The sequence below is a fragment of the Enhydra lutris genome, unplaced genomic scaffold (genome assembly GCF_002288905.1).
Source record: "Enhydra lutris kenyoni isolate GAN:26980312 unplaced genomic scaffold, ASM228890v2 scaffoldscaffold91, whole genome shotgun sequence".
NCBI classification, from domain to species: Eukaryota; Metazoa; Chordata; class Mammalia; order Carnivora; family Mustelidae; genus Enhydra; species Enhydra lutris.
This window is the reverse complement of record NW_019154175.1, coordinates 2,830,341-3,116,206: the sequence shown is the minus strand read 5'-3', so window position 1 is coordinate 3,116,206 and position 285,866 is coordinate 2,830,341. Positions and strand designations below refer to the sequence as shown.

General features: G+C 51.1%; 1 protein-coding gene across 1 annotated transcript; it reads right to left on the bottom strand.

Annotated features, from left to right (window-relative positions):
* Positions 1-42,348: 42,348 nt before the first annotated feature.
* LOC111162356 (plexin A2) lies at positions 42,349-249,722 on the bottom strand. Its single transcript, XM_022526720.1, has 32 exons — positions 249,652-249,722; positions 224,094-225,361; positions 218,338-218,520; positions 155,281-155,415; positions 118,027-118,127; positions 114,257-114,380; positions 112,369-112,522; positions 111,390-111,486; positions 108,181-108,295; positions 99,179-99,379; positions 97,289-97,385; positions 93,073-93,263; positions 77,066-77,217; positions 70,750-70,867; positions 68,621-68,757; positions 67,525-67,692; positions 67,286-67,379; positions 62,713-62,952; positions 61,945-62,088; positions 61,436-61,670; positions 58,639-58,781; positions 57,750-58,018; positions 55,754-55,820; positions 55,396-55,542; positions 54,599-54,758; positions 54,128-54,231; positions 50,115-50,214; positions 48,921-49,111; positions 47,357-47,526; positions 44,594-44,806; positions 43,739-43,889; positions 42,349-42,543 (listed from the first exon to the last, which is right to left on the bottom strand). The coding sequence occupies exons 2-32, from the start codon at positions 225,324-225,326 to the stop codon at positions 42,448-42,450; spliced, it is 5,730 nt and encodes a 1,909-aa protein (XP_022382428.1). The 5' UTR covers positions 225,327-225,361; positions 249,652-249,722; the 3' UTR covers positions 42,349-42,447.
* Between the last annotated feature and the right edge of the window lie 36,144 nt (positions 249,723-285,866).

The following is a 285,866-nucleotide window of genomic DNA, read 5'->3' as shown; positions in this document are numbered from 1 at the left end:
AAAGGGCTTTTATCTCTCTGGAGAGGGTTTCTCTAATATCTTCTATGCCTTTTTTGAGCCCTGCTAGAACCTTGAGAATCGTCATTCTGAACTCTAGATCTGTCATATTACCAATGTCTGTATTGATTAGGTCCCCAGCCTTCGGTACTGCCTCTTGTTCTTTTTTTTGTGGTGAGTTTTTCTGCCTTGTCATTTTGTCCAGATAGGATTTGCTTTCTCCTCCTCTGGAATTCCACTGTTCTCCTTGGTGAGTGAAGTTGGTCTTGGCTGGATTTCTTGTTGATCTTCTGGGGGAGGGCTCCTGTTGTAGTGATTCTCAAGTGTCTTTGCCCCAGGCGTAATTGCACCGTCCTTACCAGGGACCGGGCTAAGTAATCCACTTGGGTTTGCTTTCAGGAGATTTTTGTTCCCTGAGCGCTTTCCGTAGAGTTCTGGAGGACGGAAATGAAGATAGCGGCCTCCCAGTCTCTGGCCCGGAGGAGCCGAGAGCTCAGGGTCCCGCTCCTCAGTGCGCCCTCAGAGAAAAGCGCCCAACCGCCCCCGTCTCCCTGGCCTCTGGTCGCGCTTGGAAGAAAGCGCTCAATCGGTCGCACTTGGAGAAAAGCGCCCAGTCACTTCCATCTCCGTGGCCTCTGGCAACGCTCCGAGCTCACCCAGCCTGCCACCGGTTCAAGGTAACCCCGAGCTGAGAGCTCACTCCTCGGCTTTGTCACTGTAGCCAGCTTCCTCGCTCTAATACCTGCGAGCTCTGCAACACTCAGACACCCTGGTCCTTCTGTGACCCCGCGGGACCTGGGGTTATGTTGACCCCACGTGGGCTTCCCCCCGGTTTAGCCTCTGGAGCAATGTCCCTCCATGGAGCAGACTTTTAACAGTCCTGATTTTGTGCCCCGTTGCTCCACTGCTTGCCGGAAGCCGGCCCCTGCCCCCGCAGTCTATCTTCCCGGCACTTTGGATACACTTCTCCGCAGGTCCTACCTTTCAGAAAGTGATCGATTTTCTGTTTCTAGAATTGTTGCTCTTCTTCTCTTCGATATCCCGTTGGATTTGTAGGTGTTCATAATGGTTAGGTAAGCTATCTAGCTGATCTCCTGCTACCTGATGTCGTCTCAGCCTGCTACTTCTCCGCCATCTTGACTCCTCCCCCCCCATTAGTTTATTTTTGCTTTTGCTTCCCTTGCCTCAGGAGACCTATCTAGAAAAATGTTGCTACGGCTGATGTCAGAAAAAGGACTGCCTGTGCTCTTTTCTAGGGTTTGCATGTTTTCAGGTCTCCCATTTTGAATTTATTTTTGTGTATGATGTAGGATAGTGGTCGGTTTCATTCATGCAGTGGCTGTCCAGTTTTCCCAACATGAATTGTTGAAGAGACTGTCTGAAGAGACAGTCATTGGATATTCTTTCCTGCTTTGTCACAGATTAATTGGCCATATGATTGTGCATTGGTTTCTGGGTTTTCTATTCTGTTCTATTAATCTATGTCTATTTTTGTGCCAGTACCATACTGTTTTGATTTCTACAGCTTTGTAATATCACTTGTAATTCACAGGAATTCTAATGCTTCCAACTAGCTCTTCTTTTTCAAGATTACTTTGTCTTTTGGGTCTTTTGTGGTTCCATACAGTTTTTAGGATTCTTTGTTCTAGGTCTGTGAAAAATGCTGGTGGCTTTTTGATTGCCTTGTGTAGTAGAGACATCTTTACAATATTCGTTCTTCTAATAGATGAGCATGGAATGTCTTTTATTTTCTTTTTATATCATCTTCAATTTCTTTCATTAGTGTTCTATAGTTTTCAGAGTGTAGGTCTTTCACCTCCTTGGTTAGGATTTGGTGCAATTGTAAATGGGATTGTTCTCTTAATTTCTCTCTCTGCTGCTTCATTATTAGCATATAGAGAAGCAACAGATTTCTGTGCATTGATTTTGTATCCTGCAAGTTTACTGATTTCATTTATCAGTTCTAGCTGTTTTTTGGAGGAGTCTTTTGGGTTTTCTATATATAGTATATCATTTTGTTCGTTTTTGAGAGAATTTCTACCAAAACACAAGTCTGAGTTACTATAACTTGTCAGTTGTTCTTTCAAATAAAAATGGTGCTCCGTATAAGGAGTAACTAGTTCAGTTCATCACTCCCTCCCACAAATGCTTTTTGTTTGAGATGAGAATTGGGTTTCGAAATGCAGCAGAAATGCTTTGTGTGTACTTCTCAGCTAGTCACGCAGAATGTTAAAAAGATACTTACTCAAGGGTGGAGATTTAATAAAATTAATGATTTCTACTGCTTCATAAGGAACTTTCATAAGTAAAAGTGTTGTTGTTTTTTTTTAATGTGAGCGTGTGGTGAGGAAGAAATAAAATAATGTTTTGTTCAATTTGATGCTAGTATTTTGGCTCACACAGGTGTCAGCAGTTTTGCTGACTTCCCACTGCCTTCCCACTACTGGGCAGATGTCAACTCCATGAAAATGACAATTGGTGTCTAAATAGTTAAAAATATTTTGACCTCCTTGGCCCCTGATAGGGTCTCAGGGAACCCCAGGGATCTGTGGACCGTCCTTTGAGATGTGCTGAGCTAAAGTCAGGAAGAGGTGGTAACAAGGCCTGGGAAGGGATCCCCACCTGTGGGAGGAGCTGCTTCCAGCCACTTCCCACACCCTCCAGGAGGTCTGGGCCTTTGCTGCCCACACAAAGGGCAGCATCTAGGGCTGTGGGTGCTGTCTGGGCTGGGGAGAGTCTGTGCTAGGGATTGAGCAACTTTAGTCTGAAGCTCAAGTAGCTTTTCCAGGTCAGACAGTGCAGCCTTCGGAGAGTGGGGACTGGAAAATGCAGCAGAGGCTGCATGGGCAGCAGTTGCTAAAGAGGAAGACCTAGAGGGCCATGGAATGGATTATCCTTCTAGAAGACACCCAAGGAGACAAGTGGCTGCAGGTTTGCTGCCCTGACTCTGGGCTCTGGCAGGGCTCCCTTGTCCCTGCCTACCTGCCTGCCTGGTCCCTCACCCCACAGCCAGTTTGGGGGCCTTTTAGTGTCTGTTGTTCCTTCCTTTAGTTGCATAGCAGGGGCAAATGTGCAAACGGAGGGAAACATCTCCCCGTCTAAGCTCATAGATCTGAAGAGGGGTCAGGAATTCATTGGGAGGATCTGGGTTTGGTTCTGTTTTATTTTAAAGTGCTACGTACATCTTGTAGATAAAGCAGAAGCCTCATGTATGCAACCCTAACTGATTCCTAAGTCTCATGGCTCATTGTTCTCACCTCCCACCCTGAGTTTGGTCCATTCCATTCTGTCTCCCACCAGAAATTCCTGACACCCTCCTCCTCTACTCCCACATCAAGCAGCTTCCCTCCTCTGCTTTAAAGTTGCCCCCAAATTCACCTCCTTCAGAAATCTTTCTCCATCTCTGCAGTCTTCCTCTGCAGAAACTAGTCTCTGATTCATTTCCAGTTCCCTCAGTGCTCATAATAGGTAAAGCTCCCATCTTTGAGCAGCAGGATTGCTGGGTGCTATGCTGAGTATCTCATGTGTGGTGTTTCTAATTCTTATCATAGGAGTCATCCCCCCATCCCCAGTCCCCCTTTTCTGGATCTAACATCGTCGCAGTGATCTGGTCAAGCATGTTGATTTCCCCTCTAGTACATCACCTTCCTCTGTTCTCCTCTTTTCATCTGCACACCTCCGCCCTGATCCAAGCCTTGTCTCCTGCCCGGATTATGGCACAGCCTCTTTTTACCCCTTCCCAGACCCCATTCACTAGGACTGAAGCTCCTTGAGGACAGAACTTACCTGTTGCATTCAATGCCATCTCAAGAGCCCAGCATAATGCCTGATCATACTATATGTAAGATATTTACTTTGAAGAAATGAACAGATGAAAGCAGTGGACAAAGGGAAAATGATGGCCATTTTACAGATGAAGATACTGAGTCTCATGAAGGAATGTGCCATGACCTCATGCTCTCCCCATAGGAAGGGGCCCCAGTGAGAACACAGCTATGTGCATCGGTCGCTAAAGCCTGTGACCGCCCCCCGCCCCGCCCTGTGCCACCTGTCTTTCTTACTTGAGTCAGACGCCCAGAACTCCTGTGGGAGGGCAGTGACGGCAAACGTTTTCATAAGTCCCTGCACCTGACAGTTGCCTTGATTTTGAGTTGGGGGCTCAGGGTTTCGAATAGAATCCCTCAGTGTTAGGTACACGATCCTTAAACAAATAATTCCTCCTCATGGAACCTGGCTTCCTGGTGGGTAGCTGGGGTTGATAATGTGCGCATCTACCACTCAGCAAAGCCACAGAGAAGCAGGAGGCCAAGGCTGGGACAGGGGCGGTGGCAGTGGGGTTGGAGAGAAGCCAATGGGATGGGGACGTGTCCTGGAAGCAGAATCAACAAGTGTCACCAGCATAAGGTATGGTGACCATCTTTCCTGGTTGGGGAGCTAGGACTGCTGTGCAGGCCAGAATGAAGCCCCCATCCCTCATTGGCTTTCTTCACCACATGGGCTGTTTACTGTGCTTGAGGGTGTTGAAAACATCCTCCTTTCTCAACAATAAAGTCTTACAGTCACCTTTGGTCGCCCTCTTCCTTCTCTCATCCAGGGTATTCCCTAAGAGCATTTGCTGCTGACAGCGTGAGGCCGCGCTCTCCTTCCCAGTCTCTAGTTCTTACTCTGTTCCCGGGTGTCTTCACCTCGGCCTCTGTCGGAGCAGCCGCCTTGAGTCACAGGAGCCCCTGCTGCTCCTGGCTGAGCCCTAGAAAGGCTCCCCATTTCCTGTGGAGACTCAGCCTTCGGAGCCCGGCTTTGGCTCCCTGCACATGGGCTCCCATCTTGCCTTAGTGGCCTCTCGCCCCCTCAGGAGCCCACCCTTCAGTCAGACTCATCTCCTCACTTCTGTCTTCCAAAGGGGCTTTGCTGTCCTTGGGAATCCTAAAATCTTTACTCTGGAGGAAAGCTGAATGGCATCTATCCAACCTCTCCCTCAGTTCAGACTTCCTTCCAGATTCTTCGCTAATAAAATGGTTTCCTCTGGATTGCAATGGTTTCCAGTGGTCCCTCCTCCAAAGGGGACCAGCTGCTCCCCTGCATTTCATTTGCTAGTTTGCCTCCCCCGAACCCTGCCTCCTGCCACTGCCGCCCTGCCTCCCTGGGGCCCCGTTCACATCTCACTCCTCCAGCGCCCTTCTCCGGCCACCAAGCCTGCAGTGGTCGTCCTTCTTCCTTCCCTGTTTCCTGGTGGTGGCAATTAACAACGTAAGTTGGTTTTGGTTTTTTGTTTGTTTGTTTTAAAAATTGTCATAAAATACACATACCACAAGAGTTACCATCTCAACCATTTTTAACTCTTCATTTCAGTGGCATTGAGTAGAATCACGCTGTTGGGGGCCCATCACCGCCATCCATCTCCAGAACTTTCTCATCAACTCATTAAACACTAACTCCCTATCCCCTGCCCCCCCAGTCCCTGGCAACCACCCTTTCACGTTCGGTCTGTATGAACTGGACTCCTCGAGGTTCCTCGTATGAGCAGAATCAGATGCATGTGTCCGTTTGTGACTGGCTTACTTCACTCAGCCCGTGTCCTCCGGATTCACCTGTACTGTAGCACGGACGCAGAGACCGCATCACCTGCCTTTTTGAGGCCGCCTCATATTCCACCGGGCGTGCAGGCCACATGTTGCTTATGTGCTCCTCCATGGGGGGACCCCTGGGTCGTTTCCCCGTCTTGGCTTCTGTGAGTGAGCAACACAAGTTTTACGTCAGACAGAATTCAAAGCTTCAGTCTCGGCTTGGTTCGCTTTGTCCCTGGGGTAAGATGCCCAACCTCCAGGAGTTTCAGGCTTCTTACATATACTATGAGGTGGTGTTACATGCCTTTTAGGATTTTTATAGGCAGTGAAGGAGAAAAGGGGCGTGCGGGAACTGGTGAACCACCTGCCCATGAGGGGGTGCTCGGGGGAGCCGGGAAGCTCCTCCCGCGGGTCACGTACCAGCATGACTTGGTAGCACTAGCTGCCCTCTTTGTGAAATCCACAGCAGTTCCATCTCTATAGCTCCTGTTAGACTCTCAGGGGGCAGGGACTTGAACATAAAAAATAATCACTAACTCTTTGCTGATTGTTTGACTTGGAAACAGCTGTGTGTGTGAGCGCATAAAAGCAGGAGTGTGAGTCGATGTAAATATGTGTGTGCGGGCCCATGGGGCACGAGAGAGGGGGTGAGGGGGTGTGTTTGTGGAAGGCAGGGTCAGTCCATAAATATGCCTCTACTGTGTATGACTCACATGCTGGAGACCCCACATGGTGGGGGTGGGGAGCATGGGTGCATGTTTTGTGCCTGTTTATTCTGTATTTCTTGCCCTCCCCCCAGGGTCTCCATGCTGCTCCCCCCCTCCCCGGGGGTGGATGGCCACATGTATGGAGTGAATAAGTGCGCTGGGAGTTGGGGAACAGGGTTGCACATAACAGAGGAGTATGGACAACTACACGTTCTTTGTTCTGCCTGCTGGTCCCCTGTCCCCACTCCACGCACACCCTAAAGCCCCGTTTTCTGTGCCAGCCTGGCCTGCCCACTCCCACAGCCCAACAGAAGGCCTGTCACCACTTGGCTTCTGCGCGCTCTGGCCTTGTGACAATGCCGTCGCCCTCCCAGCTCCTCCCCCTCCCCGGCCACTTCGCTTTGGCAGGTGTGAAATATTAATTGCCTCACTGGGGACTGGGCTCTTTCTGTCTGTCGTGTCTGACCAGAATATCATTCTCTCCTGCAAATATAATTACCCGGGTGGGGGGGGCTGCAAGGTAGGGAGGGGTGTGGGGGGGAGGGGCGTTGAGAGGGGCTGCAGCTTTTTTTCTTAATCGCCTCTTGCCTGTCTGTTAATTAGGAGCCGTGCTTTGCTACATGCTGAGATATTTTGGTTAATTATGAAAGAGAAAAGGACAAATTTGTCACGTCTTTTGTTTTCGTTCCGCCACGTCTCGTGGTGACAGCGGTGTAAGGCTGACGGACTGCTCAGGCGGCAGCGCCAGATGCTCTCGGGCCCCTCCTCAGGAGGCCGGGGGGGCCAAGGGACCCGGTGGGGGGGAGGGGGCCGCCTGCACCCCATCCTCGGGGGTCCAAGGCAGAGATTCCTATTCTCTCACGTAAATGTGAGGAGGATGTCAGGGAGGGCCCCCCCCCAGAAAGAAGGGGTGGGGAGACACCTTTCTGCGCTGTGGGGTCTGCCTCGCTGGCCTTCAGCTGATATCTGGTGGGGCAAGCCCGAACTTGCCATGAGAGTTCAGGGCAGACAGGTGGCTTGCCGGTACCCTGAGGGTCCAGAGGAAGTGCGGGGCCTGTTCGTGCTGGAGCCGGGGGTGAGTCTGATGCAGTGTGGTACTCTGAGCGCACCATGGCATAGCCCGCCTGGGGCTTGTGCAGAGATGTGCTAGTCCTCTCGGCCACTGTCGTCTGGCTAAGGCCTCCGGGCCCACCTGTACCATAGTCCCCTAGAGCGGGGGAAGACCCCGCCTTTGGGCTCCATGGCTCCCTGAGCTTCTGTTACGGGATGGTTAAGTTTATGTGTTGACTTGGCTTGGCTATGGTGCCCAGCTGTTTGCTCCAACACCAGTGTAGATGTTGCTGCAATGATATGTTTTGGATGTGATTAATATATCAAGCCAGTAGACTTTGAGAGAAGCAGATTAACCTCCATAATGTGCTTGGGCCTCATCCAATGAACTGAAGGCCTTAAGAGCAAAGGCAGAGGCTTCCCAAAGAGGAAGTAATTCTCCCTCAAGACTGCAACATGGAAATCTCCCGTTTCTCACCTTCTAGCTGGCCTACAGATCTCAGACTCAAGACTGCATCAACTTTTACGTGGCCTGCCGAACTGCCTTCCAGATTTCACCTTTGCCAGCTCCCATGATCCCATAAGCCAAATCCTTAAAATAAATCTCTCTCTCTCAATATATATATTATAGAAAGTAACCTATAGCCATACCTACATATGATATATGATGTATATGGTATGTGTATCTCCAGTAGATGTTCCTCTGGTGAACCCTGACTAATACGGACCCCATTGCAGCCCTTACCCACAACCTGGTCTTACAGTTGCCTGCTTCACTCCCTGTCTTCTCCACTAGTTGCAAGGAACAACAACAAGGATGCCAGTCCCCTAGCATCCCCTGGGCCTTGTACAGGGCCTGTCTGTACTAGGCCTTAATATGCATTTGTTGCATATTGAATGAGTTCATTTGGGAAACAAGAAAGACCTACATCCCCTACAACCAATCAAATAACCATCCAAGACAGCCTAGGCAGTTCCTGACTTATAAATGGGTTGAGTTCCAAAAATTCATTTGAATTAGTTGTCTGAAGCTTTTTCCCATAACAACAAGGATATCAGTGCTGGCAAGCCTCCAGGGCCGGCTGCCAAAAACCTATTTAACCCATAGTATAGATTAAGTACTGTGCATTTGCCATGAAAAATAGTAGAAAACAATACTCTTGCAAGGCTAGTAATTAAAAGAGAAATATGATAGTATTGAATAAAAATAGATGAAATTTTTCATTTTGAATATTGGAGTTTGAGGGAAAACAGTTAGGAAGGGATGAGCAAGTAGAGGGAGACTTAGGGAAAATCTGAACGGAATTTCTGAGTCGTTTCGACAGTTTTAGGAGTGGATTCCGCCACGTCTTTATCTGATCTAATTTCTGCTGAGAACTCAAGATTGTTCCTATCGCTCCTTGATTGCTGAATAATGAGGCTCCTTCTCACTGGTCTCAATTAAAGCCATTAGTTTGTCCACAAATGTAACAAAAGGAGGAAGTCAAGGAACCCTGGAGCGCACAGGAGAAAGCCCGCAAAAAACCAGAATGGGTGTGTGCCCAAGCGGGAAGAGCCTGGACTGGAGACCCGCCCTGAAGCCCTGTAGGGAATGCGGCGCCGCCAACTCGGCAGTTCCCCACGCCTGTCACCAGGAGGCACTGTTGTGCCGTTCTCGCCTAAGAGTGGCGGGGCGCTGCCTTTGAGGAGTGGTTGGGGGAAAGCGGGAGGGATAGCGTGTGGTGCACATTTCCAAGCTGAGTGTCAGGCCTGCATAGGCATTCTCCAGTTCGAAAGATGGAGATGAGTGTTGCAGACAGAAAAAAATGTCCCAAGATCGAAAGTGGGGAAGTGCAGACAGTGGGAGACTCATGGGAAAGGTGAACCTGGGACTGGATCTTTGGGGCTAGCATAGTGGGGCCAGTGGAAAGACGGGAAGCACCCCCCCCCCCGGGGGGGGGCAAGTTTCAAACAGGGTCAGTGTGAGCCAAGTTCCTGAAACAAGAGGGGGCCCGGTATGTTCTGGGAAGGGAGGTAACCCTGGGACATTGACTTTGTGAAATAAAACAATGGGGAATGGGGAATAATTGTGGATGTTAGGATCCAGAGGTGGTGGTGGTGGTGCTGTTTTCATGTGTGGAGTGGGGAGCAAGACAGTGAGTTCTTTTTTAAAAACCAAAAGTTTTTTACTTTGAATATTTTCAGATTTGCCAAGATAGTCCAGGGTTCCGTGTACCCTTCACACAGCTTCCCCTAATGTTAGCATCTTACATGATCATGGCACAGTTATCAAAACTAAGAAATTAATATCTGTACAATGCGAGTAAGGAAACTACAGACTTTATTCCACTTTTACCAGTTTTCCCACTGAGTCTCGTTTCCTGTTCCAGGATCCCGTTCAGTATACCCTGTTATCTTCAGTCCTCTGTCTTCTTCAATCTGTGACAGTTTCTCAACATTCCCTGATTTTATGGGTTTTTAGAAAGGATACCACCTGGGGGAAGTATCCTTCACATTGAATTATTCCAGGAGACACATGATCTCAACATGACTTATTACTGGGGATGTGAGCCCTTGAAAACTTTCTCCAAGGGTAGATTCAATCTAATTTTCCAAAATAATTGAACATTCCTGCCTACATGCACCTTGTTGTCCAGATGAACTAGAAAAGCATTCCTGTTCCTGAGAAGCTGCACGCTTGACCTTCTCTGGATAACTGACCATCAGCATTTTCTTTAAAAAGTCACTATTTCTCTCTCTCCATGCTTTGTTAAAAGTGAGTCACTAAGTCCAGCCTACACCCAAAGAGATGGAAATTAAGCTCCACCTTCTGGAAGAAAGAGTGGAGAAGAATTTTTGGAGCTATGGTAAAACCACCAGGTAATAATACATATTGGGGGAAGATGATTTGAAGCTATGCAAACATCTTATTTTGATGAGTTCATGACTGGGAACATTTATTTCTGTAACTGTGGGACAGAGAGCATACTTTGGAGGGAGATAGACATATGATAAGAGCTCTGGGGTTCCTAGGACTAGGGGTTTGTGTGTGAGAATCAGAGAAGTCCATTCCTTTGCCCACCGTCAGTCTCCAGCACCTTGTTGCCAGACCTGGGAGTAGCTGAGTGTTGAGACCCTAGCTGGGACCCCTACAGACATGGTCATGGAGGTGGTGGAAGTGGGGCGGGGGTATGTGCAGATGTGAGAGGAGAAAGGTGCAATTAGCATGGGCTCCTGGTCATCAGTTATTGGCCATCTTTTGCAGGGGAAGGGTCAGGAACCCCATCAGCCGTAAGAAGTCAGGCTGTCTTATCTTGTGGCCCTTCCTGCTGGCCCTGGGATGGATGGGAGTGGAAGGGTGGCTTCCAGCTTCTTTGAGGGCCTTCCTTCTGAGTTGAGACAGCAGCCTGCTTTCTAGCCCACTCAGGAGCTGCTGATAGCCTCCTCTTTAAGGCTGGAGCCTGACACAGACCAGCTGGCTAGTCCACTGATTGTGGTTGATCTCGATCAACCCCCCGCCCCCCAACTACACCAGATCTAGGGGGTCCATTTGTAACTGGGACTCTCTTAGCTCTGTTGGGTTGCCAAGAGTGGCGACACACTGATACAAACTGCTGGTGTCCTAGCCTCGGGGCCCTGGGGGCTTTGGCCCTTCTATTTTTTCCTCCACAATTCAGCTTTAAAGACAGTTGCCTGGAGAAGGGAGTTGTTTGTGCCTTTAGAGCTGGGGTTTGGATCGCCTGCAGGGTGTCCCTCGGGCTGGTTATCCTCCTTTCTCCTTTACTCGGTCATCTCTGCCACTATCCAGCCTTTGAGAGCCCAGCTGAGTTGGTGGGATTCAAAGAATGTCATCCCCAATTATCTCCTATGATTGATCATTGAAGGAATGGTCTCTTTCAGCATCTTCAGTCTGTCTTTGACTGATTCAATTTCATGGATCTGTGACCTGGTCTATCTCACCTTTTCCAAAAAGCTTTCCTGGATTAACTTTACATCCTACCCAATTTTAATTTAGCTAATTGAACCTCAATTCTGTGCTGTCTCTGAAATTTCAGATGTAAACATTCAGACTCCCTTACTAGAACGTCAGCTCCTTGAGGGCATCTCCCTCCTCCCTAAGTCTGTATTACTGATAGGCGGACTAAAAGATGAAAACAGAATTTTTTTTTTTTTTATCCTATATGGTCCTTAGTGCCTTCTGACTCAGTTTGTCTACTGGAATGGTTGAAGACCTGAATCAGACTTCCAGGAACCTAGGGTTGTCCCATCCATTCTCCTGCCTATGTGTGTGTGTGTGTGTGTCTGTGTGTATGTATGTGTGTGTTGGGTCAGGGGTTGCCTGTTATTCCAACCCTCTGGCCAGCCCTCTGTGCTGCAGCTTGTCTAGTTCCCAAAAGAAATTAGCAGGAGGCAGAGTTACCTTTCCTTACAGGGGTTCGAAGAATTCCCCCTACTCCAAGGCAACGAACCCTTCCCTGTCCCTTCAGAGGAAGGCTCCAGTGCCTACAATAAGGAAACCATGGACAGACATCTTCCATCTGTCAAGAAATGGGGAAGCGTGCTGGGTCTATCTAGGTCTTTTATTCTTTTCCTTGTCTCCTTATTTGCATTCAGTAAGGAGGTGACACATTCTAGAACATAACCTCCCTTTTTCATTCCAGGAATCTAATTGTTATTTCTGTGTTTGTGAAAGATAAAGGATTAGCAAGAATGCTTTGCATTAAGGCACCATTTATAAATGCTTTATAATTATTTATGAAATTATCCCACATTTTATAGCATGGGAGATAATAACAAATTGATGTATTAAACATGCACAATCATTATTTTAACAATATTAAATGCACCTCTGTAGAATAATCATTTCATAAATACGAAGAAAGCATTCAGAAGTGGCACCTTAATTTAAGACATTACAGGATTCGTGACACCCAAATCCACGACCCTTTTTCTTGAAGACAGATGGAGTTTCTTATCTGGCTGTAGTGTTCCTCTTTCGTGAAGTGAAAATGAATTCTTAAATTAAAAAATATATTATCGAGGTAATTTTGGCAATGTGATGAAGCAATGGGAGAGGAGATAAGCAGAATTTCCAGGGACCAGAACAAATTGGACAAACCTTATCTTTGCTTGTCTCCATCCTCCCCACGCCCAGGGTACTGGAAGAGTCATCTGGTCTCTGGGAATCCTGCAGTGTTCTGGGGAGGAGGTAAGAACAGGCTGATGGTGAAGACCGTTGCATTATTTCCCTCTAATGCCACGGCTTGGGGGGCTGTTTTGAGAAACCCTAAAAAGAAGATCCATTTTGCACAGCAGTAGGTCTTTGCAATAAGGGGCTATAAAATAAATCCCAGTTTATTTTATTTTTTTTTGCCAGGTTAGTGAATCCAAGGTAAGTAAGCCATGCTCCCCAGCGGTGCAGCACCTCTGTCTTTTGCTGGTGGTGCCCTCTGCTGGCCACTGCCAGAATTTCAATACCACACATTCACCGTCTGCACGGGTAGCGAAGCTCTTTTTAGGGTCTATGCCCTGTGCTAAGCGTTTGGTCAACATGATCTTATTCAATTTTCACAACAATCATTGAATGACAAAACTGAGCCTCAGAGAGTTTAGGCGCAGGCTCAACCTCTTAACCACTGCACTATCCTGAGTCAGCAGGCCAGACCTCAGGGGGCCATTGATCCAGCTCTAGGCCCAGGGATGAGGGCACATCTACTCTGCATTTAGAGACCGCGCTCCACGGTCTTAATGAGCCTATTTAGACGGGCATCTTAGTCTCTAACTCAAGTCTAGCAATATCTCCAGTGCAAGTCCTTTGGGAGAGATGGGGTCTTTGAAATGTATACTCTTTATTCTCCGATCCAGTCATGGCCCCTGTACTTTCAAATCCTGGAAGCCACTGCGGACTCTTCTTTCTCTCTCACCTCATACACAAGCCCCATTGGGAGCATCTGTTGGCTTCACCTTCAAAATATATTCAGGATCCAGCTTCTTCTTCTTTTTTTTTTTTTTTTTAATTTTGTTTTTTTTCCTTTCTTCTTTTTTTTTCTTTCTTCTTCTTTTTTCTTTCTTTCTTTTTTTTTTTATTACCATATAATGTATTATTTGCCCCAGAAGTACAGGTCTGTGAATCATCAGTCTTACACGGTTCACAGCACTCACCATAGCATATACCCTCCTCAATGTGCATCACCCAGCTACCCTATCCCTCCCCCTCACCCCCCAGCAACCCTCAGTGTGTTTCCTGGGATTAAGAGTCTCTTATGGTTTGTCTCCCTCCCAATCCCATCTTGTTTCATTTTTCCCCCTTTACCCCCCACAACCCCCCTGCCCTGCCTCTCAAATTCCTCATATCAGGAGATCATATGATAATTCTCTTTCTCTGATTGACTAATTTCACTCAGCATAGTACCCTCTAGCAACATCTACGTTGTTGCAAATGGCAAGATTTCATTTCTTTTGATGGCTGCATAGTATTCCATTGTATACATATACCACCTCTTCTTTATCCATTCGTCTATTGATGGACAACTTGGTTCTTTCCAAGAAGCTGGACATTGTTCCAGCTTCTTTTTTTCGAACCACTTCCTCCATTACCACCTTGGTCTAAGGCCCTGCCACTGCTTGTGGGTGTTATGTCAACAGCCTCCTACCTGGGTTTCCATAGCAGTCAGAGCGAGTCTATTAGGACACCAATGAAGTTGTGCTCCTTCACCTTCTCATTCCAGGTAAAAGCCAAAGAGTCTCACAGTGATCCAAAGAACCCTACAAAGTCTGGTCTCTGGTCACAATGGCCACCTCTCTCCCTCTCCTCCCTTTTGCTCACTCTACATCTGCCCATGGGCTGCCATGGCATTCCTTGAATATGTGAGTCGAACTCAGCCTCTGAACCTTTGCACTGGCTGATCTCAATGTCTGAAATGTCCTTCCCTCAGATACCTTCGTAACTTGTTTCCTCACCCCCTTCAAACTTGCCTCAAATCCCAACTACTTAGTGAGGCCCACCCTGATCCCTCTATTTAAAATTACACTCCTCTCTGCCTCATTGCGAATCTTCCTTCCCAATGTTGCTTTTTCTCCATCAATTTCTAGTCTGTTATATAATGTACTTATTTAGTATGCTCATTGTCTATCTCCCCCACTAGAATGCAAGCTCCCTGAGGGCAAGCTTTTGTGTGCTTGGTATCTGTTTGTTTCCCAGCAATCTGGAAGAGCGCCTGGCACAATGTAGGTCCTTAACAAGCCCTGTTTCACGGCGCAGCATTACTGCCTTGTCCCCAGTTGGTGGAAGCTAGAGTGACTGTCCCGGTTTGCCCAGGACTGATCTGGTTTTAATACTGAAAACCCAGCATCTTGGAAAACCTCTTAGTCCCTGGCAAATTGGTACAGTTGGTTACCTTAATGACAGGCAAGGACGTCAGGAAGAAGGGACAGCTGTCCCCAGGAGCTAGTTAGATCTCCACTGCCCCCCACCCCTGGCCTGAGTCTGGAGGGGGCGCCTGTCTTCGCCCACATCACTAGAGGATGGGGGGGGGGTGGGAGAATGGCTCCATCTCAGAAAAAGCCTTTGAGTTATTGAAATTGCAGCTTATTATGAAGAAGAAAGTGAGTTTCTATTTCCCTGTAAGTGGCACAGGAGTAGAAAAATGATAGTGTAATGATGTTCCAGTGGAACAATTATTTTCCCGAGACGGAGCAACAGAGTGTAATCTTTGATTCCCCACCCCCTCTGGCTGAGTTTAGTGGCCGATAAATCTTGCTCGAGCCTCCCTGACCTGTGACTGCTGCCTCCGCAGGGCCTCCCTGGCTGGCCCAGTCCTCATCTTCCCCACTGACCCCTGCTTCTCCTGACTCTGCTTTTAGGGTGATTGATCTGGGCCAGAGCCGAGGGCAGAGGGGAAAGGAGAGTGAGGCAGAGGACAGGGAGGGGGTTTCCACTCACTCACTCAGGGCGTGACCTTGAAGCACAGAGGAAGGTCTGCCTCGGGACTGGGCTGGGGCAGTGACAGAGATACAGAGAGGGGAGCAGAGATCAGAAAGATTTTTAAAGCCCTTCTCATTAAGATTGTCTGGGAAGGCAGGCGAAGGAGAAGGCCGGGTTGGAAAGCAAGGCCAGGTCTGGGAGAGCAGAAAAGCACAGGTGGGCTTGTCCGTGCTGCCTGCCCCAGGAGGTGTACCAGCAGAACTTTCTCTCCCTTCTGACAAAGTCTCAGTGTTTCCTGAGGTTGTTTGGTCCCTGAGTCTGCCTGGCTTTAGTCCACTGGCGCGGCCCCGGTAGGACGCCACACACCAGGGACGTCAACAACAGACTTGTCTTGCTCACAGCTCTGGAGGCTGGAGGCCCAGGATCAAAGTGCGGGGGAGAGCACTTCCTGGCTTCCAGATGGCCCTCGCACGGGGTCTTCCCAAGGGAGAGGGGTGGACGGGGAGGAGAGGAAACGGGCACTGCTGTGTCTCTTCCTCTTCTTCTAAGAGCACCAGCCCTATTGGATTCGCCCTCCCCCCATGACCTCATATAACCTTTCCACCCCCTTACAGCCCTGTCTGCGAACACAGTCACTCTGGGGCTTGGGGCTTCAGCCTATGAACCTGGAAGGTGTGGGAGGGGCAGGGGGACACAGATATTCAGTCCAGAATCCTGCCTTCTTGGTGCTTCCTCTTGGTTCCTGGATTGCTACCAGAGAGGCGGTCTGAGACAACCTCACGCTCAGCCTGGGGATCGTGTCTCGTCCTCAGATATTTAAGCGGTTCTGTAAGGAGGTCCTTAGACCAGCAACATCAGCGTTCCCTGGGAACTACTCAGAAATGCAAATTCTCAGGCCCTACCCCAGACATTCTGAATCAAGGACTCCAAATCTGTTGTGTTTTAACAAACCCTCTGGGCAATTCTGGGCAAAGTCGGGTTTGAGAACAACGTGGGTCCACACATCAAGTGTCACAAGCTGGTTTCTGCCCCTTATCTGGCCTTTTTCATCACCTGTCTTTCTGGACCTAAGCTGGGCCCTGGTTGGGGGGTCCAGTCTCAGCCAGTTTCCCTCACTGCTGGGGGAGCCTCACCTTCTCCATGTTTTGATGTCCTTCCCTAGTACCTGGTTCTCGTACATCACTGGGTCTGTGTTTTCCTTTCTGCTCCTGATCCTGGATGCCCACGCCCGGGCCCTCTGCTGACTGCCGGCCTTTACTGCCAGCTTTAGCCCTCTCTGGCTTCCTCCCATTTCCCACTGGAGTTGATCACAGGGGACTTCCTTCCTCCATGCAACCTGAGGGCCTGGGCCACCGACTGCTGCCATTCCCCTCACAGACCTGTGCGTCCACACCAGCTTTGGGCCCCGTGGGGGCACTGCAGGGGTCATCCCTGCCCAGAGTCCACCCAGCTCTCAGCCTGCCGCCCAGCTGCAGCCATTCTCGTAGGCTGGACCCTGTCCTGAGCTATGACAGGTCCCAGGTTGCTCCTGGGGTGATGCCGGCACTTGGAATGCAAGGCCGCTAAACTCCGCAGGGCTGTGGGCTGGGGGGATGGGCTGAGCTGTTGGCTGGGCTCCCAAGTCCTTAGGATTAAGGACAGGTGGTGGGTTTTTATTTCATTGTTATCAATTATAGGGGTCCTTCAGCAATTGCTGGCTGGGAATGAGAGGAATGAAGAAGCCTGTGGTTTTTGTCCTAATTTGTTTGGTTTGGGGCTGGACCCCGAGCTCGGGAACCACAGTAATTAGCCCAGCTGCAGAATTGGGCAAATGTAACACATGGCTGTCGTTGCTCCAAGGGGCCGGGCTGGCACCAGAGCCACTGGCTCCAACAAGGGCTTTTGTCAGCTGGGGGTGGGCTGCAATCGTGGCAGCGGATGTGGGGGTGGGGGTGGCGCCTTGCCTTCCCAGCCTCCCTCCCCGCTCCCTCTCCCACCCCTTTTGGCTGGTGGAGCTGCCCCATTGCCGAGTCTGGGCATGGGGGTGAGGAAGGGAGAGAGCCCTGGGATGAAGAGGGCAGGGGCCGAAGGCGTGGCTCAGGCACTGAGTGTCGTGGGGACTCGCGGGAGAAGAAGTGGGGGTCGTGTTGGAGGAGCAGGGGAAAGCCGAGAGAAGGGGCATGGCAGCCACAGACAGACAGAAGTCGTGTGTAGGCCCAGACCTCTGGGAGAGGACATCTGCCATTTGCCAAGCCAACCAGAAAATTCAAAAGATGGCTCAGCGTGCAGGCAAGAGCTCTGGGTGGGAGAAGGGGAGGCGAGTTGGAGAAGCAAGTGCGCGCTGGGCTACTAAGAAGGGCTCTGTGTCAAGCCCCAGCAGGGCTGGGGCTGAGGCAGTGGTGGCTCACGGAGCTCCCACGGGGGAGCCCATCGCTTGCGTCTAGACGTGCGTTCACAGGGCCCGACGGTGGAGCCACAAGCTGTGGGACCTGCACGCGCTGGCCTGCGTCCCATAGCCTCCCTGGGGCTCCAAGGGCCTCCCTGGCTTTCCTGCTGCCCTTCTCAAGCGCCGCTCAAGATGCCACATCCTCAGCTTTCCGGTGTGAACAGTTAATGCCTTCAGGCACTTGGCTTCTGTGGGCTGCGGAGGGTCCAGAATCTGTGACATTTTGCTGACTCCAGTTCTTTGCTCCTAATTGTAGAAGGAAATCATAGCAGGAGGATTTAGGGCAGACACTGGAGAGAAACTCTGACTCGTAAAAGTAGGTGAGGCATAGAAGAACAATGTGGCTTATCTCAACCATCCATTCAGAGCTCTGCTAGCTGACCTCTTCGGAGGCTGCAGAAGACCCCCCCAACACGCCCCGCTGCCACCACCCTGCCCCCCGCCCCAGCCACAGACATTTTAGGGCTCTGTGAGTAGACTTGAAACCAGATGCCTCCCTGGGAGCTAAAGACTCAGCAGCTACCATTTACTTCTGTACTGAATTGTCTTCTTTGTAGGATGAGCAGAGGGTCAGCCGTTCTAGGACCACAAGGAGGCACAGTGCCATCAAGAGACAAGTAGAGGAGTGGGGATGCTGGGCCTCTGCTGTCTTGGGCCAGATGCCCCTCCACCTCTCCCAGGTAGAATTCTGTTGGCCATACGTCCTTCCTCTTCCCGTCAGCAAGACCGGAGGACATACTCTCTTCCAAACCCATGGCAAATGGCAGCCACTGGCTTCTTCTCTTGCCCTTGCTATTCCTAAAGATTCTGGATGGACAGAGATGCAGGGAAAGGGTTAAAATGCCCATACGCTGAGGGATGGTTAAGGCAGTGAGAGGCCAAGGGAGAAGTGGGGGTGAGTTAGGGCAGGAGCCCAACGCTGGGATTTTGGGGTATGGGCCAAAGCCAGGGCCAAGGTTTGGGGTGAGGAAGGTTTGGAGGGGGCATTTCCCAGGTTTGGAAGGGACATATCTCCAGGAAATCCCCCTCCAAACCTTTCTCACCCCCATTTCCTGGGAAATGCCCCTCCAAACCTTCCTCACCCAAAACTTGGCCCTGGCTTTGGGCCACAAATATGGATGGGCTGCAGGCCAGAAGGTCAGAGACTGCTGTGCTGGGGATGCTTAATACCTTTGTAGGTACGCTTTCATCCCAATGGTCTGACGTCCTCCTGGGGAACCTCATTGCACTGACCTCATTTCTGTCTCCCCCCTAGAGCGAACTCTGCGTGAGAGGCAGTGATGTCTCTTTTGTTCATTCTTGTGTCCTCTGGGCCTCTACCTTAGCAGGAACTCACTAAAGTTACCTAAATGAATTTGCCCAGGAGGGAGATACAGTTGCCGGGCCTGGAGCTGGGTGTGGTGGCTGTCAGCCATTTCTGCCCTGGTCTCTTCCCTCTAGTTTCTTTTTCTTCTTGTATCCCCTCCCTTCTTCATAGTCTTCTGCTGTCAACTTTTCTTTTTCCCATTTTCTCTCTTTCCTCCCTGTAGACATGACCTGGTCCCTGGCTGTTATAACCATATAAGCAGAGGTATTTACAGTATGCCTGCTCCATGGGGACCTCCCCGAAGGCCCGAGCCTCGTGGGAAAACATTAAGCCATTGTGCGCGCCTCTCACAGAACTCCCAGGGCTTCTGCTTCTCTCTGTGGCCTTCAAGAAGCACCAAGGTCAACTTCATCCAGGCAGCCTGCGCAGGTCCAGAATACGACTTTGTTCTGTCACCCTGACCACACATCCTACCCCTCGTTCTCACAGACAATGAGTGGTTAGTGCCCTTTAGGTAAGACACAGATTTGTAGCACAGGCAATAGACATTTTTGAGGAGGGATCAATGGGGTGAAGGGACAAATGTCAGAATGCCATCAGTGATTTGGTCAAAAAGTCAATTTCTGGAGAATATCTGAAAATCACAAAGTAGTTCATGTTAGCTGTCTATACCTCCTATCTCAACATCGCTGCCATGGAAAACAATAACCAATGTGGGTGCTGAATGAGCCAGGAATTATGCAAGATTCTCCTCCATCAAGGAAATTGTTTGTTCCAGATGCTGGTGTCCAGCTTGTAATGTCCTTTTAAAGGAACCAGGCTTGCCTACACATGCAGTCCCATTTGGGGAACTAAAAAGCTATCCCAGGGTGGTAGGGAACCTTTACAATATGCCTCAGTGATCTCTGTCTCTTGGTCTTCACCTCCTTGTATCATCCCTTGTCCTTTGGTATACACTGGACTTCTTGATTTGCTTCTAAAGAATAGAACATGTCACTTCCAAGACAAGGTTATAAAAAGACAGTGGTTTTCATCTCGGGTGCTTGTGGTCTCCTAATTTCTCACTCAGTTTTTTGGTTTTTCTTTCTCTCTCTTTCTCCCATCACCAGCTACCATGCTTTGAGGACCCTTAGACAGCCTATGGAGAGGTCAGTGAGCTTAGAATTGGGTCCTCCCTCTTGTCCTAATAAAGCCTTTAGAGGAGGCCACAGCTCTGGTCTTCAACCTTATAAGAGACTTTGAACCACAAGCATCCAACTAAGACATGCTCAGATTTATGACACACAGAAACTTTGAGATAGTAAATTTTCGCTATTTTAAGCCACTGAGTTTTGGGGTAACTTGTTACACACCAGTAGATAACTAGTACACCTGTATATCACCAATTTTCATCTCATTTCATCACCAATTGTCACCACTGCCCCTACTCCCCATTCTCTAGCACCCTGACTCTAGCTCCCCACCCCCTAACCTCTCCTTTTGATTCTTACTCTTTGGCTTCTTGTCCAGCTTCTTGGCTGGTTTTGACCTTGTCAAGTGGTTTTGACCTTGATTCCTCTCAAGACACAGTGTTGGGGGTCTGCTTTTTGACACCATGCTTCATAAGCTTGTGTAAGAAACTCCTACCTCCTAAACTTTCTCCTGGCCAAGCTCACCTCTCACCTGCTCCAGGTCCACACAGAAGCCGGATCAGAAAGTCAGCCCACTTCTAGAGCAGGAAAGCTTAACCAGACATGCTGGAAAGATTTTCAGTGAAGGCTGAAACAACCTTCTTATCATGAGAAAATCCACCACTTTCTCCTGCTGTTCCTATCAATCCAGACTTTCCTGCATTTGTTAGCTGATGGATGGCAAGTGGCTAGTCCATTACTTTGTAAAAACAAGATGTTGTTTTCAGATATTTATCTTTCCTCCCTCTTCCTCCCCCCTCCACCTCCAAGAAAAACTTTCATTTGTTAAGTCTAGTCAGTATTTCATTCATTATTATCGTTATTTTTGAAATTTAGACATTAGAATGATCAGGTCTGGGTTCCATTATGGGGCTCTTGTGACCTAGGGTAAATATTCTCTGCGACTGGGAGAGTATGTGGCTACTTTTTCTCAGTCACCCTGGTTTCATGATAGCTCAGGCTGCAGAGTAAATCAGAGGCCAACTCAAGATTGGGTACAGAACCAGAATTGATTCACATTCATTGGATTGCCTACAGATATTGATGACTCAAATTCAATGTTTCCATGTGGGCTGGGGGGGAGGACCTAGCCTAGATTGGAAGCTGGACATGACATTCCTCACCTCTTGTCACCAAGAATATAGTACACTAACAGATGGAAATGCCAGGTAACAAGAGATAAGTCCCTTGCCCACAGAGGATGCATGGTAAGTGTTTGCAGAAATGATGAACAGAGATTTTTTTTTTTTTTTTTTTTGACAGACAGAGATCACAAGTAGGCAGAGAGAGAGGAGGAAGCAGGCTCTCCGCAGAGCAGAGAGCCCGATGCGGGACTCAATCCCAGGACTCTGGGATCATGACCTGAGCTGAAGGCAGAGGCTTTAACCCACTGAGCCACCCAGGCGCCCCTGAACAGAGATTTTTAAGGCCACTGAGGACCTGCCTGGCCCCTCTCCCCACTCTTCCTGGATGATTTCATCTAGGACCATACTGTAGTCTTTACCCATGACCTGAAAATTCCCAAAGCATTATCTTCAGGCCATTATCTCCAGGCCTTGAACACTAGAGCCACATATCCAACAGCTTTAGACAACTGCCCTTGACTGTTGCTCAGAAACGGAAAGTCCTTTGTGTCCAAAATTGAACTTACTGTCTTTCCCCCAAAGCTGCTCCTCATCCTGTCCCATCTTCTGGAATCTCTCTACTTTGCTCAAGCTAGAAAACAGGAGTCAGATGTGAGTCCTCCTTCTTCCTGACCCTGCCCTTGTGATCAGTCATCGAATTTGGCTGATTTGATTTCTTGCATAGTCCTTGAAGGGGGCCGTTGCTGCCTACCTCCCTTGTCACCCTGGTGTCTCTCCTGTGTTACTCCTAACTGGCCCTTCGCTTCCAGGGTAGGTTGTGGCCAATTCATCTCCACATTCCTGCCGGAAAGGTAAGTGCAAAATGCAGTTCTGTTCACAGCACTTTATTCATTCATTCATTCATTCATTCATTCATTCATTCATTCGAGAGATAGAACACGTGTGCATGCAAGTGGGGGGAAGAGCAGAGGGAAAGAATCTTCAAGCAGACTCCCCGCTGAGTGCGGAGCCTGACGGGGCTTGATCTCGCCACCCTGAGATCACGACCTGAGCTGAAACCAAGAGGCAGACACCTAATCGACTCACAGCACTTTCCTGTTTAGAATGATTCAAAGTGGGGCTCTACGCTCAACACGGAGTCTGCTTGAGATCTTTCTCCCTCGCCCTCCGCCCTTTCCCCCCTTCATGTGCTCACTCTCTCTCTCAAATAAATAAACAAATCTTTAAAAAAAAAAAAAGATTCGAGGATTTATTTATTTATTTATTCATTTTTGCCCTTGGGTCAACGGCCCAAACTGTGAGTAGAGGCTGCAAAGCCTCACCTGGTTTGCTCTTCCCTGCTTCCCTCTCCAGCTTTAGCTGCTTGTCCATAACACACCTGGAATCTTGTGTTTCGGGCACAGAGAACACCTTATGGCATTCTCACCCCTTTGTACACAGGACTTCCTTGCCCGGGAATCAGTCCCTCGGCTTGCTACTCGGCCTGGGTTCCTTCTCTTTGTCCTTTCGAAGTCAGCTTAGCTGCCACCTCCCTTTGAGGAATGGTCATGATCCCCCAAGTCTGGGGTGGCTATTTCCTGGTGGGCATTGACCGCACCCGGGGCTTCTCTGCCATCACAAATACCGCTTGTTTCTGGGGTAGCCGGGGCAGCCTTGTGGCCAGAGCCTTGGACAGCGCCTGGTCCGCAGAAGGGGTCTGGTAGGTAAATCATGGGGCCCCAAAGGAATGTGCCAGATCTACGGAGGGGAAGTTCTTCCCCTTCTAGGTGCCGGTACACAGTAAAAACCTCTACCTGCCCCCTTCAGCCAGCGGGGAAAATGAGCCAGGAGAATGAGTGCGGGACTCAAGGTCCAGAGGCTGCTGGTTTGAATCCGACTCTGCCTCTTACCAGGGGAAGTTACTGAACCTCTAAGCCTGACTTTGTTCCACGGTGAGGCGGGAACCCTACCCCGTGGCAGACAGGGCTGGTGCGAGGAGCACACAGACAGGGCTCGCCAAGGAGCCCAGCTCAGCAGATGCCTGGTTAGAACGGAGTCCTCTCCTCTGTTCCCACGGAAGCCTGTACCCAGGGCAATGAACTTGAGCTTTCAAGAGCAAGGCTGACAGAGCAGACTTGATAAGCACCCTGGTTGTCGGATATGATAATAATAGTCTCATTTATTAATATAAAGGCCCGCTAATAGAGGCGGCACTTTTAATTAGCCAGCACGGCCACGATATTAATTTTTATCCACAGTTATTTAAGTCCGGGAGCCTTCCTCCCCTCTTCTGTTAGCACTTAGCTGCAGGGCGATTGAGAACATTTGTAATTGGATTTCTGTGCAGGACTTAATTATAAGGAGACAATAAAGCCCCTGAAATGTGGCAGGTTCTACCCTGCTAACTATTATTTTCCAGACACACGCTCAGGCCAATGAATGCACAGATTTATCTAAATTATAATTTTTAAACTTAACAAAGCTTTCCTTGCCCCGCCCCGCAGGACGGAGGGGAATCTGCCGGGAGCCTGGATTTGCAGGGAGGAGGGCTCGGAGGACGCAAGCTTCATTCCTGTAATCGAATGCTTTACTCCATGGGCCACCAAGCGGCTTCCCCAGGCCCCTCGGGATCTCGGAACTGTATTTTCTTCCCTTGGCCAAATGGCTTATTAATAGAATGGGCTTATTTATATCTCACCCAGAAAATCCCAAAGTGATGCAGCAACAGGGAGCTATCGAGCCAATTAGTTGTGGGGTTTGTTGTCGTGGGGGGAAATCTAGTTATTAATTTCCTGCCCTTCACCAGTGGCAGAATCGATTCCAAGGAAACCAAAAGGAAAAGAAGAAGAGGAAGAAAACCACGTGTTGTAGACCATCTGGGAAAACTCAAAGAGAGAAGGCTATACCATTTCTACCTTCAGCAAAGCTGTCTAGCCATAGGAGGGCAGGGAGCCGGAGGCCCGGTCCCCCACCAGCTGGGTGTGCTGTGAGCCCCAGCCTCTCCGAGCAGCCATCGTGTGGGCCTGTTACCTCGGTGAGCACATTCGGTTCTCACCACACTCAGCGAAATGGACTTATTTCACCCACTTCAGAAAGACACATCGCTTCATTCATTCAGTATGAATCCTGTAGCTTTGGAGAGGCAAGAGTGGACAGGGCAGAGAGGCTACCCTCTTAGAGGTTCCTTTCCAGCCCAGGGGGTGAGCTGCCCACGGTCATCAGCCAGCATTCATAAGAACCCAGGTAGGTTCCGGCAACGACCCAGGTCTGGGGCATCACTTCGCCTTCTCCTGGCTGCCAGGTTCTGTGAGTGCGCGGCTGGCTACCCAGCATACCCTGTGGAGGTCCACCTGCCATCCTAACTGGGCACCATCAGAGAAGGAAAAGGGTTCCCCAAGGGGTACAGCTCTGTGAAGGACCTGGAAGAGGAGGGTCTGCCGGGATGAGTGTGTGGGAGATTACCTTCTGCTCCCCTCGGAGCGGTGGTGGAAGACGAGTTCAGAAATACAGTATATTAAAAAAAAAAAAAAAAAAAAGAAATACAGTATATTGTTTTTTAAAGAAAAAACTACAATCATCATTTTGCTTGTGGAAACTGTTCAGATCACATTGTAGCATATCGTGAATGGTTTTCCCAATCATTAGAAATTCTCCGTGGCTGTAATGTGAAATGCTGGTATAATATTCCATCTCGTAGATAAACCAGTTTATTTAACTTTCCAAAACTCGTGGATATCCAGACCTTGGTGAATATTTAATTCGTTTGTAGTTATTATTATAAATAGAAGAGAGGAACATATATGTGTGTCCTTATTTTCACTTGCTCAAAATCAAAGTGGAATGATTGCAACAAAGAGAATGAAGTTGTTAAAGATTCTTGAGGCTTCTTGGCATACTGGCCCGAGAAACATTGTACAAATTTCTTCCGGGCTGGTGATGTGTGAGAGGCCTTATCATTATGCCTTAACTTCATCAATACTCCGCATTGACTTTTACAAGTATTTGCTAATTTGATAGGGTGAAAAAATATATTTCACTGCTGTGTTTTCTTCCAGGGTATTGATTGCTAGTGAGGTTCAACATTTCTTTGTATGCTTAAACCATTACTTGTATTTCTTCTGCAAATAGCCTATTCTTGTTCTTTGCACATTTTTCTTTTGGGTTTAGAGGTTTTTGTTATGTATAAATGCTATTTTATATTTTAAGAACATAATTTTTTTGATGTTTTTGTTGCAGACATTTTTCTCAGGTTGATTTTGCCGTTTATTTTTATTTTCTATGATGTTTTTTGTAAAGATGGTTTGAATTTTTATGCAGCCAAATATATCTGTTTTTTTTTTCTTTGTGACTCCTCCAATTGCTTTTGTGCTTAGAAATTCCATCTCCACACTGAGATGGAAATAGTAATCTATATTTTATCCTAAGTATTTTATGGTTCTATTTTTTTTACACTTAACCCTTTAAATCATGGGACATGTATTTTGTTCCATGTTGTGTGATAAGGACTTACATAGATTTGTCCCCTAAACAGTTAACCATTAATCCCACCATCATGTATTAAAGAATGTTTTCTTTCCCCATTGGCTTGGATACCACTTTTATCACATGCTGATTTTTTTTTTTTTAATATACAGTACACTGTTCTGAGCTGTCTTATTCTGTTCAGTTGGTTCTTCCATTATAATCACACTGTTTTAATTATTGTATCTTGTACATTCACATAATTTAAAATATGACATATTTGTATATGAAATGTGGCATTTTATTATCCGGTAGAACAAATCTCCCACAATTACTCTGTTTTAAAAAAAAAAAATTGGCCATTCCTGCTCATTTTCCAGATGAATTTTAGAATCATGCTGTCTAGCTCCAGAAAAAAAGAAAAAGAAAAAAAAAACAAAAAATAAATCCCATTTGGGACTTGAAAGGGATTAGATTCAACATATATCTTAATTCATGAACCATTTGCATCTTTGTACTATTCAGTCTTGTCATTTGGGGAAAATGACATGTTCTGGGTTGTTGTTTTTTTTCCCCCTCTTTTCTTTGTTTTTGCACGTTTAACTCTTTAAGTGAAATTTTAGTGTGCACTGTATGGTGAGGATCAAAACTGATTCCTTTTCAAATAGCCAATTTCCCACAGTCCCAGCGTTTGCTTCACTTGCACCTTCTCCAGTGGTTTACAGCGGTTATTATCATTTATTAAGTCCTTAAATACATAGTAGGGTCCGTTTTCTGAGCTGCCTAATCCCGTTGATCGGCCTATTCTTGTGCTAATGCTCCACCATTTTGATTGTTGTCTGGTCTTCCGCAGTAGGGCTGGAAGCTGACCACCTCCAGATGGCTCTTGGAGTCTCCGCCCCCTTCTTCCAAACCAGGATTCATTTCCTGTTATAAACACTCAGCCCCTTGATCTGAGCCTCTCTGGTCCAGAAGCTTTTCAGTGCCCAAGGGACTGGGATGGAGCAGTCTGATGCCAGGTTTTGGGGTTTTAGTTGAGAAGACACCAAGGGTGGTGGTGACTGAGGCGGGGTCCCTGTGTCTGCTGCTTCTGTCCTTCCCACAGTTCAGAGTGCCCAGAGGCCGGATGTTGGCTGTGGTGGAGCTCCAGTCTCCAGGGCCGAATGAGGGAGAAAGAGGGGCCAGAACATTTTAGGGAGGTGGCGGAAGTTAATAACGCTTTGCTAGAAACCTCTTTCTTTGAGGGCCTGCTCCTCACCGGGCCTGGGCTAAGGACCTTACATACATTGCTCTAGTTTTCACCAGAACTACCTGAGCTAATATCTCATTTTACATATTAGAAGACTGAACTAGAACCACAGCCCCTCCTACAAGGGAGGGAGAATTTACCAAGGTTTGGGCTACCCTGAACCCTGTCCTGGTGACAGAATGAGGTGATGTGGGGTCCAAGTGTTTGCAGCTGGCCATCTGAGTTGAAGGCTCAGTGGTCCTCTCTCCATCCAGGCTAATGGGGTCACGTTGGGGGGCCATGTTATTCTCAGCCATGGCAGAAGCTGGGCTTCCGGTCTTGCCTCCGCCTCCCTCCCTCTCCCCAGCCTGCTGTTGTTCCCTCCTCTCCGCCAAGTGGACAAGTTGGCCTTTGCAACTGCTGACTTCCAAGACTGAGAGTGTTTAGGGGAGAGCTGGTATGCCCACCGATGGTGGGAAGCAGAGATGTGGGGCATGGGGACAGAGCGAGCAGAAGGAACTGGTGAGCTGGGAAGCCCGTTGCTTAAAGGAGGGTTCTGTGGACCTGATCACATTCTGTCCAAACCAGTGGCTGAAATGGCTAAAACAGCCAGAATTTAAAAATAATACACATTTGTTTATTTCATCTTTCTTCAAGAAAAGACTACAATCTAAATTTGTGTCTAGTCTTGGTCAACAGGGAGCCCAAGGTCACTTTACTACCCGTGCAGTCTGTGCGTCCTTGACACCGTGGGATCCCCCCTTTTCCACTCAAGTTCAGTCCCCATTGACACACCTGAGTATTGACATACCTCCCTTTAGTTTATCGTGGCCTATAGCATTCCATCATATCGATGATCCACATTTTAGCAAAATGTATGCTATCTGGAATGGGCAATGCATGAGCAGACTGATAGCAAAAGATCTGGCCATGAGAACATAAAACACATAGGCTATGTGGGGGATTTTACCTTTTAGAGACATGGGGACTGTCATAATGCAGATTATCATTCCGATAATGAGGCGGGTAGAGCCCTGGGCAGGGAATCTCACTATCTAGGTTCAGACCTTGGCACTTTCTACTATTGACTTTGTGTGTCTTTGATACTTTCTTCCCCTGGTTCTCAGATTTTCCTTGATCTGCCATGATTCATGGCAATCATGAAACCACAGAGATGGAAGGACATCACAGTGACTTTGTTTAACCCTCTTGTTTTAGAGATGAGAGAACACGGGGCCCTGGAGGTCAAGTGACTTGCTCAAGGTCACAAAGTCAGCCATTATCTTTGCAGACGCCACCCCAACCAGCCTCGTGGCTTTGGGACTCATATCAGAGGTTGGCACTCCCTTGAAGTGACACCCTTCATTATTACTCGTGCCAGTCCCCCCGGCAACCTTTGGAGGGCTTTTCCCTCTGAGTTGTTGATGGCGCGCCTCCTGGACTTCTGCCTCTCGTTCTGGAAGCCCCATAGCTCTGACTTGACTAGGCTTTATAGAAGAGAGAGAGGGCCATGAGGTTTCCACCTGGGCTCTGGGGCTGCCTTGTTTCCTTACAGGACCCCTGCCTCATGTCTCTCATCTTTTCCATCTGTCTGAGCCGTCCTTCAAGCTGCTTTTGGAACAGCTCGAAGCAGCCACATATTGCTATGCTGCGCGGGCAGAGCCTGGGAGCTATTTGGCTTATTGTAATTATCTCACCATCTTGCTATGTGTCTATCTCAGTTCACAGAAAGCTCTAAGTGAACAAAGACCCGGGCACAGTGGGCTAGGCTAACGGGGCAGGGTGGGGTTTGAGCCCTGGAGATCTGGCTGGATCAGACAATCCACAGGTCTCAGGTCCTGATAGAGCCTCCCCTAGGGAAATTGTCTGTATGGTAGGGACTGGAATGAGACCCTAGGAGCAGGTCTTGCCCATGTGACACTTTCATAGAACAATAGCAAGTCAGTGATGTTGCTGAAGCAGGGAAGGGGCGGCTCCACAAAGGAAAGAGACCAGTTCAAGGCTGAGGAGGAGGGAAGAGTGGCTGTCTCTGGTACGTGGGTGCATGTCCTTTTCCATCCCCTATAGGGACCAAAGGAAGGCGACCCTGAAAGGAAAGGCCGGCATCCTGGGGGATGTGGGGGTGGGGCTCAGAGAGAAGAGAGAATCACTCATAGTTTTCCAAGTTCAGAATTTTCTAAAGACTGGGATCAGAGAACATCAGAGGAAGTTTCCTCAAAGGGGATGTTTTGGACCAGATCTCTGAGCTGTGTACTTTTGTCCACTGTCCCCTGGCTCTTTTTTGCATCTCACATAAAGTGCAATTTTAGGGGCACCTGGGTGGCTCAGTGGGTTAAAGCCTCTGCCTTCAGCTCAGGTCATGATCTTGGGGTCCTGGGATGGAGCCCTGCATCAGGCTCTCTGCTCAGCAGGAAGCCTGCTTCCCTTCCTCTCTCTTTCTCTGCCTGCCTCTCTACCTACTTGTGATCTCTGTCAAATAAATAAATAAAAATCTTTTAAAATGAAATTTTAGTTCAGGGTAAAGACTCAGAGAAGAAGGGGACAATGGCAATGGCAGGGTAGGAATAAGGAGAGGACAGTGATGATAGGAAGCCCAGGCTGGTGGGAAGAAGCTGGATTCCAGCCTCCCTAACACTGAGGCTAAGGCCATGTTGGATCCCCCTTTCCCAGAGTTCCTTGAGAAGGTGACGTGGAGGCATTGTCCCTGGAAGTTTTCCACGGCCTGGGTGGACAGAGAGCTAGAAGAGGATTAGAAAGAAAGGAAAGCGGCGCCTGGGTGGCTCAGTGGGTTAAGCCTCTGCCTTTGGCTCAGGTCATGATCTCTGGGTCCTGGGATTGAGCCCCATATGGGCTCTCTGCCCAGCAGGGAGACTGCTTCCCCCTCTCTCCCTGCCTACCTCTCTGCCTACTTGTGATTTCTCTCTCTGTGTCAAATAAATAAATAAATAAATAAAGTCTTAAAAAAAAAAAGAGGGAAAGGAAAGGAGCCATATTTAGTCCCCACCGTGGCTATGACATGTCCCGTATATCTTCCCATTCCTTTCTCTCTTGGTTCTAGAGGAGGAACATGACCTGTTCCTCTGTCTTGGTACCAGCTGTCTTGTCTGCAGGTCAGCTCTCACCAGCACAAGCCCCATTCATTCTCAAGATCTTCTCAGCTCTTCACCAGATGAAAACAAGCAGGGTTTACAATAGAACAGACCTGGGGCCAGTAAAGGCTATAAATCTCCTATGTCATGGGCATTCCTGGTCTTCACTCAAGTATAAATGGATTGGGTGCTCCGACCTCAGATTCCACGTCTCTCCTCCTTCCTCGTGAGGTGGCACTAGGGGGTCTCTCTCTCTCTCTCTCAACACCCCCCCACCAATAGCCAGAACCACCTTGGGGCCTCTCCCTTGTTCTCAGTCTCCTAGCTCAGTGGGAATCTTGGTTCTCTGGAGATGGAAAACAAGTAACTTAGGACCCGTGATTTTTGTTTCGTTCCTCACAATGCTTAAGTGACCATCTGCCCTGGGCTTCTTGGATCATTTCTTGACATGGGGAGGTTACTGAGGATTTAGAGAAAAGAGCGGAGGCTGGATCTGGGGGGATGGACGTTTGCACATGGCAGCTCCTTAAGGGAACCTAGAACTCCCCTCTTGCGCGGCTGGAACTCTATAAACAGCAGCTGTATCCTTCACTCTCAATTCTGGAGTGGTTCTGGGTCCCTTGGACTATTGCTTCTTTGCTATTCCAATGTTACCCTTTCTGATTTCACTATCGCTATGCTGGCTCCATTTTTGGCCCTTGCTCTCTCCATGGTTCCTTGGATCAACGGTTGAGTTTTGAACTTGGATTCTAGTCTGGCCTTTGGCACTTCTCTCCACTTGGCCTCCACCTTGGCTGTGGGTCAGAGGCACCCCTGTCTGGTAGGGAGGGTGGTCCCTAGTTGGGACCTTTTTCTCTGGAGCCCTAACAGTGCTCAGGGGGCAATTCAGGGTGCAACATGGGGGTGGTGGGAAGGGGTGGAGACCTGGGGCGGGGAGGCAGAGTGGGTCGGGGCTTGACTCCCTATTTCCACCAGGGTAACTCCACTCGGATCTGGATTCTGTATGAGCCTTTCTACGGTAAAAAGTTGGAAACCATGGATTTGGAAACAAAAAGAATTTGTTAAGGTCACCTCAGTGATTTACTGGCAGCTTAGGGCTTTAGGAGGCGACAGGCCAATGACTGGGGCACACTCCTGAGTACCTTGACCCTGGAGCATCATCCACGCCTCCAGGAGTCTTGTGGTTCCTACGTTTTGCCCTTGTTCTGCTGGGAGAGGCCTGAGGGCCCAGAAAGCTGGAGCGCTGCTGTCACCGGCTGTTTCTGAGCTGTAAGGACCATCTACCCCTTCTGCTTTGAGCACGGTGTGCTGGAACCAGCGAGGCCCCTTTAATGAGTTCTGAAGACCCCTGACGGCACACTTGTGAAGACCTGTGGGGTCAAGTCCCACGGAGGTCATTAACCTCAGTGTGATCCTGGGTTTGCTATATAATTTCTCTGAGCCTTGGCTTTCTCATCTCTAAAATGGGAGTAAGCAATATTTCCTCTTCTGACGTTTATAGGAGTCAGTGTGATCATGTCTGCGTGGCTTTCCCCACAGTAAGCTCGCCCGTGTGCACACCCTGCCTCCCACACTACCTTACCTTAACACCTTCAACCTTAAGGTCAAGGGAAAAAGAACTCAGGACCCCAGTGCTTCGGGCGAACTGGCCAAGAGGAGTGATCATGTCTGTTCTCCTTCTCCTCCATAGGCGTCCTCACCCTCTTACAGGGAAATGGAATGGAAATGGAGACTAAGAGCTGCCTCTAAAGTAAAGGGAAAGGAGGTGGGTTCCTGTAATTCCCCAAGCTCAAGGCTCACGGCTGTCAGCGGGGACTTAGCTCCCATCGTGATTCTGTGGCCTTTAAAGTCACCAGGGGTCATCTTGGGTGGAGGTGGAGTCGGGCACCTTCCTACCCTCTGGGGTCCATCACCTCAGGCTTCCCTCCCATCTGGCTGGGGGTGCCTTGGATGCCCACCAGCGCTCCAGGCTCAGCTTTTCTAAAATGCATCCTCAGAGTTGGGGGCACTTGGGGTGACAACTAGGAACTGAAAAATGGAGCCAAACGAAGATGGGCAGCTCTGGAAAGATGAGACTGGGAGGATGGACCTGGCAGCACGGAATTCCACGTGATTCTTGGGGATATAACAACTAGGCTTTTTTTTTTTTTTTGTACCAGTTTTTGGTGTATGCTTCTGGTGTATGATTATAAATGGGCTAGGATAATGGACATTTATGAATGCCTAAGAGAAAGACCAGAGATGGGGATGATTTCCAGTTTTTCCCACTTCCCATTATTCCCCATGATGACTCTCAGAGTCAGCCCCTCTCCTGGGGTTTGGAGCTGGAACCTCCCGGCCCCTTTGTCATACTTTGCTTTGAGGTCACTCCACACCTACATGATCTCCGTCCCTTTTCTTCTTTGCTTAACCAGCAAAGGTTGGGAGTTTTCAAAAAGTAATTTCTACCAGGAAATTAAGAGTAAAAGAACCCAGGTTTTAAAAAGCATCCAAGTACAAATGTGTGGTCGTCAGGGGCTGGGGGAGAGAAGCACGGGGAGTTGTTTAGTGGGGACGAAGTTTCAGTGTGACAAGATGAGAAGAGAAGGGACGGATGGGGATGGCCGTACAACAGTGTGAATGTACTTCATGCCCCTCAGCTGTACACTGACCCACGGAGAAGATGGTCAATTTTGTTAATGTGTATGTCATTACAATTAGAAAAAAAAAAAAATGAAAGCCTCCAAGTGGATGGATTTACAGATCCTTGGCGTGGGGTTTAGCTTCACTGTTTGAGAGTGGGCTGACTTGTCGTTTCCTCACTGTGATGGTTAATTTTTGGAGCAACTCTGTGAGGCTATGGTGCCCACTTCTTTGGTCAAACATCAGTCTAGGGGTGCCTGGGTGGCTCAGTCAGTTAAACGTCTGCCTTTGGCTCAGGTCATGATCCCAGGGTTCTGGGATCAAGCCCCACATCGGGCTCCCTGTTTGGCAGGGTGTCTGCTTCTCCCTCTGCCTTTGCTCTCCTCTTTGCTCACACGATCTCTCTAAAATAAATAAATAAATACAATCTTAAAAAAAGAGAACAACAAAACCCACCAGTCTAGGTGTTGCTGTGAAGGTACTTTTTAGATGTGAGTAGCATTTATAAGCAGTAGAATTTGAATAAAGCAGATTGCCCCCTATAATATGGATGGGACTCCTCTAACCGTTGAAGGCCTTAAAAGCAAAACTGAGGTTTCCCAAGGAAAAATAAGTTCTGCCTCCACATGGCCTTGGGACTCAAGACTTCAACGTTAGCTCTAGCCCGAATTGCCAGCCTGCCAGCCTGCACCTTGGACTTCAGACTTGCCAGCCTCCAGCCCTAGTCATGTGAGCCAGTTCCATAAAGTCTCTGTGTCTGTCTCTGTCGATCTACCCCCTACACACACACACACACACACACACACACACACACACACACGCACGCATACATGTACCCACACCCTATTGCTCTATTGATTCTGTTTCTCTGGGAAACCCTGACACATACACTCACCTGGAACTAGTTGGGGATGGAGGTGCCCAGATTTCCCCCTGAGGGGAAAGAAGGGAGGTACCCCTCCAGGTCTGGTAAGCCCTTCATTTCCTCTCCTACTCTGTTTCTCTGGCTTCTCACTGGGCATCAGCCCTCCTGGGTTATGTGCCCTCTGCCTCCAACCTACGTACCCATCTCTGGTGCCCCTGCCCTGGGCCTATGGGCCTGGCCTACCCTTTGGCTTTCTGGGTGAAAGGGTGTCTTTCCTACGGGGCCCCAAACATTTTTTGGACCCTGGCGCTAGTCAGGCTTTCAGGAAGCCACCTACTGACTTTGTAGCGGGTTGTACTCTCTCTGTGGCTTTAGTCCATGGGGTTTGGCTTGATTCATTTCTCTGTTTTCTATCCACTTTTAGCATATCTACTGGCCGTTTCATGGCTGGCTTTGCCTTTAGGTAAAGCCTTAATCCATTTCCTGTTTTCCTCGGTCAACAACCACACCTAGGCTCCTAAGGACTTAACTCTCAGGCATCAGTTTCCTTTGTGAAACCTGTGAGCATTAATTCAGCTTCTTCCCAGAGCCAGAGAGAGGCCCTCATCTCCTCCTGCCTGTAGATCCTGCTGGACTGTCCATAAAAGGATGGTTCTTCTTTTAAAAGAAGGATGGCTAATACTTTCTCTGTCTCATTCACCTATTATAAAATCTAAGGTGTCCATTATATGCATTATCTTATTTAACCCCTCCCCAAACTATCTTTAATATACAGTATCCTCATTTTATAGATTTGAGAACTGATATGCAGAGAGGTTATGGAACTTGTCCCAGAACACACAGCATGGGAATGGATTTCAGCCCTAGGCAATCTGAATTCAAGTCCTGTGCTCTTAGCCAGGGATAGATAGAGAAAATCGAGCAAGTAGAAAAGAGTAGGGTATGAAGAATAAAGATTAGTAAGACAGAGATATAAAGCAAAGTCAGGAAGAGGATGAATATTATAATAACTTGCTGTTGAGGGTCTGGTACACGTGTGCTACAGGTGGGTCATAAATTCGGCTCCAAGCTTTGAGCCACAGGTGGGAGCCTCCTCCGTCTTTCAGCTCACTCGCTGAGCAGAGGGTCGGACAGCTCCTGGTGTTATTGTGATCAATACTGTGATCAAGCACAGGTTACCACTTCCGTAAGTCCTCGAGTGGCTTCTTGTGCGGGGTTTCCCTCAAATCGAGGGGCCCAGCTGTCTGAGCATCCTACTGCTGGAGTTTGGCAAAATTATTTTGCACTTGTAGCAGGAATGATATGTAATTCCCCACTAAGAAAAGGGCAGAGTCTTTCTCTCTTAGAATAATGATTTGCTATTGACGTGGAATTGTAAATTCTGAGAAAGTTGCAACGTTAAGACTTAGCTTTCTTTCCCCCCTTTATATGTCCAACAGTGCCTAATCTAGTGTCCAGCTCACCTCAAGGGATGAATCAATGAGGACGGTGTTGAACAAATATGAATGTTAGCAGAGGCCGACGGGAGTGCTCCCACAGCCCCTGCTTGTGAAAAGGAGGGCCCGTTTCCAGGGAAGACCTCCAGGTCTTAAATGGCCTAGAGCTAATGAGAGGCACCTTACTGCAGAGGGGGTGGGGGAAAGAGCATGCAGTGGGAACTCTGCCATAGCGGTGCGACCTTCAGGAAATCACTTAACCTCTCTGAGCCTCAGACTATAAAAATGGACCATGGCTTTCATATGAGAGGATGTTCTTGCGAGAGCCTGGAATACTGTAGGTGGTCCACAGAATTTAGGCGCTCAATCGTTCATTCTTCAGAACGTTCTTATTGGTCTCTGCGGCGGGGCAGAACTCACTGTGCCCTGTCCGGGAATACAATAGTGAACCGGACACGGGGGTGGGGGGCGCGGGGGTGCGGTGGATTCCCTCTTCCCGTCACTTCCTTCCCTGCAGCAGATATTTGATAATAGGCCTGCTTTGGGGCACCTGGGTGGCCCATTCCCTTAAGCGCTGGGCTCTTGACTTTGGCTCATGGGCCATGGGATCCAGTCCCAGAGCTGTGTCCGGCTCTGCTCAGCGCGGAGTCCGCTTGAGATTTCCCTCTCTCCCTCTCCCTTTGCCCCTCCCCCTGCTCACACACACTCTGTCTCTCAAAATGAATCAATCTTAAAAATAATAATAATAATAATAAAATAATCTCAAGTCCACGTTGTTGAGGGACGAGCGGGGAGTGGCAAGAAGGCCCAGGGAGCCCGAGGAGAAATGGCCTCCTCCTCCGTGCCAGCCGACGATGGGATCCCAGCAAGCGCTGGCGAGCCCGGTCATCTGGGGCTGCCCCGCCCCACACGGTGACCGGGCCCCCCTGGCTCAGCAGGGTCATCTCTCCCTGCGGTGTAACGCACCGCGGCCGCGCTCTGGGCCGGAGTTTTTAAAGCGGAGCCGGCACGGTTGATGTTGGTCCGCGCGCTGGCGGCCGGACCCTCAGCGCGGTGGGAAACGGCGCGCTCAGGCTACGCCCGCCTCAGCGCTCTGCTCTTCCCCTGGCTCTTCAGGGTGTTGTGTTTGCATTTTCCTCACCTAGGATCAGCATTTGCATCTCTCCAGTCTCTCCCGGAACGGTGCGTGCGTGCGTGCGTGCGTGCGTGTCCACACGCATGCGCACAGACTTCGTAAACGCAGAGCCGCCCAGTAAGCAGTGGCAGATCTTAGCAGGGATGCTCTATGAATCCAGCACAGCACGCACTGCGCTTATGAACGTGCCTTTTATATGGTTTTGTGCTTCGAGTCCCAGGCCCCATCTGTCTGTGTGTTGGTGGTCGCCGCAAGACTGGGCTGGCCTTGACAGCAGGGGCCGTGTCTCCCGCGGCAGACTGCAGGCGCCCTGAAGGCAGGGACTGTCTCCCGCGGCAGACTGGAGGCCCTCGAAGGCCAAAGCTGCATCTCGTCCTTCAGGAGCCTCTGCTTTTGACGTGGGCGCCAGGTTGGGGGCCCAGAGAGCAGCTCTGACCCGGTGATCATGAAGGGAGCCTTCAGCGGTCTCTTGGTGCTCCGTTTCCTGAGATGTCAGACTGACATTATCTAGCTGACCTCGTCTACTCCTTTTATATGCTGAGAGTGGAAGGGTCACCCAGTCACCCACACGATGGGGATACAAGAAGGAGAAAGAGAAAAATGAGAGGACAGAAGAGTCAAGGAGGTGTGGCATCCTCGGGTCGAGGGATCAACTTAATCAACTCGCTATCTCCCTGGCTCTTTGCGGGGACTCCACCAGCTCAACTGATTACCCCCCCAGAGCCCCGCTCCCCACCCCCACCGCCCCCCCCCCAAGCTGGATCTAATAGGACACAGTATCTGGCATCATTCCCCGATCCCCCCTTCATCCCTTAGCTGAAAGTCAAAGGAAAACAACAAAAACACCCTACTCATGGTGTCGCCAAGACATCCCTTTTTTCAGAATCCTTGTGCTTTTCACCAACCTAAAAGCTTGATGAGGGCAAGGACCATGTGTTCCTCATTTATTATTCCTGCCCCTTCCACCAGCCTTGCCAGGGTACCATGCCCTGATGGTAGATGCTTAATACACGTTTTGTGTAAACGAATGAATGTGATTTTCAGGAAGGACCAGGGATGGATCTCCTCATTCTCCTGAGACCTCATCTTCCCTGGCAAAAGTGTTTCAACCCTAAGTCTCTGCACTCTTTTGTTGGGGAAAAGTTGTATTCTGGGGTCTTGGGGCTAGGGGGCAGTATTCACCCATTGGTACAAGCTGGAGCAGTGTGTGTGTGTGTGTGTGTGTGTGTGTGTGTGTGTGTGTGTGTGTGTGTGTTGATGATGATGACTGGTCATTAAGAAGCTCCGGCTATAGAGAGACTTCTAGAAGTCCCTCAAAACCACTTAGCTCATCTTTCCTAAGTAGCCTGCTTCTCAGATATGCCCATGAAATGTTATTCTGCATATATGCCGCTGAACAACCAGGCTTATCTGAAGATATGTTTTTTCTTTTTTATCCAGTAAACTTTATTTATATATAACAACAGTACAAATTGTGTCCTTGGCTTGCAAAATAGGAGTGTTTCATATTTACAATAGGTACACAATAATATATTAGAATAACCAAAAAACCCCCATTTTATTGTAACATTTTAAATACTTAATTTTCTTACAGTTTTTATTCCACAACACCTGTAAAAACAACAAAACCAGACAACTATCATTGTATTTTCTTAAAAATATATATAATACAGATTCCAGTGTGTCAAGAAGAGCGGGTTTGGGTAGGAGAAGTTCGGGGGAGATGCAGGTGGGCTCAGGTCCCTAGTTTCATGGTATAAAGAGCTTGTCCCTTGTTCCCCAACACGCTTGCTAATGCGGGACCATGTTCCATTATGCCCTGTAATGTCAACATGGAGGGCAAATAAAGCCAAAGTCAGGGCCTTGACTGAAATCCAAAGGTGCCTCCCATCTTCCTTGAGGCTAGACAGGAGAAGCAGGTTGCACAGAAGAAAGGATAGAGCCCAGTCTGAAGGTGGAGCCCTGCTACAGTGAGGAGAACGAGATGGGGCTGTCCACAAGAGGCCAAGAATCTGTTCAATAAGCAGGGGTCTTGATCAATCAGCTCCCAGGATGGCCCCTGATACCAAGAGTGAAACTTACCTTTTATTCATGGTGTCACCGAGCCCTGGGAGCTAAAACTGCCCTCTTTGGGAAAACCAGGAGAAAGGCAAGAGACGGGGAAGAGAGACTTTGGAGTTATGAAGAGGATGCCGCCATTTTCTCCAAGCCTGTTCCTGAGACAAGGCATCGAAGGTCCTGAACTTGATCTCCCAAGTCTCCCTATGGGATCTGCTTCCACAGCCCTATAACTACGAGGCTGTTTTGCATTTTCTCATCACCCCCTAGCCCCTGCCCCAAGAGTCTCAAGTCTTTTGTGGCCAGGCATCAGGAGCCTCAGAAGCAACAGTGTGACTGGGAAAAAATGGCCTCCCCAAGGGCAGCTGCCAGCCCAGCATTTAACTGCTACAGGTTAATGGGGGCCTGTGTGGCAACTGGGATGCGCCTGGAGATTTATCCGCCAGAGGCTTTCACACATTCTCTATTTGTTCTGTGCAGATCGTTTTTAGTCCAGCACATCCATCCATTGCTTCTGCTTCATGCTCTCTCAGCAGAGCCAGAGGCCTCGAATGCTATTTCTTGTCCTCATTTGGTGGAAATGAAGGAAGGTCAGGAGCTCAAGCAGCAGGGGACAGGCCACCAGAAGCGTCAGCGGCCGTGGAAGCGAGAGAGGCTCTCACTGCAGAAAGAATGTCCCCAGAATAAGGTAAGGCAGCTGGGTTGGTCGGCTTTCTTCCTTCTTCTGGTCCCCTTTCTGCAAAATTCCTGCCCTCTGCAGGTGGTGGGGAGAACTGTGCCAACTAAGTTGGTGGCAGGGACCAGTAGCCTGGAGACTGTGAATTTGCTAGAAGAAGGTTCTTCTTGGTCTTATTGATCGCTGCTTCTCAGCACCCGGAGCAGTCCCTAGCAGACAGCTGCGGCATGTGAAGGCTCCCCAAATAGAGGAATGGAGGAACCAGTCCCCGCCCTTGAGCGAGACTAACAGCTGATCCACCCTTTGCATGACCGAATTCCGCAAGAAAGGGAGCTTTCTGCAGTGGTGGGTCAGACATGATTTGAGAGATGCGCTGTGGGGCAGGGAGGAGGGCATGCACAGAAATACCTGACCCCCCGACCCCATGCTGAGAGCAGAGGTGGCAGCAAGGCCAGCTGGAGGGACCTGTTCCACCAAGACAGATGTCTTATCCATCTTTGTCTTGTCCCTTTGCGCCTTCTGTCTTGCCAAGCATAATCCTGGGGTCCTTTTCCAGCAAATTGTCTCTCGCACAGATTAATGAAACAAATGAAGCTGGACTGATTTTTGAAAGAAACTTCCCTTCCTGTCTCCCTCCAAGATGGAAGGGCTTCATGGGGGTAGGGGCTATGCCTTTTTCCTTACATGAGGTCAAGATATCTTCAAATTAGGTAACAGTGAGGAGAGAGGCCAAGTGACTCCCTGTTCTCCACATTCTACTGGCGTGAACTCCATTGGTTCTTGATGACCCAAAGCCAAGAGCTGGTGGAGGAGGGACAGATGGGAAGCTAGAGTGGGGGCAAGACTCGATAATCTTTCACCTTTATGGCCTGGCTTGAGTTGCACCAAGTTCTCCTTTCTCTGAATTCCTTCCTCAGAGATCCCCGTGCCACCTCCTTTGCCATCCTGACTTGCCTGACAATCTCGTGGAATCCTGAGAAACGTGCCCAAGCAACTTATGCCAGCTCTGGGTCCTCTCCCTTCCACTCTCCAGCTGACCATCCCCCCATCATTCTCTACACTCTCGAGAAGCCTTCAAGGAAGCAGCCCCAGGGCAGTGAACGGTCACCTGAAGTAGCTCCTGGGAGACGCTCAGGTAGATGTGTGGAGGCAAGGCTTGGTGAGATGCTGTGGAAATGTCAAACTTCCTTTCACTTCTCAGTGGAGCAAAACCCTGGACGCTGGTCTGTGCAGCCGTGTGATCAGAAAACCTTTGTTTGGAGCTCAGAAGTCATGTGTGGGTGGGCGGGGATTTTCTGTGGCCCCGAGCGACCCCCTTTTACGTTCCTCTTGCCCGTATCTTCTCTCCTTTCATCGCCATTAATTACAGGCTCCGAGCTGATAAGCTTTGGGTGCTATGAAGAGCAAACGCTTTGGCTTAGTGCAGAAGGCCAGTCATTAATATTTCTTTCAGGCTATTAATAGGGCCCAGAGAAACTTTAGCAGAAGTGGATTATCAGAAGAAAGTGGCCTTGGCATGGCTGGCTGTGAATTATAATGAAAAGAGCAAGTTTCCTGAGTATTTTTGCTGAATGCTTTTCTCTTTCCCTTCGTCAGCTGCATTCAGGCGAGGAACTGAAGCTGAGGAGACCAGGCGGTGTCTGCTGTGTGGTTAGTGCAGCGATCCAGAGCCACACGCCAGGGACGGAAGCCAGCCCTCAGAGCTCCCCTCCTAGAGCCCTTTCCTGGGAATCCACTGTGGTCAGCAGAGCCTTTGGAGATTGGAATTGTTTGGAGGTAAATCAGGGCATAGAGAAGCTGGGACCCAGAGTTAATTACAGAGGAAATGACCCTGGTCTGGTCTCTCTGGGGCTGGCTGGTCCAGTTTCCCAACACTGCAGCCCCCTGAAAAGTGGAAGGTGGGAAGGGGAGGATGGTTCTTTCCTGCCTGCCCCCTTCCCACCCCTTTGCCTTTCCCTGGCCTTTCTTCTCCTTCCCTCTGACGCTGCTTACAGAGAAGCTGGAGCTGCCTGCTTGGATCCTTGCCAGCATGGAAGGCCTGCAAACTCTGAAGGCTGTCCCGGTCACCAAGGTCTTGCTGCCGACAGAGCCACCTTCCCCTGGATGACTCCCACTGGCTTTCACGGGCCCTCTGGGCCAAGGTGTGGAGCTTTGGTCTCTTTGTTTAGAAACGACACTCACAAGGGCTGGCCATCCAGGGTTTTAGGTGTCAGCAGAAGAGAGAGAAAAAGAAAGAAGCCCAGTGAGAAGCCACCCACTTGTCCTTCAAACTCACAAGGATGTGGGAGGCAGAAAGGGAGGCAGGAGACAGTCACGTGAGAATGCTACAGTCATTTCTACTGAGCCAAGGGCTCATATGATCGACCAGGAGCTTCCTTCCACACGAGCGGAGGGTTGTCTCCCCTCCGCAGGCACAAGAGAAGGATAGAAAGAAAGCATCACAATACAGGCGGCCACTTCTTTAACAGATGCTCTTCAAGTATTGCTTGCTGTAAACAGTGTTTGGTTTTTGCTTTCTCTTTAATTGCAAGATCCCCCCGGCAGGTTGGAGTAGAACTTAAAACCAAACACTCATGTCCCCAAATCAGCTCCCAGATGGGATCTCCTGGAAGCCGGGGTCACACACACCAGACTCCTCCCCAGGGGGCCTGGTTGATGACAGGGACTGATGTAAGGCAAAGCTGCCCAGTGTCCTCAGGGAGGCCAGGCGTCTGGTCTGGGAGAGGCCCACCTCTCCCCCACTTCTGACAGTAACTTTAGGGGAACCAAAGGGAAAAGTACCAAAGGTCAGCTCTTCATTTCTTGAGGTTTGAGATTAAATAAAAGGAAAAAAAAAAAAAAAAAAAACCAGTAGCAGAAAGCATTGGTACCCTACAGACACAGCTCTCCTCTCCAGAGATGAGAATATACAGGTGTGTGGTCCATAAAGCTCCTTTCCGGGGCAGCCAGGCTGAGACCCTCCGCGGCCCCATGGTCAGTGCTAAGTTCAGTTCTTGCCACGGTCCTAGGGCCGCCGGGATGTTTCCAGGTTGTCCGGGTCTCTATTTTTGTGAAGTGTTTGGCGTGAACTTGTGCTCATTCTTCTTCTCCTTCTCATGTTCTTGTCATTTCAAGGGAAAGCAAATGATCACTTCCCTCCCAATTTCTCCCAGCTTCCCTTTGCAGGCTTTTTCTGGCATTTGGAAATAGGAGTCATTTGAGGAAGAGGGGGAGGGCGGGGAGAAGGAATGGGGACGGACATCAGATTGAAACAGAAGTGGGACGGGATGAACAGGGAGGCTTTTTGTTTTGTTTTATTTCTGGTTTTTTTTTCCTTTTTCTTAAAAAAAATTAAATAAAGTTCTCATTATTTCCCCAATATACATCAAATGAGTTTTCATGCAAAGCAGCAGTCACAGAGGCAGAACTGTTCCCCAGTTCATGCCTCTCAGCTTGAAGAACCACCTTCTCTGTGCCCCCTGCCTCTCTCCGTGGTTCCTGTGGGTGGACGATACCCGCGGTCTCTCCCGGCAGGGGCCGCGGGGACGGGCCGTGGCTGGCGTGGGGAGAGGGGCCCTCCCCTCTCCCCGGGATGGGGTCTCAGGGGACAGCAAGCTCTGGGGTCTGCTCCCCTTCACTTGTCCTTCCTTCTGAGACGCCCAGTGTGACAGCTTTCACCGGCCCCTCTTCCTGGGAACGTGCGGCTCCGTCTCTCAGCTGTCGATGGACATAGCACTTATGAGCTGCTCCACCTTGTACGCCAGCCGCTGTCGCCGGGCCTGCTCATCCTGCTCCAGGGCCCCGATGAGCTGAGGAGCAAAAACAAAGGCGGGGAAGACTTCAGGACTCAGTCTCGGTAGAGGAAGCCATTGGCCGAATCCTTCATCCCTCTCCCTGCCTTGCCATTCTGGTGTTTAATGAACACAACTGGGGATACTCTGAAGGACTGACTGAATACATGCATATATGCATGTGTGTATATATGTGGGCATGTGTGCACATATATGTATGTATCTTTTTTTTTTAAGATTTTATGTATTTATTTCACAGAGATCACAGGTAGGCAGAGAGGCAGGCAGAGTGGGGAAGCAGGCTCTCTGCAGAGCAGAGAGCCCAATGTGGGGCTCAATCTCAGGACCCTGGGATTAGGACCTGAGCTGAAGGCAGAGGCTTTAACCCACTGAGCCACCAGGCACCCCAATATATGTAGATATCTTAAAATAACGAGTTTCAAATGATATTTGGCATATTTGACAAAGTGCTATGTAAATATTCGCTATTATCATCATCATCATAATTATTATTATTATTGGTACTAATGCTAAGTTCAAGGACAATGCCAACGCGTGCCTTGGAAATTCTCCGGAGCTGTCCTGTGCGACCTCTGCTCACGTTAAGGTCCGCCTGCGTGCCTGAAACATGGCTGCCAGCGTCTGCCCCAAGTGCAAAGAAGAGTCTGATTCATTGTTTGAGAAAGGATGAAATTAGGTATACAACACTTTGAAAGGAACAACAATTATGTTATTAAAAGTGTTACTGATTGTGTTAACAATGAGTGAAAGACAATGAAATGTGTAAGAAAGCACAGGGTGAATTGGAGAGGAGAGGCTGCCGCCTAAGGGAATGGGAATGAGTTTTGACCTCACGTTTTTTTTTTTTTTTCCTTCTTTTTTAAAGATTGAATTTATTTATTTGACAGACAGAGAGAGATCACAAGTAGGTAGAGAAGCAGGCATAGAGAGAGGAGGAAGCAGGCTCCCTGCTCAGCAGAGAGCCTGATGCAGGGCTCCATCCCAGGACCCTGGGATCATGACCTGAGCTGAAGGCAGAGGCTTTAACCCACTGAGCCACCCAGGCGCCCCCTGAGCTCATGGGTTTTTGACTCCATAACTTCGTTGTCTAAATTAGCCTCTGTTGCTGTTACTGATGGGCTAAGCCCGGTGTTCTGTGTAGCTGCCCCCCGGCTGCGTGTGGCCCTCTGTCCCCTCCCAGGCCCCGCCTTACTTCTTCACTGTACTTGCTGACGTAGGAGTAGATCTCATTGAGGGCACTCAGCATATTGAACTCCACTGCGTGCAGGCGGGACTGCTCAGCCAGGTAGGCATTCATGTCCTGGTCGCTGATGGCGGGGAGCTTGGCGATGTCTGCGTAGTATCTGGCATAGAGAGGATAGGCTCCTTAGCGGGGACCCGGCACCCACTCACCTGCAGGACTCTGACCTCAGGCCTCTTGAGAGCACTGGATGTCCCCAGTTGCTCCTGCCTCCTTACTTCTCTTCTGATAGGTCCTCCTCTGGTTCCTTGCCTCAAGCTAAGGTTGAGGCCTAGAGACTGATGCTCACTAGGCCAGACTCCATCCACCTGGGAGCTTCCACTGCAGGGCCCCCCCCCCCACCCTCCCAGAATGTTTAAAAGCCCAGATGCTGACCAGACTCTGATTGGACTCCTTGTCTTCCAATTCCCAGATCTACTACTTGCTGGCTGTGTGACCTTGGGCAAGTTACTTAGCCTCTCTGAACCTCAGTCTCCTCATCAGTAAAATGGGGAGGGTAATATTTACTTTGCAACTCCCTTGGATATTTTAATGATAGATAAACAAATCTTTATTACAGCACTGGTTGCTTAGCAGGTGCTCAATAAAAGGTAATCAGAATGATAATGATCTGACCTCCAAGGGCACAAATTTCCCCTTCTCCCCCCCACCAGCAGAAGTTTGGATAAGGGGGAAGGATGGGAGCCTGAGATCCAAGGGTACCACAAACACAGCTGTGGGCTGTGAATCCTCAGTCAGTGAGGCCGGTGGGATGGGAGATGGCACACAAAGACGGGGGTGAGGGCCTGTCCTGGGGGGGCTACTGACCTCTCCACCCAGCTCTTGTAGCTGGGGATGTCCTTGGCATACAGTAGCTTGTTGGAGGGGGAGTCTTTGCCCAGCCGGTGCTCTGATGTGGAGCAGGAGTCCATGAAGGTCTGGGCCACCACGGACAGACAGGCGTCCGTGATGCTGCCCTTGTGAATGTCGAACACAAACTGGGGGTTCTTGATCACGTTCACCCAGAAGCGCAGGGGGAGGCTGCAGGGAAAGGCAGAGCAGACCCTGAGGGCGGAACCTCGGCCGCACCCCTGATGATGTCCACCAACATTCCTCTCCTCCCTCTAAGAGTAGTAATTCTCTCCCCTGAGGGCAAGGGAATGAAACCACAGAGAGCTGCTCCAGCCAGGGCTGCAAATCTTGTCTAAGCTGCTCCTGACCCTGGGGCAGGGGAGGGGGCGCCACTCTACGCTAACTGGGTGCTGGCCCTGAGCCTTGACCACCGCAGGGTAGACATGGCTGGGTTCTGTTCCATCCAGGCAGCTTTTCCCAAAGGCCTCCAGGCCCCCAGGGAAGCCCAAGGACAGAGAACTGCGTGATTTTCTCAGAGCTTCAGACAAAGCCACCAGACTAGAGTCCCTCTGCAGTGCCCTCGGCCATTGTCCTGAAAGATGCAGCCCGCAGCCCAGGCGCTGCCTGGGAACCCGCACAAAGGGCACCACCTGTGCTCCCCGCCCAGCCTGGCCCCTTGCGCTGCTTCCCAGGACTGGCCAGGCCCACTGGGGCTGAGCGGTGGGCCCCCCTGGGGACAGCTCTTTCAGGACTCTCCCCAGGGCTCTCTCCTTTCTGGGCAGGGGCAGGGGGAGGAGAGGAAGCCATTGTCGGCCTGCTGGGAATGAACTCACTGCAGCTCTAAGTTTTTCCCACCCCAAGAGGAACTGATCGGTCATTAGGAGTGTTCCTTCTTGCAACTTGGGAATTTATAACCAGAGCAGAATGGGTTTTCTCTGCTTCTGAGGCCTTAAGGAGGCTCAGCCCATTTACTCCCCTTCAAAATCATGACAGCTGCTGTTTCTGTGCGTTTTCCAACTTGGCCTTCTCCTCCAGTTGCCTTCAGGGCCCTAACTCCTGGGCTTCTCTGTGGAATGGTCTTTGTTCCCTGGCTTGTCCTTCTGGCCTGAGATGACATTCCAGAAATTCAGCCTACCCCTCATCTCCCCTTCTTCATCTCCTCTTGACCCTCAAGTGCCCCGAATGTTCCCAAATGTCTCCATCATGCCAAGTCTTGGGAAGATCCACTTTGCCCATTCCAAGTCCTTCCAGGATGATTTCTGCTTATCTTTCAAAGGAGAACAGGATGGCTCTTTTCTGCAGCCAGGGAGGAGCTGCCTGGGCTGAGAAGTGACTCATCTCTTCCACCCTTCCATTCTCCGGCAGCTTCAGGGAGCTTCTAATATTCTTTCCTTGGGCATTAGCTACTTGAGGTCTGGATAAGGGGACCCTTCCTGCCACCACCCCAGGGTAGGACATTTCTATGAGCTGGGCCTATCTGGCAACAGAAGGCAGCGAGATGGGGATGATCCAGAACTTTCTCTTCATCTCCCTGAGATTGCACACTTCCAGTGCCAGACTGGGGAGCCTTCCAAAGCCAAGGAGACAGCCATGGCCCTGCCGCTGGGAATGCAGACGAAAGGCCCGCCCCGGTGAAGCGGGCGGTGGGCTCCTCACCTGCGACCACTAGAGTATCCCCATTTCACTCCCCCGTGATCAAAGTTGCAGACTCCAGAGGGCCAGCAACCACAGAGTCTTGAAGAAGAAAGGATTATATGGGTTTGGGTTTTTCCAAAGTGTTTTTCTGGTTGCTAGGATTTTTGATTCCCAAATAACAGCCGGGGCCCATCTGTGTCGGCTCTGTTTTCTGAGGAGATCGCTGACTCCAGACAGCTGTGCGGGCTGCTTGCCCAACCCAGATGCCCAGACCTCCTCTTGCCCTTCTCGGGGCTCTTTCCTGGAGGAAAGTTTTTGACTCCGGCTCTCGGCCAGGCCCTGTCTGACCCTGAAGCCCGTCCTCAGCTCGGTCTGTGGTCTAGATCTCAAACCCAGGAGAGAAAAGACATCTGCTAGGGGCCTGTGGAAGCCCCTTCTCCCACTGCTGTGTGTGGCTGCGGGGTTTACCTTAGGGGAATAGGTAGTCAGGCCTACAGGACACATCCTGCCTGCTGCTTCCCAAACAAAACCCCTGGCACCGGGGGTCATCACTTGGCCCTCAGGGGTCAAGTTTGCCATGACATCCCCCTGGTTGGTGGGCTCGAGTCAGTAGCAAGGGCAAGCTCTCTCCCCAGGGGTCTATATTCACGTCAGAGTTTTCCCGTCTCAGGATGAGGTGCCTTGGGCTCTGCCCCACCCAGAATGGCTGATGCTGCCTGGCTTCACAGCTCGGCCACTAGGTCTCCAGTGTGACCCTTCAGGTTCCTCCAGCAACACTTCCTGAGAACCAGAGGGCGCAGAGTCAGGGAGGAAGTGCTACCTGGGAGAGGTTCTCAGCCTGAAAGGGCAGAGCTCAAGCCCATGTCCCGGTGCCAGGCCCCTGGCCAGGCTGGCCCTCCTTGGCGCCCGCAGCCCAGGGCCCATGTGGGCTCTGCAGAGCACATGTCCGCTGTTTGTTCTGGGAACCTCGGGTTACCCAGCCGCCGCGGAGCATGGCTCCCCCATCCCCCTGGTCCCTGCCGGCCCCACCTCCCCCAGCTCACAGCCTCTCCAGGCTGTAGCCAACTCCCCCGCCACCCGCCCACCTGCTCCCCGAGGGCTTACCAGTTGCTTTTCCAGGTGTGCCGCACGTCCGTGTCGTGGATGCCGTGTCTATCTGCCTGCTCATCCAGGAAGTCAAACATGTACTTGATGGCCAAGGGCAGAGCGCTGCCTCGGTGCACCGTGCTGAACAAGGTCTCAAACAAGTCGTCCACGAACTTCTGCAGGGTTCCCTGGGGGAGGGGCGGGGGGGCGAGAGTGAGGGGGAGGGCGGAGGAAAGTGGGGGTGCAGGCAGCAGATGGGCAGACCAGATGGTGCCTTGGACCGATCCTGCCTTGGAAATTCGTCTGCGGCGCCAGGCTGTGCAGACAGCATGGTGGGGGTGGGGAGGGGGCCGCTGGGGTGTCGGGGAGGTGGGAGGGACTGAAGAGGCTGCAGATTCCTGGGGAGAATCTCTCCTCCAACCCACAGCCACATGCCCCATCTATGCCTGTGTCCGTGCCAGGCGGGAATGCGCTTGGGGTGTCTCCGTAGACAGTGAGGGCTCTGAGCCCCGGCTGCCCACAGGGACTGGTGGGCTCGTGCTGGGAAAGGAGGGTGTCTGAAGACCGAGCTGGAGGACCACGAGCCTCCTGGCAGGGCTGCAGAGGGTCTTACTGAAAGGTGCAAAGAGGTTTGCCATACACGTGGCCTCGGTGCTGCAGGTGAAGGGACCAAAGCCAAGAACACCCAGGCATACACCCGACCCACAGGGCTCTGGAGGGTCTCTGGGCAGGGACGAAGCTGGGCCTGGGTCCCTCAGTTTACAGGTTCAAGGGACACCTCTGAAGGTTAGGAAAATGTCCAATCTTTTCTGGTGGCTCCCTTTGCCTCTTATTAGCATATTAGGAAAAGCAAAATTTGAGACATACGGTCTGAGGGTGTATTTCTATGTCCCTTTTGGGAGCAGGTCAGAGCTGTAACTTGGATGCCACTATGGGAGAACTTCAGCAGCATTTTTGTGGGGTCAGTGGGGGAGAGTATTTGAAATCTGACCTGTGCTGGCAAATATGGGCCATAGAATTGCCATACTTACAGGCAGATGTGTTCTCTGCTTGGAAAGCTGGAAGGTAGCTTCTAGCACTGTGGCTACCTCCCCTCCATCAGCATTTGGGGGCCGATGAGATGGGACAGGGAAGGGGGAGCCTTCTCTCTGATTACTAGCAGGACCCGGCCTTTGTGTTGTCCCTCCCACTGTGGCCAGAAAGTGGGTGGAAAAGGCAGTGTTGGTGGGTGCTGGTCTATCTGTCCAGCTAACACCAATAAGAAAACCGCAATATTTTCCTCAAAGGTGCAGGAACCCAGAGATGAGAGCAGCTCCTCGGAAGAGTAACGGTGGGCTTGAGGGGTGGGCCAGGGGCAATGATATGATTGCCAACAGTAATAATGATATTTTGCCAATGGGTAGAGAACAACAGTGGCCTGAACCTCTGGAAGCCTGCTCTGGGACCTGGACCTGCTCGTCTGAATGGGTCCCCTTAAAGGACAGATTCCATGACACCCTTACGCTGGGGGTGGGGGGTGGAGGGTGGGCAGGACGTACCCCTCTGAGGAGCCCTCCCTGGGCTGAGCAGAGCAGAAGTTTACCTTGGTGGCCAGTAGCCGGGTCAAATAGATCTCAGATACCATCTTGCTGCCTCGGTCACCCTCCTTCTGGTCCCCATGGTCATGGTTCTTCACCAGATGCCACACCTTAACTCCGCTCTCCAGGTCTGGGGTGATCATGGGGGCTCGGGACCGCAGGCTGTCGGGACTGCCTGTGTACCTGAAGGAGGAGTCTGAGGAGAAGGGGGACGTGGAGGCTCATAAGACACTGATTTCACCATCCTTGCTTGTAGAATCCTTCTAGAATCTTTGCCCACCCACTGCACTCACTCAGAATAAACCAGTTTCCATTGTAAGGAGACCCCTGGGACCTCATATCTGGTGGGTTATTTGGGGATCCTTGGTTGGCATGAGGACAGAGGAGCCTAAAGACTTTTTCTTTAAAAAGAAGATTTGGAAATTCTGTGAGCTGCAGAGAGCCTTGAGAATTTGTGAACCAACCCCCCTCCCCCCGCATCCCCTGATACTTCCACAGCAAAGAATAATCAATAGGGAGAATGTCAGCCGAATACTTCCATAGGGGCTTTGATGAAAAATCTGGGTGCCAAGAAGCTGTGAGCTGTAATGGCCTCTCTTGGGAGTCTGTGGGTCCTTTTTACTTGGGGGCTAGGAGATGGACTTGCCTAAGCCATTTTTGGAAAACGTCTGGGCCCAGTCCTGAGGTGTTCTTTAGCCCAAAAACCTTACTGCATACACAGAAGCAGAAGAAATGGAGCAAGAGAGAGTGAAGCATCGTCCGTATTACCTGGCGGGCACTGGGGGTCCCAGCAGCCCAAGGGATGGGTAGGCTAGGATGCCCCATGTCCTGCCCCAGTTGGGACACTTTTGAGAGTAAAGGAGGACCGTTAATAACTCATCGAGAACAACAGGTACAAATAGGGACTGGCAAGTAGGAACACCCATCCACTGCCTCCCTGATTCTGGGCCCCTTGCACTCCTTCACCAGGTCGTGGCTGACCAAGGAAGGGTGCACGGTGCACCCGTCCCTGCAGCTCTGGGGTCACAGCTGCACTGGCAGTGACTGCACTTGGTAGGAGGGGAAGCAGATGCACAAATGTCCTTGACTGGTGGAGGGCAACTGCAAGGGCTGCCTGCTGTTGTGAGGGATGGCGAGGGGCCCCAGGTAGGCCACGGAAGCTGCCCCTGAGCTGCCCAGGCTGCCTTCCTGGTCCTCACCGTATCTGCTGATAGATGTCCGGGAGATGCTGGCAGAGGCCGGGATGTTGTAGGACGAGGTCTGTTTGGGGACCAGGGCCACCACCGATCTGTCTGACACCTGAGAGGGTACGAAAGGTACAGTGTGGGTGAACCAGGAAACTGAATCGTCAAGTACTTCCAGAAGCTAATGACATAGATATGGGGTAGAGCACAAGGAGTTCAGAAATACTAAAAATAATATGGCTGCTGCTCGCCAATATGTCCGATATTGTAGTTATTGGCCACCTGTGCTGATCACGCACTTGAAATCCAGTCAGTCATAACGGAGATAACTAGACTACTAACTATAACACGAACCACTTTGCTATAAATGCATAATACACACTGGGTTTCCATGAGTTAGCATGGACAGAATAACACAAACTACCTCATTAATAATTTTTCTATTGGTTCCATGTTGAAATAATTACCTTAGAACCCACGAGGTTAGACAAAATATATTGTTAACACTAATTTCGTCAGTTTATTTTTACTTTTTAAAACGTGGCTAGCCAACAAATTTCAAGTTACCCGTGTGACTTGCATCATCTTTTTACTGGACATCTGGGGCTTGGCCGAGCCTCCCTGCAACCCTGTGGGGTCGTACAATTATTCCCATTTTACAGGTGAGGAAACTGAAGCAAAGAGGGAGCGAAGCACCAACTTCAAAGTCACACAGAGACTACGTGGTACAGCTGATATTTGAAGCCAGGCCTGTCCAGACTCCAGAATACATGTTCTCCCCATTATATCTTAATTTGGGATTTCATTTCAAGTCACACTGGTCTGAAGCCCATTTTCCCTTTTGGCACGGATATCTTTCTGGCCTGGGTCCTATAGTGCTTGGGCCACCTTGAGGAGTTTCACCAACAGGGTGGCTACTCTCAGGGAACCAGAGGGAAAGATGGCGCATGCCCCTTCCTTTGTGAGGTGCCCAGGCTCAGCACCCAGCCTGGAGGGAAAGGGCTGATAAATGAGGAGCCATATTGAAGACATTTGGGGCCATTTTGATTTAAGATTACCCTCCATCAAACAAAAATGGAGAATCCCCAGAATTGCGGCGATCCAATTAAACCCCTAACGCAGAGGGAATAAAACAGCTATAATAATGTTATGGGCCATAAAACATTCCTATTAAACCATTTTTTATTTTAACAATTTTTATGAACTTTATAAGTTTGATTTATAGCTGCACCAGTCGTAAAACCATCTTTCTGGGTCTTAAATTGTCAGTCCCTCTCTCCCACCAAAAAAGAATTAAATGTTGGGAAGTCAAACTATAAAGGAACATTAGTGCTAACGAGATTCCCTGATAGCCAGTTTTAGTAGTGGTGTTTAATTTTACCCTCCCTATAAATCTGCGGGAGCCTGGGCAAGTTTTTTAACATCTCTTTGTTAATTAAGATTATGCAGATTTTCTCCTGTAGGGGCTTCCAGGACCTTTGACTTCAAGGAGGGTCACCAGGGGCAGTGCTTGGACTTGGTGGCAGAAAGTTGCAGGACCCTGGGCTCCTGTGGGCGCCTGGAAGGGGCCCAGGCTCCAGCCCTTCTCAGCTGGGCGGTTCCCAGGGGTCCGCACCATCCTCCCAGCTCTGGAACTGAGCGGGGGGGCCTCTCCACCTCTGTCTTTCAGGAGCTCTCCTTGCCACTGACAGCCTCGAAATGATACTCTGAAAGCCTGGCAGGGGCCGGGGAGGATACTCCCAGGAAGAATAGATTACATTCTGCATGTATGGTTTGCTGTCACCTGGAGGATTCACAAGGTGACTCGAAAGACCACAGTTCAACCCAACTCCAGGTCTTGTCACTAAATGTCTCTCGTCTTCAGTACTAGCCTTCCTTTCTCTTGACTGCCAGGCGGTGCAAATATTCACTGTCCGGGCTGCCTGCTGGGTCTGACCTGGGCTCTGCCTCTTACTACATGACCTCAGGGAAGTCCGTTAACCCCTCTGAATCTCTGTCTTCTCATTTGTCGCTGGGGATAATCATGGCATCTAGGTTTGTCGTGAGGCTCAAAGGAGTCGGAACACAGGAAGGCTGACAGCAGCGCCTGCCCCCAGTGGGCACTCAGGAAGTGCTGGTATTAGTGTTACTATAAGCATCATCGTCATCATCACGGTCCCCCAAAGGGAAGCACAATCCCTGTTGTTCCTTGTCACTCAGGGCTGGCATGTGGGAAGTACCTTGAACTCGGGAAAGCTCAGTAAATATTTGAGGAATGAACGAATACATGAATGAGAAATGACATTGGGGAATTGAAAGTGCTTTGTATGAGGAGCACTGTAAGAACAGAGCATTCCATTCTGATTGGGAGCCTTAGGATGGACAGCCCAGTAACAAGCATTAGGGGCATCACAGACAGAAAAGAAAGGTCTCCCTCCTGCCCTTGAGAAACTTCTGATTCAAAGGCACAAGGCTAGTCTCTTTCGCGTTTGCTGCTTCAGCTCAGACTAGTTCCTTCCAAGTGTTCTCCAGAATGCCCTAAGGCCCTGTAAGGGGGGTGAGGTGGAATGGACAGGAAGGGGCTCTAACACCCTGGGGGCAGTCTCCATCCTAGGGACCTCACCTGCTATTTCTAATTCTTCCCACCACCTTTGCAAGCCAGATGTCATCTTGCAAATGAAGAGCCCAAGGTTGCAAGAGGTTAAAGTCACCCCACTGTTGAGCGGAGAAACGGGGGTTGAAATACGGCTTGCAAAGCCTTGAACCCTTCTCAGACACCACACTCCATCCACCTGGGGCTAGGTGCAGTCAGGGTTACGCAGGCGAGGGGGATGGAGCCTGGAGAGGAGTGTTTCTGGGGCTGCCCCAGTGCCCCCCACCAGCTTCCTCTGTGCCTCGGAGCCTCCCAGCCAGCCCCTAAGGCCTTCAGGACCCCTGTGGCCTGGTCCGTGGCAACTCAGTGCTCGCCAGTCCGGACCGCCAGTCCCTCTGTCCCCACCCCTTGTGAGGCACCACGGAGGACTGGTGTTACTCCTCAGGCAATCCCGTAGGGTCTGGCAGCCTGAGGCGCTTCTTCTGGTTGGTTAAATTTCCCTCGGTGTCTCTCATTTCCTGCTTCTATTTTAGTATTTTTCCCCGAATCCCAACCAGCCTACCTGTGCTTAATCTTACAGAGAGCCCCAGCCATGAGTAGTCACCATGGGAGGGAAGGGGGGATGGGAATAGATCCCTCCTGGATTTTTTGTTCTTTTGCTGGAGTATTTTTTTCTTTTTTTTACTATTAATTCATTCAGTGCATCTGCCAATGAGCTGAGCACTTTGTCTCCTGTACTGAATTTATTCCACACGACTTTATGGGGTGGAGATCACTTGAGAAGGGAGAGAACTTGAGTAATTTCCCCAAAGACACCATCTAGTACGTGGCACAATGCAAGAGCTCAAAACAAGTCTATCTTGTCCCCGGCTCTATGGCAGGTGAGTAGCAGAACCTGCGTCAGTAAGATGCTGAGGACAGAAAGCCACAGATCCCTATGGCTGGTGTCCTTACAGAGGACCTCACAAGATGCAATTTTTCTGCAGACGTGGAGGTACACAGGAGAGAAACGCCTTGCCCTTCCCAGACCAGTTAAGTCAGTTTCTCGGGGTGGAGTCTGGGCACGTGTAAGTTTTGTTTTTTAAGATTTTATTTATTTATTTGACAGAGAGAGCACAAGTAGGCGGAGCCGTAGGCAGAGGGAGAGGAGAGGGAGAAGTAGGCTCCCCACTGAGCGCAGAGTTTGATGCGGGGCTCCATCCCAGAACCCTGGGATCATGACCTGAGCCAAAGACAGATGCTTTACTGGCTGAACCACCCCGGCGTCCCGCGGGCACTCATGTTTTTGTTAAGTTTCCTAGTGATTTTAATGGGTAACCATGGCTGAGAATCTCCGATTTAGATTCTGAAGGAGGACAAAAGGGGTGATGGCTTCCGAGGGCCTAAGAGCAAACCCTGGAGTGAAGAGAACAGTCTGGGGGGGTCAAAGGTTGTGGGGCAAAGCCCCCGCCCTCACCTGATAATGCATCAGCGTGTTGAGCCGCTTCCAGTCGCCCTCGATCTTAGTGGTGATGTCCTCATCTTGCAGCACGACCCGGGCGATCCGGCCTTGACGCCACTCTGGGTGGAGGGGTGGTGCAGGTAGCAGCGTGAGCAGGCAGGGGCCTAGGAGCCAGGGTTACCCAGTCCTGCCTCCTCTAGGGACCTGGCAACCCCAGCTCCAAGCTGGTGCCACCCGTAGCGTTTAGAGACATTATAGGCTCCATGGGGTCAAGATAGCTGTCGCGAAGTGTGGGCAGGCAGTATCTCGGGAGAAGTACTTCCTGTGGTCCCTCATCTGGGCAGGACCTAGTCATGGCCCCAGGAGGGTCCTGGGCAGGATGGGGCTTCCCATTTTCTCACCCCATCCCATCCCACTGCCCAAATGCCCTCCTGGAAGCCACTTTTTGACTCTTTGCCCACCACACTCCAAGGCCGGGCCTCCTACCCAAGTCCATGTCAACTGCCCTCGGCCGCTGGGAGTAGGGTACGTTCTTATAGACGGCATCGAGGATCTTCTCCTTGACCTGTGTGATGGTGTCACAGTTTAACACCTTCACTGGGATCTCTGGACTGTTCTCATTGTCGGGGTTGACGCAGTTCAGGATCTACAAGGATGATAGAGCGGGAACAGAATGGGTGTTTAAGGGGCCACTTGAGGGAGAGGGAGAAAGGCCTTGGAATCCTCTTTCCAAGGCTTACCCCTCTTACAGGAGAAATGTCTGTGCCTCAGTTTCTCTTGCCTTCCTGCCATCTGCCAAATGACAACCCGAGTCATGCCTACCCTTCTCAAAGAATTGAGACTCTACTTGCTAGGTCCTGGTTGGCCTGGGGGAGACCGTCATCCTGGGACCAGGCGTCCTAGGGGTTTGGAGATGGTTCCGGGTGTATCAGGGGCTGACCATCTGCTTCCCAAAGCCTCTATATTAGGAACTAGCAAATTCATCTTCTCCCCCATAATGCTAATTTCCCCATACCTAACAGAGGGTGGTCTGGCCCTGGCCTATCGTCTAGGGTAAACTGAGGCAGACAGAGCTCTTTGGGCCCACCGAATGAGATGGGGAGGGGGAGCCAAGCCGTGTTGTCTGCCCCGCTCCTAGAACACTTTGCATGGCCCTCAGACTTGATCCCAGGCTGTTTCCCAGCCTCTTTGTTGACCACTGGGATTGGCTTTGTGCTCTGATGGCACAGTACTGAGCAGAGGCAGGAGGTCTGCCATGTCCCCTGAGTTCCCGGCCTCCTCACCAGGGTCTTGTACTCGATCTGCTGCCGGATGAGCTTGTCCTCGCTCAGGGAGTAGCGGGCCTCGCCTGTGATGGCGTCGATGGGGCCCTTCTCCATCTGCTGCTTGATGGCGCAGTACAGCATGAAGAGTGGCTCCCCCGCACATTCCTGTGGGTACAGGCAGGGCATGGGCTGTGCGGGGGCGGGGGGGGCACCCGACTCCTCTTCTCCCTCTCCTAGACCTGCCTTGCTCTGGAGCACCCCAGCCAGGCAGGTTGCTATTCCTGAAGGTTCCCCATGCAGCATTCACAGCCGGCCTTGGCACAACAGCCCCTCGTCTTGCTCGCAATGCCAGACCCTGGCTCACCCCCACTCTCACCTTCAGGAACTTGTGCAGGAGGAAGGCAAACCAGTTGGTCAGCATCTTCTCAGCCACAGACTCTGTCCTGGGGAGGAGGAAGGGATGTGAGGGGCAGTCCTTTATGGACGGGTCTCAGAGAGCCGGGTCTGGCTCGTATGCATCGTGGCCCAAACAGGGCATCAAAGGGCACAGGGCTGGGAGCCAGGACACCAGGGCTGGAAGTGTGACCTTGGGCCAGAGGCTTTTTCTTTCTGGGCCTCAATTCCCTGTGGAAATGGAGTGGTGCTCTGGGTCTACAGCTGAAGGTGCCAAGCACCCCATTTCCACAGGGCTATCAATTCCTAGTTCTCCCTACTTCCTGCTGGCCTCAGGATGAGAAACAGAGTTTCTCTGTCCCTTTGGGATACCTTGCAGGCCTGAATACTCCACTTTCATACCCGGGAGGTCCCTGGTACATGCCGCTCTAACCTCTCAGAATCAGACTGCCTGGATTCCAATTCTGACTCTGCCACATACTGGCTGTGGGAACTTGGGCCAGTCATTTCACCCCTCTGGGTTCATTTTCCCCATCTCTTAATCGGGACAATGATAATAGTGTGTACCCCACAGGGCTGTTGTCAGAATTGGATGAGTTAACATATGTAAAGGGCAAAAATAGCACTGACCCCCAGTGAGCACGATTCCATGTCATTCCTGCTGTCCTGTGGGGTCGTGGATCCCAGCTGCTCAGGTGGAGAGCAGGGGGCACAAGTGTTTAGCAGACAGGGAATCTGCTTCTGCAAACACCAGCGCTCCCCAGCCCCCACCCTGGGCTGCAGATCTGGGGACTCAGGAAGGAACAAAGCCGCTATGACAGACCTTCAGTGATGGGGATGCCAAGGGGTGTTTTAACACTCTGCACGTGGCGCAAATTATACCCTCTGGTTTCAGTAAATCCCAGGCATTTGCCAGGGCTGCTCAGCAGTCTGGGCCTGGGGGAGAGTGACAATGGCAGAAGAAATTGTAGCTTTGTCCCCGGGCCCCTCCCAGGACCCTCTCCAAGCATTGTGCCTGAGATTAGCTCTAATTTAAATACAACAGTTCTTAATGAGAGTTTCTAATGCTCAGATTGGCAGGATGGGGGCTCAGTACTCAGGAAACAAAGACATTCTTCCTCCCTCCTCACCCCACGTGGGTTCTGGAAGCCTGAGACCTCTTCCTAGGAGCAGGCTAAGAAGAAGGGTGGAGAAATGGAGGAGGTGCCTTCGAACCCCTGGTGTCAGAGGCGCTCCAGAGCTCTGCTGGGCTCCCTGGGGGCTGTCCAGGGCAGGAGGGCTTGGGGAAGGGAGACCAAGGTCTCCAGCCCTGTCTCCTGCCAGGAAAACGGCAACTGGGGAGGAGGCATGTGGTTCCTGCTGGCGATTTGGGGCCTGGAAACTGGGTGCAGAAGGGAGAGGCTGCACAACTCTCTGGCCCCGGCTGAGCACCAGACCCTTCTGTAATGGAGGAAGGGTTCTCTAAGTGCGCTGGCCAGTCTGGTGACCAGCACATGGAGGCCGAGCCCTCAGCACGCGGCGAGCACAACGCAAGAACTGAATGTTACGTTTTATCTCATTTTTGTTCATAGCCTCCTGTGGCCACCGTGCGGGACAGCGCGGCGCTAGCGGCACGCGGAGGGACAGACAGCGGGAGGCGTGTTGCTGCTGCCACTGCGTCCGTGAGGACGCTGAAGCAGAGGGGCCAAGTCACAGGCTCGGGGGCACAGCGCTGGCTGGTGGCGGAGCTGGGCTTCAAACCGAGCCCGAGCCTGGGCTCCTCCGTGTCGCTTAGCCCCCGGGGCCCCCGGAAACCAGACTTGGCACTGCGAGACGCGCGGACCCAGGCTGTCGTGCGCTGGGTCCGGTCTGGGGGTGCGGAGTCCCTTGTGCTGCTCCAGAGACGCCCCGCGTGTGTGTGCCGGCCCCACCCCCGCCGCCCTCTTCCCCCTCTCCCCCCAACACCAGCCGCCCTCCCCGCCCCCCGCCGCGGGGTCCACCTCCGGAGCAGCAGCTTGGGGTGGTTCTTGTTCTCCAGGTTCTTCTCGATGAGGTCAGAGAGCAGCTGCTTGAGGACGTCGGTGGCGTACTCCAGGCGGCCCTGCAGGCCCGTCATGATGAGCGAGGCCACGTTGCCGCGGTCGCGCATGGAGAAGCTGCGCTGCAGCTCGAGCGTGCGGATGAAGGTGAGCAGGAACACTTTGTTGTTGATGAGCTGCGCGAAGAGCTTCAGGGCCTTCTCCACGTGCTGCTGCCCGTTCCCCTGGACCTGGGGTGGACGGGACGGGCGCGCCCTCAGAGGACAGCCTCGGCCTCCCCGACCTGAGAGGGCAGCCGGGCTCTCGAACCGGGATGGGGTAGGAATGGCAGGTCACTGCAGTCTCTGCTCTGCTCCGCGCGCCCACCGGGATGGGAGGCCTGGCTCGGGCAGAGCCCTCTGAGGGGATGCGGGCCGTCTGATTTTCCCCGGGATTCGGTAGGAGCTACTCCGTCAGACCCGCTTGGTTTACAAGTCTCCCTGTAATCCTCCCTGCCCTGATTTATTATCTTTAGTAAAACAAACCAACACATGAACAAACAAATCTCACAGAATCACATCTTTCCGTAAGCCACCTTAAATCCATCTGAGAGTGCGGCAGAATCTTAGCTAATTAATTTAGTCATTAATTAAAAAAGTGACAATGAGCCTTCCCCTGGAATCATCCCAAAGAGCCTGCGTGCCCCCCTTGGCCGAGATCTGCCTGTTGTGGTGAAGCTGTTCCCAGCTGTTTGTCCTCATCATTCCTGACCTTCCTCGGAGCTGCTGGGCCCCAGCTGCATTTCCCGGGATAGGACCCCCAGGCCCCGCACCCCCCGCCGGGGTGAATCGGGGAGGGTGGCAGGGATTACCTCCAGCTCCCGCAGCACGGGGTGGTCCTCGATGCCAGGGAATAGGACTCGCATAGCGTAGGTGCGGTAATCCAGGTAGGGGATGCCTGAGCGGTCCAAGTCACTGGTCAGCTCATTGATGTCAGTCTGGAGCTCAGCAAAGGCTATGAAAGTGCAGGGAGATGAGGAGGCTCAGGAGGGCACCCGCACAGGGAAGGGGCAAGGCAGGAGAAGATGTTTGTGAAGGAGGGGTGGGCCTGTGGTGTACAGACAGGAAGGGTTGTATAGGGATGTTTCCAGAAGGGGTGAGCTATCTCCAGGCCTCCTTTCTTAGGTGGGCATGTGGGCCATTTCTAGGTTATTTCCCCTTCTTTGCTGGTGCATCATTTTGATGTGTCTTTCTAGGTATTGAAAGTGTAGTTAAAACAAAGGAAAGGGAAGAATACTATGATTTGGGTCATGCATGGGCTGCAGGTCCCAGAAACAGCTGAGAGGCAGTAGCCAGGGGGAGGAAGCAAAGACAAGAATAGGCAGCTTTGCTCCTGGGTTTTTGTTTTTTTTCCCTCCAAGCAAGAGAATAAACCAAGATGCAAAAACCCTGGGCAATGATGAACATGAAAACCACCATGAGATACCACCTCACACCCATTAGAATGTATATTACAGAAAAACGGAGGAGCTCCTGGGTGGCTCAGGTGATGAGGCATCTGACTCTTGGTCATGATCTCAGGGTCCTGAGACTGAGCCCCGAGTTGGGCTCTGTGCTCAGTGGGGAGCCTGCTGGAGTTTCTCTCTCTCCTTCTGCCTCTCCCCCAGTCATGCTCACGTGCTCTCTCTCTCTCTCTCAAAATAAATAAATAACATTTTTTAAAAAAGAAAAATGGAAAACAAGAACTGGAGAGGGTGTGGAAACATGGGAACCTTTGTGCATTGCTGGTGGGAATGTATATTGGTACAGTTGCTCTGGAAACCAAATTTGGTGGCTCCTCGAAGACAAACAGAGTCACCATAGGACCCAGCAACTCCATTCCTAGGTATCTACCCAAGAGACCCGAAAGCAAGGACTTAGATATTTGTATACTCATGTTCATAGCAAGGTTATTCACGCTACTGAAAGGTGGAGACAGCCCAAAGGTCCAAGGGCAGATAAATGAATAAAAAACAGGTGGCACGGGGCACCTGGGTGGCTCACTGGGTTAGAGCCTCTGCCTTCGGCTCAGGTCATGATCCCAGGGTCCTGGGATCGAGCCCCACATCGGGCTCTCTGCTCGGCAGGGAGCCTGCTTCCTCCTCTCTCTCTGCCTCCCTCTCTGTCTACTTGTGATCTCTATCTGTCAAATAAATAAATAAAATCTTAAAAAAAAAAAAAACAGGTGGCACATATATTCAATGGAACACTACTTAGCCTTTAAAAGGAAGGAGATTCTGCCGCGTGAAGCTCTAAAATGCAGAGTGAAGTAAACCAGACACAAAAGAACACATACTGTAGGATTCCATCTACAGGAGGTTCCCAGAGTAGTCAGATCACAGAGACAGAGAGCAGAATGGTGGCTGCCAGCCGCTGCTGGGGAGGGGAGGTGGGGGTTTTTGGTTTAATGATTACAGAGTTTCAGCTGGGGAGGGTGAGAAAGTTCTGGACATGGAGGGTGGGGATGATTGCACAACAGTGTGAATGTACTTAATGCTACTGAATTGGGGGAAGGAAGAGCCCTGGGGTGTAGAGACAGTGAGGGTTAAAAAGGGTAAATTTTATGTTTTGTATATTTTAACACACACACACGCACACATAGTGTGTGCTAAGGGAACACTAAGAACACCAAACCCAGCCTCAGGGCACATCCCTCTGGTGGCAGGCCTGGCTCCAGGATGCCCCTGTCCCCTCTCCTCCCCTGCCCCGCCACCAACAGAAGCCTTTGCCCACCTGTCCCCCACTCAGCGCTTTCTTTTGTTCTAGCAGAGGCCTTGTCTCTGATCCTGACATTTGCAGCAAAAGGAAGAATGTTTTGGTTCCTTATTGAAATGTTTACTCAGAGAACCGGCTGGGTCCTCAGCCTGCGGGGTGCCTAGGATACTTGTCACCTCGAGGCTGTGGTTGCATGGGAGACAGAAGAAAACATTCTCTACTCCCACATGCGTCCGTGGCCAAGGACGCCAGCAAATGGCGGCCTTCGGCGCGCTCAGCCTGCGGCACTGGTGGGAAACTAGCCCTGCGGGAAGGGCTGAGGCCAGAGGCAGGTGGGAGCTCCCTGCCCTTCCTGCTGCTGTTTCCACGTGCTCCCAGGGCAGCAACACAAGACCCAGGAACTAGACTCCCATTTGGGGGGGTCTATAGGGTCTGAGAGGGCCAAGCCTAGGAGGCTCCGACTGTGGGGAAATGGAGGACCTGAAAGGGAGAGAAAGGGGGCCAGCTTGGGAGTGAGTCAGGGCACAGGAAGGACTAGAACAAGAGGAGCAGGCCTGGGGACTCACCAGGGCATTCATTTTTTTAGAAGGGTGGGGTGGACGGAAAGGGAGAGAGAGAGAATCTTAAGCAGGCTCCATGCCCTGTGCAGAGCCCAACATGGGGCTCAATCCCACCACCCTGAGATCACGACCTGAGCTGAAATCAAGAGTGGGACACTTAACTGACTGAGCCGCCCAGGCGCCCCCAGGGTCATTCTTAATAGGATTTCTCTGGCGCAAAAGGCAAAGGGAGTTTCTGGGCAAGCAGAGGCTTAGGGTGGGAGGCATGACAATAGAGAGGAGTTGTCTAGAGGGAGGAGGTAATAAGACTGGTGAAGAGAAATGGGGCAGGAAGCGAGGCGGTGCCTCCACTTACCTTCCTTACACTCAAGGGCCACGCGGGACTCCAGGTTGTCCATCTGCATCTGGAGCCTCTTGAGAGTGAGGTCGTTTTCCCGAGACTTCCGCTTATAGGCAACGAGGACGATGATGACGATGACGAGGAGGAGGCCGCCGCCCGCCGCGATGCTGACAATGGCTGGCAGGGTCAGCAAGCTGTCTGAGACGACACTCACCGAGCCAGGAGAGAACACCATCCCGCCCACGTGAACCTGTGCATTGCACACACGCAGACGCTGTAGAGCCCTGGCATGCCATCGCATCCTTATGTTTCAGAGAGGGCATGAAAGACCACAACCACACAATACAGACGCAGACGCGGAACAACTTCCCGTTTATCACCTGCCTGTCGTTTCTCGTGTCCTCAACGCCTACCCATTTCAATGCAGAACGTGGTGACGAGGTGTTAGGAAGAAGCCTTACTTTAGGACAGATCACGCATGCACGGTGGGGAGAGGAGGAAGTCAGGAAAGGGAGTTCACTCACCATGACTTTGTGCTGCCCTGTGAGGTTGGGAGGCTCGCAGAGGAGCTGCGTCTCCGACACGGTGACAGCACACGGGGTCTCCCCGATCAGCACTGTGTAGTTGAGTTTGGCGCCTCCAGAGGCGGGAGGGCAGAGATTTTTGCCCTGTAGATGACAGTAATCTTAACGGAAATAATTGACACATGCGTGCAGAAGCTAATCGCCTATTACAAGAGAGATTAAAGAGGTGGGGGAAGGGCAGCCATGCAAAAGCCAATAGATGGCTCCCAGGAAGTTTTTGGAGAAAACATTAAACAGCCGCAATTTAGAGAGCCAAAGGGAAAATGTGGGGAGGAGAGAAAGAAAGGCAGGAAGAGATGGGGAAGAAGACAGGAAGGGGAAACCTCCAATGGACCAGGGCAGGCAGGATATAAATAAAAGTAACAAAAGCCATGGACAGATCGTACCAAGGAACCATGACCTCTTGAAATGTACATGCAGGTTATGGTGGCCAGGGAAGTGGGCGATAAAAGGAAATGTCTACTTCGGATGCGCTACAGAACCCTGGGGTCCCGAAGCTCACAAGATCAAACAGAAATATTGGAAAGGGTCTCTTGAGAATCCCAGTTGCAAGATCTTTCGCCGGGTGAGGCCATATCTATAAACAAGGCCCCTTTGCAGGGAGCTGGCAATTCCACAAGTCCACAAAGGAGAACGGGAAGGGCCCGGGGTTGCGGGGGAGGGTGTCACCATCACCGTGCAGGGTAGGCTACACTCTGCACATCCTACCTTCAGAATGATGGGGGATCCCGGCTTTTGATCCAAGACTCCAGTAGGGCTGAGCAGTTCAAAGGTTGGGTTGGGGTAGTAGATGAACTTCGTGTCGTTATAGATGAGCAGGGACTGGACATTGTTGAAGACGAATCCAAACTCATCAGGCCGCTCCACGGCGTCCAGGCCGGGCCGGTAGTCCGTGGTCAGAGAGGGCGCCAGACAGGTCAGGGTGGTGGTGTTCACGACTTTGCACACCTAGGAGGCCCAGAGCACAACACTGAAATGCAGACTGTGTGTGTGTGGGGTGTGTGTGTCATGCTACTGCCTCCCACCCTGCTTGCTTTGGCCCATCACCACTGTGTTCTTGGTTATCTTCATGAGATGGTGATCCCCTTGAGAAAAGTGGCTGTGAAACTTTTTTTTTGGGGGGGGGGATGCATTTTAACGTCATTCATTCATTCATTCATTCACCAACGCTGTTTGAGCACCTAGTCTGTGCCACGCACTGTGCTAGGAGCCGGGGCCATCTAGCGACAGCGTCACCATCTGCAGGGGGAGACAAAAGACCGAACATGCTTTATCATACAGTCCTGGCAGGGGGTCTGGTATGCAGAAGGGGCTGGAGCCCTGTTAAATGCATGAATGGGTGTGAGAAACGCCCTGGTGGGCAAGGACCAGGTAGAGTAGCAGGATGTATGTGTGTGTGTGTGTGTGTGTGTGTGTGTGTGTGTGTGTGCGTGTGCGTGCGCGCGTGTGTGAGCATGCACGGCCATGGGGGGTAGATGATTCAGGGACACTTGGAAGAAATGAGTGTAATGTAATCCAAAGAATGAGTGGGACCCACCTAGACAAGGAGGGGGGGGGTGTGGGGAACGAGTCCCAGGCGGAGGGGATAGCAGCACAGGCTTAGGGTTGAGGGAGTGTGGAGCGATTGAGGACAAAGCAGGACAGGAGCAGTGTAAGGTGTGTGTGTGTATGTGTGTGTGTGTGTGTTGGGGAGCAGGAAGGAGCATGAGATGAGCCCTCTGCCAGCACCCAGTAGGTATTGAATTAATGTTTATTAAGTACACTGATGAATAAAAAGAATTCTTCAACTCTGTGAATGTTCTTTTCAGGCTCTCTCTCTTCTGCTCCCTCACTTTGCACAAGGGAACAGCCCCGGTACTGATACTGAGTTGATGATGTCCTTTCTTTCTGGGTGGGTCCTGGGGTCCCTATGAGAACTCTAGTTGCTGGCCCTGCTTGGCAGGGGTCGTGCCGCTCCCTCCTCTGGCGGTTTAATTCCGGGGCTGCCCAAGGCAGCGGCCAGCCCCAAGGAACCACCACAGGACCCCGTGTGGCCTGCAGACAAAACCTGGCCTCCCACCCCCTCTCCTCCTGGCTTGTGCTCAGCGCGCCCCGGTTTGGGCTTCGGGCGTCCTGGCTATAGCCAAGGGCATCTGGGAGATCTCGGCTGCACAAGTACATGCTGTCCTGGCAGGTCCACACATGCTGTGAGTCTGGCCAACAGACACACACGCATGGGCTTCATGTTCTGAAAACAGGACCGCGTGTGAAGCTGCAGAAAAGCTGACAGTGATTATGTCAGAGCTCCAAGTCCAAGTATTAACCCCCGCGCTCCAGAGGGAGGGGAAGAGTTTCATCAGACCCGCTCACTGAGGGCCTCATGCCCTGTTGGAGGGCAGGGCCTGCTCCCACCCTTCCCGCACAAACTGCCGCTGTCCCGTATGAGACGGACGGCCCCTTGGTGTTCCAGCTGGGGACGCCCTGGCACGAGGAACACAGTGTGGGGGTGGGGGAGCTGTCAAACGGGCAGAGCTGAGCCGGCGAGTCTCGGACCCTGTGCTCTGCGGGCAGTACTCTTCCCTCCACTCCCCCATCTCCATCCGCACGCCTTCCAGCACCCCAGACTGGACTCCTCTCTGAATAAGCAAATCACTCCCGAACAAGCGGCCTCTGTTTGCTTCCTGCCCGCCCGCCCGGTGCTGCATCGGCACTTTGTTTGCCAAACATTCCTTGGGGTTTTGTGGCCTTGGCTTTGGCCCTTCTCGCTTCTCACTGGGGCTGCTTCAAACTCCAGAGGCAAGAGGAAGCCCCAGAGGGCTGAGGATGACCTGGTGCCCAGGCAGGCCCCGGGGAGGGGCGGCGGGCAGAGTGCTGCTCTCCCACCGATCCTGACCGAGGCAGAGGCCGAGTTTATGAGCTTCCCAGGTGTAGACCCAGGCTTGATGAAAACTGCACACCAGACCTCTCCTCCAGGCACTCTGGCCTGCAGACCCCAGGCAGGTCACGACTGAGTCTGCAACGCCCAGCTCTCCACAGGGAGGAATTATTATTATGTAGCTCCTCGAAATACGGAGGGCATGGGGGGACGTGGGGGGTGGCTGGGGGAATCGCTTGGGACATTCCTGCCCTGGGGCTGCACGAGTACCCTGGTGAGGGGAGGGGACACTCAGGACCTGTCTTTCCACATGGAGGTCAGGTACAAGCAGGCCTTCCCAGACCAGTGTTCTCTTCTGGTGGCTTCCCGAGAATGGAGGCTGCAGGCTTTGGAGGTTAACCTTGTTGGTCACATATTTACTCTTTACTACATTAACCATGTCTTTTACTTTCTGTATTTCTGATGCTGTGACATCTGGGGCCTACTGACCGGGAGGACCTCCCCTCCCAGGGCCAGCCAGCACCTAGAGACAGCAAACGACTTGTCCGCCAGCCAGAGCAAGCTGTTCTAATGCGACCCGATCAATCCCGAGCCCACCCCCCCCACACACCTCCTTTCACACGCTCTGAGCAGCTCTCCACCGTGTCTGACCACACCAGGCCAAGTACTGGGCAGCTGGGGACAGCCCCTGTACCCCAGAGCCCTCGACCATGATTCAGAGTGGGCAATCCTAAACCCGCTCACCTTGCCTGGTCGGTTCCTTCCCGCAGGAGTGATAATAAAGGTACCTGCCACAGCGCCTTTCTCTCCCTCTGCTTCTACACCCTCCTGGCGCTTCCCACGTGGCCTCCTGTGGCATGGCAGGCCCCCTTCCCTGTGGCTCTGTGAGTACAACAAACCGTCTTTCTGACGGCAGTTGTCTCCTGTTCTGTCGGCCCTGTCACATCTGAGTCATAATAAAACCTATGCTTTAAAACACGTACCTAATTGGTGTGGGGCTTTCATCTTTGCTGAGTGCGAGTGCACTGTTCCCATCACCACCCCTCACCTTCCTTCCTTCCTTCCACTTAGGACTTGGAGTTTGACAAGGTGGTCTGGGAGCTACTGGGAGCTACTGGCCTCGGTAGTTGAAGTGGAGTGGAGGCACAGGCTCTTTCACTCATGGATCAGACTCTCCATGTGGGATAAGGAGCCCTGTGCTCTCTTGGCCCACAGAGCTGTGACTGTGGCAGCTACTAATGGTGTGACACAGGTGTCCCCACATGTCTGCCACAAGGGAATGTCATAACCAAATCACCAGCACCTCACCTGCTCTAGTAGCAAAGAGCCCAGCTTTTGGGGATCCTGCTGGCCCTGCTACCAGCTACCGTCCCGGTTGGGGCAAAGCCATTACTCCTTTCTGGCCTTCATTTCCGCAGCTGGACAATGAGGGGGGTGGACCAGAGGATCCCTGTAACCTTTTCAGATCTAGCCTTCAAAGACCGTGCATTTTATGCCTTCCAGCACTTCCTAGGGAAGCTTCTAGCATGCTGGAATCCTGTCAGGGATGAGAGGATAGATAACACCATCTTTCCCATCTCCATCACAGCCTACTCAATCCTCTGAGGTCAGAGCAGTAATAATAGCAATTATATGACAAATAATGGCCATAATAGCACCTCCTGGACTGTTATTATGAATACAATTGTGTTTCAGAAAATATTGGCTAACAAGACTGAGATGAAGCCTCTAGAACAAACTAAAACAACAAAAAAAAATTGATAACGCCATCTCAGATAATGCCATCTCTGCTTTTATGATCAAGAACTTCTTTTAAAAAAATCACAAAAATCCATTGTGAAAAAAATCAAGTCAAATGTTGGACCGGCCATCTTAGCCACAGGGGTAGAGGGAGCCACATGCAGTGACGAAGGTTTGTCCTCTACCCACCCGGGGCCCGCCAGGGGCTGTGTGTTACAGAGCTGCGCGGAGAGTCTTATCATTAGCATTTACAGGCAGAGAACAGAGGATCACAGAGCTTAAATGACCGGATCACGGCTGTACGACTAAGAAATGGCAGTGCCCCACTTCCAATTCAGAAGCGCCTGATTCTGGAGGCAGAATTTCTTCACCCTTCCACACTGCTTCTTATCAGACCTCCAACTGAACACGGCATACGAAACGGGAGCCCTTTCACCTTTTCTCGCAAGCTCAGAAGCCTGTGCATTTATACACTCATTGACCGCCTTCCGACGAGAAATGATTATACGGTCATTGTAAGAGTCACTGTAAGGTTCGGGTGTTTGGGGCCCAGATTCTGGGCTCGGGGTCTTGAACTAACTTTCTTCCTCGGTTGGTGGATACTCCCGGGCTAACACGGACCCCAGCACATCACAAACGTGGACACAGGACTGTTATGGAGGGCCAGGCAGACTAGGGGGTACTCACATTGACAGATTCCTTGCCGTTGAACTTGACTCGGACCCGTGGCTCCTGAATGACATCTAGGTTGAAGCCTGTGATAGTCAGGGGTGTGTGGCCACTGGGAACAAGCAGAGAGGCTGGGTCAGGTTCAGAGTCCCCTCAAACTGTGAGCCACCACCACCCCTGGGTCCCCTCCCAAGTCACACCTGGCCGAAGGGGTTATGTCAGGTCAGCCAGGTGCCTCCCTCCCACCTCTGCCTCACCTGGCAATGCTCCACTCGGGCTCAATGCGCTGCACCCGGGGGTCGTCTATGTACTCGAACTGCAGGTTGTTATCCACGTGGGCTCGGTCGACACTCACGGAAACGGGGACGGGGCCCAGTCCATTGGATGATGGGGGTGAGACGCACACAATCTCGTTCATTGACCGCCTGACAGGGAGACAGCGGGACAGTGGTGAAGAAAGGCCTGGGCAACGGGAGAGCTCTCTGGCTTCTTCTGGGATCTTCCTCGGTCTGAGGGTGTGGGTAGCCCCGAAGTGCTCTGTTCTTTCCTACTCTACACAATGAAACAGACCCCTTGCCTGTGTATATGGGTCCCTCTTTAACCGGAGCTCCACCTCTGGTTGGAATAGGGAGGGAACAAATTAGAGAGGGGGATTACAGAATGTGGGGCAGGGGCAGGGCTTCATGGGCTCTGGGGGAATCTTTTCTTTTCTGGATTTTTCTAGAATAGACTAGGTAACCTGGGCTTAAGAATCTGGTCAGTCATTTAATAAAAATTTACTGAGCACCTACTATGCAGAGAAGGGAATGCACAGTCCTTGCCCGTAGGGGGTTTCCAATCTGAGGAGGAGATAATCCTGAGGCATGCTGGGCTCTCACCCATGGGTTCTGTCAGGATGCTCTCAGGCGTCTGCATATCCCCAGGGCTTTATTGGTGGATCCGGTGAATAGCAGGTGTTCTGGTTTTTATGCACAAGAGATGTCCCAAGGATGAGTGTGTGTGCTTGCGGAAGACTGAGGCCACGCAGCCTCCATGTCTCTCAAGGTCCCAGAGTGGGGACCTCATCAGAGCCCAGTCCCAATGATGACCGAAGAGTTTCTGGGATTTCCTCCCCAGCAGTTCTCAGGGCCCTCATCCTAATTATTTTTAGAAGTGTCTTGGCAGGTTCACGAGTGGTACATATTGCTATAAACTAAGTAGCATGTATTTGGCACAGGGACGGGAATGGTGTTTGGACCCAGACTGTCCGCGCCGTGGAAGCAATGGGGCGCGCACCTGTGTGAACACGCCCAGAGCAGGTGTGCACATGCCTCACATGTCCAGCTGTCTAGGGCTCCTGTGAGTCCGTCTTACCCATAGAACTCGCAGGTCTGGTTGCCCAGGTACACAGCCACACTGCTGCCAGCCCCGAGGTGATGGCCCGCGATGGTCACCATGGTGCCTCCCGATTCTGGTCCTCGGATGGGGCTGAGTGACAGCACAGAAGGGTTCTTTGGAAAGAAGCAGAGAAACGGTCACAGCTCAGGTTTTGCCCAAAGTGACAGACCCAGGCTAGACGTAAGGACCAAAGGAGGGACGGTGTCTGTGCTCTGGGTACAGGTACTTTTCCTGCCTTTTCTAATCTCTTCTCCTGGAGCTGAGACTGTGTCCAAGAAGAGGCTCTGGCATGTCCAAGGAAGGCAGAAGCACCGCGTTTTAGAATTAATTAACTCCCTGGGGAATCCCGTGCTCATAACACTGATGGGAAGGCAGAGGTAACACAGACTAATCTATCAATTAGTTTACAAATTGAGAGCAATTTGAAAATGCTTCTCTATCTAGAGCCTGTACTGATTTTTTTGGCACAAAATCGATAAGACTGAATAAAGCATCCTTGTCTAGATTGGGCCAACAAGGAGCTCAAGTCCTCCATTAATGGCCCACACATGTGTCCTGTCCCTTCTGAAGCACGTGAGGGGCACCGCAGGGGACCTGGTGCACAGAGCTGTCTGTGAACGCTTGACATGGCTTCCCCAACCTTCATCAGGAGGATAGCCCGTCAGTGACCAGGACTTTCTAGTAAACTCACTAACCTGTAAAACTGAATCTGAAGCTTGAAAGAAATGTCATCTGGTCTCTAGTGCATCAGGCAGCTGACCTGAATCAGAGAGGAATTGCTCCTGCCTGGGGGATAGGGGAGTGGAGTGGAAAGTGCATTTAACTGAGCAACTACGCCTGCACTAGCCATTTGCTGTCCATGGCCCTGCAGCAAGTCTCTGGATCATTCTGGGCTTTTGTTTGTACCCATGTCGAGAGGGGTGTGGGCTCAATGATCTCTAAGGCCCCTCCCAGCTGGGACAGTCTATCGTTCTGTCTCCACCTGAGACCCTGTCTGTCCTGCGTTGGAGACGGGGTAGGCTGCTGTGCTCTCCAACCCGAGAAAAAGACCACAGGCTAAAAAGGGCAGAGATGCCAAGATAAGAAGGCAGAGCCTGGAAAACCTAGAGCAAGTGGTAAAATGTTTTAGAGAGAATAACATTTTGTGGTCTTATGATTTTTCAAAACTCTTAGCAAGACTGGTTTGACCCCTTGGCTGGTGTTAACACTTTTTAATGAATGACTCAATGTGGTGATATAGGTAAGGGTCAGAGGAGGGACTCTGGGGCCCCAGAGGCAAGTTACTGGTTCTGTGGGAAGATCCCCAGAAGCACACTATTTTTTTTTTAATTTAAAGATTTTTATTTATTTATTTGATAGAGAGAGATCACGAGTAGGCAGAGAGGCAGGCAGAGAGAGAGGGGGAAGCAGGATCCCCGCTGAGTAGAAAGCCTGATGCGGGTCTCGATCCCAGGACCCTGGGATCACGACCCGAGCCGAAGGCAAAGGCTTAACCCACTGACCCACCCAGGCGCCCCCAGAAGCACACTATTGATTCAGAAGGAAGATCTGACCGGCCTTAAGGAAAGCCTCCGTGATTCTACTGCCCGCCACCTGAGTGCGAGGAGACGTTTTCAGGTGTGAGAATGGTGAGAATGTGCGTATGTGCGTGTGACCACCCAACACACAGAGCAACTCACGAGCACACCCTGATCCCGTGGGCCTGCCGCAGACACACGTCCCCGTGGGATTTGAAGTGACTTTTCTAAACTCCTACTTATAATATCCTTGGCAGAAAACAAAGCATGTGGATAAATACAGACCTTTTTAATTAGGTCCCTCAGGCAATCTGTCCTCATTAGGCTGGAATGAGACTAAGATGTCACACTGGGGGGAAAAGGGGCAGCCTCTCCCTGCCCTATGGGTAGGATCCACTTTCTAAGAAAGGCCTGATTTTGCCTTATTTAGCACTCTGACCTGTGGCTCTCTGGGACTCTAACAGCATTGTTAGTCACACATCCATCCTACCCCTGATTTTGGAGGGGGGTGTGGGACTTTCCCGAGAAGTCTGGAGCAGACGCGTGCCTCTGCTGGGAGCTCAGCCCTGTGGAGGACCCAACACTCACCACAAAGGTGTACTGTTGATGGGACTTGGTCATGAACTCTGGCTTACACTCGCCAATGCACAGGCGCACGGGCCCGGACGTGGTTCCCACAAGGGCATGGCCCATCTCACAGACGATCCTGAGGAGAGAGCAAAGCTTCCCGTGAGAGGCTTGGCCAGAACTGTCCTCCCAGCCTGTAGTGCTCACTCCCATCCCGTTGGAGGACTCTTCACACCCTTGCACTAGGGCTATACCAAGACTCAGCTTGCTCACTCCTCTAGCTGTGTGACCCCGGGTAAAGTGCTTTCCGTCTCTGGGCTTCAGCCTCTCACCTGTACAGTGAGAGACTGAATGAGATCACCTCCAAAGCCCGGTGCGTCCCCAGACACTACGTTGCCTAATTCTCTGAATAACACTATCTTCCCAGTGCTGAGTGCAGGACCTAGCGCTGGGCAGCTGCCCAGTCTTTGTCGAATAAAACCCAACATCCGACCTAGGGCAGAGAGACCTAGGGCACGTGATTTAGTTAGTGTTCTTTCCTGTGTGACAAACCAAAGTCGCAACTCTCCCAAAAGGAGGGATGGAGGGCCTATTTGTCAAGCTGATTCCATTGTGGTTTGTTTCCTACGGTGAGTTTTAAAAAAGGGAACAGATAATCTGGTGAGAGAGTGAGTGCCCAAAACGGGAGCCCCCGGCCAAAGGGAGGAGGGGAATCCTGCGGTAGCCGGCGAGGGGGTGGGTGGTGGATGAGTTCATTAGGACAGCATCCGACATTGGACTCCCACTTAATCAAGGTCTGCATGCACTACGCTGGTGGGCGAGGCAGTGAGCCCGCCGTGGGGCTGGAAGTCACGTCCCACATTAAGAGGCTGGGTCGCTGGAGGGAAGAGGGGATGCGGCAGAGTTCTCTCTCATGAAGCAGGGAATCGATACCCCCCCGTGATGACTTCCCTGGTGCTTGAGATCAGTTACAGCAAGCACATTTAGACACTGGTTGCCTTGGCCACAGCAGCCTTCTCGAAACGGTGGGCAGCTGGAGGATAGGGGAGAGACCGAGGAAATCAGGTTCTTGGGTGTTCCTCTTGCCTGGAATTAGGAGGCATGGGGCGGGTGGGAAAGGGCCCCACCAGGCTCAGCAAAAAAAAGGAAGCTAGGGACAGAAGAAAGGGCTCTGCTTTTCCTCCCAGCACCGTATGAGAGTTCCCAGGAGCACGGTGCCCCTGGCAAGTCTGCTCAGTGGGAAGCCAGGAAAACAGAGCCAGGCACACTAATCCCAAGCATTACCCTGGCACTGCGGGGAAGGTCGGTGTTTAACCAGCCACTGCTTATCTTCCCAGCTTCTCCAGGAAGGAAGGTAACTAAACAGAGATTTCATTTCGATGTAATAAAGCTTGCATTAAACAAATACACTGCATGCTCGCACACATGGCATGCCACGCAGATCTCCACCTCCTTCATAACAGTTAATCCCAAATAAGTACTTTAACTCCTGGTGAATATTGACTTAACATGCAATATCTGTCTTACTACGTTCAGCATATTAGATCCAACAAGAAAGTACTGAATGCACACGGAAGGATACTCTCCCTTCCCTTTCTCTGTGAATAAATAAATTAATTACGCACCCAGAGAAAAGACAATTGTGATGATCCATTAGTATTTTACACATAGCTGTCCTCTTAAACCTCATTAGCAGAGCAGTCGAGAAGCTTAATTTAAGGTAACACATGTGGTTATTTTCATGCTGCTACCTGCTTGGAGTCACAAATCTCTCATCCTATTTCCTGGGCCCTAGTGCCTGCCTCTGGTGCAGGGTCCCCGCCAGCCTGCAAACCATCCCCTGTGCTCTCAAGGGGCTTGACAGGAGACTCTGTCATCTACTGCAGGGGAAGAGGAGGACACATAAGAGAGGGAGCACATAAATCTCTCTCCCTCTCTTCTAGCCAGGGCCCTCTCGTCCCTTACTCGCTCTTCCCCTACTCTGTGCTCAAGTCATCCTCCAGAAGAAAGGAGGAGGAAATAATGGCAGGTTTGACATCCTGGAGAGAGGAAATAGGAGAACATGTGAAAGTCAGGGGCATGTTTTTTCTTCCTCAGTCCCAAGGGTCCATCTAGAAGAGGACAAAACCTTGAAGGGACTGTTCAGCTGTCTCCGTAGGGAGTTAACAAGGGGCTGGAGCCATTTGGCACACTGTCTTTTCTAGAACATTTTCTCACTCAGGGCTCATGTCCCAAGAGATAAGCTTCTCATATGAAGGACCTGGAAGAAAAGGGATGGATGGGAGAATAGCACCGCCCAACCGTCCAAGGCCAAGTGACGGTCATTGGCTCTGAAGGCCCCACCTGGGAGGGCATGACGCAGGCGCAGGGGCTGGGCTTCAGTGAGGTGTATGCCCTCCCTGCCTCCGCACTGCACCTGACAATTTTCCCCACCTCTTCTCCCCGAGGTTAATTTCATCCTGCTGTGGGGAGCAGGCAGTGGGCAGCTGTGGGCCGTAGGAGAAGGTCTGGGCTGGAAGGGAAGAACTGGGTGAGAATCCTAAGGAGTCAGCATGCGGAAGAACCCCAATGGCCTCTAACCCTTCTTTCCATTCCTGGGATGCGATGCTTGTGCCGAAGGATGGAGGGGCATCCTTGAGTGCATCTGTGGTAGGCATGTGTTCTTGGAGCCCAGGGAGAGAGGAAGGTAAAGAAGAAGCAAGGGTAGCTGCAGGAAGTAGAAAGGCTTATATGGAGGAATGAGGGTTGGGACAAAACAGATTCAGGACGGTAATAAGAGTAAGAGTGACAATTTACGGAGCCGTGATTGGGGCAGGCACTGCCCAAGACAGGGTCTCGTGGCATCTCAGCCTCTCCTCCAAGGCGCGTCTTATCATTTCCGTTTTATGGGCAATGACACTCAGGCTCAGAGAGGCCAAGTGACTCATCCATGGTCACAATAGCTGAGCCGCGATTCAAATCCAGGGCAGCCTGGCTCCAAAGCTTGTGCCTTTGACCATTCTGTTCCACCGCTTCTAGGATTAATGGAACGCCTTCCATGTGTTTTGGGGCGGGGGTAGGTAGACATGGCAGAAATGCGAGGGAGCGGATGAGGTTGTTGTGGGTGTGGGGAGATGGGGGGGAGGGTGGGGAAGTGCCAGCTGATGTCCCAAGACTCAGAGCTGGCTACCCGTGCTCTCTACCTTCCTGGGTGTGGGTGATCCCAGGCTGCGGTGTGTGCACCGCTGCCTCCTTCAAGCCCTCCAAGTCAGCAAGCTTCCTGTGGTTGGATTTCTGGGGGCCTCCTGCCTTCCCGGCCTCCTCCTGGTGTGTCTGGTGGCTCTAGGCTCCCTACATCTCATAAGGAGACCATAGCTGAGGATGCCTAAACTTTTTCCTTGCAGAATGAGGAGCCTGACCAATAACCACCCAGCTTCAGCATTTGGAGGTTCAACTCCTTCCTGGTTGAGAGGGAGCGTCTGGAGAAACATGTGTGACACTTACAGGCTCGCTAATGGTAGGAGGGGCAGTTCCGTGGGACAGAGCATTTACTGCTCTGACATCCTGAGGACCATAGATGCAACTGTAGAGAACATCCAGCTCTCCATTCTCCAGATGAGACATTTGAGGATCTGGGAGCAAAGTGATTTGCCCAAAGTCACCCAGCTCACCAACAACTGAGTTCCTGGGCCCTAGTCCAGGGCGCTCACCCCCATACTGTACCACCCCCCCCCCACCCCCAGCCTGGCAGAGACGGTGCCTTTCTCCCCCTGAGTGTACACTCCTGTGGTGAGAGCCCAGGCAGGGAACATCCAGCCAGCCAGGCCTGGGTTCACAGGTACAGCAGAGGAGGCAGGAGGAAGGCAGGCGGTCTGAGGACCCTGGCGGAGTCCCTCTTGCATTGTCCCTGTCCCCGGAGGGGCAGACTTTAAGCCTCTACCTGCATCGTATCACCCGGAACATGTCCTGTGATGGAATCGGCTGGCCCTCCACGGACAGGTGGGTGCTGATTGCAGGACTAAGTGGGACCCTTTAACCAACATTAACCTAATTGCTGAGTGATAGATGGAAAGGCACAAGCATATGGTGAGCCATTACTGTGCCTGCTAATCCTGCCCGCACCTGGGACACTGCGCGGGCTCGTGTAGCCAAATTCATCTCTCCCAGACATCTGTAACGATTGTGCCTGATGCTCGCTGCCTCGGATGGAGGCTTAAATGATGTTCACAAACTCCGAAACCTTGAGAGTGGCGATGACCCTGGCATGGTGGGGAAGCAGGGCTGCCCCAGCCGAGGTGCAGAGAGGGCTTGCTCCCTCCTGCCCACCCGGCACCCCAGAAGAAGGAGGTTTTCTAGGGTGCCCGGCCACTGGCCTCAGCCAGGACCCCTGGTGGCCAGTCGCCTCCCTGGGCTCTCCTCACCTCCTTGCTTCTCGTGTCTCTTGGCACTTTCTCCCTCGTGGCCCTGAGCGAGGGTGGTGTCTTTGATTTCAAAGACAGAATACTGCCGCCCATTCCTAGGGCACACCGTAGTGCCCATTTCTGCATCTTACTGAAAGTGTCCCCAAACCCGTGCAGTGGAATCATGGCTTCCATCAGGCCGAGGAAGGTCGGAGAGATCAGTCTGCTGAGGTCTCAGGCCTGGTGAGCAAAGCAGCTGGGACTTAGACCACCTATGAATTCCAAATCCCATGAGATCTCTGTGTCCAGCTGCTCAAGAGTTTGTATTTCTCAGCTCAAAGCCTTAACCGGAGGCCCCCCAGACCCTCTCCTTTGGAGCCCTGTGGCATCTCACCAAGCTGGACACTTGGCCTGTGTCCAGAGGCGCAAGGTGGCCCTTGAGGCCAAGGCAGATTCGGTGTCAGTGGGACCGAGTGTCTAGCCCCGCCCGGCAGGATGCTGACCCGGAAGGACTCTGTCCTGCCTCCTGCCCCAGATGTTTTCACCTTCTCTTTTGGCTCCTCTTCCTCACCTCTCCCCTGGAGACCCAGCCAGCCTTTCCTCTAAGATTCAGTCCTTGCAGAGATAAGGTTGTCAAGGGAGGATCTGGTCTGAAGGATCAGAACAGCTCCTTCCTGTCCCCACTTGTGGGGGCGAGCAGAGCTCCATGTGGTCCTCAGAGTCTGCGAATTCACTCCTCTGACTCTGACCCTACTCTGGGCCATGTCAGGATCGTGGGCCCTGACCCCAAAGGCCACTCTCTGATGTATCATGGGATCTTCAGACCACTCTTGTCCAGGAGACTTGCCCCATCGCTCTTAGGACATGGGAGAGACCTGGAGGAGAAGTCAGGGGCCTCAGGTTCCAGCTCTGCCTCGGACACTTGTGCAGGGAGTGGACTGGGGAAGTCCTTTCACTTCTCCAAGCCTTTGGCTTTCTCCTGCTTTGTCAAGGGCGATAGCAACATCTATCTCTCAGAGTCCTTCCCAATTAAAGTGAGATAATGGATGAGAAAGTGCAAGTACTGACAGAAGATAAAGTGATGTCATTTTTCTGGTTGTTACGGGAGGCTGGCTCTGGGGACGTCAGGGGGAGGAGCCTGGGGCTCCGGGAGGTGGAGCTAAGGGAGAGAAGCCCTCCCACAACCCCTGCTCTGGCGAGGGCTCCTAGCACCCCTGGCCCAGCTGTGTTCTCAATGGAACCAGGGTGACCTGACTCCACTTTACCTGACAAATCATGCAGAATGATCCGGCTGCTCCCCCTCGCTGTCTCTTGTTGGGTAGGAAGCCTCCCTCCTGCCAAACTCCCGACCCCAGCTTTGTGCCCAGCTCCTGCCCACCGACTCCACAGCGGTCGCCACTGCCAAATGAACGCCCCAAATTGGAACATATGTCACTCCTGGAGCCCCGTTTGCCTGTCCGCTGCTACACGCCTATTTTCTAATTTCCAGCTGACATTTCCCTTAGTGAAATAAATGAATTTGCTCCGGCGGAGGCCCTGCTCGGATTAAGCTGCTGTCAGAACCCCACGAGCCAAACAAATTGTTGCCCGCAGCCCACTGTGCGGGATGCATTCCAATGGGGGCTGGCAGGGGAGGGGCCAGGGAGACCCAGGAGGAGCCTGGGCTGGTTGGGAACATGGCTCAGTCACCACTGGCCAGGCGAAGACGGAATGAGGGGCAGCGTCGTGCCGGGACCTCGGAGGCCTCAGGAGCCAGGGAACGGGGCATCGCAGAGGGTATGAGCCTTCGGGAGAGGAGGCGGGGCAGAAGAGGGCTCCGGGCAGGCTTCTGGGGGCAGGGTCCACGGGAGGAAAGGGATGCGAGGGAATCCTGGAGACATCCCAGGGAAGGGCATGGGAGAGTCCCCACCCTGAAGCTGCGTGGGGAAAAGGGCGGGGCCAGAGCGCGCTGGACTCACTGCTCAGCGATGATGTAATCCCCCGGCAGGGGGGTGCAGGGCACCCCAGCCACCTGCACGTGGTGGGCGATCTCAGAGAAGTCCAGGCCCAGGTTCACGCCATGGATGGTCACTCGAGTCCCTCCTTCAGGTGGTCCAGACACCGTCAAGATCTGCGGGAGGGAAATGGGATCACAAACCTGCGGGGCCACAGGGGAGAGGCAGCAGGGTCCTCACCCTGCCCGGAGGGAGGCTGCGGGACCCCGTGCACACCCGGAATCTGGGGGAACGGAGCATGTTTCCTTTACTTCTTGTAGCCTATCTAGGCTCCTGACATCATCTCGTTTTATATGACTTCCTTGGTTCCTGAGGTCATTAATTCATTCATGCATTCATTTACTTTAAAAAAAAAAAAAAAAAAAAAAAGATCAGCAAGGCCTGGACGAAAACCCTGCTTTGAGATGTGTCTCTAATTCACAAGCCGTCCGATTGTGATCGAGTCACCTAATCTCTTGAAACCTCAATGCTTAGTTGTGAAGGAGGGGATAATCATCTCTACCAGCCTGGCGGGAAAAGGGCTTTGTCATTGTTCTGCTATTATTGCCCCTCCCGCCTGCTAGACGCTGTGGGGGATACAATGGCAAATAGTCCGGAAATCAGGAAATTTGCCCTCAAGGAACTTCTGGTCAAGGAGGAAGAGATAAAGGAAGCTTTAAATAATGTTGATGCGCTGCACACAGTGATAAGATGGATTCAGAGGAAAGCTGTGGGAGCCCAGAGGAGTCCAAGATTAGGAATTTCTTTGGGGGTATGGTGAAAGATGTGAAGTGTGTTTGACATTGTGCTGAAAAAAAAAAAAAAAAAAATCCCATGAAGCCTGCTGGAACCATGAAAAAAAAAAACTTTAGGATTTCCAAATTTTGCTGGCTTCTCATTAGCAAAGATCATTCTGTTAGTTCCTAATTCAGTCACCAAATGCTGTCTCATTTTGTTTTGACCCAATAGGAAAAGATATCACACTCTCTCAAGGTGTAAACCTCTGTCTGAGATTAGATAAGGCTCTTGGAAAAATGTGGCTCTTTGGGATGGAACAGATAGAGAGCCCAGGGAGTAAGTTCATCCTTTGTGGTCCATACTTATCTGAAGCAGGAGGAAGTTAGAAGTCAAGCGAATCACTGGAAGCAGGCTCAGAGTATCTTACAGTAAGATTCTTGTGCAATCTGTATGTACAATTGTAAAAAAGTCTGAAGCTCTTTTCACTACGCCGTAAGAAAGGCAAGACCGGGTGGGAGGGAGGGATGGAGAGAAGGAAGGGTGGCTTGGTCAAGGCCAAGACTCCACCAAAATCTCCTAAATGAAGCTGCAGCCTGGGACCTTCTGCCCTTGGGTCCCGCTGGGAGCCTCCCTTTAACCTTATACATACTGGCAGGGCATCCAGTGGGCAATGGAGTCAAATGCGTCCCAGGGCAGAGATGATAGGTCAGTATAGGTGAAATGCTGTAGAGGGTTCTGGAAACTCTTCCCTCTTTCCTGCTCCCCAGAGGGGCAGTGAGCTCTTCCTGTGAGGTGAGCACTATGACTTGTGCAAACAACTTGACCATGGATGCCCAGGTGATGGTGGGCAGAGAAGAGAGGATGGTGGGGAGGAGGACCAGAACAGGCCTCCTTCCCTGCCCGGCTGACTCCTGGGATCTCATCAAGTTGGTGCAAAGCCAGGACTTGAACTCCGCCCGACCCCATCCTCTTTTGTAAGTCTTACATGGCATGGTTTCCTCTCCTCCTTGACGGGCTAGGCCATGAGCTCTCTCATCTGGGGGCTCATTTCACCCAAGTCACCTTGTCTGAGGCTCTCCATTCCTTCTCTGGGAATAAAATATCCTACCCTCTGAATAGAACTAAATAAGATTCATGAACTGAATCAAGAGAAGGAGAGTGGAGTTGGCTTGGAGGCATTTCTGTGTTAGGTGTGAGTTGGAGAAGCAGAACAATGCAGAGAGAAAAGAGCTGGCCTGAGGAACCGGTAGCCCCACAGCTTTCCTGTGTGTGTGGGGGGGAGGGGTGGAATCTAAAAATAACCCATAGGGGATCTTGGCTGTCACACTCTCCCCTGGAACCTGGGCCCCCTTGGCTCTGCGAGACAGACCCTTGTTAATGAGGAACAGGGAAGGGGATGCCTCCGTGGCCCTGCAGGAGACATCAGTCAGAAGGAATTTGCTTTGAGCAAATTCAAGTGCCCGGTTCTCCTTTGATCCAGGAATGGGCTCCACAGGCCCCTCCTGCCCCTCCCCCAGTTACCTGGATGACAGGAACCCACCTACCAAACGGAACTGACAAAACGGTGGTGATCGCTTTGCTCTCCTTCCCCCACTTTTATTTTTAAAAATACATTCTTTTGCTCGCTGCAGTTAATTACAACCTTTCAGAAAAACTGTGAAACGAAATCTTTCTGGAATGCCTAAAAATATTTCCATCTCGCAGGTAGCATGTGGGGATTGTACTGTGGATATATACAGCGTTGGCAGGCTCTGAGAAGCAGCTTCCTTTAGCTGGCGAGTCATCGCAATGTCCCCTTCTGACATTCAAGGGTGGGGTCTGAGACATGACTGTCCCTGGGAGGGGCCGCTGGGTCCATCTGCCAGCGCAGAGCTGAGCAGAAGCATAAGCCAGCATATTGTTTACAGAAGAAAGACTTTTTTTTTTTTTTTTTTAAATTGTTAGCAAGTGTTGTAGTCTTGGCATGAAGACACGTGCAAAGAGATAGCTAGTTTGGGGTGTGGAGATGCCAACCGATCACTTGTAAGCTAACTAACGGCTGCTGGAATCCAAACCTGGAGAACCAGAGTCCTGCCGGGTCATTGGAGAAGGCCTGGGGGATGCTGGGGCCCTGGGGGTCTTCTTTCCCACACAGCACGTGCTCCGTGCTATGCTGCCAGCACCTGGGGTAGGTGGCAAAGGAGTTTGGGGTCGAGGCATTAAACAACCACCGTGAAGGCCCAGAGCTTACAAGGGACCCAGCTTACGTCTTCCTTGCTTAAAATATTACTGATGTATAAAAGTCAGGATTTCCCAAACACAGCTGAGGAGGTGAGCATTTGATTTGCGAAAGGATTCCCCAGGTCTCCATTACTGATGACTTCCAAATCTATATCGTCCGCTCCGACCTCTCTCCTGAGCGCCATATCCATATATCCAATTGCTCCTGGACATCTCTGCTTCCACAGGTATGTCCCTCAGGCCCCTCAAATTTCACCGTGTCTGAAAATGAACTCTTAATTTTTCCTCCTTCCACTCCCAACCTGATTATCCTCCCAGATTCTCTTTCAAGGTTAATGGCATCACTGTGCACCCAGCCAGGAACCTTGCAAGCACCTTCACCTGTCTCCTTTCCCTCACCTACCTACCATGTATAATAAATAACAGTCACCAGACACTAGCAGATCTTCTTCCCCGGCATCTTCGAATGTGTGCCCCGCTCTGTGTTCCCAGGCGGCGATAAGCAGAGCCCCACCAGCTCTCACTCGCACTAACTACAAGGTGGTCCAATGTTAGAGCTAACTTCCTCTTGCCACCGGCTGACCTCCATGAACACACCCTTGGCCAGGTGACTAGTCGCTTGCTCGGAAAACCTTTAATGGCTCTGACCACTGACAAGGCAAATTCCCTCATTCCTGGCCTGGCACTCGTCCTTCAAGTTCTTCTTCTTCTTCTATTTTTTTTTTTTTAAAGATTTTATTTATCTGAGAGATGGAGAGTGACAGGGAGAAGCATACTCCCCCCGCCCCCAGCAGAAGGCCCGATGTGGGACTAGATCCCAGGACCCCAAGATCATGACCCAAGACGAAGGCAGAGGCTTAACGGACTGAGCCACCCAGGCACCCCTCATCCTTCAAGTTCTGATCTTTGTTACTTCTTCAGCCACATCTGCTATCTTATACTATGTCCTCCATGTTCTACCCAGATGCCAGCTGTTCTTGCCAGCGTTTCCTGCCCACACACGGCACTTTAAACATCTCCGTGCCTTTGCTTCATGTGTGCTCTCCCCAGCTTAAAATCAGAGTGAGTCAAGGTGGAGGTCTGGGCTCAGGGTGCAAAGGAACAGAGAAAGGTATCCTGTCAGACACATCCCCTAACACCTGAGGGCTTCCAGGTAGCTCAGAGAATAAGGGCCTTGAGGTCTGAGCAGTGGCCTGGAGTGGTAAAAACCCAGGCATCCTGCTTTCCTTGTTTCTCCCAGGATCAAGTATCAGGGAGAAGCTATAGAGGGGGGGCTTGATGGAAAGGGACTTACTCTTCAGAAAGAAAGTGAACAGGATCTTTTAGGATGCCAGGCAGCTGTGGGATCCCACATCCACCCTAGAGATGGCCCACAAGCAATCCTAAAAGCAACATTAGATTCAGGGTGCTCCGTGCAGCATCTGCGAAGCTTGGTTCTCTTGGGAGAAGGACATAGGTCTATAATGACCAAGTTGGTGGAGTTCCCTGCTTGCAGAACTATAAGGAGGACCTTTCCGATCAGGAAGAAGTTCTGGGGCTTCAGGGCAGGGGAGAGCTAGCCTCCTGCAGGGGTGAGAGTGAGAAGGCAGGATGGGAGTTATATAGATCACTCCCACCGACTGACAGAGGGGAACCAAGACAGGGGAGGGATGGTGGCCAGATCCACGTGTCCTGGCTTCCAGTTCAGAAGGCCCTTGCTGCTGGCTGCTCTGGGAGAGGGAAGAGAACCCACCGGGGACCCGGGGAGCACCTGCAGCAGGAAGACAGCAAGACAGACTTGAACCTGAATGTTCGCTCTAACACGTGTGAGCAACGTGACCTTCAATCTCAGGGTCCTTATCAGAAAACAGATAACAATACTTCCCTCCCAGGGACGTTCTGAAGGTTAAGGAAGACAACACTGGAAAGTCCCTAACAGGACAGTGGGTTAGCTGGCAGTTTCCTCTCCCGTGTTCCCCCTGCACCTGTGCCTTCCCAGATCGTGAAGATAGGGGATGGTGGAGTGTCAGGGAGTTTATAGAGGCTGGCAATCTTTCTGTTTCTCTGGAAGGAGGACACAGGGACCGGGGAACTTAGACACAGGCGTGACTGGGGGTAGAGAGCGCTGCCCACGGGCTGACTGGAGAAAACCTGAGAGGCGTCCTACAGCCTGAGCCTGTCCATGCTGCTGAGGATGGGAACTTGGCTTTGAGGGATTCTGGGCCCTGTGTGGAAGCATACTCTGAGCCAGACATCACCCTTTCACCCAGAATAAATTTGGGAGGACACTGGCCCTGTCTAAAATGGTCTTCATTCTTTCCTCCCTCCTTTCTAGCCATTTCTTTTTCCCTTGGCAATTAGCCATTCTGGGGTAGGCAAAGTATCACACAATGAACTCAATGAATGCTTCCAGGAAAGTAATTCTGAATGAGACACCCACACAAACAAACGGCTTGACAGTCTGGGATGTGGATGAGTGTGTGTGAGTGTGTGTAGAGAGGGTGTGCAGAGGGGGAGGGGAGCTGAAACCATATGAAATCAGCTGGGATCTTTAGATATTGATCATTTCAGCCCCATGCTACTCAGCACGTACTCTCCGGTGGACCAGAAATCTATCGAACTTCTCCTCTGTGGATCTCAAAAGCAGGGGTTGAGGTAGAGAAGTGCCCAGAAGCAGCTGCTGTTGCTGGGGGTGGGGGGAAGAGGGCTACAGCACTCCTGTGTTCTGTGCTGACTCCCGCTATGCCCTCCTCCCGGGCCCACCTCCCCAAGGCTCAGGTTCAGCTTTCTCCTGTATGGCACGTGCTCCTGGGGAGAGCTAAGGGTCCCCAGGGCTATAGGGTCTAAAGGCCAGGTGCATTTGACAGGCCAGGCATGTCCACTGACCAAGGCCTACCTCTCCTACAAGCCTCTGCTAAGAAATGCCTCCCCCGTGAGGCTTTCTCTGACCCCCGGGGCAGATTTCACAGCACCTGCTCCCACACTCCCCACTGCCTTTAGTGAATGCCCCGAGAAAGTCAGGGGCATGCCAGGTTGTAAACCGCTTCTTTTCTCAATAAGATAATTACTATCTTGGGACAGAGACGATCTCACTTTTGCTTAGCGACCTGATACTTAGCACACTGCCTGGAACACAGCAGCCCTGCGTAAGTATCCCCAGTTCTCCACTGCTGGGAAACGCTGGTCCCAACCCGACCGCTGGGCAAACTGTGTTCTCTAAGGACGGAGGGAGGACGGGAAGTGTCTATGTGTGGTTCGGGTGCAATGCAGTATTGCAACATCCGAATCTCAAGAAATTCCTCCTGCGCTCTCTCTCAAGTTCCACAGAAGCGCACTTCTGGTGTAAGCCCTCCTTGAACAGACGAGTGGACGCCTGCCTCCTTGTCCGACGCCTTCCAGGTATGGAAGACAGCAGCAAAGCCGCCCTGGCCTGGATTCTGCCATTCTGTGAGCCTTTTGTCGGAAGATCTTGTTTTCTAGACCCTTCGATCATTTCAGATGCTCTTCTCTGGACCCTGGGGCTTCCAGGCATCCTCTGAGAGTGTAATGACCCAAAGGAAGCTCGCAGCTGGTGCACAGCCTGTTTGAGGTGCAGTAAGTGGCGCCCGTGCAGATGACTTCCCTCTGTTTGTCACACACACCATGAACCCGGCCAGCCCAGGGCAAGTCCCAGAGGGAGGCCAAACCCTACATCTCGTTCCCAGGTCCTTTTTTTTTCTTTTTTTCTCCCTCCCTGGGGTCCCTTCCCCTATTTAGGTACCTCTCACCCTACTAGTCTCTTCTCCTAAAAGAAACCTTTATTTGCATTGTCATGGGAACTTGTGTTATGACCTTGCCCCAAGAGTACTGGCTTTTTAGCTGATTGTAAAATAAAACATTTGTCTATATGCAGCCTTTGGAAGAATAATGTGGGAAATGGGTTACAGCAGAGGCCTCAGTCCAGCAGCCCTATGCCCTCCCCAGAAGCAGTCACTGGTGGTGCCCAGGTGTATAGGTGGGTAACCCACGTCTGGCCAAGGACTATTTATCAGCTCATCCTATGCCCTGATGGGTTAGAAGTGGGATGTGGGATGAGGCGGGCCTGTGCTGATGGTAGGGGACTAACTAGTCTCCTGCTGGGCCCTCTCCAAGCCTCCTCGAGCCTCTTATGGGAACCACTTCTGCATCTCCTGAGACCCCACCTGCCAGCCGTGCAGCCCCACGGAGTCCTGCTGAGCTCCTGGGCACCCCTGCCAGATCTGGGCTCCTGCCAGACTGTGTCGTATTTGTTTTCCACGGTGGGCGCCATGACCTGGAAAGCAGCCGCCGTGATGCTACACTCACGCTGATTCTCACAGTCACTAATTGAACAGTTCGGAGGGAACTGTGCCACAAAGTCGCCCAAGGGCGGGAGCAGATGCGGCCGATTAATTACAGCTGGGGAGCTCCGGCGGGCTGCACCCGGGAGAGGAGCGCGAGGTGCCCCAGGCCCGGGGGCTCAGCAGCCTGGGGAGTGCTGCCCAGGGCCCCTTCCGGGACTTGTGCGGAGCCTTGGAGGGTAGTGTGGGGGGCTCCTGCAGGGCAGGGGCTCAAGGGGTCAGAGGAGGGCCGCTCCTTGGTGGAGGCCTCATGAGGCCCGGCTTCCATCCTAGTGAAGCTGGCTTCCTTGGGTCACATCTCCTGCCTGATAGACACGGTGGGAGGGAAGACAGACAGTGAACAGTGGCCTCTGTTATTGAAGATTCTGATAATGCTGGCTGCCATCACTTATTTCATTTCCTTTATCATCGCATATTCTCATATCATTTCATTAGGTACTTATCATGAACTAGGAATTTTGCCAAGGGCTTTACATATTCTATCCCACTTAGGGCTCAAAACAAGCTTCGAGGGAGGTCCTACTGTAATTTCCTTTTTACAGATGCGGAATAGCACCCAGAGAGGTTAAGTAATTTGCTCAAGGTCACACAGTGAGCGGCAGAGCCCACCAGGTCCCGCTAACCTGTGCTTCCAGCCTCCACAAGACACTGCCTGAGTTGACTAACCTCTTGCCCTGGAAGAGACCCCTTGTTCATCAGCTGGGAGAACTCATAACCTAGCCGACTCGTGGGTTTCCCTCTGCTCAGACTCCCCCAGCCCTTCTCCCAGGGCTAAGGCCAGAATGTGTGACTTTCCAAGAATCTCTGCAGTTGGCTTTGCTGGTCCCTGCCATGTCTCTGATCTTCTCCACTTCCCCCCCCCCCCCTCTCTCCCCCCTCCCCCCCTTGGATGTGCCCCCACCCCCCCCCCCCCCCCCCGCCCCCCGCTTGGCCTTGCTCTCTTGTCATCTCTGCCTGTGCTTGTCCAGTCTGATGCCTGGAGCAGGGACGACTGGTTTTCTTTCCCTCTCAGCAGCAGGCTGGAAGAGCGCTCTGTGCCGGCACCTTCCCCAGCTCCAGCCCTGTGGGCTGAGAATTCTGGTTTCCTAAGTGAGCCCATGAAAGAGATGAAGGAGAGTGTACAGGTCACATGTGAGCTCCAGAGTCAAGTAACTGCGGGTTAACTCCTGGTTCTAAAACTTACTAGCGGGGTGTCTTCGATAACATTGTCACCCCTCATTGTGCCTTGGTCGCCTCATCTGTAAAATGGGGCTAATGATCCTGGCAGTCCCACCCTCATCCAGGATGCTAGAAGGTCTACATGAGATGACGTGGGTGCTAAAAGCAGTTCTGGGTGCCCGGTGAGCACTTGGTGAAAGGTAGATACAATTTTTCTTATTACGAGTTTATGGTGAAGAAGTCCGGGCAGAAGCCAGGCTAGCTGAAATCCAGAGGACAAGTGGCTGGTGTCGAGATGGCTCAGCATGGCTGCCTCTCTGATGGGCCTGTCCAGCTCCTTCCATGGCTCCAGCAGGCTGTCAGCCCCCTACACAGGTTTCCTAAGAGCCCCTGGGAGAGACTGACATCAAAGCTTCCCAGAGCAGCCAAGGGAGGGGAGCCCAGAGAAGGTGCTCCAGGACAGACACCCCGCAGCTGATGGACAGGCTTCGTAGTAAAAGCTTCTGTGTCTGAGACTGGGATCACGCCCTGAGTGCCCGCCCCCCCCAGTCAGGACCAGCCAGGGAGGACAAGCTGCCAGTACCGGGGCAGCTAATCTTCTTCTGACTCAGCCACTTAGTCCCTCCCTGCTGACTGGAGCTCTCCTGATTTCAGAAGGCAGAGGCGCCAACTCTGTGCCTGCACATTCTGATGCCATCCTGATGCTTGGCCAGAGACACCTGGAGGCTGGCTGGGTGCACAATGGCAAATGGTCACATTCTTTTCCACTTTGGGCGTGTATGTGTATGAGCACAAGTGTGCAGGCGAATGTGCACACTCTTCAAGGTGGGCTAGAGCCCAGTGGATGCACTTTGCGGGGATCTCTGGCCCTGGTGGCACCAGCTCTCTACCCGGCGTGAGTCCTTGCTGGCTCTGTCTTAGCTGATAGTACATTCAAAACCTAATTGTTATCTCAGCAGAGTAACTCCATTATTCATTCTGACACCATCCCCCGTTAGCTGTTTGTTGCAGTGATGTTATATTAATGAGGCCTGCAAATAAATGAACGGGAGATCAGAGTGCTGACTTGTTTCTCAGGAAAGCTGGCTGACATATTTATTTATTTGTTGGGAACTTTGCAGCGAGTCTTTCTGGCCCTGGGCAGGTGGCTTTTGGCTTTTCCTGCAGAGATCTGGTGCAGCCTTACGGATAAATACTTGTAAATGTTCAACTCCCCGAACAATTTCACGAATGCATTCACAACCGAGAGAATCCGGGAAAGAAAAAAAAAAATCTACTTTCAATTATTTGGGCAAATGGAGAGCAGACGGAATGCAAGAGCAGTGGATCATCTCCAACAAATATTGTATCAACTATTATTTTTGCTTGGTTTTAGAGAGCGATGCACATGGTTTTCCACATTTGGTTTTCTTTTCTAGTTACACATACCTAAGATAGTATTAAAGAGAATTTATGTTCCCTGAGCATCAACTAGTAAGGGATTGGGCAAGTTAATGACATTGAAAAATTCATAAAGTAAAATCTACAATGGGGTCGGTGGAGAGACAGGTGTAAAACCGGCTGCCCTACAGCCTGGCATTGGTGCGGCCAGAAACACAGGTGAGCTCAGAAATGCACAGGAAGATTCTTTGGTACCCCAATGGTGATAGGTTCCTGGCCAATCCCTGAGGACCCCAACCCTGGAGATTTGCCCTTGCATTTCAAGCCCACTTTGCTTACTCTTCCCCCTGGTCTCTAGCATCACTGCAGGTGTGAGCTACGTAGGCCCCAACCTCTGGGCTCAGATTCAGCTCAGATGCTTGAAAAGAATGAACCACCATGCTCGGTAAATTCCAACTTCGATCTCAACCCCATCATCCCACTGAAAGACACAATCAGAAACTCACCAGATCAAGTCTGATAACTCTAATCAACATACATAATTAAAGTAACATCTATCCTACGGACAAGAAGGGGGTTACCCTAAGTTTAAACACACCCCAAATGCTCCTCCTGTTCCCCCTTCGCTCATAGGAGTTAAGTGTAGACTTAATTATGTCTAGGGAGTCAGGTAAAGGTGACCTTAAGGCTCAATACAAAGGGTGTGTCAATGCTCCCAGTTTTTCTGGCCTCCCCTGGGACCTTCCAGAAGAATTCTGATCCTGGGCACAGATATTTTTGGTACACAGTAGAGTGAGGTGGAAAAGTGTATGGCCAGGGAAAACTCCTCCATCCCTCTGACCAAGAAAGCTAGCATGGTATTGTGGGGTGAGTCTGCATTCTGGAGTCAGAAGGCCCTGGTTTTGAATTCATTCCACCACTAACCAATTGGGTGGCTCTGGGCAAATCATTTACTTTCCAAAGCACTGTCTCCTCAACCCTTAAATGAAGATAATTCTAGGCATCTTGCAGGATTGTTAGATTGGGTAGGTGTGCAAAGGTCCTGGTGCACAGGAGAGTCTGGCTATTATTGTTAACACTCCCAGAACTAGGATGGGGCTCATGTCTGTTCATATCCCCGGCCTGAGGTAAGTGTCCTCATTAGGTGTCAAGACCGGGATCCCTGCTGTAGTCTTCCTTCTACATAGGAGACAACAGAAAAGGGTGTAGATGAGAAGTCTCTGTCCTAGGTCCTTTGGATGAAGCAGAATGGCCTGGTGGGCAAGCAGATTCCAGCCTCCTCCAGGTGGTCCATGTTCAGGGATAGGCTGGGATTTTGCAGTGATACTGCACCTCCTGCCTCTCCTCCCAGAACTAACTTATCCACGTGATAACTTCCAAGCCTAGCACAGTGACTGGCATGCAGTAGTCGCTCATTAAATGAATATTTATTTGTTGCAACGCTCTGTTATGGGTTGAATTTTATCCTCCTCAAATTTGTATGTGAAAGCCCTAATTCCCCTTACCTCAGGATGTGACCTATTTGGAGAGAGGTACCATTCCAGAGGTCAAGGAGTTAAAATGAGGTCATTAGTGTGGGGGCTTATGCAATATGACTGGAATCCTTATTTAGACAAACAAACAAGCAAACAAAAATCAGAGACAGACATAAGAAGGAATGTCACGCAGTGATGAAGACAACGCATCTACCAGCCCAGGAATGCCAAGACTGCAGCTCTGGCACGGAACAGATCCTCCTTGCGGCCCTTGGAAGGCCCCATCCCTGCGGATGCCTGGATCCGGGACTTGCAGCCTCCGCGGCACGGGGAGACAGCACAGAGCTCTTGTTTAAGCCCGCCCCGATGGTTGTTCTATGTCACTGCAGCCCACGCTGACCAACACAGTCACTCTGAGTGGAGATCTCTGTCATGGGAGCTCTAGAGCCCCTCGACCCTTCCTACATTTTTCTCCCCAATTACATATTCGGTCTCTTTTTCCTTTCTGTCAATGCCGCCCTTTCCCAGCTCGTCAGAAAATGTTGCTGCTGGGCCTTCCTTTCTAGCGGGTGGCTTGTGCCGTCCTCCTCTTTGAGATCCTAGCAGTTCTGGAAGCACAGCAACGTGGAGGGCGAGGCATCTTACAGCTTCTCTGAAGCTCTGCATGTCTCTTGTCCCCATGGTTGAACAGGTAACACGTGCACAGACACGGGCATGACAGCTAGAATGGGAGCAGCCTGCAATGCCTCCCATGGGGGACAGCATCCTTATCACACCACGGGCTGGCTGAGAAGGAGCAGATGGTGCGTCCTGAGGGGGGCTCGAACCTGCAGTTTACGCCGACTGAGAAATTCTTACATTGGCTGTAAGACTTGTCCTCTGTGGAGCGGCCCTAGGAGGTGGGTCTCTAGGGGTGGGCTTAGTTGCCATGGAGACAGCTGGTGAGAAGGGGTTAAGGATGAACCCAGCCGTTCACTCAGCTAAGCTTGAGCCCACTCCTTTTCCTAAAACAGAACTCATTCGAGGTCATCACATCGATCTCTCTGCCCCTGGGCAGGGCAGTGCCCATTCCGGCCCCCATCTGTTTCCAGCACCGGAAATTCTGCCGCCTCCAGCAGCCACCACTGGCCATCAGAGTCTCCTTCCCCTTTCACCACCCACGTTTTTGTTACTACTCCTTGTCATGAGCATACAGCCTAAATTAAATCATAAGGAGACATTAGCCATCTTCAAATCGAGGGATATTCTAGAAAATAATTGTCCTGTACTTGTCAACAGTACCAAGGTCGTGAAAGACAAAGAAAGACTGAGGACCAGACTTCATAGTAAATGGCTCTCACAGATGGGTTTGCACAGAGCGGGTGGGTACACATTTGGAAGGCAAGGGCCAGAGACAAGGGGGAGGCATGTATACAAGGGCACGAATCCCGCAGAATTCTGATTATTAAGAAAAAGATCTATGCCAATGTCAAGGAATTAGCCAAGAAAGCCAAGGTAAAGAAGATGAGCTGATTCTTCTTAAAAGTTACTTTTAACAAATGATACATTTTTGGTCACGAATGCCAGAGAGGCGCGTGAGCTCGATTCTTCCCATTACTGGTGATACTAACTTCCTTCATTGGGTAAAAGTAGTGTCTACCAGATCTCTTTTCTGTAAAGTGTCTATTTTTCTTGTTATGATTAATACATATCTTGCAGGGAGATGGCTTGAGACTATGTAAATACCCTATTTTTTCATCATATTTTCATTTACTAATTTTAGTATTCATCAGCCATTCTTCCTGAAATAATTATTAGTGTGAATTTTGCCAAATGGTGATTTTCTATTTCCCTAGGTCCTTTTACATTTTTGAGTTAGAATTCTAGTAGAAGAGCTTCCTACCTCCCCCGTGGATTATTTATTTATATCAAGAAGGAGCATGGATTCTTATTTTATCCTATTGCTTATACTCAAATAGTATCACTTCTTTTCATGCTCAGATTGTCCCAGATTTGGCTATTGGGGCCAACTTAAGTTGGCTCCTGTGCCCTGCTTACACATACTCACATTTTTGTTACTACTCCTTGCCATGAGCATACAGCCTAAATTAAATCGTAAGGAGACATTAGCCATCTTCAAATCGAGGGATATTCTAGAAAATAATTGTCCTGTACTTGTCAACAGTACCAAGGTCGTGAAAGATAAAGAAAGACTGAGGACCAAAGCGCTAAGGAAATGTGCTTTCAGAACGTCACCTGTGACCCTGGGTTGGATCCTCGACCAGGAAAACCGGGACAATCAGAGGGACAATTGGCACAATGTGACTCAGGCATGTATATTACCTGGCATTATTGTATAAACGTTAATTTCCTGATTTTGATAATTGTCCTGTGGTTATATAAGATGTTAATTTTGGAGAATCTGGGTGAAGGATATATGAAAGTTCTTTGTACTATTTTTGTACCTTTTTATAAGTCTAAATTTATTTCAAAAATGAAAAGCTAAAAAAAAAATTGAAGATGACTTTTCCAGGGGAAGGAGGGGAGGAGGTTGAGAGTAGGGGACACAAAACTCAAGGGACCATTCCTGATTCGAGCAAATAAAATATTCCAGGCCTGGATTCTCCCTCCTGCATGTCCTGTCCCGAATGATGTCCCCTGCATGGCCTGAGCCACAGCACGGATTTGTCTCTCTTCCCCAGAGACGCACTTTCATTTCTCCACAGCCTCCACCTGAAAAACGCCAACAGGAGACCCCACTGTTTGGGGCCTCTGACTCCCGCTGCGATGTTCACTGGGAAAATCAATTACAGCTTAATTACCTCAGGGGGTTAATTAGCATCATGTCACTTGGGTGTCCTCTGTGAACGGAGCAGCCAGTCAGTCCCCGGTCAGTGAGCAGGGGCGACACCGAGACAGAGATTTCGCGGGGAGAGACGCCTGCCTCAGGGCTGGGAAGGCACCCCTGCCAGGTGGGGAGTAGACGGGGCTGAGGCGGCAGCCAGGGTGGGTGGAGGTGAGCGGTGCCGACGGAAGCGAGTCCCTGCCTAACTTAAGGTCCCCTATACCACAGGCGCAGAGACACAGACTGACAAGTACAGCTGCAAGGTTCCTGGGGCAGAGCAGGTTCCGGCAGTTGCTGGAAATCACTAGAATCTGGGAGAAGGCATGAAGCCCTGAGCGGCTCAGGGAGCTGGCTGCGTTAGGGCAGAGGCTGGGGCCCTACCAACAGGGGTAAATGAGAAAAATGAAATTGAGGAAGTCTGATCTTTGAGGGGCTGCATCTCCACGCTCACAGCATCTTCTCACCAGCATGAACGAGAACCTAGCCGGCAGGAGACACTCTCCCACGGCACTGTGCTTTTCCTGGGATGTCCCGCCATGTGGATGGATGCATCTTCCTGGTCTACCTGAGCTAGGAAGGTTGGACATCAAGGAAGGAGAAGCCCTTGCTTCTTGTGCTACATTACTTGGGCAGTTAGAGACTTTTCAAGTAGTTCTATAATTCAATAAATCAGGCTTAAATACCAGCTCTGCCATTTATCAGCTGCATGAACTGGGGCAACCACGCCACTCCTCTGAGCCTCATTTTCGTCATCTGTAAAATGGAGGTGAGAAGGTTTGCCTCCCACAGTGGTTGTGGGATTAAACAAGATGGTACCAAGTGCAGTAAATAAACATCAGCTCCCTCTTCAAATAACCTGTTTTAGGCTAACAACACTCATTTGATCTTGAGGGGTTTCTTTCAACAGATCTGAAGCTTCAAAGTGATCACATGGAAGTTCCAGAAGCTTCTCAATACTCGAACATAGGTGAGAGCCAAAGGTGCTTTCTTTGGCTCGTAAGGAAAATGAGCCGGGAAGAGGGGCCGTGCATCCACTCGGGGAAAACGCAGAAAAGGAGCAGCCCCTCACTGCGTTCTTAAATGAGCGGACCACGGAGCTACCTGCCTGCGCCTTTATTCCCAGTCCCCATAAGGAACGTGCAATTAGTTTCAAAGCACAAGTGACAGTCAGTGAATAAGGAGCCACGAAGAGTGATGAACACATAATGCAACCAAAGTTAAATACAACTATTCCTCTCCCAGGCCATTCAAAACCCGAGCAGCTGCTTTTTCATTCATATCATCTATTCATCTGCCTTTGCAATTTGCTATTCAGGAAACATCACTTTTTTTTTCTAGGATAATTAATTACCTATTTCTTTCCATTAAAATGCACAAACAAATTGGGACAGAGAGTACATCCTGGCAAATGGCACGGTGGCCAATGTAGTGCCTGCCTTTACTTTCGCCTTCCGTGCTCAACTTTGCAACTCGGAGCTAATTGTGGCTCCCGAAATCACATTTCTGCTGAGAAAAGCTAAACCTGCTCTCTGAAATGTCTACCCACCACATAGCCAATTTCCCGTCCCCACCTGGCTCTGCTGGCCTGGCAGGGAGGCTGCGCTGGCTCTGCCTCCCCTGTGTGTATGCGTCCACACCAATGGGCACCACATTCACACACCGGCCTGAGGGCACCCATCCATATGCTTGTCACTTACACTCGGAGGCGGGCCATCGAAGTGCCCAAGAGAGGCTTCCCACAGCCCACATGAAATGTGCAGGACACTTCGAAATCTTCTGCGTGAATGCCTGTCCCACTGCACACCCACCACAGGCCGGCTCCTGGCCACCCCGCCCCCTCTGGGAACCTGTGGGTCTCACCTCGGTGATTTGTGGGTTGGAGCACTTGACGTTGTGGCTGGACCAGTCAAGCCAGGGGCTGGAGGGGCTGGTACAGTGCTGCTGCAGGGTGCACCTGCGCTCGCCGCTGCACCATCCGCACTCGAACTTCCGGTCGGCCTTCAGGCAGAGGCCACAGCTCTCTCGCTGTGCTGCACACTTGTACAGGTGCACTGCAAAGACAGGGGGTGACACAGCAGGATTGGAGAGGGCTCCTGGGGACGGAGCCTCTTCTCGGAGGCACCACGGCGCACACCGGCCTTGGGCACGGACAACACTGGTGATCTCCATCATCCTTGCAAGGGTAACTGATGGGGAACAAATAGTGAACTGAGCCTCTTCGTTGCTGAAAGGTACTGCAAAAAATGCTATTTAAGAGTTCTGGCTCTAGGGGCGCCTGGGTGGCTCAGTCCATTAAGCCTCTGCCTTCGGCTCAGGTCATGATCTCAGGGTTCTGGGATCGAGGCCCGCATCAGGCTCTCCGCTCAGTGGGGAGCCTGCTTCCCCCTCTCTCTCTGCCTGCCTCTCTGCCTACTTGTGATCTCTCTCTCGTCAAATAAATAAATAAAATCTTAAAAAATAAAAAGAGTTCTGGCTCTAGACTGAATCGTATCAGGACTTGGGTTGTGGCCTTGCTACTTCTGGCGATGTGACAGAACGTCACTTCCCTGAACCTAGTTTACTTAATCTATGACATGGGGGTGGTTGTTGTCTTTTGGGAGGTTTGAATGAGGTACTGTGTCTTAAGTACTTAGCACAGTGCCTGAGTGCCCATAACACACCTGATGGGCCACACAAGCTTAAGCTCTTCTCTTTGAGGTCCCACTATGTTCTTCTGCACTGTCTTTCCTACATGGGGCCCTCATCACAATAGGCAAGGACTGATTTCCCCATTTCAGGTAAAAATGAAGCTCCAAGATGTATATAATGAGTCTTTTTTTTTCTTTTTAAAGATTTTTATTTATTTTTTTGAGAAAGCATAAGAGGGGGAAGGCACAGAGGGCGAGAGACAAGCAGACTCCCCACTGAGCAGGTTTGATCCCAGGACCCCAAGATCATGACCTAGACCTGAGCTAAAGTCAGATGCTTAATTGACTGAGCCACCCAAGCACCTCAGTATATAATGACTCTGGAAGCTTGCTAAGGTTAGTGCCCAAGCTAGGATGGTGGCATTCCAGCTCTCTGTGCCGCTAGACTGTAGATCCCAAGAGGATCCCGCCCAGAAACTGGGGACTGGGGCATCTGGGAAAGAGGTCAGCTCGGCTCTAAGAAAGGCCAAGTGGCTGGCAAAGTGCAGGCAGAACTGAGGAGACAGAGTAGAACAGTCCTGTTCATGTCCCCTGCACTGGGGGGTTGCATTCCCACAGAGGACAATCTGGCTACTTAACAGGTCACTTTTGGAGTCTGCAGACCCTTGGCCTTTGCTTTTGTCTCTTACTGACTTAGAAGGCCTGGGCAGGCCAGTCTGCAGAGGTGTGTTTGGGGAACCTGGGGCTTCATTGTCACCCACTGATGTGAATTCAGACTCCTGAGTAGAATTCTCCAGAAACAGAACACTCAGAGAATCACTTTCAACTTTTCTGGTCAAGCAGACAGACATAAGCTTTCAGGAGTGGGGGGTGGGGGGGTGCCTATGCTGGAAATTGGGTACAGGCCCCGGGGGGGGGACATTTTTTTTTTATTCCTCCATAGGTCGACATCCTGTTCCTCTGCTCTGTCAAGTGTCCCTCAGTCCCAGGTGCAGGGACGACATTTAAACGTCCTCATGCCCACGGCTTCTTACAGTAGAGGGCAGGAAATGGGAATGTTAAGATGAACTATTACTTAGTGAGCGTTTACTAACTTGCGCAAATGGTGCGCGTCTGATACCTCATTTGGTCTTCGTGCTGACCCCAGGAGGGGATCATCCCTTCCCGCATTTCACAGGGAAGGAAACTGGAATGAAGGCAGGGGCAGTAAGTAGTCTGAGTTCCCCCGCCTGTAAGTGAAAACACCAGGATTTGAATTCTAGATTCTAGAACCCAAGTCCATAAACACCATGGCTGTCTCCACCCAAAATGGCGCACGGGCACCAGAAACACATGGGCCCTCGGAGGGACGAACAAGGAGATGGTGTTGCCTGAGTGTCCCAAATGTCGAGAGCCCCCAGGGAGGGGTCTGACGTAAGCCTGGATGTGGCGGTTCTCCTCTACGCTCCAGGTGCGAACGCGACCTCTGGGATCCCAGCCCAGATCCTCAGCAGGGAGAATGTCTGTCTCTCAGCAGTGAGGAAATGTGGCCGGGGTATGAGGAGAAAGAGAACAGAAATTTCCCTGGTTCAGTTTCTTTCTCCCAGCCTAAGTGGACTCAACTTCCTTGAGGGTGTGTGGGTGGGGGCTTCTGGTGGCTCTAGTCCTCTCTCTGTGCCCATGGGCGACCCTCAGGCTGAGGGAGAAGCTGGGGCAGCTCTAGCTACTTGAAATGTAGTGAGATGTGGCTCATGGTGTGAGGAGAGGTGTCTGGAGGGGAGGGCAGAAGGCTTGACTTCCCACAGTGGCCCGAGGAAGGACAGTTGGGTAGTCCAGCATGTGACTCTGAGACTGGACATCCTTGGTTCAGATCCTGGCTCTTAACTTTCTGATTCAGCCTGGTTTTTTTTTTGTTTTGTTTTTTTCTTTCCTTTTTCAGCTTTATTAAGGCATAACTGACCAAAAGAAATCATAAGGTATTTAAAGTATATACTGTGATGATTGGATATACATATACATTGTGTTAGGGTTTGTCCCATCTAGCTAATTAACATATCGATCACTATATATAGTGATTATATATATATAAATCATATATAGTGATTGATATATAGTGATATATATATATATATATATATATATATAGATTAGAAATATACATTTAGGTTGTACTCTTTCCACAAACCTCAATCATACCATGCAGCGTTACCAACTACAGACATTGTGCTTTGTGCTAAATGCTCAGACTTTATCCATCGTACAGCTGAAAGTCTGCACCTTTTAACAATCTCTTTATTTCCCCCCACCAGCAACCACTTTCCTAGTCTCTGTTTTTATGAGTTTGACTTTTTTTTTTTTTTTTTAAGATTCCACATATCTGTCTTAAAAGGCTGGAGCGCCCATTAGTGTGTGTGCATTTCTGTGCCAAGGCCAGTGCTAACATGTGTACTTTTGGTATCCGTGCTGCGGAAGTGAGCACTTGTGGTTCGTTTCTTAACGTCTTTGGGGCTCGGTTTCCTTATCTATAAAATGAGAATGATACTAGTACACCCCTCTCAGGGTTGTTACGAGGATTAAGGAGAATCCTCTAAAAAAAATCACCGGGTGAGGGGCGCCTGGGTGGCTCAGTGGGTTAAAGTCTCTGCCTTCGGCTCAGGTCATGATCCCAGGGTCCTGGGATTGAGCCCCGCATCGGGCTCTCTGCTCTGCGTGAAGCCTGCTTCCTCCTCTCCCTCTGCCTGCCTTTCTGCCTACTTGTGATCTCTGTCTGTCAAATAAATAAATAAAATCTTAAAAAAAAAAATCACCAAGTGAGCGCCTACCCACACTGGCGTTGCTTTTGTCCCTCTGGAGAGCAGACGGGCCCGTTGATACTAGCTGCCCAGAGGGCAACGCCTGCCTGGCACGTGGGAGGAGCTGCCTGCGAGTTTGTACGACGATGGATCGGGGTGGCGGTCATGGAGCGTCCCTCCCGGGTCAGCCCAGCTCCTCAGTGAGTTTCCCTGCAGCAGTCCTGGGCTTGTGCCCTCTGGCTTGCCCACTCCCCTACCTTAGGACCGGGTGCGGGGGGTGCAGCCTCACAAGCCTTCTTTGTGCAGTGACGGGACCAAGGACAGGGGAATCAGACCCTAATTGAAAACAGAGTCTCTATTTCCCTGGAACCTGGCAGGACGTTCCTGCTTGCTGCTTTCCTAGGTCAGGTTCTGCAGACACTTCAAAGTCTCCGGGAGCCAAAGAAAAGTGCGAGGAGCCGGCAGCTGCCCGGTGGAAGCTCTGGTTGTAACGAAACAGGGTTCCCAACAGGACTCCTTTGATGGCTCCAAATGTTGCTTTAGGATCCTCTGAAGAGTTCCGCTGACAGAGGGAGTGTATTATTCATGGCACAGCGGCTGGCCGGCTCTGATCCCTCCGCCCCAGTCTTTCCCGGGGTCACGAAAAGATCAAAACTCTACCCGGAAGTAGCTGCTCACCTTTCAGGTCCTGTGGGTTGTCGATGATGAAATTGCCGTTCCACACCACAGCGAAGTCCACGGCCAGGTTGCTGATGTCCATCCCATCGTACTGGTACTGTGGGGAGAGGGGCAGAGAGCACGCGGCTCGTGAGGCTCCCTATCACAGGGGGTCAGGGATGCTGCTGGCACCTTGGGGGACCGGGACTACAGTGGAAGAGAAACCAGGGGCTCCGGCTCCCTCTAGGCTGAGAAAGGAGCAGAGGGAGAATCAGGCGAACCCCCCTTTGCTGCTCGATTGATGTCTGTGACGCCCTCCCCCCGACTCCCAGTCACTAATGCCAAGTGGATCCCACCCAAAGCCCTTAGTGTGGTGCTCCGTGCCTCCCATCATCCAAATCCAAACTCACTTCTCCAACCTTGTCTTCGACTGCCCTCCTACAGAAAGCTTTGAATCCACCTGTCTCCAGACACAACGGCCCCAGCGCGTCTCTGCCTCCGTTCAGCTCACATCGCCTAAGGAGCTCCTCTCTCTCTCTCTCTCTTTCTCCAGCCTCCATTCAACCTGCCTGTATTCTTCTGGTCCAGCTCAGACTCACCTTCCCCAGGTGTCTTCTCTGACATCCCTAGAGGCCTCCTCCAGGCTCTTTCTGCAATCCCCTCACCGCACCCCTGCATTGCCAGTTTTGTCTCTCACTGCCTGAGAGCTGCTCTGCATCTTTTCACATGCAAGTCCACATCCTGCTGTGTGAATCCCACCAGAGCCTCCGAGCAGAGCATACGCACAACAAACAGGGCTGTGGCGGCTGGTGGGCTGGCCCTGCAGGGGGTCCTCTGGCTGCACGTGAACTTTACTTCAGCCAACAGTCCATTAGGGAAGGAGTTCAGAGCTTCTGGTCACGGATCTGACCAGGCTGACCATGAAAGGCCTCAAGCTGTGGCCAGGAGTCCACTCTCGCTCTCTCCCATGCTGGTCCCACAGAGGACTGGCAAGCCTGGCACACACTTCAGAAATAGGCTGTCAGGTGGCCCAGCCTCTGCTCCTCAGTGAAGACAGGCTTTGGGAATCCCCTCCTGAGAGACCTGACCCGCCCTGGCCACTGAGATCTCAGGGCAGGCCACACTCCTGTCCGCCCCCTCCTGCCCCCTGCCCTTCCCGCCCGCTTCCTCCCTTTGTCCTGTTGCATTTCTTTCTCATCCCACCTTCACCTTGTGCTTGGCGGCCTTCCACTGATTACAAATTCTATCAAGCGCCTGTGACCTGGAATCTGACAGCCCCCTGATAAGAAGCCCAGATTCTCTTTATCTCTCCCAGGCGAATTAGCTTCCCTCAACACCTCTGTCACATCACCCCCCATCTCCAGCTGACCCCCCATAGTCAGAGACAGGAGTTGGCAGATAAAAAGATCTTCTCTGGGCTAGTATTATAATTAAACACCTCGTGCTTTCTGTCTGGCGTGCAGGACTGGTTTAACCCTTGCAGCTCTCGAAACTCATGGCTCCTTCCTTCCCCCTTTCCCCCTCCCCGCCTGCTATTCTGCTTCTCCTGAGCTCCTGTCCCCTGTCCTCTGGTTTGCACCTAAATGGCGACGGCGGTGTGTGGTGGCATCTACTGGCGCTGGCTACAATTGTCACTGAAGGCCAAGAGGTCTCTGAACTCAGAAAGGGCACAAAGCTCTCCACTGACACCAGAGGGTCCTTGTGTCACTCAGCCTCCTCTGTCACCACCAACCTGCTCGGCTCTGCTTTGAGGGGTGCCAGATGCTGGCACCCTCCTCTGCCCCCCCGGGGATGTGGGGTCAGCCCATGGACCCAGGAGGTTCTGGGAATGGGGGCAGCTCAGGCCTTGGCCTCGGCATGGTGGTGAAAGAAATCTCTGCTGTGGGCAGGGTGCGGTGGGAGTCCCCTTACCGAGCTGTTCTGGCACTGGACGCTGGAGCTGTTGAAGCGCAGGGCAGGCACGCGGTGGACCGCGCCCTGGATGTTGAGGACACACTCATAGCCTCGCTGGCCGGACTGCGGCTGGGGCAGGTTTCGAGCCTTCAGAGTGATGGGCTTTACCTCTCCGACCGGTATCAGAATCTCCTCTGTGGGCACCAGCTGGGGACAGTCCTGGGGGAGCAAGGGGAGAGACGCCATCTGTCCCGACTCGCACCTTCGTATGCGTCTCAGCTGGGGTAGGGGTTAGGACCCGGGTGCCCGGCCAGACCTCCTTGTACCTGGGCGGGTTGCCCACGAGAAGGATGTACCTTGTTTAAGGGGCACTGGGGAGTCAGCAGGGGAAATGAAATCTCTCTCTTAGCTCCTGGGGCTTTGATATTGTCATCCCCAGTCCACACGCTGTCCCAGATCTGGTGTGCGTGTTACAATTTAGGAATTCATTTCCAAGCACCGGTGTGGTAGGCTGTGGATTTTATCTCTTGCCACATAGGATAAAAGAAGCCCCCGCGCGTCCCCGTCCCCAGCCTGGAACGTCATCCCCTCCCCGGCTCCTGTCCCCCTTGCACCGTCCGGCCGGAGGCATTCTGTTATCGACAGTGTCAGCTTCTCCGCTCTGGCTGAGTCGGCCTTTCCAGAAGGGGGATCAGTGCTCCGGGCAATGCTCTAAACACTTGCTCTGGCTTTTTATCTCATTTCATTACCAGGCCCTGCGTGAATGCCATGTTGCTTCGGAAAACAAAACCGAGAAAAGAAAGTCTTGGTGGGGAGGGGCTGTGGGAAGGACCGTGCGAGCCCAAGGAAGTGAGAGAGCCGGACTGATTTTCTGGACTTCTCTTCCTAGATGGTTCTTCTCTCCCAGAGGTCACGTTGCCACCTTCCTGCAGCTCTGATCCCCTGCCCACGCTCTCCTTTGTGGGGAAGACGGAGCCCAGCAGCCTCTGGCAGGGAGGATGGTAAGGGCCAGCCACCTCCATTGGTGGTCACTTCCTGTCTCCTGGGACCAACAAGGGAGATTCTTGACTCTTGACCTGGGGTGGGGGGGGAGCTGGCACTTAGCACTTAGTGCCCTGGGGCCAGAGCCGCTGCACTTCCTGTGAGGTGTGGGACAGTCTTGAACAAGGAGAATGGTCCCCAGCCCAGTGCTAAAGGCGCTTCCTGGTAAGAAGCCGTTGGTGACACAGGCAGTGTTGAACAATGGACAGCCTTAGAGGCAGAATTCGGAGGAGACGTAGGGGACCACAGCTGGGGCTGAGGCAGTTGCTTCTCTCCTCAGGCCTCAGGTACAAGCCCTCACCAGCTGGCCTCTGCCTCCTTCTCACCCTGGGGGCTCTCATGCACCGCTCCAGCCATCTGGGATTTCAGGTGAGTTCTGAGGGGCGGTGTCCCCAGCTCTTGGGCCTTTGGTCCTTTGGAGATCCTTTTCTCTCTACCGGAAACACTCACTGGCACCTCCTGCCACTCTTCGACCTCCTGGCTCCTGCCTCAGCCACTCTGTAGCTGAATGCCTCATAACTAGCCTTCAAATTCAGCTCTGCAGCTCCTTTTCTGGAAAGCTGTCCCTGATCCTTTCCCCGCCCTGGCCTTCAGGATGGGTTACAGATGTTCTCCCGTGATCGAATTTAGCCCTCAGGATTGCAGTTTCTTTTTGGCTCACTGTCATCGCTGCTGTGGGAGCCTGGAGGCTCAGGCTGCGTCTCATTCACCTCAGGGTCCCTGGTCTCTATCCCAGTTCCTGACATACAGTGGGCACTTGGTCATGGCTCGTGGGAGGGTAAACAAAAAATGAGAAAATGAAGCAACACAGGAAAAGATCGCTAACTTTCTTTCCACCTCCGGCTTTCTACATTCTTCAGAGCATGAGGGTCGAGCCCTGCCTTGTGGGCACCAAGAAGCTCGAGGAGTTTGATTTCCAAAGCTGTGGTTGGAAATAGTCACTACTTCTGGAGTCGCATGATTACTCAGTGGGCCTGTCCACATCTAGTGAGAATCCTGAGAATTTATGAAACTGGATAAATTTTCCACTGAAACTTACTGAGCAGGACCTGGAGGAATGTCTAGGGTCACTGGTGCCCTCTGTCGCCTGTAGGCTAGCTGCATGTGATGACCCCCAGCAGACAAGGTCTCTACAAGAGACAGGATCATAAGGCAACCCCAGAGCAGATGGGTCCCTGCTTAGAAGCCAGTCACTCAAGCTGCCAACTCATAAACACGCTCCTTCCTACACTCTTCCTCTCATGCCCTGAGGGCATGCTTGACAGAGTCTTTCATATATTTATAGCCAAGAAAAAAAATGAACACCACTTTAGGGAAACCCAGACATCCCTGGAAAAGGAGATACTATTTCCTGTTAAGGGCTAAAAAATCCCCATTGTGTCTAATAAATTAAAATTTTAATTTAGACTAGAAATAAGACTGAGGTATAATGAGGGTGTGTGTGTGTGTGTGTGTGCGTGCGTGTGTGTGTCTGAGACAGAATAAATTTTCAGACACAGAACTAGTTGATACATTGTAAGTGATGACTAGTTGTTTTTCATCTCTAACGAGCTCAGAGAACAAATTCAAGTTTTAGCAGCACAATCTTCAAGACGTGTTTCTGGAATTATGATGTCTTGTGTCAGTAAACAAGATTGTAGAATGCTTTTAACTTTGGCAAATTTACATATATTACAAATATATTTATATATATATTTATTGTATTACATATTTATTTACATATAATACACACACACACACACACACACACACACATACACACACACGTGTATACATCCTTATCTTTTTGTCTAGGTTAAGTTGGGTCCAACCCGGAGGTTAGAGAATCATAAGAAGACACTTGAAAAGTACTCCTTTTTTGTTTTTTGTTTTTTTTTGTTTTTTGTTTTTTTCTTAAGGGATTCTAAAATTTTAGAAAAGAGTCCCATGGTCTGTTGTTTCAAGACCTGCGGGGACCAAATTTAAAGACAATGGCCTTCGGCTCAGGTCATGATCTCAGGGTCCTGGGATCAAGCCCCGTGTCGGGCTCTCTGCTCAGTAGAGAGCCTGCTTCCTCCTCTCTCTGCCTGCCTCACTGCCTACTTGTGATCTCTGTCTGTCAAGTAAATAAATAAAATCTTTAAAAAAAAAAAAAGACAATGATTGGGGCGCCTGGGTGGCTCAGTGGGTTAAGCCTCTGCCTTTAGCTCAGGTCATGGTCTCAGGGTCCTGGGATCGAGCCCCGCATCCTCTCTCTGCCTGCTTCTCTGCCTACTTGCGATCTCTCTTTCTGTGTCAAATAAATAAAATCTTAAAAAACAAACAAACAAAAAAAAAACAATGATTAGGGGCTTCCCAAATGCCTTAACAGGTTTTAAGATTGCCTCAGTACAGACAGATGTTTTATCCTCTGCTTGTTTTTTGTGGGAGTGGGGTTTGTTTTGTTTTGTTGCAATTTCAGGCCACGAGGAGTAGGATTCTTTCTTTTATTCTCTAGGGTAAAGGAAAGAAGGGGTTGGGGGCCAGGTACACTGCCTTCTTCTTGGGAAGCAGAGGAGCATCTAAAAGCCTGGAGTTGTGAGTGGCTCAGGTGAATAATACATTAAGGAGGAAGCAGCAAGTCCTGAGCAGCAGCGGGAGGAGTGAAGGCTGGGGGCAGGTGCAGGAGAGCCAGCAGCCCGTGGGAACTTCAGTGCCTCAGGGCCTTGAGGAAGGCCATTGGGTTTCATCAGATACAATGAGGCCACTTGCAACTCCATTGTTTCTGTGAGCTCTTGTGTGTACGCGCGCGCGCGCGCGCGCGCGCGCGCACACACACACACACACACACACACACAGAGTTGCTGTCCTAAGAATGAAAGCGCAAATAACCACGCTATGCCACTATACTTTCCCACAGAATGTGAAGACGGCTCTCAGTGTTAAAATGCCCATCGCTACCGCTTTTCTCCCTGTCTTTAGGTCATCTTAACTCCTCTCTTTGTCTCCAGGCCAACTGGGCAGCGGGATCACCTCCATGGCAGCAATCTGAGTTTCTGTCGAGAGGAACAGATGTCCTATCTGGGAACATCCCAGGGGCGGGGGTAGGCTAGGGAGGAGGAGCCCCGGCTCTGGGGAGGGCAGGACCCTGGCGTGGGAGCCCCGCGATGCTTGGGACCGCGTTGTCCACTCTGTTTGGCTGTGCTGCTCAGCACGGAGGCCCCTCCAGCCCTCCGAAGCGAAGTCTCCCATGCGGAAATGGCATTATCTTCACCCACTGGACTTCAAAGAGAGAGAGAGCAGCTAGTATCCTGGGAAGCTAATCGGATTTATTTGGTTCTATCTTTCCCCGGGACAGGGTGTAAAGAAGATATTTATGTATCTACATCTCACTAGGCCTGGTTTAGCCGTGGAGGGAGATGAGCTTTTAGAGCCGAAAGTCGTACACAGTAAGCCACACATAGCCCCGCGCACGGCCGCTTGCTAACATCATGTCCCAGCTTGATCCGGCCCAGGGAGGCAGAGACTCGGGGGGTGGGGGGGGGGGCATCAGAGATCCCTTCTGCTCTGCGCCCTGGAAAGGTCTGGCTCATAACCTTAAAAGAGCTCAAGAGATGGTTCAGTTGAAATTCAGTTTCCTCATCTATAAAATGGGCCCAGAAATACCCAACAGGCTTAGAAGGCTTAAAAGAGAGGCCTATGAAAATATGTTGTAAATGGCAATAAACAAATACAAACATGAATATCCCTACGTACTTCTTGCGTGTGTGTGTGTGCATGTGTGTGTATGTGCTTGCATGTGAACCCAGGATCAGAGGACATCGGCTTACCCACAGTCAGCCTGGGGACATTTACTCTGCGTCATGCCTTCTGCATGTATCTGATGATCCTAAGGAAATTGCTTAACTTACCTAAACCCCTGTTTACTCAGCTATAATAGAATTCATTTCATAGAGTGGACTAAATGACCATCTATATCTATATCTATATCTAGATCTAGATCTAGATCTAGATCTAGATTGTGTTGCATATATGATAATCACTCAATAAATGTTCACTACTGGGGCGGCTGTGTGGCTCAGACTCAGTGGGTTAAGCCTCTGCCTTCAGCTCAGGTCATGATCTGAGGGTCCTGAGATCAAGGCCCTGCACTGGGCTCTCTGCTCCACAGGAAGCCTGTTCCCCCCCGCCCCCCATCTCTCTGCCTGCCTCTCTGCCTACTTGTGATCTCTCTCTGTCAAATAAATAAAATCTTAAATTAAAAATGTTCACTACCAATATTTTTATTTTGAATTAGGTACTTTCTTATCAAGCCTAAGCATATGGACTTGGTTCATCATACCCCCTGGAAGAAGCAGGCAAACCTACCTCACAGGCTGGTTGGTCAGTATCTGCACATGGGCCTACTAACGAAGCTTCCACGGGCAGCCTCCCCATCTGGAGAGATGGACTGATACCAGTCCCTGCACACCCCAAACCCTCACGACCAAGGAGCATAAAGCCAAATTGGGATCCGGCCGGCAAGTGTGGCTGTGGCCATGGAGACCAGCAAGCTGACTGGCTCTGATTTTCTGCAGAAAGCATACTGTACTCAGCTCTTTTGGATGCCTGAGTTCTCTGTTGCCTTGGGCAAAAAACCTAAATTTTTAGCATCTTGGTTGCTACATATGTCAAATATGAATTATGTGAAACTGCAGGTCTGTTTCCAAAATCAATTGAGATGCCACATGTCCATGACTCTCAATCCTTAGACTCATTTGGAATGGGACCCAGGAATTTGGAATTTTTAAAAAAGATTTCATTTAATTTATTTGAGAGAGAGATATCACAGAGGCAGAGGGAGAGGGAGAAACAGACTCCCTGCTGATCAGGGAGCCCCATGCGAGGCTCGATCCAAGGACCCTGGGATTGTGACCAGAGCCAGAGGCGGATGCTTAACCAACTGGGCCACCCAGGTGTCCCAAGAATTTGAATGTCTAACAAGTACCCAGGTGATACTGATGCTGCTGGTCCCCATACCCTGATACACATGCTTTGAGAACTCTTGTCACATGTGAGAAATTACAAACGTGTGCTATGTTAATGTTCCATATACATCAAAGGAGCTCATCAGTTATACATTGTTTTGAGGAAGTAGACATAAACTTTTGGTTCAGAGTTAGGGGGCCCTTACTGAACGTACAAAAGAAATACTCTCGGACCCTCAAAGAGGCACCTAAGGGATTGCCAGTGCCCAGAAAAACCTAAAGACATCGGTGCACACCCCTAATACAGCAAGGAAAACCCCACCCAAGCTGGACGTATGCACTTTTGCTGTTGCCCACATTTTCAGAAATGGGACTCCCCAGAGCAGAGCTTTGGACGGAGAAGAGCAGAGCCTGGGAGCTCTTTGCTGGGAAGGGATGAGCGAATGACTGTGGCCAAGAGCTCCGGCAGTATTTGAGGAAGCTTGCTGGGAACCTGAACCTGTTTTCTTTCCTAGGCGAAGTTAGGAGCCGGACACAGGCCAGGCTTCCACACCTGGCCTCCAGAGTGTCAATCACAGGGCCCACACCGGGGGGCCTGTGCTTATCAGCAGTGAGAAAACGGCAGTCTGGCCCAGTTCCACTAGGGAGAGGCAACAATGTGAGGGAGGGACAAAGGGTACCTCTCTGCCCCAAGCAACAGACATTCAGGAAAGAAAGTGAAACTAACTGGGGGTAAGAAGCCTTTGGGGTTCCCCCCAGGGCTCCTTTGGTATTCATCCAATCCCATGTGGCCGGGTGGCAACAGCTTCTCTGTGGCCCGGCTCCCTGGAACATTCCAGTCTCTCCCCCGTGACTGTGAGGGAACCCTGTTCCAGTGACTTCTAAAGGGCAGGAGGGAGGCCGGCATGTTTCCAATTAGCCTTCTGGCCTCCACAGCCCTGCGGAGTTTATTTGTCTCGCTCTGCACGCCCCTCCTCCTGCCCTCCCTCCAGCAGCAGGCCCCTTCCAGGCTTGGCTTTGGGTTTCCCTCTGCCGGAGGGGGAGCCCCTGGGAGAAAATGAAGCAGCTGTTCCTTCTCGTCTAGATCTGCACTCCTCTCTGTCTCTGTGCGTTTTTTGGTTGGCCTGACTTCATTTTACTAAGGAACTTAAAAGTTGAGGAAGGGCCCACGTGAAGGTCAGTTTCTGAGACCTTTCAGCACCATCTTCTCATGCCGGCCTTTGCCTCCGAGCAGCCGTCTGCGGCTTCTGCTGTTCCTTGTCCGCCTCACCTCCCTTCGCCATTCTCCTGTGGACTCCCTGGCTGGGTGAACCACCCTCCACTCTGTACCCATGGCCCTTGGGTCCTTTCCTTTGAGTAAGAAGACTGGCCTGAGAACTGTGCCGCACGCTTGCAGAATCCCAGGGTTGGGATTAATTTCCAATGTCCACTCAGACCAGGGCAGCTCTTTTAGGCCAGCTACATCCAAGCACACCGGCTGGCTAGAGGAAAATCTTTCTCTGGAAGGTTTTCAGGGCACTACATAACTGGTTCCATCACGCTGGGGCACCTGCAGATGGCCTGTCTTAAACACCACCGGTGGGCACCATCTATGTTTCTCTCTTTCAAGATGGGCACATCCCATGTTTCTGGCTGAATGTAACACGTATTATTTCAGAAACTCAGCGGAATTCAAGGCCATGGGTATGTGTTTGAGAAACAGTTCAAGGCCTACTATATTCTTACTTAATTTTTTTTTTTTTAACCTTTGGAGATATAATTGACAAATGAAATTCTAAGATATTTGAAGAATGTATCATGATGATTTGATATATACTTTCTTATGTTTATTCATGGAAACAACTAGCATTTCTATCATGACTAGGAGACATTAGAAGACTCTTATTTCTCTCTCTCTCTCTTTCTTTTTTTTTTTTTTCCATAAGACTCTATTTCTTGAAATCAGGGACAATGATATCCAAGGAACCCTTTCTAGTGGCATTTGGGTAAAGTGGCCATTCCTTCCTTCTTTCAGGCATGCATTCTGCAAACACTCCCAGAAGAAGACACTGCGGATTTAAAGATATGATGTAATTTTTGCCTTTAAGAAGCTTCTAGTCTAGTGCTATGGCAACAGGTATGTAGAAAGAATACAGCAGAATATGCACAAGCTACACTGTCACTTACTTACACTTGCAGATTTTCTAAAAGGTGGAAGAAGAGGAGAATGTGTGTATACACACGTGTGCCACTTATATGAATACGTAGGTCTCTACAGTTGTTCAAACCCAACCAACTGGCCATTCTAGGGTGTGAAAACCATTAAACACAAGAAAGGGAAAGCGACCAAGCATGCCTCATTTTCCCAAGGCAAGCTGTGAATGTGTATGAAAGTCAACATCACTGGATACTCATCCGATGAGATATTCCTTGGAAAGACAAGCAATGTGATATTTCACGGTGTTGATAACAAAGGTGGGCCAGGCCTTGGGGATGGAACACTGGCTGTATAACAGACTGGGACTTTTTAGCAAGGCCTGGTTCTTTTCACCAGCTGAATTTCCTTCTCTTTCTAGAAGGCCACCCACCCAGTCATACATCAGAGTCAAAGAATCATTGAAACTTGGAGTTGGAAGAGAGGTTGGCATGAAAGAATGATTGAGAGTGAATGTTTCATTGAATCACACTATGTCTGCAGCCAAGCAAAGGCCTTAGACTCAAAGAATCAATGCCATCCACTGCCCTCTTCTAGACAATGGAGTCTGGTTGGTTGGATATGTCCTCTCAGCTTTCAGTCTCAACCCTCAGTTCCCCTCAAGCCTTTGAATGTAGAAGAGTCTTAGGACTCTAGAAGATACAGCACATTTCTCTGCCTTGGGATATTTTCTGCCACTTTTTCTTTTTTCTTTTGAGTTTTATAATAATGGGGTCTTTCTAATATGTAGAATCTCTGGGAGGAAGACCAAGATGGGTCAGGGCAGGGAGATGGACAAGCTGCTGGACTGTCCACCTGAAAAGGGAGGGTCACTCAGATGCACTGGGAAACGTCACCATGCCAAGGCAAGCCCTGCTTACCTCTGAAATATTGATCCGGCCTTCCTGGAAGGAGCAGGTGGTGGGGTCGTGAGTGCAGAGGTTCCGGTATTTGCACCAGTGACAGCGGAAGGCGCTGTTGACACAAGACAGGCACCTGCAAGGATGGAGACAGTAAGAGGCAAAGAGAAGGGAGCAGACAGGGAAGGTAAGGGTCCCAGGTAGCCCATGTGTTATGATGGAGGCTGGTTATCCTAGCTTTTCTCTCAGGAGGACTGATTCGTGGGGCACCAAGAAATGTGGAATCTCCTTTGAAGATGTTCATAGGACCAGAAAATTGGGAAAAAAAAAAAGAGTCTAAAGTGGAAAAAATGTAACTTATAGAGCAGTGGTATGTGAGAGCTGGCCTGCATCGGCTCAGGAGAGCTGATTATTTACATTTCTAGGAATTTTGCAAGAGGTCGGCATCATGTTAATAACTTGAAATCAGCCATGGAGATAGTATTTACACCCTAGAAACTGGCAAATACTACATACTAGGGTTTTTTCTTGATTTCTGGCTATTAAATATTTACCAGCATCCCATCACTTGTAAGGCATGAGACATAAGACATAAGACAGAAAAGCACGGGGATAGAAATGGGGCAGATAGGATTCCGGGCTTGGACTGCCACTTGGGGTCACCTTGAGCAAGTCACTTCACTTTCTGCATTGGAAGTTCTTCATCTGTCTGTCATAAAACGTTCCTATCTGCTCCACAGGGCTGTTTAGCATCAAACAAGATAATGTGTAGGAAATGGTTTCGAAAGGTACAATGTTAAATGTGTTACTTTCAAGTGCTCAAATTACCTGTTATTTCCAGCTCTTAAGTCACATTTGAGTGTCAAAGACTAGAGCAATCACATGTGTTTCTGGGCTTTGGGGGAGTTAACAATATAACAACATGAAATGGCAATTTGTCTCAGTCTCTAGGTAGGGGAGCATAGCAGTAGTATGGGGGTGTCGCAAGCATTTCTTGCCAGGGTAAGCGCTTCTTCCCCTCTAGTTTTACCTGGGGGCTGTGTGTGACCAGACCATTATAATGGAGTTGGGTTTTGTCAGTGGGGTAGGTCTTCCTGCTCCTTGTCAGCTCCCCCCCATCTAGCCTCTGACAACTAGACCAACCTGGAAGGGACACAGCTGGGTCTGCGATCTGGCGCCATCTGGTGGCCGCTCTCTTTACATTTTGGTGGATGGGTCTCCATCCGGGGGTGACATGCTAAACTGTCACCCTGTTTTGGGTGCATTAGCCCATCTACACCTCCTCCTCCCTGTGCTGATCAGTCTTACCCCCTTCCGGATATGCCCAAAGGGACTGTGTTTCTGATCTTGGGCCACACCGACTGGTTCTTGCTAATATCTTAGGATTCAGCAAGTAAATAATGAAATTGGACAAAGAAAGATGAGATGGGCATTAAGCCCGGCTTTTCCCCTGGCTCACTTTGTGACCTTCGCTGCAGCACTTATCCCTGTGGGTCTCAGTCTACCATATTAAAACCAGGGGATTGAACTTGATTCTGTGACTTTTTGCTAGGAATGCCAGGAGTAGAACAGGGTAAGATAGTGTTCAGCAATAAAATGGAATCTTTGCTGTCAAGGAGTAGGTTTTTTTTAATTATTATTGGGTATTTTTTGTTTTGTTTTTGTTGTGTTTTATTTTATTTATTTATTTATTTATTTATTTATTTATTTTTTGGCTAAAACTTGCTGCCTGTGACTGCATTTCTGTTGCCATAGCAACGCAAAGTGGTGACATCACACTGAACTGCCCTGGAGATGAGGATGCTTTCACGAACAATGAATTCCATCACCACTGTGCTGGAGTTTGAGAAGGAGGTGGGGAGTTTCTTTCACCAAGACGCTTGCATTTTCCCCAGCGGGGTTAGCTGGGATAGGGACACAGTGGTTAGTGGGCGATTTAGTTTATTTCAGTTTCTGTACTTATGCCCTGCCCCCGTCCCAGGACATTTTTATCACTTGTCCTGTCTTTCTCATTACATCTATTGACTTACCTCAGTGGGGCTCAACTGTGTCTCCTTCCTTAACTACTGTGGAGATCCTAGAGTTCCAGCAGCTGATTCCCATGATAAAAATCAAGATCAGAGAAGGGGAGACTCGGGAGGACTGGCTCATTGGTCTCTTTTAATGGCTAAAAATTCCTTTCAGGTACAGTGGCACACAAACCTTCTCTCCATGTGGATTGCTGAGCCCATCTTGTCCACAGCCTGGACCCTACAGACAGGATGCCTTGGAGTTATGTAGACCTCAGGTTATTCCTGTCTTGGGAAATGGGACGGACAGGTCCATAGACTATCCCTAATGATTGCTCCTGGCTCCTTCTGGTGTGGTGTTGTTGTTTGATCTCTCTCCTTGTGGAATGTCCAGGGTCACTGGTCCAGTGGCCTTTATGAGGCCCTATTATAGAGACCCATTTCCCTCTTTCTAAACCAGAAGGTATAGAGTTCCCAGTTGGTATAGAAGGAGTCTCAGCTTCTCTTCCAGAGAAGATAGACAGAAACTAAATATGGGTCTCTCTTCCTGCCCCACTGTAGAAGCTCATAGCTTGTGGCCACCACTGGTAAGCGTTCTGCTGCTGGACATGGCTGGCGAGGCCAGCTGGGGCCTACTCAAGCCCCTCTAGGGGCTGCCAGTTTGGTCTGGTTTCTCCCTCCTCTTTGAAAAGCTGAAGGCTGGGTTTGGACCACAGTGGAATTAAAGTCGGCTCTCCCCCTCCCAGCCTGGGGCCTTTATACCCTGTCCTCCTCTGGGGGTAGCTGTGTGCATAGCTGACTTCTACCTTCGAGTCTCTCTTGGACTCGGACATGGAGCATGCGTCTAATTACATTCATTGTCAATCTCTCCGTTCAAAGCCACCACCAACTGGTCTTAGGGTCTTTGGACCATGACCTTTGTCTTCACATCAAACTCTCTGTTTACCGTCTAAGCTTGAGAATTGGGGGCAGGGTTGTTGGGGGTCCAGGCAAGGGAGATTGGATGAGATCAGCGGCTTGGACAGTGAGCGCCATTCTGTTTAACATAACACAATAAACCGAACAGAACTGAAAAGGAATGTTTATGGAGAGCTTGCTCTGTCCCAGACCGTATGCCGGGCCCCGGGGGAGACTAGGAGGGGAAGCCAGCATGTTGGAGCTGCGAGAACCCCACACCTGTATCCATGCCCGGGGCAAGGCCCCCGCCCGGTGGGTGCTTACAGTTGGTGGGCGCTGCAGTTGTAGAACTTGAACTCGGTGCTGACAAATATCTTCCCTGTCTCCTTGGATCTCAGCTGTAGCTCTAGCCCAAACCAGTCTGGGGGTAGGAAAAAAAAAAAGGAGAGGGTAACACAACCTGGGGGCCCAGTGGAGAATCTGAGGGTAATCCATTAAACCGGTCCAGGGCTCTCTTGGGGCATAGATGGTAGATGAAAACTGCATGAGGCATCGCCTCCCAAGAGGGTCCCCTTGGTCCTGCTGAGACACCCATCACTGAGACCCAGCCACCACCCTCCCACCCCCTTCTTAGGGGAAACGGAATGAACCACACCCCACGGAAACCCTTGCTTTGGTGAGGTATGTTCAGTTACTGAAAGACTTCAGGAAATATGAGGCCCGAACCCCTCAAGCCCCCAGTTCCATGGGGAGAACCCCAGTGGAAATCACTGGCTAGAGCCACTGTCATTCCTAGAAGGGAAGGGAAATCTGGGAAAACTCTCTGCACATGGGCAGACTTAACCCAAATGGGAGCAAAGGATTTCCTTCTTCCTGAATTTTGCTTTGGGCCATGACAAGTAGCTTTCAGGCTCAAAGGAGCTGTATAAGCCCATGTTAGCATCCGTGATATGAAGGCTTGGTCAGGAAACTTTTGTGCTGGCACTCCTACCCCGCCCCCTCTGCCCTCTGTGCGTCACCCCGTCCCCTGGGCACTCTACTCTTGACCATTCTTTTTTTTTTTTTAAGATTTTATTTATTTGACAGAGAGATATAGCAACAGAGGGAACACAAGCAGTGGGAGAGGGAGAAGCAGGCTTCCCGCTGAGCAGGGAGCCTGATATGGGGCTGGATCCCAGGACCCTGGGACCATGACCCAAGCCAAAGCAGATGCTTAACGACTGAGCCACCCAGGTGCCCCTACTCTTGACCATTCTGGTAGGGCAGCCCCTGGCATGTGACTCCCACGGCACACACTTCTTACCTTGATCCAGAGGGATGACCGGGACATCCTTGGGTCCTGGAGAGATGCAGATGACCTGGCTCCCAGACACTTGTCCCTCCACCTCGGTCAGGTTCCCGAAGGCACAGGAGATGCCCACAGAGAGGTCGGGGGCATCACTCACAACTAGGCTGAGCTGTGGGTGGAGCAAAAAGCCTCAGGAGGAAAGAGAAGACACGATAGGAAGAGAGTTCTAGGGTCTCTGGGGACCAGAGCTCCGGGACTGGTCCTGCTGTGGTCTGCTTGCAGACTCGTGTCCCCCGAGCTCATATCTAAGGAAGGACATTGGTCTAGTGGTCCTCTGGCTTTGACACAGAATAATTACTGGAGTGCAGAGTTGATGGCTTTTATTAATATCATTGAGTTTAGTTTTCAGTCTTGGCCAGCCTCATAAAGGACTGGGTGAAGGCCCCTAGAGGGAAAGGTACCAAAATTCCTCTTACTCTTGTCATTCTGACATGAAACCATGACCCTGGAAAGCAAGTCTTGAGCTGAGCCCTTAGCAAACAAGCTGTAACGCTGGCTTACCAGTCTGGAGGGTTACCGGGTTGGTGGGCAACAGCTAGCCCTCTCCCTGGCTACGATTCAGCGGCTGCTTATCAGGATGGCGAGTGTCCTAGAGTTTCTGCCTCTCTGTGCTCCCAACCCTAGGTGCCCTTCTTGCTGACAGCCCCTGCCCAGTACGGCGGTGGCTTCACAAGGAACTGTGGGGACCAGAGAAAGCAAGGAACGTGGACACCAATAGCTCCGATGATGTCAGCAGCTACCTCTGGGTTCCAATGATCTAGGCCAGCACTTTCCAGCTTTTTCAAGTTTGCATACCCTCCTCTGAATGGTAAAAATACACTGAGCGCCAGAAATGAGTGTTCACAACACAATAGAATATCTAAGTGATATTTGACACAATAGGTAAAAAATACGCCTGGCTTCCTCTAGTAACAGGGGGTGACCATAAGTGTGCATGGCGACAATACCCCACCCCACCCCCGCCAGCCTCCAAGTCGGGAGCCACAGTGTACATAGGTCTCCCATTGTCTTCCCACCAACACCTGGCTCTATTTATTTGCCGTGGCTTCTCACTCACAGTGAGTGTCACCTAGCCTCTCCAAACATTTGTTTGCTGCTGAATCCCTGCCCCAGTTTCGTTTCCATGGGGCCGAGAGACTTAGGTACAAACTCCCCTATTTGTTCCCTCGGCTCCATGGGAGCCAAAGCCTCCTGGTGGGGGATGAATGAACAGAAATCTTGGAAGGTTCATTAACTAATTAACATCCGTAAATGCTCATAAAACCTTCAGAATGAAATAATCATGCAGGGCCTAAGGACATGAAATATTTGGGGTTGTACCTCGACAGGTGGTTAGGGCTGTTTTAGTCTCTTTAATATTCTCTTTAAGTACATACTGACTGTGACTTAAGCCTCAGTCTCTGTCTCTGTCTCTGTCTCTCCTCTCTCTGTCTCTCTCTCTCTCACACACACACACAGAGGCAACTCTAAGGTCTGTGTGAAAAACCACATGAAGTGGAGGAATGTAAACAGAGCATGTAACAAACAATGTGTTATTTAGTATCGGATCGCACTATGTTGTAGATGTTTGTTACTAAATGCAGAATCTAGATTTACAAAACAGATCAATGGGTAATGAGTTTGCAGGGAGTACAGAGAATGACTGTGCCCTTTACAATAGGAGCTACCATTGGTTTTCTATAAACACAGCGTTTCCTTGGAGTGTTTAAAGTGAGATCTAGTGACAGACACACGTGCACGTGTTAAAGGAACACGCGCACACCACGTGTGTGCTCTGTGCGGCCCCCCGCCCCCCCGGCCCCCCCTCCTGCCTTCCCTCTGGCCCCCAGGAGGCGTTCCTTACCCGACGGCTGTGTTCAGACACTGAGATGCTGCTGGGCTGCACCTCGAGGCTCATGCACTGGCTGATGCTGGCTGCAAATCGGTTGGGTTCCCAGGCGCGCTGGCACTTGTCCCTGCGGGAGCACCTGCCAGGGACACACATTCACAAGAGGTCAGGCCTCTGAGACCCATCTGCTGGGCTCCACGGTCCCCTGGGGGTTTTAAGAGCGGTTTGCTGCTCTGAGGCTCTTGGCTTGTCTTCTCCTTATGCTTTTCATTTAGCCCAGAGGGCCTGGGTGACTCCCAGATGGTCCTGATCACAGTTAAACACAGACTAAGAGGAAGTGGGACTCACCCCCAACATGAGAGGTACAGTTTAGACATAAAGAATAGCTCCTGGGGGCGCCTGGGTGGCTCAGTTGGCTAAACATCTTTGGCTCAGGTCATGAGATCAGGGTCTTTGGTTCGAACCCCATGTCAGGCTCCTTGCTCAGTGGGGAGTCAGCTTCTCCCTCTCCTCCCCGCTCCTGCTCTCTCTAGCTATCTCTGTCTCTCTCTCTGTCTCTTTCTCTCAAATAAATAAATAAAATCTTTAAAAAATAAAGAAAAGAATAGCTCCCGATAGATAGCATTTTTACAGGTTGTGTGGCGAGCAAGGGCAGCAAATCTGGGGAATGTGAGGGGTAGCCCAGAAGAGGCTAAGCATGTGAGCTCTGGGGCCCTGCTGCCTGGAAGCTTCCCTCCTCCCCGCAGGCCCACTGCATACTATGGTGTCCCTTTGGGCAAGTGCCTTATTCTCTCCGTGCCTCAGTTTCCTTAACCATAAAATGGAGAGGATGGTGATAATACCCTACCTCACAGGGCTGGCGTAAGGATTAAATACATGAGTACTTAGAAAATGGCTTTTTGGGGGCACCTGGGCAGCTCAGTTGGTTGAGCACCCAACTCTTGATGTCGGCTCAGGTCATGATCTCGGGGTCCTGGGATGGAGCCCTGGGTGGGGCTCTGTGCTCAGTGGGGAGTCTGCTTGAGATTCTCTCTCTCTCTCTCCCTCTGCCACTCCTCCTGCTCCCTTGCTCTTATGCGCTCTCTCCCTCAAATAAATAAATAACTCATTAAAAAAGAGAAAATGACTTTTCAGCCCTTATAATAATATTAATGATGATGACTATTAATGTTATCATTCTACCCTAAAAGGTGTCCAAGATGGGACAGGTCTTCACTGTGTGGGACGGCCTGCAGGCGATCCTGTGGCTGGACTAATGGCTCTCTGAAGGCAGGGACCATGTTTTATTCATTGAGATGGTCTCCCTGTCACATGCTGTACCTTAAATAAATATCTGCACTGTGAAATAACTCCTGGAAACAGAGAAGCAGACTGGGGTGAATGGGTGGGGGGGCTGCCTCCGTCAGAAAGCTGTGCGGCCGGCCGTCTCTCCCGACAGCTTCATCTCTGCCCCGGGGCGGCAGGTGGGCACGGGGACGCCTGCGAGCGGGGCATCTGCTGGCCGCCCATGTCACAGGCGAGCACATTCCAGGGCTGGTGCTTCTCCAGACCAAATCCCCCCCCGACATACCACAAGATGCCACAATCACGCAGTGATTCCCCCCCCCCACCATCTCCCCCTCCCCCGCCCCTCCCTGCTTCCTTTCCAGGCGCATAATGGATCTAAATATGAATGCTGTCAAAGAAAAGAATTATTGAGGTTTAAGTGAATCCTTAAGATAGCTCTAAAGTGAGCTCTTGACTGGGGCCTTTATCTCATTGACTCACTGAAATGGCTCTTTTTTATCATACTATTTATGGCAACAGCCCTAACAGAGATAAATAGCCTTGGAGACAATAACACACTTGCAAGAGCCAGGCACACAGAAGAGACAGGAAGGTTTCAAATCCCACCCCAGACCTAAAGCCTCTTCAGCAATCTCCCTGGGCCTCTGTTACAGTCCAGTGTGCGGGCCTGGGAACTGGAACTGGGCCCATCAACTCCTTCCCACCCAGGCAGGCCACGGGTGGCAGGTGCGAGGGCACGGTGGGGGGCCTGCTGACCACGAGGGGGACCGAAGAGGAGCAAGCTCTGGGCACGAAGAGGAAAAAGCTTGTTTCCAAGGGCTCTTGACAGGCTGGAGGGAGAGGTGTGCCCCGTAGGTGGGAGGGATTCTCCGCCACAGGTAAGGAGCTCAGAGGACGGAGGAAATGGCAATCTATCCTGATGTGGCGGCTCAGGGGTTCTAGAAGCCACAGCCCACCCAGACAGGAGGAAGACAGGAGTGGTGTGGGGCCGCCGGGAGACTCCAGCACTGTGACAGATCAGTAGGCTCAAGCATGAGCTGGGGAACACGGTTGTCCTTGCCGGTGAATCAATGACAATCCCCCATCTGTAAGGGGTGTTCCACCTGGGAGAAGCGCCGGTGCACCCTGGCTGGGCGGGCAGAGCAGAGAGCAGGGAGTGGGCGGGGCCATGAGGGAGTGGGCGGGGCCTGCCCATGGCCGGAGGAGAGGGCAGGTAGCCTTGGGCACTGTGCAGGGGGCGGGCGGCCCTCAGGGTCCCTGATGAGGAAGAAATCCACCTGATGAGAGAGGCCGGTCAGCTCCACGGAGGGGAAACACAGGGGTGGCCACATCAGCCGTTCCAGTGCTCAGCAGCAGCTGCACCCCTTGTCTCACCTACACGGTGACTCACTGTCCCCGCAGGAACGTTTTCTACAAAACTTCTTGAACAGCCTCTTACCTCCAAACCCAAGCCGGGAACCCAGTATTTGTGGGCTCAAATCCAGTCCGGATTTTGCATCTGTGAGGCGCCTGCTTCCCTCCCTCCCTCCCTAGGCCTTGCAACACCTGCCACAGAGGCGGGAAGCCAAGAGCTATTGTGCAGGATCCTGAACTCTGGCCCTCCGCCTCCGCCTCCACCCCAAACCCCGCTCATTGCATGGAGATGCTCTGCCGGCTGGCGGCGAGCCAGGGAGCTTCCAAGTCCGTTGGGGAACAGAATTCCTAGCCAGCTCCTGCCTTTCGGTTTTCACCCTCTTCTCTCCCTCTGGGGCCCTTCGAATTAGGAAGTTTAAGTGTGATTTTGCATTTCTATTGAGCTGGTATTCAAGGGGCCGGGTGTATCTGAATAGGGGTGTGAGGCTAGTGAGAGTGAGACACAGACTTCTTGAAATCATGAATTAATGAGGCCAGAAGGGTCCTCCCAAAGGTTCAGAGTTCATAATAATTACTTTGATTTGTACAGCCTATTCTGCGATTCCTTATTTGCAAAGCATTTTATTATTTCATTTAATCCCCACAGTGTACCTGAGAGGTAGGCATTATCCTTATTCAGCGCTGGGGGAGTGAGGCCCAGAGCGGTCAGCGGACCATCCAGGATCACACAGCAGCTCACTGGAGTCCAGATCCCCCACCCCCAACCCCACCCTGGAGCACTGCCATCTGCACGCGGGCGGCAGGTGGCAGGATGCACTGACGAGGTTCTGGGGAAGCAGAGAGAATGCTATAGCTTCCCTGGTGAGTTCTTCTGGTGCCACTACCCTTCCCAGCGTTGACAAGGTGCAGACTAGGGAGCAGCTAGGAGGGCAGAATTTGGAAGTGAAATGAAAGGCAAAGGCATGATGCTGGGAAAGAAAGACCCCCACCTGCCTGCGGCCTCTCTTCCTGCTCTCCAACCTGGATGAGAATTACTGGAAATTCCTCTCACCCTGGAAACCCCGGTCACATCCTCATCAACAGTCCCAGGAAAGCACCTGGTCATCTGCATTCCAGGCTCCTTTTTGGAACGATCCCCAACTTACATGTTGTGCAGGGAGCACCAGCCACAGTGAGGGTCCCCCGAGCTCAGACACTCTCCACAAGTTGTGTACTGCTCACAGGATTCCACGGGGACCCTGGTGATCTGGCAGAGAGAGGAAAGACAGCAAAGTTAGATCAGGGAGTGAGGACTGGCTGATGTGTGTTCAGACTCATCTACATTACTCCCACCGGTAGTTGCACTGTCACCGTCCATAAAGAGGTGACACTGGGGGGCGGGGGAATCAATGGCCTCTCTCTCATCTGTTTGCCGGGTGCAAGGTGGGGTTACAGCTAAGGGGAATGTGTTTCTGGGGGTGGCCGGCCCAAGGCTCCTTCTTGCCTTCACCAGGGGCAGAAGCATATCTTCCTCTCTCTGTCTGCCCGCCACTCAAGTCCTTCGAGAGCTGGCCAGGCTCGTGAAAATGGTGACCTCTGCTGAAAGCCCATTGAATGCCACCAACTTGTCTCTGAAGGGCTTTCAGCTGGGCTTGGGCTGAGACACTCTGCCCGCACAGAACACATTTGAAAAGGGAGAGAAGAAGAAACTTTTCCTGTCCAATAACATTCATCGTATGGCACAGTCTCTTTACATCCAACCCAACATACCACCTGGATCCAATTATCCCATTCTCTGATGTCTGCATGCAATTTTTTCTAGTAAATCTTCCATCCTTTGAAAAGTCTGGTTAAATGGGAACATCCACAGAGATGAGCTGCCTGATTCCATCTTGCTGGGGAAAGTGGGAATTTACAGATCAAGTCCCTGCCCCCCACCCCAAGGGTGCAGCCACAGCGAGCTCCTGCCAGTTTCCCTGTGAGGCCCTGCAGGGCCTTGAGATGGGCCTGTGTGGACCCGAGGCCACCACCTGCCCAGTATGTGTGACATTCAGGTAAAGGGGTCTGAAGATTGCCTTCTTCCATCTGCAATGCTCAGTACCGCTGCTGGTTGGGGCAGGAGGCTGTTGGGCTACAAAGCCATTTGCTGGGCTGGGGCTGGGTTCTCCTTCATCAGGGCAGAGAGGTCCCCTACCCACTGGATGTGTAAACCAAGTGCAAACACACAGCCTGGGGTCCAGCCGCACGCTGTTCTGCCTCGGGCAGAGGGACAAAGGATCTGCTGGGGACACTTTCACAGCATGCTCCTGAGAGGATGGGGAGAAGTTTAACACGCTTAACACGCTTATCTAGCAAATGTTTATCAGCTGTCACTACAGCGAGGCTCCAGTGCTACGTCAGAGGGAGATACTAGCCATCAGTCCACAGGTCCTGCCCCACGGAGCTCAGAGTCCAGGGGGAGTTGGTAACTACAAAGCTGGAGCTCCTAGCCTGGGACAGGCGTCACCGTAGAGGAGGGGTGCCCAGGACAAGGTGTTGGGGCAAGAGGCCATTGGAGAGGCCATTGGAGAAAGCCTGAGTCAGGGGAGGACAGCGCTGGTGCAGAGCACAGCACAATGAGCCATTATCATGAGCAAAAGTCATTAAGGACAAGTTCAGCAGAACTCAAGGGTATTGCCTGGCTGGGGCAGGGTGAGATGTCATGGAACATACACTGGGGCCAGACGAGGTCTCTTGCACACGTTCCGGGAGGCTCCCTTTCTTGGTTGGGTGCTCCCCATTCTTACCGCATCCTAACACCTAATAACGCATCACAAGGCTTTTCTATAAGTGGATGGACACGATCAGCTTTAAACAGTCCTAACCTCCTTTTAATCACAAAAATAATGCAGGAAGGATGATAGTAAAATCTGGCAATTCAGTTTAAGAAACTGGTCCTGGGAGAGTGCAGGCTGGTCTGAAATAGACCCCAGGTACCAGACCTGAGGGTGTGAGTCGAAGCCATGTCTGTGGTGTGCCCTGATGGATGACAGAACAGCTCAAGGGGCTGAACTGCCCCTGGGCCGCGGGAACAGACAGGGAGTCAGGGCAGAGAAAGGCCGCCCCACCCCAGGGAGTGCCCCGCTCAAGTCTCTACTCCAAGAGCGGTGCTGTTCAACCAAGGGTCCTTCATGGAAGAGTGGTCAGGGCGGGGCGGGATCCCCACGCGGCGTCTGAGGGTGCAGCTCACGGACCTGGGATGTTTGTTCACATCCAGAGAGATGAGTCTTGAGGTGCCCTCCCAGTGTCTGAAGGGCAGCTGTGTGGCCACAACAGGACTCACGGGTGAAAAGTTTCAGGAGAGCCCAGCCAAGGAAGGTCAAGGTCGTCCAATAACATTCAGCCCTCGCTTTGGCAAGGAACTCCCGTCACTGGGATGCGAAAGTGAGTCAAGGTGACAGGTGTCTGGAAGGCTGGGAGAGGGATTTCTGCCCCCAGAGGGAGGCTGCCTTTGTCCTTCACACTCTGTTTTATTTCTCGCAGCTGACCTAACTCCTCCTTGAGTCTGCTCACGATTCCTGCCCCGAACGACTTGGTACAGTCGAAAGAGACCATCCAGGGGTGCCAGGGGGCTCAGTCGGTTAAGCGTCTGACTCTTGATTCTGGCCCAGGTCATGATCTCAGGGTCCTGAGATCGAGCCCCACATCAGGCTCTGTGATGGGCATGAAGACCTGCTGACGATTCTCTCCCTCCCTTTCCTTCTGCCCCTCCCCCTGCTCATGCAGTCTCGCAAGCTCTCTCTCTTTCTCAAATAAATGAATAAATCTTTAAAATAAGTAAATAATAATAAATGAATAAATAGAAGAGACCATCCAGCCATTGCTACCAGCCACTGGCATCATTACATTGCCTTAAGAAACAACGTTGACCTCTCTGACTTATGGCCTGTGACTCCTCCAAGGAGCACCTTTCTGAAAGCCTGCCTCTCCTGGGCCTGGACCTCTCAGCCCTCCAGGATCTCTGCAGCCCCACAACACCAGGGGGCTTCTGCCAGGTCCCTCCAACGTGCCCCCTGAGGCCTGGGCACCACTGCAGCCCAGGACCCAGCCTTCCTTTCTTGGATTTCGGGCTCCGTGTGAGTGATGTCTGCATCTGGCTGGAAATTAAAACAACTGTCTGCATTGCATTCGGCCCGTCTGTCAAAACACAGCCCGGCTCTCAGCAGCTGGGAAAGACGGCCCTGAATGGGAGCAGTGTCTCCAGCAACAAAGCCCACTTTCACGCCAAGTGCCACGGAGATAGTGAGAACCCTGTTCTTCTCCAAACATGAAACCAATAGCACAACTATTTTTCCTGTTTCCTGGGCCCTCCTGGTGGGAATTTCGCTCTCTTTTTTTATAATGCACTGAGTTGAAGAGCAAAGTGAAACAGGAAACTTCTGGGGTGGGGGGTGGTTCTAAAACTTGAATGATCCCCTCCTCCAAGATCTACTGGGCAGGCACAAAGCAGAGGCAAGAAATGTCACTGGGACTGGCAGGAGACCCTCCATGTCAGATGTTTCTGTGGGTTCTCTGTCTTTCCCATATTCACGAGTTCCTGTATTCATTCATCAACCCATAGTCACTGATTCATTGATCACACCCCTACGTACAGATAAGGGCCAGTGCTAGGCACTTCAGGGGAATGAAAACAACTGCACCTTAAGACACAGCCATCAACTTCAAGTTGCAAACAGACCAGCAGTGAAAAGACAAGAGAGTGATGTGTGCTCTAAGGCATTGTAAGAATGCTGAGGGGATTCAGAGCAAAGAGAAAATACTTTTATGTCTGCCGTGTCGAATGTGATAGCCACTAGCTTCTGTGCTTATAAGCACCTGAAACGTGGAAGAGCTCCTTAGGTGCTCTAAGGACACAAGACACCCTGGATTTTGAGGATTTTGTATGGAAAAAAAATGTATCACATGAATACTTTTTTATTGACACAGGTTAAAAATGAAAGTTTTCAGACACTGGGTTACATAAAATCTACTATTAATTTTCCTCTGTCTTTTAAAAATGTAGCTGCTAGAAAAGTGAACATTTTACACAGGGCTTGCATTTCCAGCTTGCGTTCCATTTCTATGGGCCCGTGAGGCTCTGGGTGGGCGTCCCGAGCAGGTTTTGTGACAAAACAAGGCATGGGCCTGGGTCTTGAAGGGTGAATCGTATGGACACAGAAGGAGAGCGCCCCAGGTGGGAAGAGCTTTGGCGCAAACGGAAAAGCAGAGTTTCTTCAGCAAACCCTGTGTGAGAGGCGGGGAGCGGTGGGTACAAATCTGGAGAGGCGGGTTTGGCTTAAGCTGGGAAGGACAGGGAAGACCTCGGAACTGGGGACGTATGAAGTGTCTGAGCTCCCCAGACTGCCATGGATCGACCAGAAGAATGTCCTCCAGAAAGACAGGGTCCAGGAGCTCTCAAGGAGGAATGATGGCTCTCCAGGCATGGTTCTGGACCCAGCACTGTTGGCATTACCTGTGAGGTTACGAGGCACGAAAACCCGGAGCCCATTGAGTCAGAAACTCTGGAATGGAGCCTGAGTGGTACTTCTAACAAGCTCTCCAGCCATTCTTACCACCTAAAGATTGGGAACCTCTGGTACAGATAACCTCACTCCTTGGGTCTTTTTAAATGTCAGGTTCCCCAGGCCAGGAAGAAAGGGAATAAAACTTGACTTTGGGGCAGTGGAAGGAATGAGATTGCTTTAGGGTAGTGGGAGAAGGAGGTATTCTGGGGACTGCTTTGGGCCTAGGGAGAAACCAGCCCAGACAGCTCTGAGTCTATTGAGGCCCTAAAGGACCAAGTTTGAACGTCTGAAATCTGGATGCTTGGCCCTTTATCCTAGGTGACAGGCGGGCACGTGCTCTAGGACCAGGCAGGGTGGGGCAGGATGGGGTGGGGACGGACGTGGTCTTCAGCAGCTCCAGAAGGAGCCCGAGCTTCCTCCCGAGAACCACCATCGAGTCAGGAGCACTTAGTCGGGGCTGACTCAGAGTTTAATGGGACACTCTATGACGCTGTAATTAGTGTTTGTTTATTATGATTGCATTTTAATTATGCCGGAGGCTCGCCCACCCCCTCGGCTGAGTGCGGGGATCCAAGGGTAGCTAGGCTGGGAAGGGAGAGCAGTAATGAGAAGCCTGCGTCGGAGGATGCCCTTCTCCTGACCCATCCACTGCCCTCTCCCCGGGACCGCAGAGCTGCTCCGGACAGCTTCCATGCTCGCGCTCCGCATTCTCTGCTGCTTGATCTTAGGTCTCGTAATTATACCTCTAATGAATATAACTGTCCTATTAAGTCATTTACTTAAGACATACTCTTAATTAAAGGTGACTCATACTGTGTTCCTGGACCCTCTGGCCTTGGGGCCCTGCACCTCAAGTGTCTTCCTTGGCCTGATTCAGCAGGACTGGAGCTCTGTGTGGGAAGGGATCTGTGGGGCTGTGCAGAGATTAGGGTGGTTCCCCCCACTCTCCCTCTTCTTAGCATAATGTGTAGTCTCACAGGGCGGGAGGCCCTGCCCGGCCAGGAACATGACATCAAAGTCTTACTGGCTCAGGCAACAAGTCATTGAGGAAATGTCTGGAACCAACTTCACGCCTCAAGATCTGGAAGAACATGGCAGACCCGCTGGGGTTTGGAGCACGCGGGGTGAAGCCAGGAAGGCGTCGGAGGCCCTGGACAGGGAGTACCTCAGGTACCAACACAACACCACTCTTCAGAGTTGTCCAGGGGTAGGCATAGGAAACAGAGCCCTTTGCCAAGTGAGCTTGGGGACAGAGAATCAGTGCCATGTCTCTGCCACCGGAAAGGAGCGACGTGGTTCTGAGAACCCAGATGGGTCTCCTGGAGAAAGATCTGTGGTGAAGCAGCACAACACATGGGATTCTGATAACTGATTGTGCCCAGGCTCCCTGCAGTCCTTAAACCCTTCCTGAGCGTTCATGTTGTGTTACACTCTCTGCTGGGCACCGGGGCCATATTCTCTGCCTTCCTGGAGTTCTTGGTTGGTTTGAGGACAAACCCAAGGAAACAGACAATCTCAACACAATGGGATAGTTGTCACAAGAGAGGGAGAACCAAGAGACCGTCATGGCTCAAAGGACAGAGAGCGGAGGTTTGCCTGGTTGGGGCAGGAGGGGGCATGGCGCTCCGTGTTCCCGAGGCCCTGCGGGATTCCTCTGCAACCGTGCAAGAGAGATACAGAGAGAACAGGAGAAAATCAGGGAAAGTTGTTCTCCAGGCTGGTGGGGCCCCTCGGAGAATGAGCATTTAATCCCCCTCTTCTCTGGAATCTGCTGCCCCCCCGGCCCCCGCCAGATGGTACACCTGTCCCCACACGTGTCCCCAGCCTCCTGACACAAGGAAAGCAACAGAGGCCTTCTCAGTGGCCAGGAGCCAGGTGGTGGGGTGGGAGGTGGTGCACATAGCCCGGCTGGGGAAGGCAGTTGGTCTGATCAACAGCCTCACCGTCCCCAGGGCCAGGGCAAAGCGCACAGCAGCTGAAACCCAACTGTCCTCTGAGCCTTGCTCCTTGCCTTCATACCTCCTTTAGGTGGTCCCACCAGCTGGCCCTCTCTCCCCCTCCACTTAGGAAGGTCTCAGCCCCACTTTCTCTTTTTTCCCCAGCTCAAGCCTGTTTTCCAGCAAAGCACCGATGCTCTCGTTCATCCAAGGCGGAGGGCAGGCCGAGGAGAGCCGCGGCCGGGCCCGGCACATGGACTGACTGCCATCCGGGGCACTGACTCCCTGTACCAGGGGAGGGTCTGAGCTTTTCCGAGTGCTTTCACACGCTTTATCTCCTTTGATCTGCACAGCTCCCCAGGGAGGAAGACAGGGCGGCCATTGTTAGGTATTGTGATTCCCATTTGATCCACTAGGAAAGAGAGGCCCCCAAAGGGCTTAGCCCCAGCTCCGTCTCGTGGTGAGTGGCAAAGTGGCTCCTCCATGGCCCACGCTGGTGACATACTGTCAGGGAGCTTTCTGAGGATGGGGGGACGGGAGGTTCAGGGGACAGTTTCAGCAGGCAAGGTTTGAGGCAAGCCCAGAGTTGGGTTTAGGAGGCAGGCAGGAACCCGAGGGGAGGTAAGCCTATGGCTTCTCTGTCCCTGCAGTTCTGCGTAACTTGCTGGTACCCAGTAGTTGCTCATGGGGGGATGGGCGGGTGGGTGGAGTCTTTCTACACAGGCTTTCCCCAAACCCCATTAGCCCCGTGGCAATGGGTGCAATCAGCCTCGAGACGCCTGAGTGCTCCGGGCTCTGTCCTTCCCCACCTACCCGACGGGGCCAGGATTCAGAGTCCTCACTGGGAAAGGGACACGGGCTGCTGACTCAGTGCCCAGCCCAAGCCAGAGTGGACCCTCCAGGGACAGGAAAGGCTGCACCAGCTCCTGAGCGGCCTTGTACTCCATCGCCTACAATTCAGCAAGTTTCCATGGGAAAAGACAGCTTCTCCCTCCTGTCCTTTCAGGCCAAGAGCTTCTTTCTTGTCTACTGGATGCCTGAAGCCGCATCTTCATCTAAACTTCCCTGCTGGGAGTGGGTGGGGGCAGAGGTATGTGGCAGCAACAAGACCCCCCTCTTTGGATCTGCTCCCCAAGGATGGAGGGGTGAGGAGGCAATAGGGGGTCTCCCGCTGAAGGCTGGCAGGTTCCTGGCTGGCACCACCCGGCTCTGAGCCGAGCAGTTAGAGGCCTGCGGAATAGCACGAGGCAGCAAGAATAATAACAATGATAGATTTCATTTATCCAGTGCCTACTGCATGCCAGGCACGTGGTACATAGTATCTCATTTAATCCTGTGCCAACTTCGCAGGCAAGGTATTCTCAGGCTTGCTTTACTTATTAGGAAACAGTCTCGGGGGAATAACCCACCCAAGATCACATGCCTCGCAGGGAGGGGGCAGGCACAGAGCTGGAGTCCAGGTCTGTCTGACTCCCAGGCTGAGGGGTAAGGCAGAGACAGGCCACCCTGAAGATGGAAGGTCTCCCCTCTCCTGAGGCCGCCCCAAGGGCTGGCTGTTGGGGCTGCCTTTCTTTCTCCTAGAAATCAGGTGCCAGCCGTAGTGCCTAGCCATGTTCTTGGACACTGCGATCGCAGACGCAGACGATGGTTCGACTTAAGGTTTTTATTTTTATTTTTTTAAAGATTTTTTATTTATTTATTTGACAGAGAGAGATCACAAGCAGGCAGAGAGGCAGGCAGAGAGAGAGAGGAGGAAGCAGGCTCCCCGCTGAGCAGAGAGCCCGACGCGGGGCTCGATCCCAGGACCCTGAGATCACGACCTGAGCCGAAGGCAGCGGCCCAACCCGCTGAGCCACCCAGGCGCCCCGCGACTTAAGGTTTTTAGACTTTAAGATGGAGTGAAAGCAATACGCATGCAGCAGAAACCATGTTTTGAATTCCGAATTTGGATCCTTTCCCAGGCTAGCAGTACGTGGTAGGAGGCTCTCTTATGATTCAGGCGGCGGCGGCAGCGAGCACAGCGCCCAGTCAGCCACGGATCCCAGAGGCAAACAACCCGCACACTTCACAGCATTCTATGCCCACAGGACCATGCTGCTTTTCCCTTTGAGTACAGTATCCAGTCCATTACATGAGCTAGGCAATGCTTTCTTATCAAACAGGCTTTGTGTTCGACGATTTTGGTCCATCTGTAGGCTAGCCTAAGTGTTTCGAGCACATTTAAGGTAGGCTAAGCTCTGCTATGATGTTGGTAGGCTAGGTGTAGGAAATGTGTTCCAGTTTACAATGGTTTCATGGGGACGTCTCCTCATCCTAAGTCCAGGAAGATCTGGACTATCACCCATCTGATCACTGCATGCCTCTTAGCTCATTTTACTCTCCTGCTTGCTAGCACTGAGTCCAATGGTGAATCCAGAGCTGGTCCCAACAAAAGTGTGCAGAGAGGGAGAGAGGCTGGTGAAGGGGGAAGAGCCCCTCCTAGGTTCTTTCTCAAGCTGGCCAGGACCCAGAACAATAAAGGCAGAGGCTCTGAGCAGGTTGCCCGGTTTCCGTCCCGAGCCTCCCAGGAACGTCACAGAGCCCTCAGCACAGAGGCGGAAGGGGCTTTTCTGTCCTGGTCTCGCCAGCAGTTAGTGGTGTGGTTTGGGGCAACCCAGTTCGCCTCTTAAGCCTCCAGTTTCTTACCTTTCTCACGGACACAACAGTACCTGCTCATCAGGGAGCCGAGCACCTTTGAGCTCACATTTTCAGCTTCAGTCATTTCTACGAATCAACCTCCCAGTAATTAACGTGAAGAATTCACTCTGGTTTGTTCCCAGGGTTACATCCAGTTCTTCAAAAATCAATAGCCATGTGTGAGACCTCCTTAAATCCTCATAAAGTAAACATCGGCCCAGCCTCCTGCCTGTCCTCAGAGCCGTAAAAAGTCACATGATCAATATCATTAAGAAAAAGGAGGCATCGAGCCCCCAGAAAACCAGCTGGAGGTTCTCAAGTCTGTGATTCCAACTAAAGCAACATGCAACCTTCTGACCAGAAGCTGACCCTGGGGCTGACTCCTAAGAACTCCTGACTATCTGGGGACCTCAGGGCAGAGTGGAGTTCAAAGACAAAATCTATTTTTAATGACTTGGGGGAGAAGAGTGGAGTGGCTGAGTAGTTCGTAGTAATTAAAGCTATCTATCACTCAGAGAGTAGAATCCAAATTTGGTTGAACTTTTCAATGACAGTTTTTCCCTCCTCATTCATAAAGCCCAGCAGAGGGTCATGCAGGAGTCAAAGGGGAAAGGGCAGTAGGAAAAGAAATTTCTGGCCCTGACTAGTGAAATTTATCCTTTTGATGAGCACTAGGGCAATGGCCTCTCCTGGGGCCTTTTTTTTTTTTTTTTTTTCCAGCGAGAGGCCATATTTTGTATTGACATTTTGGTGGACACTGAAGGTAGACAGCTGATAAACCGTAGTAGGACATTAACTTGTCAGCGCTCCCAACCTCAGTTTCCTTCTCTGTGAAATGGTGACTATAATGATGTCAACTTCACAGGGATGTTTGGGGGCCTCACTGACACCTGCACACCAAGAGCTGTGCATACAGCTGGTGCTCAGTAGTGGTAGTTATTACCATGCTCAGTCTTTATCTACAGACCCCACTGAAGGTGGCAGTGTTTGCATGGGAAAGGGGCAAAGGGCCCTCACCCAGGCTCTGCACTCCTGTGCTGCTCGACCTTGAGCAGGCCGCCTAGCCCCTCTGGGCTGAGACTGCTGATGTGTCTGTCATACAGGGAGAATGATGTCTGCCCTTTGCATGAAGAGCGGTACAGCCACTCCAACGGCTGTCCTTAGTGATGACATAATCCCTCCTTGAGGCCAAAGTACCCTAAAAACTCAAGATCCTCTGCGGAAAGAAGTCAGATCAAGCTTCGTCTCCTCAGGATTAAGGTAAAACTTGGGCAAAGGAAAAGCACAAAGAGGGTAGGAAACCGAGTGGGCAAAGTGGATATTCCAAACACCATTAACATATTTTCTTAGACAGGAGTTCTGGGCCAGAAATATAAGGGAGGTAGAAGTGGAGCCCTTTCTAGTTTTGGTTTTCGGAAGGATCTACAAAGAAGCAGAGATGCAGATACTATGCTGTCTCCATGACAACCGTGGGTTTATTCAGTTAGGGAAAGTGGGTGGGAGAGGAAATCGGGGATGGGAAATGGGGCCTAAGAAATAACAGATCTCCCACGTGGGGTCCAGATGTCTTGGACCAGCCAGGTGCCACCAAGTTCCCTATCGGGTCAATATCAATTCCTCTACCCCCAGGAGGGGGAAGGTGATAAGGGCAGGGGGATGGAGTAACATGGCAGGGGTGACTCCAGCCACCCACTCCTGCTCATTCATCCGCACTTGTACTTGTTCAGGTGGTTCCACTGAGGTCCCTGATGCCCAGAGCCCAAGTACAACCTTACCACATGGAGACTGACTTTCTCTAAGAGCTGGGCCTCTGCCTTGTCAGCCCTGGTTTCTGGGCTCCATCCCCTTAACTTTTTGTCCTCGTGCTTTCCAGTTACCAGCAGAGGAGATGAGAGGGGGTGGAGCACCAGTTAATCCCAAATTCTCTCTGAAGCCTCTCTGGTGCATCAGCTTGGGCAGGTGAGCCCTGTGGTGGGAATGCTCAGGGCCCAGGAGGATGCTGGTCAGGTTCTGGACCACCTTTGTTGTTGTCTGGGTAGAAGGTGGGGCCTACCTGTGGTGTGGTTTGGGATAAGGATTCAAGGAATCCTTCCATAAGAGGATAAATGGGGCCTTCAGGACATCCTTGTTCCTGAAGGGGACAGTAAGAATGAGCTCCTTTGGGCAGAAGCCCCAGCACTGCCTCCCACCCAAGCTCCAGGTTTCTGTCCCCTGTGCCCAACTGTGATTCCAGCTCTGAGGCTGGCACTCACGGTTAGTGACACAAGCTTATAGTTTCTCAGGGGCTGTATGAATTGTGTACGAATTTTCCACTCTTGATATCTTCCCTAGCATCTGCTCCTGGGGTTCTGAAGGGACCCCAAGTTGAAGGCCCCAGGTCACCTTGACATAAGGAGAGCAGTGTTACTGAAGAGTGTAAGATTTGGCCAAGGCCAAAGGCAAAGCCCTCCTTCAGGACACCCGAATCAACAGCTACACATGTAAGAAAGGTCAGAGCCGGCTTCGCTCTACCCACAGGCACTGGAGCTGAGGAGGACCTCCCTCTCTCCACCTAAAGTGTTGCATAGATCTGAGCAGACAAGAAACCATTCGAGCCTCATGTTGTTAAACAGAAAATGGGTTTCCAGGGGACCTTACAGAGGGCATCTTCTCAGCCATCTCTCTGTTTTTCTCTCTAACCATCTGAGACTTGGCCATCTTGTCTTCCTGACACATGAGATCGGAAAATAGTACCCCTGATTTTTCGTCATATGCCAAGTAGTCTGGCTCCCTTGGGAAGCACAGAGCAGATTCTTGTCACTCACAACTTCCTAGGACAAGTTAGTAGGTGAATGGATGAGTGTGTGTGTGTGTGTGTGTATGTGTGTGCGTGCGTGTGTGTGTGTAGAGAGAGAGAGACAGAGAGACAGAGAGAGATGGTGGATAATAGTACATGTTAAATCTCTGTCTAAAGACAAAAAGTCTCCTACACTTCTATTAAATTTTAAAATTTTCCTTTCTGTACAGAGTTCATGTGTTCATTCACACAACCCTGGCAAGACGGTGATGTGCGAGGTAGGAAGGCTCCATGCTTTGCTGGATTCTGAGCCACCATGTTGCTCCGGGCATTTGCATAGACTGGCTGGTCAGTGGAATAGAGACCCTTCCACTGGGGCAGCAACAGTAACAGGGCCTCAGTGCCCTGTACCCAGGGGCGAGTCTGGAGGGGTTGTGACCTGGTCTTGGGAATCTACATTCATGAGTGGACCTACATACGGTTGTTCATAATTTGGTGTTTATCAGTTGATTGTTATAATTGGTGCTTATATCTGTCCCTGGGCTTATGGACTCATTTACTTATTTGTTAGTCCATCAAGGTATGAATCTTTAATTGATTCATCTCTTCATATATCCAGCAGACCAGATATCAAGTCTCATACTGTGGCGCTACAAAGTAAAGTTAGTCACAGTCTTACGCTGCCCTCAAGAGGCATATCCTCTGGTGGGTGAGCTGGAAAGTCTGAGGTCGCTGGAGAGGTTCCTAGCTGAGAGTGATCAGCCGCAGGGGCCAGGAAAGTGTCACCCTTTGTGGCAGGCCTGGAACCATAGTGATATTTAGAGAGGCAGGAACAGAGAGAAGGGCAGGAGCAGAGACCAAGCGTGAGGAGATGCAGAGAGGCCTCCTAGAATGAGCGCTGGGAGAGCAGGGAACTGGCGGGAAAGGTGAACTGAGGGAACATTGTGGAAGGCCAGGGTGGTAGAAACAGAGCAGAAAAGAGGAAAAGGACAAGATGTACATTTCATCTTGCACCATGTGTCCCTCACCTGTCCCTGTCAGAGCATCCCTGCTGCCTCCCCCAGGAGGTCCCCGCTGCAGGTCCTTGGAGCAGGATGGTGGCTGTTGGTCCCAAGGGTCTCCCTTCTATTCTCTGGACACCAGATGTGTCCTGCATACCCTCGTTTCTCTGTTCTTCCAGAAAGGTGCATGGCATGGGTACTAGAGTCAGACCGCCCGGGGCCGAATCGATTCCTGCCTCTTCGCTGATTAGCTGTGTGACCTCGGGTACCCTCTCAGCTAAGCCTCACTTGTTGACTGGTGAAATGGGGTTAATACTAGCACATATTTCTGTAAGACTCACTACCTGCAGATGAAGAAGGAACGGAGGCGCAGAGCGTCACAGTGAATTCACTGGCGGTCACACAGCCAGGAAGTCGGAGAGCTGGGGATTCGAGTCTCGTAAGGCTGGCTGCAGAGCTCGTGCTCCAAACTTCTACATTAAGTTGTCTCTTAGGCATGAAGGTTAGGAAACCATTAGGTTGGGGTCTAGCACAAAGAGATCAGTTATTAGGAACAGGTACATATTAAGAACATGGTATGTATGCTGTGTAGGCATGAAGTTCAAAGAACGAACAGACATGTCTCTACTCTTTAGGTACTCATAGTGTAAAACAGATAAGCCCCGGGAAAACAGATAAGCCCCCCCACCTCGTTTAATGAAATATTAGCACAGATTGATGGAGATGTAGTACAGCTACAGGAGTAAAGGGAAAACCACGGAAGGCTTCCAGGAGGCAGTGTTTTATAATGAGGCCCTCAGCTAAAAAACCTAAATAATAAAAAAAAAAATTTTTTTTTCAAAAACAAGAAAAACTGCCTCTTAGATGAAGTTTATAGTCCAAATGCCCTCCCTCAACCCCAATATTTGAGCCTTTTAACTTCTGATCCCCACCAGCCTGACATTTCCACTCCAGACTCCCTCTGTCCATGTCAAACCCCTACTCCTGGCACAGTGGGCCCTCATGCTGTGCACAGTCCTGCCTCCTTAACTTTACTCACACATTCCTGCTCATCAGAATGTCCTCACCCCTGGGCTCCCCCTCTTCCATGCAGCCTTCCTTGATCAACCTCTGTGATGTCTCTGAATTTAGAATCTGACCACCTGCCCAGCTGGAAGGACTCTAATGCACTTTGTGAAAAAACAGTCTTCTTAGGACTCTATCTTTTTAGGTTACTCATAGGGCTCTGCTTTTTACTTCTTTGTATGAGATATCCCTGTATGCTCCGACTTCACTTTCTTACACAAAATAGGTCTATAAATACCTGCTGAGAAGCTAATCACACTTGCCCAGTGATCCAGGTTTTATTTTAAGCTTCTTAAAAGTAAATGTACTAAGAACTATGCGAAGGTTCTCTAGGTGTGGCTGACGCCCCTGGCATTTCTGCTGGGATCCATTAGGTGATGTGAAGGTTTTAGTTAGTTTTTTTTTTTTTTTTCGTTTTTCTTTTTAAATAGACTTACTGTTTATCACCCAGCAGAGGTGCATGGTGTCACGGAAAGGACATGACTGTTTGAGTTAGAATGGGGCTTGGCATCACGCTGTCCTCAGCTGTGCTGGTTGAACCACTTAACCTTTCTGAGCCTCAGTTTCTGTTTTTGTAAATACTACCAGATACCAGAATTAAAGCATCCAGCAAAACACCAAGTTACAATGACCACAGCAAGCTCACTAAGACGGCAGACGATCCCGCAATTTTTTTAGAGCAGACTGTCAAGATTCTTCGACCCTTCATCTTGGGTCCCAGCCCCAAATCAAAGAAATACAGGGGTCAAGGAATGAAAAGGAAAAGATTTTGTGAGATGTTCGGAGGAAGCCCTTGGAATGCTGTAACCTAGCCAGCCACCCTTTCATAGGAAAAGCTTGAAAAGCTTGAGAAGCATGCCCCGTACTGGAGGGGATACAGTTGACAGGAAAACCCACAGGGCAGGACATCCAGAGACTCAGCTGATGGCTCTCAGGAGGCAGAGCGAAGGCAGGACCTTGGGCACTCCCTGAGCGCCCCCACCCCGGTGATGGGGGCCGACTGAGGGTGTGGAAGTGCCTCCTTGCACCAGATCCAGACGTGGACACCTTAGGAAGGCGAAGCTGGCCTGGGAGCATTTTATGACCTGTCCCAGACAACCCCCTCGACAGAACAGGTACATACTAAGCAAGAGTACGACAGATGAGCTGGAAAATCAGGGCCGGGAGCAGAGAGCTGCCTGATGGGAGCTAGAGCCAGGGCAGCTCGGCAGAGGAGTGTTCAAGGGCCCACGAAGGACCCAGCCCCAAAAGAGTCAGAGCTGTTAGCCAGCTTGGAGAGTGGGAAACTATCTTGTGACAACTCCAGTTCAAGTGCGAAAGGGTCTCTAGGACCCTTCCTCTCGGCTTCCTTGAAGGGTTCAATAGCAATACTCAGGTGGGGGAAGAGAAGTGAGAAAAAGAGCAGAACCACCCCTCGTGGCTCCAAGTGGGGAGCGTGCAGGAGGCCCAGGAGGCAGGATGGGGGGGATCTGGCTTCAGTCAAGGCCAGAATTTTACTTTTGGTCTGAAACTGGACATTATAACTTTGAACAGAGACTGAGCCTTGAAGGCCTTGGTATTTCTATCCAAGAGTGAGCTGATGAGCTGCGCAGGTGCTGAAGACAGAGGCAAAGGGGCCGCGGGAGACAAACCAGAGCAGCGTTTCGGTGCTATCCGCCAACTTACGGGCGGGCAGCAGAACGCTAACGGCGCTGTTCCTAACTGCACGTCTTCATGACGGTCACATGACGTCAGAGCCACGACCCTGAGTGGTTCAGGATCAGGCTGCCCACACGCCTCCGCGGTAACTCCTGGTGTCACTTCTAGGGACAAACTGAAAACTTACCGATATGATTTTAAATAAAAAGAAAAGTCTGGGTGTCAACTCTCAGATGGTTCGGCTGAGTGTTCTCTCTGAAACCCTGGTGTCCTTCCGGGGAGTGGACAGGGGGTGCAGAAGCCTCTTTTTCAACTCCAGGGATTCGCGGGTCCTAAGAATTTGAGAACTGCCCCAGTGGAAGGCCTCAGCGGATGCAAGCACCATCATTAAATGTGACATCCCAAGCTGGTCTAATGGAGACAAAGGGGTTAGGAGGCGCTGGTTCCTGGTGAGAAGCTCTCTGGGGGCCCCTGCCTCCCGGACCCCAGCGCCAGCCCTGCCTGAGCCATCCGTGGGGATTACAGCTCTGCCGCTCCCCCCTGCCTGGAGGGCGGTGGCAGGGAATGTTCAAATCTTTCCTTTCCTCACTGCTTTCTATTCCTGGCCTCCTCCAACAGCTGCTTGGGATGGAACCCATGTCACGGAGCTGCTGGGCATAGAAAGGGGTGGAGGGGAACTTGGGGAAATGGAAGAGAAACAAAAGATTCTTTTCCTTTTCCTTTTTTTTTTTTTTAAACAGGTGCTTAGGAAATTAATTAGAGCAAATAATCACCAAGTTGTCTGAGTCTCTATTTTATTTGGTGCATGCCGGGTCTGCTGGAAAAAAAAAAGGGGAATTTTAAATAATTTTGGAGTTATAACTGATGTAATTAGGTGCTCAGTGAACACTTAGCATCGAGCTGTGCTTATTAAAATTACTGTTTTAATCAGAACATTGCTGGAGAATCATTAATAATACAATGGCTTGATTCCCTGGAACTCTAATTAGACCTGGACTTTTAACCACCTGAGCGTAATCTGGCTCCGTCTGGATACACACCACGGGTGATGCATTATCATTTCAGGCCAAGCGGGGATGGAGCATCAATACCGCTCTTTAGTGATGGCCAGAATGCTTTATTTTGGAGGGTGAGAGTGTGTGGAGGAGCCTCGGGGGGGTGCCGAGGCTGAAGGGTGGGGATGGAAGTGAAGGGGGTCAGCCAAGGGCTCCGGGTTGGAGGTCTTCAGGAAGGAAAGGCAGGAGCTATCTCTCCCGCCACGGGGCATGCCTTATCCATCGTTCTGCCCGGGAAACAATCAAACCCTAATGTCATAGATCCAGCGAAGGGCCATTTCTTGGGATGGTCTGCCTTCACGGGAGCCAGCCGGTCACCCAAACCAAACTCAGGTTCAGACGGGTGCAGCTTTAGTCCCCGGCCAAGCCACTGTCATCGGAAATCTCATCATCCATCGCTCCCTGAGTGATAACTAAAGGTTAATCTGGTGAAGGACTAGGGCCCCTTCTTAAGTTCCCTGTCCAGCACTTCGGGTCACCCTGGTCTCAGGAGAGAGACCATGAGGTGGGCTGAGCTTCTCCGGAACTTTCCAACCCTTATTGACATTTCAGGGTTAACTAGGTCCACAGCCGGGAGGGAGGCTACCTGGCTGTGTTCGTGTCCCCTGAGACACTTGGCTGAGCTGGTGTTTGGGGAGTGGGGTCAATGCCCCTGGCTTTGAGCCTGGAGTTTTGGTTTCTCCTTCAGATGGTGACTCAGTTGTATCAACACGGATTCGGCCCCCACGGCGGGTGGAGTGCTCGGGTTGATGTCACGGGGGTGCCCGAGAGCAAAGGGAATGGAAACACGCTCTCTGCCCTCTTAGAGCTTGCTAACTCCTTGGAAGGACATAACAAAGATGTGAAAACAAGATTTAGGATACTTAAAAGGCAGACACTGAGAAGGGAAAATTAAGCTGGAGCGGGGCGAGGGCAAGCAGAGTTAAGCAGTGATCAAAACACGACGGGATTAATCAGAGAGGGGCTAAAGGCCTTCCGGAAGATGACGTGGGGCTGAGAAGGGGAAGCAGCCCTCTCTGTGCCCTCATTAAACATTCTTCTGGCTGCTACTGGAGGTCTTGAGACAACAAGATTGAACTCTCTCGGAAGCTCCCGTTCTTAGCCACCTCTAGCCAGTACAGCACTTGTGTGCAACTGGAAAAAGGTGGCCCCTCAAGGTGCATGGCTGGTGAGATGAGTGAGGGCTCATTTCAGCCCCCACTTGCCCCTCAGCCAAATACTTTTGTGCAGTAAACAACCTGAACTGTCACATCTGGAGGCCCTGATGTCCCAAGTCTGTAGGGGAGTAGAGTTGAAATGTGTGGTGTGGATCTACTGGAGTTCAAACCTAGCTGAGCCAAAGATAGAATATTTTTAAGGGCTAAACATCGTACCTCTTGTCAGCCCTGTGGGAGGTCAGTGGGAGGCAGAAAGAAAGTTGGAGTCCAGTGTGGGCTGAGGAAGAGGGAAGTCTCCAAAGAAGGGGTGGGACTGGAGGAAGGGAGGGTGAAAAGTCCTGGGCAGGAAAACATCACAAGCCAAAGCAGAGAGAATGAGCTTCAGGGTGTGTTCTGGCGATAGCGAAGGACATAAGAAAGATATCCCCATTCAGATTTCTTTTCTTACTAGTTCCACTGGGAGTAGACATTTTAAATAAGAATCAACAAAATAGGGGCGCCTGGGTGGCTCAGTGGGTTAAGCCGCTGCCTTCGGCTCAGGTCATGATCTCAGAGTCCTGGGATCGAGCCCCACATCGGGCTCTCTGCTCAGCAGGGAGCCTGCTTCCTCCTCTCTCTGCCTGCCTCTCTGCCTGCTTGTGATCTCTCTGTCAAATAAATAAATAAAATCTTTAAAAAAAAAAAATTAAAAAAAAATCAACAAAATAAAACAACTCTAGGCCTCCCTCAAGGAAGTAGAGGCCAATGGAAGATGTTTCCTATAAACCAACAACGCGGGGCGGGAGAGCCCTACTTCCATTGTGGGGGAGCTCCAAAGAGAGGTTTAAGATTCAGATGAGTGACAGGAGTCCCCTTCGACTTCCAAGACTGTCTCACAGGCAGGCCCCTCATCCCTTCCGGATTCCTAACAACCCCTCACCTCGGGGGATGTGGGGGGCGAGTTTATACACGTGGAAAGGGAGGGGGCAGGCAGTCCCTCTGCTTGGGAGCAAACGGCCAGGCCTCAACTCAAGAATTCCTGTGCTTCTGAAAAAAGAACACCATCACACACACACACGTACACACACACACCACAAACTTGTGTTCCTACGCGAACACACGGAACACAAACACACAGTCACCTTCACAGCAACAGCCTGACGCCGCGCACACAATTCCCACACACTCACGCTGACATGCCACACCCACATTCCTGTCACACACACTCGTAACGCACCGACGTTCCTACCCCACTCGCTGCCCCCCCCCACCTCCCGCCCACAGCACAACTGTGGGCAGGAAGAGCCATCAGGAGCTGTCTCCTTCGGGTTTGTCGTGAAGAAGGATTAGGGCTGCCCAAGATTAAACAGAGGAGTTAAAAATGACAAACAGACTTCTAAACAGGATTAGAGTCTTAATGAAAACCATAATGAATGGAAAAGCCACACAGATATCATCCATTAATGGCCATAAATATCAGACCAACAGATGAGATCTTAGATATTGCAGTTCCGAACCCCATCAAATTACTTCTATTGTAATTCATCAATAAATAACCAAGCCCGGCCTCATATCCGAGGTCTTATCATGCTGTGGAGAATAGACTCTGAGACCAGACAGACCTGGACGGGAATTCTGGTCTCTCTCCTGACAAGCCTGGGCATGTCCCTCTGCTTCTCTGACCGCAGTTTCTTCATCTATAAAACACAGATAATTATCCCCCTAATAGGGATGTTGTGGAGATTAAATTAAGTCCTGGACAGCTCTAATAGTAACTTATAATAATATTAATAATTTATTATTATGGGTATGATCAATTTTCACTGTTATCTCTTGTTCTCTCCCCTTTTCAGCCTCCTGGGGTCAAGGAGAGCCAACTGGCTGGTGGGATCAGTGGAGAGAGAAGGATAAAGGAGAAGGGAGACAGAAGGAATTGGAACAGCAAGAAACGGAGGCAGGAGCAGAGCAGAGAGAAGACAGGAAAAGGACAAGAAAATGAGGAGGAGGATGGCGGGCCTCTTGGATGCTATACCCTGGCATCATCCGTGCTGGGCTGCCCATGCCCGTCTGGGTGGTGGTTCCCAGGGGAACCAGGGTGTGGAGTAGACACACAAGTATGGCCCTGTCTTCCTACTTTTTTTTTTTTTTTTAAATAACAGCTTTATCACGATATAATCCACAAAATTATAATTCATAATTTCAGGAAATTCACCCACCTGAAGTGTACTCATCAACGGTTTTTAATATTTTCACAGAATCGTACAACCACCAGCATCATCAATCTCAGAACGTTATCATCACCCCCAAAAGAAACTCTGTACCCTGTAGCAGTCCCCCTCTTCCTGGGACAACTGCTCCTGCGCCAGGCAATCACCAACTGTGTGTAGATTTATTTGAGACATTTCATATAAAGAGAAGCATACGAAATGTGGTCTTCTGTGGCTGGCTTCTTTCATCTAGCGTCACGTTCCCATCCACGTTGTAGCATAAATTAGTGACTTCTGAAATTTCTTAACTCAAAGTGGAAAAGGGGAAGGAAGAGAGCCTCATGTGCCCACACCCAAGCATGGGTCCACAAGTTCACCCTGAGAAAGCTCACTGAATCCAGGCCAGTCCCGAAGTTACAGACTCAGAGGGCAGCCAGCGGGAGGTTTCATTCATTTTTACCACCGGGAGAACCAAAGTGCGGGGAAAGGATGCGTGTTTCGAGTGTGCGCGCTCTGCGCCCTCCATATGCTTCTCACGAACAAAGGAAAACAAAACAAGATCCAAATGTAAGAGTCTCTTGTCTATGGTTTTATGATTTAGATTTAATGTTAAGAGGCAAATGAGAGTCTCTTGGTATTCTTCCCATATGTCTCTCTCTTATCTCTTAAAAGTGACAATTCCCAACTCTATTTTTACAGTGTAAAAGGATGGCTCTTCTCTAATGGTTATCTGTCATTGTTTATGTTGAAAGTAATTTTGTACGTTAAGATGTAGCCACAGGAGGCAGGAAAGCGACACCCCTGGGCCACAGGCAGTCCCTGAGGTAGGAGGGGCTTGTGATCCGGTTTGAGAAGGACGAGGCTGGTCATTGGACTCAGGAAACGTCAATCACCTTCGTTCTGTCCCTGAAGTGGGATGCGTCCCTTAGGGCAGCTGTGCTGAGTTTCAGGAATGATAGGGTGGTGTCTATTCAGTCCAGTTGACCCCAGAGACAGACAATACTTAAAGACTAAATTGTGTGTGTCGCTTCACAAACCATACTTCCGCCAACCACCATTACTCCATGGCCACTAGATGTTAGTCTAGGGCCACTGGTAAAGCCACAGGACTTCATGCAAAATGGAGCCAGATCTACCACTGACTGATAACTTATGTTTCAGGGAAGCCCGGTGAAAGAGGGTGATGCCCGGCTGTCTTTCTTCCCCACAGATCCCAGGACTGACTGAGCTTGAATCACAGGGAGAGGAGACTGTCCACAGGCAGGCCAAGACAGCGCTACAAGCTACAGTGGCCTTAGAGGCCACGCATGGTGGCCGTGCTAGCAGCCACAGCTGGAGAACCGGGGAAGGACTCCGCTAATGAGGAATGCCCTTGAAGTTCAGGTATGATTACTGGTCCCTTCCTATCGGGGCTGTTCAGCGATCAGTATCTCCAGTGATCTCAATAGGTACTGTGAGACTCCAAGGAACTCATTTTTAGAACTAAATTCATTTGAAAATGGAACAATAACGATACCAAATGGCCTGTTGTGTAGGGCCCTATTTCATGAAATAAAACGACAGTGTTGCCACTCTAAAAAGGTCAAGCATTGTTTATTAACAATGCCCAAAGAATCTCATTAAATCTGGGAGCATGAGGACAGAACAAACTAATATGATACATGTGAAGTGATTTGCATACCAAGGAGGACCGCCCTGGGACCAGACTAGCAGTTTAAGTCTCCCCATGGCTACTGTTCAGCAGTCCCTGAGCTCCTCGGGGTGGGTGGGAGGGGGTGCTGCTGTCCATTGCTCAGCTCTGCTCTTCATTCTGCCTAGCAAAGAGGAGGCACTAAGCAGATTTTCCCAGCCCCAGGGCTCCTTCCTCCATTGCAAACTACTCCTCAGGGGCATGGCAAACAGACAGGGGATCCCAGGTGGGGGGGGGCGGAATGGGATTCTGGAAGTCTTCTCCGTTAATCTGGACACACTCCAATTTGCTCTCTGAGCATTCCAGAGGCCCTAACTCTAAGAATAGTAGGTAAAATTAATTCTTGTCATTCTCTGTGATCATATTCAAACCCAATATTCTCAGCTTGGCCCACAGAACAGATCTGCCTACCCCCGCTCCCGCATGCTTTCCTATTAAAAGCATTTTCTCGAACAGGGAATGAGTGCACAGGCAGTGCAGGGAGGGGCCGGGGTACCTCTGACCTGCATCCAGTCTCCTAGAAGCTTGGAGCCTCATGCGGGAGACACTGGATATTTACTGTCATTTTTACCACGAAGTTAAAGGAGCTCAAAGAGCCGAATTCCTTCTGATTGGAGTGGACTGGGGAGGTTTTGAGTTCTGCTGGGGGCACAGGAGCAAGGACACAGGGAGCTGGCAGCAGGCGGACACTTTTCGCTTTCTACAAGTTCAAAATACCTGCGTGGTTCTTGAGCCTTGAGTCTGTTTTTCCTTCATCTAGGGAGGCTGTTAATGAGAGAGACAGCTCCTTGAGATGAGATGGCTGAAGGCTGCTCCCAGCGGGCTTCAGAGGCTTGGGAGAGGCCCATGACTACAGACAACCGCGGGATGGGCCGGGCGGTGAGTGTGACCAGGCCAGGGCAGAGAGCAGGATGGCAGCTTAGCCTGGCTTCCTGCAGAAATCTCCTAGGTCTGGGAAGGCAATCTTGAATCAAGGGGTGGCTCTGTCTTTTTCTGGCTCTTCTAAGAGCTTAGGCCTTTCCTGTGGTTCTGGAGATAGGACCTATCAGGGACTATGCGGCTTGCCTTTCTTGGAGAAATCAGACTCCCTTCCGGCCAGTCTCTAGCGGTCAGGGAGCTGACGGCTGCCCAAGACTGCCAGGGTAGGAACGGGAAGATGTAAGATCTTCTTAAAAAGCTACTGTCTGTTGAATGTTTGCTGTGGCCCACGTCCCGCGCTCAGTCTTCTGACGTCACCAGCTTAATCCCTGCCACAACCCCATGAAGGAGAGTCTAGCATTACTGACAATGTATCTTAGAGGAAACTGAGGGCTTCCATTAGGTAACTGGGCAAAGGTCAGTCTAGTAAAGAGGTGGGGCGGGGATTCTAGAGCTGCTGAACCCAGGCTGCCCTCCCCGCCCCCCGCCCCTGCCGCTAGGCCTCCCACCAGCACGCAGGTACCACAAAGTGTGTTCAGAGGGCCTGGAACCCCCTTGCCTGTCCTGACTTCCCGGGGAGGTACAAGCTCTGCTCTGACCTTCTCCTCGGCCACTCCCCTCCCCTCCCTACTGCCACAGCCCGCCCGGAAGGAAGCTCACGAGAAGGGATGCAGGCACACCGTGTCCTGGGCCCGGGGACAGGTGACCTTTCCAATTCAGCACCTTTATAAATCTTACCTAATGAAGTTAAGGGGAAAAAAGAATTAATGAATAAATGAAGGTTAAATCACTCCCTGCAGAAAATTGATGCTGACAGCGAGGGCCAAGAAGAGAGCTCGGGAAGCAGGGAGCTGACTTGTACAAGAGGCTTTTTAAAATTCCTCTCCCTGAAATTCGAGGGAGCCGTGTGGCCGGCCCGTTCTGAGCTCGGCCAGGAAGGCTCTGGGACATCCAAGGCATACAGCCCGAAGGCAGTGGAGTAAGAAAGCCATATTCTATCCTGGGTAGTTTTTTCGGAAGCCAATTTGGGGGTTTCTGATATACAGACCTGTGTTTGTGCCCTGCACACACACACACACACACACACACGCACGCACACACACTCACTGTATATACATCGTTAACTCCCGCAGCTAGCCAAAGCATGGACACCTCGGGTCTGCCTGGCTCATTCCCGGCCTCCCGGGGCTTCTGTGGAGTGTCTTCTTGTCAGCACTCACTTGCTAGCCCCGTCGGTCTCCTTGTCACCACTCTCAGCTGCCACCCCCATATCCCCAGGGCTGCACACCTCAGCCCAATTGGCTCAGAGGGGCCACAGGTGAAGGCACGGCCGGGCCAAGGGAGGAAGAGAAAGAAAAGCAGAAACAGCCACCAGCCAGGGCAGGCCAGGGGGCAGAAGAGGTGTGAGGAGAGGATGGGGGTTCGGGGAAGGAGATGGAAGAGGAGATGCACGGTAGAGCTCACAGGGCAAAATCTGGGTGGGGACCTGGGAGAAACATCTGCTCTTCCGGGCAGCGCTGGGGCTCACTGAGTCACTGCTCGGGGGGAAGGTCACTGGCTGGCCTAACCCGACCTCTGTTTGGCTCCTCGGTGCAATGGGAACTCAGAGGAGGCCTATGGAGGAGGATCAAAGGCAAGAATCCTCCCTGGTGCCGGCACCAGGCAGATTCTGCTTCTTCCTGTTGTGTGTCTGTGCCCACAGGTTTTTAAGAATCTGATCATGAAGACAGGGAGGCTCCGAGGGACCGGCAGAGCAGGCCCACCCTGCAGTGAGATGGGGGGCACGGGAGGCAAGGAGCCAGCACTGGGCTGGTGGAGGGGTGGGAATGCGGAGGGTGGGCTGGAGGGGTGGGGGGAGACAGAGAGACCTGAGCTGACTAGATCAACGAGTAAATAAAAGGTCATAGTGATTTTTCCAGGCACCCAGGGAGAAGCAGGCAGAGAGCTGTGCTGACGGCAGGCGCTGACAATTGGCAAATGAGCTTCTGCAGTTATCTGTTTCCCTTCCTTATTCTCGTCTCCTAAGACAGAGGCTAGAAATAGATGCAACTGGCAGATGACTTAAGGATGAAAAATGAGCAACATGTTAGTTACGGGGGCTCAGCAGCAGTGAACCGGGGAGCTCATGGGTGAACCCGAGAGAAGGAAGAGGGCAGAGCTGGACCTGTCTCCAGGGTTCGGCTCCCGCTCTGTCCCAGCCACTTTGTGGGGCTCCGTCATTTCAGCTCAGCAGCCCTAGAAGGCAGGTATTATCGTTTTTCCCACTTTACAGAAGGGAAAACTGAGGCTTAGGACAAGCCAGGCCCTGCCAAAGAATGGTAGAGCCAAGATTTGAACACAGCCCGATCTGCCTCCAAAGATGAACTCCTTACACCATCCTACAGGGTCTCCTTTCCATGCACTCTCTCTTTTCTTATCTCCCGTCATCCCCTCCTTCTCTTCCTAACCTTCAACAAGTGTTTATTAAGCAGCTAGTAAGGGCCACACACCGCAGTATCTCTTTGGGAGACAGAAGGGGCCCAGAGAGGCAAGGTCTCTGCTACCAAGACATGTTGTTGGGATGACCGAATGAATGAATGAAGTAGGTACGATCTCTCTCTTCCTCTTCCTGTGAACCTAGATGAGCAGAGCTTTTCCTCCCCGTACAGAGAAGTGGCCGTCCTGAAGGGTGGTGCAGACTGGCGTGATCACAAAGGGGTTGGTGATGGGCTGTGACCGGCCCTGGCACCCTTTCTCCTGGGGGTGTCTCTCAGATCCTTGGCCCGTGGAGGGTGGGGTGGGGGGGTTGCTGCTGTCAGCAAAGGGGAAACACTGGGAGCTTGGTGCATGATCATTTTCTGCCAAGTTCTGTGGGGGCAGTAGCAGGGAATGAGGGAGCCTGAAGCACCTTCTCTTGGGTGGAGGGATGGGCGGGTGGGTTGAGTCTACCTGAAGTCCTCTCGCCACCTGTGAGCTACGGATAGTCTTCGAGGACTGATACCTCCTGACCCTTGACTTCAGCCCCAGCAACGTCAAACTGGGGGACTATTCCCTGAATACGCTGAACTCGTTCACGTCTCTGTGCTTTCCTTCACTTGAGAAATACTCCTGTGCCTTTTGTTCCACCTGGTGAGCTCCTCCCCGCCTCCACTTTCATGAGTCACCTAGAGCAACACCTCCTCTAGGAAGCCTTCCTTGATTCATAGACTACTGGAAAGCACCCTCTCCTGCATTCCCAGCCCTCTGCACACTGTATCACAATATTTTTTCCCTGGCGTATGTGTGATTTTGTCAACGAGCTCTGTGCTCACAATAGGTTCTCAAAGGTTGTTTGATAAATTGCTTGGAAGCTGAGTGGTTAACTAAGACATTGTTCTCAGCTCTGTTCATTTTTCTCTTTCCAATCTTCCTCCTGCCCAACTCTCATCTCTGCCCATCTCCTGCTTCTCATTAAACATTACTTGAGGGACAGAGGCTGAACCCAGACTGTTTGCTAAGCCACCAACAGCTGATGACACAGCCAGTTCTCCCTCCACCTGGTGCAAATTTCAAACCCCAACCTGTTTGCAGAGGTGGGGTGTGGGAATAACCAGGAGGGGGAGTGAGGAAGGTTGCTCTGTGCAGAGTGGAAGAGGCTTTGGGAATTTAACTGTGCAGCATACAAACCATGACCTGGGGACAGTGGCTGATGTGGGGTCCCTGAGCTGGGCAGGCTACGGAAAGATCAAAGGGTCAGCTTGGAAAATGCAGCCAAGTGGGGCTCTGAAGACTGAGCAAGCCTGAGGAGCAGGAGCACAGACCTGCCTTCCCCCCAGTGAGCACAGCCCTGACCTGTGGTCTGAAAGAGCCGTGTCGTGTGGCTACCCTTCCCCATGCCCAGAACACAGGAATGCTTGCTCTCATCTGACGCGTCCGCCATGTACGCTGTTCTCATAAACACACACACTCCCAGACCCACGTCAGCCTCTGTCCCTCAGACGCTCATGGCCAGAACGGAGGCGCTAAATGTCATGGCCGCAGGGGTCATTCAAATACCTTTTCTTCATAGGGAAACTGAGGCTCCAGCGGGCCTGCACTCAGACATATGGGGGAGACTCCAGGGATTAACTGGAGGCAGAATCCTAACTTACCACTCCCCTGTCACTCTCCTGTCACTTCCTGCCAACCCCCCCCCACCCTCCCCCACACACCTCCTTCACAGCTCCCAGTTCGGTTCTCAAGTCGTCCCTGGGACCAGGCCCCGGGAGACCAGCTGTCTGCTGGGCAGCATGTGTGAGAGGCAGGCCGGGACTCACGAGCCCTGAGGAAGAGCCCCCGTGTGTCAGTAAGCCAGCACAGCTGGTCACCTCTGGCTGAGGAGCGCAGAGGCTGTTGTCTGGAGAAAGCGACCCATGGTCGGCTTCCCATTTCTGGGAACCCGGTGTTCACAGAACCTGTCCCGCATAAAAGGCCCAAGCCCTGCGTACCAGCAGCCAGTGGGACTGAGGCCCAGCTCCTCCCTGCTCCCGCACTGGCATCCAGGACACCCGGCCCAAGAGGAAGGAGCCTCAACAAGTGGGCCCAGCAGCCAGCACCCACCTCCTGCCCTCTCTGTGGAGAATGGGCTGTGCACCTCAGAACTTCCAATCATGTGCCTCAGAAGGGTTCGCTGACTTCCCCTCCCCGCCCCACGCCCCTTTGCTGACGACGCCTGGTGCATCTCTCGGCACTTCCGAAGCCGTATCGTCACATCACAGCAACTGTCCTACTCATCAGCAGATGGAAATAACTTTTCACGACGGCTCCTCTGATGTTGCCATCTTTTGTGTTGATCAAAACAACAAAACGAATCAGACTCTCGGCGTTTGATTGAAGCCTAATTGGAAATCCAAAGTGGCACTAAATGTTATGGTTTAAATAAAACACATTCAATTACAGAAACCCAACATGGGGAGCATGAACGAGAGCTCCGGGAAGGAGCTGAAAAGAGGCTGCAGAGTTCTGGGGCGTCACTGCGGGACTTCCTGAGTCTCAAGATAGCAAGCACAGAACCCAAGAGCCCGAGGACCGCCCCCCCCCCCCCCGCGCCACTTAGGGCAGCGAAGGCACGGATACCATTTGTCTGGTTCACACTGGAGAAGCCTGGGAGGGGCTGAATCAGGGCCTCATGTCTTCTGGACCTGCTCTCCTTGCAAAGATGGCCAGCTATGGATGGGGATAGAGGGGGTACAGGGAGGTCATGGCGTCACCCCCTGGGCCTCCCCGGTGGTGGGGTGGGGCGAGCAGGACGGGAGCCTTGCGACCACAGCAACCTGCACCGCTACCCCAGCCCTGGCTCCTAGGCGTGGTACGAAGGGCCTTGCTCAGGTCCCTTAACCTTGCCGAGCCTTCCTTGTGTGCCCAGCGGTGGTGATAATGCCCACCTTCCAAGCTTGTTGTAAAGACTCCAGATAATGCTTGTGAAACCTGTGGTCGGCCACACAGGCCACACCGCAGCTGTACCTCCCTTGGGCAGGGCACTCTCTCTCCATCCACTCTGACCACCAGAGCCATCTCCCCGGACGGTCCACATAAGGCCCTGGGCAGTGCTCACTTTCCTTTGTTGGTTTTGAAAACAAAAAGCGCACTGCTCCAGTCTCCTTGGGGGGTATCAAACGAGGACCTAGGAGTCCGTGCTGGTCCCCTGAAGCCTTCAAAGCCGCTGCTAAACCTTTTCCTTAATTTGGAACCAGGTGGAGAGGGAACAGGAGGGGAAGGGCTTTGTGCCCACACACGGCGCCAGGGGGCGCCGTCTCTAGAATGTGAGGTGTGGCTTTGGCTTCAGAAGGGTGGGGTGGATGGAGTCCCAGCTCTGCTCTTAACCAGCCTGGTGGCTCGCAGCAAATGACTTAGCCAGACTTGAATTTCAGTGTTCCTATCTCTAAAAGAGGTGAGGCCAGACTTCTCCTCCCATGGGACTGTTGGATTCGCTGAGGTCATGTTTGTAAACGAGAATAAGAAAAACACAACCTGAATGTTAGATTTCAACACATCTTAAAGTAGAGCTGGGAGTCAGGGCAGGGTGGTTAATTTTCTTTTTTAGGTGTGGCTACAGGCAGGGCATGATCTGCAGGGCCTGAGCCTGGTGATTATGCATGGGGCAGGATCATAAAATACCAGGACAACTGCCAACATTTATTAAGCAGGTAATAGGCGCCAGATACTTTTCAGAGGGCTTTTTATGTATTCATTCACTTAATTTAATCCTTAGGCAGACGCCATAATTATGCCCATTTTGCAGATGAGGAAACTGAAGCAAAGAGAGGTAAAGCAACTCGCCCCAGGTCACACAGCAGCAAGTGGGGAGTGAGGCAAGGACTCAAACCTCAGCAGGAGGGCACAGTCTGGAGCTCTTACTCTTCATGCGGTCGGGAAATTGTCCATCATCACCCCCATCTGCTTCCTCACATTCTGGTTCGGTAGACCTTCCCTTCTCAAGAGTCACCTCCCCCTCCTGTCTCTTGTCCTCACCTATCAGAGAAAAGGCAGTTCTTCTACTCTGAGGTCTAACCAGCTCCGAATTGCTGTGTCAGAGAGCACATGAGCCCTCTGCCGGAGTGACCCCGAGAGTGGAAAGACAAGGGCAGGCCTTTCCCCGGTTGGTAGGACTTGCTTCAGTCACGGAGCACACTGTGTGTCTCTGCTACAGCTGGGCTCACTCCCAGCCGGGCTCACTCCCTATTGCAATTTGTCTTCCCGTCCTTCTTTCCCACCAGAACCTCCCTGAGGGCAGGGATTCTATTTTATTTATTACTGCACAAAAGCACAATTCCCAGGGCTGCCAGTTGCACTGAAAAGAGCAGAAAGAAATCAAGAAGGTACCTATCGTCAGGCAGCCCTATTTGTAACATTTGGCTGCAATATTACTTAGAAAGGCTGCGCTACCTATATCTGCATATGCAAATGACTTGTCAGTGGACAGCTCTATGCATTATACGTGGTAGACACTTTAAAGGTCTGTTGAGTGAATGAGTCTATGTATGCAAATGGTATGCAAATCTTTCCCTATTTTAATTTGACCCCCGGGAACATCTTCAGTGACTCTCTTGGGCCCAGGTGGTTGTTGTTGTTGTTGTTGTTGTTGTTTTTAATTGAAAGTCTTTAAAGACAACCCGTTTTCTCTCTTGCCTGTGCCGAGGGAAGATGTTGTCAAGTTGGGAAAAGAATGCTGGGCTGGACCAGGTTAATCAGGATTAATTCTGCTTCTCCTGGTCATTCAGGGGAGGACATCAGCAAGTGACGCTCCTCTCGGGCATCAGTCTCCTCACCTTTAAAAACAAGGGAGTGGGTTTCCTGCTGGTAGTGAGACCCTATGATTTCCCATCTCTCAGACACAGGAACATCACCCTGGGTAGGCAGACTGTCAGTGTTCAGCACTACCTGCCTAGAAAGAGAAATCAAATCCCTTGCCAAGGATTAGAGAAAGTCTCCAGCCCCCCTGCCCATTTAGAGAAATGAGGTTTTTTGGCACTAGTTCTCCCAGCCTGGGCATTGTGTTCAATCATTTCTTTCCAAACGAAAGGATTTTAAAATAAGAGGCTGGAGTTTTCTCTCTTAAATACAACAAGCCAAGCGTCTGATTAATAGGGTGGGTTTGCGTTTCCTTTCTCTCATGTGAAAATATTTATTAGAAAAATGTTCCAATGAGAATATTAATAGCCAGGGAATCAGCTCTGTGTCAGCCTCTTTGTTCCTTGACATTTGGAATGGGGGGCGGGGGAAGGGGAGAAAGAGGGAAAATCAAAACCCAGGCTTGGGGTGGTCACCTTTCCCTGGGCCCCCTCCCCCAAGAGGCAGGATTCTCCTCTTCCTTTGGGAAAGGCACTGAAAGGAGCAGCTTAGCTCCTGGGCCACACAGGGTCCCCATCCTTAACCAGAAACACATGTGCATCAAAGGCTTGGATTGAAAGTGACACATTTGAAAACAAAAGTGCAGCCGAAATTCGCTTATCCTCACTTTCCTAATCCGCAAACTCTGTAATTCTCCCCAAAGCCCCTCAGGCTCTGCTACAGTCCAAGCCTGCTCACATCCTCTCCTCCCCCTGCCTCTCAGCCCAGGTCTCCCGCCCCAGGGCAGAGGGAGGGCTCCTGTTACTGGGACCCCGGTGCCTTGTAAAAATACACCTTGGCACACTCTGCCCGCACCCTGGGAAGCCTTATCGCCTGGACTAAACAAATGTGCACAATCAAAATAATAGTCTGAGATGTCAAAATAAATAAGCAGGGAACATCTGGAAGTGTGGTTGCCCACATTTTTTCCTTTCCCTTCCTCAAGCCTTTAGATGCCTTTGGGGTCTGGCAGCTGGCAGGGCGGGCTCCAGGTAGGAGACTCTTACTTCCGAGTCACAATAGGCCCTTTAAAAATGCTTATTTTGGGTACTAGGTCCAGGTTTGCAGTAGGTAGGCCCTCCCCCAAATCAAGGAAACCCAAATTAGCTCTCTGCTTAGCGGGGGCATATGGCACACTCGGGGATGGCAGGCTGGAGTGGTGTGGCCCGGCCTTCCCTTCGTCCTCCCCGACCAGCACATACCTTCAACGGAGGCCCCTTAACCGAGCGCCAGGGAAGGGATCTCTCCTGCCCATGAGCCCCTCAGAGAAGGATGGCTTCACAATCTTCCCAAATAATTTGTGTTTCCAAAGTTTTTCTTGCTCCAACTCTCTTGAATTACTTAAGGCGGGGGTAGTTAGAAGGTCAGTTTCCTGTGCTTCTCTGGGGCTAAGTCAGCACCGCCCAGCAGAGCCGAGGCGGGGCACCACGGAGGCCGGCCTTCCTTCCGAGGGGGCTGATGTATTATCACCGCAGGGACACTGCCCAGGAGAACCCCTTGAAATTGTGTGCCACTCTCTGGGCGATTTCCTGGCAGAGTGACCCTGTTCCTGGTGGATTCCCTTGCAGGCTTGCAGGAAGCACTTTCCAAGCCCACATTTAATGTGGGCTTCATTTAGGACCTACGCAACCTTTAGCTAATCACCAGTAGGCTTTAAAGCCCGTGGCGCTTCCCTGTGAGCTTTGGGAAATCAAGCCAGTTCTTATGACTCTAGACTTGGGTGTTGGGTGTGGCATGACTAAAGCGGCAGCTAACCCACTCAGATGCCCACTGGGCCTCCTTGTTCTCCTGTGGGGTCAGGATGGGTGATCCCTAAGGTCCTTACTGGCTCTGATGCTCTGTGCTTCCATGACCCAGGGGTCAGGAAACCATGTATTTATCTTCCCTGAGTCCTGCCTCTCGAAGTGTGCTCATGGGCCATGGAATCAGAATCACCTCAGGTGACTGGCTGTGGAGAGGTAAAGGGGAAGGGAGGAGAGATAGCTATGCGGCTTCTAAGGGTGTGTCTAAAGGGTGATAATTCTACCTTACTTGTGGGAAGGCTCACTCTCTGAGTCCTGAGCTGCTGTGTCTGCCGTGATCTGCCATGCTCAAGAAGTTGGACTCTAGGGGCCACCGTGCTGTGAGGAAAGCTCATGCCCCATGGAGACAACTTGTCTGAGGCACTCCGGTCAACAGTCCCAGCTGAGCCCAGCCTTCTAGTTCCCAGACAGGGGAAGCTTCCAGAAGATTCTAGTCCCTAGAATTCTTAGCACCCCAAGTTATTTGTGTTGTAGAGAAGAGACAAGCCCTCTTCAGTGTACCACGTCTGTGTCCCTGACTGACATAGCTTCGGAACATAATAAAATGTTTGTTTCATATCCCAGAATTCTGAAGTGGTTTGTTATGTAGCAATAAGTGACCAGAACAGTGAGCTAGCTACAGACAAACACAAGGTCACTCGGAACTGGGATCCGAGGGCCCACTACTCAGGGAATGGCAGCCCTACATTTTGATACCTGGTTTCCTTACCCGTAGAGGCCAGAAATGAAAAGCCCCATGGGTAGCCCCTTTCTGGCCACGTGTCCTCGAGTGCCGCCAGACAGGACCCTGAGGACTTGGGGCCTGACCAATGCTCAGGGTGCCCCTCCCTTCTCTCCATAGATGCCTGCATGACTGGCCTTCTGGGCCTCACATCTGGGCCCGGGGCTGCCTCTGCCTATATCAAGGGGAGCGGGACTGTTTAGTCTGCTGGGCACATTCCTGGATTTTTAAAATAAATAGCAGATTATGAGCGACTTAGCCTGATGCTGTCACTGGGCCAGGCCACAGGCTTCTGAGCCGTCCCTTAGGAGGGAGCGGCAGGAATGACAGGTTGGAGGTGTTTAACTTGGGAACTCTATCCCAGCCATAATTTAAGTGGAGAGGGTTCTAGGCTTCTCTGGGGTCCCAGAGAACTTCTAATAATATGACTGATAGTAGCAATGATGATAATAATTATATAGCACACTGAAGGCACTATGTGTCAGACAAAACGGTTACCATTATTCGGCCCATTATACAGATGAAGAAACTGAGGTTTAGTGGTGTGAGATCTCAAAGCTGAATGTCTGGCAAGTGGCTGTGGGTTAAATAGAGATCGGTCTGATTCTCAGGCTCCAGCTCTTAAACACTACGCTATATTGCCTTCCCAGGCTCTGAAATACACAGCTGCATTCCATGCCCCCACCCACCCAAAAACACGCACACACACACATGTGCACGCCCCCACTGTCAGCCTTTCTGCTGTTCCCAAGGCCCTTTCCAGCCTGCAAGGAGCCATTCTCCACTGTGACTCCCTTTTTCCATTTCACCCTTCGCTGGATCATTTTATGCCTCTATTCCCTCTGCTAATTCAAACTAATTAAAGTATAAAATAGAATAATTGCTTCCATCCCCATACTCTTTCCCATCCACGTCGAGTACAGCGTTATATTCTTTATCTGGGAGTGGCCAACCTGACGAGTTGGGTGGAAACTGGAGCTATCAAGTTTCTTTTCATCTTCTCGCTCAGCTCTGCACTTGGCTTGTAGCCTGATTTCCCCTGGACTTGCTGTCTGACTTCCATTAGACACTGAAGAGACGGGAGAACTTGTATTCACATCCACAGCATCTGTCGATCTGCTGTTGAGGAAGCCGGGGCGGACTTTCTAGGGAAGAACCAGGCATCCTATCCGTGGAGCACCTGGGCAATTAGCAGGATTGGGAAATCAGTTCCCAAATGTTCCCCTGGGACTGGCCAGCCCTGGATCTATTAACAGTCCATTAACATCGGCTTGTTAGGTGGTGGCACCAGCGACCCAACACTTCTTACTAGTCCTATTTCTTAATTACGTGTAATTAACCGAGAGAGGGGGAGGGAGCGAGAATGAATGAGCTGTATGGGATCGTTCCAGCTCTGTGGGGAGATGCAAACTTTTCTAGGCAGAACTTGAGGCCAGAGACTGGGTCTACACTCCCAGGATGCCAAAGGTATAACGGGTGCTGGGTCTTGGGGAAGCAGCAGGGGGACAGAGAGACAAGAGATGGGGATGAGGTGAGGGCCGGGATGACAGCAGGCTGCTCAGAGATTTACCAGAAAGTGAGGGGAAGCCCCATTCCCATGATGTCTTAGAAGGTCTCAGGTCTTCCAGAACCTCGGAAGTCTTAAATCACTGCCTCAAAACAGGAGTACACTCATCCATAAGCAGCCAGCATTTCCGCCCTCTCTGTCACCGTTCAGGGAGGAAGTTCACACGGACACCCACGGCCTCATACAACTCTTGTTTTAAAAGTTCCTCGTTTGGTCTAACCTCAGGCCTGTCTACTGTAGTTCTGGTGTTGTCTTCTGGAGATGGAGGAGAGTCTCAATCCCAACACCTTGGACAAGCCTCTTCAACAGGAAAGGGAGCCTAGAGTTAGATTTGTTAACAGTGTCTCTGAAAGGGAGGAAACTGAGTCTGTGAGAACTCAAGAGTCTAGGCCCCTCCAGTTCGTCAGAGGCAGGCCGGGACTAGAACACAGAGCTCCAGGCTCAGCCCGAGGCCTACTGGCTGCAGCCCACAGCCACTTCACTTCCCCTTCATCGTCACTCATGGTCACCACCCTCCTGAGGTGGAATCATAAAGGCCTGAGAGCCAGAAGGGACCCTACAGAAGCTCAGTGACCCAGGGTCTGTGTGGCATGTGAGATCATGGGAGAGAAACTCCCTTCTGCTGAGCGGAGTCTCTGCCGAGCTTCACGCTGACCCCGGCAAGGCACAGTGAGGCTGAGCAACTGGTTTAAGGCCACGTGGCTATGGACTGTTGAGACAGGATCCAAATCAGAGCTTCAGACTTCAGACACAATCTTATTATCTGAAGCAACTTCTCTATTTCATGACCAGGGAGAGGGTCATGCTTCCAGATCTAGCCATAGCTGGATCAGACGCTAAGCCATCCGACTCCGTCTTCATCAGCTCCCATGAAAGTGTTTCTTGAAGGATGTGAGTACCCCATACTCAGAGTTGCTCGGGCTCAGACAGATGGGCCCCCTGAGCTGTTCTTGGCCCTCATCCCTGGGCCCAGCCCCAGGTGAAATCACCTTGCTACCCATTTCTACACAATTTACAGCTCTCAGGGTGACAGGTCTCAGAGCTCAGCTACAAATCCCCCTTAGACGTTGCCCACTGATCACAACCCCACCTGGCATGTGGAGCTCTCTGGACTAATATCTCACCTGCCTAGAGACAGCCCCATTAACCCCAAGTTCTTCCCATAGCTGCTCAGTGGGACTGGCTACTACGGAAGCCCTATGTTAGGGGCAGACAGCACAAGAACGGCACAGCAGCAGCAGAAAATGAGGACAAAGGCCAGGACACTTAGAGATATGTTATGCAGACCAGGGCTGATGCTGTTGGAGGTGACACCAGATACGATCTCAGGAGGTCATCCTATTCCCCAAAGGCCACTTGTTAGGCTCCAACTCAGGCCCAGGCCCTTCTCCTCTGGCCACATTTTGAATGTAATTCCAGAAAACATCCCATTTGAGAAACAGATATGCAGCCAAAATCTGAGCCTAAGCATCTTCTCAGTTCTCCTAAGGCCTCACTGGTCACTTCTGCTTGCTGTCAATGCTTTTCCACCACGCTGGGCTCAGAGAACCCAAGAAAGAGTTTTTACCCAGAGTTACCTTCCTGGTCCTCAGGCATACATAGCATGTTCTGAAAATATCATATATATTGTGGATCTGCCGGGTCCCTCTGACCATCATTTATCCACCCATCTGACTGCCGTTTATCGATCCATCCCTCTGTCCGATTATTATCCTGCAGAAGCATCTAGAACGGTATTCACCAAATGTTAACATGGTGTTACATTTTGGGCAGACCCGTCTGGGTACTCATTGCTATTTTCTTTTCTGTATGTATTGCCGGAATTTGCATGGTGAGCATCTACTGTTTCTGTTTAAGAAATAACCTTATGTCTATAAATAGAAAAGAATAGGGAAAAAAGGCAGAATATTTATAGGCTTCAGTGGGATGTTATAGACAACTGGCTCATGTCTCCCTTGTTAGACTGTAAACAACCTGAGGGTAGAGGCCAAGTCCCCTTCATTTTGATGCTTTCCCAGCATATCGTTCCCGATAAATATATCCCCAGTAATGGGCTTTGTTAGGGCCCACGGACTGTTTTATTAGAATGAGACATCAATGTTTATTTCCGAGACTATCTTCCCCATCGTAGTTTAGGCTAAGCCTCCTCCAGCTTCACCAAATTCCCATCTGCCCCTGCTTATGCCTCAACTGCAGGGGCCATATGAAAGAAGGTAAAAAGACAGGTGGGTTCAAGGGGGTCTGGATAAAATTTGCATGCAATCTGCATATGATTTGTGTCATCTGTTCTCAAGAAGTAATTTTTGAGTTAGAGCTGCATCATTGCTTCCCTCAATGCAGTTATGTGCCCATTGGTCTCTTCCTTCCTTCCTCCCTCCACTCTTCCCTCATTCCCGGATTCAGAATTCTTATACTCAAAAAAAAAAAAAAAAGGAAAAGAACTCTGGGCAAGGAGCGGTTCACCAAGTACACCGGGAATCTTTGCAGTGTATTTGGGACGACAAACTCTCAGGAGCTGGGAGGTACCTCGTGAACGCTCACTGTTCCTCCAGCCCAGCATCTTTGTCTAGCCGAGTCAATGCCAAGACCATCCTCCTGCTGAACAGCAGTAGACCCACTGACTGAACGAATGGCAGATACCAGCCTTTCTTAAGGTCTTTGCTTTGCTTTCTGCGTCACCGTTAATATGCGAATCCTCCATTCCCCATCCCCCCCACCCACCGCCACCTTGCCCATCACCGTGGCTATCCCGCGTTTACCTTCTCTTTGCTCACACATATTCAGAGCAGATACACTCAGGGGGGAATCATGCTTTTCAGAGAAGGTGGGGACCCTGCCCAATGGTTACCGTGCAGAGGTTAGAAGTCTGTTTCTCAGGCCAACTCTGGCTTCCCAGAGCTGGCCAGCGTCTACTGGCATCAGTCTATGACTCAGGCCAAGATTTTTATCTCCTTCTGGGGCCCCATCTTGGGTCTGTCTCTCCCAGGATCAGGCCTAGCCAGGAGGCCTGGATTATTTACACTTCTTTGGCTCCCTTGAGCAGCAGACTCTTTGGGCCCGGGAGCTGTAAATCTACCCCCTAATCACACCAAGCTGCTTCGTGCAGTCTGGCCCATTCTTGCGGGGCTGTTCATCATGCACTGAGACAGGGGCTGTGGCCTGGAGAGAAGCCTCCGGGAAGTGGCTGGCCCCAGCTGCTTCTCTCTGGCTCCCTGTGAAAGCCTCCAAGGACTCTGCCTGTTCCTGGACCCCAAGTCGCAAGCCCAGCAGACCCCATGCTTAGATGAACAGTTTCTGACCAAAGGTCACAGGTTATCAGTTACTCCTGGGCTTTGAAAAGAGGGACGGGTGTCTACACTTACCTGTCTCTCAGACATGATGTATAGGTAACGCTCATCAACGGAGAAGGCCATGTCCCGGAGGATGGGGCTCCCGTCTTTGAGTACGGAGACCATCTCGTACTGGACCCCTCCATGGGGGGGACCATCGGCTCGAATCTGTAAAAGAAACAAGGCATCCTCAGCATTGGTACTCAGCTGTCCCCCAGGGGATTACCTACTTTGGCCTAGAACAGGTCCCTTTACCGAAGATAATTCCCCCCACCCTACCCCTACTTGCTACTTTGAACCAGAATTGGCTTCAGGGAAGGTAGAGGTGCTTCTCAGTTCAAACAGCCCAGCTTCCAGCAAGAGAGATCCCTTCCCCAGTGGTCTGAGCCTGCCGGGTCTGGGATTTCTGATGGTGGGTTCTTTTGTGTGTGCGTATGCGCCCTTAGGAACAATTCTGAATATCCCAATGTGGTTATTGTGGTGTGTGTCTACGTATATTTACAGCATGGTGTGGAGGGTGTGTGTGTGTGAGTGTGTGCTTGTGCACACTGACTGGTGTTTAGGGTTGGGGAGTCAACATCTGCTTACAGTGTTTCTGCCTCGGGCGGGTGAGGAAGAATGGTTCCACAATCCCATAAAAGATCAGAAAGCTGGTCATCAAGAGACTCAAGATTTTAGAATCTCAAGAGGGTCTTTCTGCCCCCAAACATATCCCTGCATGTGTGCAAATTCACCCTGGGATTCTGGAGAGCCAAAATCCTGGCTCAGACTCTCAGAGCCCAGCTCTGGATAATAAGCCAGAAAGAAAGGACTCAGACACCATCAAGTTCACTGCTTCCCAGCCCTGGATGCACTTGGGAATCATGTCGGGGGTTTTAAAAGATACGAATGCCAGGGCTGGATCCGTTAATCAGAACCTCTGTGGGTGTGGCCTGGGCGTCTTCTCGGGGATTCAAATCTCCCCAGGTGAATCTGATGAGTGGCCAGGGTCAAGAAGCAGAGATGGAGTCCAGTGGTTTTCAAGGCTGTGTGCCTTGAGAATCATCTCAAGGCAAGGATAAGGGCAGTGCGGGCTGGGGGGCGGGGTTTGGGGGCTTGGGAAAATGCATTGCTGAGCCCACCCGTGGAGTTTCTGATTCAGCGGAAATGAGGCTTGAGAATTCTCACGTCTAACAAATTCCCGGGTGGTGTGGAGGCTGCTGGTCTGGGGGTTCGTGAGGGCTAGTCTAAGCTCTGCAAAGACAATCCCTAAGGTCATACAAAAAACTGGCATCCGGGAGTCCTCGGTTTGAATATGCTCCTGCCCTCCCGTTTCTTGTTCCCAACATAGCAGCCGACCGTTGAACAAATAATCCCCAGCCTGGTTTGTTGTCTCTGTCCTCTGCCCATCTGAACCCCCTCTAGCTCGAGCCCTATTTCCTCCATGAAGCCTTCCCTAATCTCTCCACCATACTAATTGCTCATCACCCTGATGCCTTTTTTTTTTCCCTACCATTTTGTCTTAGGATTATAATCAATTGATCTGTTCATTGTGTATGTACTTGCTACTGTGTATTGACTACCCACTCACATTGTTCTCTAATTGGCTCACATGTGCGTAAGTCTGTCAACACTGCGAAGGCAAGGATGCGTTTTCTATTTCTCTAACAACCCTCTGAGGACGAGAATGGGTTCAGGAACCTGGCTGGTGATGGATAAGATGGGATGCTTGAGAAATACTTGTTGAAAGGACATGAACTAGGAACCAGGTGATGAAGTCTCATGAACTCTAGCACTAAGTCAAAGTGAGGTCAAAAGGCATTTTCTCTGGAAGATTGTAGGATTCAGGCTGCCTACCCCCTCACATTCCCTTTCAATTTTCTCTTGTACTTCTAACCACGGCCTTTCCTCTCCCACCATACCAGGAGCTCCTGAGGGGCAAGGACCAGGACTTACTCATCCCAAGGGCCGAGCTTGGTGCCTGACGCCACAATAAATTCCCCCTTGCCCTTTCTCTGCCTAGCTAGTGGCTCTTGCATTCAAAGCTGTTGCATCCGGGGAAGGGTTGGGGGGGGGGTCATTTAATTCATTCTCAGAGAGTGGAGGAAGACTCTGGGGTCAGCAATGATGTCACGAGGCTGAGGTTATTACCCTCTACCCCGGTGCAAATATGATTACGGATTCAATCGGAGGGAAGGGTCTCTACCTGGAAAAATGCCCCACAATTAAAAAGGTTCCCCTTAACATCTGAAATAGCTTTCTCTCTTAGATGGGCCGATCTGAAATTTCCTTGAGGTCTTTCTAGAAATTCAGCAGTTTTTAGTCAAAAAAGTTCCCGGGCTATTGCAGAGAGTAAAGAGAAGATGTGAGGGTCATGGCTTCCTGCTGGCTTGACCTCAGTGTTCTGTCTCCATTATATGGGGCTCTGTTTCTCCCTCTGAAGGGGAAATGGGCCAGCGCTTCTCATCACCCTCCCTACGACAGCCGCTCCTCTTCAGGGAGATTTAAGTCTCCTCAAGCTACCGGCTCTGCCCCAGGAACTGTGGAATCAGTAACCCCCCTCAGGCCCGGCCAAGATCTCCCTGCCTGGAGAGGCTTGTTAACCTTCTGCCAGTTGGGGCAGCCTCCACCCCATGAACCCGGGCACCCACCTGCCTCCCTGGCAGGGCCTGGACACAAAGTCCAAAGGGGGAATGCCACAAGTCTGGCCTTCCCTCTGTGGTCCCTGGGACGAGATGGTACCCAGGGCCGGCTCAGAGCTGGAATTGAATCAAAGTCAACTTCTCATCACACACTCTGCTGCATTCCACTTAGGACCAAACCCAGCCACTAACTTTTTCCTGAATCAGAGATCTACGCAGGGTTTTGTTTTTTTTTTCTTCTTCTATCTGCAACCCCAATCTTTTAACAAAGCAGTTGAAGGCAGAATCAAACCTACATAACTCTCAAACGTCAAAGCTAAAACCAAACCAGAACAGAAACTGTTCCTGGTATTGAACCTGAACTATGTGATCCTATTTCATTCAGTCTAAATCCCTGGAGGGAAGAGCACTATTGCCTCCCCACTTACTCCCTCATCCCATGTTAACTGCCTCCAGCTTGTGTAACCCTCCGAGACACCTGCGGGAGGGCAGAGAAGATGGAGGATGGGGCCAGGAGGCGAGGGCATCAAGGGCACAAGTTGGGGGCGGGGTCTGGCAGGCAGTGGCAGGAGAGGCCAGGTGGGCAGAGTGTAGGTTTGGGATGCAGGGTTCCTGGGTTTCTGTTCAAACTCTGTGCCTGGGCTTGAGTTCTGCCTAATGGTACAGTTTGCGTTCAGATCCCTCCCACGAGCCTTGGTTTTCCCTTCTGGATAACAGGCCACGGTGATCTGCTCAGTGCCGGCCAGAGGAGAACCACCGTAGCATGTGCTAGAGCTGTAAGGACTTTGGAGCTCACTTCACCTAGGCTCGCAGCTGGCCAGTGGTGGAACCGGGACTCAACCCGGCTGTAGCCCGTGTGGCTCAGAGGAGAGCACATGGCGGATGGAGACAGCCCACCCTGGGGACAAGGGTCCTGCTGCAGGGCAAGCACACAGTTTCCCAGACTGCTCTGCCTCAGAGAGAAAGTTTTGAGGTTCAAAGTTGTCTCCATCCTTGCCAGACACAGGATGGTAGTGGTACGGTGCTGGTTCTGAGCCAAGGTGGGATTTTTAAATCCAACGAATCGCATCTATTTGGTGCGGTCCCAGAAGAGCTAAACTGTGGTGACACAGTTTTCAGCTTTTCAGCTTGTGTCCCCAGGGCCAGGTTTCAATGACCACAAGGACAACAACAGACTGAAGTAGGCCACGAACCAATCCAAGGAAGGGGGTCTACAGCCCGAGCTGCACAGGGCAGGGGAGGAGCTGGGGCAGAGAAGGGAGGCGACACACTTGGGGGCAGGCGAGTCACCTGAACATGTCTTTTGGGTTGGGCTCCTCCTCTCCTGAGAGGGCCTGGCCTCAGTGGACATGCAGAAGCTACAGAAGCCATTTTGGTTGGACAAAGCTCATGAGGTAGGATAAGAGGGCCAGCCGGAGGGTGACAGTCTTTATCGAAACCGGCAAAAGACAGAAGGTGCCCACACCATCATGCAAGGAGATTCAGGCTGGTTCTAGTAAGAACCCCTGCTAAGTAGAGCGCTCACTGAGAGACTGAGTGGCTGTAGGACCCTGAGACCTTCTCAGGAGGGTTTTGAACACAGGATTACTTCTTTTGCTTCATGGCTTGACATGGCCCTACCTGAAGGCGGTAGCACAGACCTAGTGAATTTTCGAAGGGCCCCGTTTGCCTCAAGAACTTATAACAGCTACTACCCTCCTATTGTCCTTACAGTGTGCCAAGTGCTGTTGAAAGTGCTTGACAAAAATCAACTCTCTTATCCTTACAAGTACCTCTGAGGTAAATGTTCTTATTATTCCCATTTTACAGATAGGAAATTTGAGGCCCGGGGGGATTCAGTGGCATTCCCAAGATCACACAGTTAGAGAGTGGCAGAGAAGGGAGTCCCACACACAGCGGGACTTCTCAGGTGCTCTGTGACCTTCTTAGGAGAGGATACTAAGGGGCAAACGAGCTGTTCATCACTGCCAGGAAAAGAACAGACAGAACAGATGAGAAAGACAGAAAGTCCTAGCTCTCCCCTCCCCCACACTTCCTCTTTCGGACCCCAAGGTCCAGGCAGGGCAATCACCCATTGCCTGGCGTCAACCATAAACTCGGAACCTAATTTTCAGGGACCTTCATTGGGAGGCGAAAAGTCAGTTTATCAGGGTCGTCTGTGGGGTGGGGGAATGCGAGGTGCAGCCCAGGGGAGGGCGACTGCTGGGCCCTCTGGCTGGGAAGGGGCCTCCGCTAACTGAGAAGGAAATAGTAATCCCATTAGTGCCTTCCTTTAAACCACAGCTAGGCCTGTGCAGAAATTAATGACAGCCTCTCGAACATCCAATTCAAATCAGCATATCCAATTCCAAATAACGAGCTTACCTGCAGGCCCCTCCAAACCCTTTTTCTTGGGCATCAATTTCGTCTATAGTTAGCTCTAAATTATGGACCCCCCTGCCTGGGATTTGTCACCCTAATGTCACTTTATTAGTAGTACTGGTAGCATAAATAGTAATGTTATTTATTTATTTATTTACTTGGCAAGAGTTGCTGAAAACCAATTGGGAATCTTCTTCTTGGGCCCTCCCGGTAGGAAACAGATTGGTTGGAGAGGCGTCACCGCGCAGAGGGAGACACCGGTGGGTGTCTGGAGGACCAGCATCTAACCCCAGCGTTCTCATTAACTGCCTATGTGACTTCAGGTAAGTCACCTCCCTTGTTTGTGTAATAGTTTCTGTAGCAGCCAAAAGAGGTGGGAACTCCTGTCCTTATGGGCACAAAAAGGATGCTGGGAGACTGAAAGGCGTTATTAGCTATGACTTTCAGGACTGTCCAATATCTGTTTATGACACTTCTGCTGTGAGCCAGGTCTGCCCTCGGCGCCGGGGATGCTACAGGACAGGATCCCCTTCGGGAACCCCAGGAGCTGGGAACGGACAAGCCAACCAGTCTTCACGAACATGCGGGCTAGCCCTTGTGAGAGGAGTTGGCAGGGGGAGGGGGTGGCGGGCAGGGGGGCCAACGCCCCCAGGAGGCTGGGGCATGAGGGAGGCCCTGAGCAGAAGGCTTCCTGAGGAAGGTGGTGCCTGGACGGATGAGCAGGAGTGGAGATGTGAGTGCTTTGGCCCACTTCAAGTGTGATGTCAGTATAAGCGTGTTATTGTTATGTCTGAGCCCAGATTTCTTGGAAACTTGGTCTCTCAGACCTGAGCGCCTGGAGAGGATGAGACTCTTGACGTGCATTTATTGAGGGCTTGTCGCTTTATGTCGAAAAAGTCAGTTTGGAAGAGACCTTTATTACTTGATTTTATCTCTGTCTCAGGACTCAGGGCTCACCTACTATATGAATGTGTGGGGGTGTGCGTACACACACACACACACACACACACACACACACACACGTAGACGTTTAGACAGGGGAGAGGTGGGGCAGGCCTGGTGCTGCTCAGACTGAACTTGGGGGTGAGTTAATGAGCGAGTGTATCTGCAGCTGCCTTTAGTGCTGCACGAGAGGATTCAAGCTGAAGTTTATTTTTGTAGAGCTTCATGACCCGAATTATTTATAGATTGAAGCCTTTGGTAAATTTAGCTCCGAGATGCTTCCTTCTTCTCTGCTGCGTATGCAAGCACGCACGCGCACACACACATGCACACAGAGGCAGCAGTGCCTCCCAGGCTGCTTCTCTCTGCCCCTTCCCCAGAGCTCTGCAAAGGTGAACTAACCATGCAGACTCCCAGCCAGGGAGGCCAAGGATCCCTGGAGGGAGCCCGGCCCCGAATGCTGGGACAACTGAGAGGGACACTGGAGCCAGGGAAACTCAGCCTTTGGGTCGCAGGGAACCAGGAGAGTAGAGGAGGAGGGGAGACAAGGACAAGGACCCCTCCTGGCCCTGAAAAGGAAGAAGGTCACTAAGATAGGCTAAACTTTGTGAATTTTGCACCCCCGTCCGGTGCGTGCAGGTGCATACACACACACACACACACACACACACATACACACACACCCTCCCACACATATGCAGATGGTTCTAGAACTGGTCCCAGGTGAGTTGTCTGTTAGTCACTGGGGCTTTGACACTGGAGATTGACATTTCCATGTACAATTATTTCTATTTCTGTGCATGTTGGGAATCTGCCCTGATATTAAACTGGTGGGAGGGGGGTTGATCTGGCAGAGGGCTTCATGTTCTAGAGGCTCCTGGATTTCTTCCTTCATGGAAGGCTAAGCCATGGAAGGCTTTCTCCTGGAATATGGGGAGGGGCTCCTGAAAGAAACCGTTGGTTCTCTGGACTTCCACATCTCGGAACAGTGAGAATTAAGAGCCTGGTTTATGATAGGTGATGTAGTGAATATTTCCTGAGCAGTGACTAGAAGTGTTCAGAGATCAGGTTGAGGAGGTTGGCTGGAGTGAGGGTCTCTTTTCCTAAATCTTGGCTCCGTTGCTCCTCATCAGCCACGGCTGGATGGCCATGTGACCACTGATCCACGCGGCCCCACAGAACTGAGAGGGGCAGCCTCTGCTTCAGATCTTCCTGTGTTTAAGGACCAACTGCACTTCAAAAGGGCACCAACTTCCTTATCCCAGGGGCCTCTCCCTTTATTACTCAGCAGAGAGTGACATCAAGATCAAGAAGCAAAAGAACCCACTTCTTGGTTCTCCCTCTGTCAGGGAGGGTTTTGAGCTCCCAGGCCCAGGATGGGGCAGGAGCTTACACAGGTGCCTGTGACGGGCATTTGGGAGTGTGGGGCTCTGGCCTTGGACCAGCCCCACCTTGCCACGCTGCTCCAGCTCAGACTCAGGCCAGTTAGGAGGATCCGGGAACCAGAAGAAGTTGCCAGGGGCAGCGGAAGCACTTGATTGTTCTGGGAAACAATAAGATAAACACTGGCGAGGGACAGGTGAAGCATTAAACAGCCACAGCGAAATCACATCACACAGCAGCAAAGCAATAACTCACAGGGAGCGCACAGAGTTGGGGGGGGCATGGAGGGGTGGTGGGGGGGAGGAATTAATAAAGAATAATGAGCCACCTCTGCCAAATCGAAATCTCTGTTTACTCGAAGCTCCAGCCACGTGAGGCTCTCAGAATCCCCATTCGAGGTGCCACACACAGGTTCCTTGCCTGGGGATGTCCTGCCTGGCTCAGGATAGCATCTACCTTCTTAAAGATTTTTGGACTGGGAATGATTTGGAAGCACCTCTTAGGGCCCACCGGGAGGGCGATGCAGGCTTCCTTGCCAAGCTTTGGAAGGGGGTGTGGTGAGAATCAGGCAGACCTGATGCCCAGGTAAAATGCCTTGGAAATGCCCTGCCCGCAGCAAAGGAGCACTTCCTGGGACGGAACGCAGGTGGCTTCTGAATCGCTTATCTCCCTTTATCAGTGTGGTTCAACGTATTTACTGAACATCGATCGAACATGTCAGCCCAAGTGCAAAAGGCTGGAGGTATAAACATGAAATGATCTCGAACACCGGGAAGTCAGCCTCCCCATTTCACAGAACAAGAAACATTAATAGTCGAGAGCAAGTTAGGGACGGAGCCAAGCTCAAAGCGGAGTCTGCCTGATTCCAAAGCCTGTACTCTGTCTTTTTCATGAGGCTCCCTCTGGGGCCTCACTTTTGCCTAAGTCAAACAAGAGGACAATACCTGCACTGGGACTAAAAATGACATCTAAAAAGTGCTCAGTGCCCCTGGAGATAAGTCCTGGGGGACACAATAGATCATATAGCTGTCTCCTCCACTATGACAAAGGAGGCCACCTGCAGTCTGGAAAAAGAGCAAAGGGTGGGGCGTTTAAGAGGGTTATTACCCTCTTTAATTAACTCATTCTTTTCAATGGCTAAAATTGCCCTACATTTTATAATCTGGAACAGTAATCTCTGGCTTTCATTAACACCGAGGATGACATTTAAAGCTGTAAGGATGGGAAGGGAGGTCTAGACTTGTGAGCACAGCTATCTGACACGGGGCTTGTGCCTGAACGCGGGAGGCTCCCTGAGATTTTAAAAGGAAGAGTCATTTGGAAAATGCATGTGGCTTGCATACACCGTGGTGCAGAAAATGTGCGGTAACTGAGAGACTGGAGAGCACACCCACGCGGCCGTACTTCTCTTCCCATTGCTAACGGGCGAGGCCTGAGTCTTTATTGCCTCTTATCTGGGCTACAGCAATAACCTGAGAAATCTCCCTGCCTCCAGCATATTCCTGCTCTAATCTGTTCTACCAACACAGCCAGATTAATCTTCTTAAAACACTTATTTGATCCTGCCTTTTCTATATGCAAAATCCTCAAATTTCAGGTGTTTGTAATTTTCTTTCTCTTGCTTATCTCACTTCTAATTTTTTTTTTTGTGATGAACATACACTACTTTTGGAATATGAAAGAAAGTAAATCATCGCATGCACCCATGCACATGCACACAGAATGCCTTTAACTGCCCCCACTGATAATTTAGAAAAGCTCATGTCCCTTCCTTGCCATGCATGGATCTGGCTAGCATGGCCTTCTCACCATTCTCCAGCTACGTCTCTGGGTTTTTGGTCATCATGTCTTGGCTTGACAATTTATTCTCCTTCCTAGATCCTAGCCATCCTTCAAGGCCTAACCCCAATGCCCCCTCCTCCAGGAAGCCCATCCCGATCTTTCCTTTGAACTCCCAGAGTCCCTAGCAAGTCTCTTGGCATGGTGATCTGTGAACACATGCAATGATCTCTCCTAAGATTGTAAGTTCCTAGAAAACAGACACTTCTTGGTACAGCTTCATATGCCTTCCTGCATTCAGTACTACTGTACACATAGTAGGACTTGAATCACACCTGATGATGGAATGAATGAGTCCCTGGTACTGAAACTGGCTAGGAATGGAACACTAGCTACAGCTCCCATTTATTTAACCCTTATGAGTGTTAGACATTGTGCTAAGGGCCCTCTACACGCCCTCTCATTAGATCTTCACCACAACCCTATTAGTCCCATGTTACAGATGAAGAAACAGAGGCACCTCTAGAGGTGTGAGGTGACATCAAGGTCACATAGCCAGTGGGCAGAAGAGCCACAATCTCAACTCTGTGAGGCCTTCACTTTTCTAGGCCTCTGTTTTCCCGTTTCCGGAAAATAATAAATGAAGAAAGAGAGAATCTGGCTTTGCACACCCTTCCCCTCCCTCCACCACATCTGGAACCTGGTATGTAAAGACGCTGTACATGCTTGCTTCTGTTGAAGTGATCTCTTTGGCTCCCAGTGGACTACTAAAAGCTCTTGGGAGGAAAGCACTGCAAAGGCTCAAGGTGCTGCTGTATAAAGAACTCCGGGCCCACTCGGCTGGAGCTCGGCTGGCTTAAAGGCAAATGGAAAGCAAGGGTTAATTAAAGTGCAGAGATGGGCTCTGAGCTGGGGTCTGAGAAAGAGCATCAGAGGAGGAAGGAAAGGAAGTGGGGCCAGAAGGCCTCTATCCCCTGAAATCCCGAGACACCAGCACGAGACACCAGCACGGGGGTGCCCCTGTGCTCTGGTATGTCTGACTTCCCAGCAGAGCCCAAGGGCAGAACAGACAGCTGGGGGGAGGGTCTGGCTCTTTTAAAAGATCCTGTTTGACTAGCTGTCGTCTTCACACCTTTCCCCATCTCCCCTCCCAGGAGAAGGACTTTAATAATGAGCTGCTTCGTGACAACAGACCCCTAATTAATTCATTGCTATTCTTCTGGGGCTGGATCACTCTAATCAAGATGGGGTGGGGTGGGGGAGGCTGAGCAAGGGCTGTCTGATCTCTGTGATCTGCCACTGACGGTCACCCGACTCCCCTGCCTCGCTGCCCCTAGACCCTTCCCGGTCACCTTGTTCTGTCTCACTGGACACCTGCCTCTCCTCAGTGCCAAGCCCCTCCTGGCACCGAGGCCCCACAGCTGCCAGGCACAGCGCCAGGATGCAGCCCCTGCGGGGGGCTCATTACAATAGCACCGGTGGTGTCAGGATCCACTGGGCAGAGGGAAGGAGAGAAGTGCCCGGCCTGGCAAGGGGCAAACTTTGTACTGGCTTTCTCGGAGCACGAGCAGAATGCCCAGCAGGCTCATGGTCAGCAAAGAGCAGCCCTGTCCTTCTTGCCCAGCCTCCCCCCATCCTCCCGACCCAAGAGGTTTTCATGTCCCAGGGTGCTCTGTGCTCCCGGAGTCTGGAGAGCCCACATCACCTCACCCAGGGAGTGGCCGCATTCGAGCATAAGGACCTGAGCAGACGCCTGAGACCAACAATGACAAGGAACGACTCTAGGGACATTTTGGAACAAAATAACCTTAAAAAAAAACAAACAAACCCATAAAGCCAGATCACACTTAGAGGTGACGGAAATTAAAGGGCACACAGGTCTCCTCTCCAGCAGCCTCTTAGGTTTCTCAGTTTCCCTCCTAGATCATTCAAGCCCCACACTTCAATCTTCCCGGCTGATAGGTGCCGACCATCCAGTCAGGGCTGATGTCTTCACTGGCTGGGGCGGAGGTGACATGGGGGCACTCAGCCCAGGGACTTAATTCTCACTTTTTCTCATCTGCAAAACCGGTAAAAACAATACTGCCTACTTGAGGAGGCTGCAGAGGGGACAGATTAGATAAGGAATGGGATGGCATCTGGGACCCTGGAAAAGGCTGCAGGGAGGTGAGGAATTTTGGACGGATTTTCTTTGGATCCACAGGCTTGGGTGGGACCAGGCCGAGGAGGAAAATCGGGCAGGGAGGAAATTCTTCAGGGGCCCACTGGGGTAATCGGTCACCCCCACCTTCTGTCCTTTCCAAGGGAGTAAGCTGGGCGTGGGGGGGGGGGCAAGAGTGGGTGGAGGAAGGAATTGGAGGAGGAGGAAGGGAAGAGGGAGAAGGAGGAGCCATAGAAGGAGAAGGGGGAGCAGAAGGAGGGGGAAGTGGAAGAGGAGAGGTAGAGGAGGAGGAGAGGTGGAGGCAGGGAGGGAGAGGAGAGGGTGAAGGGGAGGAGGAAGAGGATAAATGTAAGAGGAATGGGGAGGAGGAGAAACAGGCAGAAAGGAAGAGGAGAGGTGGAAGGAGGGAAGGGGAGAAAAGGACGGAGAGGAAGGGGAGGGGGAGGAGAGAGGGAGGGGGAGGAGAGTAAAGGGGGGGGCGGAAGGAGCAGGAGCCCTTTGCATTGTGGGAGTCTGCGGTCAGCTCCGGAAGGCAGCCTTAGTGTGAGAGGGAGTGGTTTTGCTAGGGTCTCCGCAGGACCTGTGCTGGGGACAGAGGGCTGAGGCCACTGGGGCCAAAAGGATAGCAGCTTTCTGATTCAAACCCTTTTACTTTGTGAAAAGGAGAAAAGTGAGGGGGAGGCTCCAGGCTTTTCCCCACAGAGAGAAGGCCGCTGGGGCAAACCTACCCACTTCTAATCTGCTCCTTAAAAAGAGCTGGAAGGAGCTACAGCTTAGCTTTTGTGCGGAGTACTAAAGCATCCCCCTCTTCCGTCCCTCCCACACCCCGACTCCTCTCTATTTTTTTTTTCTCTTAAAAGAGCGCTCCACCTCTCCAGGGACTGGAATCATTAACTGAACAGCACTTTGCCTCTCATAGCTTTTGACAATTTGGCAGTGAGCTGGAACGTACAGAGAAACTGCAAAGCAGCAGCTGGAGAGAGGGTGGGCAAGAGGGGTGTGTCCCGGGGACCCCCGCCTGCTGTGTGCCTGGCCCCTGGCCCCGCACCTGGTTGTCCAGCTCTGTGGCTCCCACTCTGTGGCTCCAGGGAGTGCTGGGTCCCCAGCTGTCAGACAGGTGTGAGCGGGGCAAGTAGGGATCTTTGTGTGGCTTCCTAGCCTCACCCCCTTCTGCCGTCACCTAGAGGCTGTTGGGGGTGGGGGCTGGCTGGCTGCCTTCAGTCCGGACAAGGGAGGCCTCAAGGAGAGGCAGGAATTAATGCTCCTCACCCTACTGGCACCTGAGCCTCCCTGTGACAAGCAGAGGAAGGGTACCCGAGGGCTGAGGTTTGAGAAGGAAGCAGGAGCCTAAACAGGGACCTTGCAAGGCTGCCAAACCCAGGTGCCATCCATTTCCCAAAAGGGAAAAAGAAATGATGAGAGAAAGGAGGGTCAGGGCAGAAGCAGAGTCAAGAAAGAGAGCGTTCTAGGGCCTCCTGGGAAAGAAGCTAGGTTGGAACATCTATGGAACTGGCTTTGGACAGTCCCAACCAGGAGGAAGCCGATGGTTTTGAGGGGATTTCTCAGCAAGGCTAGGGAGTCCCCAGGCATCCTGCTGAGGATGAGAAAACTCCTTGTCTTCTCCTTGTCTTGCCCATCGCTCCTCTCCCCACTGCTGGCAACGGAGCCTTATTTAGTAATCCTAGAATGGACTACAGTTACCACTTCCCAAGCACATACTCCGTGCTGAACAGGGCCCCCAGCGCCTTACCCAAAATATCTACTTTAACCCCCAAACCCATTCTGCTGATGAAGAAACTGGGGCTCGGATAGGTCAGGTAGCTTGCCTCGGATCACAACCGGTGGTAGAAAGAGATTTGAGCCTGGTTCAGTTTGCTTCTATGATCTTGTATTAAGCCACATGCTTCCTGAAAACGCATTCACCTTTGTCTTGTGTATGATGTTAACATCTTACTGTCCGTCATTTTAATGCCCTTATGCTGCTGCCTGAGCCCCTGTAAAAGTGCCAACAAAAATTATAAATTCCCAGATCTAGACGCTGAATCTCTATAGTTCATTTTACTCAACTTTTAGTAGAGTGCCAAGCACAATGGGGTGCTTAAAAAATTGCATTCTATCCTTGAATCAAGTTACAGCCCCAGAAAGCCAAAAGCTTGGCCGACAAAAGCTTAACCAGCAAGCTTCGCTTTCCTTATTGGCCTTATCTACTTGCCGTTCATTGTTGTTGCTCCATGAGAGGAATTCACTGGACGTTGATTGTTACATGGATACGGCAGCCTGAGCAGCCTGGGCGCGTCAGCAGGAGTTAATACCAGAAATTGTCATGTGACAGACGCTCTGATTCTGATGTCAAACTTTTGTTCTGGTTTATATACATGGTCTCGCATGATAGATCATTTCAAGAATGTAATGTCTGGGCATTGTCTCTCCTGGAAAATAGGTACACTTCTTCCTATCTGAGAGTAAGGGTTTCTAGGTCATCCCATTTTCCTTTTTGATTTGGCTACCAGGATACTCAGGCCAAACCTGGGGCTGGGTCCTGGTGCTTACATTCGCTTTATTGTTAGCATACTTACTTCTACTCCCCTCATGTGACTGGGATTTTCTAGTTCTGCATGAGTTTCATTACATACCTTTGCCAAAGTTTTTATTGTTGAGCTATCTATTTCCTTATTTGGAAAGAAGTGGGATGGGAATACGGACAAATAATTACGCTCATGCTCTCACATGCTCTGTTGGCACCACGTGAATTTGTACTCTGTTGTAAATTGCTGTGATAAATTCTCAGGTCTCTGTACTGTGTGCTCATATCCTTTTGGTGTTGGCCAGGACGTTTCCGAGCAAAGGCCTGAACTACTCCTAGGATGGTTTAAATATAGGTGCCGTTATGTTGGAAGAGGGGGAAGGAATAGAGAGGTACCACTAAAAACTAAGAACCAGATTTCAATTTGCATTCTGCTGGGTTACTGAAATCCACAGATCAGCGATGGGTCTTGCCCACAGTAATGCTCTCTAACTGTGTGTGAAACGGAAGAATGAATAAATGAATTAGTGAATGAATGGTTTTCTGAGCCAAGAGATTCTCCTTGTAGGAGAGAAGGCAAGGACTGTTTGGCAGAAAGCCCCATCTTCAGGCCACAGAAGAAACTCAAGATCACTAGAAGCCCCGTGGAGGTCAAGATCCCCACCTCCTCCTTGTCCCCTGGCCAGGTCAAGAGCATTTGCCACCTGCACTGTGTGTGGCAAAACGGGGTCGGTGTGCTGGACACCAGAAGGAAGGGAGTGGGAAGAGGGGGAAGGAGGAAGGTAAGAGGGAGGCCTGTTTCTGCTGCCTTTCTGTGCTTCCCCTCTGAAGGAGAACGTGGCCCACAGCAACGGTGGGGAGACAAATGGTCATCTCTACACAGATGTCTGTCTGTCTGTCTTGCCTGGCCATCTCCTTTTACCTCTGATCTTCCATCTTCTCCTGCTCCTTCTTGTGCTTCTCCTGCCAATTCCTGTTTCTGCTCATCTGTTATCTCCCTGTCTGTCTCTCTGCCTCTCACCCTCTCTTTGGCATACGTGCACACACACATCCCTCTCCCTGGTCCCCCAGCAAGAAGCTCTCCTTTTGCCCTTATCCCACAGACTCCAGAGACAGTCAGGAGGAGAAGGTACCAGAGCTCGGGACACACCCACCTTCCTCACCGACCTGTGTCCCAGCTTAGACTCCAACTCTAATCCCAGTGGCCTTGCCAACATCGGTTGGGCTAATTTTTTCCTATAATTAGAAGGGAACCCCCCCAATTCCATCTCTAATCCCAGATAATTAGCTCTCTGATTGCCAGTGTGGGGCAGGAAACCTCGTGTTTGGAGAGGGATTTTGGACAGACAGATTAGGCAAACACAGTGCAGGAAGCTGCCCTGGGAGACCGGCTGTTCACAAAGTTTGTTGTTGAAAGAGGTTTGTGGTGGGTATGGGGCCCGTTTCCTGCCTGGTGAGCCAAGCTGCCTCGGACCCTGTCAGGTTCTCCAACAAACGGGTTTATCTCTCCCCAGCCTGCAGGCTCCTGCCTACAGTGGGCCCGTCTCAAGCACATCACGCCAAGGGGAATTTCAGGGAGGGGATTCCTTCTGCTCTTAGAGGGCACTGTGTGTCCCTACGTGAGGGAGGGAGGGACAGCCCCAGAGGTGTCCACTCCCACACGCTGGACAGGTGGCAGTCAAAGGTTAATTCAAGCTGGTAGGTGCTAAGTCCGCCATGACTCCTACTGACCCAGGGAGTAGGAGACATGCCAGAAAAATGGAAGAAATAAATCCCTCTCTTCCAGGCTTTGGGGAGGACTCCTCAGAGTGAGGCTGAGGCCAGCTGAGGTTGCAGGGTCATATGCTCTGCAGACAATGTGCGCTGGTAAGGACATTTCATGTTGTTTGTCGTCTAAAATTTCCTTCTCTGACCCCCATGATCATCCTGTCGGGGTGGGGATCCTATGATAGAAGAAAAAAACCTGCGTCCTTGAGAAAGCAAGTTCACAAAGCAAATCATCGTGGTCTGGCTGAGGGTAAGGCTCCGGGCTCCAGGTAGCTGTTGGTCCCTGTTCTTTGCACAATCTTCCAGCTGCGAGATCTTTCCATTGTGAGTTTGGGTATTTATTTAGGATGTCAGAGTGACTGGAGATTTGGGACACCGATATCCAGGGAGATAGATCTAGGCCTCTGACAGCCAAGGCGGTGGGGGTCAACTTCATGAAGACTCTGAAAGCCCAGTGCTACCATAACACCCACTCAAACTTTTTCCTGATGCACAACGGGGCTGGCATTCTCGGGCCGCCTGAATAACCCTGGTGTGGAGAACTCGGAGGTTTTTTCCCCCATTTTCTTCAGCAAACCTCTGAGCCCTCAGATTAGGTTCTGAGAGGAAGGGGCAGGAATTGAAGCCGGGGCCGGTGCGTGGGGGACCTGTGCTTTCAGGGCTGGAACAACAGGGGCTGTGGGCTGGCACCTGGGGGATGAGCCCAGCCTGCTAGGGGAGGCGCCTGGCCCTGCTTCCCCCACTGCTGCCGCTCCAGTGAGCTCAGAGCAGGGGGGAGGGAGGCAGGCCATGGATGGGTTCCAGATGGACTATCAGGTTTGCCCAGAGTCAACTCTGAGGCTCTTCTGGTCTCAGCAGCTCCCTCAGCTCTGATTCGGCTGCGTGGCGGAAGCCTGCTGTGGAATGCCAGTGAAATCCAACCCGCCTCTCCCCTGACTGCCCCTCACCCCCTCTGCACCAGAGACAGCACCCTTCCTCCCAGCCCCTTCTCTCCTTCCTCAGTACACTCCCTGCCCCCAGAGGTAGAAAGGGTTAGAGCTGGGGACTTTGCCCATGGCTGGGGACCCCCGTTTGGGATCTTTGACCTATTTCCCCCTGAGGAGAAGTAGCTATATAAGGTTCTGGGTTCAAGTTCTGGATCTCTGAGACCCAGCTGCCTGCATGGGGGCGCCTGGGAGGTAGAGGGCCAAGGTTCCTGTGTCTCTCTGATTGTTGGATGTGCCTCCTCGGCCCTGGGCCAGACATGGGAGGGGAGAAAGGAAAACCAGGAATAAGGCAGCCGGATATCTGATATCACCACAGCGCTGCGCCATGGCACGGCTTCCAGAACAGCTGGAGCATCTCCTTCCACCCGACAGGCTGGAGGAAAGGGAAGCTCTCTTTACCCCCATCCTACAGATGAATATATGAAGGCTTGGGGAGGTTTTAGAGCCAAGAATAGTTTTCAGTCTCCTGATGCGGCTGCAAACATTTTTGAAACAGCATGAAGAGTGTGCCAAGGATTGGGCCTATGCTTCAGGGATACAGAAAGAAATATAGCAGAGATCGTGCCCTAGAAGCCAGTGCTATTTTCCTTACGTCACGTAATTAATAGATTAATTATTCTCACAGAGGGCCCTCAGGGTCTCATAATATAATCAGACTTTCACACATCCTCACCCATTCACTGTGTTTCAACAGGAAGATCAAGTTTATTTCTGCCTGGTAGAGAGAAGAAGTATTGCAGATCAAATAAGGGGATTACATCAGGCTCTCCTGTCCGGTGAAATGTCCCTCAGTGTCCCTTTTGGTGTCAAGGTTCTGCTAGACAGTGATTTGATTTTGAAGTTTCTAGAACTTTCCATCTCAGCCTCCTCCATGCAGCCTCCTCCTTCCATCTAGCACTCCTCTTCTCTCAGGTCTGCCTTGGGTCGTTTGTTAATGACTGGCAGGCTGGAGGTGACGCTGCCCTGTCAGGGTTGATTAGTTGGGGCTGAAATTTGCATTTTGCTTCAGAAAACCAGTTTGGGATCTGGATGGCAGAAAGCAGCAGGGCTCCAGCTTCAATAGAGTATGCCCCTGAGGCCAGGCATTTGAATTAACCACAGAAGCCTTTTCCCCCCTTTTCCTCCACTTCCTCAAGCCCCTTCCTCACCTCTCCCCTCACACCAGAAGGCTGGTTAACTGCAGCAAAGCGCTCTCTGAACATGCTTGCAGAAGAAAGGCCTTTCTTTTTTTTTTTTTTTTTTTTGCTTCTTCAAAGAAGATGCGAAGCTCCCTCCAGCCTCTCTGGAGAATCGGGGAGGGAACAGGCTGTCTCAAAATGCCATTAAAACATCTCTCACATTAAAAACAGTTGGAATGTGCAACTTCACGAGAGAGTGGTTCCAGGAAACACCAGTGGTGGTCTTCCACTACCTGAGAGTGGGGACAGGTGTCAAAGGTGCTGCCCTACTCCCCCAGGTCCCTGGCTCTGTCCTGGGACCTGCGAGTATTCTTGGGCAAGACAGTTTGCCTCTCTGAGTCCCAGTCTCACCCTTTGAATTAAAAAAACAGTAAGTAAAACTGTTCTCTGTCTCCTCCCTCCCCAATTTCAGAGAGAAGTGGTCCTGTTATTCTCAGAGATAACAGTCTCTGTTCTCGTCACACACCATCTTCCCAGCCTCCCTCGCCTGCCCTTCCTCTCCCCAGTCCTGGTGCTATTTTAAGTTGAGGCTTCCAGCCAAAATCTGTACTTTATTAATTACGCGTCAACTACTCTGTGTAATGTTTAATGTGTTTTCCAGATTGTATCAAATCCACTGTGAAGGGAGGAACCTGAATGCCGCCTGGGTGCCGGGCAGGGTGGGTTCTGGCTGGGGGTTGGGGCCAGGGGCCGCCAGCCTGTGTCTGCAGGACTTGGGCTCCCCTCCTTTCCCCCACCCCGAATCTCTGCTAAGACCAAGGCCCGATCCCACTCACAGCTCTCTATTTAAAGAACTTGCAGCACCCTGAGAGGAAGGTAGGAAAACCTCCCTCATTAGGAAGGGCTAAAGGGCTCAGGACAGCTGAAAGCAATAACAGGGAGGATGGGAGGCTGCGGGGGGGCCATCTGAAAGTGTGGCTCAGTGATCTGCCAAGACAAGGCCGGAGATGATACTGACCGTCTGTTTTTCTCTCAAGAGAAGATAGAAATTGCATTTGTACCAGAGCAAGAAAGTTGTGAGTAAGACCCAGAGATGGTATTCCTGACCACCAGGTTTCTAGCACTGTTGCTGACCAGCTGGGTGATCAGAGCAACTCCTCCTGCTCCTCTGGGCCTCAGTTTACTGATCTGTAAAACTGGTATTGACTCAAGATGTCCTCTGAGCCCTTTCTAGATTGGGTCTTTTGGGTTTCTTTCTGGGAGAATTTCTGAGAGATTATGGGGAGAAGCAGAGTCTCTTTGGGGGAAAACAAAGATGAATTCTGTGTGCTTCTGGACCTCTAGGAATTCACAATCAGGAGAAGACAGGTTATGATACCATAGGACGTAAAGATAATAGCCAGTGGGTACCATTCTATGTGCTTCACCCAGAAGAACAACTAAATGCCCACAACAGCTCTATGAGACAGCTTCTACTATTAGCACTGTATTGCTGGTGACAAAAGTAAGGCCCAGAGAGGTTCAGCCACTTGTCTGAAGTCACACAGCTAATAAGCGGACAGACCTCATTTTGAGCCCAGGTAGTACCAATCCAAAGACTGCGACATTCACCACTGTGCATACTGCCTCGGGGAAAGGAATAGAAGTAGTTCGCATTTAAGCTGGCTCTGCCACATGCCGTAGCCAATGATAATGATTCAGCTGACCGGACAAACCCAAGAAGGCTTCACTGAGGAGATGGGATCTGAGTCGCCCCTGAAAGGAAGGATGGGTCCTCAGGAATGGCTTGAGCCATGGCACAGACATGGACTGAAGAAGGGGCACTTAGGGAAGAGAAAGGGGACTGGCAAAGCTGGGACCAAGGGGTGAGAGTGTAGCAGAGGTTCATGGGGAAGGGGTGCAGGAAGGGGTGAGGCATCACTGGTGGGGGGGTTGCCAGGGCCTTGTTCAGGAGCCTGAGCCACAGCCTAACACACGGGGGGAGACTTTCGGGGCACTGAAAGAGAGTGATCACTACCTCTGGGGACAGCGAGCGGAAGCTGGTGCAAGGAAGTTCCAGAAGAACCGCTCATAAAAGCTCAGCGAGGGCTGGTGGGAAGGAGGGCAGGCGGGAGCCCCTCGAGAAGACGGACAGCTAAGCAAACATGGCCATGAGGGAGAGGGAGGTGAAAGCCCAGGGGAGCTCGCCTGGAATCACTGGTGGGGGGGCCCTGAACTGTGCCAAGCGGGAGTGAAACGTGGTTGCTGGAGCATTTAGGTTTCAGCTCGCATCACTTCCCCAGGGAAGCCCTTTCTGGCCCCTCCCCAGCCCCAACAGCTCGGGTTCCCTAGTGACAGGGTCTCGGCTGCTGATGGGACCTTGTACATCGCTTTCAACTGGTCACCACTGGGACAAGCCGTTACTCACACTGTGATTCGCTGGTGTCCTTTCCCCCATGAGCCCGTGCTGTGGGCAGCCTGCACCCCAGGGCCGGACCGGGCACACAGCCTGTCAATGCTCAGGAAGTCCCTGCTCCCCGTGACCCGAGCTCTGCCTCTCGGATGGATGCTCTTCTCCCACCCTTGGACGTCAGCCCCGTGGCTTCTCATCACCGTTTCCCCAGGGTCCGTGCCTTCCTGTGGAGCGCAGGGCGGGGAGGTATTCGTGTGTTCACCTGTCCACTCCTGCCACACTGATGGGTTCTGACACTTCTGTGCAGTGTTGCCGGGTGGCAATAATGAACAGTTTAGCATGGAAATTGGTCTTAGCAGGAGGGGGCTGCTGTGTGCGTGCCCGATAGAGAACGCTGGGCTAGGGGACACCTTCAGAGCCGCGGTGCTCCAGCTGAAGAGATCTTTACGGCTTTCCTTCCCTGGTCAGCCCCTGCTGCCCGTCCACTTCTGCCTCCTCTGTGTTCCCCCGAAGTTTTCTGCCTCAGCCCTACCTGAATTCCGGCTCCTTCTGCCCCCCACCCCGGCTCAGAAAGTAAGACCGTGCCGGTGGCTGTTCCTTCCCCTCCTCTCAGCAAGTTAACCACCTGTTACTTGTGGATGGTGTCTTCCTTGGGGAAGTCAAAATGACTTCCAGACATTTCCCCCCAAATCCTTGTGGGATTTTGAGAAACAAGGGAAGAGGAGAGCATCTGATCCTCACTGACAGAAGTGAGATAAGCGGGCTCCTTACCAAGCAAGGGCAGGGAGCATCTCTGAAAACTCCTGAGAAGGGGTGGGGGGCAGCGAACTCCTTTCTGGGTCCAGCTGGAGCCTCCTTCGCCCGGGCCCCGGAGCCAGGCTGCCTCACCCTGCGCAGGTCCAGGCGGGAGGGAGCGCCTCCGGACGTAGTTAGCAGGCGCTGCCTGACGCTAGCGGCACTAATGGATTCTGTTATCTCGCCAGGACCCTTGTCTGCAGATGGGCAAAGCGGAAGGAGGTGGCAGGTTAAAAATACTCTGTTAGCAAAGAGGCTTAGGTGGGGGCCCCTGCCATGAGAATTGCAGCGACGAGAAGCCTCTGTGACAGGAAATCAGCCCTGGAACCAAAGGGGCCGGACCCTCGGTTTCTTTTTTGCCTCCAACTTGAATTTGCCACCATTTTGAATATGAGCAAGGAGAAGGGGATGGGGGTCGGGATTCATTTTGCCTGTTTTACGAGGCCTCTCCAGCCATGACTTGGGTGGGACAACTTGCAGTCATCCGGCCCTCTCTGCCTGAGGTGGTGGATGGCCAGGCTCTGATTCATTTTATAGCACACATTCTCTTACCCAAGGAGAGGAACCAAGTCCTAGATGGATGGGAATAATAATACCCTACATTTATAGAATGTTTTTATTGCTTCTGAAGTGTTTCCGTATACAGTACCTCACTGCAGCCTTAAAACATGCCCGTGAGTTGAGAATTATTGTCCTAATTTGATATACAGGAGAACGAGGCTCTGAGTGTTTATGAGACTTGCCCAAGGTCACGTATTTAAGAAGTAGCAGAATATACATTTGAAGGAGTGTTTCCTGATCTCCTGTCCAGGGCTCATCTTGTATCCTTTATTCTCTCAACATTTTGCTCCCCTGGGGCTGTCCCCAACAGCCCAGCCCTCAATTTCATTTGTCTTTAAAGCCCACTGGCCTCTACTGGGTCCAGGCTGGTCCAGCCCTGGGCTGGCCTGGGGGCCATTTGCGTTCAGTCCCTCAGGACCCAGATGGAAGCTTGCAGCTGTGACATCCCTTCCTGGGCTCAGGGCTACGGCATCCCAGGATCGAGAGCAGCCCCAAACAGCCCCAAACGTGGGCCTTCATCTTCCATGTAGGTCAGGGGATCTGGGTCTCATTTTTTGACCAAAGAGAACAAATGTCTGAACTTTCACTGGCAAACCGATTCAGGGTTCACTATATTCTTCCTTCCTGTTCAGAAAGCTCCCCAGAAGGTTCAACTTCCTGCTACAGCTGAGGTCGATTTAGACTGAAGTTTACTTCCCACATGAAGTAGGACCTATGTCCAATGGCCCAAGGAGAGAAGACTCAGGAAAAGGACCCCATCCCACCACCCCAGGAAAGAGCAGATTACATTTCTCATAGACTGGCAAGAAATCATGGGAGGGGAAGGGTATGGCAAGAAATCAACCCCAAATCGCAAGATTTTGGAAAAGAGAAAAAAAAGAAATCTCAACTGACTGGAAACTCCCCCAGCGACACCACGGTCCCCTGGTTCTACTCCCAGTCCCCGTTTCTCACCGTGAGGTCTCAGCCGGGGAAGGCTCCCCTAAGAACTAAAGTCAAACAGCCACCCATTTGGCGTGGCCGGAACCCTCAACAGGCTCTGCCCATTGACGTGGGAGCAGAGATTCCAAAAGACAGAAAGACACCATCACCGACCACAGGGACTCCCTGAAGAGCTGAGAAGGACAGAACGCAGCATCACTTCAAATGCTGTGGAACGCCCTCTGTGCCCAGCATGGTGCTAGGCCCGGGGAGTTGACCTGGATGGGGTCTTGGCCTTGATTGGGTCCTGGTCCTGGCAGCTTGCACGCCAAGGAAGCAATGCAGAAAACTTCGAGCCTTAATGACAAATGCAATGTAGACGGATTTGGAAATTGTTCTGGAGAGTTCAAGAGCATGAGAGATAAAGTCCATAGGGCAGGGGGGTGAGGAAAGGAAAATCAACAAATGTGCAAAGTAGTGCAGTAATGAGATTTGCAAAGAAGACAAAAGGAGGGCATCATGCATTGACGCGATAATTAACCAAAGGCAAGAAGCAGGCCTGGAGCTGCAGGAGGGTGGGGGGGACACACACGGGGGCAGGGACCGAGGAGGAAGGGTCTCCCTCCTGGCAGCTCTCCACGGATGGGTTCCTCACCTCTGGCTTCGGTCCCTCCCGCCTCACCTGGTGCGCTCACCACCTCCGCTCCTTCCTCCCAGGCCCCAAGCCACTCTCCTTCCCAGGCGACAGGATTCAGAGCAGCTCAGCACCTGCTCCTGCACCTGGGGCTAGAAGCAGGAGAGGGAGTTCCCGAAATAGCATGCCAGGCTCGGGGCTACGCAGGCATGTCAGCAAGTTGGCTTCCACAGTCTCTCGGGTTGGGTTTGCTGGAGGAAACCCAGCCCTAACTTCGAAGCTTCACTGACTTGTGTGCCAAGTTATGACCCCCTTCACCCACTAAATCTTGGGCCAGAGCTCCTCATGGGGCTGCCCTGACCACTAAGAATCTCATTGAGAGTGTCTGGAAGGAAAGGGCTCCGAGGAAGCCAGGCAGGGGAAGGGAGAGGAGACACCAGGAAAAGAGCTGGTGTCCTGTCTCCCACAGCCCTCATAGCCACGGGAGCTGCTAATGCATTAATTAACTAAGTAGTTTTGAATGGACTCCATTGGACCTCATTGTCTGCAGCCGCCATTCCCTGGAGGAGTCATCACAGACGCGGCGCACGCTACATAATTAAATATCAACACATGTGTCCCCTGCCCAGTGCTGGGACGCGTATTTGCTCGAGTTAATGAGAACCGGAGTGGCCTTCCTGACGGGAGGCCCAGAGAAGTAAGAGGGGTGAGGCACGTGTCACCTGAAGATGAGGTCCTTAAGTCCAGGCCCCCTCTCTTCCTGCTTCCCTACCACCTGCTCCCCACATCCCACCCCCAGAAGGGCATCTCAGGACCCCAGGTGGAAGCTTCTCCACCAGACCACAGGCCACAGAGCCATCGGCTTCCTGCCTCATAATGCGGTCGGCCATAGCAGCCCGCACAGGGGGCATAATGACTCTGTTTCTACTTAATACAAATTGTGGTTATTTAGCAGTCCAAATACCGTCGTTCCCCGTCGTTGAACCCCTCCCCAAATGTACTTAAGCAGATCGAGCACCAGCACCCGTGTGCTGCCCCTGCCTCTGCTTCCCCCTGTCAATCCATCCAGAGATTACTTTCTGGCTTTGTGTGGGGGGGTCCCACATTATTAATACTGAGATGGGTGACAAAGTGCATTTGTTATATGATGCAGCTTGGTGGAACCGAAAGGGCAGGCCTTTAGAGTCAGAAGGCCTGGGTTCAAATCCCAGGGCTGCTACTTCCTGGCTTTGGAACACTGGGCAGTTGTCCTAAACCTTTCCTTATATGGAAAGTGGGCACAGGGACACCTGCATCTGGATGGGGAGTCTGGGGTATTTGTTCGGAGGAGGGGGTGTGCCCTAGGGATGGAACTATGTCTTCCTTCTACTCGGATTTCAACTGAGAGCACACTCACTCGAATGCAACTCGTTCTTACCCGTTTTGTTGACTGATATATCCCGAACCCCTACAAGAGTGATCACCGTATAGCAGATGCTCAGGAAATAGTTGAAGGACACAATTTCTCCTATTCGACTTTCATACCAATCCCATGCAGTGGAATCTATGGCCACATTTTGCAGAAGAATAAACAGGCTCAGAGATGCTGAATGGCTTGCCCAAAGCCCAACAGCTAGCTTGGGATGAACCACTCAGGTGTCTGACTCAAGGGCTCTTTCCAGTGCCTCCAGCAGGCTCTACACACTTGGGGAGTTTCTCATTTTATAAAAAAAGGGAAAGAAAAGACAGAAAGAAGATAAAGTGGGTGTGGCTTTTAAGAATGACGGGCAGTGCTCCTGAGAGGCTAATGGGCCCCAAGACAGTTCTTAACTGGCCAGTTGTGGCCAGGTTATATTGTCCCATTAAGTCCCAGTTTTAACCAGGACATGAGGCCACAGAAAGGGGACTCCGCAGCAGGCACGAGAGGCTGGACTCCTTTGGGATCCAGGACTCGAGACTCCACTCCCACATTCATTTCAAAAGACACTGTGCCCCTTGGGCAGTTTTCCATTAGGCGGAGCTGACCATGAGCCCATCTTGCACTCTTTGGAGTGAACTCCCGAGAGAGGATGTTCTGACTGTCCCCACCCAGGCCTGCTGATGCTTCCAGACCGAGTCATTGGACATGGGACTGCCGTGCTGGGGGAAAGGCAGGCGCCTCCCTGCACGGCATGCCCCCATATGCTGCAGAGAGCCAGAGGACAGAAGAGGTTGACCTTTAGGACTCAGAGCAGATGGAGTGACAGGCCACATGCTCCAGACCCAGACATGACACATACTAAAAAACCGATAAACAAGAGTAGATTAATGGAGTGGCGACAAGACACAGTGCAAGTTCAGATGGGCTACACGTGATCAGCAAAGGCGTGGACTAGCAGCTCGGGTGCTTCTGGAACTTTGGCTCATCAGGAATATTTCTCTGTCTCCTACAGCGGACCAGATGCTGCAGAGGCCTGGTCCCAGGGCAGACTGGTGCTCCATCCACTGCAGAGGCCTGGTCCCAGGGCAGACCGGTGCTCCGTCCACAAGTATACCTTGGGTGCATCTGGCCCTATCCGGAAATAAGCCAGGGCCCCTCTCCTACACGCTCTAGAGTGGTCCCAGCTTTGTGGGGGCTGGGAGCACCATGGAGTCAGAGAGACTCAGTCCTGGACTTGGAGGTGACATTGGGGTTCACAAGGGCAAAATCCGGGGGAGTGCAAGACAGATTTGGGGCAGTGCTTGGGGGATGGGGGCGGAGGAAGAACAGAAAGAGCGTGCTCAACAGGTGAGAAAGCGGACCTCAGGCGGCAGAGGAGACAAAACCCACGATGCCAGGGACAGCCGACTCTAGTCCGGGTATTGGCACAAACCAAGTATGGCTTTGAGCAAGTCATTTCTCTTTTATGATCCTGACTTTATTTAACCCCCCCCCGCCCCGCCCCCATAAAGGGCTTAGGTTGGATAAACTCTAAATTCCTTTACTATTTTACTATTAAAAAAAAAATGTTAAATTCCAGACTTATCCTTCCCTAAATGTCTGGACTTTTCTGGTCCCTGCCAAGCTCAGAAACAGGATCTCCAAGGACTTTTCCAGCTAAGTGTGGGGTGTCCCCGTGCATCCCTCATTAGATATTCCCCACCTCTTCTCACTCCCCAGCCCCCCTTCATTTCCCCATATGCAGATGGCTTTGTTTTCCAAACCTGATGGATGCTGACAGGTAGATTGTCTCAGTGTCACCAGACTGCCAGAGGCTGCTTAAGTCAAATGATTTTCTTTCCCCTAATAACTTGGAGGATTTTTTTTCCTCTTAAAAGGCAAAAAAAAAAATCGAGGTCTTTTTTTTTAAATGCCTCTTTTTTACCTTAAAGAGACAGAGTGTCATTTATCTTCCTCTTTAGCCCAAAGTCAAATGAAAGGAACGTTAAACAAAGACCAGCCTGCCTTGGAGCAGTCATTTGTGACTGGAGGCTGGGGAGAATGGGATGGGCCTTGGGGACCATCTCCAGAGACTGGTGATTGACAGGCTGAAGGGAAGCGGCGGGGGGGGGGGGGGGGGGGGGGGGGGGGGGGGGGTGGGGGTCTGAACTACGGCCAGGAGGAGAGACACAGCCACCCACAGAGGCAGGGGAACTGGGGGCCCTGTGGGGTGGGATGCCTGCCAGATGGGGGGTAAGAGGCTGGCTAGCAGGCCAGAGTGATCTGTGGGGGGCTCATAAAGGGGCTAGTTCAGCCAAGCACAAGAGGACGGGATGAATCTGGTGGGCAAAATCAAATAGATTTCATGATGGGATTCCGTGACCCCTAAATTATTCTGGCCTTTGGAACGGATTTAAATGCCTTCCACTCTCTAACCTGTATCGTTTTTAATGAGTCACTAACCGTGATTGGGTGATCCACTAACCAACTAGTGCTTTAAGCTCCTCTTACTGATAAATATCCTTACAGTGAGAAGATAAATAAAATGCAGTCCTTGTTCTCCAGAATCCCAGGATCTAACAACGAGAGCAAGACAGGGAAAGAAAAATAACAGGGAGCAATGCCAGTGAGCAAATGCCTGATGACGGTGGTGGTACCAGGCATTCAGGGATTAGGTGTGGCTGGGGAGGGAAGGCTTCCTGGAGGGGGTGTCACTCCTAGTGGTCCTGTAATGGGTGGTACCTTCTCATCAAGGGTTTCCATCCGACTGCAAGATGGGACAAGGGGACACAGATTAAAGGTACGTGGGTACGTTTGACCGACTTAGAAAGAGGCAAACTATCCATATCAAAGAGTGACAGCATGGCCACTGCTTGAGCCTAAAGCCCTAGTAAGATTTAAGGATTTGGGGAGTGGGGTGGGGTACCTTCAGACTTAATGGTAATTGTACTCATAATCATAGCTAACATCTACTGAAAGCTCACTGTGGCCAAATACTATTCTAAAGGTTTTATATGTGCCATCTCATTTAATCTTCAAATCACAATTAGGAAGGCTATTCCCCTCTTTAGAGGTGAAGAAACTGAAGCATTGAAAGTTCAAGAAACTTGCCTAAATGACCTAATGGACTCTGTAAATGCTAACGTCTTTAACTATTACATGACAACAATAATAGCTCCTACCTGATAGGGTGGTGTGGTGAGGATTAAATAAGAAACCAGATGGGAAGCACCAGGCACAGTGCCTGGCACACAGTAGGTGCTCAATCAATATTAGCCTGAGCATCATGAAAAGTGGCTCTGGGAAAGAGGTGCATATCGTGCTTGCACACCCATGTGAAAGCCTTTGTTTGGGGCCTCTGTTAACTCATAGAGTAACATTTCTGTGCTGGGAGAAGTGTAATTGGAAAGGTCATGGGATCGCATCAGGAAAGGCCTGAATGCCTGTATTTGGCCTGGGGAAAGGGTATGCGCTGTTCTACTTTGCGACTGCCTTACAAACAACTTCTCAGTACCTGCAACTCGCCGCACTGCTGCTTCCGTTGCGGATGCCTCTGCCTGTTCCAGACGCCCGCAGCCCTGCCCACGTCTGCAGGTGATGCCCAGGGCTCCCCAGGGTCTGATGTCAGCAAGGGCAGGTGGAACAGAGCACACGCCCTTATACTTATCTCACTGCGTGAGAGCGAGGCCTCTGAGTTTTGGGGTGGTGACTGTCCCAAAGAGGCTGTCTTCTCCTTCTAAAAGATTCTGAAGGCAGAGAGAGCAGACCTCCTGGTACCCCCAGAATGCACCTTGTCCACTGTACCAAAGGGAGGGCTTGCTGGGCTCGCACCTTACCCGGCATGCATCTCAGGAGCCTGAACCAAGCTGCTCCCTGTGTTCAGTGGGTAGCTTCTCGAGCAGCAGAGAAGATGGGGCAACTGAGTTGCTCTGGGGCCAACTGGCTACAGAAGAGGGGTCCCTCCGGCCCCTCCTAAGGAATGTGGCTGATTGACCTGATGCCATGGAGAGAAGCCCAGGCCTCGGAGGAAGAAGATTAAGAGCTGGGTGACCGTGAGTCAGTCCCTGCTCTCCCTGGGCTGGGGGATCTCCGTGGCATGTGGGAGTGGAGGGCTGTGGAAGGCAGTGGTTGGGAGTGAAGCCCGGAGCCCTTCTCCCTAAGTCTGACTCTTGGCCGTGGCCTTAAGGTGCCGCATGACTTGGGGCAAGGTACTTAAACTCCACAAGCCGAATTTCCTCACTTGGAAAATGGGCTGCAGGGTTATGAATTAATACATGTTCAAAACTTAGAGGCTGACCTGGCACCAGAAATGTTAGATGTGCTTCCCAGGACCACTGCCCCCACGACTCCCAATAAGCCTGCTTGGTCAGCGAGCCCTTCCAAGCCTCCACCAAGTCTGTGCTCCATCTCCTGGCACTCTGAGCACCGTCTAGATTCTGACTTAGCTAGCCTTTGCCGAGAGCCTGCATTCTGCATGTGAATGTTTTATTATATTTAATCCTCCAACGAGTCTCGCGGGACTGACATTAGGAGGCTCATTAGGAAATGAGACCATCACAGCTCAGAGAGTGCAAGTGAAGTTCTCAAGGTCACACAGCTAGCCCATTGCAGAGCCAGGATCCACACATGTCCCCACCCGGTTCTCTTTCCACTCAAATCCGTCTGCAGTGGGGAGAAAGGACCAGTCCTTTGGTACAGAGCTGCCACTTCTGGCCAAGATTTCAGGGCCAAGGCCCTGGCTCCTAGCCGATCCAGTTCTGGACCCAGTGTGTATGCTGAGCCCGTCTTAAAGGTGGGCAGGGGATTGGCCAGGGAAAATGTTACCAGCTGAACCAGCATTAACTAGCTGAGAAGTAAGATTGACCCTCTTGTTACAGGCCTGACCTGTGGAGGGATGGGCAGCTTTGAGCCGGCAAGAACGCTCAGCCACATCTGCTCCTGCGGTCTGCGGGACTTCTGTCTCCTCCATCCGGCCCCGTGATGCTACATGGGCCCCAGCGTGCCAAGATGTAGGAACACATACTCACACGGGGGACAGAATTAGGGGCCCGGGGATGGAGATCCTTGGAGAGAAGAAGAGTGAGGGGAGTATGTGGGTCTTCTTCCTTATGCTGAGCCCCCTCCAAGAAGGGTACTGGGGTCAGAGGCCAGAGTCTGGGGTCGTGATGAGACTGGTCTCCGTAAATCTGTTTGGGGGCTTGCCTGGTAATGGAGGGGCCCTGCCTACACACTGGTCTTGGCCTGTATCAGTGAGAGTGGCTTCTGAACACAGGAAGGAGGGCAGTGGGGACTTGAGAGGGCCTGGTGGTTAATGGTTACGTGGGGGCCTGTGGGACGGGGAAAGAAGGGACAACTCTCGGGAGAACGTGTGTTCTTGTTCTATTCTTGCAGGGCACCTGGGGGAGGCAGGGAAGAGCCCAGAAGGCAGGGTCAGAAGGAGGCTCAGCGGGCAGAGGCGGGAAGACGTTGGGGCTGCTGAGGGAGGGAAGAAGTCACCGTCAGAATCTCTGGATGGTCGTCCGCCAGATGTGGAGACCATATGGAGGACAAGGGCTGGAGGTGGACGTGGGGGAGACAAGGACAAAATACGAGGAGGAGGGCTGAGAAGGGCATCCGAGGCAAGCAGAGAAGCAGCTCACCTCTGCTGGCCCGGAGACGGCACACGAGTAAGAGTGGAAGGGGCTTGCACACCGCTGGCTGGTACGCCAGGACTGTGGGGCTTGCCAGGCCCTCGGCTGAATGCTCTGCCCACTTGCTCTGCCCGAAGCTTCCCCCAGGGCTCGACAAGACCCCCACACCACAACCCCTGCTCTGCACCCGCCCTCATGCCTCCTCTCCTCCTTTACACCCTCAGGTTCACTGCGGCAAAGTGCCCATATTCCCCAGACTGCAGTGGCGGCCACGGGAGAAATCTCCCCAAGCCAATGAGTCTGTATTTCCCGGTCTCCTCCAATGTCCTGGGATGCCCGACAAACTGGATCTGGCCCCGGCTGATGTGACCTCTACTTGGGACCCGGAACTCTCTGGCCGGGTCCGGCCCATTATGATCTTTGGGGGAGCTGGGTCAGCCTGGAGCCAGCTGCGGCTGGAACCTTGCACTCTGGCCACTCTGTGGGAGCTCCCAGACCCTGCAGGAAACAGACCGCAGGGGCACACTGACCGGCCCTCCGGCAGGGAGCAAACTGGCTGATCTGGCGGAAGTCTTTGGGAGGAGGAGTCTGATCAGCGCTGTGGGACATCCGGAGAGCCTTTCCCTGAACAGGACTCGGAAGCTAGACTGAGGGAGAGCGCAAAAGAAGGCTAAGGGGCAAGCTCGGGTCCGGGGTGGGGGACAGGGATGTGCTAGGTCAGGAGCAGTGGGGGTCTCCCACCCAGGTCCACTCATTCCAGCTTAGCACCTGACAGGAAAACATGGAAGCAAGTATGGGATACAGCTGGTTGCTGGGCAAGAGAACGGAGTCATTCTTTCTGGGAGGAGGTCTCTCCTTCCTTCCCCCTTCATCCCCCCATGGCTGGCATTTCTGCCACCCCGGGTCCTCTGAATGCGAGACGCAAAGGCTCCTGCCTGTGAGTAGGAAAGGAGGGAGGCTACGTGGCCTGCCAGAAGACAAAGGGAAAATGACCTCGGAAAGGTGGTGTTGAGGTGGACAAGGCCTAACTGTGCAGCCCTTCAAATTCCAGGCAACCTTGTGGGCTCTACAAGCTGCCTGGTCTGTCCTCTGCTGGGAGGCCTGGGGCCAGCTGCCTCCCCGCAGTAAGTAGTCACTGCTCTCCTGGGGACAGGGCTGGAAATCGGGAAAGGTGAGCCACAGCCCCTGTGCAGGATGGGAGCTATAACCTGAGGCCCCAGGGGACAAGGGTCAGGCTGGAGAAAGGATATAAGATAGTCTTCCTAAGAGAGTGTCTAAGAAAACCTGACAGCCCAAGACGGAAGACTGTACGGTTCAAAAGACAGTGAAAAGATACCTAGGGACTCATCAGGAGGGTTATAGGTTGGACATGGGTCGGCCTCCCATTGAGGGGTATCTTGGGGTTTTGTTTAACGTGAACTGATGGATGCCTCAATTCTGTTTCTGTCTGAAGCCACCAGCGTGATGGACCTTCCTTCCCCTTCATACTCGTTTGGGGCTTTACACTTTGCAAAATGCTTTCAAAGTCAGCTGAATCTAATGCACACAAAATATCTGTTGAATAGTGGGTTAAGACTTCCCGACACTTCACAGCTGAGGAAAGGAAGGTCGAAGGATGTCGCTTCTGGCGTTAGTTCCCACTAGCCTTTCCAGCCAGATGGTAAGAATCAGCTTAGATGGGCCCAGCAAAGTCTTTTAAATGCCATGGAGGTGAGCACTGCAAAGGAGGTCCCAATGGCCTCTAATGAGATCTGGGCCTGATATATTTCCATGGGTGTGGGCCGGGCTGTGACCACCAGGCTTCTTGCTTTCCCCATGTATCCAGGCATATCCTTACTTACCAGAGCGGCAGCCTTGGTCACCCCAAGCATGGGCTTTGAGGCCATGTAACAACAGGCCTTGGGGGTATGGAGAGTAAGACCCACATATCTTGAGGTCATAGAGAATAAGACCCAGAGACCATGAGCGAGAAGGTCCACATGAGGATGACAGCAGTTGTAAAAGTCTTGAGAACAATGAAAGAACTGGAGAAAGCCCCAGAGTGAGAGCTAGACAGTCAAGGGGTACTGTTCCGGTAGCAAGTGCCAAGGAAAGAGTGATTTCATTCGGGAAAAGTAAGTGACTGAAACAGCGCGGGGAGGTGAGCTACTGGTGCGTCTGGCGTGCAGCCCTGGAGCTGGAGCTCTCGCTCATGATTACACATCCCATTATGTCCCTGACTTGCTCAAAGACCTTAAACAGCTCTCCCTCGGTGGCCAAAGTCGAACCATTGAGCGTGCCAGTCCAGGCCACTTAGCACCTGGCCCTTGTGTGCCTCCACTGTGGCTCTGTGGCTCCCCCATTCCTCCTGGAGCCCCGACCTGTTCACAGGCCCTGTGCGTGCTGTGGTTGGGCATGTAGGGTCTGCATAGACGCTTCCTGCCGTTGCTGGGGAGCAGTCTTCAGCCTTTTCTTGACCTGAGAACTCCTTTCTATATTTATCAGTTGAGCTCAAATGCCTACTCTTCTTTGACGCCTTTTCCAACGTTGCCAGGCCAAGGCCCTTGTTCTTTCTGCTTCAGGCCCTCGGCCCGAGTACGTATTTCTGTCTCGGTGCTCTCCGATGGCATGTTCCATTTGTTAGCATTTGGCAAAATGCGACACGCATCTTTGTATTCCTCCCAGCTCACCCAGTCCGGGTCTCAACTTCTCACTAGTTAGGTGCGGTGTCGCATGTAGGAATGACTTGCAGCGAGTCAAGGCCTGGTTAGAAGTACGGATTCTAGAACCGTCCCCGCTCTGCCTCTGGTTGATGGCACACCCTTCGCTTCTCTGTGCCTTAGTTGCTCCTTTTGTAAGATGGGGATAATAATTACAGATACCTCACAGCGTTATTATGAGGATTAAGAAAGTTAATATATGCAAAGCTCTAGGACACTGGCATTTAGGAAGCACTACATAAGTGTTTACTGTAATAATTATTATCTTTTGAATGAACGGAGAAACAACATGGAATTAGCAAGCTGGTCACATTTTTCCTTAGTGAACTCAGAAAGGGTATCATTTGATGGAGGGGTGAGAGGAAGGTTCTGACGGAGTGAAACAGGGAATGACGGACAGCAGAAAGCCTCATCAGTGGCCCGGAGAACTAGGCCAGCAGTTCTCCAAGTGTGCTCCCCAGACCAACGGCATCAGTCCCACCTGGAACTTACTAGAAATGCTCAGGCCCTGCCCCAGCTGGGGGCTACACAGGGTGTATTTTAACAAGCTCTCAGTGATTCAAATACACCCTCTAGGTGAGGCCACCAGGCCAGACTTCCTCCATCTTTTATTACCTGGGTACAGTGTACACCCCGAGCTTCCAAACCTGCTATTGAAAAAAATCTGGGCTCCAGGCAGAACAGAACAAGCATCAGGGAGAAGACACCCGTGAGGATCGCGGACCGCGTCCGAGGATCTAGCATGCGCTCTGCCACACAGGAGGAGCCCGAGTGTCACTTTGAGTCCTCTCTCCTCCTTTTCCTGCAGAGAAGTGGTACCCAAGGGAAGAAAGAGAAAATCTCTGCTCCCAGGGCACTGCTTCCAGAGAATCCCTGAGCTCTCGGTAGTGGGAGGAGGCCAAAAGCAACAGCGCGGAATTGTGGGAGCCTTGCTTTGAGGATCAGTGCACATGCTGTGTGCCCTGGGCACGTGTTCTTTCACGGGTGTGGGGACAGTGTGCACAGGGACACTGTCCCTCTCTGCGGAACCTGAGGCTCCGCTAGAGGAGCAGGTGGGAAGGAATGAGGGAGGAGAGCTTGGCTGGGGCCCAGCGCTCCTGACAAAGGTTTACTCAGTGAGTCAGGCTGGCCTCAGCCTCCCCCTGAGAAAGGCCTAAAATACCAAATGAAGGAATAAATCTTCAGGGGTTGGGGAGGGGGTGTTGCCTGCCTCTGCCTTCTCTCCATGGGGTCCTTATGCTCGAGCGCTAGCAGCACTTCCTTACCTCATGCTGCACCTGCGCCCTCCGCCCCCCGGCTGGGAAAGCAGTTCGGAGGGCACTGAATGAGACACAGTGCGAACACCCATATTGTGAGGACGGGAGGAGATGGGGAGTTCAGTAGCTCACCCCTTCAATATACCCAACTTAGGATGATGTAGGGCAGTGGTTTGCAAGAATGACAGCATCGGCACCACGGCAGAAACGCTGAATCGGCATCCGAGGGAAGCACAGTTCCAGGTTGGTCCCTATCCGATCAGTCTGAGACCCCGGGGCAGAGCCCAGCGGTCTGATCTGTACCAAGGTCTCCAGGGGATGTGGATACAGGCCCAGGTTTGAGAACCACTGGTTTAGGGCAAGGCTTGAAGTGCTTTTCTTCTTCCTAAGAAGGGCATGTACTTCTTCCTAAGAAGAAGGAAGCTCCCTGCCCACAACAGGGGAGCGTCTCCCCTGCCCTGGCATTGAACCCCACCACACAGGGCCTGCCCCCCAAGGGTGAAGGTGTGGTGGGCACAGGCCAGAGAGAATCTGTGGTGACAGTGCAGGAGGCAAGGCCCCGTGGGTGGTGAGGGGGGAAGGAGAGAGGCGGGGAGGCTGCCATGACTCATTTTCTCTTAACACGAATGCCCAGAGGGGGCCTCTGCTTCCCTGCCATTGAAGCGGGTAAATTGCAGGATGATGATGGTGATATTACCAATAATGATGATAATAGCACCAATAACGTGAGGTCAGACAGGCACTTTCCCGTCTTCGGTCAAGGGGTAAGGTTGCGGCTTTGGTGCATTTGCTTCTGCCTTAGAGGAAAACCTAGATCCCAGCCAGCTCCACTTCCATGCCAGGGTGGGGGGGTGCAGCTAGGGGCTCCGAGACCTGGGCCCTCCATCCCTGCTGGAGGACCGTCCCTGTCATCAGTCACCTCCCCGCTCCTAGAAGGGGAGTCTGCCCTGAGTCCGGGCAGGTGAAGGGATGGGGAGGCAGCCAAGAGGCAGACAGCATCTGCCTTCCACCTCCGGAAAGAACATCTGGTGGGTTTTCAGTTCGCAGACGAGATGCCAGCCCGGGAGGTCAGGGGACAGCCAGAGGCAGGCAGCTGGGGAGAGGCTCACCCTGGAGAAGGTGAGGGCGCTGGGGCACTGCCGGCCACCACGCCTCCCAGGGCAAGCCACGAAGAGAAACCAGACACAGAATGCGTGTTGGGGTAGGAGGCCTCAGCAAAGCCATAAATACTCTCGAGCTGGAGTCTCCCCCTTACAGATCATCTCCTCCCGTCCTTGCCCAGAGAAAGCAGGCAGAGCAGAGATTCAGAATCTCAAGGAGAGAAAAGGTCATCTGGTAGAATTCTCCTTCCACATTAAAGCCCCTGCCACCCGCGCAACCCATTTCTTATTCCTCAAGATTTCCCGGGATGAAATATTTCCCCAAATGCTACAGGGTTTCCAGGAGGATCAAAGGGAACAGCCAAATACCCAGGCCCTCCGTCCCTTCCCTTTTGCCGCCTGCCGCCCCGCCCCCACGATGGGCTTCAAACACTGGAGGAAATTAGCACAAGGCCCCCTGTCATTGCAAGCAGTGACTTGTGAACATGTGCTTGGGTCGTTTCTCCTCCACTACAAGAGGTTTGGGGCAGCTCACTGGGGGCCTGTTTTTTTTTTTTTTTTTAAAGAACTGTGTGTATGTTAAAGTCATTAAGGTTTGAAAAGGGGGTGGTGGGTAGGGGAGTAAAGGCCATTATATGGGAAGAGAAGAAAAATGACCTGTCTTCAGGCTGTCAACAGAGGAAACGCTTCTGTGCCAGGGAGTGGGAGAGGGGTTGGGGTCGGGGGCTTGAGTGGGCACCTCTGCGCCCAGATGGCTGAGAGCAGGCTGAAGAGAAAGGTTTCGTCCCTCAGTCCATGCCTTGGCCATGGCAGTGGCTATGGCTGCCTGGGCATGGGTGGTCACTGTGCCTGTGTTAAAGACAGGGAAGAGCTGGGAGACAAGACAGAGTGAAAAAGAACTAACACGGACCGTGAGCTTCCTACACGTCAGGCACGGCATATGCACTCGGCATCCACTTTCCAGTGAACCCCATTTTGCAGATGAGGAGACTGAGTCCCAGCGGTTAAGTACCTTGCCCAAAGTTACACAGTTAGCAAGTGGCAGACCGAGCCTGGAAATAAGGCCACATGACACCATGGCCCACATCTTTGGAGACTTCGCTCCAGTTAAGACCAGCTCGTTGTACGGAGTTCCTGCCCCTCAAGAGTATTTGCGACCACCGCCCCCCACCCCAAAGCAGCCACGGGGAGCTGAGGCAGAAGACACCTCAGCTAGGGTGTGGGCAGCAGAGCAGAGGCAGCCGGGAAAGAATCCCAACTGTTCCAGAACAGACCAGAATGTTACCCTGATCGGGGAAGCATTTGGTGGCTCCCTTCTGTCCAAGTTTGAGAAGGGATCTTGGGGGCTCCGGGCTCCTCTAGGACCCCAAACTCCCAGCCTTCCAGCCCCATCCCCAAGCCCAGAGCTCACTCGGCAGGAAAACTCTAGCCTCCAGGCCCCAGCCTGTGACCTTTTCTTTCCTTTCAGACCTTAATGTCCCCGCACAGGAGACAAATTTGCATGTGTGGTTCTCTGCAGCGACCTGGCTCTATGCACAGCCAGGAGGAGTGTCCCAGGTGCTCTGTCCTGCCTGGGGCACTGAGGAGCCTTTCTCATCTCCTTCAAGGAGAGCCTGTGGCTTCCCCAGACACTTTGGTCACCTGCCCAGGCTGAGAAGAGTGGTGGTGGGGGAGAGTGGGGGAGCACAGGGGAAGGCCACGACTGTTTTCACATCCTCCCAGGTGGGCAGACCCCGAGGGGTGAGTCCCTGTTCCCCAGAGCACAGGCTCCACATCACGGCTCCAGTGACAGCCCTTGTTTTCCTTGTTGGGGAAGTTCTGGAAGGATGAAAGTCTGATCCCACTGGCTGCTCCACAGGCCTCCTCTGCCAAAACATACTGTGAAACGACCCCTGACCTCCACCTCATACTTTCTCTGCTCCACCTCCCATCAGCCCTGTTTGCTCCTCTCCTCCCTGGAGAGGGTTAGACAGCTCGGTAATTTAGGGATCACCAGCAAGAGAGGTGCAGAGGTCAGAAGTCAGCGAGGGGCTGGGAGGGGAAAGTCACCCCTGCTCTCCGGCGAGCCCCCCTCCTCCTCGAGCCCACCTCTTGCCACCATCTGCAGACCAGGCCCCCGCAGGGTTGGGAGGGTGGGGACCGGAGCTGGGGCCGGGAAGTGCTGGTGGACAGATATGAGGAGAACATGTGTTTTTTAATCCTGCCCCCAAAATTAACTCGAGATGCAAATGTACGCCTCTGATTTTCTTCTTTGGAAACTTTGCTAGGGAAGGAAAGGGTACATTCCCCTGAGAAGCGGCTGATGTTGGAAGTTCTTTCTACGATCTCACTTCAGTTCCTCCCTGCTATAGCTGCTACAGGAACAAAAGCCAAGCTTCCCAGTCTCGGTCCTCTTTCTTTCCACCGCCTGTTCAGTCTAGCTCGGCGCTTAGCTCGGCTCCAAACGCAGTGAGCGGTTCGATTCTTTCAGGGAGATGAGAAGCCAGCTCATATCTCTTCCTTGAGAAACTGGGATCAACGAAAGCCCACGAGAGGGTCTTACTGCAGTTCCAGAGCTACTAAAAGGGCTTTGCTTGGCCCCCGTGAATAGAATTTTCTGGAAATTCCATTCACGGAAGGTTAGCTCTAGAAGGGCCTTGCGGTGCTGTTTTCTCATTTCGTAGGTAGTGAAACTGAGGCGTATCGCTATCTTTTGCTGGTTGCAGAAATGAGAGCTCTTCAGCTGTCCAAAGGGAAGGGAAAGGGGCTTGAAGACCTTAGACTGACCAGAGCTACGGAGGGCGTTTGCATCCAGCACATCTGGGTTCTCGCCCACTGCCCCCTGGGGAGGGGCAGCTCAGCCTGTCTCTGGGGAGAATCTGCAGCTGGACTGGATGGCCTAGTGAATTAACATAACTTCACAGGGCGGTCACCTCCATGGCTGGGGGAGCCAGCGGAGGCCAATGGGCTGGGATCAGAAGAAGGGACACTTTGCTCCTGCCAGGCTTTTTTCACATGTGGAATCCAGCCAGGGCTGCCAACCTCCTGGCCCAGCAAGAGAGCCTTTCCTCTCTTACTCCCACAGACCTGGAGGAATCGGGAAGGCTGAAGCCCAGGGGTGGGGAAGGAGGGATTTATTCAGTCTGGTATAGGGAGTGCAAGCTCCTCTGGGGCTCCCTTCCCCTCCAGGGGTGAGGTCAGAAGAATAAAGGTCACAGATGGACCTGCCATTGGATGAGGGAGGCACATGTGTTCCTGCGTGCCTGGGAAGGAAGGGGGTGGGGGCACTAGAGTTTGACAACTCAGGGGGAGAAGTCATTGATGGCTTGGAAAGCAGACAAGGTTCATCCTCAATCTGAAGGGGGGCTGGGCAGTGGAGCTGTAGGAAGTCACTTGCTTGAATGTCACTAACATTTCATTTCACCCTCCCTCCGCCTTCCCGTCTCCTTCTTCGTCTTCCCTCCCCACCCCCCACCCTCTGCAGCAGGGGACCAGGGGCAGAGGAAGAGAGGTCTGCAGCGCCTCTTTGACTCCGCTGACCATCAGGGGCCAGGAGCTGCTGCCCACAGGAGAGAAAGCAAGTGGCGGAGACGGAGGGAGGGTGGCTGGCAGCGGCTGCAGCGTCACCGGGCCCTGTGTGCAACCCCCCTTCCCGCTGCCTCCTGGTCCCAGGCTGCGGGTGGGAGCCGGGCCAGGTGGGGTGGGCATCGGTGGGAGGAGGGTGGGGAGGTGTAAGAATGTAACAACTCTTCTGTTCATGTTGCCAACCTGTATGCTTTCTTTAGACCCTGAGTCTCTGCTAGTAGGAAGCTAGTTCGTTTGCCCGGGGGAGAAGGGGGTGGCTGTCTGTGGCAGAGGAGGGGTGCAGGGGGCCGTGACAACCATGGGGTTTTTGGAATGATACCCTGCCTCCCAGCCCCACCCCCCGCTTCAGAAACAAGGAAGGTAGACCAAGGGCAATCCTAGATAAGGTGGGTGTAGTGTCGTTAGCCTGACTTACTCATCACACCCCAGGCCTCCACCAGGGCGAGCGTGGGCAGGGAGGGGGACTGGGGACATGGACTAGGGATGAGGCAAGTGGTTACGCTTCAGTCAATTTGGAAAGTTGTTGACATGATAGAGATGGAATGAGAGATGCAGAGCCAGATACCGGGCGCGCCCAGCTAAACCTGCCACCCAGCTCACTCAGGGGCCCAGCTGCTCTCCCCACGTCAAGAGGTCCCCTGGTGGGGAGAAGTCGGGAAGAGCACATGTGCACACACGCGCACTCATACACACTACAGACGGTCCCCCCGCACGTGCGTGTGCACACACACCTCACATGCGCACATAAACGCACAAACACACATAGACACACAGAGACACACCACCACGTAGTTGCAGGGAGATTCTGGAAAGGCTCTCTGGCCCATTCTCAGTAAGCCTCAGCTGTTCCTCCAGGCTCTGGCGGGAGTGGGGGGAGGGTGGGGAGGCCCAGCAGATGGTCCCAGCTAAGCCCGCAAGTCTCCCAGTGCCTCTAAATTCAGGGTCTGGGCCCCTCCAAGGCCAACAGTCCAATTAAGCTTTGTTCCCACAGGTGGAAAGCAAATGAATTCGGAGCCATTCCTTCCCTTCTTTCGGGCATCGAGCCCTCAGGCCTCATCCCCTCCCCCTCGGCATCCTTGCAATTTCCCATATGGACTCCTTGCCTCCCACACTCTGCTCTGAAGATTAGGTTACTCAGGGATCACAGAACCCCAGAAAGATTTCCTTCCAAGATGTCCTCTAGACCGCAGGGACCTGCCTGAAGAATTCAAAGGAAAACTCGGGGCTCAGAGGCTTGGCCTCCACTAGGGAGCGTCTTTCGGTCCCAGAGGGGGCCCCAGGGGATGGAAGCCAAATATCTCTGAACCTTCCGTGATGTTCTCATTTCCTTCTGCCAATGGCCTGGAAAAGCTGCAGGGAGATCCTGACGCCGCCTCTCCTAGAGCTCCTCCTCCTCCCCGCAGAGCTCATGGGCATGACTGGCATAAATATATCCATACATCTCTCTATAAATACACACATCTTTAGCTATATATATCTTTTCTTCTAAAGACTTGGCAAGAATTCCCTAGAAGACTTTTCCATGACACAATAGAAAACCAGCAGAGTCATCGGTTTGATGGTTGCCTCAAACACAGCTTTGGGTTGACCTTCGCAAAGCTCCTTTGAACCCTGCTTCCCATAACTGAACCCCTCTAGCCCTCACTGGCCTCCCAGCGCCTGGCAACTGGAAAATAAAGCTCAGTTTCCTGAAGCTGCCACTTCATTCCTTGTTGGCCTCTGTCCGAAAGCAAAAAAAAAAAAAAAAAAAAAAGACTCCATTGCTTTTGACCTATCATCTTAAAAAAATAATGGGCTCAGTATCTGAGCTCCAGCTGGAAGCAGGAGGAATTAGCTGGGCGACAGGATCCCAGGGCACTGAGGTACAGTGTGGGTAAGGATGGGCTGCTGGAGGTTTCGGAGGGAGCTAGACCTCCGTGGGCAGCATGATGGGGAGCACTGAGTAGGCATCTATCAAGGCTTAGGAACCACTGGGGCACCACTGGGGCCATGAGCAAAGCTGTGGTGGGTCTCCCTTTGACGGTTTCTGGAATAAACAGGAGAGACTCCAGAGTATAAGAACAGGGCCGGAAAAGCCACTCAGGTAATGACTTTCCAAGGGAGCTCTCATTAGGCACAGGTTCTGAGAACACTATCTTCATCAGCCTGCATCAACATTTGTTGGAAGAAGGCCCAGGAAGGGAGGAGGTAACGACTGGCTCTTCCATCTCTCTCTCTCTCTCTCTCTTTTTTCCCTTTCGATACTGAAGGTCGGCGGAGACGGCCCCTGCGACCTTTCTTTGAGGCACGAAGATCCCAGCCACAGGCTGATACCGTAGTGAATCCCGAAACAGTTTTTCTTTTCTTGATTTTCAAAGTGGGGGTTGGAAGAGGGGATTCATAAGTGGAGAGTGGAAAGTGCAAAGGAGAATCAACAGAGAAATGCAGAGAAAACGTAATTTGGCAAAAACCAAACAAATTTCAAACCCCCAGTTACACCTCCTGTAGCCTTTCTTGCTTAGTATTCTTTTTTTCTTTTTTAAAGTTGGGCTGTTATCCTTGCAAGGGAGAATGCCAGCAGGTGCTGCTGGAGCTGTTTAATGACAGTGTCAAGAACGTCTTTCAGGAAGGGAGGCTTGGAGGCAGGGGGCGGTGATGGAGAAAATGGGGTGGGGGGAGGAGGGGGAGGCCCCACATCTGCAGAGAGGTGGCTAAGGAACGGAGCGCAGTTCTGAGAACTGCAGTGTGATTTCGTACAAAATTCTTCCTGTAGGAAGTAAGGGGGAGGGACAAGAGGCATCTTCCAGCGTTTGGAGGACCTCAGAATTTTGAGCTGGAATTACGGGCAGCTTGCTGTGTCTTTGGGCAGATATCTTGGCTCCTCTACTCAGCAGCTCCCACTTTCATCCTTATTGTGAGTGACCATCGTGAGGATTAAATAAAAGGACCCAGAGACCCTTGGAGACGGATCCCAGCAGACCCCAGGAGTGATGAGCCCTGTAATTATTCCACATCTGGAAAAGGTAATGGCTCCCAGGTTGGCAGGGGCGGGCTGGGGACCAGAGAGAGGAAGCTGTTTTTCGTTACCTAGCCGGTCTCTGTTCCATGCTGCGTGAGAGGCTAGATTTGGAAGGCGGCGGGGCAGTGGCCACAGAGCTTTAAACAACCAATGCATTCCTCAGAAACCCCTGAAGTCTGACGTCCTTTTCTGCTCTGTGCTTACAGCTTTGTTCCCTCCGGCTGACGTCCTGGAGGCAAACCTGAAAGTCTCACCATCAAAAACCCTGCTTGGCAACCAGCACAGTGGGAAGAGGTCCTGAGGTACTGTGCCCTCCCTGAACTGTGGCGACACTTCTTGTTGGGACAATGACTGACATTTTGTGCAAGATCCTCCCGGGCTGATTTCCTTCACCTGCAGGGCATCACAGGGACACATAGTCTTGTAAATAACTTACAGATTTCAGGTTTTCTCTGCAGGGCCTTTCTCATTCTAGGTTTTTGTTTTAATGGAGGCGGCATTTTCACTTTGCATCGCATAGGTCACCTATGAAATTGATGGGGGGAAGGGTAAGGCTTTGGGACAGCAGGGAAAGCAGGTGACTGTAATCACCCTGGTCCTAGGACAGTCAGGGTACAATGGTGGTCAGCTCCAGAAGTGTGTCCCCAGGGTCTGAGGCTATTAGTAAGACGCAGGGGGCGGGGAAGGGGAGAGCACTGACCCCTTCTATCTGGACGGCAGTGTGCAGTTTTCCAGATGCTTCCACACATACTATGTCTCACTAAATCTGTCCCTTAATCCTGTGAAGCGGGAATCAGAATTACCAAGGTCTCCCTTTTATAGATAAGGGACCGGGGTGACTTCTTTGAGGTCACGGCTGTACAGTCAGCCTAGAGCCCAGACCACTCAGTTTCTGGACTTCTCTTCCCCAGCTCCGTGTTGTTTCAGAGCCAGAGCCTCTGACGGAAGGGTGCACCATGTCCCATCTTCACGGGAAGCGGGAAGGAGGAAGACACGTCCCATGCCTTCAAATAGATTGTAGGTGCCTGAGGAAACGGCCCTTGTTCTTACAGTCCTTTATACCTCCCATGGTCCATGACCCACAGTCTTCCAAAAAAGTGGTCTGAATGGCTCTTTTGGGTTAGGATATAAGGAAGGACATAAGGGAACCAAGGCGTCACGGGGAGCGGTGAACTTTGAACCACAAAATGAGGGTTTATGTCAAAGGCTCCAGGATGGACTGACTGAATAATCCAGTGGGAATTTCATTTACAGCATCTTCCAGGTGGAGGTAAGAATATCCACCCCTAGAACTGCTATCAGAAGGGACCGAGATGACGCATGGAAAAGTATGCTGCATCCTGTGACGCAGGACCCTGAGGTTCAGGAGCTCACAGGTCAGACAGCAGAGAGATAAGGAAGCTCCTCCTCTGAGGGCCCTCAGACCATCGCTTACGCCCTCCTTCCCCAGGTGGGCTGAGTGTTGTGTGCCACGATTAAGAGGGTGGGCTAAGGTGGAGGGGGAGCTAGGGGTCTGGTGCACGGTAGGTTTTCAATGAATGCGTATCCATTCTACAACATCCTCTAGGGTGAGAAGCACTAGGAGAAGGGCAAAGGGACAGCTGTGAGGACAATAACTGAGGATCTTCAGGATCCCTCCCAGCCTCAGGATTTTTTTTTTTTTTTCAACAGCATGGGACCCAACACGGGGCTTGAAATCATAACCCTGAGATCAAGACCTGAGCTGAAATCAAGAGTCAGATGCTTAACTGAATGAACCACCCAGTCACCCCACCCTCAGAGTCTTAAATGATTTTGTCTTTAAAAATGATGTTTTCTGAACAGGTATTTCTCCAAAGAAGACATCCAAATGGCCGACAGACACATGAAAACATCCTCAACATCACCCGGCATCAGGGAAATACAAATCAAAACCACAATGGGATGCCACCTCACACCAGTCAGAATGGCTAAAATTAACAAGTCAGGAAACGACAGATGTTGGAGAGGATGCAAAGAAAGGTGAACCCTCCTATGCTATTGGTTGGAATGCAAGCTGTTGTAGCCACTCTGGAAAACAGCATGGAGGTTCCTCAAAAAGTTGAAAATGGAGCTACCCTATGACCCAGCAATCACACTACTGGGTATTTACCCTAAAGATACAAATGTAGTGATCCGAAGGGGCACATGCACCTGAATGTTTATAGCAGCAATGTCCACAATAGTCAAACTATGGAAAGAACCTAGATGTCCATCAACAGATGAATGGACGAAGAAGATGTGATATGTATACACACACACACACACACACACACACACACACACACACACACACACACAATGGAATACTATGCAGTCATCAAAAGAAATGAAATCTTGCCATTTGCAATGATGTGGTTGGAACTAGAGGGTATTATGCTGAGCAAAAGAAGTCAACCAGAGAAAGACAATTATCATAAAATGTCACTCATATGCGGGATTTAAGAAACAAAACAGGGGATCACAGGGGATGAGAGGAAAAACTAAAACAAGACAAAACCAGAGAAGAAGACAAATCACAAGAGACTGTTAATCATAGGAAAAGAAACTGTGGGTTGTTGGAGGGGAGGGGGTTGAAGGGAAGGGGGTACCTGGGTTATGGACATTAAGGAGGGCACATAATGTAATGATGTAATGAGCACTGGGTATTACATAAGACTGATGAATCACAGACCACTACCTCTGAAAGCAATAATACATTATATATTAATGAACTGGATTTAAATTAAAAATGAAGTAAAATAATTATAGTCCTAAAAAAAATGATATGCCTTCTGAAAGGGTCAACTCCTGCCGCTGCTTAATGGTTCCGGGCCATTCTTTGGGTCCTTGCTGGGTTGATGGGTAAATACGGATGACTCTTCTTCACATGATCACTCTAGGGGAGGTGGTGGTGGCTGTCAGCTAACTTGCAGCAGAGACAGGGCCAGACGGCGTCTTGTGCTTCATTCAGGTGCCTGGGCTGTCCTACACACAGCGCCCCCGAAGAGACCCAGAGCACAAAGGGAGGTCCAGCAGGGAGCGTGCACTGACTACTTCCCATCTGTTTGAGCCTCTGGAGGGAGCCAACCTGGGGCTGAGGCAGGGGGAGGGGCACATTGGCTAGCGTTTCCGCAGTCCTCCCTCTTTGCCAAGCACCATGTGAAAAGATGAACATACCAATCTCATCTAGAGGTTGACACACCCTTCAAAGTAGGCATCATCATTGTCACTCTGGAGATGGAGGAACCGAAGCTTGGTAAGGTTAACCAATTGCTCCAAGACCGTCTCCCCAGCAGGTGGCAAAGACAGAATTTGCAACAAGGTGGTCTGTTTTCAGAGTCCACATTCTTCCCATTACACACGCGGCCCCTGTCCAAACAGCTCACCAGTCAGGAGCTACCAATAAAATACCACACCTCCTACGGTAGGCACTAAATCAGCACGAGGAGAAGCTGGAGGCTGGCAGGGAACAGATCTTTATCAAGACACTTAGGGAATAGGAGAAATATTTCCACCCTCCTCCCAGCCAGAGGACTGGCTGTGTTTGAGAGATGAGAAACATTTTGTGGGGAGGGGAAGGAGTGTACAATCTCAGGCTCCCATCACCACCCACACCAAAATAAACCTGAAGGCGAACCACGGCCCTCAAGGATTTTGTTCAATTGCTTCTGTGCGCCTCTGTGAGGATACGTGGGGGAGAGGGAAAGAAGGAGGCGGGAAAGGGAAAGTAATATCTTTTTCCATACCCAATGGCATTTATCAACTACACTCTCCTCCTCAAACTTAGGCTTCTCGCTCGCTCACTGATATCCTGTTTTCTCCTTCCTGACCTTGCGCAGAGAGCTGGCATAGTTTTGAATGAGCACAGACTTCAGGGCCAGGCCCCCTGGGTTTGGTCTCCAAACCTCCCACCCACTGAGCTGTCCGTTAAAGACAGACTGCGTGAACAAATGGGGAAATAATTTAACCTCCCCGAGTCTTAGTTTTCTCATCTGGAAAGATCCACGTCACCATTCCTGTGTTATAGCGTGCTTAGGGGGCCTGAAGGAGGTGAAGCGCTTAGCACCGTGATGGGCGCATCATTGATAATAAATGTTTGGAGCCCTGACCAGAGCTTCCCAGCCTCCGTCCTGCTGACATTTTGGACAGGCTCCCATTCTGTTGCGTGGACTGTTCTGTGCCCATGTGAGATGGCTAGCAGCGTCCCCAACCTCTATCAACTAGATGCCCCAAGCACCTATAACAACCCAAAATGTCTTCTGGACAGTTGCTAAACATCCATGGAATCGCCCCAGTTGAGAAAATGGCGGCTGCATGTAATTAACGGTGGCATTACCACCAGGTGATACATTTGAAGGCGCATAGCAGGCACAGATAGGAACGGTCGCTTTTCTGAATGGGTGATCGAATGTATGAATGAGCCCACTACCTAATAAAGGGTGTTGTTCTGCATCTTCAAACTCTCGGCAGGAGGCGTACCATCTACTAAGTGCTATACTCTAGAAGCCTGATGGACTCACAGAGGGGTCTGGGAGGGCACCCAGGACCAACCCCCCAACCCCTTGGTGTCTCTGCTGCCAGCTGTCTTTGGGTGCAGACCTGGGCTTTGCTGGTGGAGCACTGACAGGAGGGAGGCTGCGAGCTGAGTGAGGCTGAAGGCAGTGTCCCCTCTGGGAAAGGCCAGTCCCAACGGGATTTGCTGGCAGCAGTGATGACTCGAATTTCTGCTGGAAATTCTGCACTGCTGGAATCATCTGCACTTCCCAAAGGACCTCTTCGTTAGCCACGGCCGGTCATAGACATTGGCAGGAACCCCTAAGTCCTACTGTGCCTGGAGGCATAGCACACACCTGCGAGCCCCTCTGACTAGAAGATGCCTTTGAACTGGAACAGAGCGATGATTCGGGTCCTAGGATTTCTTCCTTCCTCTCCTCTCCCCACTCTCCCTCCCCACTCTCCTTTTTTCCTTTTTCAACAGATACTGAACATTGGCTACATTACTTGGCACTCTGGATACAGAGATGACAAATGCAGCCCCTGTCTTAAAATTGCTGAAGGGCAGGGACAAGGAAAAGGGTCATGATGGTACATGGGATAATAACAGGTAACGTGTCCTGAGCACTTAGTCTCTCATGGACATAGATCTGCGTGCTTCACATGTGGACACTCATTTATGTGTCCCTTGCCATAAGCCTTCGAGGCAGAAACCACGACCATTTCCAGCCTGCAGACGGGGAAGCAGGCACAGAGACGGGAAGGACTCTTACTGTATCACCATACATGAAAGGGCAGGATCGGCAGTGGAACCCAGGACACCGTGGCTCTTGGACCTGAACTCTTTTTAACCATCGTGCTCTTCTGCTGACAGCCATGTGACGGGGGGGCCACAGAGTGAGCAAAGGGGAGGCTTCCTGGAGGCAGTGAGGCCACAGCCTCTTGCAGATGAGAAGGTGCTAGCTGGGTGAGGGGAAGGGAGAGGTGGCCCTAGCCTGAGAGAACAGTGAGAACGTGAGAAGGAACAGAGAGACACGCCAAGGTTCCAGGGAACATTTCCTCCCCTACCAGTGTGGACGCCCCACCCTCAGTCTCACGGCTAGGTTAGGGCCCAGCCAGTGGATAGGACTCCTACCTTCTGGCCTGGCCTGGTCCTGGGTACACCCCCTGGGAACCACCTATTTGGCCTCCTCTCCCAGCCCTTGATGACTGGGCTTTGCAGCCAAGCCCGGGACCTCTGCTCTGTCTCCCACTGGTGTCGTCTTCTCCAGCCTGCAAGCCCCCTCTGCTCTCCCTCTGGTTCATCCTTTGCCCTGATCAAGGTTCTTGTAGCCTTCCCTTGTTCTGCTGCTACTGACACCAGGTGTGTACGTGTGCGAGTGCGCACACACACAGGCGGGGGGTGCAGGGGGCGAGAATGGTGTGTGTGTGCCTGCCACAAGGCGTACACACCGTGTGGATGGGCAGACAAGCCCAACATTTCATCAGCTGTCATTTGAACTTGTTTTTTTTTAAGCAACAATAAAAAAATTATGCTCATAACCTTGACCTATGAAAATATAGATGCGAACAAGATGCTTTAATTAAAAAAAGGGTGGAACTGGGGGACTGGAGTGGTCACTCTAGGGCTCAACGGCACACCGTTTAAAAGCCATCGGACAAGGAGTCTTCACGTTTTAGGATCACAGACAGCTTTGAGAATCTTAGGAAAGTGATGGGTTGTCTACATAAAAATTATAGACATGCAAGTGTTTACAGTTTTTTGTTTTTTTTTTGTTTTGATAGATCATGGTCCTCCTGAATCCTAGGACACAGGTTTTAAATGCCATACATTCAACTTCTGCCATATTTCCTAACGGGTCTCCCTGCCTCTGTGCCTTGCAGAGGAGTGTTCTAAGATGGGGTGGACGGCTACGGTACCATGAATGGTGAAACCAGGAAGACCCGGCCTTGCTTCATTTGCTTGAAAGAGCAGAGGCCCCAGGTTTGAGCACCGCTTTCTATAACAAGGGTATTAACACTGCTCCCACACAGCCCTAAGGCGTCTGGCTGTCAGAAATGATCTCTGCCTCAGTTTCCACACTACATGCTTGCTAGTGAGCTCACATATTTAGGTGATGATTAGGACAATGGGTGGACATCTAGGTTCCACTGTAAATGTCGCTGCTGGGTGATGCTGGGCAAATGACTTGACTCTCTTGGGCCAGTTTCTTCAACCCTAAGATGAACAGCCCATGGGCTTGTTAGGATGACAGCATGAGCTCGGCATGGGTAGAACATACATGAAAGCTGTTTGTATTCCTCAAACCACCGAACAGGTTTAAGGGTGTTCTCCTTATCTTGGCATGCAGAGACGATGGGGAGATTCATACCAAGAGGTATGGACTGGGAACCAGAGAGGATAACGGAGATCACTCTTCCTTAAAAGCGACAAATTCAGGCCCCGGATATACAATGAGCTGCCCGGTCATCCATCGATGAGTCCTGGGGGGTGTGGGGGGAGCTCATAGCTCAGGACAATCCTAGCAACATCTAGTGACTCTGGAGTCATCTGCTCTCTCATCTGTGGCTCCCACCGTCAGTGAAGGGCAGACTCAGGGAGCAGCCTCCCTGGTCCTTTGTGTTCAGAATACTACGAGGTACAAATCAACTTCCAAGTTCTCAGTCATGGGAAAACGAGAAGGTTCTTCATTGGGTCTGCTTGCTGTTAATGAGCTGATCGGTCGGGGGGAGGAGGGGGAGGGTGGAAAACCCAGTGAAAATGAACAATCCCTACCCAGAGGCACCAGAGTGCTCTGTACAGCCCATCTGACGTCTGTGTTTTATGCAGTGCTCAGGCTGCTGGTGCCTGGGGCCCGCAGGCAGGTTTATGAGATTAAAGCCCAGTGCCCAATAAATAATTTAGCAGCTTACTGCAAAAAAACCTACACGCAGTATAATAGCTACTATCTCCAGCAGTCTGATGTGTACATACATTTTAAATGTACATCACTTTCATCTACATGTTTCCATTTGATGTGGAGTCCAAAACCAAATAAGGAGGAGAAAAAGAACGTCACCTCCACCTTCTGTCTACGTCCTGCTCCCAAGATGGGGCTGATGAGAAAGAAGACTAGTCGATGCACTAATAATTCAGGGCTTTGCCAGCTTTTCTTTTCCACATCCCACCCCCTCTTATCTTTGCTCTGCTCTTTGCTTTCAGTTGCTGTTTGTGCATGTAGGAAGCATCTGAAATCTCTACTAGACCAATTATTCATTCTGAATTTGGTTTTCTTCTCCCAGGGGTGCCTTTTAGGGAGCAAAGCTGGCTCCAGGTGCTGTCTCCTGTGGCGTCACAAGTGACTTGCTTGTAGGTGCAGCTCAGAAGCGGAAATAAATATCACTGCCACGGCCACTGGAGTCCCGGCTGAAGTTTTAATGAGCCAGAAGCAGTGGTAACTGATTGGTAAGAGCCGGTCTCAGGCATGAGAAAGAGGGAGAGTACTGGTGGAGGAGGAGGAGGAGTGTCACAGGGAGAGGGGCTGGGAGAAGGCAGAGAAGCTCACAGGGAGATACTCCCAGATCTAGAAGCATCAATGGGAGATGAGTCGTACATAGTAATCTACATAGCAACATGACCAGGCAGGAGAAGAATAGATGCCAAGGGGGAAGCATACTCTTCTCACTGGAAAGTTTACTGGTTCTGATCGCAGTTAAGGGACGAGTGGCCTCAGTGGAGGGAGACAGGCATGAAGGAGAGTGGTAGGGTGGCCCTTGAGCTTTCCTGGAAATCTGGAAGGCATCCATTTCCACACCAGCCCCTCAACTGTCCTTCTGTGGGTGGCATCTAACCGAGACCACTGGCCTTGCACAGATAGCACCAAGCTTACCCTCCCGCCCCTTTTTGCACCTCCTTGGCCTTGGACGCATTTATTGCCAGTGCCTGTGGTTTATCTCCCGTTGTTTATGGCCTGGGACAGGCTGCCTACAAATAGCTCCCCAAAGAGTGGGGAAATGCAGGCATCTGCCATTCTGTGAAGCTCTTTCCAGAAATGAAAAGGACAGTCATAAAATGTTGTGTGTGGGGGGGAGTGGAGGGTGGGTAACATGCATCATAAAAAGCGTAATGGACTAATGCTAATACACAGACTGGCTCCAGCCCAGGGGTGTCTGCTGAGCTCAGACATAAATATTGGGGAGGCACCAAGGAGACAGATTTTTTATTTCTTTGATTTGATGGTAGGGGGAAGTTGGGCATATTTTTTCCTCTGTTTCTCTGACTGTGGCCATTCCTCTGGGAACACCACCAGTCTGTCTGAGACTGAAGCCCCTCAGTGTTTTATGGCTTCCAGAGCAGAGAGACTCCTGGGAAGACCGGAGGGGCAGGAGGATCTGTGGTACACTGCATTGCATCATAGGGTGAGTCAGTCTTGGGTTTTGTTTGTATCATTCCAAGATCTTGCGGGTGACAAGAGAACCAAATAGGGGGAGTGTAATTATGTTGAATCTGTGCTTGAATGAATTTATGAGTAACTATGCGCTTACCCAACATCAAGTTAATTTCCAATATTAAAGGACTAATATTATCTGATTAATGTTTTCTACTTAGTGAGAACAAAAACAGCAGCGACCCCGACAGTAACCCAACGAGAATCTCCACGCCCTCAAAGCTTCAGGTATGAAGAGTAGGACCCTTGTTTGTCAATTAATGAAAAAGCCAGGTACTTGGGGATTCAACCACACACACTGTTTTCTAGAGTTTTATGTGGAAAAGTACCTCCATCTCTGGTCAATGGCGGCCATTGGCCAATTGCTGTCTACCCACACACATGCCTTTAAGTATGCCCTTGCGTAGAATGGCCAAATGTACAGTGTATGTGTGAGGCAGAAGGCAGAAATGCACACAAATCCTGTGTAAGAAGAGGCTCTTCTGGGTGAGGTTAATGTAGTCTTGTCCCCTCCTCCACGGCCTGAAAAGTACTCAGTGCCTGGGAGGAGTGCTGGGTCTGTGGGTTCTGACCTTAAGGATAGATTTGGTCCACCCAAAAGCCTGGACCACTGGTAAGCAGGAGAAAGAGCAGAAGCTATGGGGCAAAAAAGAAGCCCTTGTTGAGTATTTCAGGGTGAGGTGAGAGGGCCGAGGGCCTCTGGAACTCATGTTCCAGTATCCCATCTGTTCTGGAGGAATTCATTTTCCATGTGCTGTCCCTGAGCACGGGTGGCAGAGAACGTGGTGTTCTTCTGAGGCCATGCGCACCGAGAGCTACCCCTTTGTCTTCTATACCTGGGTCTACATGACAGGAGACAGAGAAGTGGGGAGTGGGAGCTGTTCGTAGGTGCAGAAGACCTGTGATAAGCAATTTAGATACGTCCTGAACCTTATTATCATCTTTATGAAGTAGACATTACTATCATCACCTTCAACTCCAAGTTTCCAGGAGGTTAAGTAACTTAGTCAGGGTTATATGCTTTATAAATAGTAGGGAGAGGACGTGAGCTCAAACCACTGTCTTCTCATGACGACTTAAAAATATGAAAGGAAAAAAAAATCAATAAATGATGATTTGGAGGAAAATTACTCTCAGTTTGAAGGTCAAAAGAGCAGGGACTAATGCATCCCTTATGTCGAGGGGCACATATTGTTATTCTAAGTGATAAGGCAGGGGGTGGGGGGTTCTCACATGTTCTATGTTAGCAGAAGGCTTGAGAAGCCTTGGGTGTGTGATGAATTACTCAGATTGAGGGTGAATGGGGCAATGGGGCACTCCTGAACTGGGGGCCTGATCATAATCACAGGCAGGGCTCCCCAGTAAATAAATATGCTACAAATTTACCCAGAGAAGAATTTTGTTATTCTTTCCCATCACAGGTAGCAGCAGGTTCTTTTAGGTATGAGGTTAGCTGGTGCTCTGTGGTCCAGGGAGCTCTCTGGGAGAGGGGCCTTGAGATCAGTTGTGAGTAGGGGTCTTGCCTAATCATCTGTCCAATTGGGCCTCTCAATAGCCCCAGCAGGGGCTTGGCTAGACTCTTTCAACCAAGCTTAGAGCTTAAAGAAACATTCTTTTTCCCTTAGTTGACTCATGGCCACCTTAAAGTCTGAAACAGAAGATTCAGTCTCTTAGCCTAAGCTGACTCTTAGTAGGTTGGATTTAGGGAAGACTTTCCTGACTATGAGCTTGACCATGAGGTCCCACCTTCCTGCTGGAGGCTTGACCACAGGCAACCACAATAGGCTCTGAAATGGTCATTCCTACCGACTTTACGGAGCTGGAGACACACCTCGTCGCTGTCCACAGCAGTGGGCAGGAGGGAACCTTTCCTCCAGCCTCACCTTGGCTTGCTGGCATTTCAGTAAAGGCCCAACACAAATATAGAATGTATAATTTTCACATCATTCTTGGCAAATCCCAGGTGCGCCCCATTAGCAGAGTTCCAAGGATGCCATTCTCTATCAAGAAAAAGACATGCGGCATCGTAGTGCTTAGCTCAGGGCCCTATTAATAGCAATCCTAATTATATGGCTGCAAATTTAATTCATAGCAATGATTAGTGTCAGAATCAAAGGCATCAGGCATCAATATTGATGGAACTGCATAAGCCCCATAAACAGAGAACAAGCATTTGGGCCCATCCCCCTAGCGGAGGTTTGCAGTTAACTATTGCATTAATGTCTCTTCCAATTTCGCCAGATCAAAATGACTCCATTTTTCAGTGTCCTCCTACCACCCCCCTGGAACCTTTGCCCTGCCAGCTCTGAATGGGTATGACTGGCACACAAAAGATCCCAGACAGCATCTTTGAAGAAGAGCCCGGGGCCTCGGAGGGATGCACGGGTGATGGGACGAGGCCCCCACGCTTTACACAGCAGCTCTTGGCCTTGTCAGCAACACCCCTTTGTCTTCCCTTCAGAAAGCTCACGGCAAACAATGATGCCTGGAGAAAGCGGAGTCAGCTGGGGACTGTGTGTGGCACAAAGGGCTGCCACCCCATCCATTGTGGCCTGGGCTGAGATGGGTGGGGAGGGGGAGGACAAGGCCCGAGGGGGTGACACAAGGCAGCGTGTGCCGAGGTGACAGCTGCCATGTCCCGGGTTCCCAGGGCACTTTTGCTGGAAGGAGTGCAAAGCGTTAGCCCTTCCGTGCTTCTCTCATGGCCCTCCTTGCCTCTCTCTGAAGGGCAGGTGGTAGGTTACAGAGGGACCGACGGGATCAAAGAGAAGGCCAACCGAGGGCTCAAAGCCAGGACGGACCAGAGCACAGGTCTGGACTCAGGCTCCAGCTCTCCACGGAGAAACCCCGTCACTGCCAAGTTATTTCACTTTGTTGAGCCTCAGTTTATTCACACGGAAAACAGAGTATGGATCCTTAACTTACAAAAGTATTAAGACACTTCACTGAAAAACACTTAGCTCAGTACTTAGCACATAGTAAGTGCTTGATTGATAATACAATCCCCCCTCCCACAAAATAGCATGCCTAGAGAGGACAAACATGTGAGACCTGAGATTCCCACTTCAGTGTCCTTCTGATAGGTCAGAATACCTTAGACCCAATGCAAGCACCCTGTGGTCAAGCAGGCCTCCTTGCTGGCCAGGACCTGCTAAGATCCTCAAGCATGCAGAGAGGGCTTGGGGATGCTGGTCACCCCAAAGCAAGGCTATGTGGTCAGGCCAGCGACAGGAAGCTCAGCCAGACCCTTGTCCCCGGGAGAATGATCCCACAGGTTCTGCTTAGGGAATGCTTGTATGCCAGGGAGAGGTGGAGGTGTATCTGATGTTTTGTGCAGAGAGAACATTCTTCCATATGCCAGAGAAAGAAGGGACCAAACAATGGACTTGAAGCACCTGAATTCGAGTCTTGCTTCTGATGCTAAGAACCTGAGTGATTTTGAACGGATGTAGGCATCAGCAGTCTTAGTAGAAAATGTAACAATAAATAATATCACTGGCCCAAAATCTTTGTCTTGACCAGTTTTCTGAGATCCTTTCTAGGTATAAAATCATGGTGAAGATTCTGACCTTGTATGAGGGAGTCCACCTTCTCCCCGGCCCGTCTGGGTTGCTCACCTACCTTGAACTATAAAGGTGAGAATCCCTGATTAGTTACTAAAGCCTGTGGGTGCCATTGCTCCTTTCAGGTTAGGTGGGGACACCTGGCTGGTGGCAGTAGCATTTGATTTAAAAACCTAGAACATGGTATAGGAGTGGTGGCTGATTGGGACAGCCACAGAAGCTCTGGCTCCTGAATGTCTACCCCACCCTGGAGCCTAGAGACCTTTCTCCTGTGGCAGGAGAGGGACAGAATCCTAGGAAGGGCTCCAAAGGACAGAAACTCAGGTTGACCTTCACCACCATGCTTCTCCATGGATTTCCTGCTTCTCTGAGCACATGATGGAAGGACACATGATAAGAAGAAAACAGAAGTTCAAGTAGCTGCAAGCTTCTGGCTTCATCATCTTGAACCACAGAAGTGACCCAAACATCTGCTGGGCCCATCTCCACCTGAAATACTTGTAGCTCTGGTTCCAATTCCCACATCTTCCCTCGATCGTCCCTGTGACCCAGAGCCAGTCCTTAACGTCTCTGAATTTCTGTATCAACCTCTGCAACAGAGCAGAGAAATATCCCAGCCCTTCCTAGTCATCAGAAAATGGCATGGGAATAATGAGCTAACAGAAACCTGGGGGATCTGGGCCCCGGAAGAAGAGCCTGATAACAGCACAGAAGTGGTAGCAGCAATAAGACGCGTGAGAGTCACATTCGTAGCAACAGCAGCAATGGCCATCATTTATTGAGCACCTACCACGCCTCGGGCTCTGTATCAGTTTCTTTATATCTGCTGTGTCTGCCATGCAGGAGGAAACTGAGCGCCCCCGACCCGCCCCCAACCTCCATAGTTAATCCGAGGCAGAATGGACAGCACTAGGACATGGCGGTTGGCTTGGGGGCACGCATGGGACAGAGAAGGGCTCTGTTGTAGTTCATTCTGCTAAGCGGCAAGAGCAGCTGGCCACTTCCCCCAGCCCCGCCCTGGGGAGGGGTCCGTTCATATTGTTCGTGCAACTCTCAGAAAGCTCTCACTGGTGACTAATGCAGCTGGATGCCAATGTCCAGCAGGATTAGATTAGTTCGGCTCAGCTGGTCTAGTCTTCGAAGTATTTTTTCCCATGACTCAGGGCTGGGGGGGAAGGGAGTAGGATTCTCTTCCTCCCTCTGACCTTGCAAACATGTCACTGAAAAAGGAGGCTGATCTGACAGCTCCACTCCCCCAGAGAGCCAGACAAGAAGTGGGATTTGGGGGAAGCCTCAAAGCAGTTAGTAATAATAACGCAAAGCACTTTTGTGACAAGCACTTAATAGGAAGTACTTTCCGTACACGATTTCATTTGTTCCTTCCAACGACTATGCAAAGTGTTTATTGCTACCCCACTCCACAGAAGAAGAAAATTGAGGCTCATGTGTTAAAGTCATAATAGTAGTGATATTTAAGATCAAATACGCTCAGATCCCACACCATGCTGTTCAGGAATTATTTCACCATGCTCTGTTTTTTCTACGAGCCCCTACTCTCTTCCAAACATACTATATGTTGTGCTGACTTACTTTTTTTTTTCAGTCTGTCTTTGGACAGGGAGATAAAATCTTCCCGAGGGCAGGCATTTTGACAGCTTTGTTCACTACTGTATACCCAGACAATGGCACACAGTAGGTACTCAGTCATTCTTGGTTCAACAACGAATCACTGGACTGAATTCTCAGCAGAAGCCTGAGAGGTGAGTACCGTCACTGCTCACAGGTTACAGACAAAGAAAGCGACCAAGCGTCAGGACATATCCCGTAAGCCATCTACGCTTGCTTATGCAAATCAGTTTCTACCTGAAGGCAGAGGAACAGAACCAGTGGCCTTTGGAAGTCCCCTCCAACCCCAACATACGTGTGCATGTCCTCTATCCACGGGCAAGCAAGCTTCAATGGCCTGAAAAGATGTGCTCTGTATTTTCCTAAAGATGAGAGCTCTGTAAATATTAGTACCTTGGTCCCTGACAAATGCTGCCTGGCCTGACCCAAATGTGGGTCACCTGGATTCTGTGAGCTTGAATCCTTACCCCTCCTCCACCCTGGCCCTGAAACCCAGTTCCCTGAGTTTCACCTGTCCTGAGATAAAGCCTCGAGCCCCAGGGGCTCCCTCTTGGATGGCAGAGAGGCCTGCCGGGCACATGGCCTGATGCCTCCTATAGGGACCGTCTGGAATGGGAGCCTCTGTGGGGCTTCACAAAAGGCGCAAAAAATAAGCGAAACTTTAACGTCTCCCCTTTCAGAGTGGCTCTGGGATATCAGGGTCTCCTCGCCGGGGGGCAGCTGGGGCTCTGGATGGAAACCCATACCCCGCCTCTCTACACCTGTCATGGTCAAACAGAGGGATGTGGTGGCCAGGGGAGGGGGGTCTGGGGGGATTCTGTAAAAATATGCCTCCTTCTGGGTGCCAACCGAGTGCTGCGGTTCCCAGCTTCCAGAAGACCAGTGCTTGGGACCCAAGAGGCCTATAAAACAACAAAACAAACAGTGCGTTTGGTGGCAGGAGCCTGGGCAGGGAGCCAAACTCATTACCGGGGATGTGGTGGTGAGCTCGGGGCCACCACCTGACTCTTCTCTGCAGGCTCCAGGGAAGTGGGAGAGGCCGTCTGCTGCCCCAGACCCCAACCCCCGGCCCTGCTGAGATGCCCGAGGGGGTCAGGGCTTCGGGTCAGCCGTCACAAGGGCCAGGAGAGCCACGAGGTCGCCTAGACTTGGACCCACAGCCCCGGTTGTTGACTCAAACCAGGGTTCACGCTGAGAAATGAGTGAATCATTTCCACTCAGAGGAATGAGTGGCTATTGTTTGGTGGCGTTGGCACAGACAGAAAAGCATGTTTCTCAGCTTTTCATCAGTTTTGGCCTCTTGTCCGCCAAGACAGCTCCACCCCAGGAGGAAGTCAAGTAACAGGTTAGGAACTTCCGTGTGTTTGGGGAGGAAGTATAAAGGCCAATGTCATTATTTCCAGCAGAGGGGCCGTGTCACCTCAGGGAGGACACTTTGTATCTCTGTGGCTCGGTTTTCCACATCTGTAAAATGGGGCGGAGATGCAAGGGGCAATCACGGAATTTACTTGAAGTATTCTCAGAAGACGGAAAGACCCGTAGGAAAGTGTCTTGTAAATAATCAGTGGTACCAAAAAGCTGACAATAGCCCTAGGGCTCAGGAGAATGATGACTTCGGTGCTCTCAATGGATCTTTGTCCAGCGCCCAAGCTGCTACTGCAAGGAGCTCCGTTTTCCTGGCTTTGCTTAGTAAACCCTTTGTGAAATCAGAAAAAGAATGGACTTGGGAAGTCAGGGCTTCCTGTGGGCTGCGGATGGCAGGGACCTTGGGTTGGTTGGTATGTCCCTTAGGGAAAGACAGAATTTTCCTCAAGAATTTCACAGGCATTTCCGAGGCCATGCTGGTTAGCTAATGGGAAAGGAGGTGGTGCCAAAAGAGGCCAGGGCTCTCCCCAGAACTTGAAAAGGGCTAAGTCTCTGCAGATTTCTAAAACTGTCCAAGAGTCTTGTCACCAGAGGGGAGGGCTGGCAGGGTGGGGCCAGGGCGGTGGCTACCTGGGCCTCTGCACCTGCTCCCTGCCATCAGCGGGCCCGAGTCTGATCCAAGGGAGGCAGATGGCCGGCCATGCTATTCTGGGGATCTCCAGGCAACAGAGTAAACATTGTCCCCTTCTTCCACCCCGGGCACTGTGTCTAAGAGGACCGCCCACCCTCTTCCAAATGTTGTTCGTAAACTCTTTTCCTGTTACCCACCAAGCTCCCCCATTTTCTTGACGCCTCCTCCCACTGCCGCCCCCCTCTCCCTGACATATCTACCACAGCATAACTTCCTTCCCTTGCAACCAGCCACGTCAACAGCAGTCACTCTTGGCGTCTCGTTCTCTCACAGTCAGTGCATCTAGGTGCCGGGCATAGGAAGGTGGCACCCAGTGCACTGGAGAGAAGTTTAATTAGCACTTAATGCGTGAGCGATGTGGGGTCTGGCCGTGGGGAAGGGAGACATAAATATGAAAGAGAGGGTCCCTGTCCTTCAGCATCTGGGATCCTCAATGGGACACATGAGTAAGTAGCTGCTCCCATGTTGGATGCCATCAGGGCAAAACTGCCTGCTGGGAGGGGCCTGAGGAGGGTGCTCCTCACAATGCCTGGAGGGACAGACTAAAGGACGTGTTACCAGTCTGTTTCCAGTGGGGAGACAGAACAGAAAGCCACCAACTCCTGCTGGGTAAGGCCCGGGGAGGGGAGAGGAGGCCTGCAGAGACACAAAGCTGGGACAGAGACAGAAGCTTCAGGAGTCGTCAAGGGAGAGAAGGAACCAGAGGGACTCCTCCCCAAACCTGGAGAGAGTCCTCCCTCCCATGTCCTGTCAGCTTCTGTCTTCTCAGCCCACCTCCTTCCCTCCTTCTCTCCACGACTTGTGCTCCGACTGCATCCTGGGCTCCTCCCTTCAAGCTGGGACATCTTAGTCAGAGAGTCTGTAGTTCCTGATGCCACTGGTCCTCTCCATCTGCTTCGGCACGAGCTCCCTGCCTCTCTTCTCTGGCTGCTCAGCCTGCCCTCAGCCACGACACCATGGTGCCCAGCCCCAGAATAAACCTGCTTTCTCTCCTTTATATCCCCGCCCTCCCCGCCCCCGCAAGGCCTGCCTGCCCCCACCATCTTGCCCATGCCCTGTCCTGTCTGTACCCTACACCTCTTCCTTGACCCTGACGGCTTTCTGCTGCACTCTGAGAGCAAGCTGAACCCAGTCCGTGACTTCAAAGCCTACACCGAGAGTGCCTCGGCTTCCCTCTCTCCGCTACAGCTTGCCCTCCCTTGACGCCCGTCAGAGGAACCACGGCAGCATAAGGATCACGCGGCTGGTGCAGGAGCCCCACCACAGCACCCCTGGTTAGTGACTTGGATATTTCCATGACTGGGAGCTCATTCCTTCTGGAGTCAATTCTTCCCATGTTGGGACAGTCTGGCCACCGGAAACTTCCTCCTTATGGTATGTGTTTTACTGTAACTCCTGCTTACAGGTTCTCTTCTGCTCTCTGGAGCCATACCACGTAAGTCTAGTTCCTCTTCCACAGCTTGGAGACTATGCGTATGAACGCCGAAACCAGAAGATGAAGGTTCAAATTCTCGCTCTGCCATTTACTAGCTCTGTGGCCTCAGATGAATGTCTGGGACTCTATTTCTTCATCCATAAAATGGAAGTGATAACAGCACCTACCTCACAGAATTATATCAAGATTAAATGAGGTAGTAGATATAACACCTGATATAAAATATAAAATAAATACTCTAAATTGTATTATCTGCAGAAAGCTGTTTTGTTTCCTCCTCTACTCCTCTTTCTTTGAGTTACTATCCTTTTAAAAATATTCTTCACAGGGCGCCTGGGTGGCTCAGTGGGTTGAGCCTCTGCCTTCGGCTCAGGTCATGATCCCAGGGTCCTGGAATGGAGCCCCGAATCGGGCTCTCTGGTCACCGGGGAGCCTGCTTCCACCTCTCTCTCTCTGCCTACCTCTCTGCCTACTTGTGAGCTCTGTCTGTCGAGTGAATAAATAAAATCTTAAAAAAAAAATTCTTCACATAGCATAACTCTACCATGTCTCACGACCTGGAAATGATTCTCCTATTAGAGCAGTGAGGACTAATTAATTAGGGGAAATCTGAAACACCCAGTCGGCTCCTCTCGACCTTGTGGTCAACAAAAATCCCAAGATCCTTTTCACTTGGTCCTCTCAGGGCTGGACCCTTACGGTGCACCACCCGGACCTTCCCCTCACCAATCCTACAGCCCCCCTCCCTGTGCACTCTGGACCTTCCAGGTACATGCTCTGTACCTTCTCAGTGTGGCACCCAAGGTCTGGAATGCCCTTCTCTCTCTCACCCATTGGTCAATTCATCAGTTTCTCTGTCCCAAATCCTGGTACTCTTCCTCCTCAATAAAGTTTTCAAGATCGATTGCACCATAGTGGTTAGTTTCTCTGCCATTATTCCATCCCTGTGGTGGGCCATGGCCTGTCTTTTTATCACCTGTAGTGCACTGACCCTTAGCTGATGCAGATATGACCCCCTCTTGGCTTTGAGGTCTCATCCTCATTCTGCCCGTTCCTTCCACAGGCTTGGGGTTCAGAAGGCCTAGTCTGTGATGTTCCTCCAGTGTCTAGCAAAGAACAGTGTATAAGCAAGTATGCGTCACAGCATGTAAGAGCCCCTCATGGTCGTGCCACGGTCTCTGCGTCCTCTACACTTCCCTACATGAACATCCTGTTCCGATGGCTGTAGTGGCTGAGGGCCGGACAGTCCGACAGACGCCTGGTCAGGCAGGGAAGAAGTGACCAGTTCTGACGCACCCTGCTTCCCTCCCCTCTCCAAACTCTTAGCTGGATTTTTTTTTTTTTTCTTTATTTTCCTTCCTGTGTTGAAAGAGCTATGGGGCCTGGACCATGGTAGAGTTTCCTGGGGACATTCCACAAATTCCTCATGGGCTGATGCTCCGAAGAGGGTGGGAGCAGGCGGGTGGGTAAACGGGAGGCCAGTGGGAGCCAGGGTGCAAGTATCAGGTGCCTCGAAGGAGTGTGGGTGGAAAGGAAGGGCGGCTGCACAGCAGAAGGAGAGATAATATGAGCTCTTAGAAACAGTCAAAGACAGGCCAAGTGAAGACTGAGAAGGAGCGGCCACCTTACAGGTTGGAACAAGCCGTGGGCAGCTACGCCCCTAGCCTTGCCCTTGAACCCGCTGACTTGCCTCCACAGCGACTTGTCCGCCAGGATTCCAGCAAGGCCGAGAGTGTTTGGCTAACTTGGGTGTGTGGCTGGGAAAGATGCCCCAAGCAGCGCCCCGGGTGTGATGCCCAAGATGCACAGAGATACTGGGGCTGGGACTGGGACTGATGACTGGGAAGGTCGGCACGAGGGTTCCTTTGCATCTGGCCGGATCTCTCTGCGCTTATCCAGTCCTTATCCACCGGGTCAGCAACCGTTCATTCCTTAACGCACACCCAGGACTGACAAGAATGGAGGCACAAGTCCCTGGCTGAACTCCTTGGCAAGCCTGGACCTGAAGATAGTTCTCGGCCTCCATCCCATGCTCCGTGGCTGCCTCTTGGGGCAAAAAGGATGCCAAATTGAGTGTCAGGGCAAGAAGCCACTTGTCCTCGTCTCTGTGCTTGAGGGCCTCAGTTTCCCTGACCAGCCATGAACGTATTGGGCAAGATGCTCTCGAAGATTTCTTAGAATGGTTCTCTTTCTCAAAAACAGTTTGGGGGCCTAACCCATGTGTGAACACTTGGTGAAAGAATTAGGCAGAAGGAGGTAAATATATACGAATGGAGCATGACCCCTGCCTTTAACAGAACTTTCGAGAGAATAAAGGAGACAAACAGTCACACAAATGATCCAGAACAGTGAGTGAAGGCGCTGGAAGAGTAGGGGAAGGTGCGGAGCGCCAGCCTCATGGTGGGTACCTCTGACCCTTGGCAAGCCTTTGTGCATTAGAGAAAAAGGTGGTCTCTGTGGGCAGATGACTTAGTAAGGGGAGCCCCCCTGGGTGGATGATGATACTCGAGGGCACACGGCTTGACAGAGAGAGTTCAGGCTGGACTTCAACTCCTGTAGGCTCCTTGGCCCAATGCCCCCATGCAAAGCGCTATCTACCTGCCAGTACAGGGAGAAACCCCGCAGGGAAGGAGCCCACGCTGCTCAGGGGCCCACGCTGAATTCCACACTGGCCCGATGGAGTATGCCGCTTTCAAATCTTGGTAGAATAAGAATAATGCAACTCCCTCCCCTCCCCCTAAATTCTGGAAAGGCAAACGCAGGAACCACATCCATACTCTCTTCTGTGGGCCTAAAGGCCAAGCCAAGGTCCATGGTCCCAGGACCGGAACAAGTAGTAACCTTCAGCAGAGCCAGAAAAGGGTTAAAGGGCCTTCGCATCGTGAGAACCAGAAGCTGTCTGGACAGCTGAGCTCCTCCACACAAACCTAGACCCGTTGTCTCATCTCCTCTGGCAGCGACTCAGAACAAGCAGAACAAGCAAACTCTTCCTCAGGCTCGCTCCCTGCCACCCGTCCTTCCACATTCCCGGAAGACCTCGCTCCCTGGGCTCCAAATGGGTTTGGGGGAAAGAGCTGTTGGGGGGTGTTAACACGAAAGGGTGAGATGTGCTGAGGTCTTGCACGGGCCTCAGCCCACAGGTGGCGGGACTGGGGAAAGGAGGCAGGACGGTGAGCGTGGGCAAAGGGATGAGCTGGAACGGGAAAGAATGTGGCTGCCGGAATCCCACATAATGAACCAGACCGGGCTCCTCTCTGCACCCTGAGCTCTAGACAAGCAGGAACAAGCTGCTGGCTTGAGCCCGCCGTGCCAGAGGCCTTCCGCGCCGCCGGCCCCGGCCAGCCAGTGCCCTCCAGCTGGCAGAGGGGCCCGGCGCAGCCGTGAGATAAGACACCGACTTCCTCCTGGCAGCTCAAGTGGAAGGGCGGGGAAGGGTCTGTGGTTGCAGGCAGAGGAAAGGCAGGACAGCGGTTTCTCACGCGGGCACCACACGCCTGGATTCTTCCAATCGGGCCCAGTCATCTGCTTTGACCACCTGCTTTGGACGTGACAAAGACTTCTGACCAGTGCCGTCAACTCTGCGAACGGTGGCGAGGGATTTGTGATGTGGGTGATTCATGACCAGAGAGTCAAAGTGTCGGTTCTACTTGATTTGGAGATAAAGGCTGATTCTTTTTCCCCGGCCCTCGGGCTGAGGTAGCTTTCTAATTCTGTGAAGTTTGGACAATACTGAAACATGCTGGCCTTCCCCAGTCACTCCCCGACGACTGGAGGAAGCAGCTAGAAGACAAACCACAAAATTAACCCCTTTCTACTCCCCCGTCTTAACCCCTTTCAAGGAAAGGAAGAGTTACCTGTATCAAATCTTAGCCAACAGCTGAACAGCACTGGGGGGGGGTCTGCGCTCACGGACTCTTACCTTTTTCAGCTTGCCGCTCTTCGTCCCCACAAAAACCACGCTGTAGCCATTGTAAACGTAGGAGGCCACTGAGGTCATGCGGTCCCGGCTGGTGGTATAAAGGGTCAGGCCCTCCACTGGAGTTGAGCCTCCCAGCGGCTGGTTGATGTCCAGCCCACAGAAGTTGTCATCGATGGGGACCGGCTGGAGGGAAGGGAGGGAACTGGGGTAAATGACAGCGGAAGAAGGGCAATCTCCTTACAGTAGCCCACACCCAACCGCCAGCCCGAGGACACCAGGCCTCAGAAGGTACACTATTGGGGTTCAGGAACCTAACACATGCCTCCAACGAAAACATGTCACCAAATGACTCAAATCCTATACCGGCTCCCGTGAAACCAGACAGAGGGGTCTGTAGGCTTCCTCGCACTAACCCACAGCCACTCATCCACTCTTCTGCCAAGAGATCTGGGGTCATCTAGAAAGATGACTGCTTCAACTCATTGTCTGGTCATTTCCATGTCCTCCATATCCCTGGGGACCATATCCTTTATTTAAACAGAGGAGACTCAGTCTGGAGGCAACATCACAGGATTTCTATCAGCCAGAGAGGGTTTCTTGTTTGTGTTTTGGGCTGCCAAGCCTTGTCTCCCTTTGGGTGTAAGGCATTGCAAGCCATCCCAACATTCATCAGATCATACGCTGAGGATAGAGTGAAAAGGATCATCATAATACGGGGCAGGTCCTTATACTTTGGAAAAGTTACTTCATCTGCATAAACCTCCATTTCTTCATTTGTCATACTGTTTGACCATTTTTCTGAGAAAATTATTGAGGAGCAAATGGAAGTATCCATTCCTCAGTTTTGTTACTTTGTACGACGGTTTCTGCTACTGTATACTCTAGGTCTTCAGCCATGTTTATGGGAACAGGAATACAAGACAATGCCGGAGGTGGTCTCCTTCCTGTCTGAAGGGATTGTTGGTGTGCCCAGATAAAGACTATCTTTCAGGAGACACTAGGGCACCTTAGAAAGAAGACCACCTTGAGCCAATGAAAAATGAACTTACTCCAAAGTAGAAAGACCTGAATTCTGGCCTCTGCTCACCTGCTAAGTGGCTGTGTAAACCCAGAACAGTAACGAACTCTCTTGGACTTGTTAAATGGGAAAGTAAATGGATTATTTCTAAGATCTCACTCAGTTGCAAGAAAAAAGAAGAAGAAGAGGAAGACCACGTGCTTCCTAAGGATGGGGGTTGCCGAGGGGGCTCGTCTTGCCGGCACAGCTCCTAGCCTGGGGCTGGGTCACGATGGGTCCCCTGAGATGCTCCAGCTGACTGTTTAACCAGGAATCCTGTGGGCAGAGGCTACAGACCCCGGGCCAGGAAGAACCCTGAGAAGCTGTTCCTCCTGGGTCTGAAAAGGCATCCCAGAGGAGGAAGGAAATGACTGTTGTGGGAAACATAGAAAGCATTAGGGAGAAACCTGCAAGCTGCTCCCTTCAGCTTCCTCCTCTCACCCTCACCGGGGAAGAACAGGCTGGGGCATCACTCACTGACAGCTGACCTCCTTGGAAAAAATGGTTTATGAGCCAGCCAGGGCATGTGATGGCTAAACCGGGGACTTCCCTTCTGCTCCCTTCTCAGATCAAGGGAATAGAGCCTCGTGAGGAATCTTGTGATTCCTTGGTGTTCTCTAGAGAGCAGCTGCCCCGACTCCAGTGGGAAAGGTGGAGCTGCTCTTGTGTGTGTCTGAGTGTACGGTGAGTGTGTGTGTGTGTGTGTGTGTGTGTGTGTGTGTGTGAATGTATGCATTCTTTAGCAAAGGGACCGACATTCAGGTTAAGGATGACCTTGAACCACTAGAGAAAAGTGAGACACAGCAGAAGGCATAAGTTCCTCAAGAAGGGAGTGAAGCAGTGGCATGCTGGACAGCTCACGAGGGATGACCGTGCACCTGTCTGCAGTCAGTAGCATCACACTGGTGGCCTGAACTTGGCCATGGTGAGAGTATTTACACCCTGGAAATCGCCAAATGCTTCTAATCAAATATACCCACCACACCCCCTCTCCCTGCATAGAACCAGCTATTTAATGTTTACTAGCACTAGACCCAATGATGGAAATTTCTAGCTCCCAAGAAAGGCAGGTCGGAGGAATCAGTTACCACTTTTTACATTTTCTGCTTTTCCTTCCCATCCCTACACCATAGGCAGCAGGTACTGTGGTAAGACTTAAGAAATCTAAATTGTAGTCCTGTTGCTATCACTATCCACCCATGTGACCTGGGTATGTCATAGACCCTCTCTGAACCTCTGTGAGGCGAAAGGATTGGACCAAGTGATGGTCAAGCTTTCTTTAGCTTGAAAGTCCTTGATTCAGGGCTTCAGTTTCCTTCCCACTTTCTCCAGGGGCTGGTAAGGCTGCAGAGTCTGGGCACAGGCAGAGACCAAGCCCATTTCTGAGAAATGACAGCAAAATCAAAAACACTGGCTGTGATTGTGGATTTCTCTACACATTTCCTGATTCTAGAATCTCCAGAACTGAAAGGGAGATATTTTTTTCCAGAAGCTCAGCCCTTGGAGTTGACTGGCATTTCTTTCTCTCTACTTTAAATTGTCAGGGGTTTCCAAATATTTGATGCCCCTTTATTTTTGCTCAAACAGCGAGAGCTTGAAGTATGGCTTCCCTTAGCAGCAGCACGGCTGGACAGAAAGAGCTCGGACTCAGAAGTCGTATGGGCTGAGCAGAGCTCGAATACCTGCTTCATCATTAGAGTTGTGTAGATGTAAGCAATTTAGTTAGTCTTCGTGAGCCTTTGTTTTTCCATCTGCTCAATGAGGATGATTGTCTTTGCTTCACAGGGTTTACCGAGGATCAAATAAGGTAACACTTCAATTGCCCAGCTCGGTCTTCAGCACACAGCTTCCATTCAGTGAGTGACAGTCCTCTTCCTCATCCCTCTTCTGGGCACAAAGCTCAAGCCCTTGATCTGAGACATGCTAGTCCAGAGATTATGCTAAAATTAAGCCGTGGGACCACAGCTTCACTGACCCATCCCTCACCCTCCCCAAGGCCACCAAATATTTCTGGATCCCCAGGTCTGGGACTCCTGAGATTGTCGGGATTTTAAGCCACAACTCATACTCCAGCTTCTCTGCCCACACTGCTGCAAAAGTTGCACCCAATGACCATGACTGTCAGGGGTGGGACAGGGGGACTGATTAGGGGCTGTTCTCTCAGGTCCTGGTCCCACCGACTGTCACCTCTCTCCCAGTGCCTTTGCTGCATTTTGGTCACTAGCCCAGGCTCGTCTCTCTGCAAGCCACTGGAGCCAGAGAAGGGTGTAGGCTTCCTTTTCGCTCTGGCTCAGAAGCAGGCAGGAATCAGCAGTTTCCTCCTGACAAGGCCCCCGCTGGGCATTGGGAACCAGGCAGGACTCTGGAAGGGGGTTAACCCTTGCATTTCCTCACCTCTCCTGATTGGTTGGAGACCATAAATTACAGAATAAAGAATAAAAAATTTTGGAGACTATCTAGTTCAAAATAAAGAATTTTAGAGACTATCTAGTTCAGCCTCCTCATTTAATATAAGTGAAATAACATGGGTGCCTGGGTGGTGCAGTTGGTTAAGCATCTGACTCTTGGTTATGGCTCAGGTTGCAATCTCAGGGCCCTGATCTCAGGATTGTGAGATCGAGCCCTTCGTCAGGCTCCATGCTCAGCCGGGAGTCTGCTTGAGATTCTCTTGCCCTCTGCCCTCTGGCCCCTGTGCGTGCTCTCTCTCTCTGTCTCTCTAAAATAAATAAATAAATAAGTAAATAAATAAATAAGTCTTTAAAAAAATAAAAGTGAAATAAGAGCAAATAACTGGTTCTGGGTTATTATGATTAATATCAACAATTTTAGCTTCCATTTATTGAATGCTTATTATGTGTCAAGTATGGTGCTAAGCATTTTATATACATTTCCTATTGGATTTCCCTAAGTCATAAAAAGAGGGTATCATTATCTCTGTTTTAAAGGTGAAACATTACAGCTTAGACCAACACATGGCTTGCCCAAAGTCACAGAGTTTTAAGTGGTAGAACTGATTTTAAGATACAAATCCGCTGGACTTCAAAGTCTACTGTCTTAACCACTATCTTACCATACCAAGCAAACGATGGTGTGAACAGAAGCATAGATGAGGCACGACCTGTTTTCTCACTCCAGGAAGTGGTTTTTGGTTCCACTAGCAGGCACCCTCAACTTAGGGTACTCAAAAGGCCATACGGGACCCTTGGTCTCAGATTTTTCCCCAGGCTGCAGATCCAGAGTCCACAACACTTTGCACAGAAATCTATCTTGGCACCTGTCACCCATCCTAATAGGTAAGTAACAATGGTAAACCTAACTCGATGCTAATCTTTGCCATGTATTATCTCATCTGATCATCCCATGAGGTAGGCATTACGATCCCCGTTTCACAGATGATAATGTAGAGACATTAAATTACTTTTGAAGCCAGGAAGCAGCACAGATAGTATTTGGACTGTGATCTTTGTCTCTGAGGCCCAAACTCCTAGCCACTGTATTACATTACCAGTATCTGCCTCTCTCTCCCTCTCCTTTTCTCTCTCTCTCCTACTAGATTATGACACATGTGAGAGTACTTATCACATCTTTTTATGTGTGCATCCCCAGTGCCTGGGATGGTGTTAGGCACTCAGAACATCTTCAATATTCTCTTGTTAAATGGATGGATGGATGGGTGGATGGAGGAGTGATGGATGGATAGAGGGAGGGATGAATGGATGGACGGATAGATGGATGGGTGATGAATGGATGGAGGGAGGGATGGATGATGGATGGACAGATGGATGGACGGATCATGGTGACCACTTAGATGGCAGCATCTTGGCCCTCTGTCAGGGCAGTGCTCATCACTGTTGTTCTTGTATCTGCTGTCCTTAGGTCTGGATTCCGAGCTACCCTTCCTCTCATCTTTCCTCTTTGCCCAGACTCTGGATTCTTTTTCCCTAGTTTTCAATCTACCAGTCCAACTTGACTCCTTTCCCTCTCCTACGACTTACATATCTCTCTGACTACTTGACACCGGCACCTGGCTTCCCAGTGGTCTACAAAGCCCTCCACATGCACAGTCTGGTTCCCGTCATTGCCCACCAGCCTCAATACTTACCATCCTTTCTCCCACATGCCCTGATCCCATGCCCTGATCCCACATGCTCCCTACCTCTTCACACACACCAAGCATGCCCTGAATTTTTCACCTTTGCCGCTCCCTCTGCGGAATGTTTTCCCCAGATATCAACATGACTCACTTCCTTACCTTCCTCAGTCTTCGCTCAAATGCCACTTTTTCAATGAACCAATCTTCTTGGGTATGGCCCCTCCCTCTTCCCTGCTTTATTTTCCTCTACGGTAATTACTGCTGTCTGACAGCCTACACCTCTTATGTATTTCTTTGTCTCCCCTCACTCATGAAAGCGCCACGAAGGCAGGGCGCTTGGCTGGCTGGGTCACTGCGGAAGCCGGCAGGGCCTACAAGGGCACCCGCTACGCATTTCTGGAACAACTCAATGAATCAACAGACACATTCCAAGTGTTGGGTCTAGGTCAGGCTCTGTGTTCCTGGTTATAACCAGATAACGTGAACATAAAACCCCTCTCATCTGAGTCCCTGGGTGGTGGGGAACAGGCTGTACCACGGGTCACCCGCTGGAAAATGGAAGGCCACTGTCGGATCAGGAGGAGGGGGAGGGGAGCATCTCCTTACCGCCTTGGTGCACTGGACGTCCTTCCCCAGCAGCCAGTTGAGCTCCAGGTTGCCCTCCCCCTGGTAGCAGGACTGCAGGCGCTCCTTGATCTGCAGGTTGATGGCCCGAATGGGGAAGGCACAGAGGGCAGAGTCGTCCGGCGGGTGGTGATACTGCTTCTGCCCTTTGGAGAAGACCGCGAAGAGCACGTCATCGTGGCTGCTGATGTTGAAGGCCTGGGCCAGGGAGTCCCCGGGTTTGGCGAGGTAAGCCGCCTGCAGGAGGCGGTACTCCACGCCCGCCCGCGTGCAACCGAAGGGCAGGGACACGTAGGAGTGGAACTTAGGGTCGTCCTGGCAGAGGCGCACGATGCGGGACGTGTAGAACAGGTCCCCCGCCGAGTTGATGGCCACGCCCTCGGGCGTCTCGGGCTGCACCGTCAGGAAGTAGACGAAGCCCCCGCTGGCGAAGCCGTAGATGTAGAAGATGTCGAAGTGGGAGACCAGGGCCAGGGTGTCGGAGGGGATCTTGATGAGGGAGGAGACGAAGTCGCTGTGCAGCTCGTAGTCGAGCATGGCGGAGGACTCGGGGTCGCGGGGCAGCTTCCGGCTGGACAGGGTGGGGAAGTAATCCTGCTTGCCGTCCACGGCGGTGCCGATGAACAGCTTGCCGTCCTCGCCGTCCGAGCGCACGATCACGCCGTACATCGTGCCGGTCTTGTTGACGCTGGACAGGTAGTGCTCCTTCTTGTGCGACGGCTCCACCAGGATGAACAGGTCGTCCAGCCGCAGCAGCTTGCATACCCCCTGGTAGAGGCTGCCGCAGGCCAGCAGGCGGTTCTCCGAGTAGTCGATGATGAGCAGCTTGTTGACGTTGTTGGTGAGGGTCAGCACCTCGCTGCAGGGCTGCACGATGAGGGGTGGGTAGCACGACTTGTTGTCCTCTTCCGGCCCAGTCTTGTGAGCCACCTGGATGGTCAGGTTGCCCGTCAGCTTGTACACCCGGTTGATGGCCCCCACGTACACCGCCCCCGTGCCTCGGTGCACCGTCAGGTGGTTAAAGGTCCAGTCCCGGTTCTCCGAGTGGAAGGTGCTGAACTGAGGCATGCCGGCAGCCCTGGGGGCCAGCAGCACCCAGACCACAGAGAGCAGGACCACCGACCAGCTGTCGACCTCTGCAGCCCGTGGCCAGGGCCTCCTCTGTTCCATTCTGAGTGGGGCGGGCAGGAGGACACTGAGCCTCTCAGTTCTCATCTACTCCACCTTCCTGGGCTGGCCCTCACATGGTTCTGGAAAACACAAGGCAGAGAGGTCAGAGGGGAAAAGAAATCCTGCGAAAGGGAAGAGGATGGCTTGACCCAGGGTCCCAATCCCGGCTAGCTCTGAGTCTCTTCCTTCTGTATTTTGGTTTTTCTATTTTTAATATACTTTCCCCCTCTTTGGGATGTTCAGGGAATCCTGTTATCTATTTTGGTCTCCAGCCTTGATGCTGTAAAATACTTTTTTTTTTTTAAACTTTATAAAGCATGTCTATTTCTGTCTTCTTAAGACATCGTTTTTTATCTCTCAGAGAGGTTAAAAGACTGTTTAAGTCCACCCAGCCAGTCGATCCGAGTGTCGGCACTAAAGCCAGTCTTCCCTACCCAGGTGTCACGTCTGTCCTCTCCCGGTCGAGTGGAAATTTGTTCTGTTTTTGAAAAGCTTGTTTAGAAGACCCTCTTCTAAGCTCTCCAGGTCAACTACTCCCAGAGCCTGATGTTGCCAATAAAATTCCTTCTTATTTCCGACTATCCAGCCCCTCGCGCTGCTGCATTTCAGTGCCGTCTCATGCTCTGTCCTCCACAGGGAAGAAGAGCTGTTCATCCTGAAAAGCAGTGCCCCCCCACTGCCCCTCAGACTCGTCCTCTCCAGAAACGAGAATTCCTGAGCATGAGCTGTTGAAACTTGTTAGAAAAGTGAAATACGGGGAGCCTGACAGGACTGGGGTTCTCACGTGTGGCATTCAGGGGTCTGAACGGCCCTGGGGAGAAGGACGAATATCCCTCCCCGTCCAACAGCCTGCTTTGGGACAAGGGGATGGTGTCACCACGGTTCCAGTGAGCAGGCGGCCAGGTCTGGCCGGACGTGCTTCCACTTCGGCTTCTCTCCAGGTGAAGCACGGGAGGAACCGACCTCCTTGCTGAGGGGGGCTGGCTCCCTGAGTCTGTTCTGAGCCACCTGGGCAAGAGTTCTGGGCTTCAAACATGTGGGGAGAAGCAAAGGGAGACGAGTGGACGGTCGCTCTCATTCCAGCCACTGCGGGGGCCCCGTGACAGTTTAAGGATGCGTGAAGTCCATGCCTGTCCTGCCCGAAGTCCAGTCACTCTCCTGTCCTGTCTCCTCTGCTCCTTCCCCTCTGACCCCCAGGTCTGAAAGCTTTCCTGTATTCTAAGGAGGCTGCCAGAAGGGCAAGGTGGGGCTCCTGTGGGAGCTTCCACACTCCTGGGCAGAGAGGATGGGAGAGTAGAGCTTGTTCCATCTCTGAGAGCACTGCCTCTGATTTCCAGGGACAGGGACAGCGGCAGAGGTGGCAGCGGCGGGAGGAGGCAGTGAGCTGTCTGGCCGAGAAATCTGCTCTCTACCTGGACAGACTGTCCAGCAACCTTCTCAGACAAGTCCAGACAGAACTCTGAAAAGGAGTGGAAACACCCAAACTAAGCATGGAGAATTTGCTCCAAGGCAGCTTAGGAGAGTTGTGTCTCCTTCAACTCCCCCCTCCCGCACGCCCCCTGCCCCCAAATCTGGCTGGAATGGGGTAGAATTAGAACAGGCGCCACCATGGAAATCCGCAGTTTTGCTCTGTATCTTTAGAATCGCTCCTCCTCGAGGCCTTGACAGCTACCATGGAGCCAGAGGGAGGCCCCACCTGACCACCCTCCTCGAACCAGGCTCCACTGGGGTGTTCTGGGGTGACTCATGAGGCCCCAGGCTTCCTTGGAAAGAGGAAGGCAACAGCGGCATGAGGCCCAGGCTGACCTCAGCGACTCCGACACAGCCCTTCCGGCCCCACGCGCGCACCAGCAAAACCTCCGGACAGACAGGGCTTTGGGCTTTCGGTTTAAAAACCAGAGGTTATTTTTAGTGACGTCCTGGGGCCGCTAGCAGGACGTGAATTCCTCAAGAGGAGCTATGGAAAGGAAATAACAGAAGCCTCACATTCTCCAGCTGGAGTGGGAATGACAAGAGACCATTCTGGCCGTGCCCCTGTCTCTGGGTAGGAAAGCTCCTCTGGCCACGCGGAGGGCAGAATGTCCCCTGAAGAGCTGTGAGGAAGGCCGTGGAAGTGTCCCCACCCTGCACTTGGGGTTTGGTCTTTTAGAAAGTGTGCCCTCAGACTCCCTGGCCCTGAGCTGAGCATTACACTTCTGCCTTCGCCACAGCACACACGCTACATACATGCTTAGCCCGTGGCTGGAGGAAGAAGGTCCTGGTAGCAGAGAGAGCACCAAAGCACACGGTGTGAGGTTAAGATCAACCATCTCACTGCCCACTCTCCTCCTGAGGCACAATTTGAATAGTGAGTGGCTTTTGTTAGGCACAATTTGGGGACAAGCTGGGCTCTGGGGCAAGTCAATCTCACCTCTCTTTCTGGCAGAATGGGGGAATGACTGAAGGTATCTCTCAGGTTGTCACAAGAGAGAATGAGATGATGTGGGGAACCTCTTAGCATGGCTCCTGGGACACAGTGAGTGCTCAGCTTGGGCCAACTGTTACAATGATCACCGAAGTCTCCCCAGGAGACTGTGCTTCAGGAATCCTGCCAGAGCTCCTGAACTCCCTTTTTGCTCAGATTCTTCCTTTTCATGGGAATAAACATTGTGGGTAGACCGTGAGGCCCCGGTCTCCCTGACTCAGTGAAGGTGCTCAATCTGGGAAGCCTAAGTCAGGGGAAAGGGAACAGATCCAGAGTGATTTTCTCTACCATACTACTGTACAAGTCCCAACGCTGCCTCTCGGCAGCCTGCAGGGAGACTGGTGGAAGTGTGTTTCCTTTAGTTTCTAGAGTTTGCCATTGAGACTGTGGTCCTGGTAAGGCTGGTTGGGCCAGGAGTTCTCACTAGACCACTATAGTGGCCTGCTTACCTCTTACTCCTTAATCAGCATCTACTCTGGGACCGACGGCTCCCAGGACCTTCTGCCCTTGTAGCAGCAGGTACTGGTGCACAGGAGTCAAGAGGAGGCACGGTCTACAGTGCAGGGGTGGCAAGGGAGGCTCATGGTCCACTTTGGGAATGTGGCTCTCACAGGGACAACGGACTTAACAGCCAAATTGAGAGCCTCCGTCACTCTGTGCCAAGGTTGATATTACCATTCCAAAGCAGGGCCCAGCTGGCAAGGATCAGGTCTCCTATCTGAGTTCAGAGGAAAGTAGAACATTTGTGCCTCTGCTGAGAGGTGGTGTGCTCTAATGGTTAAATGCCTGAGCTCTGAACTTAGCTGCTTGGATTCAAACAGAGCTGACAGCTGTGTAAACTTGGTCAAGGTACTTAGCCATTCTGTGATGCTCTGTCCCCATCCATATAAAATGGGATTAGTAGTAGCATCTATCTCATAGGATTATGATGATGAAGTCAGTTAACACATATAACACACTTAGAATGCTGTCCAGTCCATTTGAAACGTTCCAGAGACATTAGCCACTATTATTAATAATTTATTTGTCAATATTTCCAGGTCTTCATGAACTCCGCCATTCCATGATCTGTCTTAGAATGAATTTTCTAGCTTCGGTTTGGAAGAAGTCAGCAAACGTGTGCCTATGAACTTGGTATAAACAGCACTTCTTCCCGATACCAACTATCTAATGTCAACCTGGGAGTTTTCCCTTAATGACGTCTCCTTTTCTGTCATCTCTCTCTCTGGCTGTGTGTGAAGTCAGTCTGTCACAGGCAATCTCAAGAGCCAAAACTTGCCTGTTCTTTCTTTTCCCCGCCCCCTGTCCCCATTCAGGACACGCTGCTCCAGGACATTCGCCCTCTTGGCCGAGCCTCTGAAGACGTTTCACTCAGAGCACTCCTGATACCAAGGAGAGGCCACCCCTGGCTCTCTGGGAAGCAAGTATCCCTAAATATTTTATTCGGAGGGCTTGATGACACCATCTCCCTGGTCAGGATTCAGGAGGCAGGTGTTGGTGACAACCCGTGGAAGTATCGAATACCTTCCAGATCAGCTGCTGTAGGTGTCGGTGGCAAACCAGGGAGGAAGTGACAATCAGGCACTCCCAGTTCAGCTCAGGGCAGGAGCCTCTCCTCCCTGCCTACCCGTTCTGATGCCTCTTCCCAGGAGATCTGGGTGACATGCCTCTGTGCTTTCACTCGGTCTCTGTTATTGCAAAAGGAGCTAATAGGAAGAAGAGTTAGAGTCGGGGTACCATTTTTGCTAAACTGAGTTGAAGTTCATGATCATAGCTCTCACACCCTTGGACCTTTCTGCAGCAACACCACCACCACCATCTCCATTTTATTGTCACTGTCCCCACCTTTGTCACCACCACTTGCACTGTCATCACCAGCATCCTCTGGCCTATGACATTCTTCATGACAATAATGGCAAAAGGTGCCTGCTACTACCGCAGCACCAACTCGGTGGCTCTCACGGCCAGGATCCTGAGGAGCCAGATGGTGACAGAGCGAAGGTAAGTGTGGCCGTGAGGCTGTGACGTCGGAGAGGGAGATAGCTGCTGCTCTGTCACCTCCTTCCTCACCCACTGCAGGGGGAGGGCCGTCCTTTGTCCCAACTTGCCTTTCTAATGAGTAGAGCCCATAAAGCAGGAATCTGGGCCAACGCTAAAGGAGATTATAAGATCACTCCAATTCACTTCTTTTCTCTTTTCTTTCTCCCTCCCTTCTCTCTTCCTTCCTTCTTTCCTTCCTTCCTCCCTTCCTTCCTTCCTATAAAGAAACCACAGACCATGGAAAGAAAAAAACCAATTGTCCAACGTGACCCAAAGTGAGTCACAGACAGGCTGGGCCTTTTGATAGAAAGTCCTGTGCTTCCTCTGTAGGTGAAAGGGTCCCGGGAGTCAGTTATGTTCCACCTCGAGACTGCCCCGTTTGGGGCAAAGAAGGTGCCTTTGATGGTGGGAGTCCCCAGATGGGCAGAAGGGAGCCCGCCACCCGGCCTGGGCAGGGAGTGACTATGCAGGGCAGACTTGAGGAGGTGAGGGATTCGGGGCCGAGGGGGATGGGATGAAAGAGCCACTGTCAGTGGCTCCTTTCTGTGTCCCGAGAATGACCTCCTCTGACCTCCTCTAAGCCACACCCATTGTCACATGTGGGAATGGCACCCATGTTGTGACTCGGGGGCTGTGCTATCCCAAGCCACATCTTTCTGGGGTGCAGACAACCTCACAGATAGGTCAGAGGCAGTCTAAGCGACAGGAGGCCTCTTCTTCCCAAAGAGTTAGAACTGCAGCAGGAGAGACTAACGTTAGATATTAAGGGGGACATCCTATTAGAGAGGATTCCTGGGCTTCATGCCAAGGAGACTATGGGCTCTTCTAACAGTGAATTTTCCCAACAGCTGTCTAGGAAGACGTTTACCCAGAGGCAAGGGATTGGTCCCAGTGACCTCAGAAGTCTCCTCTGGGTTTAAGATTTCTATGAACTAAAGTCTATGAGGATAAAATGTCTGCATGTGCGATTCTGGGGGCCTTGCTTGTCTCCTGTGGGCGGCACGATCCTGAAGGACCTGTCATCATGTCACCTGTGCGGCCGTACGTGCAAACATGCCGAACGTCACTCTGTCGAACACGGACCTCGGAGGTAGTCCAGGCACGTTGGGTAGCACAAGGTGAGCGAGAGGGCGAACGCAAAGGCCCCGGGTAATGCCGACAGCTGAAAGGCCTCAATTAGAGTGAAAGGAGTTATCTGGTATTTAAATAATTATTAGATTGAAGGAATAATCATGGGTTTGAGCTGATTTTTTTCCCCACTGTCACCCTGATGGCGTCTATAATATTATTATTCAAATGCCCATGATTCTCATTGAGGAGAGACCAGGATGGAGAGGATAGAGTGGGGGAGGGGGCCGCGAGCACGGAGGGGCTGGGGGGAGGCTCATTTAATCTCCATGTGACAGGGCTGCAGGAGGTACGATTAGTCTTTTTCTTATTTCAGCTGTCACTCATGCACAGACACCGAAGATTGTTATTAGCGTATTTTATGCACGCGATTTAAAGGGGAAGGGGGGGGCTGTTGGGAGAGGGAGAATTTCCTACAGAAAATAAAGGGACCAAAGGAACAATTTAGATGTCACTGCTGTACCAGCTGCGTTTGCTTCATTAATCGAATGTCATTTTTCCCCCAGACTCTGTGCTGTTATGTGAAGCTAAGTGACTACATCTGGCCCCAGAGCGAGAGGAAGAAGGTGAGGGGAGCCCGAGGGAGAAAACGGGCCTCTTGGCATCTGTCCCTGAGGAGGTGGAATGGAGGAAACTGGTTGATACGGTGGCCCTACGGTGTGTGTTGAGATAAGTTCTGGTGACAGTTTCTAGCCACCTTCTCTCACTGTGAGCAGGAAGATGCCCCACCTGTATGTGCCTGGGATTCCCATCACAGGTGGGTGAGCAGAGCCCATGGCCAAGCACTGGGGGGTAAGAGAAGGGAACGTGGGGGGGCCCTAAGGGTTCCAATCAGCAGTGAAAGAGGAGCCCATGTTCTGGGCGGCAAGGCAGTGAGGGTCTGGGTGACCAGGGCTGTGTGCGGTTCTCTGCTCTGGATCCCACATGATGACATGACAGCCAAGGACTCGACCTCTCAGACGGCACAGTGGGCAGAGGCAGAGTGACAGGGCAAGGTGCAGAGGTTGGGTCCTGGCAAGAAAGGCAGAAAGGCAGGCGTTCGGAGTTCCATCATGACCCCCCCACCAATTTGTGTGGTGAAGTCCTAACCCCCAGCGCCTCAGAATGCGACTGTATGTGAAGACGGTGACTTTACTGAGGTAATTAAATTAAAATGAGGCCATTAGGTTGGGCCCTAATCCAAATGACTGGTGTCCTAATAGAAAGGGGAAATTTGGACATAGAGGCCGACAGGCACAGAGGGAAGATCAAGCGGAGAGACAGAGAGAGAGAAGATAGCCATCAAGAGGCCAAGGAGAAAGGCCTGGAACAGACCCTTCCCTCATGGCCCTTGGAAGGAGCCAGCTTTCCAGACACCTCGACTTGCAGCCTCCAGAGCTGGGAAGTCAGCCCGCTGGTGGCATTTGGTTAGAGCAGCCCTAGGGAGCTAACCTAACAGGGGCATGGAGAACACACTCCCCCATCTCCCATCGTGGTTCGGGGGGTTGTTCTTTTAAAGGAATTGGGCATGTAGGCAGGCCCGTGCAGGCACGTGTGTCTGCATACGCCAACACAGGGCCCAGGCAATAGACATGTCAATCTCCATGTCTCCCTGAGAACTGACGGCAGCAAACATCCTCTTTCACCAGCGCCCAACTGAGGCCCAGAGACCTCAGTGGCGCTGCCTGTCACTGCTTTATCCCCAGGGGATCAGAGATGGCATTTGCTGCCTCTCGCTCATGGAGCTCTTCCTGCAAGTGGCTCCTGTCCTCTCTGCTGTACCTGCCCGGAGGAGTAGGGGAGTCACCTACAGGCCCCTAGAACCCGATGGGATATTCTGTGCCTCCCTCCAGCTGACACCAGCTCCTCTCCCAGCTCTGTTACGGGACCACTGCCTTTTTTACCCCAGGTGACAGGTTTTCTGTTGCTTCCCTCCACCCCCCGCTCTCCCAGTGGGCTCCGGTGGGGCCCTGGAAACCACACCAGCTCTCCCAGGGCCTTAGCAAAACATGCGGTGTTTGTCCTCTCCCCTCTCAGGCCATAAAAACTTGGAGTTGTCTCCCTGAATTATGAAGGGTTCTAAAGACACGCACACACACACTGGAGGGGCGGTGGAGGGGAGGGGGCTCGGCTCCTTTCTGGGGCAGTGCCTGGGCTAGCTTCACAAAGTCAAAACAAGATTCATTACCCTGGGGCCAGGAGCAGGGAGATACACCGCCTGACCCCGCAGACCTGCCCCATATGTCATGGGCCTGTCAGAAATCTCCCAGAATTCCCTTTATTATCTAAAGGTCGCCCCCCGGGCAGCGCTGAGAGAGCCCATGGTCTAAACTAAACTCCAAGAGCAATCAATTTCAAGCAGCTGCCCACCCCGCCCCCCCCTTCCCACTCCCCGTTCTGCAGGCTTTGCCCTCTTCAACCCCCTCTGGGGGATGGCCAAGGAGGAGCAAGCCTTGCCATGGCCACCTCACCCTTGGGGCAGAAAGAATTGCGGTGAGTTAGCAGGACTCTGGGCATCAGGCCCTGGGAGCAAGCCTGCCCTGGGCACTGCGTGGGGCCTTGAAAGGTCACTCGGCTTCTTCTGTGACTCTGAGCTGGCCCCTGCTTCAGCCATCTGAGAAGTGGGGTCACTGTTCTGGCATTTGGGGATGAAAGAACAGAAAAAGGAATTCTCAGGCTCCTTCCAAAGGCAGGCTAGGCATCAACGTGGGGATATGGTTTTGCTAAACTGAGTTGGATTCGTGCTAAGAGCCTTTGTACCCCAAGGGCCACGAGTAGCATAAGTTAGCCACCGCCACTGCCATTTGCCTCCTATAGCAAAAAATAATAAAGAGGAGCTGCCATTCTTATACTATTTACTAACCGGTAGCTAAGTGGCCCATTGTGCTAGATCCTTCGCACACGCAATGGAGAATTCTGTGATTACCCTGCAAGATGAGTGTCCTCCCCATTTCACAGATGAAAAACCCGAATCTCGGCAAGACTGAATTGCTAAACCAGGGTCATTCCACTAGGAAGCAGGACCTCCTGATGGCCAGGCTTTCTCCACTATTCCACTCTATCTACATATTCAGATGTTATTTTTCAACCAAACCCTCTCATCACTGGTCTGGGAAAACTCAGCAGAATGTTAAGGAAGACCTGGCAAGTGCTTTATTTCAAAGGTCAAAACGTGAGACTCCCATTTTACTTTGGTACTGAAGCAGGGCTGGGGGTGACGGGAGGGTGTGGGTTGGGATGATTGTTACAAGGTGGATTCTGGGGTTGTTTTGTGGCAAGAGGTCTGCTAGTTTGCAGTCACCTTTCAGAGACATTCCAGATGACCTTTCCAAGGAGCCCAGAGACGTATCTCTTGCCTTCTCACCCCATCCTTACTGTACACGGGAGAGCCATGGGGCTCTGGGGTTGAAATGGGGCAGGAGAGCAGGACACAGGGTAGAAAGTACCCGACTAAATTGTTAAATAAATTATGGTTACCACACAATGGCATATTATGCTGCCATTAACTGCAATGTTTTCAAAGAATAATGACGTAGCTCCGATTCACAGCAGTGGGAGGGAAAGCAAGAGAAAAGGAGAGGAAGGAAGAACCCAAAGAAAACACCAGGCATTCCTCTCAGCTCTCCGCCAGTGGCCTGGCCCAAAACCCCACTCACTTTCCCGGCAAGCTGCCCAGTCTTGCGTCTCTTGAAGGAAACCTGCAATGGCCTGGCACGTCCTCCTTCTCTTGGGGACCCTCCTGCCTCTCTGCTACCCTATGGCTCCCAGAGCTGGCCACTGACCGCTGACGTGCTCCAGGGACAAGGAGCACTCCCCACCACTGCAGCTACGTCCTCACGGCAGGGAAAGGAGCCACTGGGGCCAGATCAACGTGCATTTCTTAAACCTTGTCCTTTTCCAGAAGTCAGGCTTCCCAAAGTTCAAGAGTGGGTCTCCTTACCAGCAAGCCTGGTGTCATATCCCTAAGACATGTAAGACTGGCCCAGACTCTCCTCCAAGACGGACCCCAGTGAAAACCACTGGCAGCGAAGATTTGGCCGCAGATACCCTACCTGGTGTGCCTTGTCCTGCATCACTTCCTGTGCTTCAAACTCCTTGTCTATTTGCCAGGCTTGTGGCCAGAGTGTGATAACCACCTATGGCAACTCCTTCTGCTGCCCAGATAGACTCAAGACCGGACTGCCAAGTCCCCAAGTTCAAGTTCTTCCCAAGCTGGCTCTTCTTTCTACAGCTTCCCCTCCCCCTCTCCCAGAGTGACCCCCCTCCCAACGAACCAGTTCACGTGCTGAGTCCCCAGGACACCTTGCAGAGTTTCACCGCCACAGCCGCTCTCCCTGGAACACCTGTCTCCACAGTCTTCTTGGCCTATCCAAGCCCTGTGCATCCTTCAAAGCTTTAGGAAGCCTCGAGGACCTCCCCACTCCTCATCGCTTCTCTTTCCTCCAAAGTCAGCTAGAAAGCATTGTTTTTAGCACATGCTGCATTGCTGTTGTTGGCTCTCTTGTTAGAGGACTGTGTCCTACTCTCCGTCGAATTAGAGGCTCTTAGGTAAGAGTTCAGGAATAATCCTTGGCTCTTTGGCATCCTGTGATGGGCAGCATGATGCCTCTCCCTCGGTTCTGTGCTGGGTCTGAGTCATGACAAGCGGGGGACAGGGGACACGGGGATGCCCATGTGCTTTTCTCAGTGACTAGTCTGCCCTCCAACATGGCATGAACCAACGCGCTTGGCTCCATGACTTGCTGTAACTGATGGAGGTAATGAAGAAGGGTATGAACAGTTTGGGAAGGGCCCTGAATGCTGGTCATCTTGAAGCCACTGGGGAAAGAGCCAATGTCACTGGGAGGTGGATGAAGTGGGGCAGAAGGATGAAGAATGGCGGGGGAGGCCCCAGCTCTGTTGGTGAAGGACGTGCAACACAGACGGACCTCGTGCAGGAACGGTCTTAGCAAGAGAGCTCCAAAGACCCAAACTGCCCAAGTTCACAGATCACACAAAATGCGTATAATAAGTGGCCAGCTGACAGCAAGAGTGATCAGGAGCAGAGTGGGGTGGGGTGAGAATCTCCCTGGAGGGTTCCGGAACAGGGCTCTTCCAGAAGGGGGTCGAACTCATGGTGGTGCATGTGTGGCCAGGCAGCAGACACAGGGAAGACACTGTGGGCTTTGGGGATAGACCTGGGCTCAGGTCTTGCTCAACCACTTCCTAGTTCCTTGACCTTGAACCTGTTATTTAACCATTCGGGCCCCCATCTCCCCAGCTGTAGAAGGACACCTCTCAGGGCTGTGGTGAGAATCAATGAGATAATGGATGTGGAAAGTATTCCGCAAACTCCACCGCTTTGAATAAACACCCGTGACGCTTGTTTCTGTTTTTGGAGAAACACTGCACAAGGACATCACCCCCTTGACAGCAACCGGCTGCCCTGTGTGTGCGGGTGACAAAGGCCGGAGGCTCTGTGTCGGCCGGGTGATGCAACATTCTTAGGACGGGGAAGCCTCTGAGGTCCTGGCCTCTCAGGGGGAACTGGGTGCCACTGTCCCTTGTTACTTTTCTCCCCAGTCCCTGAGCCCCACGCTTTCCAATTCACCTCCCACTTCCTCTCGTCCTGAGGGTGAGTTAAGGGCCACTTCTGTTGCTCTTGGTGATTCACCCAGGTGCCCTTCGCAGGAAAGCAGGAGGGAAGGAGGAGAGCGGAAAGCTGGCACTTGGGAGAGGAGTAGGAGCCCGTGCCCAGGACAGTCCCCGGGCTGGAGCTCCGCATTCTCCAGACTCTTCCCATGCTGGGTCTGGCCACCATGAGGGGTAAAGTCCCCCCCCCCACCTGATCCTCCCCGCCTCTCTTCCTCTCCAGTGCTCTTCTGAACTGACAGCCAGCCTCCGAATAAAAAGTTGTAACTCCTTTTTCAGAGGAAGCTTCTTAAGCAGGCTGTGCCCCACCCTGTGCCTTCCCACCTTCTGTTTCTATTCTTCTTCTCTCTTTGTCTGAGACTCTGAGCTCCTGCAGAAAAAGATCCTGAGCTGCCAGGCAGCCTCTCTTAAGTAACAGGCATGTTCACACCCCTGCACACGGAGCAGGAGGAGTGCTCTGGAGCTGGAGAAAAGGGACACGTGTGGACCAGGAGGGGTTGCCATTCTGGAAAGAGATCCGTCCACTGAAGGGGCTTGTCGGTGCCCAGATGCACAAGCACGTGGTCCCGCAGGACCCTTACCACCTGGAGTGGCATCAGCCCCTCGGGGAAACCTGTGTAGCCCCATCAGCTTGCAACGTCTAGGACCCCAGCCCTCCTGGGAGGGAAAGTGAAGGACACAGTTATCAGAGAGGCTGACACAGGGGGAGAAGAATGTGCTGGAGGGAAAGCTGGTGGGGGGTGGGCGGGTGGGGTGATGCAGGCTGGTGCAGCAGGAGAGGGGAGCTGGGGGGAGTGGGAGGGTGTGGGGCCTGGGGCGGGAGATGAAAAGAACTCCCTGAGTGAGACTCTGGCCCGGATGATGAATGGGGTGTGAGAGAAGAGCCTGGAAAAGGGTAAACAGCCAGGAGGGAAGCAGGAGGGAGGGAGGTGGGGAGAAAGAATGTTGGGGTCAAAGAGCAGAGAATGCTCTCTTGGAGTGATTGGTTCAAGATCCAACATGTTGCATGGCGGCATGGGTGCACATGTGCACGGAGTCGGGCTCGGCCACGGCCTCCCCTCCCATGGCCCTGCCAAGGTGTGAGCAAGTCAGCTTCTCTGCCAGACCCATTCTGTGCCCTCTGCGAAAACTTTCTTCTGCTGTTTTGTTCTTAGAACCCAGGAACCATCCCCACCCTCCGCCCCGTAATAGAAACTGCCATTGGCACAATGATACTAGAGCTCACTAAGAATGTCCCACGTGCTATGTCACTGGCGTACTCCTCCCACAGCCTGTGCGGGAGAGCTGCCGCAGGTGAGAAGACAGGTATACCTGAGATGGAATGTTCTAGCAAAGGTACCAAATGTGGAAGTGAGACTTGGGGCTCATGTTAGCCCTGCTGCTCTGCTCCCTGGAGTTGGAGGTGTCACCCCCTGAGATCTCCAAGGTGAGACTACTTGCTTCAGGGATCACTCACTGCCTCCAGCTTGGCAAGACTCCAGTCATACTCAGGAATGCCCTCTGGAATGGGGGTGGGGTATCAGGAGCTCAACTCAGAGTTGAGTTCTTGCAGACTCCCATGAAAGAGGGAAAGGTCTGGTGGGGAGCTTCTGGCCATCCACAGAAAACCATTCAGCTCCCATCCAGCCCTGGCTGGTGGGAAGGAGAAGGGCTGGAGGCAGCCCCCAGGGCTAGCGCCGGTGGTGGCTGATGGAGAGTCCAGAAGCAGGACTCTGTAAGGACAGAGGCTGGGATACCAAAGTCCCCAGGGCCCTCTAACTGCTCTTACCTGTGGGGCAGAGAATTAGCTGCCACCTCCCCCTCTGAAGACCTACCCGCTTCCCCCCCCCTCACCCCCGTCTCTGCAACCAGCCCGAGAGGAGAGCACTGCAGCCCCCACCTGCTACAGGACGTCTCTCCCACCCACCTTCACCCAGCTCTCTCCCCTGGTCCTGCTGCTCTTCAATTCCCAGCCCTGGCAGATCACTGATTAATTCGGGGCTGTTTAATAACCCTTCCATTTCGATGAAACAAGCTGTCTTGTTTTCTTTATTTTTAACACCGACTTTCGTTTCTTTGCTAAGCATCATACTGTCATTTAAATTTCTCTGTCTCCAACCAAGCTGATAATAGACTGGAGTGAGCAGCTGCTTCCGTCCTGTTTATGACAATGATTGGAAGTTAGAGCTGTGCAAGCAGAGAGCTGACCAAGACTCCGTTCTGACGGTTCTGCCCCTGCTTGTAGACTCAGTGCTCACTTGAATGTGATGATGAGAATTCTGGCTCCAGGGGAGCCCAGGGCTTAGCCCAGCCTAGCCTTCCTGGCACCCTGCTCAGAGGGGAGTCATGGGGGTGGAGGGGGGAAGAACCGGCGTTATTTACTGCGGAATTAAGTCCAGCAGCTGCGGGTCATTCTCACGAGCCCGGGGCCAACGCGCCACTTCACTTCCAGCGGAGCCTTTTTCCTCGGCTGTATTTACCGAGCAGCAAACAGGGACTCCAGGTTATGGGACCCAGAATTGGATGGGGATCTCAGCCATCACCCATCGTACCTTTCTGCTCCACAGAGGAATCCCTTCTTCAGGCCCAGTTGTCACCTTCCAACCTCTGTTTAAATTCCCCCAATGCAGCAGGGCTCATTCCCTCCCTGGAGGGCCCCTTCTGGGTCAGACTAGTCCCTCTCTCTGCCGGCCTGCTGCAGTACTTACACTGAATTTGTGCGAGCATCCTTCACGTGCATCCCCGGACTCCCTTGACATACTGCAAGCCTGTCACGAGCTGGACGGGGACATGCCTTCCTCCCAGAACACTTGGCACACGGTACATATTCGATAAATGCATGTTCAATCAAATTAAATCATGTTGCACCAACCTCAATCTCTGCAAATAACGCACCTTTCTTCTACCTGGGCGGGCTCCTGGAGAAGTGTCCGTCTTTCTCTACCTGGGCAAGTGTCCTGCCTCTTCCTGTCCTGAGGCTATAAATGGTGGGCTTCCCAGGGGCCAGGACCCTGCTTTTCCCTCCAGGCCCTGAGGGACTCCACAGCTGGTGGAAGGCTCGGCCAAGAAAGCTGCAGGCATGCGGAGGGAGCCAATCAGGTGGCCTGGACCAGGTCCTCTGGATCCCAGTTCCCCTGCTCACCCCCTCCGCGTTGGCCCTGTGAGAAAGCTCACAGGTGCCAGGTGCACAAACTCTGGCTGGCCTGCCGCTCCCCAGCAGCCTCCCAGCCAGCCCCGTCTGCAGGCAGCTGCTCTGGCCATTGTCTCACCCTCTTCAAGTGCTGAATGCTGAGTCTATAGAGACCGAGACACAAACAGTGCCCACAGTGCCTCCAGGGGAGGGAGGGGGGGCCTGGCCTTGCCAGAGCCGTTGACTGTGCAAATAGCAAGGCTTGCGGTCGGTCGATGGAGGAAAGCTGCTTGGAGCAATTGAAAAGAGGGGGGGCTTTTCTACACCACGCTGAGCAGCTCCACGGAGAGGCAGTCTGGGTGCCCTAGTGCCCGCAGACTGGCAGAGTGGGAGACGTCGGTTCTCAGGGAGTACTGCTTCACCCTGAGGTGCCTGCTGGCTCAAACCTGAGGGAGGAAGGGAAAGAGAGTGGTGCCTGGGTGGCTCAGTCGGTTCAGCGTCTGCCTTTGGCTCAGGTCATGAACTCGGGGTCCTGGGATCAGTGCTTCTGTGTGCTTATTCTCTCTCAATAAATAAAATCTTGAGAGAGAGAGAGAGAGAGAGAGAGAGAGAGAGATGGGGGAGGTCACTGGGCAGAGCTTCGAACTGGGAGACTGGAAGGCCACTGGCTAAGGGCTGGAGAGTGCTGGGCTCAGCTGGGGCAGACACATGTCCTTGCACATGGAGGGCTCTGCATGGCCACTTGCTGTGGGACTCTGGGCCGTCTACGCACCTAGTTCGGACTCAGGTTTCACATCTATGATAGGAGCCTAGGTAAAAGCTGCTATCAACCTCAGAGACCATTTCCAGGTATTCTACATTTAACACGCATTTCTTTTGTAATTCAAGATGTTTTCTCAAAAGTGATTTAGGAAAAAAAAATCAAGGCACCCTGTCACTCTCATTTTTCCACAGCTGGCTCTTGGACAGGGCTGTCAGTGCCCAGGACTCGCTCCTTCCAAAACCGCCTTCTGGGGTTCTGCGCTTCCCACAAGGGACAAGGCTCCTTGTGCCTCAGCTGGATGGGAGGGCAGGGGGCTTCTTGGGCCGAGAGATGACAGCTGATGCATCTCACCAGCCATCCTCCTGTTGTGTCCAATGATCAGCACTGGCCAAGGGTCTAACCCCGGAGGCCTATGGTCCAGCCTGGGCTCTGGGACCCAGCTCCTGCCAGTGCCCTTCATGCCCAGTCTGCCTCACAAATACTCACGCTCTGAGAAGCGCTCTCTCTGCAGGAGAGACACAAGCCTTCCCGCAGGCAGGCAGCCAGAGGGGCCCATGAGATCTGCCCCTTCTGCCGTGGGAGGCAGACTCCCAGAAATATGCCGGCTTACCGGTTCTAGAACAGTACCAGTCATCTCGACCCTTAAAGCCAAAGCCACCAAAACCCTAAGGGTAGCATGTTCAGAATTCAAATTCCAGCTACACTGGTTAAATTTACCCATGAGCCATGCATGTGGCGTCAGTGACAGGATCACTACTGCCTTTCCTCTCGGTTTCCTGTCTACACTGAGACTTTTACCTATTTTTCTATAGAAGAACCTTTAGCATACAGATTTCCTTTAAGTAAAATCTTATTTTCTCAGAAAGTTCCAAAAAGTTCAGAGAGAGAGAGAGAGAGAGAGAGAGAGAGAGGAGGAGGAGGAAGAGGAAAATGTCCCTAGCCTGGCTTTATTCCTGCTCTAAATTTTAGAATAGTTTTGCACATTTGCAACAATTGTCATTTTTCCAAATCCCCTGTTTTCCTATGCCTGCCTCCAGAAACAAAGGGCAGTGAGGGTCCTTGGGTAGTCATGCAAAACTTTCATTTCCATTGTACAGATGGAGAAACTGATTACAGGATAAGGGGCAGGAGCCACCTCTCTCAGCGACTGCTCCCTCTTGCCCCCCTCCTGTGATCAGAAAGCAAATGGTGGATGAGCCCCAGTGGGCAAGTGAGAAATCTTTTAGGAAGAGGAAGAGTGACAAGTGTGACGGAAGGCCCTTTGTTCCTGGGCATTAGGACCTTATTCTGATACCAGACTCTTCCTGGCCATCTGTTCCAACACCCTTCTCGGGGGTTCCAAACCTCCTACACAAGGGTGCCAGGTGTGGCTTCCCAGCGCCACAGGTAATTCACATCATTCCCCCCGAGTGTCTCACAGCTGGATCCTCTTGTGCAGGAAGCTGAAGGGCTCCACACCCTGGTGGGGGGGGTTCCCTCAGAATGGGGTGATGGACTTGAACTGTGTTCCTTTCTGGATAAAACTCAGAGGAGTATTTGCCTAAGAGAAACCCCGGTGGTATGGGTTTTCATTCCACAGAATGTCAAAGGACTTGGCAGGGAGGCCTAGGTGGCTGGGGTGAGGGTGTGAGGGCCAATCTGACCTCCTTTCTCTGGGAACGCACCAGCATGGCGCGTGCAGAGAGCAGGTAGAGCTTGCTGGCCCAAGAGAGGGCTCTTGTGTCTGGGGACCGGGAAGGAGTTGTCTTCCTGTCTGGCCTTGACCAAGGCTCCTGCTGAGGCCAGTGGAGAAAATAAGTTCTTCTCCCTCAGGTATCTCTGTTGCTCAGAAGAAAATAAAAAAAAAGGGTAAGCCTGGGGAGCAGTCACGGGAGGCCAGAGGTCAGAGGCCAACGTAATATTTACCCAGTCCAGCCGAGGCCTTTCGCTTTTATAAAGCAGGAAACCACTTCAAAGCAGCAACATCCCCTCTTGCCACTTCTGTCTGCTCTCTGGTCCCCCTGCCTTACAGGGAGCGCAGGGATTTTTTATCTCCTTTTCCTCTCCTCCTGAACTTTCCCTCTCTCCCTTAATGGGGGGAGCCTCCGCTCTGCCTCCTGCTCAGAGAAGTTCCACAGTTTGTCCAGAGATGCGGAGCAGTGACAAAGCCAGGGATTCCCCGACATTCTGAGCCCGTCTTGTCCCTAGATTTCTCGTTGGCCCCGAGAGTGAGTGGCCGACTACTTTGTGACATGGGCGGGTGCTGGGTTAGCTCCTTCTCTGAAGCCCGCATTCCACAGCCGGAGCTGAAAGCAGAAAATGAGGACCGGAAGAGGCCCCGGACCCTAGAGCCTAGTGGTTCAGTGCATATGGGGAGAGGGATCATAACCTTCTTTCTTCATACACATACATACACGTATGTATCACATATACATACAGATCCACATATATTTACATATACATATGAATAGATTAAAGTCCTCTTGAAGCCCAAGCATTCCCCCTTGTCCCATCTGTCCCAAGGCAGGGTCTGCCCACCCCAGATCTTATGTGGCCATTTTAAGCTGCAGGGAGAGTATGGCCTTCCACTATAGGATTGGATAAAGTTTTTCCATTGAGTTGAAATCTTCCTCATTTTAACCTCCTTTCATTCATCCTTCCTGCCTTCTTTCTGGACAGAAATCTTAAAAAGAGATTGGTCCCTTCTTCAAGGTAAGAAACAGGGCAAAGGAGGCTGGTGGACTTGGCTCGCCTGCCCAGCCAAAGGGGTAGGGGTAAAATCTGATTTCTTTTTCTCTCGGGTGTGATCCACTTCATGAGTTCATTCAGGTAAGAGTGGGTGAGTTAAAAGGAGGATTCTGGACACGAAATGTGAACACAGATGAGTAATAACATTTCCTGATGAACCACGTGGGCATCTCGCAGCCAGGACCGGAAAGGGATACAATTTGCATAGAATGCAGAATGGAAAGCCCTCAGGAGTGTGGACCATGGCACTCTTGCTCTCGGATGTTGACTAACAGAGAACAAGGACATGGGGGTCCGCTGAAAACCCCAGAGAACGAGGGGAATCAGGGGGTAGTTCTGAGAAGCTGAGGAATGGGACAATGTGAGACAGTCGTTGCTGACAGTTAGCTAAAGTTGTCAGGCATGTGAGTCTCTCTCCTGGAAATCTCCACCTTGCACTGACCAGAGCCAAAGTTTCCAGGAGCTTCTGTGACTTCACCTTCCCGGTCCCCCTAGCTCACCATTAACTCCATCCTATCGTGTAATAAGGTTTCCTTGGAGGCTGCTTGGCTTAGGTAATACTCCCTTCCCCGAAGCTTACTATTTCTCGGAGGGAGCAGCTCTTACTTTTTCATCTTTGTTTTGGTGCGACTCCATTGCCAGCACCGCACAAGTAAGTGACTGAGTTCTATTTGCTTACATGAAAATGGATTCCAGTCTCTGCTTTTGGTGTCTTCCTATTTGGTTCAACGCAAGGGCAGGACAGGTGGCGTACTGATCCATATACCAAGGGTAAAGTTGGAGGGGATGTCCTGGGGTCCTCCCTCCTCCCCTCTTCCATCCCCTGAAAACCCAAGCAAGCCACTAAGGTGGGAAGGGACGGTGCTTAAAGACAGGAGGAGAAAGCCTGGTGTGAGCTCCTTGACCGTGTAGACAAGCACTGGAGGCACCTCTGTCCTCTCTCTCTCTCTGTGTCTCTCTCAGCTTCAGAGAGAACGTTGTTGTGGGGGACACAGAGGAAAGAGGTTCATTCATGGGCTGCTCACGCTGAGCCCCAAGATCCCTCCCCACTTCCTTCTCAAAGACAAGTTGAACTTTCCGAGGGCAACTCACTGCCTTTTATCTCTCACACTGAAAGGAATTTTAGCCAAGGAAAAGCAGGATTAAATTTTCATAACATGACACATTTATCCTGTTTTTCTTTTTTCTTTTCTCTTTCCTCCCTTCCTTCCCTCCGCTTGACCCCAGGTAAACAGGAGCCGAAGGGAAGCGGAGATGCGGCATCAGAGCCTGGTATCAGAGCTGAAAAGAATCGGGTCTCTGGCCCCCTGCCCGTCCCCAGACATCGATCTTTTTCCAGACCCCTGTTAGACCATTATTATCTCCTAAGATGAGAAAAGCCTCTGGACTCTGTTCCCTCTCCAAACTGTCCTCTGCTGAAACGAAAGGGGGGAATTATGATTCAGAGAAAGGCTCCCACAGAGAATATGAAGATGAAGATGAAATCAGCGAGGCAACATTGACATGTGTTCGGTTCCTGAAAACTGTTTCTAAAAGAGTCACCTCAGGAGCAGTTTTGCCACCACCTGGGAAGATCTTAAAGATCCACATTTAGGGAGCTGGAAGGGGGTGGGAGGGGGAGGCATGTGAAGGCACCTTGGGCTTAGGCCAAGCACTTCCGCTGCTGATAAAGAAAGGCAAGAGCCTCTTGGCGGGCAGGCCAGCAGGCTGCACTGCCTGCTAACTCGAGAGGGCAGCCCCTTCCCCAGGGCCCACCCCCAGATGCACCCTGTCGGGGCCGGCTGGGGCACCCCCAATTAATGCCGCCGACGCCTTTCCCAGACGGCGGCCCGGAGGTCCCACAGGCAATAGGACCCTGCCAGTTGTAGTCTCTGGGTAGTGACAGCTGGGAGTTCCTAATATATCTGTTTCTTTCTTCTAAAAAAAAAAAAAAAAAAAAAAAAAAAGGCACAAAAACCACTGTTTAGGGCCAAGCCTGGTTTTCAAGAGCCCCCTCTAGTGGAGATAACCTGCTACTTCAGCTTCCCACTGCAGCCCAGATGGAGCCTCGTCTTGCCTGGGAAGACTGAGCAGAGCTCCCTTCTGCCTACACTGTTCTTTCCCACTTGCTTTCGGTGTTTGCTCTCAGCTCTTTGTGCCCCGTTTACACTGTCGGTCTCTCCGTCCTTATCTTCCTTTGCCGTCACCCTGCTTCTCTGTGTGTCTGTGACTGTTTCTCCATCTGGACTTGGGCTTTCCCACATGTGCCTTTGCTCCTGCACCTTGTTGGTCTGCCTGCTTGGTTCACCTGCTGGCCTTTTTTTTTTTTTTTTTTAAACTTCTGAAGTTCCAGACACCAGGTCTGATGAACTGGAAATGCTCTGACATGACCCGGGATCAAAGGACCCACTCTCAGAGAGCCTATATGGGGACTTGCCAGCCAGATCACAGAAGCACTAGGACAATCCACAGTTCTAGAGAAGGGAACTTGGACAGGAACTCTCCCCTCCTCTGTGCCCCAAGCAAACCTGGGCCATCTGGGTTGATATATATATTTGAAACATTGTTGAACCTGAGCTTGGGGTCTTGAGTGGAACCAGTCTGCTTCCGTCAATCAATTCTCCCCACCAGCCCCCCTGCTTCCTGGTCACTGAGAGGCATGCTGGCATGAAACAGCGGGCAATGCCTGGGTGAAGGGACAGCTGGCGGGGGCTGGGGGAAAAGGGGTGCCCCTGCCAGGGAAGAGCGGGGAGGGTGCATGGGGGCCAGAACTGAGCCTCTGGCTGGAGCAAGGAGGAGAGACAGAAGAAGTGTTTTGCTGAGCCGTCGGGGGTGAGGGTGGTTTGGGGGGGGGGGGGACCCGCAGGGAACACCTGCTGGGCTTCTGGGTTTCTGAGACAGATCCTTTCCCCCCTAAGCGGGAGATCTGGCCAAGGCAGGGCAGGGGGTTAATGGTTAACCAACTGCAGGAGCAGGGAACTTCTGCACTGCTCAGGCCTAAGCCCTCTCGGTTCAGCTCTCACCCTCCCCTCCTCCTCTTCCTTTACACTCTTGCCCGGTAGGGACCCTCATCCCCAACAAAGAACTTTCTCGCCTCTATTTCTGCCCTCGAATTCCAGATGGAACAGTGTGGAGCTAGATAAAGAGGTTCCATATGCCCCAGTGCCAGGGAATGGGGGCCCGGAGAGCCGGAGGGCTAAGCCGAGGGGAAAAGGGGTGTCCCGTTCTTACCATCCATCCCTCCCAGGGCACCTTGGGACCAGCCGTTTGACCCCAGGAAGAACTGCCTTTCTCTGTCTCCGCAGGGCTCACCTTTAGAAATGACCAAAAAAGAAGTGGACGCACACCCAGCCTTCATTTACTCTAATCAGGCATGAAATCTTTGTAACTAAGTGAAAAAACTGTTTCCCATAAGGGAATCGGTTCCATTCATCATTGTTGGAGCTGAGCATATGTGAAGGGGAGAAAGAGAATGTTCACATATAATGAATTGATAACAGACTGCCCCTGGGTGAGGGCGGTGGTGATGGGGGGGTGCAGAGGAGCGGTAAGGCGATAGCACCCCCAAGCCTGTTTCCACCAGTTTCCCTGCGGACAGTCCTGAATTATTTGTAGTTAACAGACTGTAACACAATGCTCTGGGCTCTTTACGATTGGGATGGGGGCTGGGGTGGGGGTAGGGGCTTTGGCTTGGCTTGGAACGCCTTACCTCTCCATTTGCCATGATGGACAGAAGTATATCGGGCCCCAGTCTGTGTGTGTGTGTGTGGAGACAGCTGTGTGGCAATGCGGAGAGACAGCTGGGGGGTGGGGGGGTACTTTGCTGCTGGGAACAGGAACAGCCCCCCCCCACAACAAACGTCGTATCTTGGGGAGGCAGCTGTAGAAGAGGTGGCGGCTTAGAGACTATAAACCCCCAAACAGTGACAGCTCCAGCCACGTAAATATTCCATAGTACCTGAATGGGGGGGGGGCGGGTGTGTGGGGGGGAAGCTTCCGCTGCTGCCAGCTGGCGCCTTGTATATTTAACTGTGGCCCTGGTTCCCCTCCTGCTCCAGCGCCTTCTGGTATCACACCCGTGAAATAGAGATTAACGGAATCATCAGAAGTATTCACAAATGGGAAAGGGGCCTAGTGGAGAAGGAGCTGTTCTTTGAGGGTTTTCTTTTCCACCACCTTTTAAGGATAGACTCCAGTATACCTGATGGGGAACTCTTTTCATACATTTACTACACCTGCAGCTTCTGATGGGCAAGCATGTGGGGGGAGGGAGGATGCTCCCCAGCTCTTTGGGGACAGGGATAGGTACTCAGGCCAGCTCTGAAAGGTGAGTCACCAACCTTGTAAGGGTATGGTTTCTTTGGGGGGTGGATGGACATCGTTTGATCATGTGGACTTGGATTGGAAGGCCAACCAGCCCCTCTGCCCTGCTCCAAACTGTAGAGCATCCCGATCCTCCTGTCCTGCTAAAGAGAAGGGCCAGGAGGGGATTCTCCTGCCAGACTCATGACCCCTGGACAGAGGAGAACCTCTGGTACTTTTACTTTACCCCCGTATCCCCACTGCACACCGTTCCAAATGTCATTTCCATTTAACTGCTTTGCAAACCACTTTGCCCCATTCTAATGCAATTTGCTGAGGACAGTGAGGGAGCAAGAGAGGGCAGCCTGCATTGCCCTCCCTTTATCAGAGAGTCCCTGAGAGGGAAAGGCTCTTCCAGGTGACGCAGGAGGGCAAGTTCTGGGATGAGGAAGGGTCGGCGAGAAAGGGGGAAATGCCAGGTGGAAGAAGGAAAAGAAAAACCACCTCGCTAGGGTATCTTGACAGATTGGTCTCAGTTTCCTTGGTTCCCTACCCTCTCCCCTCATTCCACATGCCCCCCCCCCCATTTCTACCCCCTGGGCCAAGGAGGAGAGATCACAGGTAATTAGTTCAAATGGTGCCGTGTGAGGAGAGGGGGAAGTTAATGAATTCTCCTCTCTTGCTGGGAGGTCAGAAGGGAGAGGGCAGCTAGCAACTCCAGGAGCTTTCTGGGGTGATTGCACAAAAGTTGTGCATTTCATTTAGGAATAGCTGAACTCCTCCAGCCAGAGCTATCTCTTCCAGGGCTCTGTCACTCTGTTGAAGGCCCCAGAACCCAGAGCCTGCCCAGAGGGAAGAATGAAGTTTCAAGGTCTGGGAAAGAAGCCCAACAAGACAGGAGCCTGTTTCTGTGTTGGGGAGGGCGCGGCTGAACTTGACTCCTACTCTTAAAACATCCAGCCTGGCCCAGATAACCATCTTAGTTGGAGGCTCACAAACCTTGTCCACCGTCCTTGTGAATAGCAGGAAGAGAATGAATGGATCCCCACATTTTTGTGGGTTCCTCTGAGCTGCTAGAGCCCTAAACCACTGCCACAAGCTACAGCTGGCAGCCCCCCTCTCTCAAACTGGTCCTGTCCCTATGTCCCTTTCATAGACACTATTGGTATGTGACTGTCACCCTAGGCTCTTCCTTTCCTATGGGAGACCTGATCAGATTCCACTGCCGGGTTCATGGGGCTCTCATTCCTAGACTCTTAAGGGACCTAGAACTCCCAAGCCCTTTATCCACCTCACCCCCTATAATCACTCAGAATTGAGTCTAAGCAGGCAGCTCCTCCTAGGGCAAGGGTCATGCCAAACAGGTGGAAATTTGTCACCGACCTGGAATGTCAATTTCTGGTGACTCTCTCTGCTCATCTAGACCAGGATTAATATTTACAGAGACTACCTGTGGGATGGATTAAAAGAGCTAGAATGTTCTAAGATCCCTCCATCACTTGCGGGGTGGGGAAAGAAGGAACACATGGAGGGAAATATTTTCAAATGGTTTATTAGGAGCTTTTAGGACCCTGGGCAACCTCCTACTTCAGCCCCCAACGCTCTCGTGCTGCTCTAACCAAAGAACGGTGCTAATGGGTGCTCGACCACGAGGGAGCACAGAGAGGGTCATGGAGCACTTATCCCTACTCAGTGCCTTGGAATCGCTCCCTGAGCCTCAGGGACCCCGCGCGGATGATGCATTCCTCTTCCATTCCCAAGTCCCCTGATCCGAAGGAACAAGCAGCGGCCGCCAGGGACTGTGGCACCAGAGTGAACGCCTCCGAATCAAGCGCTGGCCACAGTGGCCTCCGGCTTCCTGACTCGTGCAGGCGAGGCCCTCTTTGGGCGCCAGCTCTCGGGACAGCCCCGCCGCCTCCGTGCTCCCCAAAGCCGCAGAGTGCCAGCAGGTGCGCGGCGGGGACGCGCCGCGGAGCGCCCTCCCCGCCAGGAGCCGGCGGCCGGCCGGGAACCCCCGGGCGGGAGGCGGCGGCTCTGAGTCCGCCCGCACCCGCGCGCACGACGCGTTCCGGCCCGCGAAAGTGGCCGAGCCCGCGGGGGGAGTCGCGCGCCGCAGCCGAGCCCCCGGGCCCGGGGCCGGACCCCAACCAGGCGGGCGCGGTAGCAACGGCCGCGGCAGGGGCGCGCGCTCGGGGACAGGGCGGAGGGCGCCGGCTACTCGGAGCGCCCGGCCCCAGGCGCAGCTTACCCAGCTCGGCGACGTCGGTCTGTCTTTCCGCTCCCGGATGGTCCGCCTCGGCCGCCGGCTGCGGAGGGCGGCGCGCTGCCCCTCTCGCTGCCCGCAGCTCGCAATCACGGGGACGACCAAATCCACATGGAGTCCAAATTCATTAAAATCCACGTCCAGCCGCCAGCCACTTATCTGTATTCCTGAAGTGGCCCCTCGGTCTCCGGTCCGCGCGCCCCTCAGTCCCCCGTCGCCCCGCAGCAGCCCCGCAGCGCGCTGTCGCCGGCTCGCGGGGGGAACCCGGAGGCGCCGAGGGGGCGTGTGGGGGTGGCTGGCGGTGTCTCTCCTGGGGAAGCAGCAGAGCCCCGGCTGTCTTAGGATTTTTCCAGCGCGACTTTCCGGGCTCCTCTGACATCAGCAAGCCCGGCGCTTCCTTCCCTTCTAGCTCCCCGGTTCGGTCACAGTCCCATTTCCTCCGGGAACCTGGCTTTCTAGATCTATTTCGGGGCTGGCTCGGCTCGCTCCTGCGCCCGCGCTCCCTACCGCTCCCCAGCTCGCGGGGTCTGTCTCCCGATTGCTCGCCCTCCGGGCTGATAAATTCCCAGCAACTGCGCTCGGCCACCCTCCCGCTCCAGTCTGGCGCGGACGCCGCTGCGCCCGGCAGCTCCGGCTCCCGCGGTGGCGGCGGCGGCGGCGGCGGCGGCTGAGTCTTCAGCGCCGGCCTCCCTATATTACCATGCAGCTCATTATCATAGAGGCCGCGCGCGTTAACCCCCTCCCTGCCGGCCGCGGCCGCCCCGCCGGGGCCGCGCCCGCCGCTGGCACCGCCGCGCGCACCAGTCCCCTGCCCCCGCCACCGCCCGCCCGGATTGCCTCCTCCGCGAGCTGTCAACAAAGGAGAATCAGGTTTGGCATCGGGAGGCCTCCGGGCTGCCCGCCCTGAGCCCAGCTCAGCCCGGACCCACCGGCCACCTTAAGTGGACGAGGGGGCAACGACAATCTGCCAGGGCCTGGGGATTCGGGTGGAGGCCTTGTGAGCTCAGCTGGCGTAGCCCCCTCTGCGTAGAGCTCAGGACGCCCGCAGAGTGGGTAAGGGCAGTGGGGATGTGCTCCCCCCACCTCCCCCACCCCTGCCTTAGCATCACCTGTCAGCGCGCCCATCCTGCACACCTCCATCTTCATCTTTAATTTGAGTGAGGGGTGAGTGGGGAGGAACGGACTTTGGCAGATGCGGTTGAGAACGGGGCCTCAGAATCGGTGGGAGCAAATTTCCTCTGCTCGTGAATTTCAAAAAGCCAACAAGCTGTCAAATGAGGTTTGAAGTTGTTATTACTATTTGTCTAATGCAAAGGTGAGCTTTGCTCTGAAGCTCAAGCTTCCAGCTCTATTAGGGGGATCCTGGGCACCTGGCAAGCGTGGGGGGACCCGAGGGGCGCTTTCCATATTCAGGCCCAGGGATCTGGCCTGGCAGGGCAATCAGAGGTGGAGGTAAAATAACTTATTTTAATAACCTAAGGTGAGAGGTTTCTGGATTCCGGATGGCAATGCCTCGGTTGCTTTTACGACCATTGATTCCGTGCGGTATCATTGATTCACGTCCGCAGTGCCTGGACGCGGCTTTCCGAAAGAGGCCTGCAAGCTAGACCCCAGTGAGTTCGCAGGATCTGCGTAGTCCCTGCTCGCGATTAAAGCACAGGCGAGTTTACTCAACATGTTCAAGTATTCGGATAAGCTCCATCTACTGCCCTCTGGTGGCCACGGTCCTCAGTGGTATAAACAGGAAAAAATAAAAAAAAATTTAAAAATCACTCCGGGGAGCCCTGGAGGGAGTCCATGAAATTCTCTGAGCAGGAGCTTAAGAAAGGGGGTTGTGGTAGTTGGAAATTTAGACTCACCGGTGGTCTTCTACAATCGTCCATTCAACACAGTGTACAATATGTGTGTAGGAAAATCTAGGCTTTCCTTCATCTACAGAAATGTACTAATTCCTCAGAAGTTCTTTCATCATTGTAATTAGCTGAAATTTGTCTCCCTGTGACTTTCACTGGTTATTCCTGGTGGTGTCCTGTGGAGCCACATAGAATCTATCTAAGCTGTTTTCCCTGATCCATACCTGCTTTTTCTTTTGAACTACTTTAGCATTTATTGTTGGCACCCCTCCAGGCAATTATCATAAGTTACCCCATATTATTATTTATTTCTCTTTTTTTAATTTTTTTTAAAGATTTTATTTATTTATTTGACAGAGATCACAAGTAGGCAGAGAGGCAGGCAGAGAGAGAGAGAGGAGGAAGCAGGCTCCCCGCTGAGCAGAGATCCCGATGCGGGGCTCGATCCCACGACCCTGGGATCATGACCCGAGCGGAAGGCAGAAGCTTTAACCCACTGAGCCACCCAGGCGCCCGTATTTATTTCTCTTTATAAGTAGGTCTTGTCTCCCCATCCAGACAGTCTTGTCTACCCTCTTATCTGAGTAGCCTGCATATAAACCACAATTCATTAAAGAATATGATTTGAAGAAGATGCTAGAAGATTTTAGAACATTTCTCCTGTTTGGTCGATACATGGAACATCAGTCTGACCAACTACACCCAAGACAACCAGTTCTAGGGTTGAAAATATTCAACTGATAAAGCTTGAGGCTGAATATTAGGACTTTCTGGTTCCACATCAAATTCTGTGGGACCCTGGAAGGGGGTCACATCTCTTCCCCATGCCTCAATTTAATCACATCTTGGGAAGATTATAATACAATTTAAATAATTGTCTCATAACACCTCCCCCACCTGTGGTCCAGAAATAAATCCTAGAATGAGGAGCAAGACAGGATACAATGAAACAGACTCCTCCACCCGTCCCGTCCATCATCCGTAGCCTCCTCATGCTTTCCAAATGAAAGGAGGGAAAGAGAGAGCAAGGGAGAGAGAAGACACGTGGAAGAACACATTGTAGGCAGCATAACACAATATCACCAAGTTTCCACATTGTCACTGAACACGTTCTAAGATCCGAGTCCTGTGAGGTTTTGGGCGTCAGCATAACCACCAGGAGAACACTAATTCAGTCCACTGAGCCATACCATGGCTGAAGCACGCTTAACATTTCTGGACCTCAGTATGTCCATCTATGAGATGGGAATTTCTACTTCCAATCTTCACATAGTTGATGGAGTTAAAATAGATCTATGTAAAACCACTGGAAGAATTAATAGCATCATTAACATGGAAAGATTTGTTCATATTTTTAGTCCCAGTAGGCTAGAATAAATATGGATCTTATTAGTTAAGTACATAATTATAACGATATATCTTGGGAATAAAAAAAGAACAACTCAAGTTCATGGTTTGTATTTAAATGTAACATCCTGTGAAATAATGACAATATACACAAGCTTTGGGTCTTTCAAGGTGCTCTGCTAAGTGCTTCCCTTCGATCACTGGGTATTCATTCATTCATTCATTCCACAAATATTATTTATTGACAATAAGTTTGTGAAATTTCTTTTTTAATGGAATTGTATACCTCATTATCTCTTCACCTACTTTTTAAAGAAATCATGCTAATAATTGTGTTAATAGGCTCCATACCCTTGGACCTGTCTATGTCTTCATGGAACTCAAGTTTCCTAGTGCCTCTCTAGCCTTTGATGTCTTCTTCCTCATCCCGTCCAGCTGGTGTCAAACCCATCACCCCTGGGGACTCACGGAGACTCTGCCAATGCCTTGAAATTCATCCTCATTTCCACAAGGACAGACGGTCCCAGCCCAGCACAGTTCTGGGCAAGTAGTGGGTATTTAATAAATACTTATCAAATGAATGAATAGATGGCTGGATGACTGGATGGCTGGATGGACAAGCATCTCTTTGTCTTATGCCAAATTCCCATCTTTGGAAAATCCTACTAAGTTCAGCAGGGTTCTCCTTCACCCCAACCTGCCCACCTTGGCCATTGGTGGTGCTCCTGAAGCCTCACCCCTGCAAAGTCATCTGTGGCTCCTGCACCCTGTTATCCCACGCCCCGCCCGCCACTGCCTGTTCTTTGCTCGTCATCGGACGGGTGACTTGGGGAAAAAGATCAGACAAGTGGAAGAGGATGGGCCAATAGCATTCTAGAAACGGGCCTGGGGTTTTTCTGGGAAAAATGAGTAAGTATTTCTCCTGCAGAGAGCAAGTGTGGTTGAGCAGGGCTTCTCAGGCTCCAGAAAGCAAGCCTCAGACTTTGGGGAGACGAGGCCCAAAAGGGCAACCAGCTGATCCCCAGAGGGAGTCCTTTCTCTGCCACTGCAGCAGCTCCAACCCCGCAAATAGACACCAGCGCAGTAGCCCCTCGGATCCCGGGAGGTATTTTTGGTGCTGGAAGCCGGCCATACTTTGGCAGGCTTTCAGCATTAAGTCTGCTCCCTTTCAGAGGTGGTGGGGGTGGAGGGTAGGTGGCAAGCCATCCGCATTTTGCTTGGGAACGCTGCCTGTGAGTGTGTGTGTGCATATATTTAAGGTGCCTGGAGTGGGATGGGGGCTGGGCCTGGGAGGCAGCGTGACCTGACAGGCGGGGACAGAGGTCAGGGCCTCCTTCTTGCCAGTGTCAGCAGCGGACATTTGGGGGAGTGCATGGCCTTTAGCCAGGCTTGCATTTAGCTCCCAAAGCTGCCGTCAACTCGAGCAGTCTCTACTCCAAATGCGTGTCATTTTCCAGTCGCCCTCACCCCGAGCCTTCAAGGCAGGGACACGTTCCCCTCGTGGGTGGGCCTCTCTGTCTCCCATGCCGTACTTCACCTTCACCCAGTGGACCCTGGTCACAGGCTCCTCTAACCCCGCATTGTTAGGAGCAGAGGGATGGGTCTGACGGGCCAAACAGGAGCACGTGGGCCAAGTCCCATGCATGGAGGAGAGGCTGCTGGGATGCCAGACTGGTGAACCTCACGTCAGGCCGTGGGGACATGCGCCCAGGACACAGCCATGGGACCCCTGCTCTGGGATTCTCAGGACCATTCATAAAGATGTCACCCCTCTCTTGCATCCCCTCTCATCCCTTCACAAATCCCGCTTTCCTGTGTACTTTAAACAGCAGCGAGCCTGTTAAGGCTCCAGATCAAACAAGGCAGGATTTCACTCCTTTCTCGCTAAACCTCCCACAAGCGGAGCTTACATCCCTTATACCTTGCCCTCTTTCCCGAAGCCCCCTCCCCTCCCCCATCCATCTAGTATGCGCCTCTGGGAGGACATTATTCTCTGTGAGGCCCAACCAACTGCAGCCTAAACCTACCTGAACAATGCCCTGGAACAATCCACAGGAATCCGAATGTGCAAAGTAAGGGGTCAGGCTGGGAGTCTGGACTGCTGGGCTGCGGGTGTGGAAGGTGAGGGCTGCTTGAAGTTCCGCTTGCGATTTTGGCTGTTGCTCTGTGCCTACATTGTGAGTCTGTGAAAAGGCCCTCCTTCCTTATTTTTTTCTAAGAGATTCCAAAAAAAAAAAAAAAGAGGCACTATTTATCTGGTCCTGTAATCTCAGGCTAAGCTGCTCTGTGACTCAGTTTCCCCATCTCTGAAGTGGAAATGATATCCCTTGCCTTGCATATTCTGCTTCACAAGAATCAAATAAGATACTGGCTGTGACTTGGAGAGAATTATGCAAGCATATGGGGAGGTTGCCTTAAAATCTAGAAGCTCCTTCCAGAGCCAAACTTACTTCGCTGAGGTTAACTACAGTCCATTCTCTTGTTGGGTTTTCCAGGGAGAGTAGCTGGGCTTAGAAATATCCTCCTGCGTATTGGGGCGCCTGGGTGGCTCAGTCAATTAAGCACCCGGCTCCTGGTGTTGGCTCAGGTTATGATCTCAGGGTTGTGAGATGGAGCCCCGTGTCGGGTTGTGTGCTCAGTGTGGAGTCGGCTTGGGATTCTCCCTCTCCCCCTGCCCCCGCTTGTGCTCTCTCATTCTCAAATAAATAAATAAATCTTACAGAAAGAGAAGGAAATACACTTCTGCTTATGAGGTGGCTGCGTTGTCTCCCTGTTACTCTGGGTCTCTTTCCCTACCATGCCTCCACTGGAAAGTGCTATAGAGCAAGAGAGATCCTGCCTCTGACCTTCTCCTACGGAATCATAAAGCACATGCACATTGGAGCAGGCAGCCCACGTCCTCCCACACCTGCCAGGCAGGCAGAGTGTCCAAGGCGCCTCAGTGAACCCTCCCTTAATTATCTAGGACTGAGAATGGCATGGACCCTCCCCGCCTGAGATATATCATGAAGATGTACTTTCGAGGTCCTCCCCGCTCAGTAGCCCTCACTTGTCAGGAAGCCCCACATTGAGCTCCCTGGCTCCGATGGCCCAGGTTGATTCGGGGGACACTTGCTCTCCAAGCTTCAGCTGGAACTGGGTTTCCAGGCTTTGTGAGGATTCCGTCTGACGGTGGGCACACCCAGGGCCATGGGGGTAAGACTGGATGGAGGCAGCACAGTTCCTTCCTTTGGGATCAGAAACTTTCAGAACCAATAGGAAGCGATCATTTTGTCCAGGTTTCTTTCTTGAGGCAAAATGATACCTTCAGTTTCTTAAAATTATCCACAGAGAATGACCCCATCTCAGCCACAGTGGTCAGCAGAAGACCCGTATGATACATAATCCTCGCCAATCTCAGCTTGCGGGGTGAGTACCATCACCCCATTTTACAGATGCAGAAACTGATGGCCAGAGAGTCAAGTCCTTGGTCCTAAGGCCACCCAGGTAGCGCGTGATGTGGTCAGAAATGGAACCAAGGTTGATCTAACATCCATTTTCTCCAGTCTTCTTGTCTTCTGAGGAGGCAAAAGTGATGAGACTGTGGGAATCCGTACTTCAGATGCCAGGAAATGGGAGGCACTGGGTTTCATCCCTCTTAGCTCCCCACTGCCCCCCGGGAGCCCCTGCAACGGAGTGGGGCAGGGCACCTGCAGGTTCATCCTGAGTCAGGAAAAGCTTCAGCCCTACTTACGGTCACGAGTGTCATCTTCTCTTACAAAGGAGAGCACGTTGTAGTTGTTATCGTGATTATTATAAACAATCATACTAATGAGCTCAATTCTTCCCCATTTTGCAGGGCGTGTGTTTAACAATGAGAGCTGGCCTGGAGGAAAGAAGTTGCCAGCACAGGCACCTCTCTACTAGCTCCTGACGCCTCTGCCCTGCACCACCGCCACACAGGTGGCCATGCCCGCCTCTCAAAATCATGGGATAATTGGGTGCAATGTGTGTGACCCCCACTCCTTCCAGAGAGCCCGCCAGTCCGTCTTTGTGGGAACCCACAGGGAGCAGGGTGAGCCAAACACTGGAGTCTGCCTTTGCCGTGGTTGCATTTGTGCTCTGCAAACCCCGACAGAATTGAACTTACATCTCCTCCTAATTAGGGGAGAAAGAAAGACAAGAACGATAGCAGAAGAATTTCTTCTTGCCTCGAACTGCAAGCTCTTCTGGAACAGAACATTACACTCTCCCTCTGTCTGCCCCCAGCCTTCAACTTCTCTTTCCTGACTGACAGGTAGAGTACCTAACACAGAGCCCAGGCCCTCCCAGGGACTGGAGCTGGTATGTGGTGGGAAGGTCTGGTTGAAAAGCTAGACCCAGCCCCAGGGTCCTGTCTCTGGTTTGCCAAAAGGTAGAGGAGCGCAGCTGCTGAGGGCAGTTTGGAAGGCCTCAAGCCGGACCTGTGGGGACTGGTCCAAGGCCCTGCAGGAGTGGGGGTAGGTGGGACCTCACCCAGGTCTGGCAGAGGGTCAAGTCCATTGCCCCATGCAAAAACAAAGAAACACATTGCTTTAGTAAATCAAATACCCAGCCATCCAGGTGCAGACCCCAGTGCCTGCTTCCATGCTGTAAATTTGGAGCAGCGTGGGAACTGAAAAGGTCCGAAAAGAAATAATCCAGAAATGGCACGAGCCCTTGGCCAGCAGGAGACACTGCATTATCACCAACGTCACGAAACAGTTAATAGGCACCAGAATAAAACTCTTTAGCCTTGCTTTCTGTCTTCTAAGTTTTGAATTCCTAGAAGGAAAGATCCACGCTTTTCCCTCAGTGCCAGTTTGTAAAATAGTCTTTTGCCGGATGTCCCAGGTAGAGTATGACGCGGGAAGGAGAGGACAAGAACCGTTCTCTGCGTCCATCTTTCTCTTCTGACTTTCCTCCTTTTCCCCTCTGGGGTCAGAGCACCGGTTTTGCTTGTTTTTGTTTTCTGGAATGGCTTCTGTTTTTTCAGAATCACAGTGTGAATGAAAAGACTGTGATTTGCACCAAAAAGCAGAGAGTGGGTCCCACTCTCTTGGGAGTTTTGAGATCTGGGTTTTGAGCCTGCTTCTGCTCTTCCCTGGCCTTGCACGAGTACCGTCCCTCATTGGTCCCTGTCCCTCCATCTGTAAGAAGCAAGAATGAGGCTCCATGCTCTCCTCTCCTAGCCCTGCCTCACTACCGTCACTCCACCTTTGTTCTCGAAGGATGAAGGAAGGGCAGAGGATACAGGAAAGCCTCCTTGTAGTGGCGAAGACATCCCAGTGCCTAAAAAGTCGGCAAGAGTGCAATATAGGGACAGAGCTGAGAAATAGGGTTTTGCCTTTGAGTTGTCTCGAGTGGGATGATTACTCTCTCTGCCTGCCTTTGATAAACTCTTCTGTTCAGGGCTCTGGTGTTATGAATCTTTCTGAGTCACGGGTGACTCCAGCCCCTTCGATCCATTCAGCCGACGATATTTCCTGATGTTTCAAAGGCTTGAGAGCGTGGGATGGTTGGGTATCGTATATTCATTCACCTTCTCTCTCCTTCCCCCACTGGCCTGGAGCCCCAGACTCTTGTTTTTCTCGTGGAATTCCCATTTTGCATGCTTCTGCAAGGTCCCTGACGGCCGTAGGGTGAATCCCAGTCCAGGCTACTGCCCCCCTCCCGCCCCCCCCCCACCCCCGGGTGAGGGAGCCCCAGGTCCTGGCCTCCTGGAGAAGGTGAGAGTAGAAAGCCTTCCTTGGTCTCTCAGGGACATCACCCCCCCTGGTGGAACGACGGGGAACTTTCCTGGCTTCCATAGAGCTGGGCAGGCTGGCAGCCGCACCTCTTTCCTGTGCAGTTTTCAGTGTGGCTAATAATTATTAGCCTGTATTAATCATGACAATGGAAGAATTGCAGGCCGTTATTTTGAAATGATGGGCTCCAGTCAATGACTACTTGTGACAGCAAAGGAGAAACATCAGCTCCAGGGAGGCCCCATGTAAATGGGGGGGGGGTTGAATGAAAGATCAGGAATAACAGAACGTGTATTTAGTTCCATTTCCCGGCCCTGTCATAGTAATTTCCCCTTTCGTGCACCATACCTTGCCATTATTTACAACATCTTCTTGGGAGAATAAAACAGCAGTGCCCCCTCATCTCCCATCTCCTACTTGCTCCCCCCCCCCATCAATTGTGTCTCTTTCTGGAGTTTGGCAAACACAGTGGCTTCCTCCTGCTGTGCTTTCAGTGGAGTTGAAATGAATGTGGCTCTAGTTATATTTTTCCCTTAATCATTCTTTTTCTTTTTTGCTGGAGAGCATTTTCACGAAGCACAATCACAGAGGAACAGAATGTCCTGATGTTTGGGTGAGCAGCGTGCATTTCTTTTCTTTTTTCTTCCCTTGAATAAAAATAACACCCATAACTATAATATCAGAGGATTTAGAGGCCATCTTTCAAGGTTTTTCAGAATCCTGCCCTACCCTTTGTGCACAGTCTATTTCTAACAATCCCTACCCACCCGCCCCAGGCATACTGGCTCTCCATCAGTCCCTTGAAATCACTAAGCTCATTTTATTCCCTGAACTTCTGTCCATGGGATTCCTGCCTTCTGGAATGTGTCATCATCCCCCTTCACGTCCATCCGCCAGCCATCCAATGGCTCAGCAATTTCCAGGATCTTCTCCAGACCCATCTCTTTTCTGCTATCTTGGCCAAGGGCACTTTATGCTCAGTGTATAAAAGTCTGTAATTGTTCCTACCCACTGCAAGCTTGGTAGAGAAAGGCCACTTAACAAATGTTTGCTGAGTTCCTGCCCTCATGGTATCTGCCTTTTTTTTTTTTTTAACCCACTTCAGAGATGTTAGAGATCACCTTCTCTTAGAGAAGTTAAGTAGTATGTAGATCACATGTCTGGGAAGTGGCAGAGAAGATAGTAGAACTCAGATGTTCTAATTCCAAGTCCCTCTGCTCTGCTGTGCTGTGTTCGTGCTACAATCCACTCCAACCTCTTCTGTTACCAATCCGTACGTTTCACTTCAGCACTTGTCTCCTCTCATCAGATTGCAAATTGCTTATGGGCAAGGACCATAACTTACGTTTCTCTTGTATCTTCCACTGAAAGTGAAAGTTCTTTATCATCTGTTAACCACTTCCCTCCAACTTGTCTTCAGTCTGCCAGAGCCAATGGAAGGTCTTGGTTCTGATGCTGGGGTTTCCTGTGGACCCACACGGATGAACACCCATGATCCATGTTCCTCACCAAGGCTGACCGCAGGCGCTGTCCAGTTCTGCTCCACGGACCTGGGTGTCTTCCATACACGGAGCGAGATGACACAGGAAATGTCAGGAGGTCAAAGGTCTCCTCCTTTGAGGCACTAGAGATGCCTTGGGTTTCCCTGTTATACCAGTGAAGACAGCCATCAACACCTCAAGAGCCCTGTTTAAACACAGTACCATCCTTTCTTCCCCCTTGACTGATGAGCTCAGAAAAGATCCTCAACGGAAGAATATGCCAAACTGTTTTGTAATTTTTATATTCACCTCATCCCAGGACCTGAGAATCACCTCTGTGCTTTGGATGAGTTTCAGACTCAAACTAACGCCCACTTCCCTTACTGCGATAACATTTAACAGTTAACATTAATGTAATAATATAATATAGCAAGTTTTCATGTACACGAGCTGTAACCTAAAAAGATTGGCAAGCTCAGTTGTCGTTGCTAAGAGCAGAGATTTTAGAGTGGGTTTGATTCCTGGCTCCCATACCGATGCCTCTTGGTCTCAGCAGAATGACTCAACTTCTTGCTAACTTCTGTCTCCCCCGGCCATAAAACAGGAAAAGAAGTTGGACATCAAAGTGTTGTGATGAGAGTCAACAGACAGTCTTGTAAACTGCAGGGTCTGGTGGAAGAAAACGTGTTATTTACAAGGCCCTTGCTCTGTGCCACCCCTGTCTGTCATTCACTGGTGGTGGCCTTCGGGGTGGGGGGAGGGACAGGGGGACTAGCCTCATTTTCCTCCTCTGCAAAGCAAGAAGCATTGTGTCCATCCTGATGCTCTTTGGTCTTGCAAAGAAAGTCAGGAACTTGGGTAAAACCGTCCCTGTTTTCCAACGGAACACTGAGGTTTAGGAGATTAAGTGCTTTGCCCAAGGGGATGCGGCTGATAAATGGAGAAGCCAGGATGAAAACAAGGTCTCCCGAGTCTCGCCCCCTGCATTGCTCAGGGAGATGCAGGGGCTGTCCTTCAAGTCTTTGGATGATTCTATTTCCTTTTAGCATATGCCATCTTAACTTTTGGCCATGGGTTCCCCGGAGAAAGGCATTGACGTTGCCTCAGAGACATCCGGCTCAGGTAACTCAGTCAAGACCACACTGACCTTGAGACTGAGCCCACCCTGCTTTGTGGCTCCTTCTCCCCCTCCCTCCACTGCCCTGGGAGATTTTGCTTCTAATGGCATTAGTGTGTGCTGTGGGCGGCATTGATTGGATTATCTTAATTGTTTGGGAAGGAATGGCGCTCCTGAGTCAGGAATCCCACTGGACAGTCCCGGGCATTGGGGTCTGGTTCCTGTCCCCCCAGAGCCATCACCAAGTATGCAGTTGTTTTCACTTTCATGGAGGAGGAGGAGGAAGGGAGTGGTTGTGCAGGAGAACTTCATCGTGTGACAAAATCGGTCCCTTCCTAGAGGGAAGGAGAGTCCAGCTGGCGCTCTCTCTACAGGGCCCCATCATGGCTCTCACAGTTCCCTCCTTCTCATTTGCAGCCATGCTTCCTTCCCTCTTATGATAAGACCATTAGGAAATCAGTCCAGAAAGATGTTGCCGTATTAACTCCCAACAAAGACACCCCCACAAAGTTAAGACTACAGCTGTTGCAGTGGAAAGAGACCCTCCAGGCGATTTGGTCTGACCCTCTGTGAGTTTCCTAAAGTTGTCAGAACCAGGGACCATGAGCTGAGGACTTACAACAATTTCTTCTCTCCCGGTGCGGGAGCTCCAAGTGGGAAGTCCAGGAGTCAGCCGGGCCTTGCTCCTTTGGAATGCTCTAGGGAAGAAGTCTTAGCTTTGTCCAGGTTCTGGCTGATGTCCACAATCCTTGAAAGTCCTTAGTATTTAGCCGTATCATGCCAATGTCTTCCTCTGTGTTCACATAACCATCTTCTCTCCACCCACGGGCGTGCGTACAAGTGTGCGCATGTATGTGCACAATGACACCTTAGAAGGATGCCCCTCTTTGGATTTGTGCCCACCCTCGTCCAGGATGACCTTGTTTTAACTTGATTTCATCTGCAAAGAACTTACTTCCAAATAAAGTCTTGACCAAGTAGGTGGTCATTCTTTGAGTGCATCTAATGATAAGGCATTTACCATCTTATAAATTTTGAGAGGCCTAGAATATATTACTAATACTCTTGGCACCTGTTACAGTTTTACAGTACTTTTAGCCTGAAAGATTCTTAAATTCTAGCCTAAATTTTCCTTTTGAACCTTAATCTAGTGCAAGGAATGATTTCTCCAAAAGCCTTGGGCAGAAAGCTTTTCTCTACCACTGACTGACCTCTTTTCCAAAGGCAATAGGCGAGCCGCCGGGAGGATCCTATCCCACCTCACAGTTCTGTGTGCATCCCCAGTAAGAGAAAGAGACCCAGAATAATCACAATAAAATACTCACGATTAGCATCCCTATAGGACTCTTGCCTTCAAAGCCCTTCTGCCCCCTTCTCTGGCATACGTTCAAGTTCACCAGCATGCTTGTCCAACCCCTCTGGTTTTCTTCATCCCCCATAACTTCATTCTGTGGACTGAATACATTTGTTGCCTTGCCTCACACTGTAGAAGCCAGAGAGTCCAGAGTGAGCCCTGGATGTACATTGAGACAGGCGATTGCGTCTGTGTGTGTGTGCATGAGAGTGTGTGCGTGTGTGTGTATGTGTGTGTGTTGGTGTGTGCATGCACTCGGTGATTGAAAAGAATCTGTTGGGTTTAATTGATGCATTCGATTACCATGATGACTCCCTCCCTGGAGCTTTCCAAAATAGCCAGATGTACCAAGTGGACCCCCTCCAGTTTTTGCCTTTTGTTCAGACTGCGAGCTGGGGACAGGGAATGGTGAGGATTATGGAGACGGGCACAATGGAAGAAATCCCTAAGCCTTGCTTCTCTAAGGCTCAGCCACCATCTCCTTCCACCGGGACACCAATTAGACTATCTCTGGCCTGGAGAGCCCTGGATAAAAGTGAAAAGGCAGATGTGGAGGAAGCAAGTGTGCTGTTGCTTCTGGGAGGCCCCCTGCCCCTGGCCAACCCACCCACCCATGGCCTCTCTTCACTGCTAGGATGAGCAAGAAAAATCAAACGGGAGAGCTCATTTAAACTTATTGTAGGAGGAGGGGATTTTCTCAGCCCACTGGCCCCTTCCTCTCAGCTGACGCTGATTGTCACTCGCTAGACACCCGCCTGGCCATGGCTTTTGTCCCTGAAGCCCAGAGAAATGGTATAGGGTCTGACTCCTGCCTTCTCCACAGTCACAGACACGTTTTATTAACCCGCATGGCTGTACTAGATGTCCGAGACTCTACGCAGCTCCGTTCATACCAGAAGGCGTCCTCTGAGCTTGGACTGTTAGTGGGAATGGGCCAAGAATGGATGGGGGTGTACAGACAGCCAGGGAGGGAAAAAGCCTGATGGCAAAAGCCAGGAAGGCAGGGAAGTTGGATCCTAATCCTAGCGCTGCCTTTAACTGCCCTTCTGATGCAGGCCACAGTCGTCTCACCTTAGGGATTGGACTTGATCCCTAAGATCCTCTCTGGCTCTCAAATCCTGCCTGGGGACGGATGCTCCCCGGAAGGGGCGAGCAGCCCTGTGTCATCTCTGCCCTCGGGTAATCCTAGGATTGGTAAAGGGAAGCAGCTGTTTTGCTAATAGTGACAGAGCTCTGGGCCTGAAGACCACAAGGCCAGTTTCAACCCAGGAGTTGACAAACTGTGCGACCTTCAAGTGTACTTAACCTTTCCGTACAACCAGTTCTCTTTGAGAGGCACAAACCCACCCTCCATCCATCTTTAAGTTTTTTCTGGAGAAAATCATCAAGGTAGATAGCCTGGATGGCTAAGTTTTCCTTTTGGCTTTACCAACGCAGAATCGCAACATCTCCAACAGCAGAGGGGAGGATCAGCCGAGAAGCGCCCCCTGCAAGGGCCTTGTACGTGCTCCGACAGGGCATTTACGCGAGTGGCCGTTGGTCGACGGCTCTCAAGCTGGCTAAAAGCAGAATCATGGTTTGTTATATAATCCACATTCTTGGTGCTCACTTTTGGCGATTCTGATTCAGTGGGTCTCAGATAGAACTTGGCAACCTGTACTTTTAAAAGTGTACTGAAAAAGTGGCATGGGTAATTTGGATGCTTATCCAGGGCTAATAAGCACTGATTTATGCATTCAATTCAACAGATTTTCATTGTGGCTCTGGCTGTATGGGATATAAAAGAAAAACGCATAAAGGCTGGTCTGGCCTTGGCTTTCTAGGAAATCCTAGCAACTTTTGCTACCGAGAGAGGCAGACATGAATGCTACAAACTGTAATTAGGTAAAACTTGGGAACCAACCAGTTAGAATTGAGACGTGAACAGTCAGGATGGAGGGTGGCCGTAAACTACCTGTGTGACCACATCAGTATATTGCCAGGCAGGATATATTTCTGGCTGTAATCGATTTGATGAGTACTCTATTTCCGGGTGGTATGGGCTCAGAAGAATGATATTGGAGTGGAATCTTGAAAAAAGAGGAGGATACAGATATATCTTTGTATCTATTTAGATTAAAGTAGGGACGCCTGGGTGGCTCAGTTGGTTAAGCAGCTGCCTTCGGCTCAGGTCATGATCCCAGCATCCTGGGATCGAGTCCCACATCGGGCTCCTTGCTCGGCGGGGAGCCTGCTTCTCCCTCTGCCTCTGCCTGCCATTCTGTCTGCCTGTGCTCGCTCTCTCTCCTTCTCTCTCTCTGACAAATAAATAAATAAAATCTTTAAAAAAAAAATAAAATAAAAAAAAATAAAAATAGATTAAAGTAATTACAGAAGGAGAAACCAATAAAGGATAGATCATAAAAATAACATGTGTACCTTTAGAAAGAGGGAGGGAATAGAGGAGGCCAGGATAGGCATGAGAATTCTTTGAATAAATCATGTTTTATAGATTTGTCTTTGGAGTTATGTAAATATTTTTACATAATCTTAAAACAAAATACAAAAAAAGCAATCCCTAAAAAATTTAGAAAGTAAAATGAAAGGAGGGGAAAAAAAAAAAAGAACTTAAATGTATATCCAGTTGGAGCATAACCACACCAGGAAAGTATTTCAAGTAACTTAAAACAAGGGTGTATTTTTTATATCCCTAGTGGGACATGCTCTAAGTACAGAAAGAACTACAAAATGAAACAAAGCCTGGAGTTATTTTTTGCAGCTGTGTTGGTGGTGGTGGTGTTCTATTGTTGTTCTGAGGCTGTAGGTTTTGTGAACCTGTACCGTTGTTATATGTGTATGTGTTGGCATATAAGCAATTATATGAATGTTATTGAGAACAGGGATTTTTATTATGGGAGAAAGGACATACTGATGTGAAATTGTTGAGGAGAGGAAATACCTGTGGTTCTGCATCTGTCTTGGAAATATTATTATGACATCCCAGTATATATTATCTTTTAAAAAGTACATGTTTAGTGGCTCTCTGTATGGAAGAGACTTAAAAGAAATGAACAAATTCAGTAGCACAGAACAGCCTTAGTTCCCAGATTATGTTTTCTAAATACCATTTTCTCTTAAAAGGAAACAAGATTTCTTAGAGAAATGGCTGATGCCGATCCAGTGCAGGAAATATACAAGATGAGTCCCCCAAATCTTGTCATATCAGAAAGCAAGCTACATATGAAACACCACTGGTGTCCCCATGTTGGAAGGACTCAGGATCCTACTAGATTAGATTCTCACCGACCAGAGATGGGATAGCTGAGACATACCAGGATGGATAAGAATTGTAAAGGGTTGAAATTCACAACAACCACATTCATATTATGAGTTCATAATGATATGTCTCTCGGTCATTGGAGGAACGATCTCATTATTTTTACATGAGTAAAAGAAAAGTAAAAGGAAAGTACTTATGTACTTTTGTATGTACATGTATTACTTAAGTACTTATGTAAAGTACTTACTTTACGTAAGTAAAAGAAAAAAAATCAAGCATTTATCCTGTTTCTCATCTATGGTCGGTATTTCAGGTCTATCAATTAGATGAAGTTTCTCTGTATAAAAGCATTGCAACCAACAAAGAAGGACACACAGAATTAGAATGTCACCATTTTACAGCCCCTAATTAGGCTTGCCGGATTTAGTGAATGAACATGCAGGACTCCCAGTTAAATATAAATTTCATTTGAACAACAAATAGTTGCTTAGTGTATATATATATATATATACATATATATATATATATATATATTTGAGATATACTTACACTAAACAATCGTTTGTTGTTTATCTGAAATTCAAATGTAGCTGGACATCCTGTATTTTATTTGGCAACCTGACAATGAGTAAATAAATGTAGACAATGATCATTGATATTGCTAACATCACAACAAAAGGACCAGCCAGACACTGTGAACCTTCTCATAGAAATACATAGCACGGCCTGTGAAGTAATTTTGTCAAATTATTGAACCTGAATCAATCAAGCCTGCAGATCTAACTATCAATTTACAGGAAATACAGAGGGACAGAGGAACATGTTAAATGATATGCAATCAGCAAAATCCAAACTGTCAGAAACATTATACAGCAAATGGTCTAATCTCTAGACTAAAAAGTAACAAGGGGAAAATGGTCGAAAGAAAGAATTGAAGGGGAACCTATAAATTAAAAGAGACTTAAGAGACATATCAACCAATTGCAAAGTGTGGACCTTTTCTCATGTCATTTGCAACAGAAAGAAAGAGATGGAGACAGAAAGACATAGATAAGACCAAGATTGAGTTTGGTATTATAGCCTTATTTTTATATTTTGGGAGGAGTATGATAATGCCATTATGGTTATTAATTTTTCAGAAAGTCCCCCTTTTCAGAGATATGTACCGAAATAATTTAAGATGAAATAAGAATTTTTTCAAAACACTTGGGGGGAGAGATGAGGTGGGGTGGCAAGTAGAGAGAGCAAGAATGACTACCTGTGCGTCACTGTTGAAGCTAAGTGAGGCATCCATTATACTTTCTTGATACACGAGGGCTCATTATCCCGATATTTATGTTTTTGTATATACATAGGATTATTAATAAAAAAAGTATTTTTTTAAATGAAGGGAATCTCTGTTGGCTGATTCAGTGGGCAAGCAGGATCTAAGTACTTGACCTATATTAGTTCATTTTAATTTCACAAAGACCAAAAGAGGTAAGTTTTATCTTTATCTCTATTTTACAGATGAGGAACTGAGGCGGGGAAGGTCAGATAAGTTGTCCAAGGTCATGTAGGACTAAGTGGGGAGTCGAACTCCAAGCATTCTGAACCCATGAGCTTAACCACCAGTCATCCCCTAAACTGGCAAAGTGGTTTATGTGCCTTGGTATGTATTTAGCCCTTGGGGGGATGCGGCCCTGTGCTCTCTGGCATGTTGACCTGTGCTCTTGGCAGTGATGTCCCGTTGTTGGTGTGGATTGTGCTCTGTGGGCATTCTAGCTTGAGATTGGCCATTTGACTTAAATGGGCTTTAAGGTGGTGTCCCATTATGAGATTCTATTGCTCTTTTTTTTTTTTTTTTAAGATTGTATTTATTTGAGAGAGAGAGAGCATGGGGAGAGACAGAGGAGAGGGAGAAGCAGACTCCCCACTGAGCAGGGAGCCCAACACAGGGTTCAATCCTAGGACCCTGAGATCATGATTGAGCTGAAAGCAGGTGCGTCCCAAGATTCTACGGTTCTAAGTAGTTTTTGTCCCAGTGAAAGTGAGTCCTGAGTGCGATATGGCAATTCTTCACCTCTCAGAGCTATGGAAGCAACTAGGAGAGAAACCAGGAACCCAGGATGAGACCGCAGCAGGGGAGGGAACTCACCAAACCTGGATTTCCTCAATAAGAGCCCATCTGTCCCTTACCTGGACCCTCCCCTACAGAAGGCACTGTGCCAATCATGTGCCCTCTGTTCTCCAGGTAAGCTCATTGGTCTAAATATTTGCAAAATGTGTTCTTCAGCCTCTGGGTATAAACATGGTTTCCTTTATAAATACCCGCTCCTCTCCCCAAGGAAATCATGCCTGCAAGTAGTCTGACTTCCAGGATTGCAAGTCCTCCAAGTTGGACCCAACCTTCCCCAAACTGTCATCTTGCTGAGAGCTGACATTCAAATGTCTCCCCTTGAAGAATGGGACCACATTTCTTCTATACTCAGCTCTCCCCTTTCACTGAGTGAGTACCCGTAGCTCTTTTGCCTCATGAACCTGCTAGAGTAGAAGGATTTGGAGGTCACAGTCAAAGGAACTGGACATGCGGGCCACATAGCAGGTCTCTGAGCTTGTTACAGGTGCATTGGATTTATCAGTTTACAGGAAGGAAAGATGGGTTTATATGCAAGATACACCCCCCCCCCCAGATTCGGGACAGTCTCATGGATTGGCTGACACATATGTCCTATTTTTCAGAACTATCTTTGGAGCTGCCAAGAGTCAATTCCAGCTCTCTGTTTGGATAAGATGGAGGTTTCAAAGGAAAGTTTTCCTTGGCAAAACCTATGTCTTGGCTCAAACACTCCAATGATGAAAATACCCAAGACCAAAGGCGAGGCAGGGCTGCTTCCAATTACTGGGGTTGAGCTCGTTGGGAATAGGTCTCATGACATTCCTTGGATTAGGAGCAGACAGCATTTTCATTAGTAAGCCAGGGGAAAAAGAACGAGATCATTTCTCTGCTATTTGGTGGACTTTCCCAATTATGGAAAGGTAATTCAAGTCTTTGGTGATTTTGGAAGTCTTCCCATTGGAAAATTCCCTTGGATTTTTGGTGCTGGTGTTATTCTGGAGCATCAGGAGTCTGGAGAGTTCTGGAGAAAGTGAAGTCTGAGTCGTCCGAGGACTAGAGAGGAAATCTCGGACAAATGGCCCTTGCAGATGTGTTGCCTGGGACTTGCCCACATGCCTCAGAAGCGAGGTCCGGCTTCTCATGTGACTTGAACTCGTTATCAACAAAAGAAGAGCAGTCCGGGATGCTGGCAGAGCAAGTCAAAGATCTCTTCAAGGCCAAGAACCCTAAGAAGTTTGAGAAAAGTCAATAGAAAATGAACTCAGAAGGAAGAAGGGTGGGGAAGAATGAGAGATCTCTCTTTCTGGATGGCAAGCCCATACTTTTTTTTTTTTTTTTGGTTTGGCGGACGATCCTCAGCCACTGATAAGGATGCTGTCCTTCTAGGCAACTCATTTCATGCAGGTCGGTGGGGGGGGGGGGCGCTTGCCTGTTGATCCATAACACCACCCTGCACTCCTTTCGGAGCGTGACATTTGCTGAGGCATTTGGATGGAGATGAAATGAGGAAGTTTTGACTAAAATAAGTCGTTTCCACTTCTTCAAGTTTTATTTCTTTTCTTAATTTGCAAACTTCTTCCTGTGGGTCAACATCTGCCCATGGATGGCCCCCTCTTCCCGCCCAGGCCCCCAGCGTCCTCAGAAAGATGGTCTAGACCTGTGGGTTTTCTCGTTATCATTTATGGGACCCTGGACGGGCCTCAGCCATCTCAGTTAGAGAGAAGGGATGCAGTTCCTTAGTGCTTTTCCCAGTAGGTGAAACTATGCCTCATGAGCAAATGGATGGTCCTCTTGGATACAATCTGAGATCTACGTTCGATCGACGCAGTACATATTAGGACACAGTTCTCTGGGTCCCTTTGCAAATGGCAGTGTTCAGGTGAGCTGTCCTGACACTTTCACACAGGCCGTGAGTGGCTTGACTCTCAGTTGATCACAGTTCCCAGCTCTGCCCTCAGAGCAGTGGCCACTTACCAACATTTCCAGTAAAGCTCTCCTCACAGGTTCTGCCATCTAGATGAGAAAATGGACAGGGCCTTCTGCCTGCCCCTCTCCAGAGACCAGACTTCCATGCAGAGGGAGGTGTGGGAAGGCAGAGAATCAGCAACTTAGAGTTGCTGGAATCCATCCTACCAGGACAGTCCCATCCACAATACTCTCTCCCGTACCTTCCCCAGCCTTCCCCAGGCTTTCTGCAGTAGAAGAAAGTGTCTGTTAGGGATCAAACGCTAGCAGGGCTGAGAAACTCCTAGTTTAATTTCCTGAAGGAACACAAGAAACAGCAGTGTTGTGACAAAACACTCCTGAGAAAGATCTTTAAGGCTGAGGTCCTTTGGACACAGATGGGAGCGGGAGAAAGCAACAGGCCAGGCTCTTCTCACCGCTAGCGTGAAAAGCCCACCCATCCCGGCAGCACATTCCATTCCTTCCTCCCTCCAGACAAGGACTCAGAGGCCAAGGGCACCTTCCGTACCACTTTACCTTTCCCTTTATTCTTCTTCTCTAGGTTCCAGCTACGCAAACTGTCCGCTTGATCAGGATGCCCTCGCCCCATATTGTAGACGACTTAGCAAAGTTGATTTTCCACATTCGGAATGTCCCTTCTGTACCATTTTGCCAAGGCTCGCCCTTCCCTGTTCTAAAATCTAGCTCTGTCACATCTCCTTCTGGAGCTCACCTCACTCCTGAACACCTGCACCGACCTTAGGGCTCAACCTGTCACAGCATCATAAAAAGTCAGAGCTGGGTGGCCTTAGAGATTACCCAACGGTCTCACGTTCCTTTGGGGAAACTAAAGCCCAAAGTGGGGAAGGAATTTGTGGGATTGTGAGATGAAAGAGTGGTACAGCCGTGGTTATAAGTCAGACTTTGCACCTCCTGGGTGAGGACTCTTCTGTGTGAACTTGTCTTGCTTCTTTTTATCATGCACTTGAGCCACATCCTGATTAATCTCTAAACTTTCTGAGGACTTGTCACCCCTCTTTTTCACGTTAGAGGCTTCGCTGTGGCTAAACCAATACCCAACACGTTGGGCACATAACATACTACCTTATTTTATTCGGTCTTCGTAGACACTCTCCAGCAGCAGCAGAGATCTAATTGATTCCGCAGAACACATGACGAAACTTCGATGCAGAGAATTGGATGGCTTATCTGAGGACATCTAGAGACGTAAGCTCACACGGGAGAACAGAAGGCCCTGGTACCAAATAACAACGCAGAGGACGAAACTGATTGTTACCTAACAAGACCTGTAGCCAGGGGAACTCGGATGCTCAGAGAGGATGATGGGGTTCTCATGGTTCAGTGCTCTGTCTGCTATTTCTCTGTGGTTCTCTGCTTGCCGGATGCCTGATTCAGTTGTACTGTCTTAAAACGGGCAATGCTCGGAGGCATGGCTGGGTCAGGATGAAGGGGCTTGCCATTAGCCCTGATTATTTAAGCAAACTCTAATTCTTCTTTCCCAGCACCCCAACTCTCCCCCCACCCTATACGCTTGCCGCGTGCAGAATGCCTGTGGGTTCCTAAGGGAATGCCGGGCTCCCAGACAGGGGGGCTTTCCGCCCCTCCCCCAGCCCTCCCCATGTGGCCTGGGGGGAATGCAGTCACATCATTTGCATTTATCAGGGAGAATATACCGCCTTGTCTGTAGCCTTTAGTCTGACTGAATTGCTTTTCTGCTTCATGAGACACACAGCGCGCCAGCCCAGCACTCCCCTCTCCTCTTTACTTCACCAGCATTGGCGTAACCCACTTTGCTCTCCATCGCATTTATCATATTGATCGTATAAGAAATAGATCATAAGCAGAATGAAATTACCGAATGCAATGATCTGGGGCATCCTATGGACCAGATCAATCTTGGGGCAGCCAGGAAAAAAAGTCCCTGGCTGTGACGTTTTCCAAGGTTGATTTTCATTGCAAATAGAAATTTCCATCAGCTGAGGTACCCTGCGGGGTCGGGGGTGGGGCGGTAGGGGGTGGCAAAATAGGAGCTTGATAAGCCTCATAAGGCTCATTCATTAGGAAGGAGACTTCCTTAGCTGCAACTCCCTTGAAATGGATGTTTGAGGCTCTAGTTGTAACAATATCCATTTTCTCCTGCTTATCTCTCATTCTCCAAGTTGTTCTTCTTGTGTGTGTGTTTGGGGCAGGGCGGTGATACCGAAAAAAGGTAAGATTCTCACTTATTTAGAAGACTGTCAAGGACCCTTTCTAATCTCCCGTGAATGCCTGGAGTGAGCCTGGCTGGTCTTTGTCACCCTGGCCCCAGCCTGTGGGTGTGGAGTGTCTGTGGGAGGCTGGAGTTTTAACAGCACTGTTCCTAGGGGACAGTGTGGGACTTGTTTATTAAACCGCTTCTTGAAAACACAAGCTTGAAGCCCCCACCCCTCCCAGAACTGAGGCTCCAGACATGACCTCTGCCATAATAAGAACTTTCTCCCTGTCTGGAGACAAGGCTGGTGAGTTCAGCTGAGACTGGAAATCCAAGTGAACAAGGTCTCTGGCAGCCTGCCACCCCCTCAGACTGAAGCAGAAACCCACAGTGGGAATGTGGTCCGAGGCCCCGGTCACCCCCTTCCCACTGTGAAATCCATCCCCAGACGCTGAGACTCAGTGCTATTGGCTTTGGCAACATTCGTCATGCCAATAAACTCATTGAAATTGAAGAAACCGGAGGGGAAAGGAGAGCAGAAAATAGAAGGGGGTGAAGACAAAGAGAGGGAGGAGGGTCTACAAAGAACAGCAGGGAAGAGGAGCTGCCCCCAAACCCTCCAGTGAGCTTAATGGGAGAGATGTCACGGATGCCGAATGGCTGAGTTCATGGAGAAGAGAAGGCACAGGCACGAGCAGACCCTCCCTACCCCCAAACCCACCTCTGTCTGCTCCTGATTCTGCTGAAGCTTCTATACTCATAGAAATGTCTCTGGAAAGCTTCCCGTGACACAAATGACCAAGGAAATGCCCATGTACACATACACACACACTCCACCACCAATGGGATAATGAAGGAGAAAACACCATGAAATAGACCAACCATGACCATGAGGGAAATATACCAGGCCCTTAGGACATGTTTAAACCAGGGGAGACCTGAACTGTGGAGCCGCTGGGCAGAGCCGGGTTCCCGCTAGCACCACCGTCCCCCACTCCAGAACTGCTCTGGAGCTGCGTTCTGCCCTGAATATAATTCTTCGAGTTCCACAGTTTTCTAGAATTAGGGATGCTGCCTAGAGTTCATCCAGGCCAGCTCAGCATTGTTTTTCCTGGATAGATGATTGCCTCTCCTAATTTTTAAAAAATTTTTGTTTAAAGATTTTACTTATTTATTTGAAAGACAGAGAGAGGGAGCGAGCACACAAGCAGGGGGAGCAGCAGGCAGAGAGAGAGAGGGAAGCAGGTTCTCAGCTGAGCAGGGATCCTGATGCGGGGTTCGATCCCAGGACCCTGGGATCATGACCTGAGCCACAGGCAGATGCTTAACTGACTGAGCCACTCAGGCACCCCTGCCTCTCCTCATGTTAAGGGCCCCCAGAAATGGTGGCCGCCATGTTTCACAGCTTGTGTCATCAGAGAAGCCCTCTCATTAGCTGATACTCAGCTGTCTTCCTCATCTGCCATGACTGGGCACAAGTACCAGCACCAGAACCCCGGAGCCCCACCAGGACGCAATAAGGGAAACTGTCCGGCTGTTCGCTGGTGTCTCCTGACAAAGCAACTCCTACTTCCATCACCTCTTCCTCAGCCTGTCTGCTTTGGCGACTGTCTTGGCTTCCTGGCAGCCCTGCATTATTCCTACAGCTCCCCTTCCTGCCTCTCGCTTCAGATGTTCCTCCACGGCTAGCAGAGAGCTCGCTTGTCTGTTCCGTAAGCCTGCCTAATTTTGCCACCTACCTGCCTCTCTGTTCTAGAGATCAAATTTGAGACAAAGCACATTTGCTGGGTAAGGAGGGTGCTGAAGGCCATCTGAGGAAATGGCTACTGATTATACATTAGCCAAAGTGAGGGCGGGAGAGAGAGCTATGACCAGAGAGGAAGACCACCTCTAGCTATGACTGTGACGTCTGGTAATCCAAGAACACAGAAGGGGGTTGCCAAGAAGTTCTTGGCTTATCGAAAGCTGGGTTGGGTTTGGTGGGATTCAATTTTCCAAAGTGGGTGCTCACGTAACTGAGGACCATGACTTGAATTTAGGAAGGGGCTGTTTACTTTTCAAAGAGAACTTATTTCATAACCACAGGTTATTCTATGGAATTCTTTTTTTTAAAGATTGATTTATTTATTTGAGAGAGGTCACAAGTAGGCAGAGAGGCAGGGAGAGAGAGAGGGGGAAGCAGGCTCCCCGCTGAGCAGAGAGCCCGATGTGGGGTTCAATTCCAGGACCCCGAGATCGTGACCTGAGCCAAAGGCAGAGACTTAACCCACTGAGCAACCCAGGCGCCCCATTCTATGGATTTCTAATCAGCGGTCTCATTCATGTTGCTATGTGTTGTAAGATGGGTCAGAACCATGGGTTTCTCAGGGTAACCTCATCCTGGCTACGGACAAGCATGGGGAAGCAATGCCCTCTTGGCCAAACGTGGCCACACACACGTGGATACACACATGAAAATGACATCATGCAACTGAGGGAGGGAACTGTCAGGCAGGGACTCTGTGGTGAGTTGGAGAACCTGTGTCATGTGTAAGAGGACAGCCGTAGTGTTTGCTGGGTTTGAGCCAGCTGAGAAATTATGTGGGCTCTGAGACTAAATAATACAAAGGGACAGGGAGCAGGGTATAGGAATGCTCCCCAATGACTCTACGGGAACCTTTTTTTTTATCAGCTAGGGCTTAATTTGAGACAAAAGACTGATGCTGTGAGCATAGGATTCCCGCCCTGTCCAGGGCCTGATGGATCCATTCCTTTAATGAAATGCACACAGTTTATTTTACCAACTCTAATTACGTGAAGAATGAGTGTCAGGTTTCTTTATCCTTCTGCCGGCCCTGAATCCAGGCCAACTTCACAAGACTTACGTGCACTGAGGCTAATGGAGCTTTTATTCCAATGAGTTGAGAGCCAACCCACCTTTGTAGAGAGAAGAATATTTAAAAAAAAAAAAAAAGAGCAAAGAAATACTTCATGTTCGTCTAGCGGATAAAAAATTTCACAAGATAAATTAAAGTGTTTTCTGGCTGAACGGAGAAACCAGGGCAGGATGGTGGAGATAATTTTCCCAGGACTCAAAATGATTTATCTTATCTCTGTGTTCTTTAGACAAGAGGTTCCATTTATTTAGTCATTTATTTTATTAGTTTTCTGAAGATATCCCCCCACCCCACCATGTCCCTACCACCAACATAAGGGCTCAGCACTTGGCATAGGGAACTTGGGATGGGGAGAGGAGCCTGAGATCCCGCCCGCCATTCATTCAGTCACTGATTCAATCGTGTCACATAACACTTCAACACTCGAGGCCGTGGGCTTAGATGGAAATGGTTCCTGTCCTCGCAAAACTAGCAACTGAATGGGAGACAGACTCATAATCAAGCAAATATCATTCTCTGTGATAAATGCGATGCTGTCTGACCCCTCTCTGCCACCCACATACCCCAATAACAGGCTTTGAGGAAACCTCAAGAAATCATCTTGTTTAGTAGCTCTTAAAAGGGGGGATTTTGTTTGCCAGGGGTCATTTGACATTTTTGGTGGTCGCACTGGGAGAGCGGGGTGCTATTGGCATGCGGTGGATAGAGGTCAGGGGTGTCGGGCAATACAATGCTCAGAACAGTAACCCTCCTCCCCCTCTCCCCATCCCTCTGCGGAAGAACTTTCCAGCCAAAATGTCAGTAGTGCCACTGTTGGCAAACCTGTGTCCTCCTGCCTCACACCCGTCCTGTGCTCGGACCAGGCTGAAAACCCTCCCACTCCTCTCAAATATTCCTGTTTGCTCAGGCAAGATCTGTGCAGGTCTGAGAGACGGGATTTCCCTCTGCTCTGCTCTCGTCACTGGAGATAGACCTGCACTTGAAAAGTAGCATTAATGAGTAAACTTCACTTGGAGGTAGTCGAAAGCTCTTTGGGAGAGCAGCTCAAGCACAGAGTGGAGATGAGAAAATAGGATCCTGCCTCCGTGCCTCCCATTGCTTTTTTTCTGGGGCTTTCTACCACACACAAAACTCCTCACTTGTAGAGCTCTTGGCAGTGGAAACAATTTGGGACTAGGTTGAGTCCTTAAATAGTTTCCCTTTTGCATGCCCCAACCATTATCCTGAATGTTTGTAGAAAGACTGCCAAGGCTTTTTCTTCGGATCTTCATGTAACTGTATGTTACGTACCATGGAGTTATTTTTGAGCAATTAAGGCTCCCCATGCCAGATTTTCTCATCATCTACCAAAGGCATAAAGAGGGGGCCTTGTGTCTGGCTTTCCCAGAGAAGCAGATGGCACTTTGGGTACTGGCAGGAGACAGGTGTGAAGTTTCAGGGGCCGGAGGGCTTGTCTGGCGTACTATGCAAATTTGGCTCCATTTTGCATCCCTCCCAGGAGCTACAACCAAATGGAGCCCACTTTTACATCCTGTGTGTGTGTGTGTGTGTGTGTGTGTGTGTGTGTGTGTGTGTGAGAGAGAGAGAGAGAGAGAGAGAGAGAGAGGTGGGGTAGGGAGAGGGAATTATGAGGTGAAGGTGTATGTATTTGTATGCTGGGACAAGCAAGACCATCTACGACATTTGCAGATGAGAATAAAGCAATTCTTAGGTAGTAAGGAAAGCCGTTGCTTTCTCCTGGTTTAAATTGTTTGAAAAGAGAGATGGATAAATCCCTCTGGGTAAGCTCTCTTGGAGGACAGTGTGTAATTTCACTGTAACTTGATTAGCCTCCGAGTCTGCTCACCAAAGGCGACACTGGCCAGAGTTGTGTTACTTCCTGACGTGCAGAAATGAAGGCTCTTTTGCTTGCTTGCAGGAGGCCGAGACCTCTGGGTGACTAGCTTAGCTGTTAAGAGTCAGGAAGGGGCTGAGCTGAGCAGTGCTGATGAATTCTTCTTACACAAAGACCATAGGTTAGCCATAGTTGCAATTAGTGATTTGTGTTAATTGGCTTATCTGGACTGTACATACTGTATCCCTCCTCAGTAAGGGCACTGTGTGAAGGTGACCACATGCTGAAGAATTTTCACGATCAGCTCCAATTTCGTATGCTTTTTTTTTTCCTTATATTTTCCAAAGTACACTCATACTTGTCAAACCATATGTCCCATTTTTATGTTTTAAAAAATATGTTCCCTGTAACTATCAGATTATTTATTTTGCTATGGTAACACTCTCTAGTCCCTGATAACCCAGAAACCAGAAGGAAAAAAAGGCCTTACTTCTCTTTACTTCACAGATTCTGCCCTAGCTCCACACCAGCCTACCAATCCCAAGATATCAGGCTGGAGAATTTCAATGCAACTTGCTAGGTAATCAGTTGCATTCTTCAAAGAGCAAGACTGACCACACCACTATTCACTCTTGCCTCTAACAATTAGAGTTTACTTGCTTTTACTGGAATGCCATTCCGTGCCAAGGATGGGTCATTTGTGGCTTCCCACTAGCTAACACATGTTACCATTTGGGTTACACAAAGGCATACGCATGTCTCAGTGGAAACTCTTCTCCATGGTTTGGTTAATACCATAGATTTCTGATGAAAATCACTGCCTCTTACTGAAGAAGCAACACATTCTTCTTGGAGAACATGTGCCATGAATGAGAAGGAGATGTACCATATTTGCTTGGCCTGAGCCATCTGGGGACCTGAATACTGTTGGCAGAGGGTCTGTACAGACAGGACTATTGGTTCCTCACCAAGAGCTGACGCAGCCACATCAGTGTTCACGTGGGGCTCACGTGTCAGTGTTTCATGTCTAGTTGATTCCTTGTCATTGAAGCTCTTCAGAGACATCTGTACAAAGACCAAGTTCCAGGCACCCACAGAGAGTGTAGACCATAGAGACAGCAATGGCTTTCTCCATCTTTTAGGGATAGAATTAACACTGTCATCTGTATAGGCAAGTGGTAACTTCTGAAGTAACGGCAGAGTCCTGGGAAAGCGAGGTGAGACATGATTAAATCACTTCACTCCTCAGAAGTGGTCAGTGGTCAGTGGTCCACCCTGCAGGGACCATCCACTGAAATTCCTTGGCTTGGCATGGATGGCCCCGAATGCTCTAGACCCCCACATATGCTGGTGACACTGCCTCCCACTATCCTCACTCACTTGCTCCCTGGGGAGTATTCCCCCACCGACATATCCCAAGAGCTATTCCCATGGAATGCTGCCTCTCTCCACAATTTACTATTCAAGTTTCTTGTTTAGATTTGATACCAAGACTGGGAGCAGGTCTGCCATGGGAGCAAATTTGAAAGTGAATATGAAAGAGTGTAAGATGGTGCTGGGAAGGGGGAAAGGTGCTATGGAGTGATTTCATCTAGGTTCTGTTCCAAGCACTTCATATTCAGACTTTCATTTAATATCTTGAGTCCTTACCATTTCTGAGTGAGTTAGCACGCTTGGAGGCCCAGCATCTTTCCCACTTCCAAAATGGGGATGACCCTGAACCCAGAGTCTTTGCTTTTTGGCTTTCTGGTTGACTTTTACTGTTCTTAGGAGAGCCTACGAGTCCTGTCTGAGTTCTTCCCTGGAATGGAGATCGTGAGAGGAACAGGGGTTCTGCCTGGACACCTAAGTAACCGGCCCCAGTACCACCCTTGCAGGCCCCCCTTAATTTGCACCAGCTCCACCAGGGATTTTCGTTCTTCTCTGGGAGAAATTCACTTCTCCCTTCCCTTAACCCCCAGCGTTTTTATTACTTGTCATAGCTTCTCCAATTTTTATATGGCCTCTATGTGATGTCCTCGATGAGAGCCCCATCAGGTAGAAGCCATGTCTCTTTAGGTTTGTATGTCCTGAATGTTGCTGGACACAGAGAAGACCCTAACACATTCGTTGAAATTGTTGAATTTAGCTGATTTGTACAAAGAGCTGAGAAAGTTCTAGGTCATGTCATTGTGACAGATCTTTGAGCTCTGTCCCAGGCGATGTGTGTATGTGTGTGTGTGTGTGTGTGTGTGTGTGTGTGCACGCATGCATAGGATAGAGGACCCAGTCGGAAGAGGAATTTGTAACAAAGCTTTATGGAGATAAAACTGAAGATAACTAAGCCACTTTTCAGGGAGCTCGGGCATCTGCTTATAGAAAAACAATTCCAGATTGAAGCATAAGCTTTTTCTTGACTCAGTTGTTGCTTCCCTTCTAGGGGCCTCAGAGTCTTTCAGACCTACCACATCAAGGCCAAGACTAGAGACATTGCTGAAGCTCCTGCTGGCACCCCTTTCCCCTCTGTTCTCTTGACAGATCTTCTCTCCTCCATTCCTGTGTCTCTGTCCCTGTCAACTCACCACTGAGTCGAGTTTCCCCCAAGACTCTTGGAGCAACAGTACTGAGGGATGCTGGGACTTTCAATGCCAAAGTGGGCTGTGGCTGCTCAGCCACAGCCTGGTGAGCTCCGGAGGGGTCTGCTTGGCCGTGATAGGGCACGTGGGCTGGGGCAGTGGGGTGTGCATGTGGACTCTGAAGGATCCTCCTGCATCTCTTGGGCACAATGGTCATTCATTTGACGTCTCAAAAATTTTACATCTTTATTGAAAATGTTCCTATCAGGCACTGTGCTAAAATCTGGGATAACAGAGCTGAGACACAGTCCCTGTCCTGGAGGAGCCCTTAGGAGGAGACAAATGCACACGCAAATAAGTCTGGAGCAATATAATGAGCGCAATAGTCAAGGTATGGATCAGGAGCACAGAGGAGGAAGGGCGGCCAGACACAGAATGTTTGGTGTCAGAACTACGATACGTGCATTGCATGCCCCCCAAATTGGACAGCGTTGCTATGCAGTTGGCACGAGAAGTCTTTAGGCAGCACGGAGAGAGCTCATCTGCAGAAGTCATCCCTGGGGAGCTGAAGAGCACTGAGGACTGCGTGAGCAAATCACGCAGCCGAGGTGGGAAGGCTGAGCCCTGGCCGTGTACTTGAGAGCCTGGGTTCGAACTTAGACTCACCATGTCCCAGCTGTGAGCCTTGCACAACTTCCCTATCCTTTCAGAACTTCAGTTCCTGCTTCACTAACATGCAGACAGTGATACCCTGCTCTGCAGTGTGGATGTGAGAGTAGAAGTCAGGTGTGGATGTAAATGTCCTCTGGAATCCACAGAGTGATAAAAACGCAGGGTAGGTATCATTTTTCTACGGTGGCAAGGGAGGGTCAAGGCTAAAACTGTAAAGTGTGAGGCTGGTGGGTCCTGCAGCATGGGGAGGGGTGGGTTCCGTTGGGAGGAGTTTGTGATTAAGGTGGATGCTGGAGTCTCACAGAGGCCGTGGGCCTGGGGAGCGCCGCATAAATGCCTCAGCTTCGCCATGGTCTGGAGCGCTCAGATTCTCCGTGCCATCAAGCGTGGCAGTGCGGCTGTTGACAGCTTGAGAGTGACTGCTCCGCTTTGAGATTGAGTAGCTGTTGAAAACTAAAGTACAATTTGATTTTTGCTGTCAGATAGAGTTAGACCAGGAGAAATTTTCTGTAAAACACATGTGCCATTTTTGGGGATGGTTTGTGATCACTGTGGCTTCAGGGTTTACATGTTTTGTGCCTGTCAGACTGATGTACAAGTTCAAAGTTAGTTCTCACACTCGGAACACACAGAGGCATAATTGTGCGTCATACTCTTTACTGAACTTGCTTCCTGATGACACTGAGAGCTCGGTGCTACCAATTTAAATGTGCTCAGGTATACCTGATAACAGTGAATAGATACTTCCCAGAGCCATTACTTCCTTATAGGTCCAGTTTTCCCCTCGGAACCAAGCAGGGTGCATGTGGGGGCTGTTGCCAGGCAGAGGAACCCAATCTCCAAGCAGATCCAGGTGAATTGCAGGCAAGTAGAGAAGCAAACCCTGGGTTATTGTACCTGAAACCTACAAAGGGAAATCTGTCAGGAAGTCAAAAGGCAGGAAGGTGCATTTCAAGTTTGGGTGCAGAGTGCGAAATGTGCAAAGGAAAATAGATGGGCGGGGACTAGGGAATCAGGCTGTGAGGAACACAGGAAGTGTGGGGAGCTTGCTCTCCTTCCAAGCCTGTGCACCTGGTTGCTTGGAATATGGGTGGAGAGCGTATTTAAAATCGCTCCATCAGAAGTACATCCTTCCACTCAGCATTAATTCATCCAACATTTCTTGAGCATCTATTATGCAGAAGGCATGCTCCGACGCATTCGGGATACAGCAGTGATAAAGGAACTAAAAAATTGCTACTGTCATAAGTTAGCATTCTTGCGGGATATGAAGATAAAGGAAAATAAACCATAAGCATAATAAACAACTAAATGTATTATCTTATTAAAGGCCATGGAAGAAGAAAAGACAGTGCAAGGTCGAGGGGGCTTGGGGAGAGTACAGGGCTGAGGACTGGATGGGGACAGATGAACTTTGCATTAGGAAACTGGGGGGGGCAGGCTCCTTGACAGGTGGTATTTGAGCAATGATTTGATGTAGTAAGGGAGTGAGCCAAGGGGATTTCTGGGGAAATATTGGTCAGGTCAGAAAGAATAGCCAGGGCTAAGAAGACTAAAATAGGAGATCTGGTAAGTAGATCATTTGGGCTGGACTGGAGTGAGTGGGGAATCCAGATGGCAAATCAGTAAGATATAAGGTCAGAGGGGTGCCTGGGTAGCTCAGTCGGTTAAATGTCTGCTTTCAGCTCAGGTCATGATCTCAGGGTCCTGGGATCGGCTCCCTGCTCAGAGGGGAGCCTGCTTCTCACTCTCCCTCTGCTGTTCCCCCTGCTTGTGCTCACTGTCTCCCTCTCAATCTCTTTGACAAATAAATAAATAAATAAAATCTTAAAAAAAAAAAAAAAAGAAATGAGGACGGAGAGGCTGGGGAAGAGGGCACTTTTACAAGACTTATAGGAAACCATAACAGGGATGGTGGCTTTTATGTTGAGGTCAAGCATTGGCCAGTTTGAGCATCCTTTCTCAGGTACAAATGTCCCTAGGACAAATGCATGCCCGGGTGACTAACTGCTAATTATGAAAGCATTTGTCAATGAATGTACATCTTTGTTGATAGGGTGGAACTAGAACTTTCAGGGCTTCCTCCCTCTGCTAAAATGATGAAGAGGAATGGAAACGTAACTCTATATGCATCTAGCTCATTGCATTCATATTTCTGGAATGAAAGAGTTGAAGTCCTGTTTAGATTTCCTTTTATTATCGATGAGCGTAGGGCAGGATCCCTGTCGATGGAATGTTACTGGTGTTGTCCTCTTGTCTCTGTTCCCTTCTCTCCTCTCCACTTCAGGTAGGGAGCCACAGGAGCACTCTGGGAGGGGAGGGGTAAGAGAGTGGGAGCCCTGGAGGAAGGGACTGGCAACCAGCCTCTGCCAGTCCCAGGATCAGCGCAGGTCAGCACCACTTGTGTCTTCCTCTGCTGGAGATGATTCCTGCACAGGCAAAGGGAGTAGACAAAGACAAATAAAGACCTCGGGATCTCCTATTTGCTTTCAAGGAGTTGTGTTTGGTCGCCTGTCAGGAGTAATTTCCGAGGAGGGCTGGTCCAGGAGGACAGAAAATCAAACTTGGGTTGAAAGATCTGAAAGTCTGGAGGGGGGGCAATTGAATCCCCCAACGTTATTGGCTGGACAACTCATTCTTGACCCAAGTAAGGGAAAATGTTTTTCTTTTCAAAGAATGTGTTAGAAGTCTCTTGCCTTGCTTATCTAATGTTGTTTTAAGGACAGAAAATGCCAACTGCATGTGTGTCTTTAGGAAATTCCGGGAAACGAAATGGAATACTCCAAGTCAAACTTAATGGTTCCAAGTTGAGGCTAGGAGTTCTCAGGGGAAATCACCTTGTTCATCTCTCTGTGATTAGGTACGACTCAATCCCTCCCAGGCTGGGGTGGGGGGCGTTGTGAGAGCTGTGTGTGTATGTGTGTGTGTGTGTGTATGCATGCATGCATGCAAGTACACACACACACACGTGTGTATATATAATAGTCATTGACCAAACTTCCACAGTCTTCCTCACTGGGAAGATTTTCCTATATCCAAACAAAGCTTCTTTTGCTTATAACCCCTAGTAAGCACAGTTTCTAATGGAATAAATGCAAAGCAGTAGTTTCAACCTTCTTTCCGATGGGCCTGGCTTCATTATATGGAGTTGAGATAGAAAACAGTCTACACACTATTATTCGAGACACCCCTGACCCCGTGTATTTCCTCTGTGACCTATTACAGTGCCCCAAATAGCATTACAAGCAATTCATTTCTTTGCTCATTGAAGCCTCGTTAAGAGACAGGCTATTAAAATGTAAATATCTCCCAGATAGAAAGCTTCAGGTAATGCCTTTTTGCTCTGTTATGACAGCTAGTTTGGGCTGATGAGATCCTTCAGGGAAGAAGTCTTTGAAATCCTACAGACCCGGTTGAGAATCGTGGCTCTGCCATTTAAGAACTGTGTGATCTTGGCAATTTCTTTAACATCTCTGTTTTCTCTTCTGAACAATGGGGGGAAAATAATACTAGTCTTCAGTTTTGCCTGAAGATGAAATGAAGATATGAGAAAAAAACATTTTATGCAGTACTTGAAACATAATAAATATCAACAGATGAGTATTATTATGGTTAAGTGCTTTGGGATGGAATCTAGGATAATTGTGGGTAGGATTACTGGGAGCAGCACAACAGCTCCCAAGGAAGAAAAGACCCCCCCAGCCACCCAAACCTCCATTTTACTTCCGTGGTTCGCCCTCCCCAAGAACCACCCCCTCTGGAAGCTGTATTCGGGGAAAATGAATGAGTAGAGAAGGAGGCATTCAAGTTTTTGTTGCCTCCAAGTCCCTCAACCACTGCTCCTTAATAATTTCCATTTTTCCTTTCTCCTTACTTTATCATGAATTTCTTTACCTACTACCCAGAGAACACTAAAGAGAGAAACTTGGCTTTTAGCACAAGGATCCCATCACGTGGACAGTGGGGCAACCAGATGCCATTCCGAGGTCTGCACCAGAGTGGGTGAGACTCGGGCATCATGGCCCTGGCACAGCCCAGGCACCATTGTGCCAAGGCTCATGCTGCGTGATCACGCTGCTTCCTCTTCTGAAGTCTGCTGCATCCACAGATTTAGGAACCAGCTTGATGGAAGAGAGTGGGCACTGGGGAGTTTTGGAGCATCAATCCGTGCATGCCATCTGTGGCTAGCTTTATATAGTGCAGGGGAAAGGGACAGATCAGGATGGAATGGTTGGCTTTGTTTGACTTCGATGGGAGGGAGGGGGCCAGGAAGAGTGGGGATGCTAAAATTGCCTGGGAGTGGGAGATGATAATCCTTTCTCCCCCACTTCTCTCCTCCACTGGGTTGGAATCAAAGTAACCTCTCGTTTCTCTAGAGGGAAAGCAGAGGCAGTCACATCTGGCGATCTGATGGTCATAGGAGATAGAGATGCCGGCTTGAACTCGTGGATTCTGAGACAATATAAGAGGTTGCTGTTATTGCTGGATAATAGGGAGAAAGATAAGAGGCAGGATGCTACTGCTGAGGGGTCATCATGTCATCCTGTCTCCACAGGTATGAAACAGATCCAGATAGCTGGAGAACACTTGGGCAGAGATCTCTCTTATTCATGTGCTGTGGGAAAAGGGCTGCACTCTGCAGGGGTGATTTTCAAGGGGATACATTTACTCCATAGTCTTAGGCCCACTGAAACGAAACAAAAGTATTAATTTTCTGCCACACAGGAGATAACTACTCTCCCTTTTTGGTTAAGAGATAACCCAAGATAAAGGGTTCCAGGAACATGCTTGAGATCCAATGGACAGAACTGAGCATTACACCTATCCTTAAAACTCAGCTCTTACATCTCCTTTTCTAGTGGTTTCCTCCACCACTGGGAACACTAATCACTGTCCCCTCTTCCTTAGGCCTCGCTGCATACTTCTGCCATTGTACAGGGTACTCTGATTTATGCTTGCTTCTGTATATGCCTTCCCTACTAGACTGTGAGAGCTTTGAGGGCAATGTCTATCCTATTCATCATTGCATCTTCTGTGCCTAGCTCTGTGCCTGAGGGACGACAAGTGATCTCATCCCAAGCCTTCCTCAGGGTTGTGTGTCGCAGCTCCTGCTAAGGATATCTCAGTCTTTTGGGAACATGCTCTCTCTTTCAACAGATACGGAGTCAAAATTGTTGCTGGTAAATGATCCAGTGAAATTTCTCTGGGGGATTTTTCTGAAGTTGGAGGGTTCTTCTGGTCTCTAGAAGATAGCCTTCACCAGGATCCCGCACTATGGGAAGCAGACCTGGACTAGAAAAATTCAAAGTGGAATTTATTCTTAAAGGGGATCTGTTTATTCTGGCCACCTTCCAAACCTAGTCTGAGGAGAAAGGCCTCACATTAAAACTTGATGGAATGGGTTCCTCTCCTCTGTCACTGTTTCTAGAAGGGATGTTGCTGTTCTTTGAAAGACTGTTTTCCTCCTTTCCAGAAGGATTAGTGAATCTCTAAGTTCTGGCATGTGTCTCTTGTTTTAGTAGCTTTCCAAAAAAGATAGTTATGCTCAAAGTGCAGCCCAACATCCACGTCTGTGAAGGTATTCCATTTCTAGATCAGTACAGGTAAAGTCATGCTCTCCTTCCCCACACGTGCTCCTTCTGGGACTATCAACTTCTGGGTCTGGTTGCAAGGAGACATGTGATTCAACCCAGAAAGAGTAAATTATATCAGTTTGCAATGACTTGTCTTTGGGCCTTTGACAGGAACTCGAGGCTCAGTCAGTATGGAATAAGAAGTTAGCATTTGTGTGAGGAGAACATGCTCCTATCTCAGGACCTTTACAGACTCCCCAGGCGATCTTGGACAAGCCCCT

What these genes read in the sequence shown, in the direction of transcription:
- LOC111162356 (XM_022526720.1), bottom strand. Translation starts at nt 225,326, where the DNA reads ATGAGAACTGAGAGGCTCAGTGTCCTCCTGCCCGCCCCACTCAGAATG. An exon ending in AGAGCGGCAAGCTGAAAAAG is followed by an intron (nt 155,416 to 218,337) that starts GTAAGAGTCCGT and finishes TTTCTTTTACAG; the next exon opens with ATTCGAGCCGATGGTCCCCC. An exon ending in TGTCTGAACACAGCCGTCGG is followed by an intron (nt 112,523 to 114,256) that starts GTAAGGAACGCC and finishes CTCCACCCACAG; the next exon opens with CTCAGCCTAGTTGTGAGTGA.